At 46.9% G+C, this 288,358-nt stretch overlaps 4 protein-coding genes, 3 long non-coding RNA genes and 1 pseudogene across 20 annotated transcripts in view; 3 read left to right on the top strand and 5 right to left on the bottom strand.

The window, feature by feature from the left end:
• LOC144134643 (uncharacterized) overlaps window positions 1-329 on the bottom strand; it is a 3,698-nt gene extending 3,369 nt beyond the window's left edge. Inside the window, exon 1 of the long non-coding RNA XR_013315189.1 lies at window positions 238-329. This is a non-coding gene — a long non-coding RNA (uncharacterized LOC144134643). The remainder of the gene's footprint in view (window positions 1-237) is intronic.
• Window positions 330-45,198: 44,869 nt separating this feature from the next.
• On the top strand, window positions 45,199-48,820 carry LOC144134642 (uncharacterized). The gene is made up of 4 exons (XM_077667509.1): window positions 45,199-45,274; window positions 45,354-45,413; window positions 45,621-46,000; window positions 46,268-48,820. Exons 3-4 carry the CDS (start codon window positions 45,779-45,781, stop codon window positions 46,565-46,567), a joined length of 522 nt encoding a protein of 173 aa, XP_077523635.1. The 5' UTR covers window positions 45,199-45,274; window positions 45,354-45,413; window positions 45,621-45,778; the 3' UTR covers window positions 46,568-48,820.
• A 35,193-nt stretch (window positions 48,821-84,013) lies between these two features.
• LOC144132391 (uncharacterized) lies at window positions 84,014-96,717 on the top strand. Its single transcript, XR_013314797.1, has 4 exons — window positions 84,014-84,111; window positions 93,648-93,705; window positions 94,585-94,735; window positions 96,592-96,717. It is a non-coding gene; the product is annotated as an uncharacterized LOC144132391 (long non-coding RNA).
• On the bottom strand, window positions 89,424-93,101 carry LOC144132392 (uncharacterized). Its single transcript, XR_013314798.1, has 3 exons — window positions 92,221-93,101; window positions 91,814-91,982; window positions 89,424-91,537 (listed from the first exon to the last, which is right to left on the bottom strand). It is a non-coding gene; the product is annotated as an uncharacterized LOC144132392 (long non-coding RNA).
• A 7,010-nt stretch (window positions 96,718-103,727) lies between the features above and the next one.
• On the bottom strand, window positions 103,728-112,812 carry LOC144132390 (uncharacterized). 2 transcript variants are annotated; one of them, XR_013314796.1, is made up of 3 exons: window positions 112,480-112,812; window positions 103,861-106,337; window positions 103,729-103,828 (listed from the first exon to the last, which is right to left on the bottom strand). XR_013314796.1 is itself a non-coding variant. In XM_077664768.1 (2 exons), the coding sequence occupies exons 1-2, from the start codon at window positions 112,699-112,701 to the stop codon at window positions 106,161-106,163; spliced, it is 399 nt and encodes a 132-aa protein (XP_077520894.1). In that variant the 5' UTR covers window positions 112,702-112,812; the 3' UTR covers window positions 103,728-106,160. The 2 variants fall into 2 exon arrangements, 1 of the variants encoding a protein (XP_077520894.1); XM_077664768.1 differs by having other exon boundaries at window positions 103,728-106,337.
• Window positions 112,813-116,559: 3,747 nt separating this feature from the next.
• mtTFB2 (mitochondrial transcription factor B2) lies at window positions 116,560-190,154 on the bottom strand. 10 transcript variants are annotated; one of them, XM_077664765.1, is made up of 11 exons: window positions 189,920-190,154; window positions 189,129-189,250; window positions 188,381-188,585; window positions 183,325-185,819; window positions 181,760-181,932; window positions 170,428-170,542; window positions 167,425-167,573; window positions 161,800-161,892; window positions 159,726-159,770; window positions 147,471-147,610; window positions 116,560-117,161 (listed from the first exon to the last, which is right to left on the bottom strand). In XM_077664765.1, exons 4-11 carry the CDS (start codon window positions 183,395-183,397, stop codon window positions 116,972-116,974), a joined length of 978 nt encoding a protein of 325 aa, XP_077520891.1. In that variant the 5' UTR covers window positions 183,398-185,819; window positions 188,381-188,585; window positions 189,129-189,250; window positions 189,920-190,154; the 3' UTR covers window positions 116,560-116,971. The 10 variants fall into 10 exon arrangements, with proteins under 10 accessions (XP_077520891.1, XP_077520885.1, XP_077520887.1 ...); XM_077664759.1 differs by having other exon boundaries at window positions 184,687-184,818; window positions 189,920-190,144; XM_077664764.1 differs by lacking the exon at window positions 116,560-117,161 and adding an exon at window positions 117,189-117,574 and having other exon boundaries at window positions 147,471-147,598.
• Window positions 117,583-127,123, bottom strand: LOC144132389 (uncharacterized; annotated as a pseudogene).
• A 17-nt stretch (window positions 190,155-190,171) lies between the features above and the next one.
• Window positions 190,172-264,744, top strand: d4 (double PHD fingers d4). Of its 4 annotated transcripts, none has more exons than XM_077664756.1 (10): window positions 190,240-190,307; window positions 190,609-190,712; window positions 198,069-198,367; window positions 206,044-206,291; window positions 216,358-216,424; window positions 221,572-221,804; window positions 245,399-245,774; window positions 254,769-254,881; window positions 262,576-262,657; window positions 264,369-264,744. In XM_077664756.1, the coding sequence occupies exons 3-10, from the start codon at window positions 198,208-198,210 to the stop codon at window positions 264,446-264,448; spliced, it is 1,359 nt and encodes a 452-aa protein (XP_077520882.1). In that variant the 5' UTR covers window positions 190,240-190,307; window positions 190,609-190,712; window positions 198,069-198,207; the 3' UTR covers window positions 264,449-264,744. The 4 variants fall into 4 exon arrangements, with proteins under 4 accessions (XP_077520880.1, XP_077520879.1, XP_077520882.1 ...); XM_077664755.1 differs by having other exon boundaries at window positions 190,245-190,307; window positions 198,069-198,403; XM_077664754.1 differs by lacking the exon at window positions 190,609-190,712 and having other exon boundaries at window positions 190,172-190,307.
• The last annotated feature ends 23,614 nt before the right edge of the window (window positions 264,745-288,358 follow it).

Below are 288,358 nucleotides of genomic sequence, written 5' to 3'. Positions count from 1 at the left end.
AGGGCTTACCGTCCCGGGTTTGTCTTTCCGCGCGTCAGGAAAGACATAGCGGCGCAGACGTAAGCGCATTGTTCGAGAACATGGCGGCTGCCGCTGCTCACACAAACGTGCTTACAAACACCGCTTACAAACGTGGATAGGAAGTTTGTCGCTGCGCACATAATCTGCTCTGCACACACAGCACTGCTTAGAGTGGCTAAGGAGACCAAATGAATAAAAATAATCGTGTAGACTTACCGTAAGTGGACGATTAAGTTGAATTTCAATCAAAACGTAATCCACGAGAGAAAACGCCGCCGACGCCGACACACCGGCGCACACAGTTGTTTGCTGCCCGGATGATTTTCCGCCGCCTTCCGGGCAAAATGGGTAAAAAGTGAAACAGAAACCAATTTCACGTTCATGTCTATATTGGTTGCACTCTTGCCTAATGTAGCTTGCTCTAGCATCCAAGAACACAAAGGGCCATTGGTTTAGAGCATAAATTCTCCACTCGCGCTTTAAAAACCTTTTTGCTTTCGCGAAAACCAAAACCGAAACCTTACTAATTTGTCCATGTGCGCCGCATCTCCCATCGAATAGTATGTGGCGCCCTTTTCAAATAATTATAATGCTGCATAGGATAACGTCTTTTTGGCGTGTGCTCGTGTTTGGAAAACCGGCATGGACAACAGCGTGTTATCGCCTCCAATGCAGCAGGTGTACGGCGAAGAACGAAAATATACTGGGTTTCTGATTGTTGAATTGCAGCACTTTTTCACGTGAATGCAAACTGCAAAGGTATAAATGGCATACCTTAATTCCTCAGAGAACCATGATCTTTGAGACTCTTCTAATCATGTTTCTGAGAGATGGGCACATCCTTGAATTCTCACCCCCGTTATTCCCCCTTATTTTACAGGAGGTTTTAAGGGGAAATGTGCAGTCACAGATGAAATGCTTCTTAATTTATGCGCGTTGGGCAGTAACGATAGAACGATGTAATGGTATATTCTCGAGCGATTCCTTTAAGGAAGAGTGTGTTAGTTTGATGTAGTACAGTTTGCAGCGCCCTTACTTCAGAAATAAGTGCCTTTCCTCGCTCTACCGGTCAGCATTAAAGATTATTGAATTATATCCTCAATATGCGTCGCGGCTTAAGCAAAATTAGCTCTTCAAAGCTTCTAAAAACAATACACAGGATGGTATTGCATTGCCGTTGGACAATTATTTTTATCCCTGAAATAGCAAAGGAAGCGGAGGACTCGGACAATAGTTGCGGTCACCCGATGCAGTTTGGTTCGTGGGGGTTTAACGTCCCAAGCCAACTCAGGGAATGAGGGATGCCGTAGTGAAGGGCTCCGGAAATTTCGACCGTCTGTGGTTCTTTAATGTGCACTGACATCGCACACTACACGGGCTTCAAGAATTTCGCCTCCATCGAAATTCGACCGCCGCGGCTGGCAACGAACCCGCGTCTTTCGTGTCAGCAGCCGAGCGCCATAACCACTTAACCACCGCGGCGGCCCGGTGCAGTTCTACTCTGCGTGCAGTACGAAAGAAATAGATATTTTATGGAGTTAGTCGAAAGGCAGTGTATACATTGTTAGATAAATATAAGATTGTTATAAACAAAAGACAATAGGCCTATAGACAATAGTCTATACGCCGTCTAAATATCGTCTATAGATGATAGGAAATTAAGGCGGTTAGAGATTTTGGTCTATAAATTGTGTATAGGTCGTCTATAGACAAATGGCTGCTAAGCTGGTTATAGACTAGTCTATAGGTGGTTTATAGATTGTATATACACAAAAGGAAATTATGGCGCTTATAGGCTGTAGTCTATAGATGGTCTATAGATTGTCTATGGACAAAAGGAAATAAGGCAGGTATAGACTTTAGTCTATAGAAAATCTATTTACCGCTTATAGGCAAAGGAAAATTATGTTTGCTATAGACTTTGGTCTGTAGACGGTCTATAGACTTTCTATGCACAAAAGGAAATGAGGCAGTTATAGACTTCAGTCTATAGATAATCTATTGACCGTCTATAGGCAAAGAAAACTTGTCTGTTACAGACTAGTCTACAGGTATTCTATGGACCACCTATAGACAGAACAAAATTATGGCGGTTATAGACTTTAGTCTATAGATAGTCTATGGACCACCTATAGACGGAAGGGAAATAAGGCGGTTATAGACTTTAGTCTATAGATAATCTATTGACCGTCTGTAGACAAAGGAAAATTATGTGTGTTATAGACTTTAGTCTATGGATAGTCTATGGACCAGCTATAGACAGAAGGAAATTGATGCGGTTATAGACTTCAGTCTATAGGTAGTCTATGGACCATCTAAAGACAAAAGGAAATTAAGGCGGTTATAGACTTTAGTCTATAGATTCTCTATAGACTGTCTATTGATATAAATCAATGTCTAAAGGGCGTCTATAGAGCATATAAAATGTCTATAGACAGTCTATAGACCATTTTCATAAGGGTTTATCGAAGGCTTTAGCAAAATCCAAAAGTATGACGTCAGTTTGTTGATTGGAATCAAGGTTTATGTGCAGATCATGTAAGAAAGTTGCCAGTTGGGTCTCACAGAAATAGCCCGTGCGAAATCCATGCTGTTCCGGGTGAATAAAGTAGTTTGAGTCAAGGAAGGCCATGATATGGGTATAAATGACGTGCTCCATGATTTTTCAGGGTAAGCTGGTTAGGAAAATGGGGCGGTAATTTAATGGCGAATTTTTGTCACCTGATTTATAGACTGGAACAACCTTCCCATGTTTCCAATCCTTGGGCAGTAACTGGCCAGTGAGGAGTGACTGCGTGAATAACAACAACAAAGACGCACATGTATCTTCTGTGTTCTTTAGTACTTTGGTATTGATGTTGTCGATGCCGGCAGAGGATGAAAGCTTCATTTTTTTATTAATGATGAGATTCCTGTTGTCGAGAATATAAGCGAAGGCATACGTTCCATAATGGATGTCGGTTCTGAAGGAAGTGACATCCTAGCTCTTTTCGAAAACACGGATGAAAATGCCTCATTAAATAGATTGGCGCCGTGTGTATCTGAGATGGGTTCACCTGATGCATCGGAAAGGGAAATGTTACGCGTGTGCTGTGCGTTCATGACTTGCCAGAATTTACGGGGGTTAGTTGTCAGAATTTTAGGCATATCATACTGAAAAAAAGCACGCGTGGTTTCACGAGTTTTTTTTTTTTTAGGTACGCTTTTTCTGCCACATAGTATCTTTTCCAAACGTTCTTACTGGGATGTAATTTCGCTGAGCGGAAGAGGCGTTTCGTCTTGTTTTCCAGACATTTTAGACAACTGTTGAACCATGGGTTTCGAGGACTGTTTCGTATGACTACTTTTGTAATAAATTTATCTACCAATTCTTCAATTTTCTTATGAATAATGACCAGTTTTCATGAATCATTCTTTGGTGAAAGTCGAGTTCAACAAGGGCTAGGAAGGCGCGAAGTTCGTTAATATTAGCAGCATATTTTCCCAGGTCATATAATCGGATGGTTTGTCTATTGGTTGCGCGGGGCAACGGTTTAATGGTGAGGCATACATGTATTATTTTGTGATCGCTAACACCTGGATGATACGTGATGGAATGAACACATTCTGGATTATCGGTTAATATTAGAACAAGGGTATTAGCGCTCTCTTCTGTTACACGCGTTGGCTCAGATATTACTTGTACCAGATTGAAATTAAGGCAGACATAAAGAAATTCAATAGCTTCATTGCTACCTGTAGCGGTTAGGTACTGCCACTCAATGCTAGGAAAGGTTAAGTTACCGAAAACGAAAATGCCGGCGTTAGGATGCTTAGTTTTGATTTCATTAAATGCATTATTAAATTTGTGCGGAAAATTTGGGCTGTTATTAGGGGGTTTATAGCAAACGCCAACGACAACTGACTGTGGTAAAGAGTGGAATAGGATCCACAATATTTCGATGTCTGATGAAAGGTTCATGGGCATGCATGACCGTTCTTGCCTGGTTGCAATAAGTACGCCTCCTCCCCTCCTATCTTTGCGGTCATTGCGGTAAACACGGAAATTTGGCAAGTCGGCGAGGACTTCGCTGTCAGATATGTCAGCGTTGAGCCACGTTTCAGGCAGGATTAGTAAGTTGCTGGAAGACGATGAGACGAGATTAGAAACGATGACCCGCTTTGAAATAAAACTGCGAACATTCGTGAACATTCGTGAAGATTAGTGGACGATTCCAACGCTTTCACGAAACTTGTTGCCGAGGTGATTGCTACTGCACTTCATTACGGTTTGCGATGTCTCGTCGAAGATGTAACATTTTGGACCGATGTGTAGTGTTTTGAAACCCAAGGTGAATTTATCTGTAATTGACCGCGCATGGGCAACTAGCTGTTTGCGAACATGATGAACAAGAGGAGAAAAGTCTTCGCCAATGCTGTAGTCTGTCCCTTAATGTGTTTTTTTTTTCATTCGAGAGGTAGCTGGCTTCAGTTTTGAACGACGTGAAATTTACGATGATTGGCTGGTTGCGATCCGTCGAGTGGCGCCCAACGTGATGAGCATGTTCGATTTGATTAGGAAGTATGGTGAAATCTAGGTGCGTAGAGCAATGGCTGATGACTGTTTCCTCTGAATCCGCAAAACTTTCAGAAGCATTAGTGTCGGGAATATTGTGGAATGTTTGGTTATTACGGCGAGAGGGGTTTTCAGCATCGTCTACACACGCTTCCAATCTCACGATCTGTTGGCTTAGTTGGGTAGTTAAAGTTCAAAGGCTGTCTACTTCAGAATTACATGCAGAAAGCGTAGCGTAGTGAGATTCTAGAGCGATCATGCGCTTGTTTAAATCGACCAGAGTTGAATCAGTTGTTCTGAGCTGTGTCTTAACGTCCTCTAAGTCGGAGATTAGGGTTCAGATATTATGGTTTTAAAGTTGTTCGGCCCAGGATTCGTCTCCACATCACCCGACGGTAGTATAAGCATACGAAACGTGCGTAAGCATTCAACAATAACACTGGCGCAACAGTGCGGGCTCGGCAGCTGCATTAGTAATTGCTGGTTTTCTTAGCATAAAGGGAAAACTTACTGCCAACCTGCATTGCGGAGAGGAACGGATTAGTAGACGGCGCTTTCACACAGCTACCAAGCCCACAGAGCGCCGGCGACACCTGCGGCCCTTTTACAACCGGCGAAGTCGTTGATGATGACGTCGATGATTGTAGCAATCCAATGTCCGGGAGGCGATATTCCGGTGGCGGCGCAGGCAAATCCAGTATCAGTGACGTTGTTATTCCGAGATTGGTGCAATGTTCATCTTCTGTGATGAACATGTGTGATGAAGATCCAGTAGAAGCAGCCAGCAAAGCGGCAAAGACCAGTTGGGCGGTGATAGAATGTGCCTGCATTGCGAAGAGGCACGGATTAGTAGACTGTGCTTTCACACAGCTACCGAGCCCACCAATTATTGGCCGCTCGGGAACAGCAACCTGGGCCACATAAGGCCGACCGCCTGGACCACCTGCCATCGCAGGGCAGCAGCGCATCGCTTAACCGCTGCACCACTGCGCTGGTAGTGTGGTATGCGGACATCTAGGGATCTGCAAATGTGAAGTAGAAAATTACCAATTCCGCATAAATGGCCTTTGACCCCAATATAGCTATTGGAACACCAGAGCCGAAATGAAAACCGAAGTGGTCTCGCACCTAATTCGCATTTGTCCTGACAACGCAAATCGACCGTAATTTTTCTTCTTTATAGATAAGGAGAGGAAAAAGATCCAGTTCGTAAGCATTTCGCGGCAAATAAGCAGAGCACCATGCCAGAGGAAATCTTGTACCCGCTCTATTAGCATTGGGTGCGTGGCGGCGCCGGAGTTCTAGCCCAAAGCTGATGCGAGCTGATGCTCCAATCACCTGGCCACCGCTGCTGTGCATTTTTTTAAGAAGTCACAAATGAACTCGGCCACCAGTCGATTCATGTGAACTCCTTTACGCTAACAGACTGGATTCTAGGAGAAGGTAGCTACAGGGGAGGGAGCCATAAGTGAAGTAGGTGGATGGGATTAGGGCAGGGAGGCGGCAGCTGGCTCAGGACAGAGTCAATTGAAGGTTATTGGGAGAGTGTTTTGGCCTTCGGTGGACATAACCAGTGGACAGTGGGCATAGCAGTGGACATACCCAGTCTTGAATGCCAAATGTGTTAGCACTGTGAACACCGCCACACGAATGGACCGCATCGCGGCGCCGAACCCTCCTTCCTGCAGGGACAAGTCTCAGCTCTGTGCAGTGCGGCGTCGGAGTGGGCAGTGTGTTTTAAACAGTGCCAGATAAAAACTATAGCAACTCCTATTAGAAATTCGAGCCAAACCTCTTAAGAAGTATTCGAAAAGTTGAGGTTGGATTCTATTCATTTGGAATAATTTCGAACATGCAGTATTTGATTCCATCACATAATCGGATGGAACAATATTCAATTCGCTATTCGAAAATTTCGAATACTTGCACACGCCTAGACACAAGCTGCAAAACAGCAAGCGCGCTCCGACGCGGAAGCAAGGCGACTCTGCAGCCTCTAAAGGTCGCTCCTTGAACCACCGGGCTACAGCGGGCTAGAGTAACTCACCGGGCCACCGGGCGAGCAGAGGTGGACCACGCGTTCGTATCCCGATAACCTCTTCTTAACTCTAACCGCAACCGAGGTCGAGTGCGCAGCATGCGCTTTCTGCTACAATCGCCTTTTTCTCTCTCGTATACTTTTCACTTCCTTAGTTGCGCCTCAGTATGACTGTTCAAACGAGATCAGGAAGCCAACATGGCGCAGACGCCGACTAAGGTTTCAGGAGCCCGAACGGAAAAGCGAGCTTTGAAACACACAGGTGTCGGTACGCGCCCAACAACCACAGATGTTCGTCAGACGTAAGAGTTAGAGCCGAACGTCCTTCGCCGAAAGTGGACGGCCGTCGAACGTACAGGCGCAACCCGGTTTTGGATGTCCGTATCTGTACGTCCGTCGGATGTACGGAGAGTGTCCGCTTTTGTACGTCCGCATGAAAGACGAGGCGTACGTCCAAAGGATGTACGAGCGCGTATATTCTCAGAACATGTGCATGGACCTACTAGCGCATTATAATTCCTTCGAATTACGGACCCAAGCACGCTTGCCTAGCGCACTCGAGCGGTTTGCTGCAGACGAGATGAAATGAAAATTTATCTCTGCTCTTTGCTACGGGCAAGGCACGTACCTTGCGGATGTATAGGGCTGAGCTCAAGTGCAGGCATTATCAGTGAAATGACGTTTGAGAATTGTTTTTATTACATCCGTCTAACCAATGTCAGTTTGAATTGAGTACATATCCAACTGCGCTACACGTGCTGCATCTGTCAAAACACTCGAGTGGTGCCCGGTGCCGCGGTTTTAAAACTCACATGGGCGGTAAAAAAAAAAAATCACGTGCTGCCAAAAGCGGCGCCAGCGGCGCCGACGGTGAAGGAATGAAGCTGTAGCAGCGCTAAAATCGGCACCGAGGTATCAGGTCTTGAAGAAAACGACTTTTTTAATATACTTTTTTATGCGGTTGTTTCTTGCCCAGAATGTTCATAAAACGCGAAATGAAGCCTTACATTTGTTGTCGTTATCGGCGCAATGCCATCTGTGTGAATAATTTTCTTTCTATATACTTCCCGGCGGCATCAGCGCTAAGATCCATATCGACGTGTCTGTGAAACCTATGTTGAATAGCATTGCCATTAGAAGCAACCACACAAAAAATCTAATCAGCCTTTATGCGATCGGAAAATCTGGATGTAATTACAAAAATCTCAAACACGAAAACACGCGTGCTCACTTGCGGCTGTTTTTGTCTACAGGTCTGGTCTGCTTCACTTTTCTTCGCTTTTTTTAACTTCGCTTTAAGTTTTTTATGCCATGGCACGAACTTTCAAATGTTCCTAAAGGAAGAATAGAGAAAACTCAATATTTTCCTGCCAGGCAACCGACCCAGCAATTCACCGCGCGTTCCCAAGCCAAGCTCGTTCCGTAGTCGTCCAGTCAAATCAGGGTTAGCGTGGCGCGGTCAACACTGCGATCGAGCAGTATACGACGAGCCCGATAACTCAGTAGTCGCCTTCAGTGCGCAAGTAAACAAACTTTGTATTGCATTTCTGCTCGTTTTCTGGAAACGCGCCACACTGGTTACGGAAAATTAAGGCAAATCAACAGAACTCTTGAAAAGTTCCTGTGTGCGCGCTTCCGTTCCTTCGCGACACAGTGGCCGCTCGATCGCACTTTCTCCGGACAGAGCCTAGTCATTGCGCGCGAGCTGCGTGAACTTAATTACTTTTTGTATTTTTTAAATAGTGCACAAAGCTCTCCCTTGTTTTTTCTTGCTCACTTCCGTCTATATACTTCTCACTATCATTGGCCTTCCATCTCCGCCGGCTGAAGCTCGGGCGCTTAAGATATTAGCAACTGCTGCGGCCGGCAACATTCTTTTCCTTCACAAAAGTGAAGGAAAACCAGATGGCGCCACCGGCTTGCTCGGAAGGGCGGAGTACGCCGCTGGCGTGTACGCGTCTACGCAGTAGTGGAAATATTGTGGGTTTCTTCCGAATGTGTTTTCTCTGCGAATATGTAGAAATACGTGCTAGGGTTGTGGATTGCAGGAATTCCGACGCAGAGGTAAAGCTGCGGGATGCGATCGTTTGCGAGGTTCACGGAACCGAACCGCACAAGGACGCACTGCTCCTGATCCCGCCCGTTGGCCATGCGCTCTTTCGGGACGGGCGAAAGCAACAAGCACATTCGCCAGAGTCAGATAGCCAATATAGGAAGAAAGGTTTTTGATCTAGGAAAATATCCTAGGATTATGTGCACAATATAGCCACATAAACAAGTTGTTCCGCCACTGAAACCGTCACTTCGTGATTTCACTTGCGTTGCAGTCGCCTCTGCATGTGTATCGAGACCCCACTTCTCGTGAGATAAGATGTGCGGAAATTGCTAAGGACTACCCGAGGCCCAATTTGGAACGGAAAAGAAGGACGTCTTGTGCTCCTACATACCGCTACGGTGGATTGTGCAGTGCGCAGCCGTGCGAACGGAAAATGTTCACCATCAGTCCGTGTATTACATGTGGTCTTGGTGCTGCTATTCAACTTCGCTCCAAGTAGCGCGGTTTTCAGGGACCTCATTCGAAATAAAGCATTTGCGTTACGGTTGCTGTGCCGGGTGGTTGTCGCTTCCTCGCGGTCTATGGGAAACAGTAATTAAAAGTGACTCCGCAAGCCAGCGCTGAGAGTGAAACTGATTACTTAACACCAACGAGACCTCGAGCATTTTCATGTCCGGCTATCGAGTGACATGTGAGACAGACATAATTGTGAACTTTGTATAGTATAAACGCAAGCCATGCACGCGTTATAACAATTATGACGCGGAATTCTTCAAAACGATTAAAAGCCAGTTCGTGAAGGCGGCTTGATACATGGTACTGCTACCATGATAGTTAACACTTGTGTGTTTATCTTTTTGTCGCCGTTACGTGTTCAACAAACCAGTAGAAAATCGTTTAGGTTTCCCAAGCACTGTTAACAGGTTGTAATGAAATGCGTACTATGTGCATGTGAGCGTTTTGGAGCGGTGTCTGCATGAATGTACAGACTACGACAACGACCTCCGCTGCCACAGAAGCACTGATAATAACAACAAAAACATTCAGGCCATCTTCAGCGGATGCAAAGAAAAGCATTCAGGCGTTCTATTCGTTGGCTCGCAGAGGTTGGAGAGCTGAGCGGCTCTACGGGACATGAAGCCAAACCACAGTGCCGTCTTCCCACTATTTTGCAACCATATCAACCTAAACAGTGCCTGTCGAAAACGAACCACGAAACGCAGCATTCGTCGTGACGAGCAGTTAGGAGGCGTGTAATGGCGGTGTGATCACGTGATCAAAGATGGCAGCCCACACGATACGACGCTGTAACCAGTATTTTACGTGATCCTTTTGCGAAAGGGCAGCTTCCTCCCTACATAAAACCAAGGCCGTGGTAAAACATGGCGTAAGTCTGACCTAGTAAGTTACCGGTATGCGAAATTTCTAGAAATGCGTATTATCCGGCAAAATTGCTGCATTTAGCGTCACCGGGCCCTGGTAGATACCGTCGATTAACTTCTCCTGCCAAATCCGTGTACGCCATGAGCTGACGACCACAGGCGACGTGGAGATGTCTTAATTCAGCTACGACTTGATCGTGATCGCCATGGCGTAGAGCAGAATTAAGACACAGTAGGGCTGCTTTGAGTCGCAGAACACAGCCCATTTGTGGTGTGTTTGTGCACCGACGTACTGCACAGCCGCACGAAGAGCGGCCAGTTATGACCCGGTAGAGGTTGTCCGATGCCAAGTCTCGTGGATAATACTGGTCTGTCTCACAGGAATGACATCGGCATAGGTTGAACTTGTACCTGAGACCGAACCATCTGCATACACATGAGTGCGGTCGCTATATGCGGCGTGGAGTAGATAGAGTGTCAACTGTTTAATGGCCGGTGTCGATAAGTTCAATTCCTTCGTTATGCCCGGAATTGTAAGGCGCACGCATGGCTCCCGCAGACACCACAGCGCAGAGGAAGGCCGTGCTGCCGGGGTGAACTGTGATGGGATGGACGACTGGTGGGCTGCTATAACCTTTCAAAACGCCGCGTGTGGTCTTTGATTCACCACTGACACACGGTGGTGCTGGGGAATCATTGTTAGACGCCGTATGTGGATCCGCAGTGTGCCAAGGGTTATATACGTCGAGAGTGGGTAGTCCTGAGCGATTGTAATGTAGCAACTGCTGATGCTCTACGAGGGAGACCCAGGCATTTGCGAAGTGCCTCACCTTGTATAGTTTGCAGGGCACGCAAATTCGTCTTGCATGTGCTTGTAAGCACTGGTGCACTATACCACAAAAATCCGAAAAAGAGTGCTCTGAAGAGCTGCAGCATTGATAAAATAGACAAGCGCCATGATTTGCCGCCAAGAAATCTGAGTAGGTGTGTGATAGACATTAGCTTTTTCTTTGCAATGCTGCAATGAGGGCGCCATAATAAATTCCGATCTAAAACGATTCCTAAAAAACGATGAGATGCACGATAGGCATTGACATGGCCGTCAATAGTTAGCGGATAACGAGTCATACTTTTGCGCGTAAATGGCACTATAGCGCACTTCTCGGCTGACACGCTCAAATCTTGCTCTCGGAGATAGGAGGAAGTTATGGTTGCTTCCCTCTGAAGTCTTGCTCGCACCTGGAGACGCGTCACCGAGGAGCCCAGATGCAGATGTCATCGCCATACATAGAGATACGGACGGTATTAGGTAGGTACTCCTGGAGTCTTATAAGTGTTAAACAAAGTAGGACTGAGCCCTCCGCCCTGGGGCACGCCCCATTAGGTGTAATGCACGAGAGTGGAGCCATCTTCACACATAATAAAAAATGCCCTTTTGGTAAGATAGCTTTGGATCCACTTATACATCGTCTACCGATTCCAACAGCCTCTAGCGCATCAAGGATGGCCTCATGTGTCAAGTTATCGCATGCACCTTTGATATCAAGCAAAAACCGCCGCGCACATGCCCTTCTGGCGTTTCTGTAGCTGTACTGTGGACACAGATCAGTGACGTTGCTGTGTATGTTATGAGTTTATGGTCCAGGCGACGGGGACTAGGCGACCGTCTCCGCCTCAGACCGCCGTATAGACGTCGCGGAGAATTGGAAAGACGCGGGAAAGGCGACCAATTGTGACAGTTGTAAAAATAGGTAACGTGATCAGGAATACCATAAACTCATAACACACATAGTATTCCTAATCACATTATCTATTTTTTCAAATGTCACAAGTGGTCGCTTTTTCGCGCGCTTTCTCCTTTACGCGACGTCTATACGGCGGTCTGAGGCGGAGATGGTCGCCTAGACCCCATCGGAATACAACAGAACGGCAACATTTGGGGAGCCCCGCCGAGGTGGCTTAGTGGTTTGGGCGCTCGACTACTGATCCGGAGTTCCCGGGTTCGAACCCGACCGCGGCGGCTGCGTTTTTATGGAGGGAAAACGCTAAGGCGCCCGTGTTCTGTGCGACGTCAGCGCACGTTAAAGATCCCCAGGTGGTCGAAATTATTCCGGAGCCCACCACTACGGCACCTCTCTCTTCCTTTCTTCTTTCACTCCCTCCTTTATCCCTTCCCTTACGGCGCGGTTCAGGTGTTCAACGATATGAGAGACAGATACTGCGCCATTTCCTTTCCCCAAAATTAAATTATTATTATTATTAACATTTGGGGAGACGCTGTGCCGCTGCAAGCTGAAAAAAGTTTTTTTGGGAAAGGAAATGACGCAGTACTTGTGTCACGTCTTGACGGACACCTGAATCGCGCCATGAGGTAAGGGTTAAAGGACGGACCGAGAGAAGACAAGAAGAAAGAGGTGCCTTTGTGGAGGTACAGTGCCTAGAATATACTGGCAGTATTCTAGGCCCAGTCGTGGAGGGATGACCAAGGGAGCAAGTTTTCCGCTCTTCCATTTCTCAAATTCATCGTAGTCTAGAACGCTGTACCGCATAAATACACTGCCCGCCGCTGTGGCTCAATGGTTAGGGCACTCGGCTGCTGATCCAGAAAACCCGGGTTCGAACCCGACCCCGGCAGCCGCGTTTCGATTGAGGCGAAATGCGAAAAGCGCCCCTGCGCTGTTCTACCTTGAACGATTAATAACTGGGCGCCCCACTCCAGTTGTAACCTACACAGTGCTGTGCGCGTGTGTGATTTAATTCCTCTTAAATGAACTAATCACGCGCACAACCTGGACACATTACTTATTGTGTAACTAGTTTGTACATATTACATCTCCCCCTGTCCTCTATTCTTGTCCCCTCACCTCTTTCATTTCATTTCTCCATTCTGCCTGCTGTCCTTTATTTCCGCTGCCCCAGCTCAGGTGCTTCAGTATCGATGGCAGATGCCGGGGCTAGCAAAAATCTTTTCCTTCCTTTTTACTATTATTTTTAATAAAACCACTACCAACCCTGCGCTGTGCGATGTCAGTGCGCGTTAAAGATCCCCAGGTGGTCGGAATTATCCCGGAGACCTGCACTACGGCACCTGTTTATTCCTTTCTTCTCTCAGACACTTCTTTATCCCTTCCCTTATGGCGCGGTTTAACTCTCCTCCGAAATGTGAGAGATTTACGGCGTCGTTTCCTTTCCTCAAAATCAATTTTCAATTTTCTCAACGTTACAGAGGCCAAGCCGCATCTACTTGCCCGATGTACCACAGCTTTCGCGCTCTGACCAGGTTCAGCAGTAGTTAAGCCGCAGCTAATTTTTGTGGGAAGGAACTAGTGCAGTAATCGTCCCACATATCGGTGGACACCCGAAGCGCGCAGTAAGGGAAAGATGGGAGCGAAAGAAAATGAGACGTCGTGCCGCAGTAGGGAGGTGCCTTCGTAATAATTTTGACCACCTGAGAATCTTTTGCGTGCACTGACATCGCACAGCTCACTGATGCATTTGCGTTTCGCCTGCATCAAAAACGTTCCCATACAAAAAAAAATTTCGCTGGTGTACGAGGGAGATTTTGTTGTATTCGGCAAAGAATGCGAGCTTCAGGGATCGGCAAGGATGGGTGGGGCAGTGGTAAATCAGCCATCCAATTTTTCTCTGCGTGTAGCGTTCGTCGCGACAGTGAGTTTGCAAGCCCTGACAGCGTTCACCGTCAGTGGAATCGTCCATGGAATCACCGGAGCCCGGTTTATAGTATAACGTTACGTGCGTGCATCACTTCCCTTTGTCCGGCACTTGAAACTGTTGGGCACATGAGTCTTGCTGCTGCAGAAAATGTTAAGGGTCTCTGTGCAAGCATATGTGCGCGGTAGCCATAGTAGATGGGATTGTAGTTTTGAAATTCAAACAGTTATATTAATGCCTTATCAGTTTTCCATCTATATTTTACATAACAAGCTGGCTCAGTCAGCGGAGTGCAAGGACTAATAGCTCGGAAATAAGCGGCATTGATATAAACACGCAAGTAGCGCCAGAAAACAAGCACAGCAGCTAGTGTAATATAGGGCGGTCAATATCGGAAAATAACAGAGCGTCAACGATACACGAACGGTTGCATTGGCAGTGTGAATTCAGACACTGCTGGCGCCCATTTTGAGTTCACGATAGAGTAATTTGGCGCTAGCTATTTTCCCACAACGACCGATTGATGCGGTGGTTAACCGCACATCCAAATATGAAATTTGCAGCATTTTTTAGAGCATGTCCCAGGCCGAATGTAGCTGACACGCCCCTATACGAGTAAAGATCTCCAGGCAGTCGCTGATTCACATCTCTGCACTGTGCTCCCCTTCCCATCCTTTCAATGCATTCCTCATATAGACAAGCCTAGACAATTTCATCTCCATCGAAATTCGACTGATCCTGGTCGCGGCGGTCGAAATTCGATGGAGGCGAAATTCTAGAGGCCCGCGTGCTCTGCGATGTCAGTGCACGTTAAGGAATCCCGGGTGGTCTAAATTTCTGAAGCCCTCCATTACGGCGTCCCTCATAGCCTGAGTCGTTTTGGACGTTAACACCCCACTTCCCCCCTCCCCCCCTGAAGCTTTCACTGACAGCAAGTTGAAGTATCCAACGAGAGTGGCAAACGAGTTTTCATTACCTACGGTTGCGTGCTTGAGCACAAATGATTCTTTAATTTGCGGAGTTAAACATTATACCCACAAAACGATGCAGCCGGACAGTTCAAACATTTCATGCAGGTGTGGATAATAGACAACACAGTAAACAAACACTGATGATGTTCAGGTATAAAATTATTAAAGAAACTCTCCTGAAAATCACACATAACTGCAGCCCACGAAACACATTCACCTCAGGAAGAAACACTCACACACACTGATGAGCGCTGCACTCACGGCTGGTTCACTGCATTCCTTAAAAAACTGGTGTACAGACAGTCTATGGACATGTTATACTCATTGCCTTCATATATATATTTCTTTTTGTCTATTCAAAATCTACAGACTTTCTATATACAAACGTCTACTAAAAGTGTGTGGCCATAATTCTATAGACTGTCTATGTCTGTCTATGAAAATGAAAATTGGTTTCTGGGTAAAGAAAAATTGCGCAGTATCTGTCTCACATATCGGCAGAAATCTGAACCGCGCCGTAAAGGAAGGGGTAAAGGAGGGTGTGAAAGAAAAAAGGAAGAAAGAGGTGCCGTAGTGGAGGGCTCCGGAACAATTTCGACCACCTGGGGATCTTTAACGTGCTCTGACTTCGCACAGCACACGCCCGACTTAGCGTTTCGCCTCCATCGAAAAGCAGCCGCCACGGTCGGGTTTCAACCCGGCAACTATGGATCAGTAGCCGAGCGTCCTAGCCACCGAGCCACGACAGTGGGTTGATATAGACTGTCTATAGGATTTGTATTGGCTATAGACTGTTCTGTCGGGTTTGTCTATAGATATTTTATAGAATTTATATGCATAAGTTTATAGACAGTCTATTGATTGTCTAAAAATACATGCAGCATATGAAGCCGTCGTCGTGAATGCGCGCACAGAATTCACTGATAAAGACATGTGCCAAAGGCGAACCTAGAGCTCACATGCACCCTCACATGCAGATATCTTGTGGCAGAGAAAAAGATGAATTCCATTTTGTACAAGAAAATAAAGTATAGCTTACGCAATTACTGGAGCAGTTATTATTTGCCAATAACGGAGTAAGCGATGCTTCCATTTTATTGTACACAGTGTAATTCGACCTTTTTTCCTGCCAGAAAGTTTCACTTAGGGTGCATCTCGGCTCTAGGCTTGCCTTTTTCACGTGTCTTTCTCAGTGCATTCTTTGCGCGCATTGCTGTTCCTGATAGGAAGAAAGAATAGGAAAGTGCACGGGCCTGCCTACTGGCTCAAGCCGAGCCACACTCACTGCCGCGTGCTGAAAGTAGGAGATTAAAGGATAGGAGGCCAAAGACAGAAAGAAAAGGCGCGCGCTGATATGTCCCGGGCCGATCGCGGAGGCAGTGCAATACCGGTCCAAGCACTCCGCCATATTCCAAAAATAAGTTTAATATGTTGGGTCCAAGGACCCGCAGCAGATATTTTTGCGTGCCTTCACGACGCATGGTTTACATTAAGCCTGTCTTGTTGCAGTAAACCAGCCACGAGTGCAGCGTTCGTCCGTGTGTGTGTTTCTTCTTAATGCGAATGTGTTTCATGCGCTGTTCTTAAGTGTGACTGCTTTGATTCAAGAGTGTTCCTTTCTCGACTTTGTGCTCGAGCGTAATCAGTGTTTGTTTACTGTGTTGTTTTTTAGCCGCTCCTCTATTAAAAGGTTAGTCTGTCCGGCTATATTGTTTGTGGGGTTTAACGTCGCAAAGCAGCTTCATGGAAATTAGAGACGCCGTAGTTGCGAGGTTGCCGTATCAATTTCGCAAATTTTGAGTGTTTCCCGTACAAATCATCTGAGTTGCGGCCAGGAAAATGTCGATTTACAAAATTTGTTTGCGCGAGAATGAAATGTCGCATATCTGCTCAACTAAAGAGAGGACTGAGTAGGGCTGGTGCATTTTGAAGGAAGCCCACTGAACAGAGCTAATAGACAGGATGAAAGAGATGAACACAGGCACAAGCACATAATTCTTCAGCCCTGTCTGTCCGCGCTGTTCAACCGGTTTCTTTAATCTGCACTCGAAGGGCACTGCATACGATGTGTGTGTGTGCGCGCGCGCGCGCGCGCGCGCGCGCGCGCGTGTGTGTGTGTGTGTGTGTGTGTGTGTGTGTGTGTGTGTGTGTGTGTGTGTGTGTGTGTGTGTGTGTGTGTGTGTGTGTGTGTGTGTGTGTGTGTGTGTGTGTGTGTGTGTGTGTGTGTGTGTGTGTGTGTGTGTGTGTGTGTGTGTGTGTGTGTGTGTGTGTGTGTGTGTGTGTGTGTGTGTGTGTGTGTGTGTGTGTGTGTGTGTGTGTGTGTGTGTGTGTGTGTGTGTGTGTGTGTGTGTGTGTGTGTGTGTGTGTGTGTGTGTGTGTGTGTGTGTGTGTGTGTGTGTGTGTGTGTGTGTGTGTGTGTGTGTGTGTGTGTGTGTGTGTGTGTGTGTGTGTGTGTGTGTGTGTGTGTGTGTGTGTGTGTGTGTGTGTGTGCGTGCGTGCGTGCGTGCGTGCGTGCGTGCGTGCGCGCGTGCGCGCGCGTTCTAGAAGCTGTATATGTAGAGTTGTGTTTTATTATTGTCCAAAATTATGCTGTCGTCACTTAAAATGTTCATTGTATGTTTATCCCTAATCACCAAAAGCCGTGATCAAAAAGATATAAAAAGCAACATTCCCGTATGCCTTCCATGGCCTCAAAGACTTCTGGTCTCTTTTGCAGAAAATTATAACGCGCCCCTCAATTCACTTATTCGATCTGCTCGTAGTATAGCGAGGGACTCGGTTCTGGTGGTCTTGATGCCAAAGATAGCGTACCAAGGTTCTCGCGCACTTCACGCTGCCTACCCTCTATCAAGTTTCATGTGACACACGCGACAATAAGGACGCCGCATGTTCGTTACTCTTGTTGTGTACGGCGCTGACGAACGCTCTCAAGATTAACATACAGTTAAACGGCAACTGGGGGTGGAAGGGGGGGGGGGGGGGCTCTTCGAACATTTTGAGTTGACACTGGTATCAAATTCCCTAGGACCCCGTCTCTCCACCACAACAAACCATTTTAGAGCAGCAGAAAGATCAAACCGAAGCCGAAACGCAGTCGGGTTCCAGTGACGATGCTCCGCATGACGCAGTAATGAGGATGTGAACGTTACTAGGAAAACACTAGTACGCGAGTTGAATGGCTGAATTAGTAACTCGAAATGACGAGTTTCCATAAATTTCTTGAAGGCCGCATTTATTTCCTATTCTGTATTGGTACATAGTGCATATTTCCCCCTACTTCTATGCTCTTACTATCCCTCACCCCTTTCTTTCCCTCATTCTGTCCTTTTATTCCCGCTACTCGCAGCTCAGGTGCTTCAGGTTTCGATGGAAGATGCCGCGGCTACCAACTTGTCTCCCACACCGTATGCAGTGTTTCCCGTAAAATCATCTGAGTTCAGGCCAGAAAAATGTCGATTTTTTAAATTTCTTTGTGCGAGAATGAAATGCTGCATATCTGCTCATCTTAGTGGACGTAATTAAGGATGCGACAAAAGCCTTAGTAAATGTGTCATTAGACTATATTTCACTCCAAAAACCTCCGGAGCTGCCCTCTCAGAAAGGGGGGCGCTGTGAGCGCGCGAAGCGAGTGGACATACAGCGCATCGTCTCCACCAACTTTTGGCTGGAGCCACGGTTCCTCGGCCGGAACCCCGTCAACACAGCCGCGTCTGTGTTCGCGAAGTCGACAGCTACCTGTGGACACCACTCACACACAGGTGGGGCAACATTTACGCATTTTAGGGCCGATCCTCACTTGCGTTTCGTGGCGACGGCGCTAGGCCTAACGCCTACGCCGACGCTCGGCCGTGAGTGAGTCGTCCACCCGTGTCAAGATGGCTGCCCAAAAAGTACAACGCGGCTACGACCCGGACGCCATGGCCTGGTCCGAGGTTCCTTCAGCTCCAACGCCTGAGAGTCCGGATTCTGCGCCCATCGAGAACCCCAGGCTCTTCAAACTAGTGGAACGCCGCCTCCAAAAAAGCGGACGCCACGTCGGCAGGCCGCTCAACACGGCACAGCGCTGCTGCGCGCGCTGCAGCGCTTCACGGAGGGGCCCAGTCTAAGACCGGACCCTCTTGGAAACCAAAGCCACTGCCGCGTCTTCATCCAGAAGACATCGTCATCATCCTGAAGCCCCGGGTGACCGTCGCTCTCAGGGATGTCTACCAACATGGCGAGCTGGGAGCAGCGTTCGCGGACTATCTGGGCGCCAAGGCCGCAGCATCCCTCAGCCTGCTCCCCACATGGGAGCAAAACCTGATCGTCGCAGGCACCAGAGAGCCGCACGTCGCGGACAAGCTTCTGCGGGATTTTCAACTAACATCACCGAAGGACCAGCTCTCCATGTACGGCCAGTTGAAACTCACTGGAGACGTGTGCCGCGGCGTCATCACCGTGGCCAAGCACGAGACCAGTGAGTCCCTCCAAAACAAGATCCAGTGGCGTGCTGGAGAGCTTGCCGATATCCGCAAGCTTGGCAAATCCGACGTCGCGTCGCTCACCTTCGTGGGAAAAGTGGTGCCGCGATATGTGCATTACAACTCTGAGGTGACCCTTGTGCGTCCGTACAAGAGAACCATTCCGGCCTGCGTGCGGTGCGGCACTGTGGGCCACCGAGCAGACACCTACCCCTGCCCGGATGAAAAGTGCGGCCTGTGTGGCCAAACGGCGCCGACCGTCGACGGAGTCAAGGCGCAGCATGAATGCAGTCTGTCCTATGCAGTCTGTGGGCAAGCCCACGCTACCAACTCCCGCGACTGCACGGGAAAATTCCGGCAGCTCAAGGTGCATGGCCCCAAGGCTAAGCGCCCAGAGGTGCCAAAAAACCAGCGACCTGGCAAGCAGCCAAGTCATTCAAAACCAGGTGCCGGTGGCGGAACGCCGCGTGGTGCTCACGGCACCGACCACAAGACATCGTCACCTTCTTCACCGTCGGTGAAACCAGCGCCCGGGAAGAAGACGGCGCTTCCACCGCCCAGCGGCAGAGACACTGGCCACTTCCCGGCCCTCAAGACAATTGGCGCTGCCGACGCCCGGGCATCAGCGCCTCAACACCACAAACAGGTGAGCAGCTGGGCTGAGATCGCCTCCTCTTCCTCCCATCCCTCACCCTCCCCCGTAACCGTCTCCGCACTCGACGCGGAATACAAAAAACAGATAGACGTGCTCCGGGCACAGAATGAGCTTTTGCTCAACAAAATTCAAAATTTAGAATCAAAATTGGCGTCCGCCGCACCGAGCTCGCAGAACTCGGACGCAATGGAGAGCGACGCGGAGATCTCGCCTGCCCTCGTGACAGCCATCTCTGCGATGGAGGAGCGCTTAACCTCTAAATTGCGATATATGATCGAGACCGCCATGGACCAGATCTTGACAAAGGTGAAATCTGCCATCCCCGCGGTTGTCTAAAAACACATCTCGGACAACCCCCGCCTCCTCCGTCGGACGGGACCCATTAGGGACGTATCCCGCCCTTCAAAATTCACCCGTCTGATTATTGGTTCGGACAATGAGGACAACTGCCCCGCTCCTTCCGTCATCACCCCCTTGATGGCGCAAGTAGCTGGCTCTGAGGCAGCCAATCCCTCCTCCTCCCCCCCAAGAATTTTAAATCATGGCGAGACACCTTAATCAAAGGAATTCCGCCATCTCCAATTCGGCCATGTCAACTTCAATAACACAGTGGAACTGTAGAGGCTTTAAGGACCGCACTAAGCGGGCCAACTTCCGCCTCTACCTTGAAAATTTCGAGTCCTTACCAGCCGTGGTTGCCCTCCAAGAGCCAGGCCTGGGCGCCACAATTTCAAATTACACGACGTTCCAACAGGATCCCGCGTCTTGTCTTCTTGTCCACAAAGACTACACAGCAAATCTAGTGGATCTCGACCTCCCCCTAGAGTACTCTTATGTAATGGTGACCCTCCTACCAGTCCGCCGCAGGGACCCACCGTTGCATATACTCAACGTGCACTGCTCTCCCAAACTAAAGCGAGTGACTTTTGCGGACCTCTTTAGCCGCGCGCTAAGAGTAGCGGGCCGCGATCCCCTGCTTATTGTGGGCGACTTTAACGCTCCCAGTCAGCAATGGGGGTATAGCAAGGAGGAGTCACGCGGGCGTAAGCTGGCGGAGCTTGCGTCCACGTTGGGCCTCACCCTCCACACGGACCCTGTCCACCCAACCCGGCTAGGAAATTCCGTGACACGGGATACGTGTCCGGACTTAACCTTCACTCGCAACATACAACACGCAGACTGGCTCAACACCGAGGAGACCCTCGGTAGCGACCACTGCATCATTAACACTACACTACGCACACGCCCCCTCAAGCGTCCCAGAACACAAGCCCATATCCCAGATTGGACGAAATTCAGGCAAAATTTTAACTCACTTGATAATACACCCATTTCCGCGCAAGGCTGCACAGCATGGTCCCAACAGCTGCTGGCACACCTTTCCTCGCATGAAACACACATCCAGCTCTCAGAGGCGGTCACGGACGTGGATAACCACCTTCTACACCTCTGGGAAGCCCGTCGCAGCCTCGTCCGCCGTTGGCGACGCCAGAAACACAACAGAAAGCTTAAAGCTCGAATTGCCGAGCTTACCCAGAAAGCGGCAGAGTACGCGGCCCAACTCGCCGACTCCAACTGGGTAGATAGATGCAACACGGCCGCGCGGCAAATGTCCAGCCGAAACACTTGGCGTCTCTTTCGAGCCCTACTCGACCCAACCCAAACACGAACCGAAACACAAAAACATTTGCAGCGAGCCATGCACCATTTTCCTGGCAACACGACTCAACTGGCACAGAAACTTCGGGACCAGTACCTGTGTACAGCCCAAGACCCCCGTGGATCTGCGTACTCTTATGCAGGCAGAGAGAACAGGGAGCTGGATCAACCTTTCCAGCTCCATGATCTGCGGGCGGCTCTCGCCAAAATGAAACGGGGCACTGCGCCAGGACGGGATAAGGTCACCGTCAAGCTTTTGACGAACCTGCCCGACTTGGCATACCAGTCCCTCCTGGAATACGTCAATGCGATTTGGCGCGGGGACACCCCCCTGCCAATCGAATGGAAAACGGCTTTGGTGACTTTTATTCCTAAAGCTGGCAAACCAACTGACACAGATAACCTCCGCCCCATCTCTCTCACCTCATGTGTGGGCAAACTAATGGAGACGATGGTGCGGGATCGGTTATCTACATATCTTGAACACAAACAAGTCTTTGCGAGCACCATGTTCGGATTCCGCCCACACAGATCCGCACAGGATGTCCTCCTGCAACTCAATCGGGAAGTCCTTGACCCCCTCGAATGCCCCCATAATGACCGGGTAGTACTCGCCCTGGATCTTAAAGGGGCATTTGACAATGTAACACATGAGATCATACTCACTAACCTAAGTCACACCGACTGTGGCCTCAACACATTCCAATACATAAGCCAATTTTTAATGGATCGTCAATCCTACATTCGAATTCAAGATAGAGACCATGGTCCTTACCTACTCGGCACGCGGGGAACCCCTCAAGGCGCGGTACTTTCCCCGCTGCTCTTTAATCTGGCCATGATGCACCTGCCGGCCCAGCTGAGTGGTGTCGCCGGCGTGCAGCACGCCCTGTACGCCGATGACATCACTCTGTGGGCCACACAGGGCAGCACAGGAGACATTGAAACCAGCCTGCAAACAGCGGCGACGATAGTAGACCGCTACGCCCGCCGCTGCGGTCTTCAATGTTCCCCTCAAAAATCGGAATTTGTGCACCTCCGCCCCTCACAGAAGTGCACAACTAAAATATCTCTCTCTCTTGAGAGCGGTCCCATACGCGAAAGTGATGAGATACGGGTACTCGGACTCTACATCCACAAACACAGGCGGCCAGACACTACATTGGCCAAACTCCCTAAGGTGGGGGACCAGGTGGGCCGCATGGTCCGCCGGGTTTCCAACAAACGCGGAGTGTTACGAAGTAAGGATGCCTTGCGGCTGGCAAACGCCTTCGTAACTAGTCGAATTCTCTATTCGACTCCTTATCTCCACCTACGGAAACAAGAGGAGGACGCCCTTGAGGTCATCCTTCGCAAAATTGTTAAACGTGCCCTTGACCTCCCCATCACTACTTCAAACAGCCGGCTTATGGCTCTTGGGGTGGTGAACACTTACCGGGAGCTCCGGGAGGCGCACCTTACAAACCAGTACACGCGCCTGTCGCTAACGGAGTCGGGTCGCCGCCTTCTTGCTTGACTCCATATCCAACACACCCCTCCAATGGAAGACAGGTTTCGCATCCCGGAACTGTGGAGACGTGCCCTCCACGTGCGGCCTCTTCCAGCAAACATGTCACACGAAGACCATAATGGTCGGCGCCTGGCACGAGCGGAAGCGCTAGCCCGATATTATGGCAACAAAACAGGTGTCTACTACGTGGACGCCTCCGGCCCTCACCACGGGGGATGGTACACGGCCGCGGTAGTTCACAACAGCAACACAGTTAACGGCCTAACTTTCAGAGCCCGCAGTGTAACACAAGCAGAAGAGGTCGCGATTGCTCTCGCGGCCTCACATTCCAATTCAAAATACATAATCACCGACTCGCGAAGGGCCTGTCGGAACGTCGAACAAGGCTGCACTCCCTTCCTAGCCTATCGAATATACCAAAATTGCATACGGGATACGGACCCCGCACACCGTTACCTCATATGGGCCCCTGCTCACCAGGGGTTGGCAGGAAACGAGGCAGCAGACGCAGCCGCCCGCGCGCTCTCTCACCGGGCTGTTTTCTCCTCCCCATCCGATCAGGAACCCGATTTTAATCCGGTCTATACATTCAAAGATATTACAACATATTATCAAAATTGTCATCGCCTTTACCCTAGTCCATGTAAAGGCCTGAAGAAGGCGGATGAGCGGCTCCTTCTCCGCCTTCTCACCAATACATTGCTGTGCCCGGCAGCGCTAAAACATTTTGACCCCTCCTTTAGTGGCAGCTGCCCACACTGTAGTGCAGTGTCCTCTGACACCTATCACATGGTTTGGGCCTGCCCCTCCAACCCCGCTATTCCCCCCATCCCCAACCCAACCCGTGAGGACTGGGAGGCGACCCTGCTCGGCTGCCACGACTTACAGGCCCAACAAGCCTTAGTTGGGCGCGCCCAGGCGGCGGCAACCGCCACTGGGGTCCCATACTAGGGACCTCTACCTAGTGCTTGTACGGATCGGTCCCTTACGGGCTGATCCAAACATACCTCCTATTCATCCGTAATAAATGTTTTCACCACCACCTCTCAGAAAAATACACACAACCTTTCTAGACTACGTTTGCTACCCCCCCCCCCCCGGATTCCTTTCTACTTAGGTGCCGCATCTCTTTATCTAAGCTTGGCAAGTCAACCGGTTAATCCTGTTAAGCGACCTCCCGCCATCCTTCCCACATCACTTCCTCCTCTCCCAATGGGGAGGGGGACGTGAAGTATATAAGACCGAGGCTGTCTGCATTGCTTAATGGGCGAGAAAAAAACTTGCAGAATGAGATGGTCACAACTTGTGCGGTTATCTTGTTTTATTCATCCAACGGTCGTCGACAGTCGACCGTCGTTCATCAGAGCAAGCAATGACTTTCTCATCATGATTACCTCGCCTCAGAATGTGTAGGCAACCACCCAGCGTCCGTATGCGACTTGTCGTTCCCCTCTCCCTCGTCTCTGTTCGCTCTCACCCATGCGCCGTTTCCCTGCCTTCGTTGAAGAGGAAAACTAACTTCTGCCATTTTGTACGCACGAATTGCCTGGTCTTCGATGAGATCAAGGCGTCACCCTTTTTCACAGCGTCATACAAGTCACTGTCGAGGGACCGCCAATATACGCGCTTGTCGACATGGCTTCCGTGGTTTGCATGACTCATGAAAGGCTATGCCGCTCACTGAGCGCAATAACAGCGTCATTTCGCGGTTTGTCGCTCCGCGGTGCGATCAAGAGCGAACTGCACCTCTGCCTGAACGCGCAGCGCGGGCCGTCATTTGACGATATTTCATACACAGTTAAGTTCTCGGTCCTGTCGTTCTGTTCTTGTGACCTGCTTCTGCGATGGAAATTCTCGTCGCAACGTAACGTAATTCGTGATTGATAGCGCCTGCGCTGAGGTGGAATTTTCTGCGCTGCGTGACGAACTTACAGCTGAAACCCATTCCACCTGGAAGCAGAAGCTCACCGTCGCTGAGGAAACCGAAGTTCCACCGGAAACTTGAACGCATGTCACTCCCTCGCGTCCTGCCACGTCTGCAGTCACCGTTTTATTTAAGTCGTCTGCTTCCTTTGCGCGCCGCAAGAACTTGTCGCTGTTGTATGCGGCCCTTGATGTCCGCAAGAACTCTTTCGAAGATGGTGGCTTTCATTCCGTCCCCGTGTCCACTTACCATTCGGCGTGGTGGATCGCTGGGCTCTATTCAAACTGCCTACTTGCTCTCCGAATTCAAAGTTCGCAAGACTGCCTACAATCCCACAGTGAACCCTCTGCATTCAGATTCCGTGTCAGATACGTTGTGTGACGACAAGCTTCCATCGACCCAACGTGAGCAGCTTCCCAGATGCCCTTAGGCCAGACGTCAATTGCCCCTCGTCGCACTGAGTCGGTCCTCACCTGCCTTTTCGACAGCGGCCATATCTTGTCGTTGCGGCCGAGCGTCACGTGATAAGCGAGCAAGTTGAGAACGTTCTGAACCGTGGCGTCGAGACCCCCGCAGAGCCGTTGGTAATCTCCGCTGGCACTGGTAAGAAGAATGAGAGTTTTATCATGTTACGTGTCGATTAGCGCCGTCACGACGATGTTTGGCATAGGGACAGTCACCCTCTTCCCCGCATATTATGATTGTCTTCAAAGCACAGAGTACTGTGCGTCCCTTGACTTAAGTGCTGCCGGCGACTTAAGTGCAAGGCGACTCCGGCTATGAGGGACGCCGTAGTGAAGGGCTTCGAAAATTGCGGCCACCTGGGCTTCTTTAACGTGCACTGACATCGTACACAGTACACAGGCCTCCAGAATTTCGCCTCCATCGAAATTCGACCGCTGCTGCCATGAACGAACCCGCGTCTTTCGGGCCAGCAGCCGAACGCCATAGGCACTGAGCCATCGCGGCGGCCAATGTGCCGATGGCTGCCTCTGACCGAGATAAGAAGACATTCGTTACATCCGACGGTCTCTGCGGGTTTACCGTAATGTCACTCGGCCTGTGTAAAGCGTTAGGCACTTTCAAATGGATGATGGTAAACATCTTGAGCAAGCTCAAGTTTCCCGCGTTCCTGTGCTACCTAGACAGCATCCTTGTCTTTTCCGACGATTTCCGGTTCCAACTGGCACGCCCACAGCAATTTTCGGCATACGTGCCTAACCGACGCCGATCTACAGCTAAATCTGAGAAGTGCCACTGCGGAGCCAGGCAGTTGGTAACCTTGGGCCACATCGTCTCTAAGCAAGGCTCTTTCAATGGCCCGACCAAGCTTCGTGCTGTTGCGTAGTTTCCAAAAACGACTTCGATCGAGCAACTTATCAGCTCCGTGTTCCCATTTCCACCGCTTCGTCCGCAATTCTGCGTGTATCACTGCGCCCGTGACGAAGCTGCTTGGCAGCACCACGTGACCGGTCTGCTTGGTCCGCCGAACGCGAGGAAGCGTTGGCTGACTTCACCGTCAGTACTCCGGCGGTACGACCCAGCAACAAATAGCGAGGTAAAAATTGACGCGAATGGTTTCGGCCTCCAGAGTTGCCTTGGCTTAGCTTAAACGTGGATCTGAAGAATACGACCGATGAGCAGAAAAAAAATTCACACGCGAGTTTTCAGTCGCTCTTTCAAAAAACTTATCTCCCCATAATTTGGTTCAAATGTTCAACGATATATGAGACGGATACTGCGCCATTTCCTTTCCCCCCAAAACCAATTATTATTAATTATTATAACTTTTTCCCTGCTCATATGCCTGCAGTCCTTTATTTCCGCTGCCCCAGCTCAGGTGCTTCAGTATCGATGGCAGATGTCGGGGCTAGCAAAAATCTTTTCCTTCCTTTTTACTATTATTTTTAATAAAACCACCACCACCACCCATACTTTTTTCCCTGCTCATATGTCAGCATGTGGCGTGCGATTACTCTGGGTTTGTTTTGGTTTTTGTAGTATATATATAGAAGCCTCTCAATAAAAAATTCTTGCGAGTAAGCGCTGCGAGTAAGCGCTGTGTCCCCTCTATGTCGCTGTTGAAACCACGAAGTTACGGTTTCAGTGGCGGAACAACTTGTTTATGTGGCTATATTGTGCACATAATCCTAGGATATTTTCATAGATCAGAAACCTTTCTTCCTACATTGACTATCTGATGCTGGCGAATGTGATTGTTGCTTTCGCCCTTCCCGAAGGAGTGCATGGCAAACGGGAGCCATCAGGAGCAGTGCGTCCTTGTGCGGTTCGGTTCCGTGAACCTCGCAAACGATCGCATCGCGCAGCTTTAACTCTGCGTCGGAATTCCTGCAATCCACAACCATAGCACGTATTTCTACATATTCACAGAGAAAACACATTCGGAAGAAACCCGCAATATTTCCACTACTGCGTCGACGCGTAGACGCCAGCGGCGTACTCCGCCCTTAATGGCGGCGTGTTCTGAGCAAGCCGGTGGCGCCATTTGGTCTCGAACGGAAGACCTGCGCGTTGTAAACAGTCTTCACGTTTCAGCTAGCACAATAGCCAAACGGGCGAGTTGGTGGTACATATTGGTGGCAAACAGCGCAACGACGCGGACAGAGTGGAAGAAAAATACAGGACAAGCGCTGATTTCTCACAACTGAAATTTATTTAAGGAAAGCAGTACATTTTATAGACAAAGTGGCCAGCTTATCAGCTAGTACATAGACAAAACCCAAGTTTCTACGTGGAATCGAGGTATGCAACCTCACTGTCATATAATGAAATAGATGGCTTACTGACACATAACCTTGTTTTTTTCTTCATGTGATATGCTTCCATAATCTCTCGAGTTAATCGGGACGGGTGTTTGTAGAGGATATCACAGTAAGGCAATGAAGGAAAACAAAATTGGCAGTCTCGAACATGGTCAACTTGATTAGATTTGTTAGCTTCCAGATTATTTGCATGCTCTTTCAAACGTGTATTGATGCAACGCCCCGTTTTGGAAAGAAAGGCCGAACAACGAAAAGAATCTGAAACAACTTGTGGGGTTAAGCACGAAACAATGTATGTGCCATGCGCAGAAGAGGTTGTGTACAAAATCTCAATGTCATGCGGACAAATATATATCGGGCGGACGGGGCGTTGCATCAATACACGTTTGAAAGAGCATGCAAATAATCTGGAAGCTAACAAATCTAATCATCTAGTTGACCATGTTCGAGACTGCCAATTTTGTTTTCCTTCATTGCATTACTGTGATATCCTCTACAAACACCCGTCCCAATTAACACGAGAGATTATGGAAGCATATCACATGGAGAAAAAAACAAGGTTATGTGTCAGTAAGCCAACTATTTCCTTATATGACAGTGAGGTTGCATACCTCGATTCCACGTAGAAACTTGGGTTTTGTCTATGTACTAGCTGATAAGCTGGCCACTTTGGCTATAAAATGTACTGCTTTCCTTAAATAAATTTCAGTTGTGAGATACAGCGCTTGTCCTGTATTTTTCTTCCACTCTGTCCGCGTCGTTGCGCTGTTTTCCACCAATCAGCTAGCACGTTTCCGATATGCTAACGACGGGTCAATCAGTTCAGTCTAGTGGCGCCTTCTAATGGTTAAGAGGGGAACCACTGTCGTCAACAAACACCGACGTTTCTCGCAAGCCTATTCGAACCCGACCACGGCGGCTGCATTTTTATGGAGGAAAAACGCTAAGGCGCCCGTGTGCTGTGCGATGTCAGTGCACGTTAAAGATCCCCAGGTGGTCGAAATTATTCCGGAGCCCTCCACTACGGCACCTCTCTCTTCCTTTCTCCTTTCACTCCTTCCTTTACCCTTCCCTTACGGCGCGGTTCAGGTGTCAAACGATATATGAGACAGATACTGCGCCATTTCCTTTCCCCCAAAAGCCAAAAATTATTATTATTATTCTCGCAAGCCTAAACGGGGCAGAATCATCACTCCAAACACAAAAAAAGGAAAGTGATCACTCACACGTTAGTTTATAGGCGAGATGAGAGGAAGCGACAGACCGGTGCCCTATTTGTCACCAATTAAAGCTTTGAAATGTACAGTAACAATGACGAATTCTATCCGAAAAGAGGCGTCCTGCATGGAAGGGCGCCACCATGTTTGTCGTCGCGGAAATGCAACGTCCTAGAATCGGCGCCAGAAGTTTGTTCGGCGCTCGACTACTGATCCGGAGTTCCCGGGTTCGAACCCGACCGCGGCGGCGTCGTTTTTATGGAGGAAAAACGCTAAGGCGCCCGTGTGCTGTGCGATTTCAGTGCACGTTAAAGATCATCCCCAGGTGGTCGAAATTATTCCGGAGCCCTCCACTACGGCACCTCTTCCTTCCTTCTTTCACTCCCTCCTTTATCCCTTCCCTTACGGCGCGGTTCAGGTGTCCAACGATATATGAGACAGATACTGCGCCATTTCCTTTCCCCAAAAGCCAATTATTATTATTATTTTGTTCGGAACCGATCGCGCTTTCATCTTGGTTTTTCCGCGGAATCTCTGCCGCGGTGCGAATTCTGCTCGCTCTCACTGCCGAAACTTTTATTTTTGATTATTTTGTGACAACTATGTGCACACTCTATAAGGCTCTCGCACACCGAAGCGTTGGTCTTGTGGTAGAGTGCCCGCCTCGCAATCGGGAGAGTGCTGGGTTCGATCCCCAGCGCCGCCGGGCGCACACCGGTTCTCTAATGGGTACAAGGTTTCTCCTGGCCTGGTGCTCGGATGACAGAATTTGCGAAAGCTTGGAAAAAGGGCGGTGGACAAAACCCGTATGTTGACGGGCCAGTGATTCATTTGATCGGTTTCAATACCCTCTTGTGGCCCTTTTTTTTCCTGGTAAGCCGGGAGAACAGTGCTTTTTTTATGCCGTAGCCCACCGAAGCGATCATCTTGTGGTAACTTGAGCATATCCACCTCACATTCGTGAATTTCGTTCCCACACCGCCCTACCTGCATTATTGTTTAGCGATGTCTCCGATGCTATTTTCGTCGTTTCACCTTCAATGCTGGTAGTGCGATCATGTGCGGAACGGTGCCGTAGCGGTGCATGTCTCCATGGAAAATTAGATAAATTTAATGGAACAGAAGCATAGTCTAGACGAATATCGATACTGCAACCGGCAGATCAGGAGGAAAGCGTTTTATAATAACACAAGAGTCAGTGCCCTACTCTTTGAAGCTAGATCAGGGTGTCTTAGAACGCGAAGCTACAAAAAGAAATTTTACGAAGATGATGACACATGTGCTGTGTGTGGTAAATCTGTAGAAACAACAGAACACCTCATACTCATATGTGATATGGTATCCATCCCGCTGTCGATGCAGGTGCAGGCACTCTTCCTGGGGTCCTGGGCTTTAGAGACAACAATGGTCATGTAAATAAATCTGCGGTGGAAATTAGCTAAAAGTGATGGGGAGATTGGTGGCTCAATAGCGGGCGGGTTACATAAGCTTAGAAGTGTAGGAAAACGTATATAAAGAAAATGGCGAGTTTTAATAACAACTTATTTCACAGTTAAGCAAAAATAAAGGGAAAAATCTCAACATGGTGGCAACTGCCATCAATCCGTTTCAAATGGGATGCTCCTACCTTCCATCCATCCATCTAGTTTTAGTTGTGATCCATTTCGTCGCCTTGATAACCAAACCAACCAATTTGGTAATCGTGTGCCAGGGTCGTGTTATCTCGCCTTCTAGATGAGAATCTGAACATTTATTTTTGTCGTTTAGCGGTATATCATCCATATTGGACTCTGGCATTTTGGCGTGAATCATAACGATCGCCGCTTACGCTTGGTAAGAGTACGGCGCTGCGGAGTTTAGCCTATAGCTCAGCGGTGCGGTTTGACAGTGCTTCTCTGTAGAGCAATAAAAATGCAGTCGTTCGTCGAATTCGGTAGAAATTCGGGACCGGTCGTTCCGGATTCCTTAATGCGCATCGCTGGTGACCAAGGGCTGCGATCAGGGACTCCGGAACTTTTATTTAGTTGAGGGCAAGACTTCGAGAATAATGATTAATTTAATACTCATTTTCGTAAACATTTTACATTTTGTTATTATTATTATTGAATGTTAAAAGATTGATGCAAACTTTCACGTTCTGGTTACAACACTCCAGCACTCAGGGAGACAACGAAAAGGCGTCCAGCAGAAACTGTTTAAGGGACTGACTCGCGCCCACTTTGAACTGAATGATTCTGCGGCGGTGACCGCCACAAGCGTGCTCGGTGATCATCGAACTGAATACCTGTAGTTCTTGGCCCCCCTCTGTTTAACCCTTGCAAGGAACCTTCGAAATAAAGAACCAGAAGCAACTACAATAATGTGGAAAAATGTGGAAACATTTGCACGTCGCCGTGATCAATGGAGATAGGTGTGGTCATCTGGCATTACAAAACAAAATGATAAAGCCATGTGCCGGCGGCTTTGAGTGCGAACGAACAAACGGTGCAAAGATTCACAGCAATATAAAACGAATTGAAATGGGAAGCTTGGCTCACGATTGATCAATTGCATCAAAAAGTTCGTGTATGATTCGTTTAAATTCTTCTAATGATGATCATGTACACGGGTCAGACAGTCGACTTCTGTTGGTACATGACTGCCCAGACAACACTGAAATGTCCTGAGGACATACTGAGGATGTTTTTTAGGACATTCTTTATCCACAGGACATCCTCAATTGGCCCTCAAAATGTACTAAAAATGTACTCATATCCGCCCTCAGGACATCATTAGAATAGCCTCAAAAGGACAATTCCGATGTTTTGTGTACATTCTGATGAGGTTACAACTAGTCAAGCTGCTTAAAAACAGCGAAATATTTGTGCAAATAATTTATTCGTTAAATTCCTCAGCTGCTTTCTGCCATTTGTTGTCATCCCGGTGTGCTGCATGGGCTTCTTTACTGCTCTTTTGAGCTGCAGATGTCTTCTGTCGTGCGTACAGAAATAGAATGGAAAATCAGCAGTTGCATATATGCAATTCACTTCAAACACAAAGTTTTTTATACTCTTAATGCAACAACGAGATGGAAATATGACTTTCAGTATGTGAACTTACAACTTGCCGTTCAACACACTCTTCTGTATGGGCAACTGCCATAAAAGTTAATCACTGCAAAAGGTATTCATGGGCTCATATGAGAATAAAATGACATCATGCACTGAAGCAAATTGGCAGCTTCACTTTTCTAAACTGAGGCCCTTGACATGGAGCAATAAGAGGTCCAGACTCATGTCGTCCAGGGAGCAGTGGTGAGTTTGGCGTCGGCTGAGCCTCCTTCAGTACAGCTCGACTTGCTCTGATAGTCTGTTAGAGAGCTGCTCAAGTGGTCGCTCTGGTTTTCGGAGCAGCCTTTTCAGAGTAGACATGTGGTTCTCAAATGGGAACGCACTCAATGAATCCAATGGTCCCAGGTGCTCAACATCGAATGCCAGATGGCATAGTCCATGTACATTGTGCGAAGCATGCTCCTTGTCATATATCTTTGTAAAGCTTTTAACAAAATGCTTAAGAAGCTCCCCTGCATACTGCACTTCACTTTTTGTGTCATTGGGTATTGAAAGAATGGTACTAGCCACATGCAAAGCAAGAAAATTTTCGTACATCTACGACGGAATAAGCGATGACAGGAGCACGGGTCCCCTATACAGCATGAAGAAACAAAACTCTGTGGCCTTCCAGCGATCCACATCTGTGAGGCTACGCGGCTTTCGGTTAAATTCGCAAGGCGCAAGCTGTGCGGCCTTGACATTTCTCGCTTGGAGTTCAATGCGAACTTTGCTGCCAAGCGTTATAGCTTTCGGGTCACGGAACCACAATACAAGCAATTTGTGCACCACGCCTAGGCAAACCAGGTGAATATAATCTAGCGGGACATCCTCACAATGTCTCTTGACAGCTGCTCTAATATTGCTTCCAGTATAATACTGCTCCTGCGACCTCTGCCTAAAACTGCAGTAAGTTCTCAGCTCACTGCTAATGTTTGGAAAACAGACTCTTCCTTCAATGTACGCACCCTTGACAGTGCACTTCGTGCAGCTGTAATAGCCCGTGTGGTTTTTGACACACAAAACAAATGCCTTTCCAGGTGCATCACACACTAAGGCTTTTAGGTTTACAGGTATTGTGAAAGCTTCAACAGCAATTCCTGTAGCTAAAAGAACATTTAGCTCTTCAACAAAGCTGTATAGAAACTCATTTGCATCTCTCGGCTTGCTGTCACCAAAGAAAACACTCGTCACAAATGGTGCCGCATGCTTGAGGTTGCTTATGCGGCCGAGAATTGTCCACAACTGACCTCTAGAACTTTCCTATAATGGAAGGCCATCAATATGGAAAGTCAAATTCAGTTCCGGCGGCAGGTCTCCACACTTTCCCTAGATTTGCCGTATTCCTGCTTCTATACCAAAGTGGCGGTACTGGCCTCCCCAAATTTCGGAACGGTCATTCGATTTTTTCGGTGTCTGTAGCAGCGCTCTCACCGATGATGGGAGAGAAGAAAAACACTTGTGGAGGCGGAGCACTTTCAAAACTGACGTGACAGCAGCATGCGATGACACAGACTCCACTGCCCATGCTTGAAGCTGGTGCCGGAAAGTCGCTACGTCCTCTTCAACGCGTTCATGATCGGCTTTGCAATCAAACCTGCCGTCAACATCAGGACAAAGGTCCTTATCGGCGCTTAAATCTACAAAAACCGATGAGGTCCCAGGTTCAGCATCTTGACTTGTGGGGTCTGGGGTCGGCACATCCTCAGTATCGGGCACAAAACGTTCGGTCACGCACACATCACGCTGAGGCTGGTTGCACTGTTCTGACAATGGATCAACACCAGCTTCGGCACACGCGGCGAGCTACAGGCTAACATGAATCCGTCTTTTCCTTGTGCGGCGAAATTTTCGCGCACGACTTTCCGTTGACATCGTGCAAATCAGTAGGTCGTGGTGCAAATCTACAAAGGCATCACTCACTTTTCTGAGAGGCATCCATCGTGGAATAAAGGGCACGTGTGAGTAGCGTGCGTGCGTCGCCGTCTTGGTGATCGATCACTCTATCGGCGTTGCGGATGCAGACTTGGCTTGGCTTAATTGAGAATCGGCCACACACGGTAATGATGATGATGTATATGATGGTGGTGCGATGCGATGTTAAGAGGCAATAAATATTGCGGAAAGATTGACTATGTGAAAAAGAATTTTTTACGCCGAAATAAAAAACGCCGTAATTTGCCTACCCAGCAACGCACAGACAGGCGCCCGGATTCAAGCCCGCTTTCCATGATCGGGCTAAAATCGTGCTCCTTCGCCAACGGAAAAGTTAGCCGCATTTCGTACAACACATAGTCATGCATGAAGGAAAACGATTTGCAGAAGCTTGAATTGTGCGCGTTGGCATCGTCACATGAAAAAGCGGCAATCACAACTACGGCAGACCAGAACTCGTCGATTTTCTCAGGACATGAACCAGCAGCGATGCATGTGGTTGAATATGACGTTGCATTAGCCTTACCGGAACCGCGCCTCAAACTTTTTTTTCTGTGTTGGCGCGCAGCAGGCGTGCTCTGTGGACGCAGCCAGATAAGGCAAAATTCCAGGACAAGGCAATTACAACAGGGTGGCGACGGTGATAGGCTCGGACCTACGCGAGATCACTAGCGCATCTCTAAACAACTGCACGGTAGTCGAGGCCGAAGAGGTGGCCGTAGCTCTAGCGGCAGCGGAGGGCTACCGGTCCAAGCAGTCTTTAACGATCATATCAGACTCGCAAGCAGCCAGCCGAAACTATATGAACTGCAGAATGAGCCGCAGCGCGCTCCGCATACTCCGCTCTTGCGGCGCACCCCAAAAGGATAAGCAAGGAAGACCACTTTTGCATGCGATAGTATGGACGCCAGGTCACGAAGGAGTGGTAGGCGACCAAGAGGCCGACAGGGTAGCTCGAGAGCATACGAAAAGCCGAGCTTCCCGCGTAGGCGGCCCCGAGGTTTTCGTACCTATCCCTCAGGGATATACGGCGATTTTAGATTATTTTAAGGGGGTCAGGAGACGCTACCCCACACCCCACAAATCACTTAGCAGGAAAGCGGCTGTTGCTTGGAGACAGCTGCAAACGGGTACCTACCGCAAGCTGCATATACTAAGCAAAATTCACCCCACGCAATATAAAGATACATGTCCATGGTGTAACGAAACGCCCACGCTATATCATATTTCATGGGAATGCCCAAGAATACCCGTGGTCCCAGTCATACCAAACCCGAGTGCGGAGCAGTGGGAGGGATTGCTCTCCAGTGACCGCCGGTGCGACCAAATTGGTCTAATCCGGCGGGCCAAGCTGGCGGCGGCATCCAGCGGAGCCCTGGAATAGAGGCAGACGACCCTGTGCAAGAGAAGATGACCCAAGTCATCTGACACCGCAGACGAACAAAGCTAGAGCAAAATAAAGTTTATTCTCTCTCTCTCTCTGGGCTGCAGTTAGAACCAGCGTGCATGCGCGGTATTCAGCTAAACTCGGTGGTTTCTCTCGTTTCCGCGTGCAGCAATCTGCGGTCTAAGCGCGCTGCCGAAAAACACTTTGTGCATGCATGGTGTCAAAATGATAAAACTTCAGAGGCGAGCGCCGGCGCAGTAATTCATCTCAAATAAAACTTAATGGAAGTCAATGATTAGATGTCTGTGTCGGCGTCCACTAAGAGAGAGAAAGTGCCTCGTCTCCCTCTGCTTTTAGGGCCGTAAATGCGCAAATCTGTGTATTCATTCGACTTACCCTGATGAAGGACGGTCAACCGTCTGAAACCGTTGGTAATAAACCTAGATAATCAAACCAGTTGTGACCTTTTCACTGTGCAAGTTTTCACTGGCCCGTTGAGCAACCCCGACTGCTTCCACTATATATACATACAAATATATATATATATATATATATATATATATATATATATATATATATATATATATATATATATATATATATATATATATATATATATATATATATATATATATATATATATATATATATATATATACTTATGAAGGCAGCCAACAGTCACCGAAACCAAGGTGCATTGGGGAACGTTATTTTTTAATTTTTTAATGTTTTATGCCTATCAGTGGGATAATTTTACATCAATAAATCGCCTAAAGAAAATTACTTATAAACCAAATAAACATAAATACCCACGAGAGCAGCAGATTGGACAGCCGTCGCCGTAGCTCAGTTGGTAAGAGCACCGAACGCGATATTCGGAGGTCGTGGGTTCGGATCCCACCGGCGGCATGGTTGTTTTTTCTGCTGCTTTATATAAGTAATTTTCTTTAAGCGATTTATTAATCTAAGTAATATTATCCCACTGATAAGCATAACACAGTTTTAAAAAATAAATAAAAAAATAACGTTCCCCTATGCACCTTGGTTTCGGTGACTGTTGGCTCCTTTCATAAGTTTGTCTAACGGGCCCCTCATTTACTTTACCTTGTCTGCTAATATATATATATATATATATATATATATATATATATATATAAACGCAATAGAGTGGGCGCACGGTGGAAAAGTAACAATCTTTATTCTAACGTTTCGACCAGAGTCTGGCCTTCGTCAGATTATATGGTACAGGCGAAAGACACAGCTTTTATAAGTACACGCACGTGGTGAGGGAACCATTCCGGTTGGCTGATAGCAGCGGCAAACATCTCAGTGTGAGTCGGCATTGTAAGAAAAAGTGTTATTAAGCACAGTGAAACATGATTAAGGAATCATGAAGATCATTGCATCATTGCAATCAGATATTTGCGAAAGAATTGGTCGTGTGCTCAAATGCACCAGAAAAGGCGAACAACAGAAAATAAAAAAAAAATCATATTGATGAAAACAAAGGTGAATACCATTGTTTAAACACCGTCATGTGAAAAACTATGGGGTATGGTGCTGAGGTGTGATATCATTTCAGCGACAGAAGCAAAGAGCGCAAAACAGTGGGGAAGAAAATGATCAGCGTAAATGAAACATGGCATAATGCGGTTATGACGCCAGGCAAGTCAGCTTTCCAACATTTTCATTCAGATTGCAAGAGACAGTGTTGAACTTGTGTATAAGAAATTATTCGCGAGCTTCGTTTTCATGGTGGGTCTTGAAGCCCGATTCCAGTAAAGTTACTTGATTTTTTTCAAAATATCGTTCAAAGTATCGTTCACGTGTTTAGAGATAGGAAGGTTAGGCACTGTCTTGCATTGAGCTTTATGATTATTGAAACGATATCGGAACGGTGTTTCTGTTCGGCCAATATACTGAATCTTACAGATTGAACATTGCAGCATGTAGATTACGTTGCATGTATCACATGAATAGTTACCTCGAATTTTCGCACTAAAGTCTGATGCTGTGCTGGAAGCCATTGCTGATGTCATCTGCGCGCAGACTTTGCAACGCGATATTTTGCATTGGTGACAGCCGATTGGCACACTTGTGCTTGTTTTGGAAGAAGTGAGAATGTCACTGAGGTTTTTGCCACGGCGGTGTACAACACTGGGCGCTTGCTGAAAAATGTGCTTGAGTCGATCACTTTGCATGAGGATGACATGGTGTTTTTTTCAAAATGCCTGCGACGTTTGGAATCGATGCCGAGTGAGTAAGGACCAGGTTGATTTGTGATTGACTAGATGACTGGATTTCTGTTTTGAGGAGTGCCTCGCGGTCAAGAAGGCCTGTGCTTTCTACAGCATCGTTCATTAGTCGCGCTGGGTATTTCCGCTTAATCAGGGCGTCTCGGAGGTTGGTACAGTTTCTTTCGAAGTCGCGCTCGACAGAACATATCCGTTTAAAGCGGACGGCTTGTCAATATGGGATGCTAGTCTTCCAGTGTTTAAGATGGCTGCTTTCGAAGTGTAAGTATTGAGGTCTGTCGCTAGGATTCCGGTATACATCCGTGATAAGTTTGCCATTCTTTATTGATACTGTCACATCTAGAAAGCTAATTTTGGTTGGCCAGTAATAATGAGAGAAAGCAATGGCCTCATGCGCGTTATTAAAACTAGAGATGAATGATAGAAGTTCTGCTTCACCATGCTACCAATTGAGAAAAATGTCGTCAATGAATCGCTTATAGTAGAAGGGTTTTAATGGTTGTGTAGCAATAAACTGGTCTTCTAATGAACCCATAAATATGTTGGCATAGTTAGGACCAATGCGCGTACCCATTCATGTTCTGTTTCTCTGAACAGGAATATTTTGTGCGGAATCCTTTTGTGTGGTTCATGTTGTTCGGGGTGGTTTGGATATGCCAGTATTCGAGAAGGAGCCTTTTGTGGCAATTTGTTTCGGTTCCGAGGATGCGGGTTTCTTCGGAGTTGATTATATGGTCGGACTCCTCGGAATGTTCGGCTACTGGATTGCGTTCTCTTGCGAATTTGCGGACGTCGTTTTTATGTTGCCGAATTCTTTGTTTTAAATTTTTGGTTACGCCGATGTAGCTTGCGTCGCAGTCGGCGCATGGAATTTGGTAGACAACGCATTGGGCTCTTTCTCGCGGCGGCCGGTCTTTCGGAAGACGTACGTACGTACGTACGTACGTACATACATACATACATACATACATACATACATACATACATACATACATACATACATACATACATACATACATACATACATACATACATACATACATACATACATACATACATACATACATACATACATACATACATACATACATACATACATACATACATACATACATACATACATACATACATACATACATACATACATACATACATACATACATACATACATACATACATACATACATACATACATACATACATACATACATACATACATACATACACCCACCCACCCACCTACCCATCCACCCACCCACCCACCCACCCACCCACCCACCCATCCATCCATCCATCCATCCATCCATCCATCCATCCATCCATCCATCCATGTCGATGTACTAGCCGAAAAGCTTCCCTGCTCCGCACGCGCAGTAATCCTTCCAGGCCACGCATTTGCCACTGCACATGCGCAGCTTCCCTACGTAAAACCGAAATACATCTCCGCTAGTACGTCTCCAGTATGCTGAATTTCTAGAAATGGCATAACGTCCGGCAAAACTGCTGCATTTAGCGTAACAGGGCAACGTTAGATAGCCTCGATTAACCTCTTTTCTTACCATATCTGTGCACCTCATGAGAAGACGAGCGGAGACGTGTGGCAGTCACGTGTGAATAAAGCAGCATTTCTGCGGCCGCGAATTTTGTTCGCTCTCGCCGCCGAATACCCAAGTGTGAACGCGCATTCAAGGTTGTTTCACGGCGGAACAAATCACTGGTCCGTGTGCCCAACTCTTTGATCCACTACCCTTTTCTAAAGCGTTCCGCCCCAAATGGTCAAGCTGAGCACCAGGCCAGGAAAAACCTTGAACCCATTAGAGAACCGGTGAGCACCCGGCGCCAGTTGGGATTGAACCCAGCACCTCCCTAATACGAAGCGGATGCTCTGATACAGGACCTTATGCTTCTGGGACACCTTAGGTTTACAGCTTTGTGCAGACAGCTCGCGCGCTCGATCGATCCTTGAGGGCAGCGTAAACAATTTTCTAAATTTTAGAAGGCAGCCTTTCGTGTACAGATCAAAGCAGGTTGGCACATCTAGCTTTATTTCTCTTATGATTCTGACTGCCATGCGTTGATTAAGCTCTGCCGGAATCTACAGGAAATAATACAATATTCTGACTCCAGAAGGCTTAAGTGTTGAAGCCGTAATTTCCTCCTCCAAAACAGGCGCGGTCGCCACGGTGAACGAGTTCTTTTTTGAGCACAGCTTCAATTCGAGCCCCGAATCATTGGAAACCACGGGAATGGTGCGACTTGAGGACAAAACCAGATTTTCCTATTGGCCTGTGATACGACGGTTCTTCTCATAAATCCTCATGAGATGCAGGGATTTCGTGTTTAGAACTACTCGAAACTTGTCCTTGCTCCCTTATAGAAGCTTTTGCAGCGGGGAGAATGCTTCCCAATGCGATGCAACCCACGAGTAAGCACGATTAATCTACGCACTTCTCAAAGCCGGCAGCTTGTGCCGGCTTGCAGAAACTCCAATGTGCAGCAAGCATTTGTGAGGACATGCGAGAATGCGCTCCAACTGTCAGCCGCAATAGCCCGCCGAATTCCGCAGCCAGGGACCCCGGAACAGGGAGGGCAAGGGGGGGGGGGGGCGGTCGCCTCCCCCCCAATCATTTTTCCAGAGGGACAGCCCCCCCCCTGTCTGAAATTGCTTGCTGGATCACATTTCTGACAAATGAAACACTTCAGTCCTAAGACTCTTTTATTGCAAAGCACAGTGGAGCTGAGCTACTTGGCTTCGTAGCCAGTTGTAAATCATTTCGTATATGAGTAACCTAAACCATGTCATGTACCAACAGAAGTCCACTCTCTGACCCGTGTACATGATCATGATTAGAAGAATTTAAACAAACCATACACGAACCTTTTTGATGCATTTGATCACTCCTCGTGAGTAAAGCTTCCCATTTCAATTCGTTTTATAATGGTGTGAATATTTGCACCGTTTGTTCGTTCGTACTCAAAACCGCCGGCACATGGCTTTATCATTTTGTTTTGTAATGCCAGATGACCACACCTATCTCCATTGATCACGGCCACGTCCAAATGCTTCCACATTTTTCCAGATGGTTGTAGTTGCTTCTGGTTCTTTATCTCTAAGGTTCCTTGCTAGCTTTAAACAGGGGGGGGGGGGGGGGGGGGGGCAAGAACTACAGGCATTAAGTTCGATGACTGCCGAGCACGCTTGTGCTATCGCCGCCGCCGAGTAATTGAGTTCATAGAGGACGCGAGTCAGTCCCTTAAACAGTCTCTGCTGGACGCCTTTTCAATGTCTTCCTGAGTGCAGGAGTGTTTTCACCTGAACGTGACAGTTTGCATCAACCTGTGCACATTGAATAATAATAATAATAACAATAAAATATAAAAATTTTATGTAAATGAGAATTAAATAAATAACAAAACAATCACGAAGTCTTGCCCTTACCAAAAAAGTTCCGGAGCCCCTGATCGCAGCCAGGGTCCCCAACGATGCGCATTAAAGAATCCAGAACGACCAGTCACGAATTTCTACCGAATTCGACGAACGACTGGATTTTTATTGCTCTACAGAGAAGCACTGTCAAACCGCACCGCTGAGCTATAGGCGAAACTCCGCAGCGCCGTACTCGTACCAAGCGTAAGCGGCGATCGTTATGATTCACGCCAAAATGCCAGAGTCCAATATGGATGATATACCGCTAAACGACAAAAATAAATGTTCAGATTCTCATCTAGAAGGCGAGATAACACGACCCTGGCACACGATTACCAAATTGGTTGGTTTGGTTATCAAGGCGACGAAATGGATCACAACTAAAACTAGATGGATGGATGGAAGGTAGGAGCATCCCATTTGAAACGGATTGATGGCAGTTGCCACCATGTTGAGATTTTTCCCTTTATTTTTGCTTAACTGTGAAATAAGTTGTTATTAAAACTCGCCATTTTCTTTATATACGTTTTCCTACACTTCTAAGCTTATGTAACCCGCCCGCTATTGAGCCACCAATCTCCCCATCACTTTTAGCTAATTTCCACCGCAGATTTATTTACATGACCATTGTTGTCTCTAAAGCCCAGGACCCCAGGAAGAGTGCCTGCACCTGCATCGACAGCGGGATGGATACCATATCACATATGAGTATGAGGTGTTCTGTTGTTTCTACAGATTTACCACACACAGCACATGTGTCATCATCTTCGTAAAATTTCTTTTTGTAGCTTCGCGTTCTAAGACACCCTGATCTAGCTTCAAAGAGTAGGGCACTGACTCTTGTGTTATTATAAAACGCTTTCCTCCTGATCTGCCGGTTGCAGTATCGATATTCGTCTAGACTATGCTTCTGTTCCATTCAATGTATCTAATTTTCCATGGAGACATGCACCGCCACGCCATCATTCTGCCGTGGTACCGTTCCGCACTGTTCCGCACTACCAGCAAGAAGATGAAACGACTAAAATAGCACCGGAGACATCGCTCAAAAATAATACAGGGCGGGCGGTGTGGGAACAAAGTTCCCGAATGTGAGGTGGACATGATCAAGTTACTACAAGGCCATTGCTTCGGTGGGCTACAGCGTAAAAAAAGCACTGTTATCACGAGTGACCAGAAAAGAAGTGCCACAAGAGGGTATTCAAACCGCTCAAATGCGTACATACGGTTAGACGGCGGAACGAATCACTTGCCCGCCAACATAGTGTTTTGTGCACGGCCCTGTTTCCAAGCTTCCGCCTATTGTGTAATCCGAGCACCAGGCCAGGAGAAACCTTGTACCCATTAGAGAACCGGTGGGTGCCCGGCGGCGCTGGGGATCGAACCCAGCACCCCCCGAATGCGAGGCGGGCACTCTACCACAATACCACCGCTTCGGTATGCGACAGCCTTAAAGAGTGTCCACGTAGTTCTCATAAAATATTAAAAATAAAAGATTACGTAGTGAGAGCGAGCATAATCCGCACGGCGGCAGAGATCCGCGGAAAAACCAAGATGAAAGCGCGACAGGTTTCGGGCAAACTTCTGGCGCCGATTCTAGGACGCTGCATTCCAGCGGCGACAAACATACGCGGCGCCCTTCGATGCAGGACTCCTCTTTTCGGATAGAATTCGTCATTGTTACTGTACATTTCACCGCGTTAATTGGTGACAAATGGGGCCCCGGTCTGTCGCTTCCTCTCATCTCGCCTATAAACAAACGTGTGAGCGATCACTTTCCTTTTTTGTGTTTGGAGTGATGATTCTGCCCCGTTTAGGCTTGAGATAAAGGTCGGTGTTTGTTGACAACAGTGGTTCCCCTCTTAACCATTATATGGCGCCACTAGGATGAACTGATTGACCCGTCGTCAGCATATCAAAACGTGCTACCTGATACGTAAAGACTGTTTACAAAGCGCAGTTCTTCCGTTTGAGACCAGATGGCGTCACCGGCTTGCTCGGAATAAAGCCCTTGATAATAGGAAAGTACCGCCATCCATTGAACTTTGCCGCCGCCGCGCGACCTCCTCGCCTTCTCCTTGCCCCTTTCGTTCCCCTTCCCTGAGGGCCGGCTCCCCGCCCGATTTCCTGCGCGACGATTGGTCTCCCTGCCGTTGCCCTTAGAAACGCCTTGGTCCGGCGTTTTGCTTGTGTTTTTCTTTTTCCTTCGCGCCATTTTTCTCCTAGGCTCGGCGAGCGAATATTACGCGAATATTGCAACGCGCAAGCGGTATCGTGCTGTTGCGCGTACAACTGCAGCAAGCGGCCCGAATATGGTTATGTGGTATTCATGATACCTCAAGGCAAGCGTGACGGCTTGCGCAAGAAGCAATGGCTTCACAATATTGGCCGAAAGAACTTTATTCCTACCAAGAACAGCGTTGTTTGCGAGGTAAGGCGCCTTTCTCACTGCCCGTAATAACGCGTCACCTGACGCTGCGTTTTCTATTCTCCCTCCTTGCTCCTTAATATTTTTTTCTGCGGCAACTTGTTCGTTCCATGAAAAAGAGGCTGTCCTCTGCAGCATGCTGAATATTCTGTGAGGCTCCATTTCATACGTTGTCGACTTCTGTACAGTCAGAAATACGGCACTATAGTCTGCTTTCTGCTGTCAATGATATGTGGGAAGGTACAGCCTCTTGATTGCATTTGTCGCGATTTTGCTAGGATCCCTGTCCTCCTTTACTAAATATCAAAATTGTGGCTTGCAGATGAGCTAGTCTTTCCAGCTTGTACTAGTGTTCGTAGGTTACTTGGGAACAATTAATACTGGCCCTGAAAAACTCATTGGCAAGTAAACCTGCGGTATTACGGGTAATGACCGCTAGCGAGTTCGCACTGCGTTTTTCTTTTTGAATTCTTGAATGTGTCTTGGCATGTTTCCACGCATGAGGGGGTTAACAGGTATTGCTTGGTTTTATCAGGGATACGGCCAATGTGCAGGGGGTGTTCACATGATCACACACGCTTCACTTTGATCGTGACTACTAAACGTTGGCCAGGAACCTTCTCTTTGAAAGCTGGAGCTCTAAAACCGCAATTCCGCGTTTTCTTTTTCTGCGGGAAACCTTTTCCCGTCGATGTAAAATCAGCTGGAATCATCGCGCCAATTTGCTGTATTTACGAAACTTAAACAATCAATAATGATTGTGGTTATGGCGTAAAAATAGGGGAACATTTTGCGAGCAACTTTGCGAGTTATTTCAATGGTATGCAAGATTTTTTTTTTTTCATCTTGCCTGAGTGGTTAACTCGTCGCTCTATGTTCTAGCTACATTTCACTGAAGACAAGTTTGAGCCACGAATATTACACGAACTTGGGAAAAAAAAGCTGAGGCTCAACGCAGTTCCGACAATTTTCTCTCACCGACCTGTCCCGAAGCAAAGGAAGCCTCTTCGACGGAGACATGAACCTCCCGCTGACAGCAGTAAGTTATTTTTGTGGCTTGCTGTTTTCCAATCTGCATTTATGAAATAAAAAAACAAGAAAGTATAAGAAATTAACGTAAATGTACAGATGACTCGTGGATGTTATAATAGAGACAAGACTGACAATGTAACCCAATGAAAATTGAGGTATATCAGTGGGTCACGTGACGGCATCAGTTTATATAGTAATGGTTATGAATTGTGATAGCTAATCATGGTGACTGTTACGGATATTAATAGTAAATGATAGTAATAGGCCCGGATAGTGATGTGATAGTGACGGTTATGATAGATCACTTGACGGAATTACAGTAGATAGTGATAGATAGAGGTAGCGATAGTTAATGATGTGGCAGTTATGCTCTCGCATTTCCACACGTTGGAGACTTAAGTGCACCCTGTAATTTTTTTATTGTTACGTTCAATGAAATTACTCTCTTTTGCATAGCGCATGAGGCCACCGCATGCTTGCCCCATCACTGCAGTGCGCCGGCAATAGGGCCCGCCACTTCTCCTAGTGTACCTTGCTGTAAGCTGCTGTCTCCTTAAGCACACACGAAGTCAGTGAGTGGCCGCGTACTCATACAGTTGTTTAATTTCTCCATCAGCATCATCTAAAGACTGCCGTGGCGAACCTGGTGCGAGCCACGAACCAGCTGTCATCAATGGTAAATTATGCATTTTATTTATTTCGTTATTGAATTTTTGACCCTGTGGTCTTTTACGCAGTGGAAGAGGCCACCGCATGCTTGCCCCAGCGTTGCAATGCGTCGACAATAGGGCCCACCACTTCTCCCAGTGCACCCTCCTGTAAGCTGTTGTCTCTTTAAGCACACACGAACTCAGTGAGTGGCCGTGTACTCATACAATTATTTAATTCCTCTTTCAGCACCATCTCAAGACTGCCGTGACGAACCTGTTCCTTGCCCCGAAGCGGTTTTGCCCAATGGTAAATGGCCCCTTTTATGCATTATGTTGCGGCAGCCAACGATACAGTGCACTCCAACGCAGTTTCTGCTGCCACCAGACCTTTCTTTCATACTTAGTCACAAAAGGGGGGCTTTCCGCGTCTGTTAGCAAATTCGCACGCGATGTTTCTCGTTCTTCAGTGCACGCTTGAACTACACGTACATTGCAGATAGAATTTTTTTTTCAGCATCGCACCAGGCACTCTTGGAACGAATAGCAGAATTGGAGCACAATCAAGAGGACAGAAATAGGAAATTACAAGCTGCAAGAAAAAGATACTTGAAGAGCGAGGAGCAAAAGGAACAGCTGAAGAAAAAGCTCAAACATCTTTTCAATGATGATCACATGTCGTCACTGGAGCGGCTGTCAAATCAGGGATCGCGGTGGGAAGCTGACACACTTCTGAAGTCACTGAGGTTGCGGCTGGCATGTGGAACGCGGGGCTACAGTGTCCCAAGAGAATATAGTTACCCTTTGCCCTCAGAACGAACCCTGCAAAGGCACATCGAACATGCAAAGTTTCGACCCGGACTTCTTACTGATATTTTGGAACCCCTCAAGATCAAGGTAAATAGTTACCATATGCCAAGCCTCTTATACTGTGAGTTCAATTGCCTAGTATCAGGTCGCTTTGCGTAGTTGATTTTGACGGTTTTACCTTTCTTTTTATTGTTACGAAACTAATATGCTGAACAGTTATACCTATATGTTTGGCTGCGTTTCTGCTTTTTTTTTAGTGGTGTCTCCTGCGCGTCTTAAATCTGTATGTTTACTTAACACATTAATACTATCGCGAGCTTTCAGGCATTCCTAACATCGATTTGCATTCTACAGGTGAATCTCATGAAGCCGGAGGAACGCCACGCCATTTTGATGGTAGACGAGATGCAGATCACGTCGGGTCTCGTATATTATCATTCATGCTGTGAAGTTTTGGGCGCACCCACACTGCCTTTGTCCGATAGTTCGCTTCCTGATGACTGCTTAGCCACACATGCTTTGGTATTTATGCTGGGAAGTCTTTCTACCAGATGGAAGCAAACCATCGGATATCAACTAACCGGCAACTCTATCCACACTGCCAGCTTTAAAGCTCATGTAGTTTACCTAATTACCGCCTGCGAGTCCACCTGAATCAATATTCATGTTGTTGTTTCTGACATGGGCAGTGCGAATCAGGCACTTTAGAAGTTCTTTGGAATCCCCGTAGGAAAGCACAGCAGGCCGCGAACCAGTTGCCCTCACCCCTGTGATCCACAGAGAAAGCTTTGGTTTATGACTGACGTACCACACTTGTAGAAAAATCTAAGAAATCATTTGACGAAAGGCCAGCTCATTTGCCTTCCCGACGAAATTGTGAAGAAACACGATTTGCCGACAAACTGCATGAACGTCGAGCTTGTAAAGGCCGTAGTGAGGCATGACGAAAAGGATGACCTCAAGCTCGCGCCGCACTTGAACGCGTCTGTTCTTGACCCGAATCATTATGATAAAATGAAAGTAGGCCCGGCTTTTTCTCTTTTTCATAACGACACGGCTTCTGGTTTGCGTCTGCTTGAGGAAAAGACAAAAATTCTTAGAAATGTGCGTACTACCGCGTGGTTCATTGAAACAATATTTAGGTGGTTTCGCCTGATGACATCACGAACGACAAACCTCGCTTTCAGCCATGCGGTTGAGGAGGCTTATCATGACAGCGTAGCATTTTTGCATGCGACAGCCGAAATGTTATCTAAAATTGTTATTGGCATCCAAAACAAAGCGGTTTGGAAGCCTGTACAAACAGGCATCATTTTAGCCACAAGAACATCTCTGGAAGTCCAAGATGTTCTTCTCAACAAATACAACTTTCAGTACGTCTTCCTAAGCAGATTAAGCCATGATGGTCTCGAAAATTTGTTTTCCACCCTGCGTGCAAAAAATCCTGTCCCGCGACTGTATGAATTTAAATGCAGCTTGAGGAGCGCAAATCTGGCGCAATTCCTCAAGCCCTGCAAGCATGGTAGCTATTCTGCTGAAGAGGAGGGCTATTTGTTGATGAATTTGCGGGATGCAAGTGAGAAAAAAATCACGACAAGCAACATTCAAGCCCCAGAAGACCTTGTAGATTTAAGTCCTGAAGTAGAGGAATCGATTGCCTACCTCGCGGGTTACGTTGTCTCCAGGCTGACAAAGCGGATACAGTGTGAATATTGTCATAATTCACTGGTTGATAATGGCATACCTTCAAAGTTGATAGAACTCAAAAATTTTTCTGAGCACCGTTAGTCTCTGGCTACTCCGTCTCAAGGCGTGATTGAGGTCATCAAAGTTTCTGAAAACTTCTTCCGCAACAATAAAGAAGCGCTGATACATAATTCTGTAAATGTGGCTGAGGTGCAGCAAAGCGTTACTCGAAACATTTCAGGGCAAACATGCTTTCCTTCTTGTCACAACGTGATTCCTAATATTGTTCAGATATTCTGCAATCTGCGAATGCAGATTCTTGTGAAAACTGAAGCGTCAAAAAGATTTTCTGCGGCTGAAAGTGCGAGATGCGCCAGCAAGAGCATTGGCATGTGTGCCGCAGTGTCAACCATCAGGTGAGGTGGCAGTAAGCAGTTGCGCAAGACGTAAATTGGATGAAACTGCATCTGTAAAGTTTTGTACGTAACCTAAGTTTTAGGAGAGGGCGTAAAAGTCAAACGCCACAGTCGCTACCCACTGATATTGGTTAAGGCAGACTTTTGCGTGGTGTATGAAGCCAAGGTTACCAATATTCACTGCAGATATACTGCTATTTTCTAAGTACCACTTGCGCGTTTTATCTGCTACAGTCAGGTACAGCTCAAAAAAGAAACCAGAAGGAGACCCTTCGGCAAATGACATCGACCAATCACCATGACGGCGCGGTTAATCCTATTTCACACAGAAACCTACCAGCCACATGCGATGTCACGTTAGGGGATGAACCACGACGTCATAACAAACGGTTGACGCCGTTTGCTTCGTTTTTAGGTTATTTTGCAAGCGAGGACAGAACGCAACGAATCACCAAAGCATCCGCGCATTGCATCTTCTCTGCAAATAGCGTCTGGACTAAAAACGTGCTAGTTCTTGCTCCTGCAGCGTCGCCTTTGTAAAAACAATTCCGCAGTTTTTAACAGACAAGCTTTTAGCGTAAGATCCCATTGTCCGTCAACTTTCAGTTGCATGAAATTGCTGTATACATGTACAAAGTGATGTTGATTTGAGCTATGACATACACCACTGTTGTATTTCCATGAGCGTGTCTTTTCTCAACTGTCATCAATACTGCATAGCACATTTTTGTACTAGAGTAGATGCTTAATATTATGTGATACTCCCGTCTGTTACGTGTATCTTGTCAATCGATGTCCTTGTGCGTGCGCGAAAATAAATCATCCTGCTGACCATGCTCTCATTTTCTTTAATAATACATTTTTGTGATGCCTAATCAAAATACCACCTTTATATCCCCTACTACATACTGGAACGAAATTTCGGAAATTAATTCGGGTCGATAACTTGCGCAGCTCATTTGCATTCAACCTAAGCTTTCGAAAGGTATATGACTCGATGCTATAATGCCAAGGGTAGTTTTGATTGCATATAGCTCAGTAACGCTAATTAATAGGGATCACTAACTGATTCAGAGCATTTGCATTCATTTTAAGCTTTTCAACGATATATGACTTGATCGTATAGCTTAAAGTTTGGTTTAATACAAAATAAACTAATTAACGCAGATTAATGCGGATCGCTAACCAGCACAGTGCCACTACACTTGGCCTAAGGTTTCCAACGATATATGACTCGATGCTGCAGCGCCAATTTGGGTTTTAATTGTAATTTACTAAATATCAATTAATTTGGCTTGGTAATTGGTAAAATAAGTGTATAATTAACCACTTATCCAAACTAACGGTTGATCACGTGACATATACTATGCTTAGACAGATAGCTTGGCAGTAGCGAAATAGACCATGTCCCGCTTTGACCTCTGATCTTGAAGTTCAAAACACCAGCCTGGGTCGTTTTCCGAAGTTTTACCGCGGTGACAGAGTTCACGCCCTAAAAAAAACTAACACAGACAAAGTCAGAGGCAGTACTAGATAAAGTGCACAAAGTAAAACACCTTATCATGTTACTTAAAAAGCGTCTGCAGTGCCGAACTCGCCTGAAAGCTTTGTTTACATCAGTATTCCCCATTCAAACAGTCCTAAGAAGAAACCGATCTCTTCATGAACGTTACTTTGGGCATTCTCAATGCTTTTCTCGCAATTTTTCAAATATTTTGCGCACTCCTGGAGAGCAGACCTGGCCCAAAAACACGCGCTTCACTCACTGCTGCGGCCGACCGGCGAGCGCCAAGGAGAAAAAGCGTGTCGTGCGCAGAGCTCGCAGCCGCCGCGCGAGGAGAATCAAGGAGGAAAGCGCGGCGCGGGGGAGAGTGTCGCTACTTTCCTATTATCAAGGGGCTTTAGCTCGGAACACGCCGCCATTAAGGGTAAAGCCTGGACTCCATGTACGCGAAAACTCACGCGAACGCGAAGGCGACGGCGGCGGCGACGGCTGGCGTTCGCTCCGTCGCTTGTGGGCAACCTCCATGCAAGCGAAGGTGGCAGGCGACGCGAACCCGCGACGTGCGCAGCGGACTCAAGATTAGAAACACGCCCGTAACCTGTTCTCTCTCTTGAAATTTTGTGAGTGTGCCTCATAGTCAGGGCCAAAGGAATATTTCCTCTACGGCAGCGGTGTAGCGGCAGTGGAGATAGCCAACGGCGTGCTTGCGGAGACGAAGTCACATCACAGGGGAGGTGTGCTTTCGTTCGGTGCCTGTGCACTCCGGCTTAGTAAAAACACTCCCATAAACTGTCACCGCAATCTGATTGTAAGTGAGCAAACTATAATTTACCAGTGAGAATGCGCGCCGCGAGTGTTTCTGCACGGTTGGAGCGCAGCGGCACGGTGGATCGAGCGCCGGTACCCGCGGCTCGACACGCATCTCTCCCTGCAGTACGCCCGCTCGCGTAGCCCGCTCCACATGCTGTTAGCTTTCCGCACCCGACAAGTAAACTGTTTTAAAGTAAACTGTTTTAATTATTTAAATCATGCGGGTCTGCCTCTCAGCTACAAAACCAAATATTTTCTCGACGGTGGCGATGACCAAGACGACGGGCGGGTTTCGTGAGATGTACCCGTGAGAAACTGTACACAAACCGGAAACGGCTTTGGGGGGCTCTGGTTGGCCAGTCGCGTGGGGGACTTCCGGGCGACGAGCGAAATTTTCTGTGGGTGCAGATCCGAGCGACACGGCAAGCGACACATGCATTTTGCTTCGCGCGACGGCGTCGCTCGTCGCTTGCCGCCGTCGCCTTCGCGTTCGCGTGAGTTTTCGCGTACATGGAGTCCAGGCTTTAAGGGCGGAGTACGCCGCGTGTACGCGTCTACGCAGTAGTGGAAATATTGTGGGTTTCTTCCGAATGTGTTTTCTCTGCGAATATGTAGAAATACGTGCTAGGGTTGTGGATTGCAGGAATTCCGACGCAGAGTTCAAGCTGCGCGATGCGATCGTTTGCGAGGTTCACGGAACCGAACCGCACAAGGACGCACTGCTCCTGATCCCGCCCGTTTGCCATGCGCTCTTTCGGGACGGGCGAAAGTAACAAGCACATTCGCCAAAGTCAGATAGCCAATATAGGAAGAAAGGTTTTTGATCTAGTAAAATATCCTGGGATTAAGTGCACAATATAGCCACATAAACAAGTTGTTCCGCCACTGAAACCGTCACTTCGTGATTTCACTTGCGTTGCAGTCGCCTCTGCATGTGTAGCGAGACCCCATTTCTCGTGAGTTAAGGTGTACGGCCTTTGCTAAGGACTGCCCGAGGCCCAATTTGCAACAGAAAAAAAGGACGTCTTGTGCCCCTACATACCGCTACTGTGGATTGTGCAGTGCGCAGCCGTGCGAACGGAAAACGCTTACCATCAGTCCGCGTATTACATGCCGTCTTGGTGCTGCTGTTGAACTTCGCTCCAAGTTGCGCGGTTTTCATGGACCATATTCGGAATAAAGCATTTGCTTTACGGTTGCTGTGCCGAGTGGTTGTCACTTCCTCGCGGTCTATGGGAGACAGTCATTAAAACTGACTGCACAGGCCAGCGCTCAGAGTGAAGCTGATTACTTAACACCAACGAGACCTCGAGCATTTTCTTGTCCGGGTATCGAGTGACAAGTGAGACAGACGTAATTGCGAATTTCGTGTAGTATAAACGCATTACCATGCACGCGTTATAACGATTATGACGTGGAATCCTTCAAAACGATTACATGCCAGTTCGTGAATGCGACTTGATGCATGGTACTGCTACCATGATAGTTAACACTTGTGTTTCTATCTTTTTGTCGCCGTTACGTTTTAACAAACCAGTAAAAAATAATTTAGGTTTCCTAAGCACCGTTAACAGGTTGTAATGAAGTGCGTACTATGTGCATGTGAGCGTTTTGGAGCGGTGTCTGCATGAATGTACACACTACGACAACGACCTGCGCTGCCACAGAAGCACTGATAATAACAACAATATACATTCACTCAAATATTCAGCGGACGCAAAGATAAGCATTCAGGCGATCTATTCGTTGGCTCGACGAAGCTTGAGAGCTGAGCGGCTCTCCTGTTTTCGCGCCTCAATGGGTCAAATTAGGGTTCTCAGATGTGCTTCGAAGCTTTAGCCAAACCACAGTGCCGGCTTCCCCCTCTTTCACAACAATATCAGCAGAAACAGTGCCTATCGAAACCGAACCATCAGACGCAGCATTCGTCGTGACGAGCAGTTAGGAGGCGTGTAATGGCGTTGTGATCACGTGATTAAAGAAGGAGCACACATGGAACTACGCTGTAAGCAGTATTTTACGTAAGCCTTTTGCGAATGGGCAAGTTCCTTAAATAAAACCAAGGCCGTGGTAAAACCGGCGTACGTCTCACCTACTAAGTCTCCGGTATGCGAAATTTCTAGAAATGCGTATCATCCGGCAAAATTGCTGCATTTAGCGTCACCGGGCCCTGGTAGATAGCGTCGATTAACTTCTTCTCCTGCCAAATCCGTGTACGCCATGAGCTGACGACGAGAGGCGACGTGGTGCCCGTCACGTGTGAACGAGGCAGCCTTCCGGCGACCGCGGATTTCGCTCGCTCTCGCCGCCGAATGCCCAAGTGTGAAAGCGCCATTAGGGTTCTTAATGGCGGAACGAATCATTAGCCCGCCAACCCAACTCTGTCTCACGACATTCTCCCAAGCACATCACCATCATCAGCCTCCCTGCACCAACTGCAGGGCATAGGCCTCTCCCATGTCTCTCCAAGTAACCCTGTCCTTTGCCAGCTGTGCCCAACTTATGCCTGCATACTTCTTAATCTCATCCACCCACCTAACCTTCTGCCACCCCTGCTACGCTTGCCTTCTCTTAGAATCCACTCCATAGCCCTTGACAACCGTAGGTTGTCTTGCTTTAGCATTGCATGCCCTGGCCAAGGATATTTATTCCTCTTGATTTCGACAAGGATATCATTAACACGAGTTTGTTTCCTCACCCACTCTGCCCGCTTCCGGTCTCTTAAAGTTACACCTATCATATTTCTTTCCACAGCTCAATGTGTTTTCCTTAACTTAAGCTTAACCCTTTTCGTTAGCCTTCACGTTTCTGCCCGGTAGGTGAGCGCCGGAAAGATACAGCTGTTGTACACTTTCCTCTTGAGGGATATTGGTAAACTACCATTCTTAATCTGACATATGCGCTCTACCACATTCTTATCCTTCTTGTTATTTCCCTCTCCCGATCCGGATCAGCTGTCACTACCTGGCCTTAGTAGGTGTATTCCTTTAGCGCTTCCAGCACCTCGATACCAACTGTGAACTGTTGTTGTCTTGCTAGAGTGTTGAACATTACTTTGGTTTTCCACGTGTTAATTTTTAGGCCAACTGTTCTGCTCTGCCTGTCTAGATTATTGATCATGATTTTCGTTTCACCTGTTGAGTGACTCAGCAAGGCAATGTCATTGTCGAATCTCAGAATATTTAAGAGTTCTCCATTAACCCTTATCCCCAACTGTTCCCTATTCAGGCCTCGGAATTCCGGGACGATATGTCACGAAATCCTATCGAATTCGACAAACGATTGCATTTTTACTGCGCTATATATAGTAAAGCACTGTCAGATAACACTGCTAAGCTATAGGCCTAACTCCGCAGTGCCGTACTCGTACCAAGCGAAGGTGGCGTACGCGATGATTTACCCAAACAATGAAGAGTCCAATATGGATGATATAGCACTAAACAGCAACAATAAATGTTAACATTTTCATCCGAAAGGCGAGAGAATACCACCCTTGTACACGATTATCAGATTGGTGTGTGTTTGGTTATCACGAAGACGAAATGGATCACGCCTGCCGCAGATATGCAGCACCGGTCTGCCGCTCGCTCGCAGCTACTCATTAGACCGAGAGAAGGCCTTGTCGTAGACGAAAGCTGCGCCATCGGCCTCCTAGCAGCCATCCTGACTATACTGTTGTCAATGGCGCGCAGCCTACATCAGGCGATCATTCGAGAGAATGAGCGCAAAAAATGTAGCAGGTATCAGCGTTAGGGTTAAAATATATATGCTGTAACTCTCTGCTACCTGAGAACGATTACAATCGAAGGTGAAACAATGAAAATAGCATCACAGGCACAGCTCAACAATCATGCAGGGCGCGCGGTGTGGGAACGATATTCCCGAGTGTGAGGTGGATATGCTCTACCACAGGGCCATGGCACAACGTGGATATGTGGTTGTTAGACAGCGGAACGAGTGACAAGCCCGTCAACAAGAGGGTTTGGTCCACGGCCCTTTTCCTAAGCATTTCGCCCAATGAGGCATCCAGGAGAAATCTTGTACCCATTAGAAAACCGGTGGGTACCCGGCGGCGCTGGGGATCGAACCCAGCACCTCCCGAATGCGAGGCGGGTGCTCTATCACAAGGCCACCGCTCCGGTGTGTACCACCCTTAAAGAGTGTCCACCCAGTTGTCATAAAATAAAAAAAGGATCCAGCAGTGAGAGCTAGCAGAATCCGCCACCGCTGCGGAGATTCCGCCGAAAACCCGACGTGAAAGCGCGATGGGTTCCAGGCAAACTTCTGGCGACGATTCTAGGAAGTTGCATTCCCGCGACGACAAACATGGCGGCACCCTTCGATGCAAGACGCCTCTCTTCGGACAGGATTCGTCACTGTTATGCCCATTCTAGCGTGTTAGTTGGTGACAAATGGGGGTACCGGTTCGCGCTTCGTCTCGTTTCACCTATTAGATAACGTATGAGTGATAAACATCCTGTATTTTTTTAGAGTGACGACTCTGCCCCTTTAAGGTCGAAAGCAAGTGTCGATTTTATTTACAACACTGGTTCTCCTGCTAACAATCAGATGGCGCCACTAGCACTGAACTTGACATACTAGCGGAAAGGCTTGTCTGATCCACATGCGCAGTAATCCTTCCCGGCCACGCAGTTTCCCTACGTATAACCGAAATACACCTCCGCTAGAACGTCTCCAGTATGCTGAATTTCTAGAAATAGCGTAACGTCCGCCAAAATTGCTGCATTTAGCGTAACCGGGCGACGGTAGACAGCATCGATTCACCTCTTTTCTTGATGATGGTGAATTTTTATGGCACAAGAGCATCTGTGGCCAAAGAGCGCCATGGCACAAGGTTTTTTGTTCTACTCAAGGTGGGGTCAATGACCCATTTGCCAAGCATTCCATCCCCAGTAAGCCAAACACCAGGCCAGGGGAAGCTTGTACCGCTTGTATGACTGGTGGGTACTCAGCGGCACTGGGTTTGAACCCTGCCCCTCCCGCTTGTGAGGGGGATGCTCAATAGACTAAGCCACCGCTGCGGTTTAGCCTTCTTCTTGCCATATCTTGCCAAAAGAGATTATATCGGTGGCGTACACAGATATAACTTCTTTTCTTGCCATATCCGTGTACGCCATGAGCAGACGACGGGCGGCGACGTGGTGGCCGCGTCACGTGTGAATGATGCAACACTTCTGCGGCGGCGAATTTCGCTCGCTCTCGCCGCCGAATGCCCAAGTGTTAACGCGCGTTTAGGTTTGTTAGACGGCGCAACGATTAATTGGCCTGCCAACCCAACTCTTTGATCCAGTACCCTTTTTCCAAGCGTTTCGCCCCAGCTGTTCGGGCAGAGCACCAGGCCAGGAGAAACCTTGTACCCATTAAGCAACCAGTATATACCCGGCGGCTCTGTAGATCGAACCCAGCACCTCCCGAATACGAGGCGGGTGCTCTGCTGCATGGTCATCGCTTCGGCGAGCGTTTGAATCCGTACGAAAGTGAATGTTCAACGCTGCGTTCAGTGTTTTTTTTTTTTGGTGAAAATTCCACCGATTTGGAGTCGTTTGTGGCCGACATTGGACGAGAATTTTGCGCACGCTGCCTTCCCCGCCAGGAACGTGCGGGCACTCCGACAGCTCCGGCAGCGTTGTGCGGGTCATCACGCAGCGGCTGTACACCTTCTTCTTTGTGACCTGTCGGGCGCAAAACTAAATAGACCCATTGCTCTAATATGGGATGCAACCGCACCTTCAGAAATTCTAGAATATGGAAGTCTTACGGGTTACTAACCCGACATTATTAGAATACAGACGCGATCGAATGCTCGATTCTACGCGTTAATCCCCAGAAGCAGTTTTGCGTTCTAATTTTTTTAGGCAGGTACTGTTGCGCAGTGAACGCTCCGCTTGCGCTACCGTGAACGACTACCGGTGGGCGCCCCACCCCAGCTGTTGTGTGGAAAGTGTTGTGCGCGCGTGTTTTTATGCGAAGCATACTAGCCGCACAACCGAGCTCTTCCTTGCTGCGCCGCGCGCGGCCGCGTAGCTACCACTTGACCTACATCGGCGCACCACGTGATATGACGTCACAACAGCTGTGAAAGCTGGGGCTCAACTCGTGCGCTCGCTTGCGGACGCGCAGCCTCCGCCGGCGGCCTAACTCCCGCTCCTACCGCTAGGAGATACAGACGTCACGCAACTGTATAAAAGGCGACGCACTCGTTGAGCAGCGAGATGTCGGCCAGGGAGAGGGCGGCTCGCCAGACCGCAAAGCGAAGTTACAAAGAGCCACGGAAACGGGAGAAGAATGAGAAGTACGGCTTGCCAAGCGACGTATGCTTCGCATCCTAGGCTTCACCATAAGCTAAGCCAGGCCATTTTTCTTTTCTTTATTAGACAGTTTTAGCTGTGCGTACGCAAGTGCTTGCTTACGCAAAGCGCTACGGCGCTGCGTGCGTTATGCTGTCCGCTCCGAAGTATAGTGGTAGCTGACCGAGCGGTAGCGTCCCTTAGGCGCACGTAGCGCCATCTAGTGACAAGACGTCAAAGCACATCAACGCTCGGTTGAAGAAAATTTCATCCGTGATTACTGATAACTAGTGCGAGTGCATGGGAGCCTTTTTTTTGTTCCAAGAAGAAAAACTATGCAGACCGAAGAAAATGTAAGAACTGGCTAAAAGCTAGAAAACTGCTTCGCCAGGTGTCGTTGCTACGAGGAGAACACACTGCATTCAGTTAGGCCTAGGAGCTTGAAAATCGCCAAATTATCTGAAAAACAGGGGCTAGTTATCACTTATAGCGCTAGGTGTGGGCAAGAGTAGGCGAAATGAATGCGAACCGCTACCATTTAAGCGAGCTATTGCGTCGGAGAATCCAGCGGCGACATGTATTTATTCCGAAGCGGGCGAGCAGTGCGCCGCCATCTTGTCAACACTTGCGTACGCAAGCCACGCAAGCGCCGCAACGCTAAGTCCGCTGGCTAGCGTGCGCACGCAAGACGCAAGGTTTTCCATTGCGTTCTGCGCATGCGAACTACCGTCCCCGCAAACTCCTTGCTTACGCTAAGCCGTTGCGTACGCACAGCTAAAACTGTCTATTGACTCTGCACGCGCGCAACTTGAACAAAAAAAAATCCGCGTGTCGATGGAATTGGATAACCAGGCCTGGGGTGTGGCCGGATCTCGATGACTGGAACAGACAATGCACTCCCTCACCAGAACAGGATTTGTTCACCCTGGTGAAGTACTTGGCCACAACCTTCTATGAGCAAGCCAATTGGCCCTCGGCACTCAGTCCCTTGCGGCTGTGGAGCAACTGACCACGGCGGCGGTCAGACCTGTGACGCAGCTGAGGGTGCTAAGAATTTCTGGATCCGGACAGGCCGCCATTGGAATCTGAACCTGGCAACGTTTAACGCTAGAACGTTATTGAGGCAAGCGTAGTAGTGCTGTTTGAGGAACTAGCGAGAATTAAATGGGATGTCATAGGGCTTAGTGAAGTTAGGAGGACAGGGGAGGCGTATACAGTACTAAATGACGCACACATACTGTGCTATCGCGGATTAGCGGATAGACGAGAACTAGGTGTGGGATTCCTCATTAATCAGGATATAGCTGGCAACGTAGAGGAGTTCTAGAGTATTAACGACAGGGTAGCAGCTATTGTAATTAGGCACAATAGAAGGTACGCAAGCTGAAAGTGGTGCAGGCCTTCGCGCCTACATCCAGCCATGATGACCAGACCGTTGAAAGTTTCTATGAAGACGTGAAATCGGCCATGAATAAAGTAAAATCACACTACACTGTACATTGATGAGCGACTTCAATGTGAAGGTGGGCAAGAAGCATGCTGGCAACCACGCGATAGGCGACTATGTGATAGGCTCTAGAAATAGCAGGGGAGAGTTATTAGTAGAATTCGCAGGTAGAAATAATTTACGGATCATGAATAATTTCTTCCGCAAACGAGCGAACAGGAAGTGGACCTGGAAGAGCCCCAATGGTGAGACTAAAAATGAAATCGACTTCATACTATGCGCTCAACCCGGCATCGTTCAGGATGTGGCCGTCCTGGGAAAGGTGCGCTGTAGCGACCCCAAAATGGTAAGGTCTCGAATTAGCTTAGACTTGAAGAGGGAACGGAAGAAGTTAGTGAAGAGGAAGTCCATTAATGAGTTAGCCGTAAGAGGGAAAGTACAGGAGTTTAGGATAGCGCTGCAAAACAGATATTCGGCTTTAACTGAGGAAGACGATCTTGATGTTCATACAATGAACGATAATCTGACAGCCATCATTCAGGAGCGTGCGGTAGAAATATGCGCTAGGACAGCTCGACAGGATACCAGAAAGCTATCTCAGGTGACGAAAGATCTTACTATGAAACGTCAAAGCATGAGGGCGGCTAACCCTTCCGACAGAACAGAACTGACAGAGCTATCGAAGTTAATAAATAAGCGCAAGGTATCCGACATAAGAAAGTTAAATATGGAGAGAATCGAACATGCTCTAAAGAATGGAGGTAGCATAAAAGCGGTGAAGAGGAAACTAGGCATAGGTAAAAACCAGATGTATGGGTTAAGAGACAAGCAGGGCAATGTCATTAACAATATGGATAAGATAGTAAAAGTAGCCGAAGAGTTCTACACAAATCTGTACAGTAGCAAAAAGTAATCATAGCGTTAATGAGAGAGACAGCAGTGCACAGCAATGCGTCATCCCACCAGAAACGAAAGAGGAAGTAAAGAAAGCCTTAGGAGCAATGGAAAGAGGAAAAGCAGCTGGTGAGGATCAGGTAAAAGCAGATCTTTTGAAGGATGGAGGGGAAATCATGCGAAAAAACTAGCCGCCCTGTATACGCAATGCCTTATGAGCTCGACTGTACCAGAAGCTTGGAAGAATGCAAAAATTATCTTAATTCATAAGAAGGGAGACGCCAACGACTTGAAAAATTACAGACCGATCAGCTTACTATCTGCTGCTTACAAGGCATTTACTAATGGTGTCTTCGACTGGTCGATGCCGTGATCCGGTTACGATTTGGCAGAGTGGGAGCCGCTATTGCTCTGGGCGCATAGCGAGACAAGTTAAGCCGAATGGTCAGCGAATTGTTAGAGCGGAAGCGCACGAAGAAGACGTAACTTCCGAAACCCCGCCGCGCCTCCGCCCGGCTCTGCTGCTGGCGTCAACAGTAGCCGTACGTGGTCGCGGTCGCTGCTACCCCGGCTCGCTACGATCGCTACCCCGGCTCTCCATCCCACGGGACGCACATTTTTCGAACATCGCCTTCTGGATAGCACTGTCGTCCTCGTCTGGGCTGCTGCTGGAATCGCTGTTGCCATTTGAAGGAAACCCAGACCACGTTCTTAGCGTGTGCTTATCCGGCGTCTCTTGAACATTTTGCCTCACACAGCGCGGCACCCGCAAAACACGGCAAGTATGCTATAACTGCGTGACTGCGTCAAAAGTCTAAACTTCCTTCTGCCTGCGCGTAAGGGAGGCCGAGACCTCGCGTCGCTTTCGCGAAAAGTCGGAAGTGACTCTTTCACGTGGACTCATCTCGGAGCCGCTCTGACGTTTTTCTCGGAGCGCGTCAAAGCGCTCTAAGCTGGAGGGGAGCACTCAGAAAGAACCAGCCGAATGTAGTCAGAGCTTCCGGTTTCGACCAGCCGAATGTGCGGTCGCCTCTTGATCAGAGCGCTCTAAAGTGTCCACTCGAAGACACCATAAGTTAATCGCAAGTATACTCATGGCAACCTTAGACTTTAATCAACCAAATCATCAGGCAGGCTTTCGTAACAGATATTCCCCAACAGATCTTATTCACACTATCAACCAGGTGATAGCGAAATGCGCAGAATATAACCAACCTCTGTATATAGCCATTATTGATTACGAGAAAGCATTCGACTAAGTGGAAACCTCAGCAGTCATACAGGTATTGCGTAATCAGGGTACAGAAGAGCCTTATGTCAAAATACTGTAAGATATATATAGCAACTGCACAGCTACCATAGTCCTCTATAAAGTCAGAAATAAAATTCCAATAAGGAAGGACGTCATGGCAAGGAAACACGATCTCGCCAGTACTATTCGCCGCCTGTTTACAGGAGGTATTCCGAGGCCTGAATTCGGAACAGTTTGAAATAAGAGTAAATAGAAAATACCTAAATAATCTGCGATTCGCTGATGACATTTCCTTGCTGAGTCGCTCAGGAGGTAAACTGCAAATCATGATCAATGAGTTAGACAGGCAGAGCAGAATGCTGGGTCTAAAAATAAACATGCAGAAAACCAAAGTAACGTTCAGCAGTCTAGCAAGGGAACAACAGTTCACAACTAAAAGCGAGGGCGTGAAAGTGGTAAAGGAATGTGTCTACTTAGGGCAGCTAGTGACAGCTGATCTGGGTCATGAGGGGGAAATAACTAGAGTGATAAGCATGGGGTAGAGCGCATATGGCAGGTTCTCTCAAATCATGAATGGCAGTTTACCGCTTTTCCTCAAGAGAAAACTGTACAACAGTTGTATCTCGCCGGTACCCACTTACAGGGCAGAAACGTGAAGGCTAACAAAAAGAGTTCAGCTTACGTTAAGGACAACGCAGCGAGCCATGGAAAGAAAAATGGTAGATGTAACGTTAAGAGACCGGAAGCGGGCAGAGTGGGTGAGGGGAACAAACGCGGGTTAATGGCATCCTACTCGAAATCAAGGGGAAGAAATGGGCTTGAGCAGGGCATGTAATGCGAAGGCAAGATAACCGCTCTTCCTTAAGGGTAACGGAGTGGATTCCAAGAGAAAGTAAACGTAGCAGGGGGCGGCAGAAGGTTAGATGGGCGGATGAGATTAAGAAGTTTGCAGGCAAATGGTGGATGCTCCTGGCAAAGGACAGGGTTAATTGGCGAGACATGGGAGATGCCTTTGTCCTGCAGTGGGTGTAGTAAGGCTGATGATGATGATGATTGTTATGTAAATAGTGTATTTATCACCTCTCCCTCTATCTCTTCTTACTTTCGGTTCTTAATTTAAATAATCGAATCAGCACTGCTTTTTTATATCAAAAATGTTTTGGACCATTTCTCAGTAGCTGCCTGTGCCATGGCCAATCCCCCGCAGTCGGTGCGCGTTATTAACTACACTTGAGGACAACAGCAACAACAACAATATTAGGTGCGTCTATCATGGTTCGCTACAATGGCTAGGAAGTGAATAGGAGTCACCCTGGCGACCTATGGCGATGGTAAAGGGAGCGGGTCATAGTAAACCTTGAGGGGATACCTGCTGGATAAGGACCACGATATTGTGTGCGGAATTTCGACGGCAATCCCGCCGTCTGGGTTGAGATTCACACCCAGGCTAGTCATTCTGTACAGAAAAAGTTTAGCGTCAGGTTTGTCGTGTCTCTGCTTTTGGCAGCCTCGGGATTCTGAGGGGAAAAAAACGGGACAGCTGACGACATTTTTTAGCACGCTTTGCCACTTCTGGTTGGATAATGTCCGCATTGCAGGGTGGCTAACTCCTATACAGTAGGAAGAAAGACGAAAATCTATCGTTTGACTGCGTGGCAGTGCCGCACGCGTACGTCAGGAAAGGTAACGTAGGATTGTAGCTTACCTTGGTACGATGAACGATGCGAGATCCGCCGAGGAGTGCTTCAACGACGTGGGAAAGCAAGACACGTCCACTGTCACTAAGCAACTCGCTGGGCGCGCCGTGTCGATGCACAAAATGATACAGCGAGAAAATAGCAACTTCGCGCGAAGTACCAACGGGAAAGGGCAGTGGTTTCGGCATACCACATGAGATGGCCGACGATCATGAAGCGGCTCCTATAGACCGTGCAGGTCAGTGGCCCGTAAAGCTGAACGCCAACAAGACCGAATGGGCGTGTAGGATAAAGAATTTCCTGCAAGAGGTCGGTCAGACGTCGTGCAGCGGGAGACTTACGGAGTTGACAGGCGAGGCAGGATGGGACGTACTTGCGAATATACCCGTACATTCCGCGCCAGTAGTAACGCCGAGAAATGCTTTTGTACGTTTAGAGAACTCTAGCATGTGCACACTGAGGATCGGCATGGAATGATGCACAAATGTCAAACTGCAAATGGCGAGGAATCCCTAGGTGCCACCGACGAAAATCAGGCATGTAGGTGAACCTTGGAGATGGCTGTCCCGGAGTGCGAAACTTGGAATTTCGCGGCGCAGTGCGCGAGATGTTCAACCGCTGATGATGTGGAGACAACGTTGATGATGGACGCATGCCATTGGTCTTCCCGCTGCTCCTTAGGCGTAGCAGCGACGTAAGGGAATGAATCTAAGAAGAGCTTCAAGTGTCGAAGACGGTAACAATGTCGAAGACGGTAAGGGGTTCGAGAACGAGATTTGCGGCCGAGGAGCTTGCAGCATCGCTGGGGATAAAAAAGCGCGAGTCAGAACACCGGCGCCCCTGTGATTGCGACTAGGTTGGTAGGTTACACGGATGTCACTGTTGAATGCAGAGAGCCCGGCGGGCGAGGCGTCCGGCCGGCTCTTTAAAAGACGACAGCCAGCAAAGCGCGCGATGACCGATGACGACATCAAACTGGCGGCCATATATATATATATATATATATGTGTGTGTGTGTGTGTGTGTGTGTGTGTGTGTGTGTGTGTGTGTGTGTGTGTGTGTGTGTGTGTGTGTGTGTGTGTGTGTGTGTGTGTGTGTGTGTGTGTGTGTGTGTGTGTGTGTGTGTGTGTGTGTGTGTGTGTGTGTGTGTGTGTGTCCGAACTATCATTAGCGCCATAAAGACAGCTAAGCATTCCTCCGTAGCGGAGTAGTTACAGTCAGCTTTGGTTAGCGCCCGACTGGCGTACGAAACGACGTATTCCTCAGATTCACGTTTAAGCTTAGCCAAGGCAACTCTGGAGGCCGAAGCCATTAGCGTCAATTTTTACCTCGCTAAGTTGTGCTGGGTCGTATCGCCGGAGTACTGACGGTGAAGTCAGCCAACGCTTCCTCACGTTCGGCGGACCAAGCGGACCGGTCACGTGGTGCTGCCAAGCAGCTTCGTCACGGGCACAGTGATCCACGCAGAATTGCGGACGAAGCAGTGGATATGGGAACACGGAGCTGATAAGTTGCTCGATCGAAGTCGTTTTTGGAAACTATGCAACAGCACGAAGCTTGGTCGGGCCATTGAAATAGCCTTGCTTAGAGACGATGTGACCCAAGGTTATAAACTGCCTGGCTCCGCAGTGGCACTTCTCAGATTTAGCTGTAGATCGGCGTCGGTTAGGCATGTACGCCGAAAATTGCTGTAGGTGTGCCAGTTGGAAGCGCAAATCGTTGAAAAAGACAAGGATGCTGTCTAGGTACTACAGGAACGCAGGCCACTTGTGCTTGCTAAAGATGTTTACCATCATCGATTTGAAAGTGCCTAACGCTTTACACAGGCCGAGTTACATTACGGTAAACCCGCAAAGACCATCGGATGTAACGAATGTCTTCTTATCTCGGTCAGAGGCGGCCATCGGCACATTGGCCGCGATGGCTCAGTGCCTATGGCGCTCGGCTGCTGGCCCGAAAGACGCGGGCTCGTTCATGGCCGCAGCGGTCAAATTTCGATGGAGGCGAAATTCTGGAGGCCTGTGTACTGTGCACGATGTCAGTGCACGTTAAAGAACCCCAGGCGGCCGCAATTTCAGGAGCCCTTCACTACGGCGTCCCTCATAGCCGGAGTCGCTTTGGGACGTTAAACCCCATGAACCATAAACCATCGGCACATGCCAGTAGCCAGCGCCTAAGTCAAGGGACGCACAGTACTCTGTGCTTTGAAGACAATCAAGATATACGGGGAAGAGGGTGACTGTCCCTATGCCAAACATCGTTAGACGGCGCTAATCGACACGTAACTCTCATTCTTCTTGCCAGTGGCAGCGAAGATTCCCAAGGGCTCTGAGGGGATTGCGACGCCACGGTTCAGAACGTTCTCAACTTGCTCACTAATCACGTGACGCTCGGCCGCAACGACAAGCTATGGCCGCTGTCGAAAAGGCAGGTGAGGAGCGACCGCTGTCAGCTCGACGAGGGGCAGTTGACGTCTGGCCTAAAGGCATCTGGGAAGCTGCTCACGTTGGGTCGATGGAAGTTTGTCGTCAGAAAACGTATCAGACACGGAATCTGAATGCACGCGCGCGCGCGCGCGCGCACACACACACACACACACACACACACACACACACACACACACACACACACACACACACACACACACACACACACACACACACACACACACACACACACACACACACACACACACACACACACACACACACACACACCGTATGCAGTGCGCTTCTAGTGCAGATTAAAGGGACACTGAGGAGAAATTGAAGTTGGCTTCTATCGGTAGAATACCGGCTCCTGATCACAAAAACGCCGCTCTTACTGAAAACAAAGCTCTTGTAAGGTAGAAAATAGCAAGAACCAAAATACAGGTATCGCCACCACAGGCCAATCTCGCAAGTAAAAGCGTGGTGACGTCATTGGACAAGAGACGCCACCTTGGAGGATTCGTTAGTGACTGCGACATTGCAACTAGCGTGGAAAGCACAAGGACAGAGGCAAAAGGAACAGACGAGACAGCACGCGACAGAGACAGACGAGACGAGACAGACGAGACGAGACCTAGCGTGCTGTCTCGTCTGTTCCTTTTGCCTCTGTCCTTGTGCTTTCCACGCTAGTTGCAATGTCGCAGTCACTAACGAATACACACCAACTATTCCAACTGTCTTCCATAACCTTGGAGGATTTTCCATCCGATATGTTTGCGCGAATCTCAGAGGCTGACGAAGGAAGGTTGCGCGGTGCAATATTGAAGTAAGTTTTCTTTTAAAACCGATAGTGCACTTTTATCACACAAAGAAGGCAGACAAAAGACAACCTGAATGTTGGAAGCAAAGAAAACCGATGCTTGACGGCGCCACAGGGGGCCAGGAAAGTTTCGATTTGTTAAGGCGCTTCGCGTCTATGAGCTTTGCGTGCCCCGTGTTTTTTTTTTTTTTTGACGCGCCTCGATTTACAAGCGCCGAACAGCAGAGGAACTCCAAGTGCCGCTTCAAGTGCTAGTTAACCTTTGAAGGAGCCTGCTGGCTTGTCAGATGATCACCACGGTCGATGAAAAACTATGATGGCACGATGGTCGGTGATCGTACAAGGCAGCACATGTGTCTTCGCACGCTCGCCCGGTGAAACATACCCGGCTGTGCAAGTCAACTTCAAACTACTTAACGGAAATCGTTTATTAGCCTAAGAACGGGAGACAAGGTACAAGGCAGTTCAGAAAAATTGCTGATGGCCTAGCTCTGTTAGGCCAGGATATACGTAGCGAAAGCGCGGAGATTTCGGCATCGGAAGAGTGCATTCACTAGATGCGCCTTTATTGATTGTCATACCTGAGCTTCTTGGCGGAATGGCAGCGTCTCCGCCTCAAACGCCAAAGGCCGTGGCCCGATTCCAAACCTCGGCACTGGATTTTTTCTTTATTCAGTGAGCGGGCGGGGGGTTCAGTGGCTCCCATAGATGCCGCCACGGAATACGTTGCTTAGCAGTTATGCGCAGGCTCTGTTAAGGCGCGCTTATACGCCGGCGTAACGCGCGCGCGCGCTGCACGGCGGCGTCACGTCGGCCAAAGCGAGACCCTCTATTCTTCATCTGCGCTTGACCGCCGACGCGTTCAGCGGCTGCGGCGCACACTGACTGCACTGGCGGAGTCCTTCGAGCATGGCTCTATTTCGCGCCGAGTGCGCCAGCCGCCGCCGGCCCGGCCAGACCGATTCCGCTCCGCGGCGAGGTGTTGGTTGTGACGTAATTCAATACCTTCGGCAGTTGGGCGGAGCTGTCCTTTTCGAGCTCTCGGCTAATTTAACCCATTCACAGCACACATCTGAAGGTACATGCAAGTGGGCGAGAGAGCCCGATCCACTGGTGGACCCGTTGGATCTAGCGGAAGCCGTTGAAGCGTCATGCGCCGGCTTTAGTTTTAAGCCGCCAACTTTAAACGCGACCGCCCTTGAACACCCATCCGTTTTTTGTGGCAAAAAAATACATAACTTCGCCCTTGCAACCGCGGGAGACCTCGACGCCGCCTGCTGCACCGTGCAACCGCGCCGTTCAAGGAATCCGTTGGCCCAAAAGCCCCGGCCAGCCTCCGATGGGCGCAAGGCGCCGACCTTGTCCTGGCGCCTCGCGACTCCCCGCACTGGGGTTATGATATTTAGTTTGCAACGGCTGCTCGCTGAGGAAGGGGGAAACGACCCGCCGGCGCCTAACCTAACCGTGGTACCTCAAAAGCATCGCACGCTCTGTGGGGCTGAGGTCGCTGAAATGCAAGCCGGAGATTTTGCGAGAACTACGTCGCCGGGTTCGGGAACGGGATCCATCGCAACGCTGGCAAGACGTCGGTGCAGACGTAAACAGAGCTATATACGGTAGAGACCCCTCATATATGCCTTCAACGTGCGGCGGCGGTAGCTTAAAATTTCGACAGCTGCTAGACCGCACCGCTAGCCACTAGAAATCACGGAGTCTCCGTTTACGTCACATTTCACGTCACTCCGTCCTGTGACGTCATAGGAGTCCTCCGTGACTTCATAAGAGCTCTCGAGTTTGAATCGGAGCGGCGGGAAAAACTGTTTCAACTTCGATTCCAAATTTCTTTGAAATAAATGCATCTTTCGCTGCCGGACAAGCGGCAACAAAGCCGTGAAATGCCGAACTATCAGATTTTGCTAGCAAAAAAAAATTTGCTAGGGTTCTCCTCAGTGTCCCTTTAAAGAAACTGGTTGAACAGCGCGCACAGACTGGGCGGAAGAATTATGTGCTTGTGCCTGTGTTCATCTGTTTCATCCTGTCTATTAGCGCTGTTCAGTGGGCTTCCTTCAAAATGCACCAGCCCTACTCAGTTCTCTCCTTAGTTGAGCAGATATGCGACATTTCATTCTCACACAAACAAATTCTAAAAATCGAGGTTTTCCTGGCCTGAACTCAGATGATTTGTACGGGAAACACTCAAAATTTATTGATACGGAAACCTCGCAACTACGGCATCTCTAATTTCCTTGGAGCTGCTTTGCGACGTTAAACCCCACAAACAATATAGCCGGACAGACTAACCTTTTAATAGAGGAGCGGCTAAAAAACAACACAGTAAACAAACACTGATTACGCTCAAGCACAAAGTCGAGAAAGAAACACTCTTGAATCAAAGCAGTCACACTTAAGAACAGCGCATGAAACACATTCGCATTAAGAAGAAACACGCACACGGACGAACGCTGCACTCGTGGCTGGTTTACTGCAACAAGACAGGCTTAATGTAAACCATGCGTCGTGAAGGCACGCAAAAATATCTGCTGCGGGTCCTTGGACCAAGATATTAAACTTATTTTTGGAATATGGCGGAGTGTTTGGCCCAGTATTGCACTGCCTCCGCGATCGGCCCGGGACATATCAGCGCGCGCCTTTTCTTTCCATCTTTGCTCTCCTATCCTTCAAGTCTCCTACTTTCAGCATGCGGCAGCGAGCGTGGCTCGGCTTGAGCCAGTAGGCAGGCCCGTGCACTTTCCTATTCTTTCTTCCTATCAGGAACAGCAATGCGCGCAAAGAATTCACTGAGAAAGACACGTGCAAAAGGCAAGCCTAGAGCCGAGATGCACCCTAAGTGAAACTTTCTGGCAGGAAAAAAGGACGAATTACACTGTGTACAATAAAATGGAAGCATCGCTTACTCCGTTATTGGCACATAATAACTGCTGCAGTAATTGCGTAAGCGATACTTTATTTTCTTGTACAAAACGGAATTCATCTTTTTCTCTGCCACAAGATATCTGCATGTGAGGGTGCATGTGAGCTCTAGGTTCGCCTTTGGCACATGTCTTTATCAGTGAATTCTGTGCGCGCATTCACGACGACGGCTTCATATGCTGCATTCCTTTTTGCCATTCTAAAACATTTAGACAATTTATAGACTGTCTATAAACCTCTGCATATAAATTCTATAAAATCTCTATAGACAAACCCCACAGAACAGTCTATAGGCAATACAAATTCTATAGACAGTCTATATTAACCCGCCGCCGTGGCTCGGTGGCTAGGACGCTCGGCTACTGATCCAGAGTTCCCGGGTTCAAACCCGGCCGTGGCGGCTGCGTTTCGATGGAGGCGAAACGCTAAGTCGGGCATGTTCTGTGCGATGTCATCATCGTCATCATCATCATCAGCCTTACTACACCCACTGCAGGGCAAAGGCCTCTCCCATGTCTCTCCAAATAACCCTATCCTTTGCCAGCTGCATCCACCCTTTGCCTGCAAACTTCTTAATCTCATCCGCCCACCTATAACTTTCTGCCGCCCCCTGCTACGCTTACTTTCTCGTGGAATCCACTCCGTTACCCTTAAGGACCAGCGGTTATCTTGCCTTCGCATTACATGCCCTGCTCAAGCCCATTTCTTTCTCTTGATTTCGATTAGAATGTCATTAACCAGTGTTTGTTCCTTCACCCACTCTGCCCGCTTCCGATCTCTTAACGTTAGACCTATCATTTTTCTTTCCATGGCTCGCTGCGTTGTCCTTAACTTAAGCTGAACTCTTTTCGTTAGCCTCCACGTTTCTGCCCCGTAGGTGAGTACCGGTAAGATTATGCTGTTGTACACTTTCCTCTTGAGGGAAATTGGTAAACTGCCACTCATGATCTGCGAGAATTTGCCATATGCGCTCCACCCCATTCTTATTCTTCTAGTTATCTCCCTCTCATGATCCGGATCAGCTGTCACTACCTGCTCTAAGTAGACGTATTCCGTCACTATTTCTAGGCTCTCGCTGCCAATTGTAAACTGTTGTTCCCTTGCTAGGCTGTTGAACATTACCTTGGTTTTCTGCATGTTAATTTTTAGACCCATCGATCTGCTCTGCCTGTCTAACTCATTGATCATGATTTGCAGTTCACCTCCTGAGTGACTCAGCAAGGCAATGTCATCAGCAAATCGCAGATTATTTAGGTATTCTCCATTTATTCTTATTCCCAACTGTTCCCAATTCAGGCCTCAAAATACCTCCTGTAAACATGCGGTGAACAGCATTGGCGACATCGTGTCTCCTTGCCTGACGCCTTTCCTTATTGGAATTTTATTGCTGACTTTATGGAGGACTATAGTAGCTGTGCAGTTGCTATATATATCTTCCAGTATTTGGACATAAGGCTCTTCTACCCCCTGATTACGCAATGCCTGTATGACTGCTGAGGTTTCCACTGAGTCGAATGCTTTCTCGTAATCAATGAAAGCTATATATAGAGGTTGGTTATATTCTGCGCATTTTTCTATCACCTGATTGATAGTGTGAATATGATCTATTGTGGAATATCCTTTACGAAAGCCTGCCTGCTCATTTGGTTGATTAAAGTCTAACGTTGCCCTGACTCTATTAGCGATTACCTTAGTAAATACTTTGTAGGCAACGGATAGTAAGCTGATCGGCCTGTAATTTTTCAAGTCCTTGGCGTCTCCCTTCTTATGAATTAAGATAATGTTTGCATTCTTCCAAGCTTCTGGTACAGTCGATGTCATAAGGCATTGCGTATACAGGGTGGCTAGTTTTTCAAGCACGATGTCCCCTCCATCCTTCAACAGATCTGCTGTTACCTGATCTTCCCCAGCTGCTTTTCCCCTTTTCATTGCTTCTAAGGCTTTCTTTACTTCATCTTTCGTTACTGGCGGGATGACGCATTGCTGTGCACTGCTGTCTTTCTCATTAGCGCTCTGATTACATTGGCTACTGCACAGGTCTGTGTAGAACTCTTCGGCTACGTTAACTATCTTATCCATATTGTTAATGACATTGCCCTGCTTGTCTCTTAATGCATACATCTGGTTTTTACCTATGCCTAGTTTCCTCTTCACTGTTTTTAGGCTACCTTTGTTCTTTATAGCATGCTCGATTCTCTCCATATTAAACTTCCTTATGTCGGCTACCTTGCGCTTATTTATTAACTTTGATATCTCCGTTAGTTCTATTCTATCGGTAGGCTTAGATGCCCTCATGTTTTGGCGCTTCTTAATCAGATCTTTCGTCACCTGAGATAGCTTCTCGGTATCCTTTCGAACTGTCCTACCGCCTACTTCTACTGCGCACTCCGCAATTATTGATGTCAGATTATCGTTCATTGTATGAACATCAAGATCGTCTTCCTCAGTTAAAGCCGAATATCGGTTTTGCAGCGCTATCCTAAACTCCTGTGCTTTCCCTCTTACGGCTAACTCGTTAATGGTCTTCCTATTCACTAGCTTCTTCCGTTCCCTCTTCAAGTGTAAGCTAATTCTAGACCTGACCATTCTGTGGTCGCTACAACGCCCCTTTCCGAGGACGGCCACATCCTGAATGATGCCAGGTTTAGCGCATAGTATGAAGTCGATTTCATTTTTAATCTCACCATTGGGGCTCTTCCAGGTCCATTTCCTGTTTTCTCGTTTGCGGAAGAAGGTATTCATGATCCGTAAATTACTTCTATCCGCGAATTCCACTAATAACTCTCCCCTGCTATTTCTAGAGCCTATCCCATAGTCACCTACCGCTTGGTCGTCAGCATGCTTCTTGCCCACCTTCGCATTGAAGTCGCCCATCAGTACAGTGTACTGCGATTTTACATTATTCATTGCCGATTCTACGTCCTCACAGAAACTTTCAACGGTCTGGTCATCATGGCTGGATGTGGGTGCGTAGGCCTGCACCACTTTCAGCTTGTACCTCCTATTCAGCCTAATTACTATAGCTGCTACCCTCTCGTTAATACTGTGCGTTGCCAGCTATATCCTTATAAATGAGGAATCCCACACCTAGTTCTCGTCTATCCTCTAACCCGCGATAGCACAGTATGTGTCCGTCCTTTAGTACTGTATACGCCTCATCTAAGCCCTATCACATCCCATTTAATTCCCGCTAGTTCCTCAAACAGCACTGCTAGGCTAGCCTCACTAGCTAAAGTTCTAGCGTTAAACGTTGCCAGGTTCAGATTCCAATGGCGGCCTGTCCGGAGCCAGAGATTCTTAGCACCCTCCGCTGCGTCACAGGTCTGACCGCCGCCGTGGTCAGTTGCTCTGCAGCCGCTGGGGACTGAAGGCCGAGGGTTAATTGGTTTGATCATAGAAGGTTGTGGCCAAGTACTACACCAGGGTGGCCAAATCCTGCTCTGGTGAGAGAGTGCGTTGTCGGTTCTGGTCACCAAGATCAGGCCGCACTCCAGGCCTGGTTATGCAATTCTATCGACACGCGGATTTTTTTTAACCCTGTGGAGAATTGCGCGGCACCAGGATTTGAACCGCGGTCCTCTTGCACGCGAGGCGGATGTTCTACCTCTACGCCATCGCTGCAAGCCTGTGCGATGTCAGTGCACGTTAAAGATCCCCAAGTGGTTGAAATTGATCCGGAGCCCTCCACTACAGCACCTCTTCCTTTCTTCTTTCACACCCTCCTTTATCCCTTCCTTTATGGCGCGGTTCAGATTTCCGCCGATATATGAGACATACTGCGCAATTTCCTATACCCAAAAACCAATTTTTATTGTCACAGACAGACATAGACAGCCTATAGATTTATGGCCACACACTTTTAGTAGACGTGTGTCTATAGACAGTCTGTAGATTTTGAATAGACAAAAAGAAATATCTATATGAAGGCAATGAGTATAACAAGTCCATAGACGGTCCATAAACCATTTTTATATGAAATGCAGTAAACCAGCCATGAGTGCAGCGCTAATCCGTGTGAGTGAGTGTTTCTTCCTAAGGTGAATGTGTTTCATGGGCTGCAGTTATGTGTGATTGCATTCTTGACAGGGAGAGTTTGTTTTTTAATTTTATACCTGAACATCATCAATGTTTGTTTACTGTGTTGCCTTTTAGCCACACCCGCATTAAAAGGTTCGCCTTCCGACTGCATCGTTTTCTGGGTATAATGTCTAACTCCCCAAATTAAAGAATCATTTGTGCTCATGCACGCAACCGTATGCCACTCTCATTGGATACTTCAATAGCGCTGTTAATGAAGGCTTTAGGGGGGAGGTAGGGTGTTAACGTCCAAAACGAATCAGGCTATGAGGGACGCCGTAATGGAGGGCTCCAGAAATTTAGACCTCCTGGGATTCCTTAACGTACACTGACATCGCAGAGTTCACGGGTCTCCATATAATTTCGCCTCCATCGAATTACGACTGCTGCGGCCAGGATGAGTCGAATTTCGATGGAGGCGAAATTCTATAGGCCTGTCTATGAGGGATGCATTGAAAGACTGGGAAGGGGAGCACAGTGTAGAGATGTGAATCAGTAGCGAACGCCTGGAGATCTTTTCTCGTACAGGGGTGTGTCAGCTACATTCGGCCTGAACATGCTCTAAATAATGCTGCAAATTTCATATTTGGATGTACGGTTAACCACCGCATCAATCGGTCGTTCTCAGAAGATGGCTAGCGCCAAATTACTCTATCGTAGCCACAAAGTAGGCGTCAGCCGCAATCCAAGCCCACACTGCCAATGGAACCGATCGTGTCTCGTTGACACTTTGTTATTTTTCGATATTGAGAGCCCTATACTACACTGGCTGCTTTGCTTGTTTTGTGGCGGTACTTGCGTGTTTATGTCAATGCCGCTTATTTCCGAGCTATTAGCCGTTGCACTCCACTGAATGAGCCAGCTTTTTATATGAAATATAGATGAAATGGTGTTAAGGCATTAATATAACTGTTTGAATTTCAAAACTACAATCCCATCTACTATGGCTACCGCGCACATATGCTTGCACATAGACCCTTAACACTTTGTGCAGCAGCAAGACTCATGTTCCCAACAGTTTCAAGTGCCGGACAAAGGGAAATGATGCACGCACGTAACGTTATACTATAAACCGGGCTCCGGTGATTCCATGGACGATTCCACTGACGGTGAACGCCGTCAGGGCTTACAAACTCACTGTCGCGACGAACGCTACACGCCGAGAAAAATTGGACTTGGCTGATTTACCACTGCCCCACCCATCCTTGCCGATCCCTGAAGCTCGCATTCTTCGCGGAATCCAATATAATCTCCTTCGTACACCAGCCAAAACTTTTTTGTATGGGAACGTTTTCGATGCAGGCGAAACGCAAAGGCATCAGTGCGCTGTGCGATGTCAGTGCACGTAAAAGATTCTCAGGTGGTCAAAATTATTACGAAGGCACCTACTGCGGCACCTCTTCTCATTTTCTTTCGCTGCCATCTTCCTTTCTCTTACGGCGCGGTTCGGGTGTCCACAGAGATGTGGGACGATTACTGCACCAGTTTCTTCCCACAAAAATTAGCTGCGGTTTAACTACAGCTGAACCTGGTCAGAGCGCGAAAGCTGTGGTACATCGGGCAAGTAGATGCGGCTTGGCCTCTGTAACGTTGAGAAAATTGAAAATTGATTTTGAGGAAAGGAAACGACGCCGTAAATCTCTCACATTTCGGAGGAGAGTTAAACCGCGCCATAAGGGAAGGGATAAAGAATAATAATATAATAATTGGTTTTTGGTGGAATGGAAATGGCGCAGTATCTGTCTCATATATCGTTGGACACCTGAACCGCGCCGTAAGGGAAGGGATAAAGGAGGGAGTGAAAGAAGATAGGAACGAATAGGTCCGTAGTGGAGGGTTCCGGAATAATTTCGACCACCTGGGGATCTTTAACGTGCACTGACATCGCACAGCACACGGGCGCCTTGGCGTTTTTCCTCCATAAAAACGCAGCCGCCGCGGTCGGGTTCGAACCCGGGAACTCCGGATCAGTAGTCGAGCGCCCTAACCACTGAGCCACCGCGGCGGGGCTATAAAGAAGTGTCTGAGAGAAGAAAGGAATAAACAGGTGCCGAAGTGCAATTCTCCGAGATCCTGTCCCCTCACCTCATTCATTTCATTTCTCCATTCTGCCTGCTATCCTTTATTTCCGCTGCCCCAGCTTAGGCGCTTCAGTAATAATAATAATAATTGGTTTTTGGGGAAAGGAAATGGCGCAGTATCTGTCTCATATATCGTTGGACACCTGAACCGCGCCGTATGGGAAGGGATAAGGGAGGGAGTGAAAGAAGAAAGGAAGAAAGGGGTGCCGTAGTGGAGGGCTCCGGAATAATTTCGACCACCTGGGGATCTTTAACGTGCACTGACATCGCACAGCACACGGGCGCCTTAGCGTTTTTCCTCCATAAAAACGCAGCCGCCGCGGTCGGGTTCGAACCCGGGAACTCCGGATCAGTAGTCGAGCGCCCTAACCACTGAGTCACCGCGGCGGGTGCGCTTCAGTATCGGTGGCAGATACCGGGGCTAGCAAAAATCGCTTCCTTCCTTTTTTACTATTATTTTAGTAAAAACCACTACCACCACCGGGATAATTTCGACCACCTGTGGATATTTAACGCGCACTGACATCGCACAGCGCAGGGGCACCTTTTGCGTTTCGCCTCAATCGAAACGCGGCAGCCAAGGTCGGGTTCGAACCCGAGTACTCTGGATCAGCAGCTGAGCGCCCTTTCCATTGAGCCACAGCGGCGGGCAGTGTATTTATGCGGTACAGCGTTCTAGACTACGATGATTTTGAGAAAAGAAAGAGCGCAAAACTTGCTCCCTTGGTCAGCCTTCCACTACTGTGCCTAGAATACTGCAAGTATATTCTAGGCATTGTACCTCCACAAAGGCCCCTCTTTCTTCTTGTCTTCTGTCGGCCCCTCCTTTATCCCTTCCCTCGTGGCGCGAATCAGGTGTCCGTCAAGACGTGACACAAGTACTGCGCCATTTCCTTTCGCCAAAAAACATTTTTTCTCAGCTTGCAGTGGCGCAGCGTCTCCCCAAATGTTGCCGTTCAGGTTATCCCGATCGGGTCTAGGCGACCGTCTCCGCCTCAGACCGCCGTATAGACGTCGCGGAGAGGAGAAAGGACGCGAAAAGGCGACCACTTGTGACATTTGAAAAAATAGATAATGTGGTTAGGAATAATTTGTATGTTATGGGTTTATGGTACTCCTGATCACGTTATTTATTTTTTCAAATGTCACAAGTGGTCGCCTTTCCCGCGTCTTTTCTCCTCTTCGCGATGTCTATACGGCGGTCTGAGGCGGAGACGGTCGCCTAGACCCCGTCGCCTGGACCATAAGCTCATAACATACACAGCAACGTCATTGATCTGCGTCCACAGTACAGCAACAGAGACGCTAGAAAGGCATGTGTGCGGCAGTTTTTTCTTGATATCAAATGTGAATACGATAACGTGACACATGAGGCCATCCTGAATGCGCTAGAGGCTGTTGGAATCGGTGGACGGATGTATAGGTGTATACAAAGCTATCTTAACAAAAGGGCATTTTTATTGTGTGAAGATGGCTCCACTCTCGTGCAATACACCTACCGGGGCGTGCCCCAGGGCGGAGTGCTCAGTCCTACTTTGTTTAATCTAACACTTATAAGACCCCAGGAGTACCTACCTAATAGCGTCCGTATCTCTATGTAAGCCGATGACATCTGCATCTGGGCTCTTCCGTGACGCGTCTCCAGGTGCGAGCAAGACTTCAGAGGGCCGCAACCATAACTTCCTCCTTTCTCCGAGAGCAAGGTTTGGGCGTGTCAGCTGATAAGTGCGCTATAGTGGAATTTACGCACAAAAGTATAACTCGTTATCCGCTAACTATTGACTGCCATGGCAATGCCTATCGTGCATCTCATCGTTATTTAGGAATTGTTATAGATCGGAATTTATCATGGAGCCCTCATTGCAGCATTGTAAAGAAAAAAGCTAATCTCTATCACACACCCGCTCAGATTTCTTGGCGGAAAATCATGGGGCATGTCGATTCTATCAATGCTGCAGCTCTACAGAGCAGTCTTTTTGGGATAATCTGGATTCCAGCACACACGGGAATAGAGCGTAACGAAAAGGCGGATAGCTTAACTCGCGAGATCAGGTACCGAGCTGAGCAGCCACAAACCCTGGGTCACCACTATACTGTTGAGATCGGATATTCAGAGATATTGAATTTTCACAGAGGAAGGAGGATTAGATACTCTCCTCCGAATAAGTCTCTAACACAGCAAGAAGCAGCTAGTTGGCGGAGGCTGCAAACGAGAACTTTAACTTACACATCCTACACAGAATGTATCCTACACAATTCAGGGACACATGCACGTGGTGCGGGGCAACCTCAACGCTATACCATATCACCCAGCTGGGAGTGCGAACGCAACTACGCATTCCACCAACACAAAACCCCGAGTGCGGAGCAATGGGAGAGCCGGCTCACCAGCTGCGAGCTCACCGCCCAAAGGGCACTATAGTGCAGCACGCAAGCGAAGCAGCTAGGCTCAGTGGAGCCCTGGAGGAGAGGCCCAACCTTGCTGAAAGAGGTCAAGCGTCGGCAACGATGAAGACGTAGACCGAACCGCCAATCTCTTAAGAGATCTCAATAAAGTTTTCTCTCTCTCTCTTGGGATTTTTGCGGTATAGTGCACCAGTGCTTTCAAGCACATGCAAGACGATGTTGCGTGCCCTCCAAACTATACAAGGTGAGGCACTTCGCACATGACTGGGTCTCCCTCAGAGAGCATCAGCAGTTGCTACCACTGCAATCGCTCAGGACTACCCACTCTCGACGTATATAACCCTTGGCACACTGCGGATCCACATACGGCGTCTAACAATGATTCCCCAGCACCACCTTGTGTCATTAGGGGATCAAAGACCCCACGCAGCGTTCTCAAAGGTTATCGCAGCCCACCAGTCGGCCATCCCATCACAGTTCAACCCGACAGCACGGCCTTCCTCTGCGCTGTGATGTCTGCGGGAGCCATGCGTGCGCCTTACAATTCCGGGCATAACGAAGAAATCGAACTTATGGACACCGGCCATTAAACAGTTGACACTCTACCTACTCCACGCCGCATATAGCGACCGCACTCATGTGTATACAGATGGTTCGGTCTCAGGTACAAGTTCAACCTACGCCGTGGTCGTTCCTGTGAAACAGACCAGTATTCTCCACCAAACTTCGCATCGGACAACCTCCACCGGGTCAGAACTGGCCGCTCTTCGTGCGGCTGTGCAGTACATCGGTGCACAAACACCCCACAAATGGGCTGAGTTCTGCGACTCAAAAGCAGCCCTACAGTGTCTTAATTCTGCTCTACGCCATGGCGATCACGATCAACTCGTAGCTGAATTAAGACATCTACAACACGAGGCACAGGAAGTAGTAGTAATAACTTTATTCATAGAGATATATGGGTGAGTCTCGGTGTAGACCCACTCTTCACATCTTTTGATGTGGTCTGTGGCTCGTGTGGCAGGGTTGGAGCCCCTAGTCCACGGCCCCACTGAGTCTTGCCGCCAGGTAGGCTTTCCGGACCAGTCCTGCCTGGACCACCGGATCATCGCTGGAAAGCATCCTCTCCCACTGCTCCGCACTCGGCATTCTGTTTATTGCGGCTGCATTTGTTCTCTTTCTACACCAGGTTGTATGAGTTAACGTGGCTTTGTCCTCGCACCAAGGGCATTTGCTGCTATATAGCCCTGGGTGGACCTTGCTTAGCATGTTTAGATTCGGGTGGTAGTGGGTGTTTTTTCTTATTAAAGTAATAGTAAAAAGTAAGGAAAAGATTTATGCTGGCCCCAGCATCTGCCATCGATACTGAAGCACCTGAGCTGGGGTAGCGGAAATAAAGGATAGCAGGCAGAATGGAGAAATGAAATGAAAGAGGAAAATTGGTTTTTCGGGAAAGTTCCCTTTTGTAGCTGTCTCCAATAGACCGATTCCTGCTGGTGGAGATTTTTTTGAGGTGGGGGGTATCTAATCCTGACCCCCTTATAGTAATTCAAAATTTCTGAGTATCTTAAGGGCACTGGTTCCGCGTCAGGCTGCTCGGGGCTGGTTTGGTTGGAGGCTCGGTTTGTAAGCATCGAGCTCTCCTATCCGCCTCGGCATACCCCGCGATGCCTGTGTGTCCCGGTACCCACATTATTATGTGTTGCCATTGTTTTTCCTTCGGCGGTAATTTGGCTGTCTTTAGGATGTGGGGCGCTCCCCCCCCCCCCCCCCCCATTTTGCCATTCATGTAGTTTCTGCACGCTGTTTGCGAGTCTGTTAGAATTATTAGGGACCTTTGAGCACGGTAGCCCTGTGCCGCCGCTAGGGCAAGGGCAGCCTCTTCGGCCTCCTCAATCGTTCCATCCCTGAGAGTTGCGCTGGCTATTTGTTTGAGCTCATGATTACTTGCCGTTGCAACCGCTCGCTTTCTCTTCTGTTGTCTAGTTCTTCCATATGCAGCCGCATCCGTGCACGTAATGATTTATTTGTTGGCTAGGTTCTGTTGCACATACTGTGCCCTAGCCTACCGTCGCTGTTTGTGCAGGTTCGGATCCATATTTTTGGGAATTGGTGCTACCCTAATTGTTTGCCGCAGTTCATCGGGTATTCGTTTTGATCTTTTTATCTCTGACAGTGCACCCTCGTAGCCGCATCTTTTGAGCAGCTCTGTCCCTGTTTTGGTCTTTTTTAGCCTCTGTAGCTGAGCTCTTATTAATTTAATATTCTAATGAGCTCCATTCCCAGCCATCAAAACATTCGCACGTACGTCTATGCGGACGACATTGCATTGTTCACTGCTGCAGCTGACATTGAATCTGTCAATGTGCACCTGCAATCGTACCTGAATTTGCTTGTAAGTTGGTTGTGTGACTAACGTCTCACCTTAAATGTAAACAAGCGCGCTGTACTTGTTTTTCAAATGAAAGATCCTGTTCATCTGTCTCTCAGTTACCAGTGACAAAATATTCCTCAAGTTAAGTCATTAAAATATCTTGGTGTCATTTATGATGAGAGCCTCACATGGCGTTCTCACATTGACCATGTCGCAGCGAAAGGGGCTCGTGCTGTGGACATGTTGCGTACTTTAAGTAATCCCCGGTCTGGAATGCGGAGAGGTGCACTTTTGCTGATTTATGTTTAGTACGTCCGACCAATTTTCGAATTTGGATCTTTGCTGTTTTCTGGTAGGACTGCTTACAAAATTCGCCCGCTTGTTCTTTTGGAGCGGGAAGCGCTTCGGTTGCGCCTTGGCCTCCTTAAATTTCTGGCCAATAACGTGCTTTATCTTGAAGCCCGTATTCCTCCTTTATCAAGTAGATTTCATTTCCTAGCTGTTCGGGCGTACCTAAAGATATATGACTATGATTGACACCGCTCATTGTCTCTTTTTTGTTGTCAGCCGACTTCCTTTTTTGGAGTCCACTGGCCTAGATTTCATACCGCGCAGGTAGTTATGGTACAAAATTTGCTTGAACCTTTAAATGTTCTTTTGTTTAACATCCTCTCGACAAAAAACAATGGGTACTCTGCAGAAATTGTCTGTGATGACATTTTCCCGAAAAACGCTAAGCATTTACCACCCCGCATTATTAGAAGACCATTTACAAAGCCTACATATTAACTTAACGATAGCTACTGACGCCTCCCAATGTAATGAAAAGGCAGGGGCGGGAATATATTGCCCGCTTCTAGATTGGTCTTTTTCTGTGCGGCTTCTCGACTACACCCCAATTTTCCAAGCGGACTTTCTGGCGGTGGTGCTTGCCCTTCGCAAACTAGAGCCAGCTTTCTCTTCAGGGGCTGTCATTACAGACTCTCTTTCTTTCTGTTCGCCCTTTGCTTCTGCTGTAGATTCGTCAATCCCAAACATCTTCCATTAATTACTCCTTCCGCATATGAGCCTTGTTCAAATGATACGGGTGCCTGGTCATAGCGGTGTGACAGCCAATGAAGTTGCGGACTGCCTGGCAAAGGCATCCCACAATGGCCCCGTGCTACCTATCGTTCCGTATACAGCGTACATTACAGCAGCGAGGTTCCGGAGACAGAATTTGTTAAGAATGACAACTGGATCTCTTTTAAGAGGGTTCACCAGTGACAGTGTCCATAGGAAATACATGGGAACTTTCAGAAGCTGTAGTGTGTCTAAAAATGGCTCGATTTTCATGACATCTGTGGCAACGTTTTCTTTTCTAGGGAATGGAGGAAATGTTGCGGACATATATTATTTTTAATTTTCATTTTTTAAGAAACGAGAGGTAAATATCCAGAAAAATTGCACTTTTAGATATTTCGGTCTTTCATCTCATTTCGTGGAAGAACTAAGCCAGATATCAGAATTTCGTCCGCAACATTTCCTTCCTTTTCCTTCTTGATTGTCGAGCTGCAATTTTCATCCATATCGAGCTTAGTGTTTGCGTTTTACAGGTTCTGAAAGTTGTGTATGTACCTTCTGTGGGGATTTGAAATTCGCTCCACATTTAAATAGCGTGACGTGGCTCCATTTGGCGTCAGAATATTTTGTCGCTACTACAATCTACCACTAACCTTTTGGTTGTGTGTGTTCGTGCGCGCAGGTTTTTACTCAGAACTTGGATGGACTTGAGCTCTTTCTTTCCTTTTTTTCTTGCTTGGGCTGTATTGCGAAAAAAATTTCTGCTTTTCTTTTTTGCTCGAGCTCGAGCTCATTATGGCATAATGAACGGAAGGTAAAAACGAGTGTCAGCATCATATATTGTCTCTTTTATAAAAATAAATTTACACTATACGACGCTGGTGCTCACAGTGAAACTTACCTTGAAGGCCATTCGAAGACCGCCGTTGTCGGCTATATTTCCACCCAATGTGTTTTTGGCATTAAGCTGCATGAGGTGAGAGAAAATGAATCGTTTACTTCGTGTGGGCATTGATTTGAAGAATTAAACCCGGTGCTCAAAGAGAACTGTGGCAGAAGCCACTGCTCCCTAGCGTACTACCTAGAAGTTGTTCCTACTAGAGTTCCTACGTTGTTCGGTGCATAGTAAACAAGAGTCTAGAGAATCTACCTTGCGTAATGATTCCACGTAGGCCAGAAAATACTGTCTATGTATACTGTCTAAGCCTGGACTACAAAATATTGTACGGCAAAACGTGTTTGCGTAAAAATAATTTATATATAGTTATATGATTGGGTCGATGCGAGAAGCTTTAGAGTAGACGCACGCATGCCATGCTTACTCGTGTATACACATAACTAATTTACCGGACGCCTCAAGGAGTGGTTGACGTGTTCTGTGTAGTATTTCTACAATGCATTCTCTCTTTACCTAAGGCTTCTGCATCACAAAAATAAAACCAGAGGAACGGGCCATCCATTCACATGCATGCAGTTTCCTCAGAATGCACGTGCAGTGTATAGGTCATGAACGTGTAGGGACAGCAAACGTTGCAAACCCTCACAGTCATGTTGGCCGCTTGATCTGTGATGTTTCCGTACTCGTATTCGAAGCATTTAGCCTTCTTCTCGAAATGCGTGCGGGCAGAGATTGTCCACCACTCTTGAAGTGCACCGTCAGCGTCGAACTGGCTCCCTTCAAGGGCGGGTTTAAGATAAGTGACGTTAACTCAAATGATCATAACTGAATTTACTTCTAACACATAGTGGATAACTTTGCTGAGTTGGTAAAATGTTTAGGGGAACCTCTGAAGGTAGAGTGGATTTGTAACAAAAAAGTAATTATTCACTGGCGCCCACCCAATTAAACGCAGCCATATGGTTAGAAACGGTGAACCCAGGACCACAGCTTCACCGGAGCAGCCGCACTACCGAGCTAACGGGGACGGTTTGCTGTGTTTTGCTTAAAATAACATGCAATGTTTTGGTCAAATCCTTCATTAAACACCTTTAGCCTGATTGTTGATTGTAAAACATTTTATTCGCCGGGAAGAGCTTGGCAAGAGGTCGCGTTAAGTGGTCGAGAGTACATAGCCCTCGACGACTTTGTCAGCCCACTCCACCGCCAAAACTTGCGTTCTGGGGTCAGAGCTAGCCAGCACGGTCTCCCACCGCTCGAGAGAAGGAGCTGTAACTAGATCACCCGGAGGTGGCTCTATTTTGCAGTCCCACAGGATGTGATCGTAGGTAGCACGTTGGCCACAGTGTTTGCAGTTTGGGTTGTAAAGATCTGGATAAATGTGCGCGAGGAGTGATGGGATGCGTATCGATCTCGTCTGTAGACGACGCCACGTAACCTCTTGTTCTTTAGTAAGTCTTTTGTCTGGAGGGGGGAAAATTCTCCTCTCTAGTTTAAAATGATTGGTGAGATCATGATATGTGATCATTGAGTCCTTCGTGAAATGCAGGGAGCCAGACTCATCCACTGCCCGGTCGACGAAACCTCGGGCTTTATTGTGGGCTGCCTCGTTCCCCGGATTCCCCGAATGGGCTGGGACCCATATCAATTCGAAATAATTTGGTGAGAATTTGGTTGCGTTAAGGATTCTAAGGGAGGTGTTTGTAATTCGCCCTTTAGCGAAATTATTGATACCCATTTTGGAATCGCTGAGGATGATGCTCCCTTGGGTATGTGCTAGGGCGAGGGCTATAGCCGCCTCTTCTGCCGTTTCAGAGGATTTCGTTTTGATTGTCGCCGAGACGATGTGGTCACCATTCTCGTTCACAACCACAACTGCAAAGGCATTGGTATTTTTGTATTCTGCCGCATCTACATAAAGTGTTGCAGCGCACTGTCTGTATTTCTTATGTAAGGCTTTGGCTCGTGCTTGTCTTCTACCCTCATGGTGTAAGGGGTGCATGTTTTTGGGGAGTGGTTTGATTAGTAGGGCCGTCCTATAGGCGCGGGGTAAGTCTACTTTAGCATCGTTATTCGTAGGTTGAAAGTTAATTCCGAGCCTGGTAAGAATACTCCTGCCAGTTCTGGAATTGGCTAATCGCGCTGTTTGAGCCATTAAATGGGCTTCTTTCAGTTCATTGTAGGTGTTATGTATTCCTAACCTCATAAGCCTTTCGGTTGAGGCATTTAGTGGGAGTCCTAACGCAGCCTTATAGGCCTGCCGTATCATGCTATCCAATTTGTCCTTTTCTGCTTTCGAAAATTTCAGATAAGGGGTGGCATAGAGTATCCTGCTCAGCGCAAAGGCCTGCACTAGGCGGCATAAATCTCTTTCCCTCACCCCTTGTCTGCGGTTAGCTATGCGGCGGTGTAATCGCGCCGTCGCTTCTACCGTGCGTTTTAGCTTAGTGAGTGTGTCAGTATTTTTTCCATTTGTTTGTAAATACAGCCCCAGTATTCTCATGGTCTGTACCTCCTTGACAGATCGTCCATTAACATAGACGTTTATTTGCGGGGGGGATGTCGTGGTACGCCTACCTCTTTGTTTACGACGGATCACGAAGAGTTCAGATTTTTGCTCAGAACAAGTGAGGCCGGAATCCCATGCGCATGCCTCGATGATGTCCACTGCTGCTTGGAGTGTGTCTTCTATGTAGCCTTCGCATCCTTTCAATGTAAAAACAAACCGTCATTTTGACGGCCACTTTTTTATCTATTTTGACGAGCCGCCGGCGTCAAACGGGAAAGACGGAGACTTCGCCGTGAACGAGCGGGCGAGGAGAAAGAGACGGAGAGCGCAACACAAAACGAGAAACTCTATTGGCTGGCGCGTAGGGGTACGTCATGTGAGAAGTCGCTCAACGCGCGCTTCCGGCCCCCGCTGCCAAGGAAGGAGTCCGGTTGTCGTGGTTCCCTCTCGCTTTTCTTTGTGCGCGCTGCTTCTGCCCGTGTGTGCGTTCTGTTTTTGCGCCATTTTGCCTTTTTGTGTGCGACGCGTTGGAAGGCCGCGAAGACGCAATCAAGGAACGTATGGGGTGCAGCCGAAAATCAACTGCAGCGGGTAGAGGTAAGTGTTCTGCTTATATGCTTCGTTCGTGCAGTACGCGTTCTGTGAGGCACATAGCTACGAGGAGCACGCTAGTTCTCACGCGTAATGTATACACGCACCGATGGCCGTGGGCCCGAGATTGCCGTTCAGAGACATGCTTCTACGTAAAGGCTGGACTCCATGTACGCGAAAACTCACGCGAACGCGAAGGCGACGGCGGCGGCGACGGCTGGCGTTCGCTCCGTCGCCCACCGGCCAAGCTCCATGCGCAAAACAGACGCGAACGCGAAATGGCGACGACAATCAGTGTTGCTGGCATAATACACCACAACGCTGTTTGCGCCTTTAACAAGAGTCACATTATGTGCAAGGTTTAAAATATTGCGCATGAAATTCAAAATAAAATGTGTTTACAGCTTTGTGCATTGAGTGTAGACTGTTTAACTGAACACTCACGTAACTTTTTGGCACTTGGTTGTGGAGTTTGTTTTCGGCTGTTTTCCCCACGCGCTTTTCCGCGCGCTTTTCCCCGATCGAAATGGAGTGGCAGCAGAAAGTAGCAGCTCTACGTTTGCGCCTAATTTTGAAAAGAAAGAAGGCCCTTACACGCAAGTACTGGGTTCGACCAGTCTGGGAGCGGCGCGCTGAGGAAAGCGAATTCTTTACAGCGGTAAGTTGTTCCTGGCGAAGAAATCAAAGCAGCGCAACTGCATGTGGTTCAATGCATTCTTGCAGATGAAGGTGATGCAAGACGGGGACGCATCGCTGTTCCACAAGTTTTATCGCATGTCCCCGGAGACATTTAACCTCCTCCACTCAATGGTTGCAAGTCGTCTAACAAAAGAGTGGCTGTGCAGAGAGCCCATATCGTCTGGCGAGCGCCTCGCCCTGACGCTGCGGTAAGGACGTACTGTTTCTGAAGGGACGCTGTGCGACGAGCGCCTCTGAGCAGACGACGCTTGTTTGGGGACATTGTACAGGAGATTGCTTGCCTGTAATAATTCACAGAGTAGCACAGCGCGCGCGCGTGTGCGTGCGTTTTGGAACTTGATGGAATTCTTGTTATTGTCTATATTTTCAGGTACCTGTCATCAGGAATGTTGATTAAAGATGCCGCAATGGCGTTCAGGGTGGGGATCGAAACAGCCAGACGGGCAATCCATCTGACATGCACAGTGCTCTGGGAGGTGCTTGCTCCAATTTACATGAAGGTGTGTCAATTAATTTTGCCCTCTAGTACAGTACAGCTACGATATAGGCATTTCAGTTTTCATTAACCACTAGTCCTCCGTATTGCAGGCTCCAACAGAGAACGAGTGGAGGGAAATTGCTGCAGACTTCTGGAGTCTGTGGCAATTTCCAAACTGCCTGGGAGCCGTTGGTGGGAAGCACATTGAAATCAAGTGCCCCAAGAATGCTGGAAGCCTTTATTTCAACTACAAGGTATGAAAGCAAAGTATTTGTATGTTGTGATGTAAAAAAGGGAGTAATCCACTTGTTGCACTGCTGTCAAGGCCCAAAGAACATTGTGGAAAGGGTCACATCTGACTGTGAAACAGTCACACTGAGCTGGTGTTTTGTGTAGCATGATTGCAAGTGTGTATTCTGAGGAGGCAAAGTCTTTTTTTTTGCGAAAACTACTGCATTGCAATAATAATTGTAACGCACTGCAAGAAACAAAGTTCATGACATTCCAGCAGTAAACTCAGTACGAGGGGAGGGTCAACTGCTGTGGGTGCAGAGCGAGCATCAGGACGTGGTAGAGGGTGGGATGACATGCCAGGTCACCGCACTTGCTACTGCTCACTCTGGTGAAACCTGTGGACCCCCTTTAGTGTTTGTATTCACACTTATTCGCAGGGTACCCATTCCATTGTTCTGCTGGCCGTGGTGGACAGCAAGTATCTTTTTCGGCTGGTGGACGTGGGCGCACCTGGAAGACTCAGTGATGGGGGCATCTTTAAAGATTCCCTCATTGGGCAACATCTGCATGAGGGCAAGCTCAATCTGCCTCGTGCAGCTCGACTGCCAAAGTCGGAGAAGGTGTGCCCTCATGTTTTCGTTGGCGATGAGGCCTTCCAGTTGCGCCCAGATTTCATGCGGCCACTGCCAGGGAGCCGCACAGACGCCAAAGAGGTGGTGTTCAACTACCGCCTCAGCCGAGCACGGTATGTATCACTCAAGTGAGAACCTAACAGTAAATTTAACTGTGTTTCTGGCCTCACTCAGTCACCAGTTAGCATCGTAGACTTGCAGGCATGTGATATTTTATAAGTGCTAAAACCAGCCTATTGAGTCACAAAAAGGGCTTTGCTTGGTGTGAGAAAAGTGAGACGCATATTAGTTTTGCAAGCAAAATTGTGATTGTTTCTTTTACAGAAGATGTGTTGAAAATGCATTCGGCATCTTGGTGTCTCGGTGGCGCATCTTCGAAAGAAAAATCAACCTCGAGCCCAAAAATGTGGACAGTGTGGTAAAAGCAACATGTGTGCTCCATAATTTTATTTGTATGGAGAGCAGTTCCGCTAGCTATTACTGCCCTCCTGGCTACGCTGACTGCACCGACACATTCGGAAATGTTTACGAGGGCTCCTGGCGGGAGGCTGCGTCTACCTCTGCAATGTTCCAGTTGCAGAGGACGAGGGCACGCAACTGTGCACAGAGTGCCACTGTTGTGCGCAACACATTTTTGGAGTTCTTTGGTACTGAAGGCCAAGTGCCCTGGCAGTGGAGCCTGCCTGGTGTCAGCAAGCCGTAAGGCTTGGGCAGTGGCTCAGCCATGTGTGTGTCGAGTGCAGACTACTAATTGTAGTTGCATGTTTCCTTCTCATCCATTCTCTTAGATGACAGTCTATCATCATCTTGCATTAGCTTTATGCTTTTATGAGGGTTTAATGTCCCAAAGCGACTAGGGCTATGAGGGACGCCGTAGTGAAGGCCTCCGGAATAATTTCGACCACCTGGGGTTCTTTAACGTGCACTGACATCACACAGCACACGGGTGCCTTGTGCATTTGCCTCCATTGAAATGCGGCCGCTGCGGTCGGGTTCGAACCCGGATACTCCGGCTTAGTAGATGAGTGCCTTAACCACTAAGCCACTGCGAATGGTACCATTAATGATTTCATTGTTTGATCTGCCAAAATCTGGCATTTTTCTAGAAGGTGGTCTGCTTTTCATTGATAATGAAAAAGTGGTGTGATAGAAAAGGAATAGTGATAGAAAAAAAAGTGATACGTTGCTTAAACAATGTATCATATTTACATCCCTCAGCCGAGCTATTTAGTCAGCATCATATAGTCAATATTCACTCCTTTTATAATTACCGTCTCCTCCACCAGTTTCATTTTGGTAATGCAAAGTATAAAGAATTCTTATTGACACTTTCAGGTGCAATGTTAGGCTGCAATATTTTTAAAACGCGTGCCTGAAAAATGGGAAATTGCACACCGCCGAACAAATTACCTTCTACAGTCATTAAGCTATACATGCCAGTGTTACTCAATAAGCTCAATGTACCCAGTTCTTTTAATCCTTTAATAACCCGAAAAGTTTTGCGTTCAATATTTCTAGAATGACTTGCACTTTCATGCTATAAACATAATAATCTTAGCTTTATGTCTAACTTGAATGCAGTGATCGGGTTTGTTGCAAGCTTTTGTGCATGCATACGCTAGTCTTTGTATAATGGCTTCATGTCTTTTTTTACTCTTACTTCTGCTCTTATTTTTGTACATTTATGATAAAATGTGTCTTTTTCGAAGCAGCAGAACATGTAGAACTTTTCTTTTGTATGGCTGTCACTGTTGCCTGCCATATCAAAGGAGTAAAAGTAATATCCGATCTGCTGGGAGAGTTTTTTTGATGCTTGTTGATACGATAGGAAAGTTGCTGCTTTCAATGTTTTCTTTTATTTATGTTTTGACATGTGACCCTTACATATGTGTGCAAACCGCAATTAACTTCAGTTGACTGTTTGCGCACCAGTGCTTGTGTCGCCCCTGTTGTCCCCAGTCAGTTCAAAAGCGTAATTATGTTTGACCATCTGCATTCTCTGTATTACATCGTCTTTTTTCTTTTTCCCCAGCGAACTTTGTTGGATATCGATAATTTACAGCCTCAAGTGTGTGTGTGTGTGTGTAAATATTGGGAAATTATTTTGTTGCATTTGAAGACTTTTTTTTATTTTGCATGTGAGCCTCTGCATTCAGATTATGTACCTTTACATCTTATGAATATGTCCTTGTGTATTAAATTTTTGTACCATAAAAGCTCTGCACACTTCATTCTTTACATTGCCATGCAAAGAATCCATTATGCCATTATGTTTTCCAACCTCTTCAGTAATCAGGGAGTTCGAAAGCAGTAACTTGCTAGATGCCACGACTAGTCAAGCTGCTGCTGCAGCTTTTTGCTTCGCCCCGTATTTCTGATGGAAAGAAATGAATTTGTAAACACACTGTTCTCTTTGTGATTGTAATAGATCACTGTATCCACACAGTAAATTTAGAAACTTTAAAGACGCCTTTTATTTCACAAAAATGCGGACATGTAAGCATTGAAAATGACCACTGCAACTGCAATGTCTACTGTGGCAAAGCTGACTATAAATAAAAAATGCATAACGGAATGTAACCTTGATTGCACAAAAGTGTAAAAGCTGCTGCATTCACAGTTATTGCAGCATCACTGCAGTCAGATATCACTAAGCGCACAATAAAATGAGAAACTTTAAAGACTCCTTTTACTTCACAGCAATGCAGACATGTAAGCATTCAAAATGACCACTGCAATGTCTACAGTGGCAAAGCTGACTGTGAATAAAAATGCATACAGGAACATAACCTTGATTATTGCACAAAAGTGTAAAAGCTGCAGTATTCAGTTATCACATCACTATAGTCGGGTATGACTAATCATACACTAAAATGAGAAAACTTGAACTTCACAAAAATGGAGACTCCTAAGTAATCAAACCAATCATTGCAAGTGCAATTACAGAGTTGACTTTAAAATAAGAAATAAGTACAGAAACATAACTGATTACTGCGCAAAAGTGTAAAAGCTGCAGTAATCAGAGTTGTCACAGCATCACTATAGTTGGGTATTACTAATCATACACTAAAATGAGAAAACTTGAACTTCACAAAAATGCAGACTCCTAAGTAATCAAACCAATCATTGCAACTGCAATTACAGAGTTGACTTTAAAATAACAAATAAGTACAGAAACATAACTGATTACTGTGCAAAAGCTGCAGTAATCAGAGTTATCACAGCATCACTTTAGTCGGGTATTACTAATCATACACTAAAATGAGAAAACTTGAACTTCACAAAAATGGAGACTCCTAAGTAATCAAACCAATCATTGCAACTGCAATTACAGAGTTGACTTTAAAATAACAAATAAGTACAGAAACGTAACTGATTACTGTGCAAAAGCTGCAGTAATCAGAGTTGTCACAGCATCACTATAGTTGGGTATTACTAATCATACACTAAAATGAGAAAACTTGAACTTCACAAAAATGCAGACTCCTAAGTAATCAAACCAATCATTGCAACTGCAATTACAGAGTTGACTTTAAAATAACAAATAAGTACAGAAACGTAACTGATTACTGTGCAAAAGCTGCAGTAATCAGAGTTATCACAGCATCACTTTAGTCGGGTATTACTAATCATACACTAAAATGAGAAAACTTGAACTTCACAAAAATGGAGACTCCTAAGTAATCAAACCAATCATTGCAACTGCAATTACAGAGTTGACTTTAAAATAACAAATAAGTACAGAAACGTAACTGATTACTGTGCAAAAGCTGCAGTAATCAGAGTTATCACAGCATCACTTTAGTCGGGTATTACTAATCATACACTAAAATTAGAAAACTTGAACTTCACAAAAATGCAGACTCCTAAGTAATCAAACCAATCATTGCTACTGCAATTTAAGAGTTGACTTTAAAATAAAATAAAGAAACCATAAAGGAATATAATTTCGATTATTGCACAAACATGTAAAAGCTACAGTCTTCAGAGTTATCACAGCATCACTATAGTACAGTTCAAAACGAGTGACACCAACAGTCACCGAAAGCAAGGAAAGCATAGTGAGTTTGTATACATATACTGTTCTCCATTTTTTCGTATTGTGGTACTGCTCGCTTGGAAATAAGTACTGTAATCTCGTTATGCCTGAAAGGTAACTGATTACAAGTCGGATCAAAAACATGAATATGCCAGCAATGGGAACCAAACTCGCGACCGTACACGACATGGAGGTCGTGGGTTCGGATCGCAATGGTGGCAATTGCTTGCCTTTGTTCCAATTTGTAATCCAGCCGCCACGGTGGCTGAGTGGTTATGACGCTCGGCTGCCGGCCCGAAAGATGCGGGTTCGATCCCGGACGCGGCGGTCGAATTTCAATGAAGGCGAAATTCTAGAGGCCCATGTACTGTGCAATGTCAATGCACTGCGCAGTGTCAATGCACGTTAAAGAACCCCTGGTGGTCCTTTTAGGGAGCCCTTCACTATGGCGTCTCTCATAGTCTGAATTGCTTTGGGACGTTAAACCCCCATAAACCAAACCAAACCAATTTGTAATCTGTTATCTTTCAGGCATAACCATATTACAGTAATAATTTCTCAATGAGCAATACCACAATATGAAGAAATGTATATGCATCTAATTCCCTATGCTTTCCTTGCTTTCAGTGACTCTTAGCTTCCTTCATATGATCTCCCATGCATGATGTATAGCTAGAAGCAATATAAGAGGGAACATGGGAGCGTGTGGCCTTCTTGCTTTGCAAAGTACTGTCAGGGACAGAAGGCGAGAATTGTCAGTGTAAAAGGCGCACGCAAAGTAAGCATGGCCGCCTATCCTTCCCGAGCATGACCCTGATGCCACCTGTTGTAGTCTGTTGGTGGCTGCACTTTGCAAAGTACGGAGGCCCCATGCTCCTGTGTTCCCCCTCATATTGCTTCCAGCAGTTCACAGGATAAATCAAGTAAATTACTGCTCCGGTATGAATTCAAATGCACACTGCAATAACTTCATCTGCATTTCATTGTGCAGCCTCTTGGGCACTTCCCTCATTTTGTCGACTAAGTATGCTCCGAAATGATCGAGGCTGTCCGGTTTTCTTTTTGAGCATTTCTCCAAGCATATCAATCTGACTATCATACTTCTCTATTCTGCTCCTTTTTTTACGTGAGCCTGTGCTGGGCATTTCAGCCACAAGCTCAACACTGGCACTTGGGGAATTTGGTGTTGGTGCTGCGCTTGTCCCAGGACTTGATGGCAAAGAGGCAGACTCGACAAACATTTGTTGAAAAATCGCCTCTGCACTTCCCTGTGGCGTGTCGTTGATGTTTTCTTCGGGCACAATATATACCGCTTCCGCATGCGGCAGCGGTTCCAAGCTGCCCGAGGTCCTACAGTAAGGTAAAAGATAAGTAAGTACCTCCAGTTTCAATCGGGGAAATGAGGCCCTTTAAAGTTTAATGCACTTGAAGACAATGGTCTGCTCGAATTATTTAAGAGGCAGCAAGTACAAATAATTTGCTACAATAGTTTTCAACACGGCAGACAGGAAATAATATTGGGCCTTGGTTTTCTTGTTCTGTGCAAAACGGTAAATCAGCGGCGAAACTGCACATAAAACAGCATACATTCAGTGAAATGTAATGATAACCTCCAAATGGACTTACGGTCTGCTGAGCATCGTGTCCCGCAGGAAGAGCAGCCTTTCGAAGAAAGGCCAGGTTGTCTCTTCAACCTCGTCTGCCCCAGTCCCGCTCTTTTTTGATTGGCGGAGCCCTCTAAAAACCCTCCTGAATGTGTCGCGCAGATTTTTCCAACGGTGCTTCACGTCAGGAACTGCGAAGGCATGAAAAGCGCAATAATAATCGGCTATCAGGTGAAAGCCTGTATCGATTTGGCATGCAAATCTGCTGCCCGGCAGAGTGCATTTTCTAGCGAACGATAACGATCGCTCGACGTTACACAACTTGCCACGTCGTAAAACACGGCAATTGCGAAACGCGGCACTCGGCGTACGGTCAGCATTTCGTATAGTCAATGGCACCTACAGAGTGCTTTGTTTACAAAACCTCACCTGTTGCACCGACGGCTTCGGCTACTCGGCGCCACGCCGCTTCCGAAACGTTGCGGGCCTTATAGTTTTTTTGCTGCAGGTCCCAAAGGACCCGCTCGCACTCCACGGCGTCAATGAGTTTTTCATTGAAGGCTTGTGCTTGAGCGTGTGCCATGGTAGCGCAAATGTGATACACCTACGAGCACTCGAAAAACAACAATGCGGCACTTTCGAGAAAGCGCGCAAAATTACCGGCAGTGACGTACGCTGCCTTAGCTGCTATTGGCTAATCGCGTAAGCAACTTCCGGGCGATGAGCGAAATTTTCTGTGGGTGCAGATCCGAGCGACACGGCAAGCGACACATGCATTTGCTTCGCGCGACGGCGTCGCTCGTTCGCTTGCCGCCGTCGCCTTCGCGTTCGCGTGAGTTTTCGCGTACATGGAGTCCAGGCTTAAAGCGTGAATCGCGGCCTCATGGTTCAGCCACGTGCAGCGATTTTCAGGGGCTGCGTGCGCCCACGTGTAAAAAAAAAATTTCCTGTGAGGAACACTGAAGCGTACGAAGAGCATTGGCGCACGTTAATTGAAGAAAGTCGAAGAAAGTCGTTTATATAGTATCTCTATCATGCGGGCACATACAATCGCGATCGAGCCTGTCTTTCGGTTACGATTACTGCTACGCGGGCCAAGGATCGAAATCGAGTTGGTCGAGCTCTAGCGCGCCATGCGCCTCTGTTTAAATGCAGAACACCTTATGAATGGGCTTAATGGGCAGTAAAAATTGTCGTAAAAACCATTTTTTACATTTTCAGTTGTAATTCAGGCCAAGACATGTGCTATGACTACCATGCTGGCCATCTGCAGCTCCCTTGAATTCATGGTGTCGGCACTACTGTCGTAGGTTCGTCAAGTATTCGTCAATAAAAAGCAGACTACTTTTCGTGCACTGATCAGCTTTTTTCTGTTTTATTTCTTACGCTCTCTCTTTTTTGTTGTTCCTCACTTCCTGGCACACCGAGCCCCATACGTCGGTGTCCGGTGGCGATGGGGCAGCTCAGTGTTTAGTTCGTGTACTGATAGTGTGCAGTTTCATTCTTGTATAGCATTAAGATATGGGCCTAATTATTTCAGCAATAGTTATTTCCAAATAAATTCTATTCATTTTTATAGCTTATTGCCTATAAGCCTCAAACAAGGGCCAAAAATTTCTTTCGACTGGCGTATCCATTAGCTGGGAATTATTGAATCAAGTAAATTTGTAGTCTTGTAATTTTATACCGCATTTTCATCCATTTCTGCTGAAATGATACTGTACCCGAGGTGTAGAAAGTGCCTTGATGACAGCAGGATCGTTGGAAGTATGGTTATGATTTATTATTGAGATGCATGTATCTGATCACTGATTTTTTCTCTGGAGTCTAATAACATGTGGCTTGTGAATTCCCAGCATGCAGCTGAAGGGGGGCTGGAAGGACTGCCAACAACTCCGCACCTTGCTGTGATTGGTATGTATTTGTCATTTATAGAACTTTGGCTCAAAACATGGCTTGTACAGTGTATTTTATTATTCTACGATGTAACCTGATTTTGTGTAACTTCACTCTACTTAGTAGGACATATTCAAAACTTAGGAATGAGGCTAGCCCTGGATGAAAGGCTTAATTGCTGCTTCATCTTATGTATGTACAGTTTGTTTAATAATTAAACATGATAACAATGTGCAAGTTTGGCCAGTAGTTTTCCATTCTTATTAGAGTGTACAAAAAATTTGGAACTCAGTAGCAGTACTGTTGATAAGTGGGGAGGGTGGGGCAATCTCCGCACTATAAGGTGATATGCCAGAGTTCATCGAGACTAACGTGCGGCCTTTTGACTTGCCAAAAGCATGACGTTCTGCTAGAAAGCATGAACGAAGCTGAGCTTGGCTTTTCTCATCAATGTCATGGCAGGCTAGGTACAAAATGGAGGGCCTTTGAAAAGTTGCCTCGGTGCTTGCCCAAGTTTCGTTACCTCATCACTATTCCCCATTATTTAAAAAAAAAACGAAGTATTCTGTCGACAAAGTTAATTCTTTTTTGTCGTGCAATATTTGTAAAGCTTTTTCGATAAACAAGTTCTATGTAGTATGTTTACATGAAGCAAGCATCTTCAACAGATATAATTAGTGGCGTGTAAAGCACTGATAAGGGAGGGCATGTTGCATGTGTCTGTCTACTGCCAGGGTACCATAAGGCCTAGCAACAAGACCCAGTATGGCTTTTTACGAGTACATTTGAATTCGGCTTCTCTCAGTGTACACATCGAAGGCCATAGAGTTACTCGAATTATTAGATCACCCCTTTAGTGGGTAGCGTTTGCGTGTGACTAATTTTTTTTCCTTGCAGGATCAAGCATGGGGGACATAAAGAAGATCATCGTTGCAGTGGATTCTACAAGAAGTCTTGAGAAGGCCATGGGCCTCCTCCTTGGTGCCTTCTTTGTGTTCAACGTTGCGTACCCTCCCGACTGCCCCCTCACCATGGAGCTTTTGCAGAGGTAAATGAGTGAATGTGGATGATGCGTTTGATAAGCAATCGGAATTCGAGGCAATAGTGTGAGCAGCAGGCTTCTTTTTCCTGAGGAAAGTCACTCGCCCTCCTTAGCCAGTGCCTGCAAATGATCAGTTCTGCCCTGTTCCCCTGAAATTCTGATGTCGTCACATACATTCCTCTCGTGCATTTCTTCGTTCTCTAGCACAGCACCGTGTTGCTTTTTTGGCACACCTGTATGGTGATTTGCCAGTCACAGGCGTCTTTAGAAAGTAGAATGGTAAGATTATTGACATAGTGCTGCTTGCCAGCAGTACATGCTAACAAGCCTTGCACATTGGCTAGCTCTGGCAATTGCGAGATGAAGGCCGGACTTTTAATTTTAAATTGCACCCAGTTCTGGTATTCTGACACTTGCAGAATTGCGGATTTGATCATTGTCATGTCATGAATGCACAAGCCTGGCAGTTTGCATTGCCTAAACTTGGTCACGTGTCCTGTGAGTGCATCTAGATAACACTTTTCAGTGTTTTGCTTATTTTTTTGGTTGGCTACTGCAAGAAAGGGGCTAGAACGAAGAACCAGATAGGACGGGCGACTGTCAATTATTGCTAAATGTAATGTGTGCAGCACTTTTATAAGTACCGACGTCAGGAAAAATAGGAGCGAGGATTAAGTGTAAATGCAGGTATTTTAAGTCGCTCTACTATGTATCGTGTCCACTGGCTAATGTCCTAGTGCAACATTACAGTGTGTCTGACTATGGGTTGCGTCCACACATGTGGCAAGTTGCCGGATGCCTCTCTGCACTTTTACAGGCCTCAGGTTCCCTTGTTACCATTGATGCAGTGCTCGCTGTAGCCTGTGTACAATCAGCCCCGAGAAAGTAGAGCTCTCTACCTCACCTTCTGGGCACTCAACAAACCTTTTGCAATGATGAATGTCAGATTTCATTTTGCATTGAAACGGGAGACGTGACACATAGGCAGGACAGCTTCACAGGTACTGTCACAACCATTACATGGCACTTTCCCCTTTCACCTGGTGATCTTTTAGGGGCTGGCAGGGTTATTAGCCCCTTTCAAAAAAAATTATGCTGTGATCCCATATTTGTCCAGAATTGCTCAGTACTTGAAATGGACAGGTGAAAGAGCCATCGTGAAGTCTGCTATGTTGGCACCTGAGAAGTTGGCCGCCCTTTGTGTCAACAGTTGCAGTGTAAAAGAAAAAAAATTAAGACATTCATCATCGTGACAGGTTTGTTGCTTGCTCAGAATATTTCAGGTGTGAAATTCCGCTTATTTGTGGCCAAGGGCACAGAAATTAGAATGAGCATTGTGCAAATGGTAAGATGATGAGGCATGATAATTAGGTTTTTAAATGTATGCATGGTTGCCACATGTGCAATTGCAGCCTATACCTAGACATCAGGGTGTTACATCAATACTGACCTATGTTTGCGGCTGATAGCTGAAAACACTGAAATGCAGCAAAATGCTCTTGCATAGTTATGGTTTCTAGACTCTGTGTATGGTTCCTGTACATGATGAGCACCTATTGTTACTAGAAATACTATACGGTGTGTATGTGCAATTGTGGGCTGTTTTTACGAGTTATAATAATGGTTACATTTAGGTACATCATTTATTGTTAGTGCATGTATATGTAGCTATTTAAGCGCACTACTAGTGTGCTCACATTTGTTGCTACCTGATTTTAATCTCGTCTTTCAATTTCGTAATACTGTGTGTTGCAGAAGGTAGTGCAGTTCACACATTCATGGCATTTCACGCGTGTAGGCAGAGTATGTGATTGGCACAGTTTATGGAGCATGGATTTATTCTATCCTCGTTTTGTTTACAGGTACCTTGGGCAGAGCAACCCAACGAAAAGGCGCGGCAAAGGCAGGGCCTGCGGAATCGCACCAAAGTTGCTGAGCCTGCTGAATGCACTTTAATTTATGAATAAATGTGCAAGTAGAAATGTAAATTTGTTTTTGTTGCATGGTTTATGAGGTACTGCCCACTGCAAGTGACTTTCATGTGGTCAGGTTCACCACACTATATATTGACACAGAATTATGTTGAGACTTGTCGTGTTGGGCCATCATACTGACAACACAGTTGCATTTCATGTTGACAAGCCAAATTTTGGAATGGTTAAAAGCATAGTCATTTCGAAATTACAGCCTGCTATTACCTTGATGGCCAAATGCTGTACTGACAGTTATAGATAATTTCAAATTTGCAAAAACTCTTGAAGTCATAAAAACAGTTTTAAAATTGACAGCTTGCCATCGCAGACAATCAGTGGTATAATTACAGTTTGGCTATATTTTCAAATCGATAAAAATGACATCGAAGTCAGGAAAAAACATTGTCATTTAGAAATGACATCTTGCTGTAACTGCTACGGTCAAATGCTATCAAATTGACAGTTTGACTGTATTTCACATTGACAAGAAAAACATCAAAATGATGGAAAAACTGTCATTTAGAAATGATGTTCTGCTGTCACTTTGATGGTAAAATGTCATCAAATTGACGGTTCAGTTGTATTTCAGATTGACAAGAAAGACGTCAAAATGATGGAAAAACTGTCATTTAGAAATGATGTTCTGCCGTCATTTTGATGGTGAAATGTAATCAAATTGACGGTTCAGTTGTATTTCAGATTGACAAGAAAAACATCAAAATGATGAAAAAGCACCGTCATTTTAAAATGACGGGGTGCCATCATTTTAACGGTCAAATGCTTGGAAATAGAGCTGCCAAGGTATTTCCCGTCATTTTGACGGATTTTTTTTTACAGTGTTGGTTACCCAAAGTGTGATGTCATCTGCATAGAACGTGTGATGTAGGTCTGGTATTTGTGCCAGTTTGGGGGGAATTTTGATGAGGGAGAGGTTAAAAAGGAAAGGAGACAGGACGGAGCCCTGTGGCGTTCCTTTACTTCCTAGTTTGATTGGGGCAGACTCTATTGTTCCGACCGTTATCACTGCTGTTCTGTTAGTGAGGAAGGATCGGATGTAGTTGTATGTCCTTTCTCCGGGGTTGATTTCTGACAAGTTTGTCAAGATGGCTTTGTGGGTGACGTTGTCGAAAGCTTTAACAAGGTCTAAACCCAATATTGCTTTCGTTCCTGTTCCCTCGTCAGCTTCAATTACGTCCTTGTTAAGCTGCAAGAGAATGTCCTGGGTAGATAGTTGGGCCCTGAATCCTAACATTGTTTCAGGTAGGAGGTTCATGTCCTCCGCATAGTTTTGGAGCCTATTGAGGATGACATGCTCCATGAGTTTGCCTAGGCATGATGTTAATGAAATTGGGCGTAGATTCTCAGTGCTGAGTTTCTTACCCGCTTTAGGAATAAAAGTGATTTTCGCGTGTTTCCACTCTGGTGGTATGTTGCCTGCATGCCAATATTTGTTCATAAGGTCTGTAACCGCCGCGATCGACGTTGCGTCTAAGTTCCTGAGAGTCTTATTTGTTACTTTGTCTGGTCCTGCCGCAGATGTCCGCAGTTTTCCAATTGCGTACCAGACCTCTGCGTCTGTGATGTCTGCGTCTAAATTTGGATTAGGAGTCCCCCGGTAGTCTGGTTGTGTGGTACTATCATCCGTGTTTCGATAACGTTCTGCTAGCTCTTTGATTAGGTCTTCAGTTGTACCCTCATATTTATGTATGAGTCTGTACAGTTGACTTCGTTGCATGGGACGTGTTTGTTCTGGATCGAGCAGGTGTCTTAGAAGATGCCATGTCTTCTTATTTCCGAGCTGTCCATTGACGCTTTCACATATTTGGTTCCATTGTTGTGTTTGGAGAGTAAGTGTATGTTCCTCGATTCGCCTCTCGATTTCAGCGATCTTTTTGCGTAGTCGCTTGTTGTGTTTTTGCTGCTTCCAGCGTTTTTGGAGGCCTTTTTGTGCCTGCCACAGGTGTAACAGTTTTGAGTCTGCAATCTGCTCCTCCTTCTCAACTGGCACCACAACGCTAGTGGAGCTGACATCCTCATTCAGGGAGATAACCCAGTCGCTAAGGTTAGAGATCTCCTTTGGAGCTGTTTTGTCGCGAAGTTGCCTGAACTTGTCCCAATCCGTGGTTCGTATTTCTTTTGCTTTGTTTTTAAGTTTTGTCGTGGGGAAGGTGATGCTAAGGATGAAGTGATCACTACCAAGGTTTTGCCCGGTGTTGACCCACTTTGCGTCCTTGACGTTTTTAGAGAGGGATAAGTCTGGAGATGTGTCTACACATACACTGTTACCCATGCGTGTGTGGTCGCTCGGGTTGTTTAGCGTTGTGAACCCTAGTGACTGTATGATTTGCCAGAGCAGGTTCCCTTTCGGAGTTGCTTTGGTATATCCCCATGCTGGGTGTTGAGCGTTGAAGTCTCCCACAATTAATAGTTGAGCCCTAGCAGCCAGCTTTACTGTGTTTATCAACAAGTGTGGGAGTCCATTGTCTTTGTTTCTGGGAGGGTTGTATACATTAAGGATGAAGAGATTTGAGCCTCCTTTTTGCCTTGGTACTATTTCCAGTAGGGTGTAATCTTCTTCCGAATCATTTATAAAATGTTGAATTGCGGTGATATTTCTATGCACCAGAGTGACTGTGAAGGAGCCGGCTGCGTTACTAGTATCATAATGAGGTGGCAGATATGCTTTATAGCCTGGCAGTGTAGCCCTGCCGCTAGCTTCTTGCAATGCAATCACGTCTGGGGTTGGAACAGACGGTGCTTGTTGGATGTGGAGCTGCAAGTGGGCCCGCTTGCGGCGGAAGCCTCTGCAGTTCCATTGCCAAATTTCAAATTTTTGGCGTGGTGCCATGTTGGGTTATAGATGGTTGTGGCGTCGTGGACAGATCCAAGGTGGGGGGTAGGCGGGCCTCGATAGTTGTAAGCCTATCCATTATTTGCTGCATGCAGGTGGCTATTTGGGATACCTGTCCCTCTAGTGTTGCAAAGCGAATATCTATCTCTGCAAATTTGGTAGTAACGAGGCCTTGGAAGGTTGCTTGTTCTGTTGATATAGCGCTAGTTCTCTCTGACAGAGTATTGATGTCTGCCCTGAGTTTGGTAGGCGCTTTCGACGGCTGCGGGGTGTCGGCTTCCGAAGCCTCGGCCTTTCTTTTGGATTCCTCGCCTTCTTTTGTAGGATGCGGTCTTTTAGTTGCTATTGTGGCGTCTGTGTCCGTCGCGTTATGGGCTGAAGACTGGGACGCGTTGGAGGGAGTGTGGCAAATAGCGTCTGTTTCCATCGCATTATTGGTCGAATCCTGGGACGCGGTGGGTGGCATTCTAGCCGCAGTGGCATTCTGTACCTGATGCGCTTGTAACAGGCGTTTAAGGTCAGCCAACTCTTTTTTAAGGCTGTCAATTTCTCTGTCACGGGATTGTAGTTGGATCTGAAACTCCTTCTCTCGAGCGTCAATAGATTGGGAGGCCTCTGCTGGCCAGCTCACCTTTTTATTGGAGCGGCTATCGCTGCGTCCGCGGCTTGAGCTTCCCTTGTCGTTCCCTGCAGGGTTCCCCAGGGGCGGGAAGGAGCTGGAGTTGTTCCGGCTGTGGCTTCCTCTTTTTCCGGTAGCACCGTGTTCCTTCTTCCTGGGCCTAGACTGGTGTCCGTGTAGTGATGAGTCGTTGTCCCCTTGCTTGGGTGTCTGGTTGCCATGGGGCGTTCCTTGTTTGTTCTTGTTGATCAGCCGGAATCTGCAGTTCTGGCTGCCTGTGTTGTGGCCCCCGTTGCAGACGATGCATACGGGTTGGCAGGTTGGCTGTTCTCCCTCAGGTGGAGGCGAGTGATTTTCTCCGCAGCGGCGGCAAAGGTTCGTTGTAGGTTTGTAGCAGACATCGGCCCGGTGTCCTACTCTCCTGCAGTTGTAGCATACCTCATGTTGCTCCCTGAAGGGGTGGACCCGAAAGACGCCGCACTGATAGATTACTTGGCTGGGTAGCTTCTTTCCAAAAAAGGTGATTTGTATTGTTCTGGATTTCTGGATCCTTCGGGCATCCACAACTTCTATTCCTTCGTTTCGGTTTCCGAAGCCTTGGCGAACCGCTTCGGGCGAGTCTCCCGCGTAGGCGTTGTAAATGACCCCTTTTACCGAGTCTTCGGGCGCCGCCACGTACGACGTTACGTTGCAGGTTTGATCTTGGAGGTTCAGTTTTTCAATATTGGCGTATGCAGTCGCCCGTTGACGATCGGGCGTGCATAGCGTAAAGGTGTTGTTGGCCGTATTGACTCTGATAATGTCTTCATTCTTCACCGTATCACACGGCAGCCTGGCCACCTCGCAGGCGCAGAAGAGTAGTAGTCCGGGCGCAAAGTCCCTCAGATTCCAACCTTGTGGGTCGGCAGACGATTTTGTAGTCGTCGGTCGGTAAGCGCGGGAGAAGGGCTTTCTTGCTGAGTGCAAGTAGCTTCTTCCCGTTCTTTCGCGATGGAAAATTGGAATTAGACTTGCCTTGGCCGTGCCCCTGCGCAGGTTCGTCGTCGGTTGATGCGGGCCCTTTATTCTTCAGGCCTCGTTGTCGGTCGCGGTAACGAAGAATGATTTCCCATTTTCCGGCCTCGAGCTCCGACGGTGATATTTTCTCGCCTTCCACGGCGTACTCCATCTGTGCGGGTCCCTGGGCGCTCAGTTCCCGGCGGAGAGGTGACGAGCTAGGTCGAGCTCGATGGCTAGGCCGGCAGTCAGCCGGCAATATGCCTAGGTGTCCGTAGATTGGCAAAATCCGGCTGCAGCAGGCACTGGACAATGGCCCGGATGTCGTCCAAAATATTCGAGCCCGAAGGCTGACTCTTTCTGCCGAAAAGTGGCTTCGAGGCGGGAGCCCATGCGAGACCACCTTTAGCCTACCGTGTATCGTGTTACCATTACTGAATTACCGGGAGCCCACCCACCGCCAGTGAGCACGCACTGATTGGTCCCAATGCTGCAAGCGCGCGAAAGGAGCCTTACAGGATGGATGGATGGATGTATACGGCTGAACCCATTAAATTGGGTGGTGACTAAAGCCACCTATAGACATGACTTATGAAATTTTACTCTTCTCTTGATTTTAGCCACCAATCAGATAACCTTCGCTTGGTTACTTCTACCCGCTTAAAATCTACTTTCCCTTCACTTTCCTTAAACCCCAATGCCTTGGATAAATCAGCCCCGCTGCTTTCCACTGTAGGGTGAAGCCATTTACAGAAAAGTATCAAGTGTTCAGCCGTTTCCTCCTCCTCTCCGCACGCAACGCACAACGTGTCTATCTCGTGATATCTGACTCTATATGTCTTAGTCCGCAAAACTCCCGTCCTGGCCTCAAACAACATAGAGCTTCCCCTACAATTATCATAGATATTTTCTTTGGCAATTTCCTGCTTGAAAATCCTGTATGTTCCCTGTGCTGATTTCGTCGGCATTCCTGCATGGGACTGTATTTGGCACCTATTCGGAGCTACCTTCTTTTCACACGAAATTACGGATAACTCTAACGGCATTCATGCACACAGCGTCGTCCGTGTAAGCGCATTGTGTCTCCTTCTTCCTGACCCTGCGGTTTTTACTGTCTCCTGTAATGATGACCGAAATTTGGGCAAGGAAACGAAATTGTTTGGTTCTCAGTAAATGGTTTTGCAAGCTTCTACGAAAGCCAGTTTGATCTATAGCGGACGGTTGGAATGCATTTGTGAAATTTATTTCTAATTAGCATTGTGTTACTACTAAAGGAGGTTTTTTCTATGCTTGTCAGATGAATCTAACAGCAATTTGCACAGGCACAATGCATGCAGTTTGTCATGAAAATCAAATGTACCCGCCGCGGTGGCTCAGTGGTTAGGGCGCTCGGCTATACTGATCCGGAGTTTCTGGGTTCGAACCAGACCGCGGCGGCTGCGTTTTTATGGAGGAAAAACGGTAAGGCACCTGTGTGTTAAAGATCCCCAGGTTGTCGACATTATTCCGGAGCCCTCCACTACCGCACCTTTTTTCACTCCCTGCTTTATCCCTTCCCTTATGGTGCGGTTCAGGTGTCCAACCATTAATGAGAGAGATTAACAAGCATCACTGGTCTAAGTGATCACGAGGTGCTTGTGTTCAATTTTTCCGTTCCCATCCTCAGAAAGCAAAGCTCCACAAAGTACATCCGCGACTACAATAAAGCAGATTTTCGCACCGTTAACCGTGAGTTAGAAACTTTTTTCCACCTTTTCCAGCAGGCCGCACCCACTGGATCAGTAGAACAAAATTGGTTGCTCTACAAAAATAAAATCTTATCTCTTGTCGAAACCTATGTCCCCCTTGTCTGCATACGTGGTGACTGTAACAAGCCCTGGTATAACAACGCCTTGCGACGGTTAGCAAACAGAAAGAAGCGCCTCTATCGCGCGGCCAAGCACACAAATTCTGTAGAAAAATGGGAAACGTACAGCAAATGCCTACATGAATACATTAGCATACTACGACGTTCTAAAAAGAAATTTTTTCACCAAGATCTTGAAAACATTATGCGCGTTAACCCCCAAAAGTTCTGGTATCTGGTCACCCCGTGCAAAAGCCGTACTCAAAACATTTCTTTGGTTAACCATGATGGCTTACATGTTCCTGATATTGAGCGCGCAGATGTCATGAATTCATATTTCTCCTCCGTGTTCACCCACGAACCTGCACTTGGTATTCCCCCAATACCTGCCACTAATTTTTCCCAAATGCCACCAGTTTTTATAACCCATGAGGGTATCGCTAAACTCATCGACAACCTTAAGTTATCAAGCGCTCCTGGGCCAGACAACATAACTGCCAAAATATTGAAGGGCACCGTGAGCATTTCTAGCCGTATTTTGCACATTATTTTTCAGCAGTCCGTTTCAAACGGCGAAATACCAAATGATTGGAAAACTAGTAAAGTAACCCCAGTATTTAAGGCAGGCAATCGATCCAATCCTTCTAATTACCGCCCAATTTCATTAACATCTATTCCATGCAAGCTACTGGAGCACATTTTATATTCGCAGATCGCATCACACTTCGACAATAACGCTTTCTTTTATGAAAAACAGCATGGTTTTAGATCAGGACATTCTTGCGAGTCACAGCTTTTTGAATTCACCACAGACCTTTACTTAAAGTTAGATTCTTCCTTCCAAACCTTCACTTAAACTTAGATTCTTCCTTCCAAACTGACGTCATTTACCTAGACTTCTCCAAAGCCTTCGATCGCGTTCCACATCAGCGTTTAATGGCAAAACTGTCCTGCCTCCACATTAACCCTTTAATCTTGTCATGGATTGACTGCTTTCTCCGCGAACGCTCACAATATACAGTAATAGAGAACCACAGATCACAAAATACTACAGTCATCTCTGGTGTCCCCCAGGGATCGGTGTTGGGACCACTCCTTTTTCCAATATTTATAAATGATCTTCCTAATGCCATATCATCTTGTATCCGTCTCTTCGCAGACGATTGCGTCCTTTACCGCCGCATATCTACTCCCGATGATCACACTCTGCTGTACCTGGTGTACGTCATGGCTTATGCAACTGAACATTTCCAAATGTAAGTTCATGCATGTATCAAGAAAGCGAAATAACCTCAGCTATCCGTATTCATTAAATTCTACACCACTCTCTGAAACAGAATCATACAGGTAGGTATCTTGGAATCATCGTGAATAACAAACATGGTCTGAGCACATTGCAAAACTTTGTACAGATGCTTCCAAGTTGCTTGGGTTTATCAGACGATCCCTCGCTTTTTCACCCCATTCTATCCGTCAACTCTCCTACGTAACATTCATCCGTTCGAAACTCGAATATGCCTCGGCGATCTGGAATCCCCATCAGAAATATCTAATCGATCAGCTTGAAGCCATCCAAAATCGCGCAGCCCGTTTTATCACATCGTAGTATGACAGACGACACAGTATAACTCTTATCAAGGCATCCCTTGATCTTCAACCCCTGGCACTTCGGCGTAAAATTTCACAGCTTTGCCTATTTCACAAATTGTACCATACCTTCCCACAGCTAAGAAATTCTGTATTACACCTGCCGCTTCGCACCTCACGCCGACTTTTCAATTCTTTAAGTTTGCAGCGCATACATGGCTCCACAAACTCATTTAATAAATCCTTTTTACCTAGCTCCATTACATTGTGGAATGACTTACCCGATTCCATAGTTACTGAAGTAGAACCTAATAAATTCAGGCACTTATTAACAGCACATTTTAAGGGCAGAGATATTTTGCCGTGTTTTTGAATGTGTATGCGTCTGTTTTTTGTTTTTTCCAAGTTGTTCTTGAGCCGCTGTGTCTTTATTAGTGTTGATGCTTGTAATGATGTTAATGTTTAACAAGAACCCTGCACTTTGTATTGATTTTTGTTGTACCATTGTATATGTAACGACTACTCCCTCCTTATGTAATGCCCTAAACCAAGGGCCTTTAAGGGTAAATAAATGATGATGATGATACTGCGCCATTTCCTTTCCCAAAAAACCAATTATTAATCAAATGTATGTACCTGTAGTCACCCACACTCTTGCATTCTAAGCTGCATGCTATGTATGTATGCAATATACAACATGCATAAAGGAAGGGCTTGTAGATAATACTTCATTCCTTCAGCACCTGGACTGCTACCGGGCATGCTTGAATGCGTGTCAAGACGCGTTGATCAATCACACAAATAGCGAACCTGAATGAGATTGACAGCCTATATTCAACAAGACACTCCACGTCATCATTTTCGTAGCAGCTTGCATCAGCAGTGTCAATATGATTAACTGGACTTGCCAGTATAGTCATCTGGGAGCACACACTGCTGCAGTAATGTTTTGTCCTAGCCAATGGCGACAAGCCACCCCATCATTTGATTCACGGTGAAGGGCCCGAGAAATGTTCAACGGGAGTTTACGTAAGCCATTTTTCAGGGTTAGCTCCTGCACTAAACTTCACGTAATTTCCTTGATTAGAGCACGGAGTCCGTCTTAAGGATCTACCCTGTTTCTCAAAGTGGTTGTTTCATGAACTACAGAAAGTGGTCGGCAACGCATTGCCTCCAGGTTTCTGCGGAAACTTGAGCAAATTTTTTTTAGTGTGGCGTAAAGAGAGTAGTCTTGAGCGACTGCCGGCAATGTGTTTGGTTTATGTCTCTTCTAAAATGTTGAATATTGAGGCAAAATGTTTAATATCTGGAAGCAATGAGCCGAAGTAGCTGATCCCGTCTAATTCCAGCAATAGAAAATACGGACGCCCTTTTGGTTTCCATTGTCAGCGCTGAGAAAATTATTCATGATCCAAACTTCAGTTTCGAGTGCATGAGCGCTTGCTCTCTTTTTTTCTGACAATGAAAGCTTTAAAATGCACCTACTAATGCCATTTTAAAACTAAGTACGAAATGAGCATGACGTGATGATGACATTGTCAACTCCGCCTTCGTGGAGCTCAGCTGTCGTAGGTAGTCGTTGCGTAGGCTTCAAGCTGCGGCGACATAATTTCGCCAGGGCATGTGCCTTTGAAGTCGTCAAGGTCTATGTCGTATACCATGAGAGGAGTGTCACCCAAGTTGTAGTCACGGCTCATGCGGGCTTTGATTTCCTCAGGACCTGCGAAGGTTGCCATCTGCAAGGCAGCAAGCAAAGCCAAAGCACAGCGCTTTAATAAGGGCTTCAGCTTGGAGCAAAAACATTGGAGGCCACACTTAAGCATCGGTTTAAAGATATGACGCGATAGGAATATCGGTTAATTCCCATATATGTAGAAAGTTACTCTTCACTTTACATTCATAAATCCCTGGGAGTCCTCACACACCTCCTGGCAAAGTAGTGCAGCTGTTAAGCGATGCGCCACTGCGCAGCCATGGCTCCCAACGGTAGGCCTTCTATGTGTAACCCAGGTTGCTCTTCCCGAGCGACCAATCACCTATCTGGTGGACAGGTTGTGAAGACGCCGCAAGGTCACGTGACCTATGCGGCCCACCTGCGCCTTCTCTGATGACCCCTGACAGAGCCATGCTCGTGATTTTGCAGTCACACCAACGACGCCGACAGTATCGACGCCAGATATTCTGCTTAACGAGACCTTTAACGCTTTCTAGTTAAAACGAACCAGCCTCTCTGCCCACTTTACATAGACAATTTTATTATCGTGTGCTTTAACGCAAGTAATCATGACTGCGCTGCTGGTGCCGGTGGATCGCCATGATCCATTCGACAGTCAACGCCGGCAAGTACGGAGCTTGATGGATTCCATGCGCAACAACTAGAAACAAGGGCCAGAACAATGAACAAAAGTATGTGTAGCCAACTAGCTCCAATCGCCACTTGCAAACGCAGCTGCTCTGCGGCCTCGGAGGCAGGAGGCAGATCGCTGTCATTTCTGGATCTGAGCATTGGGCAACGCAAGTACAGGACACCACTGACGACAAACAGCAGCGATAGATACCTACCTTCCCGTCAGAGGATTGGCCAGAGTTCTACATAAAAGCAGCTGAAAAACCTGGCAAAGTCTTTGAGCACGGCGGCACTTCAGCCACACGGCACACAAAACCACTTGTATTTTTTTCTAGTTGAGCAAATGCTGCCGAAAACGTTACAGATTGAGTAACTCTGATATTTTGTGCTGCAGTGAACCAGGCAGATGTCTCCAGTGTTCTGTGATCTACTTTGTACGATATGTTACAGCCATTTGCTGCTGCCAGTCTCCTCTAACCTGTATGTCGTAGCTATATATTTGGTTTATGGGGGTTTAACGTCCCAAAGCGACTCAGGCTATGAGGGACGCCGTTGTGGAGGGCTCCGAAAATTCGACCACCTGGGGTTCTTTACCGTGCACTGACATTGCACAGCACACAAGCCTCACAAATTATGGAAAGTCTACTTCGCACTACAGGACTCTGCCAAGATATGTTATGGAACCACGAAGCTTCCGCCACCAAATGGGAGGTTTTTCGCCGAGAGCTCTTAGCCACGTTCGACACCAGAGAAAGAAAGAAGAAAGCTGAAATCGCCTTGCAGTCGAAGAGTTGAGCTGAGGTATTGAATGCTACAGGTGGGGTTAGCCTTGCTTATTCTGCCGGCAATTGTTCCACCTTAGCATCCCTCCTATATTGATAATGTCCTAAAGCCTGTCGTATCTACCCCGCTATGCGCAGTTTCTTATAATAGCACACATTCCTCTCCCACAGTCACCATCTATGCACACAATCACTCCACACAGTTCACTCCAGAAGTCACCATCTATGCACATATTCAGTCACAGTATAACAAGGCCATTGTAGGGCCACAATCCAGACACACATTCACTCACAGTATAATGTAGTCCAATACAGTTTTAAAACTTTCGAAAGCGCTGCTACGGGGAACACCAAGAGAAAGAAGACGAAGGACAAGCGCTACTATCAACTGATGTTTATTGGAAAAAACACATGTTAAGTAGCTCACACAAGGCAGCCAGCAGCGCATGCGTCTTGTGTGAGCTACTTAACCTTATGTGTTTTTTCCAATAAACTTCAGTTGATAGTAGCGCTTATCCTGCGTCTTCTTTCTCTTGGTGTCCCCCGTAGCAGTGCTTTCGAAAGTTTTAAAATGATGTACCAACTCGCTCAACTGTCCGTTAGTCCACTTCAGAAGACACAATCTACACGCACATTCAATCACTGTAGGCCATAGTTCGTTCCTGCTGTCACCATTTAGAAACAAGATACGTGTCCTGCAGAAATTTTAAAAGAAGGCGTGCAGCCTCCCTTCTGCATGTCTGGTTTCCACTCGGGCAGACAATGTCCTGAACTGTACAGTGACGGGTTCCTGTCTTCTTGAATGAAGCGAATATCACATACCTTTGCGCATTGTATTCTGGGCAGTACATAATATAATGTTCGATATCCCCGCAAGAACAGAGCGGAGACGATGCTATGCACGTCTTATGCATCCAGGCAGAAATGTGAGCAGAGGCTGTGCGAATTCGATGTAGTAGAGTCGCCTGGGATCTTCTCAGTCCCTTCGTCACATATGGCTTGTGGGGAGCACTCCACAGGGTACTGAAATGATCGAGCACCGTTTTCCTGTAGAGAGTTTTTCCATCTTGGGGTACTGTTTTTGATGGATTCCTTGAGAGAGCTTTATGGGCGAGACTGTCTGCCACCTCATTACCGTTGAGTCATATGTGAGAGGGCACCCATTGGAAATATAGAGTCAAGCCTCTTCTGTGCAGACTCTGCACCAAGCGCAGAGAGCTTATAGACAAGGCATCAGTAGGGAATCTGCACTCTAACCTCTGAAGGGCAGATTTCGAATCAGTTAGGATGACAACACGTTAAGCCGGACAAGACCCTAACTTCCGTAAAGCCGCCTCAATAGCAACACTTTCAGCTGTTGTAGAGGATACGACAGCATTAAAGCGTACGGACCACTTACAGTCCAAAGAAGGAATGTAAAAAGCCGCTGCGCTAGCTTGTTTGACCTTTTCCGTAGAACCATCCGTGAAAATTTGAAGATGGCGGGCATACTCTGTTTTCAAATGTTCAAATATGAGCGAATGCGTTGCTGCCAAAGGAGAGCTGCGCTTTGCGCTCACGTGGGGAGCTGTGACCCTACAGTCGAGGGTCGGAAAAGACCAGGGGGTTTCAACCGTTTCCTTTGCCTTCGGACATTAAGGCATAAAGAACTAAGAGTATTGAGTGCCAAGTAAGCCTTCGATTCATATATCTTGCAGAGCCGCTGGAGAAGGGATTGCCCAGCTACCGTCTCTCCTAGGCGGCCAAGATGCATTAGTAGTCTCTGAGAAGCGACAAGGCCAAGAGGTTTCGATAGACTCATGAAGTACTGCCTTATTCGCAGCCGCCTGAGGAACTTCAATGGCTGTTCTTATGGCCTTTCTGTGGACAACTTCGAGACGTTCAAGCTGTGATGCCGAAGGGGAAATTATAGGTAATTGATCCATTATGCAACTGACCACCAGCGCTTCATGAAGTTTGACCATTGAAGAAGGATGGTTTCCCCATTTCTCACGTGTAATTCTAAGGATCACATTGAGACGCGAAGATATAGACACTGCAATCGCGTCTACAACTTTTCGCAACTGTAGACGGGAGTCAATAATGACGCCCAGGAAACGCATGTGGTTGAGTTGACGGATGCAAGAGTGACCGAGGTCTATCTTCAACCGCGCTTGACGTCTTCCTACACCTGGAAACAGAACAAAGCCGGATGTTTCCACTGACAGAGACAATCCCACACTTTGAAGGTAAGCTTGTACCGAAAGTAGAGCCTGTTGAGCTATCGGGGCTAATCACTTGTCTTGGTAGCCAGTAATCTAAATACAGATGTCGTTAGCATATATTGACATACGCACTTGCCTGCAATATATTTGCAATGAATCGGGAAGGGCAGTCATTACGAGGTTAAAGAGCGATGGAGAAGGAACACTTCCATGAGGCACACCTCGCGATAGTACCCTATCGGTGCTTAAGGTACTCTCTAATCGTACACGAACCGCGTGATCACTTATAAACTTGTAAATGAATCTTAACATATGGCCCTGTATGCCCATGCCTTGCAAACTGTTTAGAATTGAGCTCTGAAGCACGTTGTCATAAGCTTTCGCAACGTCAAGAAAAATGGCTAATGTGGAAAGGCCGAAAGCTCTCTGGTGTTCAATGTGATTCACCAAGTCTAAGATGCTATTTTGGGTACTAAGACCTTGGCAGAATCCTGTCATACATGTTCGCCATGCCTTGCTGTCCTCAAGCCACCACGGCAAGCATTCATTTACCAGCTTCTCCATCAACTTAGCTACATAGGAGGTCAATGATACAGGGTGATACGAGGCAAGGTCCGTCATGTCTTTGCCAGGCATCAGTACTGGAAATACATGTGCCACCTTCCATGACAGAGGAACATCGCCAGTCTCCCAAACTCGATTGATGAAGTTGAGGAGCTCCTTCTTGAGTTCCAAAGGCAGATCAGAGCTGTGCATGGGCTCGGGCCGGCCCGCAAGCCCGGACCCGGCCCGGCCCGTAGGCTGGGCTCGGGCCATTTGGAGATTCTCTCACTCGGGCTTGGGCCAGGCCCTGGCAAGGCTTTCTATGTCTCGGAAGGGCCGGCCGGGCTCCCCGATCACGACTGCGTATTTTATGCGAAAGTATGCTTGTCGTCTCGCATGTAGGTACAGGAGGAAGTGCAATGTATTTATTCATAAAAAATGGAATCTACAGAGACGGGAGAAAAGTGCAAGCGCTAACAAAAGGCAAATGAAAAGTAGCGGAGGCCCGGAATGCGTTTTATGCGTATGGAATGCAAGAGTTCAACATTATAAGGTCATTTAAATAAACTGATTTTCCTGATATTGTTTCTTTTTGTGTCGGCGTTGCTTTATTGCAGATCGGGCCCAGCCTTAACCTGGCCTAAGGCAGAGCTGGGCCGGGCCGGGCGAACACAGGCTTCTTTAGCGTCGGGCCGCCTGTGGTAGTGTTGAGCCCGGGCAGGGCACGGGCACAGAGTTGCGGCCCGTGCACAGCTCTAGGGCAGATTATTCAGCATTTGACTGGTGATGGCGTCGGGACCTGGTGCACACCGGCGCCGCAGGCCACTGAGCGCAGTCTGAAGCTCACGAAGTGTGAACGGGACATCCATGATAGACCTGGAGGAAGCAGGTGGTGTATATAAATCTGTTCCAGAATTACCACGCACGTGTGTCTGCAAATTCCTCTGCCAAGCACGCAATAGGTTTTTCCTTGCGTATTGCAAGAGCTTCAAAAGGCTTCGAAGGGCGAGATTCTTTAGCAAGGCTGCCAATAACTCGCCATATTCTCGTCATCGGTGAGAACACAGTCAAACTAGTGCAGAATGAGGCCCATTGCGACCTGTACAGCTTCTTTGTGTGCCGTCTAATGGCAGAATTCAGCCTATTGGCGGTCGTCTTCAGTTCCCTGTCACAATAGACCTTGGCGTCTTGCTGGACTGGTCTCTTAAGGATATTGTTGGGTAACGCAACAACATCATACTCCAACACTTGGAACTCGTCTAATCCTGGAACAGGCGTCTCAGTCGGCTGGGTTTTGGGACCAGCAATAAAGGATATTCGACGGTGCAGAGCGCTCACACGGAAGGGGCAGCCTCCGAACCTTGCTGTATGATCACCACCGCAATTGGTGCAAGCAAAATCGGCCTTGAAGGTTTTAAAGTCATGGTCGTCTCCGCACTGTTTACAGCGTCGATCCTTTACGCAACCGTTGGCATCTAAAACACTGTGGAGGAGCTTCAGTGAAATCGGCAACTGCGTGTTTTGTGAATCCCAGATCAATTTTTTTGGTGCGCTCTGAGCTGGGAGCAAATGTCAACATGATAGAGTTGGTAGGTTTCGCAGCCCATTTTTTTCCTGGAGATTTCACATGACGCACAAGGCGTTTCACGTGCAGAATTAACACCTTGTGGTTAAAATAATCAAGTAGGTCGCGTTCTGAATACCACTTTGGTACACCTTTAATAACAAAGGTGTTCTTCATGTAGGAATGGGGGAACCGCACGTTAACATTGATGCCAAAAATCTGAGAGCTCTGCAGGTGCTTGTCAACCTGCTCTTCCGTCAAGACATCTAGCTGAAGAGCCCCGTGCATGGTGAACTGACTACTAATCGGAGCTGATCCCAGCAGTGATTGAATGGCCGCGAAAAGTAAGATGGAATTCCTCTCTCTTAAATCAAACCCATTCTCTGTGGGCTCAACCACTACTGGGATCCCGATCGTTCATTGCTTGCGATGACTCACCAACTTGAAACCCTCGTTGCCCATGTCAGCCATATCGGCCACTGACTCGTCACCGTGCATGATCGTTGATTCATCCCCACTGAACGATGAGGTCTCGCTGGACGGGTGGTCATCTTCATGTTCTGGTAGCTCCACAGCCTGGGAAGCCATGGCCGCCTCTTCCGAGCAAGCCTCCTTAGATTGGTGTGGTCCCTTTAGGCTTGCCGGCACCGGAGCAGCCATACTCTCACCATAGGGACAGTACTGCCTTGAAGATGCTGCCGTCCTCGAATAAGCAAATAAAACTTGGTAAATTAGGCAAAATAAGGTAAACAAAACAGAGCTGAGGCGACAGTAGGTCGAACAACGTCTTCGTCTTCCTCCAGAACATTGTCGATGTCGATCTTATCGAATGTATAGCGCGACCGTACAGGAAAATTGCCAAGTGCTTGTGCTCTACTGTGCAACGCGCTTAACTAAGTGGTAGCTGCCGGTGTGCTGCTTCCTGTTTTTTGCTATTGCCTAAAGCCTACAGTAAATTTGGTCTCAGACTTATTGCTCTGTGGCAGCTTCAGCTACGATCGCAACAGGTGCACGGCCACACGATGACATGTGACCATGAATTCATTAGTCACGTGAGCGGCTGTTGGCGGCCTATGCGTTCGAATCGTCTTAAGTATAACAAACTTCGCAGAAAAAGGCCTCGGTAATTTATCACGATGGATATATAGCACTACAAGTAGACACTATAGAGTTAAAAACATGAACTTGCAGAGTGTAAAAAAAATTAATGCCTGTACTTTTAGTTAGTTATATTGATTTTAATGGCGCAAAAGCAACTGAGGCTATGATGCGCCAAACACACGGTTAGAGCTTTTGTTAAAGGTTACGCTTTTTATATCTAAAGTTTGTATAAAACATTGGCTTCTCTGAGAAATTTAAAAATGCTGGAAAAATCAACCAGTGCTTGATCTCCTAAAAGTAACATGGGGTGTAGTGGGATGTATTCATTGTACAATGTGAAATATTTTTTCCTCAGTTGTTCCAGTTCTTTGCATACAATTAAAATGTGGTTTACCGTGAGTTCATCGCCACACATTTCGCAGAGAGGTTTGCCTTTTTTTGTCAGTAAGAAGTTGTGAGTAAGGTGTGTGTGTCCAATGCGTAGTCGACACAAAATAACTTCTATGAAACGCTCCTGATGTGTACATGATCTCCATTCTCCCAAAACAGGTTTTATAGAATGTAGTTTGTTTGTTCGTCCCATGCAATCTGCCACTTATTCCTGAGTTTACTGTGCAGTAATTTAGAAAAATCCCTCTGTGGTATGTTAACTTGTTTTATATGGCCAATTCTAGCTTGTGCTACGCAAGCATCTGCTCTCTCATTACCTAAAATTCCAACATGGCTAGGGACCCAGCAGAATATGATGTTATGTTTTTGCTTTGTAATTTTAACTATGTTATGTATGATTTTTCCTATTATGGGTTCAGCAGCGTTTGTAGAATGCAGCGCTTTTAGCATACTCAGTGAATCGGTGTAAATGATGCTATTTTTTATGTTTTGTTTTACTATTTGTTCTATAGCTACAAAGATGGCATAACACTCCGCAGTAAATACCGATGCATACTGTGGCAATCGTATCATTTTTTCTTTTGTTCCTTGAATTACTGCACTTCCGACATGACTTTCTGTTTTTGAGCCATCAGTGTAAAATTCCATGTAGGTGTCATATTTTTCTTGTAGTGCAAAGAACTCTTGCAGTATGTGCTCGTGTGGTATTTTCTCTTTGTTTACGTGTGTCAATGTGAAGTCACACACTGAAGGAAGGCTGTACCATGGTGGTAGATATTCATGTCTTTGTGCAATATTAGGTAGGGCGTCCAGCACTGCTAAGTCTTCACATTTATCTTCAAAGCGCATTATTAGTGGCCTGATAAAATGTGGTTTATTATTGAATAATCTCCTAGATGGGCACTTGGTAACAATGGGATAGCAGAGATGTTTAGGGAGAGAATGGGTTTTTAGGATGTACGTGCATGTTAGTGTGACTCTTCTATCCTCTAGTGTGGGCTCATTAGCTTCAACGTAAAGACTCTTTACCGGGGATGTTCTATAAGCCCCAGTTGATAGGCGCAAACCAAGATTATGAACAGGGTCCAGTCGTTTCAAGTAGGATGCTCTTGCCGAACCATATACCACACACCCGTAGTCCAACTTGGAGCGCACCAAAGAGCGATATATTTGCAATAGGCATGCTCTATCGGACCCCCACCGTTTTCGCGAGAGTACCTTTAATACATTGAGGGCTTGGGATGCTTTCTTTTTCAGGTTGTTAATGTGTGACAGAAATGTAAGTTTCTTGTCAAAAGTGAGTCCTAAAAATTTATGTTCTGGTTTAATTGGTAGTGTGGCTTGATTCAAGTATAGGTTGGGCTTTAATTGTAGGCCTCGTCGCAATGAGAACAGAACAGCTACTGTTTTTTGAGGGGAGAACTTGAATCCATTTTTCTCTGCCCAAGCAGCCAGTTTATTTAGTGTGATTTGTATTTGTCTCTCGCAGGACAGTATGTTGGATGAAGTGTATGCTATCTGTATGTCATCTACATAAACTGAATACATTACGGACTTAGGTATTACATTGGCCAAGGAATTCATTTTTACTATAAAGAGTGTCGTACTTAAAATGCATCCCTGGGGTACGCCATTCCCTTGGGTGAATGTCGTTGATAGAGTTGCTCCCAGACGGACTCTGAATGTGCAGTTAGTCAGGAACTCGTTCAAGCAATTCAGCATCCTGCCGCGGATCCCTAGATCTGCTAGGTCATGGAGGATGCCGAACTTCCACGCGGTATCATATGCCTTCTCCAAATCGAAGAAGACACCGATACAGTGCTGTTTGTGGATGAACGCCTCTCGGATGGTGTTTTCTAGGCGGACAAGGTGATCAGTGGTCGAGCATGCTTTCTTAAATCCACATTGATGTAAATCTAAGAGTCGACGAGATTAAAGTGTGAAGGTCAGTCTAATGTTTACTATGCTTTCGAAAGATTTAGCGATGCAGCTGGTGAGGGCTATCGGTCTGTAATTGTTAGGACTTGTTGGTTGTTTTCCGGGTTTCAGAAAAGGTACTATTATTGCTTTCTTCCACTCCTCAGGTATTCTGCCAGTCATCCATATTTTGTTAAAGAAGTTCAACAATGCCTGCACGGCAGCCTCAGAGAGATGGGCAAGCATAGCGTAATGCACATTATCTGGGCCTGTTGCTGTCTTTTTACCAGAAGATAATGCCTTAATCAATTCCTGGAGTGTGATGGGTTGATTGTAGTCCTCGTTCATACCTGCTGCAAATGGAAGTTTTTGTTTTTCTGCTATTGCTTTGTGCTTCTGGAACATGTTTGTGTAATTGGACGAACTGGAAACTTCAGCAAAATGCTCACCTAGTATGTTGGCCTGTTCTTCTAATGTTTGTGTCCCGGGTGTAGTCAATAGAGGAAGTGTGAAAGGGGTATGGTCACTACTGAATCTTCGAACCTTTTCCCACATTTTTTTTTATGTTATTGAGCTGTTTATAGAGGACACATATTTCTGCCACGAGGATTTCTCGGCATTTCTCCGAACGAATCGCGTTCTGGCCTTGGCCCTCTTAAAGGCAATCAAGTTCTCCGCTGTGGGATACCGACGCAGAGAGCCCCAAGCTTTATTTTGTTGTTTTTGCTTACCGTTTGCTTACTGTACTGCTTACCGTTTGTCTCTGATTGTTTTTATGTTTTTGAAGAACATGAAGCAATACTTCATCCTTAGTTAAAGGTCAATTAGGAAGCTCTGCCCTTGAAAATGGAAGCAGGACTATGGCAGAAATGAGACAATGATGAGCTTTGGCCGTGTGAACTTAGAGCGAATTCCACTGTACCACTAAGGAAACCAAGTGGCTAGACAGACGTACCTACAGGCATACTGGTAACATAAAGGTTCTTCTGAAATAAGTGTGCGCTTAATCGACCAAGACAGAGAAATGGCAGAAACGAGGAGACACAGTGTTCGAGAACCCACGCTTATTTCAAACGAAAAAGAACAAACCAGCCAACGAAAAAGCCTTACTTCAACATAAAAGTGTTTATTCAAATTTCATTTCATTTATTTTCCCTTAAAGACCCGAAGTCATCACATTACATAAATAACTCACTTTCTTCGAGTGTGAAGGATCACAGTGTAAATTAGTGAATTTGTGAGATTGTTTTCAATTCACATGCATGTGGATGATGCGCCTTGTGCCGCTCATGTTTCAAGCCGCTCTGTAACAAGATTTCCTCCTCACTGCAGCATGCATAGCGAGTGGACTTGGTGGCCGGCACTCATGATGGCTATGAGCAGGGCTACACAGCTGTAACATATTGCACCCGCAGCAAACTTGTCTATTCCTGTTTGTTGAGAAGCATCCTTGAAAGGTGCACAGGTAGGCAGTAAACAGTGGCGCAGTTGTCAGTCTGCAGGCACAGCTTCCCGGCACTTGTTAGGAGTGGATGGGGCTCTCTCTAGCTGCCACGGCAGCGGCGGTGAAAGCCGACTGCGGGTATTCGGGCAGCGCAGAGAAGAGATGGAAGAGGTACAGCATGCGCTCAGGGCTCAGGTCGCCTGTGCGCTCGAAGACCCGCGTGGCACCTGCACGCAGCAACTGCGGACCGCAGCCTGGGATCCACTTCCTGCACATGGCGAAAGAATTGTACACTAACGTCGTTTACATGAACCCGACAGCGGCAGGTTGAGTCAGGGGACCAAGTTGAGCAATGTCAGCCCAACTCGACGACTGCGAGTGTACATGAACTCGATTCTAGCGAGTTGAGACCGGTTCAGCTGCAGCGACACCAAGCATCGAGCGGCGCATCAGGAGAGGGCAGCGGCAGCCTCCAAATTGCAGCATGCCATCGCTGTTTTAGAGGCGTGACGACGCAAGCAAAAAACAGGTTCACATTTATCATCTCCCCTCCCACTCACCTGGCTCTTCGACTTGACAGCGTTTACAAGCACATCGAGGCAGTGTCGAGCTGAGTGAACCAACACCCTGCAGCGGAGTTGACTGTACTTGCTCTCTCGACTTCCAGGTCCCGACTCTGCACTGTTTACATGAACCCAGTAACCGATTTTCAACTCAACTCCATCGTGTAAATGCCAATACTAGCGATCAACGCAGAGCCGGGGACTGGGCTGCAGTGTTCGTTTCCTGACCTACTCGGCTCTCTTCCCGTCCCTTATGTTGCACATTTTATTTTTGATCGTTCAGCTGTGTTATCCGCAGTCAAACTTAAAACCTTTTTTTTTCACTCTAAGTTTCTGTTTGATATGGCCGGGACATAAACGTGAATAATGCAAATGATGCTAAAGACCGATAACCAATGCCCCTAAGGGTGATCGAAGAGAAGATAAGCACAAATGGAGGGTGTACATACAGTCAGGTGGGCAGATGTGAATAGGAGGTTTCCGAGGATAGAGAGGCCGAGGTGGCACAAGGACCGGGTTAATGGAGGTCCACGAAAGAGGCTGTAGCGTGCAGAATTGTGCCCGGCTCCAGAAGACGCTGACATACTCCAGCATGCTCGGCGGGTGCACGCAGATCAGAATTCGCTTCAAGTATCTCTGACGAGGCTGCCGTAACCCTCCTCTAAATATCTATCTACACAGGCCTGGTTTGGCGCTACCTCCCCTCTGTGCATTTTGCCGTCAGCCTGAATCTATTGATCATTTTTGGCTTTACTGTTGCCGATTCACTTCTTTGAGAAGAAGGTTGCTGGGGGAGCCCTTGCAGCACCTTGGCCTTAGTTTGTGCAGCCGGCTCTTGCTATCATTTGGCACCACTACATTTGGGCTGAGCCACAGATCTGTTTGTACTGCTTTTCAAAATTTCCTGCTAGAATCTCAACTGATTTGCTAAGTGTTAAAAAATGTTCTTTTTTATGCATTTTGACTTAATAAATCCTTTTTTAATCCCTCCTTTTTATTATTGTTACTATTATTTTGATTTATTTATTTAATTTGAAGTCAAAACTCTTATCCCTTTTCTGTTCATGAGGTAGAATCCACCGTTGTTGCGTTCCCACGTGCTTTTCTTTTTCTTTACTCAGTACAAGTGAATAGCAACCTCTGCCTCCCGATTCTTGGCCAAGCCCCCAGTGTGGATATGTGTCATTTTTTGAAAGGCTAACAACGACAACAACAAAATTCGGCGGCTAATCGGATGTTGGAGGTGCGCCTTCTTGGCATGCCGACGGCTCTGCTCCTCCTGGCGTAGCGAGTCCTCTTGCGAATAAATTTGTGGACACCAGACACCTTTGGCTTGTGTCTGGGATCCTCCTTCCACAAACTGGTGACTCGACTTCAAGTTGCCCCGCCTCTGTCCCTGACCTGCTCCAGCATCAGCCTACGCCTACCGTGGCACGGAGCTCGAGCCCCCGCCTGCTTTTGACGCCTGCTACACATCCTGTAAGTGATCGCAACAGCTTCCTCCACTGCCTCTTCGATTCTGTCGTACCCGCCGCCGCCCCCGCTGGCCGCATGAGCACGACGTCCATGCGCTCAAGCTGCCCGAAACGGGCCCTCGGACTTGGAACTCTGGTTCCTCAGCATTGAGTCTGTTTCACGTACGCGGCATCACAAATCAGAAGGAGATGTACGATCATGTCATCGGTGCTCTCCCTTCTTTACTGCTACGGTCATCTGAATATTTTGCTCTCCCCACCTGCCAATCGCCCTTACGATCATCTACGAGCGGTGGTCATGCGGCGCACGCCTCAACTGGAGCAGCGTCGCCTGCAACGCTTGCTTCAGCCGGAAGAACTCGGTGTCTGCAAGCCCACTGAGCTCCTGCGTCGTATGATGCACCTGGCTGCTAACCATTCTCCATCTGTGGACGCATCGCCGCCCTGCGGGTACTGTTCCTACAACGCCTTCCTCGGTGTGTGCAATCGATCCTTTGTGTGTCAACAGCAGACACTGCCTCACTGGCCCAAATGGCCAACCAGGTCATGGACGTCTCGCCTGCAGTTCAGTGTTCCTTCGCTCCCGCCTCATCGGTTCAATCAGCCACCAGCGACCGCTTAACCGGCTACTCTCATCCATCGCTGCACTGAGCCGTGATATCGACAAGCTGCTTTCCAAAAGTACTGTCTGCGAGCACATCATGCTCGCACCTCATTCCAGTCTCGGCACTATGGTACTCCACTGAGAAGACCGTTCCCCACGGTCTCGTTCCTGCTGCTCATCCCATGCACACAATACGATTCCCGTGCTCGCCACTGCTCGCAACCCTTAATTTCTCAAGCGACCACCACACTTGAGATGTACCACTGTTCACCGCCCCAGACGACCTCTTCATGACCAGCAGAGCGGCATGGCAAAAATCTTCCACTGCTCAGACTTCCTTGCGTTTCCTAAGCCGCTGGTGACGACTCCACCACTAGCTGTGAACACAACTCCGGCACCCGTTCAGTCACTTCTGCCTGCTGCCCTCTCACCCCTCTATAACCTGTCACTGGCTGCAATGCGTTTGTATTCCGCCGCTCCTACTGTTCGGGAGCTGGCCGCATGACCGCCTACTTCTGCTTCGAGCTCCTGTGCCGAAGCACACGCACCCATTCAGCCTCACTCAACACCCGGTGAGCATTTTCACACGGCCCTCCACAGGCCTCGCATCCAGACTCAGTGGCGGCGACAGCCCCGTCTCCTCATCCGCCTTGCATCATCGGTTCCTTTCTGCCGGTACCGAATTCCCCGGCCCGCCAAGACGGTGCAGCTTCGGCAGCATCCCCTGTGCTTGCCACAACGACCACGCTGCCCGCAGTCACCATTACTGCAGCATTGCAAGCATGCACTGCACTGTCACCGTCTAGGCCACACATTCCTGATCGCTGTCGTCCGGACACCCATCACATTACGCGGCAGGCCCACTACAGGCTGCTTTCGCCGCGCTATTGTCGCACTGGCACGTTACCTGTCTACAGCACCTTTCGAGATGCCCTTTGTCGCTGCTGTGGCTCTTCTGCCCCTGGCCACTCGCACGCAGACACCCGGCATCAAGTGCATCTGTCTTCGACCTCACCACCCCTTCCTCGGCCGCCACGATTTAGCCTTGGCCGACCGCCTGAAGCCTGAGGTCTTTACCGGCAGCTCCACCCGGCCTCATTTTCTTTTTGCCAACGGACTTTCCCTGACGTCCCCGTTTCATCCTGCGTACCCCCTCGCCGTCTCACTAACATATCGCTCATCTTCCTGACGAATTCCTCGCTCGAGGGGGGTGGGGGCTGTAGCATGCAGCGATGCAGCGTTGTGCCTGGATCCAGAAGAAGACAACATACCCCAGCATGCTCGTCGGGCACGCCCAGATTAGAATTTGGCGGTGCGCCTTCTCGGCATGCCGGGGCTCTGCTCCCTCCTGAATGAGCAAGCCCTCTAGTGAATAAATTTGTGAACACCAGACACCTGGCCTGTGTCTGGGATTGTCCTTCTACAAGGCATTTGCAGGGGGAGGAAAGCACGAGCCACATCCGTCCCAGCTAATTGAAAAACCTCCGTTGAAGTCATAATTACATACACCTTCCATTGTGAACATAACTGAAGGAGGAATCGGCGCTATCGTCTGAAGTACAAGATCTAACCGCAAAAAAGGTTCTGAAAGGAGAAACGGCCTCTCACACACTCTCTCTCTCTATCCCATCTGAATTTCGACCCGCGCGGCTGTCGCAACAGCCAGGCATCCTTTACGTGTTTCGCAAGCTCCACCAGTCGCGCGTTATCTCGGGCGCCGTCGCTTGCTTTGCGGCACCGGTCACAGACACTTTGGCATCATGTTCCTTCATGTGTTAGTGATGTCGGTGCCGCGACAAGTACGGCAACTACGGCAGTGTTTCGTTTCATGCTCGTGATCTTCGAAACTGCAAAGAGCACAGCAAGACCCGCACGGAAACGACGGAACCGCTACCTGCACTCGCTTTCTCGGGAGCCACCACTCATTTCGGCACCCTGGATCATGAACTATGATTTTAGTCGCTGCTGTTGACGAAGCAGTGATCGGGATTGGTCCGCAAGAGTCGGCACATCGCGGGAACCGATTATGCAACCGTATGTTATCTGAATTTATTAGTGTCGCTTATATCGGCATGGAGACTGAAGATCTTTGCATGATAGTGGTTTGATTTCACGCGTTTACATAAATACTGAACCTTTTTTGCAGTTGTCTATGATTGTAAGATACATCATGCATGCATTAAATTGCATGCATTCACTCTGCGCAGACTGATCCTTCTTTACTGCGTGAAAATTATGTTGGAATGGTCACATATTGTCACGGCTTGATGTAGAGCCGACGGCGAGCACAGCTAATAGCAGGAGCACAAAAGCAGGCACGTTCGCCAGCAGCAGCGTCGTTGTCGGCACGTGGCGATCGCGCTTCGTCTTTCTCTTCGCTACACTGCCTCCCCCTATTAAGAAGCATCGTCTTGATGCTAACACGAAAGCAAAAACACGCGGCGGAAAACCACACACGGGCCCAGAAAATCCTGTTGGCCAATGTAAAAGGCAGTGGGAAATGCAGGCGATTATCGCGCGCACTATTGCTTAAGCCGAGCTACGTGCACAAATTCAGGATGGGGGGAACGACGAGATGATGGTCGCGTTCCTTCAGGCAGCACCTTGTAGTTCAGTTTACCGATGCGCCGAAGAGCCGTATACGGGCTAAAATAGTACTTCATGAGTTTGTCGAAGAGACCTCGACGGCATACCAGCGTCCACACCCAGACCTTGTGCCCAACGTAAAAATGGACGTAACGTTGATGGAGATAGTACTGAAGAGTGCCTGTATGCTGTTGGTGGTGGATGCGAAGTCTGGCGAATTCTATGCTTGGCGACGGGCGTCTGGCGAACTCGGGATGTCGTCACCAAACAGTCGTGGTACTGATGCAAAAGAGAGAAGGTCGCGTTTGTGCGAAGGCTCAAGCTTGGGATCGATGTCCAGGGGCAACGTTGTAGGGTCGCGTGACCCAGGCGGGGCCTCCTCCTCAGGCAGAACAACAGCTTTGCGAACGTCGCTAAGTTCGTCCATTTGGGCTATAACTACCCATTTCGCCAGGTGCTGTGGCTCGTTCCTGAAGTTGGTCACGAAAATGTTGGCACACCCACGTTCAACACTGGCGATCCCTCGCGCTGCACCAATGCCCCTGGTAAGTAGCATCTGGACACTTTCTTCGAGAACATCGTCGCCACATGCGGTTGTATCAGCTTGGACCGGGAGGAAAACTATCAACAACGGTGGCAAGTGTACATCGTCGGCATCAACTTTCATCGCAGGTCGGGGGCCTAGGAAGGTATTGGCGATGAAGAACATGCGTGAAGGGTCAACTTGTTCCTCCCTAGATCGATTACAGCGCCATACTCGCGGAAAAAATCCATGCAAAGAATAACATCCTTGGAGCAATTCTCCAATATCCAAATGTGGCGGGGCACATCTCACCGTGAATCTCTATGCGGGCAATCGACTTGCAAATAGGGTGTATGATGTGACCTCCCGCGGTACGTATGAGCGGACTGTCCCATTGGGTGGTAACCTTGCGAAGACGCCGAGAGAAGTTGCCGCTGAAGACCGAGTAATTGGCACCGGTGTCGACAAGCACCATTTCGTCAACTGTCGATTAAAATGTTTACATTGCTAGAGGCCACAAAACCGTTTTCGCTTCCAAGGGTGCCATCGGTCGAGCTGGGACATTCCAACGTAGGCGGAGGTTCTTTACTGCGTGCAACACCGGCAAGGCCACCTACAGGCGTCACCGTACTTAGTTTTCCCGAAGTGGCGAAAGGCTCTCACGGCGAGATGCGTGAGAAGGGGATAATCGGTGGCGAGGCGATGGCGACCGGGAGGTGCGAGGTGGAGCTGACACTGGCAATGGAGAGCGTTGAAAGTAGTCCTGTATCTCGCGGGGCTGTTCCCTGTAGCGGGGACGCGTATCAGCCCGGTTGAAACCTCGAAGGCCGAGTTCGTGGTACGGGCAGTAGCGATACATGTGGTCAGGCTCACCACAATAGAAACACATTGGCCTCCGGTCTGCAGTTCCCCAGATGTCGGTTTTCCTGCGGCGGCCCAGCGGTTCCAGGCGTGCATCAGACGTACGGGGGCACAAACTTGCGCAGTCTAAGGCTGGAATCGGCAGCATTCTGGTACTGGCGATGGATGAGAGGCAGACGACGGACGACGGCCGCATAGCTCAGAGATGGTTGGTTGGCTGCAACTACAATTAGTACGTACGTCTTCCGGCGCCAGCGCGTGTCGCAGTTCGTCCTGAACAGCTCTCGCAATGGAGACAGATGCACGTTGGTGAGAAGCTGGGAACAGCCTTTTCAGCTTCTCTCGGATGACGTCATGGATTCTTTTGCGAACATCGCCGAGGCCAACACCGCTCAGGCCAGACAAAACAAGACTTGAGACGACAGGAAGGGCGCTCAGTCGCTCGAAGTGATTGGTTCTTGTCACCAATGTGTGCTCGATGTTGGTTACTTCAGCGATGAATTCGGATACTGTGGTAGGAGGATTGCGGATGAGGCCTCCAAAGATGTCATTCCGGACATATCCCTCATCAAGGCCCGCACCTTCTTCTCTTCAGTAGCTCGAGGGTCAGCACGGGCACTCAGACGCAGTACGTCTTCGATGAGGCTTCTCACGCTCTCGGTGGGAGCCTGGATACGAGCATGGAGCAGATATTCAGCATGCTGTCGCTGGTTCGCAAATGTATGTACCAGTTCGCTCTTGCATGTCTCCCATGATGTTAGCGAAGCCTCGTGGTTTTCGAACTAGTATGTCGCTGTGGCATCTAAGGAGAAGCATAGATTCCGCAGACATTGGTTGGGTGTCCACCCGTTATGTCGAGCTACCCGTTCATAGTGCTGCACCCAGTCTTCAACACGACCAAGGCTATTGCCACGGAACTGGGCGACAGATCTTGGGGTGACAGGCACGTAGACAATCCTCGGCGCAATCGTGGGGTCGCTTTGTTACGACTGGGACGGCATAGTGACGTTGGTCCTAAATGCAGGGTTCATAGCCATCATGAAGGAAAAAAAATTCAAGGGTTTCCAAGGACTTTCAAGGCCCTAACAAAGAATTTTCAACGACTTGAAACATGACTTTTTGAGATCATAGAAAAAGACCACAACATGCCTTAGAGCAAGGAAGCACATCTTTTACTGCAAAAAAACAAAAGTAGGCATATTTGCATATTTTACACAATCAATAGCTAACTAGCTTCTTTTCTCAGATGTATTGCACGCACCCACAAAAAGAGGTCCATTCTCAAAGAGTGGACTCGTGACTAAGTTCCTAAAGCTTTCCTTTCAACTTATCAATTTCTCCAAGCTCCAGTCTTTTCTTTTGCTGCTTGTTTCAAACTGTTGGACTTAACAATGAAGGTGATGTCACTTGTAGCTTCTGCCCGCTCAGCGTAGTTGTCAGCACAAGCTGTTAAATCGGCAACTGTTGCCTCCAGCCTCCTCCTCTTCATCTTTATGCCGTGTATTTCTTCTTCAATGTGGCTTCTCTTTGATGCATTTGACTACTCGATCGCTTCTTTTTTTTATCCTCCAATTAGGCTTGATTGCGGTTGTGTGCAGCCAAGGCAGATCTACGCAACTCCTTCGTTATTACAATTTTCAGGATGCCACCAGCCTTGCTTACAGCATCAAACGATTTGCTGTGACACATATGAGATCTCCTTCAGGTTTTTAACAGAGACCTGGCGGTTCACACTGAAGCCTCTTTCAACAGTTGCCCGTCTGTGACTCAAGACGAGATGTCTCACAACTTTCCACAAGTGCTTATAGGATGAGTCAACCTTCAAGAGCTCAAGGTAGAACTCGTCTTGGCTAAAGGAGTGTTTGTCAAACTGCCGCAGGTTGTGTTTTTCTCTTGCAGAAGTTCTGTGTATTCGCCTAGGACCGAATCGCACTCATGCTCACCCAATCCTCCAACTGCAATAAACGAGTCTAATACTTTCCTCAAACCTGTGAGGCACTCATCTGGCTTTGAGGTCGTTTGGCAAGGGTCTAGTGAAGACAGGCTCCTAACTAGATGAAATGCCAGCGAGCTCTTTTGCAGAATTTTCTTCGTAGTACTGATAAGGAACTGTTTGCATTCAATCCTGAAGGCAAATACGTCCTTGGCGCTCACCTTTGTGGCTTTGACCATTTCTTCAGCTGCATGCCCAATGTCAATTTTCTCTGAAGATACATGGTTACTTGGGTTCACGAGATCTATTTTGAGCAAGCCGACAATTCCTGTGGAAGCTAACAGCACAGAGCACTTCATGAATCTCGTGAGAAGTTTCCTCAAGAGACACTCCACATCTCTTTTTAAAAAGAATATCAGTGGTTTGTCCATTCGGTATTCCTTGAGGAATGGTTTCAGAATCATTGCGATGCCAAGAGCAAAGCTCAGTTTGGCGAACAGCAGTGGGTCCTGGCAAAATTCGCAGAGCTGTGTGAATGATGCAAACTTTGGCAAGTTCACTTTTCTTTTTTGCACATCCCACGTGCCTTTTCACATCACCCCACAGTGCAATGGCACATTCGATAACAACATTTTCAACCCAGTGATGAGCAACAAAGTTTAAAGGAAATGTCATTTGGCCTGCCACAGTAGAGAAGTCTTCCCTTCGCACTGGTGCGTCATGAAAAATGGCACTGAGGCTTGAAAGAAGATTCTCTATGCCTCACTTACTGGCAACAACACTTGCCCTGTAAGCATTATGTATTGTATGCAGTCCGCAAGTGCCCAGGTCCAAACACTGAACTTGATGGTTCTGCTGCAAGTATTCCTGCATTTTCCTAAAACACTTTAGGTTCAGTTAACATTGAGGCCATCCATAGCCAGCTGGACAGCTTTCGCCAGCGGCAAATCTGCCAAGGCAGCCAGAAGCTTCTCCTGAAGGTCTCCAGCAGTCGATGTCCCATGAACACCGTATCTCGTGGTTACACGCTCGTGCATTGTACTCCAGTACCGCAAATGGATGTCCATCTGTTTTTTCTGCAGGCAGTCATTCAAAGACTCATCAAACAGAATGGTGTAGCCATAAGATTGCTCTAATTCACGTTGTAGGCACGAGAGAAAAAATGGTCTCAGACAAAGGCACGCTACGTATGCAGATTTTCTTCCACCGTAGGAAAATGACTTAGCGATTTCGCTATCCGGGAACATTTTCTTGAAAAATTCCCCTGTGTGTGATGACGAGTTGTAGGAATAATGTGATGTTACCATTTTCAGGGTCCACAGTATCTCTGCGTCGGTCACACACTCGTGCGCTTTGCAGAGGCTGCTCACATTCGACGACGTTGATGGAGCTTGCTTGATACGTTGCTCATAAGCAACTGCTGTCAAGTAGCTCCACATGGTACCATGCGCCGTAGTCGCTTTTGTGTTTGCAATGTGTTTTGCGCTCTTCATATGACTTTTGAGGGCCAACTCACCGATTGATGATACATCGAAGGTTTTCCCGCAAGTCTTGCCCTTTGCCCGATGCATGTTTGGTGTATAAGGAGAAATCCACTCCCTATAAGCTGCACTGCTTAACCACAACTGCTGGAAATTGCACTTTCCCGGTATATTGCAGCTACGAAAGACGAGACAGAGATTATTAACTCACCATGCTTTCCCACAACGAAGGTAGGCTTAGCTGCGGTCGTTGCCGCCACTGTAACCAACTGTAACTACGCTACTGCGTTGTGGCTACAGAAACGGATTCGATTAGATGCTTTGGTTGGCTTGAGTATGTAGTTGCCAGGCATTCAAGAGGCATCTGCTAAAAACCGGCTAAACAAAAAGGGTTTTCAAGGCCTTGAAAATGCTATTTTTAAATTCCAGGGTTTTCAAGAGTTTCAAGGACTGCTACGAACCCTGTTTAAAATGTCCTTGACCCCCTCGGGCAAAAGTCCAAATTCCACAGAAACGGATTCGACTGGATGCTTTGGTTGGCTTGAGTATATAGTTGCCAGGCATTCAAGAGGCATCTGCTAAAAACCGGCTGAACGAAAACCTACTGAATAAATTCAAGTATATTTAAGGACCTCAAAATAATTAAGGGTTTTCAAGGCCTTGAAAATGCTATTTTTAAATTCCAGGGTTTTCAAGGGTTTCAAGGACTGCTACGAACCTTGTTTAAAATGTCCTTGATCCCCTCGGGCAATAGTCCAAATTCCGCCGCCTGGCCTTGCTGGCGTCGGCTAGCGCGAGTTTTTCTCCCGAGGGTTCCAAGAAAACCCGACGGACAGGACTTAATGCCGGGCTCGAATTACGAGGCGGGGTGCGCTGCATAAGATGCGTTACCAAATGCATGGCTTGACGTACAGGCCGGCGGCGAGCACGGCAGCGCAGGTGAGCACAGCACAAAAGCAGGCAGGTCCGCCAGCAGCAGCGTCGTCGTCGGCGTGCGGCGATCGCGCTTCGCCTTTCTCTTCGCTACAATACGTATTGCGTGCATGATACACGATATGATGTACTGAAAATGTCACTTGCGCCATTTGAGAACAACTCTGGTGCAGCGACACACATTATCGGAATGGTGTAACGTAGACATGTAGTGTATTTTGCGAAATATCTCTTTTTGACTGAAAGTAACCGGGAGGATATACGTGTCAATAAAGCCATGAAAAATGTTCTCTGTTCTTCATACATTTGCCCAGCGCTGCGGTTACCATTGTTAACCAGCAGCGCAATAAATTTTAACATGCCACAACAGCAAAAAAAGGGTGTACGAAAACCCAAGTGCGGCGCGCGGCCGCGCATGAAGCAGATGCCATGCGAACACTCCCCGTGCCCGTGTGTTGAGCTCATCCGTTGTAATGGAGATAACTTGTAAATCAAATGCTATGAATGCAACTGAGGCAGGATTGGCTCTATGTAATTCGCGCCGCTAGAAGAAACATGATGTTTCACCCCTTGCATTTGCCTTGGATTGGACGTATCTGGCCCGATGATGATGATGAGGCAACTACCCGAGAGATGCAACTAATATATAGCTCCTTCTTCAGTGATACTGAGTAACTGTCCAGCACCTTCCACCCCACTCTTTTCTCTCAGCAACTGCGCTCTTGCGGTCTGCATCTGCAGTCACGATAACAGCTGTATTTCCTTTCTACGTTCAATGCTTCGCAGCTTAACAGAAACTGTTGCTCCCTTCTGCAACTGGTGCTCTTCCAGAGCAACCTCGTGCGATGGATAATTTAAACGCCACCTGCCAGCGCCCTGGGATGGCAGGTGCTGCCACCAGTGGGGCTTGTGTAATCCAAGTTGCTCTTCCGAAGCAACCTTGTGTGACGAATAATTTAACTGCCAGAGCCCTGGGATGGCAGGCGCTGCCACCGGTGGGACTTGTGCGATCAAAATTGCTCTTTCGGAGCAACCTCGTGTGACAAATAATTCAACCGCTACCTGCTTGTGTCCTGGGATGGCAGGTGCTGCCACCGGTGGGACTCGTGCGATCAAAATTGCTCCTCTGGAGCAACCTCGTGTAATGAATATTCTAACCGCAACCAGCCAGTGCCCTGGGATGGCAGGTGCTGCCACCGGTGGGACTTGTATGATCCAAGTTGCTCTTCCAAAGCGACCTCGTGAGACAAATAATTTGAATGCCTCCTGCCAGCACCCTGGCATGGCCAGTGCTGCCACAAGTTGCTCTTCTGGAGCAACCTCGTGCAACGAATACTATAACCACCACATGCTAGCACCCTGAGGTGGCAGGTGCAGCCACCAGTGGGACTTATGCGATCCAAGTTGCTCTCTTCCAGAGCAACCTTGTACGACGAATTTAATCGCCACCTGCCAGCACCCTGGATGGCAGGTGCTACCACCATGGGACTTGTGCGATCCCAGTTGCTCTTCCAGAGCAACCTCATGCGACTAACAATTTAAGGGCACAGGGTAAAATAAAATTAGAAAAAAATCGTTTTTTTTTTCTTTTGGAATTTTAGAAGTTCAATTCTTTCTACACATGTTCAATGATCGCTATTTCCTCAGAAAGCCATATTTACGGCTGAAAAACGCTTTTTCCGAAACCTAGTGAGCGGCCACTCCCCCTTTCAGGATTAACGTCAATTTTTTCAACCAAAAAGTCCACCACCTGATTTCAAAACTTGTCTAAAATCAGCTACATATAAAAAATTGTCTGGCAACTATTGTACAGCTCCTCTTTTTTAGCCAAGACAATCCTGAGATGCTTTGCACGTTTTTTCCACGTTTCTGCAACCTTCATGCAGCTGCGTCCGAGTGCTATCCCTTTCGATCAGTATTGTAAATTGTGCCGGTGTTGGTTGCTGCTGATAAGTTGAGATGCCCAGGGCAAAGAAGGCCTTCGTCAGGCGTGAATTTCACGGCAACCGCTACGCTCATCGTGAAAAAGCAAAAGGATGTCCACGACCGAATGAGATCCCGAACGCCGAACGCGCCAGCTCCTCGACATCGAAGCTTTCAAGATTTTCTCTGTGCTTCCAGGAAGAGGATATGCTACAGAGCAGCAGCCAATATGCCTTAATGGACATGGACGGCATTTGTGCCGCAATTACACAGATTTGTGTGTGCAGAGAGTGCGGTGGAAGTGTTGAGCTCATCGAAATTGTGACAAAACGGGTAGGTGTTGCAAGCGTTTACAGTTTGAACTGTGAAGTGTGTAGTGCCGCACAACGATTTGAGACGTCGAAGAAAACTACTTCTGGCCTCTATGAAGCCAACCTCAGGTTAGTGTATGCCTTGAGGTCCATTGGTAAGAGAATGGCTGCAGGAAATATACTCTGTGCTATGCTAAACCTTCCTAAGCCGCCGACAAAGTTTGCGAAATACAATCAAGAGCTTCTAGGTCACATCGAAGCTGCTGCTCAGGAGTCGATGAAAAGGGCAGCTGACGAAGCTGTGCAGCTGAATGAGGGGGATAAAGACATCGCAGTTGCTCTTGATGGAAGCTGGCAGAAGCGAGGCCATACTTCGAATAACGGCATAGTCTCTGCGACCAGTGTAGACTCTGGGAAAGTGCTGGATGTGGAGGTTTTGTCTAAACGTTGTCCAAAGTGCAGCATCAAGGGTACAAACAGTGACCCCCTTCATAGAGAGGTGTGCCAAAGCAACTACCAAGGCACCAGCGGTGGAATGGAAATCGCAGGAGCACTGAAAATTTTCGGCAGGAGTGAGGAGCTTCATGGCGTTCGATACGTTAAATACCTTGGGGATGGTGACAGCAAGGCTTTTATGGCTGTGAAGGCACAAATGCCATATGGTGATTCCGTTGAAATATCCAAGGTTGAGTGCATAGGGCACGTGCAAAAAAGGATGGGCACAAGGTTACGAAGGCTAAAAAAAGGAAACAAAGCAGGAAAACTCTCTGATGGAAAGAGCCTCTCGGGCCGAGGCCGACTGACTGATGCAGTAATAGACAAGCTCCAGACGTACTATGGTTTGGCCATCAGAAGAAATGTAGGAAACCTGGATGAAATGCGAAAGGCCGTTTGGGCAACCTTCTTCCACTTATCGGCCACAGACGATGACCCATGCCATGGACTTTGCCCAAAGGGACCTGATACGTGGTGTGCCTTCAACAGAAGTCAGTCAGAGGGCAAGCCATTTTTCCACAAGGAGAGTTTGCCTGCATCTGTCTTGGAGGCTATCAAACCCATTTATAGGGAGCTATCGAAGGCTGAGCTCCTAGAGAAGTGCCTGCATGGGCGAACTCAAAATGCATATGAGTCGTTCAACCATGTTGTTTGGGAACGCGCGCCAAAGAATGTGTTTGTTAGGCTTCGGACCCTACGGATGGCAACACTGGATGCTGTTCTTTCATTTAATGATCGTAGCATCGCACGGGCCAACGTTTTGAAGGCGTGTGGATTGAACTCAGGGAGCAACACCATCAAGTGGCTGAGGGAGGCTGACCATAAGCGCATGTACTTTGCGGACCGAGCAACACGACATCTTACAAAAGAGGCCCGACAGTCAAAACGACAAGCCGAAAAGCGAAAAAATGACGGCGACAGTGACTACGAAGCAGGGGGCTATTAAACCAATTACTATGGAGGCGTTTCTGCGAATAAAAAATGGTTTTTCACATCTTTTTTCTCTTTACGCTCTATTATCTCAAAACAGTGTTTTTTCTTACAAAGGTACCATTATTTCCAATGCCTTTCAAGACAGACGGCTGATTTTTTTTTGTAATCATCTACATAAGTGTTGCCAACTACTGAACTAGAATTAAGCAATTTCACTGAGCAGTTATTCTGTTATGAATTTTGAAATGCGCAAAAAAGGCCAGATTTGGGTACTACCGGAAAATATTTTATTAAAAATCAAATTTTCAACACATTTCAAATATTCTAGTTCAGTAAAAAGAGCACAAAATTTGGCGAACAATGATATATGTATTATTAGGCTACTGTTATTAGTTAGTGAGAAACATGTACCTCAACATGGCCTAAAATGCATGGGAAGTATAGGGCTTACCCTGTGCCCTTAACCGCCACCTGCCAGCACCCCAGGATGGCAGGTGCTACCACCAGTGGGACTTGTGTGATCCAAGTTGCTCCTCCGGAGCAACCTCGTGCGACTAATAATTTAACCGTCACTTGCCAGTGCCCTGAGATGGCAGGTGCTGCCAGCGGTGGGACTTGTGTGATCCAAGTTGCTCTTCCGAAGCAACCTCATGCGACCAATCATTAATTTAACCGCCACCTGTCAGTTTGCATGGGGACACCATCTTTTATGGGTACCATTGAGTGTCAACACACACACACATGCAGATGGGGTTTGCTCAATGGGGCAAAATATCCACCTGCTGCTAGAGGGATCCGAACCCACGACCTCCGAACGGTGCTCTACACAACCCTCTTATGCGACCCATGGCATCAAGACTGCCAGAACCAATGCCTTCATTAACCTACTGAACAGATAAGGGTAGGAAAATGAACGGCTTGTTATGACATACATATAAAAAGGGCTCTAAACAAAGGTGGAGTTCGCCTGGAATGTTAAACGATGCCACTTCACGAATATCCTCCCGCAAGACTTTTTTAATGTGTCTTGTAGAAGCTGAGTTATCTGTAGCCAAATTTGAATTACAGTTCTTCGTGCCTTTCCCTCTCTTCATGTCATTTTTTGCATGCTCAAAGGCTGGCACTCCTTCTGTGCCCCTACCCACTCAGGCCTCACCACCGGCTGCCAATGCGAGGAGAATTCCCCACAGCCATGGTGGCTATTTAACATCTTAAAGGATCTAACCAACAGCCATCTCTGAAGAGAAATGCGCTGAAGCTTGCGACGGAGGAGGGCGCGCGGGCATGCAAAAGTCGCCGGAAAGGGTGTGCCAACTTTCGAGTACAATTGTGGGTTCTCTGCTGAGTGTAGAAGTGCACAAACTGGATCAGATGTTCATGACGAAAGAGCCTAGTGATTGAGTCAGTTTATGTATTTTCCCCAGAAGGTGCTTCAGAGTCCCTTTAAACAAAACAACATTCACTGAAATAAGGAAAAGCAAAAGAATATTTATTTGTTTTGTTTAAATTGTTTTTTTTTATTTCCTAATCAACTATCTTTAAGCCATAAAATGGTTACGATACTAATTTCCCACTCAACACAATTTAAACTTTATCATCTTATATAATTACCTGATAACTAATGTGAAATGAACATTAATAATACTGAAACTGTAAGGTAAATAAGAAATGTAAAATAAAATCTAATACTTCAACATTAAAAGAAACTCAAATGCAACTATTAGTTTAAGCACAGTGTATATACTGTGACGTGGTGTCGCGAAGCCGCATTAGGGCCCGAGCCTAGGGCAGAGAAGACCAGCGAGGCGTTGAGTAACCACAAAGGCAAGGAGTTCTTTCAGTTAGGTGGTAAAGCTGAGCCAGCAAAGCAGTCCACACCAGTAAATAGCCATCTTACAAAACGTTACTGCAGCAAGCACAGTTTTTCTTGCTAAGGCAAGGTTGGATAAAGGTTGGAGCTTATATCCTGAAAGCTGCGGCAGAGAAAATTATTAAATAAAAGCATTACGCATATTTTCTAGCTTTTAAACATATTTTGTGATGTTTAGGCTACTGACTGCAGCCCTATCACTTAATATTGGACTGGAAACAGTGTTCATAAGTAAATGTCTTTGAAATTTGTTTCAAACTTCCATTTTCAAGCATGGTTTTGGACTGCTTAAAGGGAAGCTTAAACAGTTTTCAAATAGCAAAAAACTAAGTGTTTGGGAAGAAGGGACCTTGGAAATCATGGGTGTAAATTTTTTCTCGATTCTGTCCACAAAAAGAGCCACAATCGCTTCTTAAAAACCCTCCGCCGACATGCCCTCCTTGCTTCCGGAAGTGCCGGGTGAGGGGACGACAAAAAGGGAGAACTGGTGGAAGTGACACCATTCAGAGTCGGCCTGCGGTCTGGCTGTGCTTGCTTCGCTGCGGCCTGTGCTTTGGCGAATGACAGATCAACTTAATCTTCTGCCTGTGCTGTTTGCTTTCTCTGGTTCAGGCGTTCTGTGTAGAGCTTGAAGCCTGTATATAAACTAATTTTGGCATGGTACTTCTTTCGAACAGCACCCAGCTGGCTCAGCACACAGCTTGGTAGAATCCGTCGGTTGTTCTCCCCCAGCCTCTTTCACGTTAACCAGACAAACTGGCAGTACGCAGCATACCGAAACTGCCTGCACAAAATACGTGCAGCCATATTTCTGTTTTCCTTATATGACTTTCTTGCCTTTTGCCTTTTACAGCTGGTTCACATCCATGCTGAGCTACAGCCACTTCCAGCACTGCCTTTGAGCTCATTAAGTACACAGTGTGACTGTTTTTTTCTGATTTCTTGCACCTGCTGGCAGCACAAGCAATCCTCTTAATCTTTCATCAGCGCGCAGAACATGCAGCTCCACTTAACTTAACAAAAGCCGATTACATCAACCTAGTATACTCGAGCAATGCATTCATGCAACATTTGCATTCATAAACGTTTTGTCATGGCTGACGATCGACAATGGCACCAGAATTCATGCAAATTTGCCCTTGAGTCAGAACGGTAAAGTCGTCGAGCCATGGTATGCATATATCGGTTTGGTTTTGGTTTATGAGGGTTTAATGTCCCAAAGAGATTCAGGTTATAAGAGATGCCGTAGTGAAGGGCTCCGGAAATTTTGACCACCTGGGGTTCTTAAACGTGCACCGACATCACACAGTACATGGGCCTCTAGAATTATGCCTCTGTCGAAATTCGACTACCGCGGCTGGGATCGAACCCGCGTCTTTCGGGCCAGCAGCCGAGCGCCATAACCAATCAGCCACCGCGGCGGCGTACGCATATATCAGCCACAAGTAATTCTGCTGGTTATCTTGATATGCAACAGCAGCAACCATATCTTGCAGCACACTAATTTTAGTGAACAGCACTGTAAGCTCTAAAACGCAGCCATAATTATTGTTTAAAAGCCTGTTCAGCATGTGAAAAAAAACAAACATACGGGGGTAAGTGCAGAAGTTTTATGGTTGAGCCGTAGCCCGAACATGCTACACAAAAAATAGCACAAACGAGAGCTTCCTCCATCGTCTCGTCTCTTCGGGCTGCAGTACAGCAGTGAACCCGCTCCAACACATCCAGTTTGGCATTCTTTTGTAGTTAAAAAAGGTCTTCCAGTGTAATTAGACACGTCACTATAAATAAATGAACAAATGCTTTACCTCGCACTACTCGTGTAAGCATGCCTGTGATCTCAATTCCACCATGTTTACAGGCGTTACAAGAAGTTGGTGGCCAGGCTTTTATGCAGCAGCAGTATACAAGAACGTTATGGTGCAGTTTTTTTATTGCCACTTACACATGAACCTACACAAAAGATATGTACACGCATGCACCTATGCAAAGCATACATATCAGACGAGATTTTGAGCACATGAAAATGTTGCAACTTGGCTTTCGCTGCTGGCGCACTCCAAGGCGTCATTGGTTCCTCCATTTTCTGAAGCTGCTGATAGCTCAAACATGTATAGTGAGTCGAAAATGTTCAACACTGCTTGAATTATCCATAATTTCTAAAACGAAGTTAAGCCAGCCGAAGCAATACGCTACACAGCAACGCCAACGGTGCCGGCCACCAGAGATTCCCGTGGATGACGTCACAGCAGTCCCGGCCAATCGCGGGCAACAGCGGTGTTTGCTCGGCTTTTTGCATTTATTTCCGGTCTTTTTGAATAACATATTCTTTTTCAACAGACTAAAAACTATAAAATGCCGCAGGGAACTCATTTTTTCGAAAAGTGCTTCAGCCCCCCACGACAAAAAGCAACTCGTGCTCTCATGCATCGCAATGCCATCTTCGTGTATTGTAGGCAAGAGAAATGCTCCAAAACGATCGGGCATCTTGGATCACCTATGAGTAAACATGCCAAATGACATATCTTTGACACTTCACAACAGTTTTTACCTGTCGTGAAATGTCTAGAATTCACATTGGTACTACTTAAAACGGTTAATGGGTGTCTACAATAGCACTTAAATATGTTTCAAGTATGTTTTACAGCACTATTGTATGCAGTAAGTAAAGGTGACACTGTTTAATGCATTTCTGCTTCCACCTTGCTGTTACTATGTATACCGGCAGGCTGCTGTTACAGTTGTCCGTGATAATGCTGTAAGCGTTGCTGTGGACGAATAACCCCATTATGAGCTGGTCCCGTGACAGGAAAAACACACAAAAAAAGAAAGCATAAGGCCCGAGGCAGTTCAATAAGCCTTCGACGTTTACTATAATAAAACGCTGACCACACAAAATAAATCAGGCAGAGCAGTTGCTGTGGACATCGGCATTTAGTTTGGGTATTATGCTTGTGCTCTTGAGCCAACAAACTACGAACTATACTACCAGGTTCAAACTCCGTTTTTTGCCCAGATTTAGTAAGCGTTTAAAAAGCTGGCAGCACACAAACAGTTGAATCATGGCGGCCTTCATCATGGCGGCCCACTGGCTTGTATAAGGCTCAATGCGCAGCTTTTCTTCTAGAGTTAGTATATTAAATTTATGCTTTCAGTAGAAGCAAAATGACTTTATATCTGTACATATTGGTTGAGATTTCAGAATGCCCTCCTAAAATGCTGAAGCTGAAACCATGGGTTTTAAGCCATGCAATGTGCCTCGGCAGGGAATCCAATATCCCTGAACACGGGCAAAACGAAAAGCACAAATTTCCATTTTTTTTCACACGGCTACCATAAAGGCCCGCCCCCCCCCCCCCGAATTCCTGCACATATGCTACTGCACATAGGCTAGTCTTCCCCAGGCAACCACGGTTTTTCACGATGCGAAACTGAGGATAGTGCTCCCGGCGTGTCCGTTGGCCTTGGCATGTGCCTGTAGGTTTCCTCCTCAGAGACGTGCATGTTTAATTCAACCGCGAGGTTACAGAAAACCGACCCTCACACGGAGCCGGTGATGCTTTCATCATTCCTCCACAGCCACACATTGGGTATATTGCCATTTCGAGAGCAGCCTCCTGTAACATTTGCCGCACTGGGATATATGATACAACACAAAATGGAGTGCCGCGTATGGTAACACATGAGATCAGCACTTGTCGAGGCGTGCTTATTGCAATGCCAAGGTTGCTTCTAAAGCTCTCCAATGTGCATGAATGAAGATGCATCAGTGCCTTAGCAGACATACAGCTCCCAGTCAACCACGGATATCCGTAGTACGTCCAATTAAAATCTGAATCTCCCACTGCCAAGCGAGGATGTCCGTGAGGCATCCCTACGGATGTCCATATCTGGATATATGCATGGGAGCTTCAGAGTGTTTGAGGGACATTCATTTCCGGATGGCTCGTGGATATCCGCAGACGGACGTCCGACGGATACATCCGTAAGTCGACCATCAGTCAGTCTGTTAATTCCGGTGCAGTTCCATGGCCTTTGGGTTGTTTTTCATCACGATGTGCTTCTTCCAACTATTATTTTTGCTATGGTGTTCGGTTTGTTTGTTGTTTGCTTGGCTGTGCTGTAAATGTGATGTGTCACCTATACTGACGGATACATCTGACGGGTATGCGTGAATATCCCTCTAGGGATTTGATTTTACATCACACACATTTTATTTTTCCTCACACTAGAAACTATAAAAATTCTGCAAATGACAAATTCAGCCACTCAAATTTCTATCGCAGCAAATTAGTTTAATATGCAGATTAATTGATTGAGATCACTCGATAATGGTGCTCTTATTAAAGAACCAGAATTAAACTATTTGTGTGACTTTTCGCACCAGTGCTCATAATTAGTGCCCTTTTCTCCTCCAGCATTTCACCGAGGTAAACAAGACACGCAGCCTTCCATGAAAAAAAACTCCTACCAGGGGCCGTTGCAGAGCGACAGGCCTAAAAGTTGATCCGATCAAATCTGTCAGTCAGTCCGTTAGTTCCGGTGCAGTTCAATGGCCTTTGGGTTGTTTTTCATCATGATGTGCTTCTTTTGACATTTATTTTTGCTACGGTGTTCGGTTTGTTTGTTGTTTGCTAGGCTGTGCTGTAAATGTGATGTGTCACCTATACTGACGGATACGTCTGACGGGTATGCGTGAATATCCCTCTAGGAATTTGATTTTACATCACACATTTTATTTTTCCTCACACTAGAAACTATAAAAATTCTGCAAATGACAAATTCAGCCACTCAAATTTCTATCGCAGCAATTAGTTTAATATGCAGATTAATTGATTAAGATCACTCGATAATGGTGCTCCTATTAAAGAACCAGAATTAAACTATTTGTGTGACTTTTCGCACCAGTGCTCATAATTAGCGCCCTTTTCTCCTCCAGCATTTCACCGAGGTAAACAAGGCACGCAGCCTTCCATGAAAACAAACTCCTACCAGGGGCCGTTGCAGAGTGACAGGCCTAAAAGTTGATCCAATCAAATCTGTCAGTCAGTCCGTTAGTTCCGGTGCAGTTCAATGGCCTTTGGGTTGTTTTTCATCATGATGTGCTTCTTTTGACATTTATTTTTGCTACGGTGCTCGGTTTGTTTGTTGTGTGGTTGCTTGGCTGTGCTGTGTCACCTATGCACATGACAAAGCCTTCTTCTGCACTTGAAGCTCTCGTGAAAAAGCTCCGATCTGACTGCTCCCTTGTTGATCTGCGGACGCTTTGTTGCTTCGGATGAAAGAAGCGGCCTTGCGAAGTAAGTAACTGTACTTAAAGAATACTTTAAGGCTGTTGCTCTGGGATCAGGGAAGCACTGTAACACAATTAACACTATTGCACAACTTGTCTGCAGTGGAATGGAAGTTACAAGTAAGATACAACAGCTGCCGTAAACGTGTTTTCCCACGTTCGCGAGCCAGTGCGTCGAGCCTGTCTCTTGCACTACTTTGTGAAAAAAGTTGAGACGAAGTGCATTTGCGTGGTGTGAGTCTTAAGGCAGTTGTACGTAGGTTCAAAATTACGGAAAAACAATGCACACAAAGCTTAATGTTTGTAACCGCATTTGTGGTGTTGCCTTTGCGGTTTGTATGTGGCTCGCCTGTGGAGTGTATTGGTGCCTAAATTGTGCTATTTCATGAAAAGCACACGTAGGTTGAAGCTAATGTAAATGTTGTCTACCTTCACAGTTTATCAACTTATTTCAATGTTAGGCTTGCTGAGTGGATGTTTCCAACCATCTACTGTACAGTGCTTCACACTGCACAGTAGAATTGTTTAGGAGAGCTGAAGTATTCTGTTAAGTTTGCAAAATTCAGTCACACAGTCTTCAGTTATCTTCCTATTGGTGTGCACTGAATGTAATCAGATCATGCAGTGCATTGGTGCAGCTTTGTCAAATATGTAAATGCCCACAGGGCTCAGTGCTGAGCAAGGTAGCAGGACCATATATGGCATGCCTAGAGCTAAACATGTCCCTGGATTATAAGCAGACTTCTCTTTCTTACTCCGCCGAAGCTGTCTGTTAGTGCTGGCTGCATGCATTATCATTGAATCTTGTGGGCAGGGTAGTCCCGACAAAGATCATGTTTTGCTGAATAGTGACGTCTAATGTTATAGTGACAAAGTGCAGTACAAGTTGCTCTCATATTTTCTTGGCCATGCAATGTGGATGTGACTGACCTATGACCTATATAGTACTGGCAGTGTGCAGTAGCAATCGTCAGGTAAGTTTGAACTACATTGCAAGTTTTCTCCCCTCATGTAATTCATACTTTCTTTTTCTTCGCACTGTGCAGTGGGTATCTAGCTGTAGTGCAATGTACTTGTATAGTGCGAGTTCTTGGGAAAAATATATTTCTGTACTATGCTGTTGGCCAAAGCAGTTTAATCAAAAGCCTACAATCATGAAGTAAACTGGATGCTATTTCAGTAATATGTAGGGAAACATAAGTGTGGTGTTATCTTTTCTCATTCAACCAGTCGGAAAAAAATTGCCTGCTCTCGCATTTTGCAACCTTCTTTCAGACCTTTGCAACCTGAAGGTAACTTCAGTAGAGTCAGTTCTTGGGCTAGTTGGTATTCTTGATTCACTATCATAGTATTCCAGTGCAATGGCACACAGCCAAAGAAAAGACGGAAAAGAAGGACGAACACAGTGCTGACTGACAACTGTTTAATCAGACGCACACAGCATAAGCGCACACTGTAAAAGGACCAAAAAGGAAAAAAAAGGAAAAAATAGGGAAACCGAATCTCATCTAATCTTTATCGCAAGAACATTGAAAGGAATGCCTTTTCTGCATTATACAAAAAGACTGAGGTGTCGCTGACACATCCTAACCCAGCTTTTTTAATATAGTAGGCCTCTATCGTTTCATGGGTTGTTTTTAATTTTCTTCTGCTCAGAATCCTTACTCCCGAAAACATCGGTGTGCAATACTTGCAAGTTGCGCAGTGCTCGACAAGGCTAGCACCTTCCCTATTCCTTAGGTCTCTTGCGTGTTCCCCAAGGCGGTCGTTGACGCAGTGCCCCGTTTGACCTATGTACGACCTGCCACACGTCAAGGGGATTTCGTACACAGCGCCTGTGGCACATTCCGCAAAGCGGTTCCCGTGCCTCTTATTATTCAGGATGTGTCAGCGATACCTCAGTCTTTTTGTATAATGCAGAAAAGGCATTCCTTTCAAAGCTTTTGCAATAAGGATGCGATGAGATTCTGTTTCCCTATTTTTTCCTTTTTTCCCTTTTTGTTCCTGTTACGGTGTGCGCTTAGGCTGGTCTAAGAGTATTTAAGCTGTGTGTGCGTCTCTGATTAAACAGTTGTCAGTCAGCGCTGTGTTCGTCCTACTTCTTTTCCGTCTTCTTTTCTTTGGCTGTGTGCCGTTGCGCTGGAATACTATGAACGTGACTGAAGGTAACATACCACAGCAAGCTTCGATTGGCACTGTGGTATTCTAGATCCCTAGCTTGATTTTGTTTTGTGTGCTATATGCATTGTAAATGCTTGTGTACATTTTATCATGTCACAGAGTTGCATTGGTATGTGACAGCAAGGCTGGAGAAATGTGGGTAAATATTATGAAATTCTCTTGACATTGTCTTTCATTAGCATTTTTACTTACAATATCTCGCAGTTCAAAAGTTTACCTAACCTTTCAGTAACAGCATTGCATTTGTGTTTTGCACTGCTTTTTCAGAACATCCCTTTCTGGAATACTAAGTTAAACTAAGAAAGTACTGCCTGCATGCAGTAATCCTTCCTACTGCATAAAACTTCTGCCCGTATGACCAGCTTGAAGAATTCCTCTTGAAGACTCAGAGCAGCTCTAAAATCATTAATAAAATTGTCTTCATGCTGATACATTTTGCTTTGTGGCTGTTAGTGTCATTTGTTGCTTCATAGAGGCATGCATCTGACATATGATGGATATATGTCCGATTTCGGGTATTCTGTGGGCTTTTATACAGGCCTATAGGAACGGCCGGATATATTACTGGCTGCGGTCACGAAGGCCTGCTTCATGAAAGCGCACAAGGCATGACATGCCAATGGCCTCATTAGATCCGCGGGAGATATCCTCAGATATCTGGATCATATGTCCATAACAGATAGTCCGTTATGTATGTACCTAAGCCGGATGTTTGTGGGAGATCCGTCGTACATTGGCATATCTCCAACGGGTATCCGTATATCCAAAAAGGGGCGTATGTCATACGTCCAGTGGTTGATTGGGCTCGGACGTAACAGCAGCTGCCGTTGCAGGTGTAGATGGAGGCATCTGTACGCGAATACTGAGTCGGAGTACCTGGGTTCAAACCTAACCGCAGCATCAGCGTTTCGATGGAGGCGAAACGCAAAAGTCGGCTGTGTGCTGCGCAATGTCAGTGCACATTAAAGATCCCCAGGTGGTCAAAATTTATTTGGAGGTCTCTTTCTTCTTTCACTCCCACCTTCCTTCCCTTACTGCGGTTTGTGTTTGCATTCAGATGTGAGACAATTACAGCGTCATTTTCTTTCCACAAAAAACCAATTCCCTCTCTCCACCTCCAAATTCTCTGCGTAGTGCTTGTAGGTTTGCTCACATCCAATACAAGAATTTACCTCTGGCCCGTCCTGAAAAAAATCTTAGCTACATGCTTGATAGCGCCATTTACAATGGTGATACTGACAAAATGCAATTCCTAGCAATTTTTGGAGTACTAAAGTTTTCAATTTGGAGCACTTTGGAGCAGAAGAACGTTGATTTAGGAGCAGTCCGGAGCAGTAAAATTTCGACTCTGATGCACTTTGGAACAATAAAACATTGGTTAGAAGCACTCTGGAGCATGTACATTAGGATAGTAATTATTGGCACACAGTCATGCCTGAGTCTTCAATTATAAATTTCATGTAGTAGGATTGAAGAGGGGACCCCTTTGTGAAATATGTCATACAATGCTTAGTTGAACAGCCGATATACACACTGCATCTACTTTTTAGCATGGTAGTTCAAATGTGCTGAAGTGTGGCTCTTCACTTTTCATTACAAAGCTTAAAAAGCTTTATTATATCTCCTCCAGATCAAAACTGTTGGATTTTTCATTTATGCCAGCCAGTTTTGTCAAGCTTTCATGCACACTTAAGCTTGCTTCAATCAAAGGTAATTAGACTCAGTCACCACCTATATATCACTGTGAGTCAGGCCAGTTTTGATCAGCCCCTGTGCTGGCAGAAGCATCGCTGACATTTTTTCCTGTAGTGCACACAAAACTTACACTGACAGTGTACGATGTATGGAGCTCCATTTTTTAAACTAATGGAAGAGAGCCAGGGTCCCCGTCTTGCACAACTGGAATGAATAGCTAAGTGCAAACACAGCAATACCATGCAGGTATGCCCATTTATAATGAACACTGGCCTAGCACAAATGAGATTCGACACGGCAGCTGCAATGCGCATTGTGGCTATTTATTTATTAGGAGTACTGCCAGTCTCTGGTTGAGACCTTAGCAGGTGGGTATTACATGTATCATAGCAAAGGATAAGAATTATAAAAGTGGCTGTGCAAGAGACAACTATAAACTGGACCATTCATTGCACAGAGAAACTGAAAAGAAATTGACAGCTTTGCACAAGTAACTGAAAAAAAAAACATGCTAGTTCAAAAACATAAACATTAACATGGGCACAACACATTGTGTACTCCTTGAAATAGACAAAAATGAAGAAAAAGCTTTCTAACCACTACTCTAGTTTAGAATGTGGCTGCTAGTTCGGAACAAAAGTTTGAAAATGAATAAGCGTTAGTTATGGATGCGTCTAGGCGGTTCCATTCTTTTGTTATTAGCAGGAAGAAAGAATCTGAAAGTGTCACTGTGATAAGGATGTTCGGTTAGTTTAAATGTGTGCTGGTTTCTTAATGCACGTTATCGTGACAGAGAACTGTACTTTGATGAATCGATCTTAGAAGCGTTATTAAGAAGCTGATAAAAGAATTTTAGTCGTGCGTGCTTTGCCCTTACTGATAGTGTTTCGAGCCCAGAGATTAGAGCTAGTTGTGTCGGTGAGCCGGTTTTTTTTGGTATCTGTTGGGAATAAACCTCACTGCTTTACGCTGAATTCTTTCAATTCATGAAATATTGGTTACAGACTGAGGAAACCTAACAGTGTTAGCATATTCTAGTACTACATGTCCAACAAACTTTTTATAAGCTAAAAGTTAAGTTTCTGTTGGCACAAGACGAAGACACCTTTTAAGAAAAAACAGCTTTCGTAATGCAGTTGAAGTGATATTGTCGATGTGTTTGCCCCATCTATGATCGTCAGTTCATTGACGAAGGCCAGTGGAGTACCACTGATTTTGTACAAGAAATTTGATGGCTGTTTTTTTCTAGTTACTGCAATTACTACAGATCTCAGCCTGTTAATTGACATTTGCCAGTCCTTGCACCAGTCTCAAAGTTTTTGCAATGATCTGTTCAGTATGGCATGATCTTGATGGCTGCTGATTTCTCTGTAAATTATGCAATCGCCTGCAAAGAATTTGATGTTACAGGTAATGTAGGTGGTAATGTCATTATTAAATATAATAAACAACAGTGACCCAAGGAGAGAGCCTTGAGGAACTCCGGATGTGACTGGTACCATTTCAGATTGAATGTTATGATACAAAACGAGTTGGGAACGTTGCCGCAAGAAATATTCAATCCAAGCCAAAAGTTCCCCATCACCGATGTAGCCCCGCAGTTTTACGATTAGTTTGAAATGGCATACACAGTCGAAGGCTTTAGCAAACTCGAGTAATATGATATCAGTTTGGCTCTTATTGTCCATACTTAAAGCTAGGTCATGCACAACTTCTGTTAATTGAGTAACTGTTGATAAGCCATGGCGAAATCCATGCTGATGAGGCGATAAGTTAATGTGCTCTAGACAATCTGTTAGGTGCTTTGAAATTATATGTTCTAGTATTTTACATGTGGTACTAGTGAGTGATATCGGCCTGAAGTTGGAAACCGAAGAAGTATTGCCTGATTTATGGATCGGTAATACCTTGGCGAATTGCCAGTCCTCTGGTAGTCTGGAATTTGGCCACTTGCTTTTTTTACTGTCCAGACCGAGCAGGAAATTAAAAACACCAGCATCGGTAATGTTAAGGGGAAGAATTTCCAAACCACTGCATAATTCTGCTCTAGGTATAACACAGTTATCTACAGTAAAGACTGAACGAAGGTAATCATTAAAAGTGTTTCCTTTTTAATCTTTTCTTCAACTGGCAAATGAAAGGTATTATTTTTGTTGGTGCTAAAACATTTCCAGAACCGTCGCAGATTATTCGTGGGGAACTTAGGAAGTGTAACCTGAAAGTAGTGTTGTTTGGCCATTTCCGCTTTTTGCTTAAAGTCTGAAGCAGCATGCGCCAGTTTATTTGTTTCAAATGCGGTTACTCCTTTGTATTTCATGTTCTGCCTGAGCTGTTTAACTCGTTGTTTTGCATGAATAACCTCACGTGTAATCCAAGAATTTTTCATTCGAGGGCGTTTTGTTAACAGCGGTACAAAATGAGATATACAGTGATCTACAGTGTTCTTAAACATAAGCTATAGAGCATTAATATCTGTATCTGTATTGCATGAAAGTGCGGAAAGAGAATGAAGTTCATGCTCGAGATAAGTGAGTAAGTGAGTATGCTAGCGTCGTCAGCTATGTCAAAATTACGCACTGTTAGTAATTCGGTTCGAGGCGTGATATTGATTCTTAGGGGTAGTACGCATATGAGAATATCATGGTCAGACATCCCTTTGATGATGTCAGTCTGTGACTGGTCGAGCAGAAAATTATCGCAGAGAAATATAAAATCAAGTATTGCTTTCATTGTATCTTGTGTGCAAAGCTGCGCATGATACAGTGGCACTAAGTTGGATAGATTGAAAGTCCCTGGACGTTGTGCTAGGCTGCAACGAAGACAAGGTGCCAGGAGCCCACGTGCAGGAATGTGCCGCGCGGCCGCGATCTTCATCGCGAACATGAGCGACAAAAATATGTGGCACACAATGCAAGAATGGTGGGAATTACAGGTATGCGACAGAAAGCAAGAAAAAATGCTCCACGCAAGTCCAGCATTGCCCCGTCTCGAAGGAACTTTGAGATCACTGCGAAGCTACCCGAGTTAGGCATCATTCTCGCAGGATGGATGAGGAGGGGATCGACACTACGGTAAATGCTCGTTACTTCGAATATCAAGGAACTGGAAAAAAATTTGGCAATTATCCAAAGTTCTAATTATCGAATGAACCCGACAAAACTCACAAGAACCGCTTTGTTAACATTGCGCAATGGTTGTCTGCTGTTGAGATGGGCACAGTACGACAATAACTATTTTTCACATTTACATCAATGCTTTATTGTGTGCCCACTGCCGAGAGCGTCAAAGCAGAACAGCTCCAAAATGATAAAATGCTCTGCAGCATCTCTCACAGTGCATCATGGGATCGATGGAACCCTCTCACAAGCAGGCGCGTCACGAATGAGAAAGTGCGCAGTTTTGGCGCCCTCACTGGAATGGAAGAATCATGTGGATGGAAGTGGGGAAAGCCCAGTGGCGCCAATCAGCGTCTGAAACAGCGAACAGCTGTGTTCTGTTGGCTGGCTGATGCGCAGTCGATAGCTGACGCGGGCTGGCGAAAAGCTAAATAAAGTGAAACCGAAACTATGGAAGTGGTCAGACTACCCTTGGAAACGGGGCAGTTCGTGTTTCATCATACCTGCCGCTGCGCGCACATCAAAGGTGTGCGAAACACCACATCATGGAATTCAGGTTTTAGTAATGCTATTTTGAGGATCGCTTGCCATGCTGGTCATACCTGGACCCGACCCTCCTTTCGAATTAACCGGTGCGAGACCTGTGCCGCCCAAATGATCAATTGTCAGGTGCCTTAAACTTACAAGGGCACTGGCTGAGACCACACTGGCAATTAGAATTACGCATGCCTTATGATTAATGGAGGTCAATTTATACAAGCTATCACTGTAATGCTTTATCAATGCTTCTTGTCCTTCCATATCCCTTCCTCTCCCTCATTAAACTCCCGCTAAATGTAATCGGCCATCCAGTCGAAATCACTCCGATGACAGGTAGGTTCTCAAGACACGCAAGCCTGTGGTCATCGATCGGCCTCCATCTCGACTCGTGTTTTGTAATCTAGAAAGAAACGCGCAGCAGCTCGAAAACGCATGCCAAAACTTTACCTGTCCGAAGACTGCTTGTGCGTGTATAGGCATAAAAAATTCATTTTGTCTATTTACACCAAACTTAGAGACATAGAAAAGAATACCGTGCAACAGTTATGTTTGTTATAGGTGGGCTTCAATGGACCTCAGTCATTTGAAACGGCAGCAACATCAAATGTGGTTATATCGGCCTGGATAGTCAGCGCACAGTGCCATTCAATTTGAAAGCAGCGACTTCGGAGCGGTTCGGCTCAATTTTCACGATTTTTATCACGATGGCGCAGCTTATCTGGTTTGGCACAACTGAGACAGCAGTGGAGTCACTGCATTCACTGAATATTTTTCGCTATAGCCAATTATGCATGAAAGTATAGTTAAAAAAGCAAATTGTGTACCTATGTAGAAGCTAAAGGCACGCTTTGTTTCGAGCCCCATTAGGAAGACAGAAAAAGAATCACGCTTATGCTATGTAACGCAATTCACTAAATTCAGCAAAAGCTGAGCATCACATGTGTGCGCTGTATAGACTTTCAAAGCTTCGCGTAACATACACAAACACCATAAGGCTATGTGAATTCGCTCTTCCCTCCCAGTTTCTATTGTCTTTTCCCTTAAGGATTCCTTGCTGGGACACACAAGCGCTTGTTCTGCTAAGTCCTCTTCATGCCCAGACTCTACCGAGCTTTCCTCAACAGTACTCACTGTGAGAACCAAGCATGATGGCGTCGCGAGCTCCCCTCCCAGCTTCGGTCCTCATCCGCAAGGAACGGGTTACATGTCGGTCGCGGAAGGTGTCCAATAAATAGCTCTCGCTGTAAACGTTCAGACTCACTCGAGGCAGGGCAGCACGTAGGCGGTGCGGCGCACCATGTTCTGGCGCACGAAGAACACCAGCTCATGCAGTCGGTCGGTGCCATCCACCAGCTCCCACAGGTCGCGCCGAGGCATCAGTCGCATCAGCTGCAGCGGGGACTGCGAACGGTCATATATCCGGCAAAGCAGCATGCACAAACGGTTGACAGAAAACATTATAGAGGGGCTTCAGTGCAAACTTACACCAGCAAATGGGTCTGCAAACCACCAAGGCTTCATGTGGCCTCCAGAGTAGCATCTCAGACTGCTGTTTTACTGCTGCTATGGCTGCCCTGACCAACGCGTTGCCCGCCAGAAGGTTCGTCTTTCCCTCACACACAGCAAAGCAGAAATGTGTAAAAGGCAGCTAGAGAACTGCTGAGGAACAACGAAAGAGCGGATTGATCAACATTGGAGACAGAAACGTTGCCATGATGATCTTGGCAAAAACAATCTGTTTTGAAGCGAAAAGCTTCACTATGCTAGGTAAAGCCGTCTTCGGGTAGGCAGCACAGCGACCTTGAATGGCCTTCAGCCCAACCAAGGTTTGGTTTGGTTTTAGGGGTGTTGAACGTCCCAAAGCGACTCAGACTATGAGGGACACCGTAGTGAAGGGTCCGGAAATTTCGACCACCTGGGGTTCTTTCACGTGCACTGACATCGCACAGCACACAGGTCTCTAGAGTTTCGCCTCCACCGAAATTCAACCGCCGTGGCTGGGATCGAACCTGCGTCTTTCAGGTCAGTAGCCGAGTGCCATAACCACTGAGCCACCGCGGCAGCTACAGCCCAACCAAGGATAGCCGTGTACGACCATATGTGGTATAATTATGGTGTTGAACCCTTGACCCCCGACCTTTAGTTGACCTTTCATCTTTGACTTCGGGTGACCGTTGGGCTGACCTTTGACCTTTGAGAACATCTGATGGCGTGATGTGAAGCCACGTGATAACATCCGATTGAGGTGTCGTAAGACCATGTGATACCACGTCATAGCCACGTGGTCGTGTGGGTATATATAGAACTGCTGTCGCGAGCATGTAGAGGAGCTGCCATGGACGAGCCTCAGTCATTTGGCAAGCGTGCTTGCTTTTCGCTGAATTCCAGGGTTAGCCAAGTTAAGCCACTGGTAATTTTTGAGCAAGCTTTGATTTAAAGTTACTCATACTTTTTATTGTATTCCAACTTGCATGGAAATGGTAGCGAAACAGTTGAATATAGTTTGCTAGAATGGTTTGTTAAGGATATTCTACAATGGCCATGTCAACCGATCCAAGATTTCATTAGTCCATAAATATCTCAACATATGAGCCTGTTGACTGGGAGTTGCTATTTTCCCCTGAGCATCGGATGTCATGAATTTATATTGCACTGATTGAAAGACTAAGGAACAATTTAAATATGACTAGGAGCCCACGAGGCAGTGGAACAAAACGAAATTATGAGATGATCAGAAATATGATGTGCAAGGTGACTATTATAAAATTTATAAGCACATCGAATTTGTTGAATGGTTACTAGTTTTTGACTTACAGAACATGAATATGACTACTTCGAATCTCATGACCATTGTCACTGAGAATACAATTCTTAAAGCAGTCCAAAAAACACAGCTGCACCTTTAGAGGTCCTCAAAAGAGTTTGAAACGCTACTTCGCATGTAACTGAAGTAACACTCGAAGTTGAAGAACAATCTTAATCACTGGCTCGTACAAATGCTTTAGCATACTCACAGCACAGGTACTGTTTGTCAACGCAGTAAAGAAAGGCATGATAGGCATGTTGAGGCACACATGAACAATAATCCCAAGTTCTTTTGATAATATGCACATAAGAACTGTGTGTCGCATGTGGTAACCACTAAAGTATCAGTCAGGCAGGTTCCTTCCTCCCTCCTCTATTTTGTTTTCCTCTCCTCCCGATTCAGCCAGACCACACCGAACATTCCGATTACACAGTGCCTACTTTATTCACATCTATTCACAATTGCGGTGACACCACTCTGCCGTCGGAATGCGGCCTCTCGTCTCGGCATCCACCACCCGTCTGTCCCGTTCTTCTCGGCCATCTCTCCTCTCTTCCCGGCCCTCCTTTCCAGCTCGCTCTCCCTCGTCCTTGCTTCCCCGCTGCTCCCTTCGGTCGGCTCCCTGGGAAGGCATCTTGAGCTGGTTCTCGTCGTTACGGAGGCGGCGCGCAGACCTTGGTCTTATCGGACGATGCCTCCGTAACTGCTGTTCGGAGGGGGTCTCTCGTCCGTCGCCGCTGAGCGGCAAGCACACACACAGAAACACAAAGCGTTGGCTGTTTCTTGGCCGCACCGAATCGCCCGCACGTACACACACATAACCGCACATAACCGTTTCTTCCAGCTACGTTCGGATGCGGTAAGGCCGCGCACCCGACAGTATCCAATTCTTCTGGCCAGACAGTGTCTAATCCAGTTTGTACTTTGCAGGCCTTCACAGGCCATTTTTCACAGGCACACTCTCTAGAGCCTAATGCTATGTTGAACATTTTAAGAGTTCAGCGACTACTACCTTGCTTTAACGTCTATTTCGCCGATGACATCAGCAAAGCCATTCGTCTCCTGAAACCAAAATTGTCTCATGGCCATGAGAACTTGGCATCTTTCATTGTGAAATGGTGCGCTTCATTTCTTGTTGATGCACTGACGCACATTGTTAATAAGTGTATGTTGCAAATTATATTCCCAAACATTAGGAAGACGTCAGGCATTAATACCGTGCATAAGAGTGGCTCTTCTCGCCATGTTAAAAACTATCGTGCAGCTTCATTGATTCCTACATTTGCGAATATATTCGACATTGTTCTTCAATATAATCTTGCATTTTACTTTAAAAAAACAAAAGATCACAAATGTTCAGCACGACATAATGAAAGGCAGATCAACTTAACCTAACATGTCTTTTCCGCTCGGGTTGCTTTTATAGTTAAAAACGGTGGACAAATAGACTCAGTATACTTTGACCTTTTTAAGTGCTCAACTTTGTCAATTGCTCTACACTAACAAAAGTCAGGAGCTTATGATGTAAGTGGTCCTGTTTATATGTTGTTTTTTTTTAATGTTATCTTTGGGAACGCAAAAGCTGCATCTGCATTTTGGGTATACTCACCTACACACACACCACAGTACATGGTGTTGTGCGAGGCTGTGTACTTGCACTTCTGATGTTAAACATTTTCCTAGAGGAATTGTACATTGTTATCAAGAGCATATATGCTCCAAAATACAGATGATATTCAGCTGTTCTTGCAAGTTTTTTTACCTTGAAGAATGTATTCTGCTGAAGCTGTCACATTGAATTTTGTTCAGTGTTAAGCAAGATGTACATATCGCTAGCATTTTCATTCCGCGTGCTGGGTTTGTTTCACTGTAATTTTAATCCCCCTTAATCTTTTTGCCTGTTGTATGTATTATATGCTTTTTATACGTTCTTTACCTTGGCCTATAACCACGTGGTATGTGCGTTTCTCTATGCAAAGATGGAAAGCTTTGCTACTTGGTAAACCGTTGTCAATTCGCACTCCGTCCTGTCAGTGTCTACCTTCTGTGTTGTGTTCATCACATAAAGTGTATGGTGTAATAAGCATCATGCACAACCAACTAGGCCTCACCCTCGCCCTCTTATAATAAATGCATTTTGCCCTGTCAGCGGAGCAAGCAGTGCAGTCAGGTGTATTGTTCCAGTGTTGCCCCAGTAAATAAGGAGTATGAAATGCTCTCAATAACATGAGTGGATATAATAGCTTGCAGAATATTTAATCTGAGCACTCTTGTTTTGCATGAAGTAATGAAGGAACAGAATGTTGCCATGCTTTCCCCCGTCCTAGATGATTCATGCAATCTTTTCTGTGTCTCATGCCACAATCGCCCGGGAGGGGGCCAGGGCCAAAATTTGGCTCTGGCCCCCTCCAAAAAATCAATGTAAAACCATAGTTGACTGTGCCCGACACAACTGCGACCTGCACATTTTGCCTCATTGCCAAAACGCTACTGCTTGACCTTTGGGTATAACATTGTTAAAACACCACTCAACTTTTTTCTTTCCTTCACACAGTCCTGAAGACGTCCCGCGAGTACTGTTGAGTGAGATCGCAATGGTTCGCAGTCACTGCAAAAATTTGTCTTCACCGAAGCACACGCATTAAGCTTAAGTTCGTCTTAAGCAGATTCTTTTTTACACTGAGTCCTACGCGAAACCAGCCACATGGTCTTACTTGGTTCATCTTATCCAAGAACTCGTCCTAACCAAGGTGAGAAACTACATATAGGATTCTTAGTGGCCTAAGTTCAAATGGTTTACTGACCTATTCCTTGTAGCTGCCCAGATAGCATGCAACAATGTTTCTTTGGATAAACCAATGGTGTAATATGTCCTTACTTTTTAATCTTTTCTAAAAAGTAAAGGAGTGTTAAGTAAGAGTTTCCGAATAATAAGCACACTAAAAATATTAAGAAAAATGCCCGACGCCTGCGCTAAGATATGTCACCACGCCGGACTATACAGATTTGCTTACAATGAGAACACAATGCTTTAAAGCTCATCATTACTATCATCTTCACCAGCCTGACTACACCCACTGCAGGGCAAAGGCCTCTCCCATGTGTCTACAATTAACCCTGTCCTTTGCCAACTGCGCCCAGCCTATGCCTGCAAACCTCTTAATTTCGTCCGCCCACCTAACCTTCTGCCACCCCCTGCTACGCTTGCCTTCTCTTAGAATCCATTCCGTTGCCCTTTAGGACCAGCGGTTATGTTGCCTTCGCAGTGCATGCCCTGCCCAAGCCCATTTCTTCCTCTTGATCTTGACTAGGATGTCATGCTTTAAACCCAGCAAGTGCCAACAAGAACAACAACAAAGCACTACAATGCACACAAATTATATAAGGAACTCACACTCAGATTGTGACTGTCGGCTCATGCTTATACTTCTTTATTGCAGGTGCCCAATGGGTGTTAGTGGGGTATGGTTGATAGGCAAAGTTCTCTCCTTAAATTTTGGCACGAGGCCATTTCACCAGCAGCAAACTAGAAGGCTTCCTTCTGGGACCAGATGAAGCCAGAAACGAATTCGTATTAACATGGACTCAGTGATCCCCATTGCTTGAAGACTATTTTGTTCACTTGTGCACTCCAAGCATGAATTTGCATTGATTGTCTGCAGCATTCATGGCATTGTACTTAAAGATAAGATTTATATTGTTCAATGACACTTTCTTCACACATTATATGATAGGTGCCTAGGTCACCAATTTTAAAATGAGTTTAACAGAATGCTCAGAAAGTGCAGCCTGAAAAACAGCATGACATTTAGGAAGACAGCAACTAAGAGAGAAAAATTGGGTTTAATTTTTTTTTTACAAATGACTTGCTCTCACAGTTTAGAATATATCAGTTGTAAGTTTTAACACATAAAAAAAACAGCTCTGGCACCAGAATTTTTTTTTTTTGGCAAAAACAGTTTGCTGTAGTAACCCTGTAGTATGTATGCAGTTGTTACAGTCAAACTCAAATATATCGAACTCAAAGCCTATCTCAAAATAGTTTGATCTATCGATAATTCAATAATGAAAAGTGGCAATACACGAGCATTTATTTATAACCTAGAATCATGAATACATTGCACTTACGCTAGTGGTGCACTTTTTGCACGGACAAGTTGCCCAGCGGAATATTGGCAGCACCCTAGCTGCTCCCTAGGCGTTGCTAGGCCTAACCACGGCATCAAAGTCACAGCAAATGGCTCTTTGGAACTAGCCACTGCCTAGCCTAAGATGTACAATCCTGTTTCTATAATAATAATCTTCATCATCATCAGCCTGACTACGCCCACTGCAGGGTAAAGGCCTCTCCCATATCTCTCCAATTAACCCTGTGCCAGCTGCGGCCACCATATGCCCACAAACCTCTTTATCTCATCCGTCCACCAAACTTTCTGCTGCCCCCTGCTACACTTGCCTTCTTTTGGAATCCACTCCAGTACCCTTAAAGGGGCTGCGAAACAACGCTTGAACAAATGCCGGTTACACTTCAGATGGATTCTTTATGTCACACAGATGCTGACTCAAAACGAATCACGGGAATCGATGCATAGAAATGGGAGTTATTCAATGAAGAAATTTCAAAATACAAGCAAACAAAATGCTGCCCTCAACTCGATTTTCGCACAGCTGCCCATTCCCATTTCACTCTCCCAATGACGACACTTAGTGCGACCAATCAAAGTAGCCTATCTGAGCACGTGGTGGAAGTTTGCACTCCATGGTTGCCTGTTCTCTGTCACTCGTTCATGCCAAGGCTGGCAGCGTTGTTTGCATGGTTACAACAACCATGTGAATGCACAGCTGACCCAGCGATGCTTCATTGGCACGTCGACGGTGCAGAACGGAACACTGAGCAGTGACGTTCCCTTACTTATGGATCCGAACTCGAGCGCGAGATACTGTGACAGTGTGACAGCATGCGCAAGATATCACATTTAGCATAGCGCGTACCACTCCTGCTTACCACCTACCATCGCCCATCGCTCCTAGCGCGATGGTTGGTCACGGCGAGCAAGGAGCGCAGACTGTTGAGGGGAACGTGGCACCATCTGGCGCCGCCGCCCCGCGATCCTCCACAAGCTGACGATGCGCACTGCCTGCTAAATGTGAAATGAACGCATCCTTCCTTGGAACCGAAACGAACGCTTACAGAGTGCAATGGTTCGATCGGATCGATTCCACAAAGTCGCTCTCAGATACATGGAGAGCAGCCGTAAGTGTTGAGTGCTAGGTCGTAGGATGCTTACAGAGAGGCGCAAAGTCCTTCAGTGCAAAAAGTCTGTCTCAGGTGCCAGAGATGCCAGAGTCTCAGGTGGTGTATTTCTGTTTTACTTGCTTCCAAGAGGTTTTATCTAGGGCAAACAAGTTTGTTTTGTTAGTGTAATATAAAACACAAAAACTTGACGAAATGTACTAGTTATTAACACAGTTTGCAGTATATTTACTCTTTGTCCAATCATCAAGCTCCCACTAAGTGATGCCATATCCGCAACTAAAAACCGCCACTGTGTGGTGACACTGTCAGCGCCACGAATTTGTTTTTGCGAGCTAATTAAAATATTAAAAACCGCAGTATACGAGGTATGACCGATGCTAATAGCATCACTTTAACTCATTCTATGCAGCCAACAGGCAAAACAATGCACTGAAAATGTGTTTCGGGGCCCCTTTAAGGATGAGCGGTTATCTTGCCTGCGCATTACATGCCCTGCCCGAACCAATTTCTTCCCGTTGATTTCTACTCCACATTTGTTCCCTCACTCACTCTACCCTCTACACCTATCATTTTTCTTTCCATAGCTTGCTGTGTTGTCCATAACTCAAGTTACACTCTTTTCGTTAGCCTCCACGTTTCTGCCCCATAGGTTTCGGTAAGATACCGCTGTAGTATACTTTTCTCTTGAGGTACATTAGCTGTGATATCAGGTGAGATATAAGTTGCGGTATTAGGATATTAGTTGCATTAGCTGTGTGTGCCCATGGTCTCGCCTGAACAAGGTGCATCCTGCAGCATGCAGACAAATACGGAGGCAGAGAACTAGATAAGAAATTTTTCGTCTTCATTATACACAGGTAAAACTCAAGAATGAAGTGGCAGATGCTCCTCAAATGAGGCCCTCCAGTCAGTGGCGTTGACTGGTTTTCATACCGAATCTGTTAATCCAATTAAGCCATGGTTAATCCCCTGTCATTTGCCACCTTCCTGGTATGACTCCCTAGCAGGTCGAAGGGTATTAACTGTGATGGCATAAAAATTGGTCAACACGATTGGCAAAAGGGCCTCTTTTGAGGGGCATTTGCTGCTTCGTTCCTGACCTGTATCCGACAATAGCATGGCGCAGTTGTGGCGCAATGGACACAACATAGCAGTCTCACTGTTGTGGTGTCCTATGCTTCGAACCTTAGCTGCTACCTGCACAGTTGGGCATGCTTTCACTTGTGTCGCCGAAAAGTTTCCAAATGTATGTACAAGCAAAAACAATATGAGGGGAAAGTATGTGAATGTGTACCAATGAGCGCTGTGACTTGCAGACCTATGACTAACTTCAGGCACACATCATCTCAAAAACAATGGGGCATGACTCGTATGGTTTGTGTGGTACATGGAGTTCAAGGTGTCCCAAACTTGCACACGGGCTATGAGGGACGCCACAGCAGGTGGCTGTGGATTAATTCAGACCCCCTGGGATTCCTTAACGTGCACTGACATTGCACAGCACGTGGGCGCCTGTTGCCTTCTGCCTACATAGAAAATGCGGCTGCCACGGCAGGGGTCCGTTCCCATGTGCTAAGGATTAGCAGCTAAATGCACAGGCAATGAGCCATCCTGACGAATCCAACGAAGTTAAAATTTCAAGAACAGTGAATTTTTTTTCAGCTACAAAGTTTCTATAGAAGCTCTATAGCTTTCATTTGTAGCCATATGACAGTGCTTGGGTGGATGCTAATGAGTAATTACTTCCTTATTAAGAGGGCATGAAAGGTTGCCACAGCACTTTCCAAAGCAAACAGTACGCAAGTCCGCAGCACAGTGGGCACCCAAAGTTAGGAAACACTGACAGGCTCGTGCATTCTCTTTCACACTGTTTCCCCTCGTTAAAGGGGCATAATTTCACTGCAGTCAGGCAGAAAACTGTCACGGCCATAGGCGTCGACAAAAAATTGCACCTTCTGGTTACAGCAATCTAAATTAAGCAACAGCTGTTGCACAACTGGAGATGCACTGATGCCAACAGTTGGCAGCTCTTACACGGTAGATTGACAAGCCGTTGTTAATGCCATGAGGTCGCTGTGTAACCACAGATGATCACATTTAAGCAACTACAACCAAATTGAAAGAAAAAAACTTGAGGAATGTTTTCATGGCCCCATGGCTTTCGCTTGCCTCCTCGGACACCCCGCAGTTTCTGATCATATGATATGTACAGTGAAAGCTCGTTAATTCAAACCTCATTAATTCGAATTTCTGGATAATTCGAACCACACCGCTCAGTCTATCCAAGCTCCATTGGAGTCCATATAAAATATAGCATATCAACTCGAACATGAATGAGTTGCACCGCTGATAATTCTAACTATGTACTGCAGTGCCTGGTCGACGTGGGCATGCAGCGAACCAATCAACGCTCGGTGAGGCTGCATCACCTCTTTGGAGAAAATGTAGAGAAGGTAAAATTGGCGCATGAGGTGGGAGGTCGGATAGACGGGACTCTCTCTCCATGCTTGCAGCGACATGGTGATGGCAACTATGCATGAACTCCGGAATTGTACCGGGCTGTTGTTTGTCAGCGTTGGTTTCGAAAGCTTCAGTACCTTGATGCGTTAGCTTTGGTTGTTGAGCGATGGATGACGCAACCAGAGGAGAGATACAGGAAATTGGGTGCGTCACAGTGCCAACGGCACTCCGAACTCAGAAAACGCAGCCGTGCATAAAACCGCGACATGCACAACATTAATGAATTGGAGCGTTCGTTGAAAGATGGTGCACATCTTTTTTTCCGGCATCTTTTATTTTTCTGTCACATTTCATGCGATTCGTTGTAGCCAGTGTGCCGGTGTGCCATAGTGTAGTGGTTTAGAAACGTCGTGCTTTTTTGTGGTAATTATTGCACCAAATCCTTCAAGAGAACAGTGAAACCATACATGTAGTCAAGCAAGCTCATTGGTTTGGTAGTTTGTGACTCTGGGTCAGACGGCTGGAAAATCAAGCAATGTAAGTGTGGCCGTCCTGGTGATGGTCACTTTTCGACCCAAGTGGTCGCAAAATGTCCGTGATTCGCGAGTGTGAACCTGCAAGTTGCAGAGGTTGTGCTATCGTTTTCGTCGAAAAGAGTCAGTCGCATGGAGGTCACATGCTGCTCAATTTTTCAGCCATCATAAGACCATGCTCACAGGCGGCTGCACTATTTTTGTGCCTCCGGTGGACAAGTTGGGACGTGCAGAACATTGCCCGCCTCGGAAGTTTTGAAGGCGAAAAGGAGGCCTTCCGATAAGTGTGGGCTTCAGTACAGAAGGTGTTGACTGTTGCCTTCCAAGTATAAAAAGCGAAAGGTGATGATTGTATATTTTAAACCAATAAACTAAGGCAATCTCACCATCTGACTGCTTCCCGATCACAATGCATCGCATATTATGTTTATTTTCTTCAGTTCGACCTTTGGTTAATTCAAACTGCGTCAGTGACCCCGTGGAATTCGAATTAATGAACTTTTACTGTACTGTGATGTCTTGATGCTGAAGTCACTTTGCGTCAACTTTAGCAGCATGCACTGCACAGTCTTCATGCTACACCACCATGATGAAGCATGTTCAGCACCAGTGTTTCAGACTGAGCAGCTGCCGAGTAAGGTGTTCCATGTAGCTCACCTCTCTGAAGGTGGCACTTTGTGCTAGTTCATTTCAAATGCAGTCAGTACAATGGGCAGGCATGCATTGTTCTGCGAGACAAACTTTCACTCCCCTACTTCTTCACTTGGAGAGAGGAACACATACTGTAACAATACTCCATCTCACAAGTTGTTTGCAGTGTTGCAACATCTGCGGCGATCTGAGCCAAGCAGAATGGCATGCGCTGCAAAATCAATGTGTTCCACCGTGTCCCTCACTCCACGACTAGTGGCGCATTAGCTGGGAAGAAAAGAACACCGGTGACCCACTGCTGCCCACAGGGGGCTCGGCCAACATGGCCAAAATGCTTACAAATGGCGGAGCACCACTTCGCAGCAGCTGGCCTCTGCAGCACTGTGTTGATGCGGAATCTTTTCTGCTAACAGAGAATGGAATGCTTGTTTCACTTTCAAAACACCATCCTCAACTATCTTTTCCATTACTGCAATGATTGTTTAAAAAATAGTCGCAACACTGCTCAGATATTTGAGGGACTGTTTGTTGTCTTCCTTGGCCCTGATTGGACGAGAGGGTTCTAGTACCTTCACAGTGCTGCAAATGACTTGCGAGATGGAGTATAGGTCTAAGCAGCCACTCAGGCAGCCACAGCAGCTCGCTACAACAACCTCATCCCATATCACCCACTTAATAGCAACAATAGAAGAAGACCAGTTACTACTTTATTCGGCATTGAGCGCTATCAATCAATCGTGCACATTATCCAAAATGGAGATCAATTATGCAAAAACTTCATTTTCTACAACTTCCAATAAAACCAAAAATATATTTCCTTTTGATTATGAAATAGATGGCCACTATATAACTCGAGTCCATTATTTCAGATATCTAGGTGTCACTATTACTTCAAATCTAAAAAGGCATAAAGACATCAATAACATATGCTCAAAGGCAGAAACAAAACTGTGGTTGATAAGAAGAAAACTGAAGCTTGCTTCCACAAAAGCAAAACTAACAGCCTTTCTCGCACTGGTAAAACCGACACTGGAATATGTGAGCGTCATATGGGATCCACATCAGAGAAACCAAATTGACAGGATCGAAAAAGTTCAAAGGGCGGCTAGGTTCATTCTGTCAAAATACAGATTCAGTGACTGACATGCTTTGTGAACTAAACTTGCCTCAACCTTCAAAGCGAAGGAAGGTTGCCAGACTAAAAATGTTTTATCTGTTATATAATAACCACTTCAACTTGAACACAAGCAACTGCTTGAAACAGCGTTCCTCCAGAGCTGTGAGATCTCACACAGATCATGTTACACCCATGATGGCCCGAATCAATTCCTTTAAATACTCTTTCTTCCCCAGAACCATAGCTGAATGGAATTCCTTGCCTCAGGACATTTTACAAGCAGACAATCTACACCAGTTTGAAACTTATCTCTCCCGTTATTTAAGCCTATAGAAGCCATTTGTCATTGCTGTAATTCATTGTGTTCTTTACCTGCTGTTACGATCCTCGGTGGTCTGAAACCAAGCGTATTGTTATGAACACTTACTTATCTGATGCACTTGTGGCTTCAACTGCTGGCAAGATGATTGATGATTTCATATAAGTTTGTATAAATTTTGTACTTGTGGCTGTGTGTACTTCTTGAGTTGTATGCATCCGCCCTGTAACGGCCTTACAACTGACAATATCAATAAATAAATAAAATAAATAAATAGACTCGCCTTCTATGAATACATCAACTTTCATGGTCCAATAGAGGTGGCACTTCTGCCAGAACAAAAACCTTCTGGGAAAGGTAACCGCTTCCTCACCTGTTGTTTCGCTCCACGGGGTGGCAAGAACAGGTCACGGGACACCTGCACAGTTGTGGTCATTGAATGACTGTTTGCCCCGTGAAATCTGCATCTTAGGCATTTATATAAATAGAGGAAAAAGAGGTTGCATGCATTGCCGACAGCACTGAATGTTTCTGTGGTGGGCACATGCTGATCCAATTTGTTCCCGTCTTCTTCAGACTGTGTCAGCTCAACTTGCAATGTCTGTTTCTGTTCCTGAGGTCTGTCTTTTTGCAGACCATCCCACTACTTTGTTGCATTTCATCACTGTACCACCAGAGCCACCACCATTTGCTTACATCTCTTGTGTGGGTGTGCCACCATCTATAAAGTGAACTTTAGACAGCATAAGGATGAATAGCAGGGCGAGTTTGCAATAATTCATTGTGGGTGGTACAGCTAGCTCAAACTAGACGATGGACAAAAGCAAGAAGACCGCACAAACAAGCGCTGGCTCGCAATAAAATTTTTATTGAGAAGATCAAACGTATAAACACGATAGTCATGTTATACGACAGAGCATCGAGCACTCCGACAAGCAAAATCAAGGAAGTACAATTATCATCACTCATCTGCCGTGTCGTGAAGTCCGATCAAAAGCCTACCCTTTCTCACCTCCCACACCAACCGATTATTCCAAGCCAAAAAAATCATGAATTATCTGGAAATAAAACCTCCTTATCAACAAACAAGGAAAGCTGGCTGACACACTGTGACTGCTTCTTTCTGATGAAATAAGCTTCCATTAATTCCCTTTCTCCCAGTGTAATGCCATGTTGGCACTGCGGGTACTGTGATAGCCTGTCATTTTCAGATCGAAAGAAGACATGTGAATGTGTTCACTATGCTTTCTGCTAGCCTCTTTATAGGGCACAGATGTCCGTAAGCCAGCTTTATTGAAGCCAGTGACAATCACTTGACAAGGGTCACTTTCCAGTATTCCGGCATCCACCAGCACACTTCTGCTAATATTCATATTCTTTGAAAAAAAAATAGAGCAACTAGCACCACAAAGCATGCATGCAAACAGTCAGCCACAAAATGGCAATAGCGCAAGAACGACAAAAATCTGCGATATGAACATTTCATGCAGTACTGGGCAAATTTGAAAAAGAAATTACTGTGCAGATAGTCCGCAAAGTGCACAATTTTAACATTTAAGCATGTATAGCCTGCGGACCGTATACAGGAAATTATGGTACCCCTCTGCGCTCACTCTCCACTGATGCCATATGCACGCAACAGTGAGATGCACTACGTCAAGCAATAAACTGAAAACAAATTTCCGTTCAAAGAAACTCTTTTAGAGATCACACGTTTATGCAGCTCTCAAAAAAAACTTGTTCTAAAGGCCATCTGGCCAGATTTGGACCTTTCAAACAAACAGGCACTATGCATGCATTAAGCAGGCATAATGGTCTTTGCGAAATACCCTAGACGTATGCACGCAACCAAGGACGGTGAAAATTAAAACCAGAGCCCATTCATACTCTCGCTCATTGTTCTTGAAAGGTGTTACCCATCCTGAGTTAGCTACATACTGCTTCATTAATTTATGCAAGTCAAGACACAGAGTTTGAGTGCACAAAAAAATTCAAATATCATTCAGAAAATGCTTAAATAGTAAAAAGCATTACTGTTTACTCTAGAAGTCATCAAAGTTGAGAAACTTGAAACTTTCAACCTCCTGTGACATATGCCTTGTGCAGAACCTTTCTGCCGTTCTCAAAAACCTGCTTGCTAATAGGTAACGGCTATCATCACCATAATCATTAGCCTAACTGTGTCTACTACAGGACAAAACCTTTCTTCACAGACTTCTAACTAATGTTGTCTTTTGTGAACACACCCAATGTGAAGCTAAATAGGTAAGTGGCATGCATTTCTTTGTACTAAATGTGCACTTCATCCCAAAACAAATAAGACATTGAAAAAAAAAAAGTCCACCAGCAACAGGTGGCAATTTTCAAGACTCGTAAATAAATGTAATGAAGGACTCTGGTATTACCTGCATGAATGCAAACAAAGATTGCATGAAAGCACACCTCACCTCACCACACATCTTGATGTCGAAGAACAGCTGGTACAAGATGCTGATATCCCGATAATGCTTGAAGTTGCTTTCTCGGCCTGCCGTGATGTGCTGTGATAAGGAGAGAGCCAGACCACCTATTAGATGGCACACTGCCATGCAATTTCACGTACATGTTGAACGCTACGCCTTATAGTTTGGTGTGCCGCAAGTCTGGACTCGCTCCACGAGGAACACACCACCGCAAATGCCCGCTGTGACACCCGTTTATTGCGGACATAAAAAAAAACACTTCTGGAATACAAATAGTTGCAGTGCAGCAGCGCCACCTGTACTCTGGAAGAAGAAATAAAGTGAGAACAGCCTGCGATGAGGTCCGGCAGGGGGAGCAACGGTCACCAACCCAAACCATGAAATAATTAACAGCTTCTTTTCACTCCCGTGGTGCAATCCGTAGAGTATAAAAAAGGGCAGTCGGAAGCAACGGGAGGCAGAGAGTCCCCGAGCTATAAGGAAGCATTGGCCCCACCCTTCTCTTTTCTAAGCTTGCCGTAAACCGCTGGAGTCAGCGTTGCGGTACTGGTGCCCACCAGAAGCCCTCACTGATCCAATGGCTCCCTGTCGAGGCAGTGTAAACATCCCATGCTCGGACCCGCGTCCGTTGCAGCACTGGTTGCACACCGGAGCCCTCGTTATTTCCATGGACTCCGATCAGCTCCCCCAATCGTTTGCGGCAGCGTCTCGCTGCGTTAATGTTTATCCCCCTGCTGTCGGACCCTCAAGCAAGGTGTCGGACATTTAATCAACAAACCCCTGGGTCTGTTCTCAGAGTTGCATAACCCTCCTTCACAATCAAAGGTGCTTTCTACTACTTGCGACAGTGCATGCTCTAACCGTGTAAATACAATGTGCTACAAAGCCCCTGCAACAGAATGAAAGCATCATTCTGCATCATAGTTACCAGCATCATTTAGCATGGTTCAAAGAATTGCAGCGCTGGCCATGAGATGAAAGCAATCCTGCGCACACCACAGCTATTGCTTGGCAGGGTTCAAAGTGTTCTCAAGGAAGCTGCGTCAGTCATTCATGTGAAACCTTGGCTGTAAGACCTTTTCGCGGGCTAGTTGGATAATGATCTGCAAAAAATGTGAGTGGTCAGTTGTTGAAGACAAATAATGGACATTAACAACAGGACACAGCTTCGATCTTTAATGATGAGACATGACGCCAGGATAGCTTATATTGCGTAGTGTCTCCAAAGGGGTCACTGTCGCCAAATCTCATCCCTGGTGCGCCCACTGCAGCCTATGACCTAGCTGTCGACCACATGCACACTTTAACCACTGACCCTCTTGCCTTGCATCAGTGAGGCACACTAGAAAAAAACCCGCATGTGCTTCGTGCACCTCCTGCTTAAGAAAGGTGTCGCAGCGCCCTACTACACATGCCCGGCCTCCTCCACTACGGAGTCACTTTGGTGAGTGGCTACACCTGCACTTGCACGTGACGTGCGTCACAGACATGCCCAGCCTCAAAATGCATTAGCCCCGGCCCTTCAACATAACTTAAGCGCGTTTGCAACCAGCTGAAAGCATTCATGCTTAGCTTTTAAGAACTAGTTCTATTTTTGACATAAAGGTGCACTACATAAGAGCAAGTTGGCTAAAGAAACTAAAGTTTCGGGTAAGGTAACCGTTTCATCACCGTAAATGGCCTCACGCAGAGACATGTTAAGTTCTCCCAGAGACATCTGACTGCGCGCCTACAATTCCACTTGACTCTGCTACAAAGAGACACCGTAGTCAAGGGCAGCCCAAGGTAATTTTAGTGCAAAGGCACTACTCTAGACGTGCCGACTCCCAAGCAAGAATCTAGCGTTGTCTTGTGTATGAAAGCACACGCGAGAGAACACAAGAGCACTATGCAATCGCCGCAGTTGATCATGCTTTGTGTTAAACTGCAACACACTCTGCGCTGTGCATTGCACATCGTTGTCTTCATCAAATTCCATCTGCGGTGTGAACAGATCAGATCAGCTTAACCTCGGTCAGAGCTTAACCCGAGTCTAATATCGTCTCGAGACGTGCTGACAACCCAGAAAAGCAAAACCATGAGCCAATCAGGCTAAACAAATGCTTTCACACGTCTACTCGGTTCAAGTATGTTGAAACCCTACAATTTTTTTACTCTTTCCTTCCTTCAGAAACGCTTTCGCATAGACTGACAGCAGCCAACTTCTGGATGAAGCACAAAGTGCAATTCATCTGACAGAAAAGGCATCACCCCAACTGAAACAACTCAGCTGCGCAACACTTTCTGCTCAGTGGAGAACTTGCGGGCAAGTGCCAATTTTTAGGCATGTGCAAATAGTGGTTTCTTGGTTCTAAGTGAATTCGAAGCAAATGTAACTTTATTCGAATATTTGAATACTTGTGGCACACAAAAAAGGCTGAACAGCACAATAGGCATTTTCAACATCATGTATTTTTCGAACACACAAGGCCATTACGTGACACAGAGAGAATGCATAGAAGCTTTGTCACACTCACTGAAGCTGTGTCGACTTTCTGCAAAAATGGCCACTGCAAATTAGGAGAGCTGACCTAGATGTGGCGCTGACATATCTGTGAGATGCGAGACCCACATGTGCAGCCTCCAACTGCTAATCTGAACTGCAATTTCGTCGTTGCACAGCTGTTGCTTTTAAGCACTGCCTCAATGACACCAGCTGGGCGTGTGCACCAGGTGCCACTCCGCATCAGGCATAGGAAAGGGGCACCCATCTTCATGTGTCTCATGCTACCCCCTTATTGAGCTCGCGCTGCCGCACTAGTTTGGTGAATTCAGGGAAAGACGAGTGGCTGCGGCAGACAGCTCAGACTCATTCTGTGGATGCACGCTGAACGAAACAACATGCAGCATGAGCTCCAGAAGTGTTATTCGCTCAAGATGAATACTTGGAGATTTCGAATACCAAGCATTCGGATCGAATCGAATATCGAATACTTTACTATTTGACTGAATATTAGAAATTATTGAATGTTCGCATATATGCCTACCAATATGCCTACCCAAACCACCAGAGATAATATACAAGAATTTGCCTCAGTAACAAAATAACTAAAGGTTGCAGAAAACATTGAGATGATGTGCCCCCTTTTCTCTTGAGCTGCAGGATAGCTGTTGCTGTCAAAAGTGGCACTCCACCTCTTGGCGCCCCACAATGGGGCCTAAAGACTGGGCCCAAACATCGCCCCAACCTCAGTGCAATGTGGCAGTGCTCCATTGTGACCAGTTAGAAGGTGACCACATCATCGCGGAGTGGCAGCACCATGAGGTTTCCCACTGTGATGGAGACACTGCTTGCGACAACACCCTAAACCCAGGAAACCTGCTGGCTGATGTTTAAAAAAGTGCAGGGAGCACATATTTACAGTTCAAGCATGCTTAAGGGGGGAATGCAGCTTTTAAATTTCCCAAAAATGGCCAAAAAGATGATTTTTTTTAACTTGTTGTATCGGCTTCAATGCCTTGTTGTTTATGCTGTCCCAAAATTTCATTGCTGAAATCGACCAGGAAGAAGTTCATAGCTATGAGGGTTTAACTTCAACTTCCCAAAGCGACTCCAGCTATGAGCCACATGAAGGTCTCCAGAAATTTCGACTACCAGGGGATCTTTCACATGCATTGGCATTGCACAGGACACGGGCCTCTAGAATTTCGTTTCCATCGAAATTCGGGTCAGCAGCCGAGCGCCATAACCACTAAGCCACCGTGGTGGCAATGACCAGGAAGAAGTCTCAAGAAAATTTTTCCATGCACAACGCAGGCTGCACATTGCAGGGCAATGCCCGAACAACGGGAATTTTTCTCCATTACAGTTTTCGCCCTAGATACTCGCCTTGCAGAGAAGATTTCTCCACGACCGTTTTATCTATTTCGACCGCATTTGCTTTGTTGCACTCCTGCAGCCTTTTGACAAGATTTAGAGGAAAAATACGGTTGTGCCTCATTTATACGGACATTTCAGTTTCTGAGCAAAACTGTCCATAAAGAGAGTCGTCAGTAGTAACGAATCATGAATAAAAAATATTTAGAAAAATAACACGCTATGATTAGGATCTGCTTCTAAGCACGGTGGTGTTCAGTGAGGTTGAAATTGAACACAATTTTGGGAGACCCAAGGTCAATATCCTGGTCGCCGTTATGCTTGAAATAATGTGGTGCAGCTTCATGCGCCTAGTAATCTGTGTCTGATATGCTTCGTGGCATATGGTGGCCAGATGACCTAACTCCTAATACAACTGTTAACTTCCCATGACCCCACGAATCAGTCGGCTGGCAGCTGCTATGCAGCCGGGGGTTTTCTTCGCATCCATTCATGCAATATGGCAAATGGTAAGGGGCGTCAACTTAGCAATGTTGCACTGTAAAGCATAAAACCTGGAAAGAACAGGACCTCAGGCAGTGAATCTGAAATTTTCCACTGCAACACTCTGGTGATCTATACTCAGAATGTAGAAATTCAGACATCCGTTTGGGGTAGTAGAGATTATTTTCTCATCGCTGTCCATGTTAACACAATAACAATACAGGGGCCCAATGGGCTGTGTGCATACTTCCTCTGTCTATTGTCTGGACACCGAGTTTCCATATTAATGAGATGTAAATATAATGGAAAAGTTTGGTCCCCAGAAAAATTTCCATAATTTGAGTTGTCCATATTAACGGGGAGGCCATATTAACGAGGCACAAATGTATATACTAGCAAACAATTTTCTTGAGATATAACAGAGAAATTTCTCAAGAATGGTCAAACAATTATTTCTAATAAGGTTGACAGATTTCCTGTATATGCATCAAGAAATAAAAAAACATTTGCTCAAAGCCGCATCCCTCTTAAGAATAACAGGTATGAAAAAATACAGTTGCGCGCTGCATGTAAGCCACTACATGTGCTTCAGCCCATTCATAACTGAGACTATCCTAGTTCAACATCCAAAAACTGCTTTATCAAAGCTGACATACATAGTGACAACAAGACAGGCACAACTGCAGAGGTCTATATATGCTAACCTGGTAGCCAACGAAATGACCCTATGTCATCGCCATTTCTTGACCACTGCAGAAAGGTTTGTAGACATCATTTATTTCACAAGCTCTGGCATCATCCAAAACTAAATTCTTAGTTCACGACTTGTGCATCTTGATTCTTGCTGTGCATGGATCCCAATCACAGAGTTCAGCAACTCTGTTTTATCCATTCATCCCCCTGACATCTGCTGAATGAATGACCCTTCACAAGATGTCATGTGAACTAGTGACCCTGTCATTTTCCATGATTTCCAATATCACCTTCTATTGTGCTAACCTGTTTTAACTTACTTTCATATTTATTTTTGTATTTTATTTGTGCATTATGATTTCCTGCGTTTTCCTGTGCCACCACTCCCATTGACTTGGCAGTTCAGGATAAATAAAACGAAACGAAATGAAGGGTCAACACACAAGCTCTGCAGCCACAGATCAAAAGCTAGACTTGTTTCAATTTGGAAATATGATGCTCCGTTTCCTACCAGCTGGAAGTGGCACTGCACACTAAAGGTATGGGTGGCCGACATCTCGAAGGAGTGGTGCACTCACGGAAGCCTCTGTGTGGCTCATGAAAACCAGTAGGGGCAGACGCCCCAGCATGAAGAGTGAGGTGCCCATGGGTAGCTGGTGCAGCAGATAGCGCAGGAAGCCCACCTCACGGGAGCGGGACAGGCTCGCCACTAGCACCGCTGCGGGCTCTGCATAGTGCATACACAACGTCGCTCAATCAATCCTTTAACAACAACAGCTGTTAAGGCCATGTTTCCCGGTTCTATGGTAATGTTGGCATAACACAAAGGAAAAACAATGAATGGATGGATGGATAAGGCTGAACCCTTTAAATCGTGCACTGGCTCAAGCTACCTTGCCATGACTTATGAAATTTTACTCCTGTCTTGATTTTAGCCACCAATCAGATAACCTTCGCTTGGTTACTTCTACCCGCTTCAAATCTGCTTTCGCATCACTGTCCTTAAACCCCAATGCCTGGGATAAATCAGCCCCGCTGCTTTCCACTGTAGAGTGAAGCCCTTTACAGAAAAGTATCAAGTGTTCAGCCGTTTCCTCCTCCTCTCCGCACGCAATGCACAATGCAGTGAAGGGAAGTAGTGCACTCTATGCACAGCGGTGCGAACTAATGATTGCACCATTTATGAGCAGTCACCAGTTATTTGCCACCCTCACGCAAGGCTATTTAAGGAGCTTTTTCTGCAGTGTATTAATAAAAGTGTTGCAAGTAGCGCATGCCCCGTCGTCCTCCTTTCTATGTGCTGTCCTTGTTGCGCTTGAATTCTAGAAATCCTTTGTAGCTGTAGGGGCTTTGCTCAGGTGGATGCTAACCAGTTATTACCTCCTGATTACAAACCTACTCCGCATTGGGGGATTCCCCTAAACATTGAACTGGCCACCACCGCAAAGAGCTATCGCTGACTCTAGCGTTACACAGATGTAATAATTGCACGGTAAGTTTACAAAGTGAATGCGAACACTTTGCAAGGCAGTGTCTGCACCAGCAGGAACTCACAGGAAAAAACACATTTGCAGCACGGGACCGTCATGAAAAGTGTTGGGGACAAATTTCGACTTAACTGGCCACATTTTCCAGTTTTGCACAGTATACTCCGCTCAAACAGCCCACAAAAGAGAAAAAAAATGTGCTCCACTTACTGAACGTTGCGGTCACTGCACGAAACAAACACTGTACATTTAATTCAGAAAGTAGAAATGATCTCAACCCCTCCACTTCTGAGCTGAGGAAGTGCTGTGGTCCGGCATTATTCAGTGATGGTTCAAGACTAGCCTCGTCAATTGCCTACTGAACTGACTAGATGTCACCAAGAACGTCTCGTCTTCCCCTAGTGCCCTGTCTGCTGATGAAACTGACATGTGAAGGCCTTCTGCTGAGTGTGAGGCATGAGCATCAGCCCTTGTGCACATTGCATCTGAACCAGATCTGATGCCACAGCATCAAAAAGGCACAAGCAGTTTTGCTTTTATTGTTGCCACATCTGTGGACTCAGAGGCTTCTGGTAATCCTTTGTATCCCAGCAGCCACACATGTGGCCATAACATACAACCGGATTACTGACCATAAATCAGAAGTGAAGGTGTGAAATAGTATGCAATAATTGCTGCTACATACATGGCAGCAATGTTAAATGTTATTTTACAACTTCATTTCTGATAATATATGACCAGTAATGTGATACTCCATGGCCACACATGCGGCCACTGACATACAAAGGGTAATGTCTTCATATGTACGACCGCCGGCAAAATAGGTCGGGGCATGCGACAGGCGGCCACAATCAGATAAAACTGCATCGCCACGCTGTCTGACATCGCACTTCTGGGGTCGAGACAGCAGCGCGTGTGCACGTCCTTTCATTCTCGCAGACGTATCTTTTTTCTCACCTCCAGTGGACTACCTGATTGCATGCAGCGTTTGGCGGCAGGGGTCGCTCTCTTTATTCACTACCTCACGCTTGCACTTTGACGTGCGCCCGCCGAACTGCGAGCATTACGCTGTGAATAAAGGAAGCAACCCCTTGCACAGGCTTGCTGAGGAGCAATAGGCAATGTGGTGGCTTCAAATGACATAACTGACATGAATAATAAATGGTTCCATTGCAGCATAAGATATGAACACGCAGCCCAATTCATACTTTATCATAATACGGAGGCAAGCCAACCACAGAATAAACAGCCACCATTAGAGTTGCATGACACACACACTACTAGCTACTAGATGACATAACGAGAAATCTGCACTAAATACTACGCTTCAGCCTCTTGCTTCAGTCTTGCAGCCAACAGGTTAAAGCAGTATTTCTAGAAGGTAGTGTCTGCAATACTGTTCAACAGCATGGCTTCCCAACAGCGAGGATTACTGTAACGCTCTGGATAATTTTTTTTTTCCTCAAAACAGATAGCATGTTGATGACTTATCGTCCAAAGAAACAAATGCTGCAGTGGGACGACCAAAAGGAAATAAAAATAAAAGTCTCCCCGCTCGACACAAGCACTGGATGCCACTGGGAGGTGCGCTAACATGTACCGTTGCAAGGCGCTTTAACGCTCATTAGCAGCGTCACCAGATGGTATTCTGGATACTGCCCTTGAAAAAGCTGTAAACAAATATGCCACAGTCTTTAACTGAATCTCTTATCTACTACTACCTGGCATAATCTGCAATTGTATAAGCTTTCCTGAACCTGCGATGTGAAACAGCAAATGAAGAGTATCATGATCTACACTGTACCGGCATGAAGTGTACAAGAGCTCTCAAAGCTTACCAGAGTTCACCGAGGACCTGAATCAGGGTAGTTGGAACATCTCAGGAGGCAGCGCAGAAATGACAGGACAATACACACAAGATGACACTGGCACTGTAAACATGGAACAGCAAGTGTTGTTTTGCGTGTTTCTTTCTTTCTCTCTTGCCGTTTTTGCACTGCCTCCCGAAAATTACCACAGTTGGTGGGCACAGAAAGGTATGCAGCCTATACAGTGCACAGGTGACTTTGCCAAAGTGCCTAGCAGTGTGCCCACCCTCTGTCCATGGGCGTGCTGGTATGCCCTCCAGCAGCTGCTCCTCGTGGTTGTGCATGTGCAGCAGGTTTGCCTGCACCAGCTCCAGGCGCCCTGGCCATGCTTCCACCTGCGCCTGCGCATATAAACGCGCATGCGCTCAGCATTACCACAGCGAGGGCAGCCCCTCTTTGAGTGAGTGACATCTCAAGTGCTGTATGTGCCCCCGAGGCAGGGTTTAAAGGGAAGGGACTCTCAAATGATTTTGTGGGTCATATTCTAATGCAACAAATCTGTACAGGTCGTCTTTGTGAGCCATCATCATCACCAGCCTGACTACATCTGCTGAACGACAAATGCCTCTCCCATATCACAGCAGTTAACCCCGTCTTCCACCAGTTGTGGCCACTTCTTCCCCACAAACTTCCCAATCTCATCCGCCCACCTCACTTTTTGAGCATTTAAGTCAACTTCTGCATGAACCCTATCATTTACAAATGATAGAGAAAAAAAAAACAGCAGCGTAATCCATGCTATGCCTAGACTGCCCCAATGCTAGAATGCATGCATGCTGACCCGTGTTTTGTCGCCATAAAGAAAGAATAGTTCTCAAGAAAATGCACTTTTATGCATGCGTGTATTTTGTGCTGTCGCTCACAGCAAGTAATGGTATGTGATATCTGAAGTACAACATGTAACTCATGTTGGTCTTCTGTTGTGAAATATTTCGCCTGATGCTTCCTTAGGCGATTGCGTTGTCAGTCACCTTCGATGGTAAAGGTCTTGCCTGTCACTTCCAAAGGCAATATCGGCAACATCACTTGTGGAAGGACCCACTGATGTCGATGCCATTGCGTCAGGTCATAGCAGCACATTTAGCGAAATAAATGCTCAGAGGCAAGTCAAAACAGTCGCTCCATCTCGAGCAGCAGGAGATACTTTCGTGCCTCCAGTGTGCACACGCTAAGTGGTCCCAGCACAGCAAGTTGTGCCCACCTTGCCAACGCAACACAAACATCTGGCACCCTCACAGGAATTCTTGTGTGCATGCTTACGTACCGCACGCTGCCAGTGCGCTCACGCTGGAAGCTCCTACGGACTGCCGCTTCCTGGTCTTGCAACAATTTTTGTGAGAAGCCATGCATACGTTTTATTGTAGGTGTTAACTTAAAAAAACCTGCGTATTTGGCCCTGCGAAAATTGACAATATCGTGAACAAACACTTAAAGAAACAGGAAACAAGAATTTTTGACCTCATGCCAGCAGCACCTTGTCTTAAAGGAGGGCAGGGGCTAAAGGGGGCTAGGTGCACGGATAGATAGAATTTGCGGATATAGAGAGATGCAAATGCAGCCGTTAATTGCATTCCTGCATTAAAACTTGCTCACAACCAATTAGGACGACACTTCACTATATGTTCTTTTAACCCTCCCCTCTGACCTATAGTGAGGAACTGGGCGAGCCTTTTCAGTGGGTGGAGCTGGGCACGATTCCAGCCTGTTTTCTTTATTTTATTTTGGCATGCAGGCATGCACAAGTTGAGGGGGAAGAGGGGGTGCATCAGTTTTAATCGCCAATATCTTTGGTGGTAACGAAGACAGCATAAAAGTTTCTACGATGCAGTGATGAGTAATGGAACACAAATTTCTCGTGTGGTTCTCCTCACCTTAGTAACTATCACTTCATGACCCCTTCAATGTCAACATCACATCTCATCCGACTGTGACATGTGACGGTAGCTAGCTGCTGACTTTTGCTAAATGTGTTTGTACGCCTCAGTAGGAACACTGAGGACAAACTGAAGTCAGCTACTGTATCTATAGATTGCTACATTCTAACAATAAAGTGGCCATTTTCGCTGGAAACATATCTCTCAAAAAGCTTGAAAAAAGAAGTGCAAGTGTTGTCACCACCGGCTGTTTTCACAGGCACACGGCTGTGAAGTCAAGACAACGTTCCTTTTTTTGAGCGGATCCTCAAGGTTAGGATACTCCTCTGTTCACTTCCAAACGGTAATCAGAGCCACCTTGGTTTTCATGCAGAAATTGAATGGAGTGTGGAGGGGAAAAATGTTCAATTTTTAGATTTCATTCTCTTTGTAATGCAGCCATGTTCTGTCGCTGAACAAACAACAACATAGCCATAAACAGCCGTGTAGTCAGCTTTTAGTAAGGACAAGAACTGTATGGAAACGTCCTCAGTGCCCCTAAAGTAGTGTTCCTCACAAAATGGCATGCAGATCCATCCCTCGTAATTGCAAATACACATTTTAATTGTGTGAAGAACTGAACATGTTCTTTAGCTGTCTCTGTCTCAGACAAAAAGCAGCACCACTCTGGGGCAGCTTTCTCGCATTTAATACCAGCAACTTGATTCTGAGCATTATAGCAAAACAAGAAATTTATAACTTCAATAAAATTTTCCTCATTAAAAGCGGGAAGCCTGAGTATCTCACTCCACACAACAGGTAAAACGGAGAACTAGCAGGCATGGACAGAAACCATCAAAAAATTTAAAGAACTAAAGAAACATAAAGTAACAAAACACTCCCTGATTTTTCACCTCCCCCAGCCTGAGGAAGTCACGAATATAATATTCAGAAATATGAAATACTACATGAAGACAAAAGATAAGCAGCAATAAGCAATGGCCCCAAGGTGCAACTTTCCATTTTCCAAAAGTTGGAAGTTGCACCTTCAAACCCATCACTTTGAGTTCCTTTTTTTTGGTTAGCATGTAGTGAGCGTAGTCCATAGTACAGTAAAACCTCGTTGATACGTTTTATGTTTTAACTGCGGGAAAACGTATTATCCGGGAAAACGTATGATCCAAACCGCCTGATTTTGAGCAATGTAACGGTTGAATGGGGTAAAAAGACATTTATTGACAACTTCACTTTATAAAAATGTCGATTGGCATTTCTCGGCATAAGAGCTGAACAGATCCTATTCCAGTGTTCGCTGAATTCAGTCCGCGTTCGCGCTGTCTTTAGCGCGGAAGGAAATTCGTAACGCGTCCGGTCCGTCGACGGCAGTGACGAAAGTAACCAAAATCTCTTCCTCGTCATTTTTCGGATGCCTCGCCCCTTTACTTCCAAGTATTGTGGAAAAGCCACCGCGGCGGCTGATTGTAGCAGGGTTTCTGCTTTTTAAGCCGCGTTTCCCAGACCCGGCCCGTTCGTATATATGCGCATCGCTGTAGCTCGTAGAAGCTTCGCCTCCTTTCCCTTACGCACCGCGAAGAAGCCTCAGCGTTTCTCCTCTTCATACCGCGTCCCCGCAGAAACGGCCGTCGAGAATGCTAGCGCGCCGTTTTTATATTTTGTCCTTGATAATGATGCTTCACCTCGTGGCATCGAGGTACTGCAGAGAAGCCGCCACAACGGGTGACTGCCGCAAAAACCATGTTGCGTGCCCTCTCGTTCGGCCCACTTGTATGTTTGCAGATGTGCGGTTGGTCAATAAACGTATTATACGACCGCAGTTTGTCGAAATTCTAAACGTAGTAGCCGAGAAATCGTGTTTTCCGGGAACGTATTAACCGGGAAAAAATACAGTGTAACTCTATGGGGCTTTTTTTAATGTCCGCGATGTTGAGCGTACGAACCGGGAAATCGTATGAACCGGGGACGTATCAATGAGGTTTTACTGTATTTCTCAAGATCATGAACCAACTGGCTAGCTAGAAAGTACGCTCTAACTGCACACATATATGAGAGTATGCTGTCCTCTAGAGCAAGTCTCGGACAGCTTACTCCCTTTCCTTTAGAGTGTACTCCCATAGAGCATTTCTTTTCCTTTGACAGTAACAGCCCTCCAAGCAACCAGGTGCCACCTCCCCAGACAATGAAAGCAGTCCTTGTGCATCCACTTTTTCTTTGGTTGCTTCTGCCACATGTACAGTCTAATTTACTTGACGCACTTCTGCAGTCGCTACTCAGCCACCATAGGAGTGCAGTTAGCATGCTTTGCAGTGAGACAGGCCTGTGAATACTTGCAACTACATAACTTGCTTCTGCCTGGCATAGCACAAATCTAAACAGCTAGTTTCTCCCTTCCTTTCACGGTTCTCCTGTACAAAGGAGGGGGCCTTTTTGTCAAATACCCTCCCTACATGCGGGAGGTACAACGTTTGATCCCCAGCACTGCTGGGTACCCCGTTACCCAATGGGTACCATCGGCATCAAATGAAACGTGTACAAGAGAACTAAAACACAAACAACAAAACTTGAAGATATTGCACTAGGGAGGCAGAATACCAGAGCGGTTGATTTTCGTATCAAAAGCATAAAGACCACTTGTTTGGAAGTGTTAGTAGGCCTCGCCTGCACTTCCTCTCGAGCCGCTAATGTTTTTATTTGTACTCATGTTTAAAGTTGTTTTGTTTGCATTTCATTTGATGCTCATAGTGAAAGCCTCACCCTGGCCTACCACTTCGCTTCTTAAGGGTGCCTCAGAGGAGTCAACCAATGGAGCTAGTTGGTTTTCAGCCATTATAACCATCTCATTTAGAGCAAAACACACACAATACAAAACAAAGGAACACACGAGACGAAGCACGGACGCTATTCACAACTGATTTATTGAAGGAAAGATCAAAGCATATATACGTTTCCTGACCTGCGCAGGCAACACCACACAAGGAATCTTGGAACTGAGCACACAGGAGGTTAATAGATGAAGTGTGCAAGAGGTGCATAGTTCTGAAGAAAATGATGGCCGGCATACGCACGAATGTTGCGAGTAGACTGGATAAAAACAGAGGCCGGAAGTGCTTCCATACATTCAATGAATCGGTTATGAGTAGTAAGCGTGTTTCGTGTTGTGTACCCCTTTCTTTTGTCTGGTGTATGTTTTGCGCCAAATGAGATGATTATAATTTCTCAAGGGTGAAATGCTTGAAAAAAAAAAAAAAGGCTCCTAGACCGCTTAGCCATGGCACTGTATGGCTATGCTGCTCTTGCTCCATTAAGAAACAAATTACTAAATCACTATCATCATCATTGTCCTGTGCGCCACCTTGCCTTCTGTTCACGCATTGTTTGCTCGTACGATGTGCATGATGACTGGAGGCCTGTCTACTGAGCACGGGAGGTGTAACAGTGTAACGTGCCTACTGGGCATTTGCATGGAACCTCAGCTGCAGTGGCTCTCCAGCACTGCTGCATTACGAAACAAGCACATTTGTCTCACGACTCTAGGGCCAATGCCTTTTGGAAAATGAAGATGGTATATAAGGTGCTTGGCCTACAAATAAAGGAGGTCACTGGCACCTCTGCTGTTTATTTACTACTAACATCAGAGACAGGTGGCTAAAGTGCTGCACAAACACCAGTGAAAAGAACCAAAGAACTACATGTTTATGTATAAACTATGCATAACTATGTATAAAATATGCATAGGCATGTTTCGTATATAACATATAAGGCACTTACTGTGCTCTATTCGTTGAAGCGTTCCTTAACATCTGCTGCACCTGACACCAAATTATTAGCGTATACCTCACTTGTTCGTTCAGTACTAGAATATAGCATAATTTGTTGGCTTCCGTCGACAGAACACTGCATTGATCAATTAGAAAGCGTTCAGCGAAAGGCCATTAGATTCATTTATATGCAACGGCGTTAGATTACAGCTTATCTTTTGATGTAGATTGCTGTTAACTGAGCTGCGCAAACTTTGCCACTTTTCCTGGGAGTCTGTTTTCTTCTAACAAGCACAGTTGCTAGTCCAGTCGTGTGTGTGCCTCGTCTCTTCGCTGTGTCCCGTTTTTTTGACTAGTTTTACTCCTGAACATGTACCAACTGACCCAGATTTCAACACTACTGCAATTCATTTATAACAAGTACCGCCGTAGCGATTCCCCTACAGCACTGTTACGCAAAACTGGTCTTCCAACAATACAAAATAGGGCCAAATTCTTGCGGCTAAAGTTTCTTTTTCTACTTTTAAATGATGCTTTCAAAATAGATAAAAATAAGTACTTGTCATTTTCTAAATCATTAAACTCGAGAAAAAAGCATACTAAGCACGTTACCGAGTACAGATTTCATAGTAACACATTCAAATCTTCGTTCCTTCCACAAGCCATCCAAGATTGGAATGCGTTGCCGAATGATGCGGTTACCTGTAATTCGTTTGATGCTTTTTTGGAAGGATTGTCAAATCTTGAATTGGAATAAGTGCACCGTTTTGGAAATGCTTTTTATTTTGTTTTCTGTGCACATGATTTATTGGATTGTATTGCATTGCCTTGTTCCTTTTCAAGTTATTTTGCAAGCAATTATTACTATTTTCATTCCTGCACTAACCTGACCGTAAACGTTTTTTTTTATGTGTATGTAATTTATCCCGGCCCTGTGAAAGCCTCCACAATGAGGCTAGCAGTATGTTGTAAATAAATAAAAATAAATAAATAAATGTACGTTTATGTACAAAAACACAGCAGTGCTGATGCTGTCTGCATCTTTCTGCCCAACTTTATTTGTGCTAATTCTATAAGTAATGAACCAACCAGCCCAACTTCATGCTAGCTCCTTCAATGATTACTGTGTTAAGCATGTGTAACGTCTGGCCTTGGCCCTTTGTTAGGCATGCACACACTAGCCTAAAGGCACACAAACCGCAGACACTTTGCCACCAGTGTGGTGTAGTGGACTTCTATGAACATAACAGTGTGCCTGACGAGCAGTTTTACCTCTCTGTGAGGAAGGAAAAAAATGAATGTGCACAACTGTTGGTCTCGATGCTAGGAGGATTGTGGCGGGGCACACTGAAGCACCCTCATAATATGGCATGCAAAATTTTCTCCCAAACAGCATCTCGGAGAAAACCCAACAAGGGAGAGGTGCATGCCATTAATTAAAGCCACACACAAGACAGCCTGCAATGACTTGTCATAAACCAAATTTTCTAAGCACCTGCCACACAACCATGCAGAAATTCGCCGCAGCAAATGGCTGACACACTAAACTGAAGTTTTCACTATGCAGCAGACACGATTGTAGCAGCAATTATTAGAATGCAAAATGGGAACAAATGCAGCCAGAACAATGATGCATAAAAGCTTTAATTATCATCACCTGGAACAGATTACCTCAGCTGGTCTCCCACAATCCAGAAGACGAATTTGTTTTCCCAGAGCCTGGTAGGCGACACCATGCTCTGTGTCGTGTGTTACAACTAAAACATGAATTACTTACCTTGCCACAATAAGGTAGTTATTCCTTTTTGCCACAGTAATGCACTTTTTTAATTTGTTGTCTTTTATTCAGAAAGTGAACATGATTGGAACCACCTGCCCGCTTCCATTGCAAATGGATGGAAGGTAGGAGCGTCCCCTTTGAAACAGGGTGATGGCAGCTGCCACCATGCTCAGCTTTTTTCTCTTTATTTTTGTTTAACTGTGTTGTAAGTTATTAAAATTCACCATTTTCTTTAAATACGTCTTCCTACACTTATAACCTTATGTCATCTCTCTGCTTTTGAGCCACCAATCTTAAAATCACTTTTTGCTAATTCCCACCGCAGATTTATTTACATTACTATTGTTATCTCTAAACACCAGGGCCTCAGGAAGTGTGACTGTGCCAGCATCGGCATCGGTATGGATACCATCACATTTTAGTATGAGGTGCTCTATTGTTTCTACAGGTTTACCACACAGCACATGTGTCATCTTTTTCGTTAAATTTCCTTTCATAGCTGCGCGTTCTAAGACATCCTGACCTAGCTTCAAAGAGTAGGGCACTGCCTCTTGAGTTATCATAAAGCGCTTTTTTCCTGATCTGCCTTTTCCAGTATTGATATAGTTCTACTCTATGCTTCTTTTCCATTGAATATGTCCAATTTTTACCTTCCGCGTTTTTAACCTGTCGTTTCATGCTCTTTCTCCGTCCTCGTGTCTGGCATACTTAGTGGTTAGCTTCCTAGTTCTTTTCTGCCAATGTGAGTCAATGCTCTTTCTGTATAGGTATTTAAATACCTTAGCTGACCGCCTACCAGTTATCGTTCAATTTCCTCAGGCGTCCTTGGTATAGTATTTTACTCTGAGCTTCTCATGCTTTGAACAATGCCCAGCCCATATCCCCCTGTACTGCCTGTAAAGCATCACTGCCATAGCGCCATATAGTAGCGACTTGTGAAACTTAGCTTTTGCTGGTGCATGACTTTTCAAATTTGGCTATGAAAAACAAATTTTTTTTCAAAATTGCGGCACCAAAGTTTGGAGTGCAGCACTTACACTAGTGTATAAGTTGTGCAATGTCAATAAAGCCTCCCAGGCCATGTCTGCACAGTGCCTCATGACACTACATGAGACAAGTCAAGCAAAAAGGTATTTTATTGAACTGACAGGAGCTCGCTCATCCGAGACAGGTTCACTACCCGGCTGCCCATTTCCTGTGCAGCTCTTTATACTGTCTTTACATAGTAGAAATCTCATAACACTATGATGTCATAATGATAACATCTTGCAATGCCTTTATGTGAAACTGATCACCTTATATCCCACAGTTATGCCACACTATCACACCTGGTCACACTACTATGTCATACTGATCACCTAATGTCAGGCATTAGTGTCATTGTGATCACCTCACATGACATCACATCACATGGACCACCTCACACTGTGCCACTGAGTCCCATGGATCACTCTGTGTCATGAAGTTAAGTCACAGCGATCACGTCGTGTCATGCCATTACATCACACTGATCACATCCCATCACACCACTCTGTCATGCTGACATGCAGTCGTGGCCTAGTGGTTTGGTCGTCCGCCTCGGCTACAGGAGGTGGCAGGTTCAAAACTCATTGCCGGCTACCGACCGCATGGGTGCAGGCGCCCCCGATCTGGCGACTGGTTTTTTCAGGGGGTGCAGTCCTGGGAGAGGCTCCCTAGATCCCGCTACTCCCTCTGGGGACATTCCCTGTCTCGAACAGCCACCTGGGAAGGTGGCTCGATATATGTCACTGTGCCTTCTCGTAGTGTTCTGTGTGTCGTCCAATTGTTGTATGTTAACCCTCATCATGGGTGATGCCCAAGCCATGTTTGGCGGGCAGAAGCGAATGAAAGGGCCTCAAATGGGCTTCTACCACATGAGGCGGATTTGCTCGACGGCGGAACTTATCTCTGATCTGTCGAGGCAATGGTTTGTTCTAAAACCCTTTTCCCAAGCATCTCATCCCAGAAAAGCCGAGCACCAGGCCGGGAGAAATGTTGTACCCATTAAAAAACCGGTGGGTAGCCGGCGGGACTAGGGATCGAACCCAGCTCCTGCCGAATGTGAGGTGGATGCTCTACCACGGGGCCACGCTTCAGTCAAGAAGTTTTTGGTCTGCCAAAGAATACTCCCCCAGCCACTGACGGAACAGGCCAGGGCCAGACCACTTCCCAAGAGTGAGTCCCATAAGTTAGAGCAAAGCTCAATAACTGGTGGACCCCCGCACCAGAGACTGCTCTTGTACCAATTTAGGTTTGGTCATCCTCGGGCACGAAAGCCCTCCCAGCGATAGTGGTGGATTGGTCCACTACTGCCACCCGTTGGTCATGTGTGAGTTCAACCCACGAGCGTCGGACAGGCGGGGTCGCTACTCACCATAGTGCGCATTCTGTGCTGCGCACCCCTGCCAGACTCCGAATATGACTTCGGGTAATCTCTTCATGCCACGCTCCAAGCGAGAGCCCGATTCTGCCAAGTTTTCTTACGCCTCTTGGATTTGAGGCCGGCCCTCGTGTACTAAGCCAGGACCTACCACCTACGTACCGGAAGCACGAGTGTGGGCTTCATCCCACACCCCTTTGGTCTCACAGCGGTGCTACTCACAGAGTCTCAAAGTATGCAAGCGGCAGTTCTGCTTTCGCTTCGCACTTGTTCTCTTGGCCTACTGAGATGCCTGCAGGCCTCTGCGTTTCCCAGAGATGGCCTTGGTTTCCCGGAGGGGGAATGAGGGCAGACCCAAGCAGCGCTCCTGAGTGATCAAAGGGCTTGGGTTACACAGGGGTGCCCCTACCCCTGATGACTTTGGTCAGCCGGGATTTCCCTGCAGCAATTCTTCTTGAGACTGAGTCACAGCAGCCTATCCCTAGGCTGCCCTGGCGTATGAACTCTCTCGCTTCGGGCCACTGGGAGAGGGTCACCACCAGCCCTTTCCAGGTTCATCATTAGTGTCGCCTCCTTTTCACTGGATTACAGGAGCACACAACTAATCCCAGCGTTACACCTAGGGCCTTCATCGCCAGTGCCCGCACCCCGCTAGGTATCAGGAGGACGCTACCCCTCCTGTTGTTAGCCGTCCTGGGGGCAAACCTAGTGCTCCACAGCCCCAGTCACAGACTTAGACTGTGTCCAGGTAGCCAACCCTCCGGTCAACAGTCGACAATAGCGCATCAGTCAATCCAGCCCATCATCAGTGAAACTGCTTATGTTCTAGTTGGGGCCGCGGTTCACCATCTCCAAATGACCGTCAGCACTGAGGCGCCGTACCCCCTTTAGGGTGCACAGATTAGCACTATTGTCAATAGGGTCGCCTCGGGTAAGAGCTCACCCACGTTCTTGGGAACGCAATCTCAGCCAGCCTTTGGCTTGCTTTACAGGCTCACGCCAAACGAGCCCAGGTGTAGAGACAGAGGTATTATGCAACACAATCTCCATCTCCGAACCGAGGCGTGCCCTTGTGGTAGAGCATCTGCCTCGCATTCGGGAGGTGCTGGGATCGATCTCCAGTACTGCCGGGTACTTACTGATTTTCTAATGGGCACAAGATTTCCACCGGCCTGGTGCTCGGCTTTTCTCGGATGAGATGCTTGGGAAAAGGGTCCTGGACCAAACGTTGCCTTGACGGATCAGAAACAAGTTCTGCCGTCAAGCAACCCTAAATCTGCCTCAAGCGGTAGAAGCCCACTTGTGGCCATTCCTGCTTTTGGACCCCATCCCGACCAGCTCAGCCCTCAGAGCCAATCCTTTCGCCAAGGATACGGATCCGTTTTGCTGACTTCCCTTACCTAGACTGGTCTAGTGACTAGAGGCTGTTAAACTTGGAGACCTGCTGCATGACATGGGTACAGTCCGGCATGAAAATCGCACTCCCTCACTCGTATTTTTAAGGGCCGACAGAAGCGCGCCGGACAGCGAAAGAGCCGCACTGCTCTACGGAGCCACCGTCGCTATCCCGGGGTGAACCCATTCCAGGGACTCGATCTCCTTACAGAGAAAAGAAAACTCTTCCCGGGGCTCCCATCGCCGTCATGCTGATTGTGCCCTGTCCTGCTTGTGCACCACATCGATCAACTCACGTCAATACTGTCACAACACCTTCACACTGCGGCACAGGTCCAGCGAGGTGAACCCACCTTCAGCTCAGCCAGGAAATGGCTGCGGTGCTCAAAGAGGCGTATACGAGTGCCGGCTGGCAAGTGGTCCCTTTCCAGCAGCCGACGGCTGAGTAGGCCAGGTCCCGCATTAGCCTCCAGCACCATGGGGGGACAGCCACCGGGCCACTCAGCCAGTTGCTCTGCCAGCAGGTCTGCACAATGCACACACCAGCAGCCCCTTGTGAGGAAACGGCCCCTCAGCAGCATGCACGCTAAAATGATCTAACACTGCTTGGTCAAGGGCTAGGCAGTTGGCACTGCATCAGACAAAGGGCGCCGATGTCCGGACAGAACCACAGAGACAGCGAGCAGTTGGGCATGAAGAAGAGAAGATATTGGACATGACTGTATGACCGATATTATACCTAATGCATAACTTGCTCGAGCATATTATACATGAACACATTTCAGTACATTTAGATAAGCATAATGGGTTGACTAAATTTCAGCATGGGTTTAGGAAAGGCTATTCAGCATGCACACAATTGATCAAAACAATGCACAATTTTGATACATCAATAAAGAACACTACTAAAGAACACTACACTACTTTCATGGATTTCTCCAAAGCATTCAACAAGGTTTCCCACAAAAAACTATAGTTCAAATTGGATAGATTTCTCAAAAATTTTCAGCTTATACAATGGACATCTGCCTACAATCACGACTGCCACCAATTCATTGAGTTCAATAACGAACACTCTAATGCACTTTCAGTTGAGTGTAGCGTTCCCCATGGCTCGGTGCTTGGACTCCTTTTATTTCTATTATATATTAACAATATGGTGCAAGACATTCCTGTTAAAATTAAATTGTATGCTGATGACTGTGTTCTTTATTCTGAGGTTAATACTGATTAAATAGTTTTAAATAATGCATTCAGTAAACTTATTGCTTGGTATGACACTTGGCAAATGCCTGTAAATTTTGAAAATACTGCGTATATCAAACTAACTCGCAGAAAAGTACCCTTACAATTCCAGTACTCCTGCAACCAAAATATATTAAAGAAGGTGCCCCAATATAAGTATTCAGGGCTTTGGATTACGAATAATCTTAAGTGGAAAAATATGTAGATTATGTGGCAGCTAATGCTAATACAAAGTTTTTTCTTCGAAGCGCCCTTACGCTTTCCACACCTAGCATTTGTCTCCTTGCATACAAGTCCATCACACTTTCAATACTAGATTATACTGCCACCATTTGGGAACCGCACACACAAACCAATATGCATAAAATTCAAACTCTGCAAAAAAGAGCTGTTCGCTTTATATACAACACGGTCCGGAAAGCAGCTGCAAGAGCACTACTAACAAGAGCACGTTTAGTTTGATTAGTTAACAGAAATCATGCGTTGCGTCTTAAATTTTTCTATCACGTAATTAACAGACATTAAAAATTTGATTTCACAAACATTATTTCTTTTTCATCTGGGTACGCCACAAGGAGCATCATAATCTGACAATAACCCCTTTTCGCACAAATTAAAGCACCGTTAAGTACTGCTTTTTCCTAAGAACTGTCACTAACTGGAATTTACTTACCAAAAATGAAGTTCTTCGGCCATCTTTGAAATTGTTTGAATGTCATCTCAAGGTTTTCAATAAGTTTTGTCATGACATGTTTTATTTTGTTTTTTTTAGTGCACTGTTGAAACACGCCATTGTTTTCATTTATTCCCCCTCCCTTGAAATGTTTTTTTTATGTATTCCCATCATCATCATCAGCCTGCTTACACCCACTGCAGCGCAAAGGCCTCTCCCATGTCTCTCCAATTGACCCTGTCCTTTGCCAGCTGCGGCCAGCGTACATCCGCAAACTTCTTAATCTCATCCGCCCACCTAACTTCCTGCCGCCCCCTGAAACGCTTGCCTCCTCTTGGAATCCACTATGTTACCCTCAAAGACCAGCGGTTATCTTGCCTTCGCATTACATGCCCTGCCCAAGCCAATTTCTTCCTTCTGATTTCGACTATAGGATGTCATAAACCCGCGTTTGTTCCCTCACCTACCCTGCTAAAATCCCTGCATGGGATTGCGGTATGTACAAATAAATAAATAAACATCCTGTTTGTACTTAGTCTACGGTCGTCTTTCTCCTTCTGTTAAAACTGCATTGTTTGAAGTTAAAGTTTAAAGCAAAGCTGCGTTGTTTAAATGTGAATGAAATGGTTGTTGAATGGATCAGGGAATATTTAAGTTTAAGGTATCAGTACGTCACAATAAACAGAGCCAATTCAAATGTAACTTCCGTCACATCAGGCATCTCACAAGGGTCAGGTTTGGGGCCATTGCTTTTTTGTGTGTTCATTAATGATATATCAGGAAATGTTACTTCCTGCATGCGACTCTTCAGTGATGATTGTGTAGTGTATAGAGAGGTGAAAAGTCCCCATGATTCCCATACTTTGCAGGAAGACATAAATACAGTGCACCAGTGGTGCGAACAATGTGTCAAAAAATTCGGCACATATTTGAAAAAAAAAAAAAAAAAACGGCGCAGCATGGAAGCAGTCGTGCCCGCACGCACTGTAAAGAAAACTATAACAGTGGAAAAGGAACCCCGAAGAGCAAGTAACCTTGTCTGTGCTGCTGCACTTTCCACTTTGCTCGCCGGCAGGGCGCCAAAGAAAACATGGCCGATTTTTCAAGAATGTCTCAGGAATTTCTACTCATTGTCGACCGAGCGGGCGTAGCCTTGAACGTGCTAGGAAATGCCTTCTCCCCTTCACTCTTGCGCTGCCGCCGGCACATCGCCAGCAAGATATGGTATGCTTTGGAACCCGGTGCCCAAGCCTGACCAATGGGGATGCGTACCCGGCACGAGAAAGAGAAGGAAATTCTACTGATGCTGTGTCTATACGCGCGCCTGCTTTGGCACGAAGAACGAACAGATGCTGACTGCACCTATAAATGAGGGGCGTTGACCACTGTCTGTCAGCACGAGCAGCCATTTAAGCTTCACAGAAGCGCGCCCACTCGACTCCTGGGATGACACCACTAGCCCAGCCACAGACCAGCGAGGCAGCGAGCGCCAACCTGCGGGACGCCACCGTCGTGTTCCTCAGGTCATCGGACTGTCGCAGTGCCCGGTTAACAAATTGTGTTTTGTTTGTCTCTCCTGCGTTAGTGCACTTTAGGTGCAAAGCTTTTGCTCTATTGTAATCTCTCTTGAGTGCTACTTTGCACGAGTTGCATTGTATTGTAAATCACTTTGTATGTGCTCATACGAGTGATTGTGAAATCCTCCATATCATCTCTTTGCTGAATCAACTTTGTTTTGTTCGTGAACCTTTGGCTCCGACCCATTCTCTGGCTTGCGACCTGCGAAAGCTGGGCACCAAACGACCTCCCTCCCTTGTCACTTGGTAACTGGTCTCCGGTTGAGCTTGACACCCTGAGTCGAGGGCATCTCCTTTGTGGCCGAGACCGCTACCCCTCACGCTCTAAGGGTGCCTGGGAGTGCATGCTAAGGTGCGCAAAAAGGTGACACAATGGCACATGAAATTAAACTTGCAAAAAAATAGTACACATGTGTTTCACCAGGAAAAAGAATGTACCTAATTATGCCTATAACATAAACGGCTACTTATTAAACACTGTTCTCGAATATAAGTATTTAGATTCCAACTTCTAAACTATGTTGGCATCGGCATGTTGATTATGTTACTGGGAAAGCTTGCAAAATGTTTTGTTTCTTACGCCGTAAGATTCTAAGGATTTACTGTTTAGAACATAATGCCAGGTGGCGCTAAAGCAAAAAAGACGTTGACGCTGCTGGCGCGGATTGAAGGAAGTTGAAGTTCGCCGTTTCTCCCACCGAAGGACGTTCTGCCGAGACCTCTCTTGCCGGGTCCCTGTCTTGTGACCAACACCGTGACAAATCGAAAATTTCGCTGACCTCGCAGAACCGCTGACTCGCCTCACCCGCGACGCCACACCTTTTGTTTGGCCCTGCGAGCAAGACGTGGCTTTCACCGAGCTCCGCCTGCGTCTTCAAACGCCACCCGTTCTTGGCCATTTTGATGAGCGGGGTGACACTGAAATACACACCGACGCCAGCAACATCGGTTTCGGCGCGGTTATCGTGCAGCGCCAGGATGGCGTTGAACGAGTCATCGCTTATGCAAGCCGCGCTCTGTCACGTGCAGAGGTTAACTATTCCACGACTGAAAAAGAATGCCTCGCCATTATTTGGGCCACTGCGAAATTTCGCTCCTATCTTTATGGTTCATTTCCATTTTCCATGGTTCATGCATTCATTTCCAGGCCATCTTATCACACTTCCTGCATAGCAGTTGTAGAACCAATGGCCTTTTTCACTCTTTTCTTCCCCGTATGTTGACAGAGTGGAATCGCCTTCTGCCATAAAACACATTAACACTACATCGCTACCAATTTTGCTCATCACTTGCAGGATACCTTGGACCTAGTCTTTGACAATTTCTTCTCTCACCACTTCGTCTTGCTTTCAGTTCCTCATGTGTTCTACATATATGTATGTTATCTCTGCTTGCGGTTGTTGTTTGAGCTGCTATGCGAACGTGTTTCTTTTTGCCATTTATTCTCATTTTCAGTTCTCTATACGTAAGGGTTGGGGTTTCTGGCTTTCAGTTTTTGAATATTCAGCGGACTTCTTTCGGTGTTTATGTCAAACGCAAGTTTCGGTTTTTTTCGGAAAATATTATTTTCGACAAAGGAATTGCTGACTTTTTTTGATGATTTAATGTGACAAACCTGTGTGGTCAAAAGTGATTTTAGACTGCATAGTCGTCATTTTTGTCAGCGTGGACAGTTAAATTAACAGTATTTAACTTAGAAGTGGGACACGAAATTGCTATCATCTTTAAAAAAGTAACGCAAATTAAATGAGATGGCTGGCACACAAAATGCAAGTGGAAGTTTACTGCTAAAAACTAGGTTGACATGTTATTGCTGGGTTGTCGCGCTGGTTTGAGCACGAGAGCGGAGCATCATGCGATCTACATGTTGATGGCAGCAATGGAACTCAGGCTCAATCACTACAGTAGCCAGAACATGACACTTTTTCATGATGCCCATGCATGATTTCGTGTCAGTGTCCTACACGCAGATGATTGATCTACTTAACCGACTAACTGCTCTAAGCCAGTGGCGATGGTGAACAAACAGTGCTTAGCTAGCAGGTGGCGCTTCCCAGCCTGCAGAGGCGTGTAAGTTAGCAGAGCAATACTGCAAATTACACAACTGCGCTGCTTATCTAACAATGCAACCGTTGCATCATGCCTGTGGCTTCACTACTTAGTTTTTCAACTCTGACTGAGTGCAACTCGTATTCAACAGCCAGCTAGCTGTGCCTTGGAGGGCAAGAATGCCATTTTTTTTTTTGGTTAAAGCTGAATTTGGAGAAATCAGTTCAATGTTATTGCTGTTTTTTTTCCAGTTCTGAAGAGATAAACTCCTACTTATATGGCTATATTTCAGTGCTTACTGGGTGCTCTGCATTGCTTTGTGTTTTGTTTAAGCCATCTTATGGTTCGTTTATTCTTATTGTATATCATTTACCACCCCCTATGTAATGCTTTTATACACATGAGGACAATAAAATAGACAGATAAATAAAACTCTCCTTCACTTGCATCTAAACAAAAGAAACAGGAACTGTTAGGTGCAATACTACACAGCATTGTACACAGAGGACTTTGCTTCTTGAAATTGTCAAGGTGACGAAAAGGTGCGACTGTCTCTGCAAGTCTTTTTGAGTGCTTCGTCCGCTCTGAGAATGCCAGAACATGAAAACTTTGTGTTTAAGTAAGCTAATCCTTAGATGAAAACAAGGATTTAGCTTAAAAGGTACGGTGGCACTCGGGCAGGCCATAACATATTTTATAAAAAATAGTGCTGAATCAAACATGAAACTGGCATTTTTACAGTTACAAGGTCTAGCCAATCTTTGAGCAGGCTTCTGAATTTGACAGGAAAATGAGACGTTGCACTCACACAATGCTGAAAGACTAAACTCTTTCAAAAGCATGTTTCTGACCGATTCATGAAATTCCGTGGAACTATGTGTTTTGTACCGGGAAATTTTTAAATTGCTGCAGCATTTCTTGTGAGGCTTGCTTGTGAAAAACCAATTTTTACCAGTAAATCTGTGTGCTTTGTCTGACACAAGCCAAGCCAAGCCAAGTATGGACCTACACGTGCCAGCATTTTTTCGATGACCATTCGGAATGCACGTTTCCCCTCTGGGTGACTGTACGAAATAATGTTAATGACAGGAAATGCTTTGTATTGCTGTCGCCGCTGCTTGACTTCTTGCCTTTCTGGCTTTGACTGATAAAACTATGCACGAATATAAATTTTACAGATAAAACTCTAAATAGAACCCTAAGAATGTTTACCTGTTTTGCAGTTTTTCCGCTGCATAGCAAGAATCCACGTGGAGTGTAATTTTAATTTAGATATACATTAAGGCGATAGATGGCTGGCCAATGCATTTCCCCATTCCATGTAGTGAGAGAAGCCTCGATAATCTGCTGATTCCGAGGCGATGTCCTACGCTGGTTTTGTGCACTTCTGGCTTGCTGAGTGCATTGTGATCAGTGGGCCAGCCACTCACCCAAGGCAGCACTGTGCACGTGGAAGAGGTCTTCAGCACGGCTAGTTCTGCGACTCAGAATCGCAGGGAAGCGGTGGCACAGCTCTGAAAGTGCTGGATCACTGATGTGCTGTGGCTGTGGTGCCGGTGTCTGCCTCTTGCACAGCCATCGCCTGGACAACATGCGCCCCCCGCACAAGCGCAGATGGGCACCGCAGACCACCATCTGTGGCATGAGCAGACCTGATTTCAGCCGACATCTACAGTTTTGCATTGTTCGTTGAACCTGTACATCTCTCCACAATTATCATCTGTTTCAGATTACCAGGCCACCTGCTTGCACTAGTATTTAATCAAATTCCATATTCCTCTGAACACTTGTGGTTTCAGTGTTCTTTTCCACGGCATCGCCTCACTCATTTTCAGCACTTGAGTTCGTGAGAAATGAACTCCACTAACGCTTTGAGAGCCGCATTAACAGCCACCCTTTCTCATTCACAAGAATGGCAATTTTATACCACTTTTCAACAATCCACTATCCTACAATCTCCACGATATGGTGGCCGATCAAGCTTGCTGGTGCTCTTAATGTTACGGTGGTGCAACAAAAGATGAGGTCAAAAAGATAAAAGACGACTTTTGGCTGACTGTGTGAGGCCACCCCCTCATTGCCGCCCTTCCCCGCATTTCCACAAAGTATATCGAATTCCCCTACCTCAATCAGAGCCATGCGAACCATTTAATACCACCAGGGAACGAAATTTGAAACCTGTGAAGTGCGCAGAAATCGTCCGCCCTGGCCTCCGCCGCCGGAAGGCAGTGTTCACCACGCGGGAGCCCACCGCGTGTAGGAACGGTGTGCAGCGCGGCTGCGCCGCATGACATCTACCCCTGCGAAGGAGAGACATTTTCATCTGCAGCCCAGTGCTGCCAAGTGTGCAGGCAGGCTGTTTCCTTGGTGCATTGCGATGAAAAACAAATTGTGCAGCGCTTAAACGGTACTCCCCAGTTCTCGCTTTGGGATATACGCTGGAACATATACTTCATAGCGCAAAAATCACGAAGGTTCTACGGGACGGCGAGACAGCACATTCACCTGTTTATTGCGATGACAACGCTCATGTAAAACTTGGTGCTGGGCTAGTTGGTTAAACAGTTCTTTGAAACAGGTCAGCGCTAAAAAAGACCAACACAACGTGAGAGAACGACAACACGACACAGATGAGCGTGCCGTCGTTCTCTCGCCTTGCGTTCGTCTTTTACAGCGCTGACCTGTTTCAAAGAAACACCACTCACACAACCAGGTGAAGGGTTCGTGATTCGAATACTTTAAAAACTGAATGTCACGGCCGAGCAGACAGTAACTCAACCTAAAATCCTCAAGACCGAATAGCGATGTTGTCGCCCTGCATCGCTCTGATGAAAACAAATGCACACGTGCACCACGAGAGTTACTTAAACAGTTTTCGCCTCCTTTCCCGTGCGCTTACACAACATCGTGCATGTGCAGCCACGATAAGCAAACCATATTGTAAGTAAGCTGTACGGAACGACCACCACCTTCACAGCCGCAGTGCAGCCCAAACGTGAAACGGCGCACCGGATACTCCGGTACTCGATCTGCACAGACGTTTTGGCAGACAAGTATCACCACACATTTAACGCGGCTTCAATGACGTACTACTTGTCAGCATCGCACAGAGAAAGCTGTCCGCGCGTTCATTAAGCACGTAAACTTTCATCGAAACCACGCGACCACGCTTCAAAACACGCGTCCGGAACCATTCAAGCCGGCATAAATGTCGGATTGGCTTGGCACCGGTTGCTTTTCTTCGGATTCTTTAGGCGCCTCTGCTGACGCCGCCGGCGCCACTTGCTGAAAGACGCTTGCGGACATGGCGCTCGGCCCTCTGAAGCTCAATCCTGTGGCTTTAAACCGTTTGAAAGCGTGAGTGCACGGCATCGCTTTTATCATTCTCGTTCTGTTATACGTAGCTTACATTGCATGCACGCCCAGGGCAGCGGGGTACAGGGCGTGCTCGGAGACGGACGCTCGCCCATAGAGAAACGCCGCCGTCTCCGCTTGGTAGAATGGTGCGCGGCGACAGCTTACGATTTTCTGCGCATTGTCGCTTTCTAGCAGATCTCTTTTTTTTTTTTTTTCGTCGGTGAAGTTACAGGAACTGCCATTGAAGCAGCGCGTCTCATTGTTCTCGCAACATCGGAGTTTTTTTTTGTTTGTGTTTCAGCATCCTTGGCTCCAATCGCGCACACCTTGGTGCTGCGCTAAACAAGGCAGTTGGGGAAATTGACCGGCCGAATGCCCGGCAAGGCATGTCAGAGTGGGCCGCCGGTACGTGTGAATAAGACAATTTTCACGTATCGGACAGTGACAGATTGTAGTACATAATAGTGTACAATCGTCTGCACACTTGTCTAGAGCGCTTGAAACGCGCGCTCTGTTGTGCGTTCATGAAAATCTCTGCTGCCCGGCGTGCCCGATACAGCTTTTAAGGACGTCAGGGTGCTAGCACGATCCATGGGAATGCGCATGCGTGTGATAAGGTCGGGGTTTAAGCCCTAGGCCCCTCGCAGATGACATGTTTGCTCACCGGTGGGGGGTTCGAATGCTTTAGACAGGTGTGTGAACTACTGTATATAGTGCAGACGTTGTTGCGCACTAGTAGGGAGAAGGTTGCGGTCTGTAAAGCTGCGAGGCGTACTGTCGTCGATATCTGCTGCTATAATTTTGCAAAATGAACGGTAGGTTAAGGCGGCACCAAGAATGCCGTAGAGGCGTGAAGAGAGGGAGAAAAACGGGTTTCCCAAATTTTGTTGTCACACGAATTGTGCGCCTACCGACACATGAAAACTTCTTTTTGGACGTGTTATGTTCAGCAAGGAAATGTTAATTCACCTCAGACTGTGAGCCCTCATTTGCTTTTGTTAAGGTAGCATGTTACATAAGCGTTTTTTATATCTTCTCTCATGTGGTTGTGTTTGCGCTCATGTCGTGATACGAGAGCCCACCAGCTAGCCAAACATTGTACTGTAAAAGACCCCACTTGGGGTTTTAATCATTGTCATCAGCCTAACTACACCCGCGGCCAGCTGCAGCTGCCTTATCCCTGTAGACATTTTTTAATCTCGTTCTCCCACCTGATTTTCTACTGTCTCTTGCTCTTCTTGGCCTTGCTATATCAAGTCTCATTATATAACATACACAGAGATGCACTGCTTGGTGCACTTTTGGACTACACCTTCTTTGTATCCTAGTTTCTTGAGGGTTGCACATCCTGTTTCTGTTAGTTTTAAGCTTTCCACTTGGTTGACTGTGTGTCTCGGCAAGCTCCTGCCACATGTTGGGAAGACCAAGATGGAGGAGGTGTTACATAGAAGCATGTTCGGATATAACAGTGGTGAATTTGGTGGCTTTGCAGATAAGAGTGTTGAGTTGTTCAACTTCTGCCTTTCTGAAATTCAAATATGGTGTCTCGTACATGAGATGACTTATGGTGAGAACCTGGATGATGCTGACAGTACCTTGTTCTTTCTTACCATGTCTTCTGTTAGCCACAAGGCATACCATGTGGGCCACTTGAGAAATGGTAGCCTGAAGTTTCGGCAGTGTTGTGGCCCCTGAGCCAACTTTCGGGCTGATTAGGCCAAGAATGCGGAGGGACTTGAGGGATGGGGCTCTGTCAAGAGAGGTTTCCAGATCTGGAATTTTACCTTTTTGGGGTCTTCCTTGAGTTCAGGTTTAAGTACCAGAATGCAGATTTCTCTGGTGCACAAATGAGCCTGCAATTTTTTTGGTGGGTGTCTTGTTGCTGCCCTGGGGAGTTGCTTCGAATCCAGATTGTTGTGTCATCAGCATGTTGGGCGTGCCATATGCCATTGATTTTATCCAGAGTCTCGGGAGTTTCAGCATAGTGATATTAAACAGGAGGGGTGAGATAATCGAACCTTGCCTTTTGCCACTACTCGTAGTTTGTTGGTCTGTGAGGTTTCTCAGAATGATTATGGCCGTGAGGTGGTTCGTCAAGAATGTCTGGACGTAGTTGTGTATTTGCTCCCCTCACTTGGTGTCCTGTAGGGAGCACACCATGTAGGACATTATCAAATGCAACTTTGATACCCATTGACATCCTTCCACCAGAAGGTTAGTAATACCTGTGTTACACGGGCGTTTTCAATGACAACTCATTTCAACAGAAAAAAAAGGCAGACGCCGACCAGAGGTTTTTGTCAAAACAGACGTTTTGTGAACAAGGCTTCCGTATGGAAGCCGAAACGTCTGTTTTGACAAAAACCTTTGGTCGGCGTCTGCCTTTTTTTCTGTTGAAATGAGTTACTACCCGACCAGACGAGATTTCGTCAGACCTTAGATTTCGTTTTCAATAACAGTTCAGTTAACCATCAGTTGAGGATTTCAACTGCTATTGAACTCAACTGGAATCGCCAGCTGTTACACGAGCACTTCGCGTTCAGTTCAGTTAGCACTCTAACCACTTGACCTCGTGTCTAGAGCGGAAGTGTGAATAAGAAAAAAGCAGTCGGTGCATTTTTTTTCTTGTTGTAAATGATCGTAGTGTATATATTCTTTACTATAGTGACAATTCTTTTTGTGTATTTTTTGCTTTGCGGCAGAAATTTGCGGGTGCGAAGCACACTGAGCCAAGGCAATCCAGTAAGGGGGCAAGTTTTTCGGTCCGTAGGTCGCCATCTTGTCAGTTGGCCGTTCAACTGGTATCCCCGATCTCAGTCGAACTCAACTGCCGTTGAGATTTCAACGGCAGTTAGCACTGCTGTGTAACACCGCTAACTGCCGTTCAGTTCAACTGAGAGTCAGCTGAACTGCCGTTGAAAACGCCCGTGTAACACGGGTATAAGCTCCTCCAAATTATGCTCGTGGTCTGCCACCTACCTGTCCCAGAAGTGGGTCAGCTGCATAGACACTGCGAGACCAGTGAGAACAAGATTCCCCGAGAGGTACAAGCATAACTACAACAGCAACAAGAAAGGAAAGGAAAAAAATTATGTTGCAAGGTTTGTTGGTTGCAAAATTACAGCTAAACTGCAGAGCAGTTGTTTGGACTAGTTGGTATTCCTTCATTATTATGCAATAGCACTACAGGACGAAGTCTGTTTGTCCCTCCTTGTTCTTGTCTTCATCCTGTGTATGATGCAGGACAGCGCTGTTGCATAATAATACAGAGATAACGCTATGACTTAAGATCCATGAAAAACCCTTAATAGGGTGGTTGTGGGGCCATTCTATTTACACAATGATTCTCGGTCCTTTTTCCAGAATATGGGGCTGCTGTGGTTTTCCCATGGAGAATTTATTGCTTGGTAGCAGAATGGTGCACCTGCTTCCCCACCTGCTTCTTTAAATCCACCGTTGAAGGCACCATAATTAAATTGTAGGGTTTAGCATCCCTAAGTGACTCAAAGGCTGTGAGGGATGCTGTAGTGGAGGGCTGCGGATTAACTTATACCCCTGTCACACGGGCATTTCGAGGGGGCCCTCGAACCGATAGTCTATCGACTCAAAGGCGATCGAGCGCTGCCACACGGGCAGCTTCAATGGCGATCGAGTCAATAGCCTATCGAGTCAACGGAGTAGCGCAGAACTCCATCGAGATTTCGAGGGCCTTCGAGCGCTGCCCAAGGTTGCTAGCGTTGCTCCGAGCGGCGCCAAGCGCACTTTCGTACACGACACATTCACGGTGCAAAAACATGAACAAACATTATTCGCATAAAATTTAATGTAAGCAGCCTGTAAAATTATTTTAAAATTATATTAGACTGGTTTTAAGCGCATTAATTTTGCGTTGCAGTCTTTGCGTTGCTTGCGTACTTAACGTTGACAACATGGCGGCACCCTGCCCGCCCGCTTCACAGCGATAACAGCTTCGTCGCTAATCCCTCAAAGCAATATCTTGTTCTAAGCTGTTGTATTCGCCTTCGATTTGCCCATTCTTACTCTCGCATAAAGTTTCAAGAGAAAAATAGCTCTTGCTTTTCAGATATCATGGCGATTTCCCCGGTCTTAAGCCTGACGAAGCAGCGCTCCGACGCAGTTGGACTGGCTTGGTTTTGGCTCGTCTTGTATTAGAGTGGCTACAGCAGTGTATGCATATGTACGTCGCGTACGTGCAATTAAAAGGGTTTTTAACGACTTTCGCGTATGCTTGTATTTCAGCATTTAGTATACATTTATCAAATATTTTTGTTATTTTTGCAAAATCCAAAGTAGCGATTGTGGCGCCACTCATCTGTGGCGTAAGACACGAGAACCATTTCAATGACCATTGAGATTTGCCGTGTAGCAGCGGCGAGTTCGATGGCGATTGAGAATTTCGAAGACCCTCGACTCGAGGGTGATTGAAACTGGCCGTGTGACAGGGGTATTAGACCACCTGGGGTTCTTCAGTGCACACTGAAATTGCACAGCACATGAGTGCATTGTGTATCCATCAAAACGTGGCCACTGGGGCTACTGCGATCGAATAGTGCTTTCAGTTCATGTGCTCAAAGGTTGCACCTATCAGGAGGAGGGTTGGCATATGACTGGTGATGCTGCACAGGCCAGGCAAATGACATTAGGGCAACCTCCCTAAATATGCAGAAGTTCAAAAGACTGGAGGGGGCACTTAAGGTCTGCCTTAAAGGTATAATGCCATGGAATTGGTCATTCTCAACTTTGCATTCAAATATCCCTGGGAGTCCTCATACCACCCCTGGCACAGTGGTGCAGCAGTGAAGTGACCACTGCCCTACGATGGCAGGTGCTGCCACCAGTGAGGCTTGTGAGACTTAGGTTGCTCTTGCCAAGCAACCTCTCGCAAACAGTCGTTAATTTAACTGCCACAGTGGGCAGGTTGTGATGATGTCACAAGATCATGCGACCTAGGTCACCCACCTAGGTTGCTTCTTTGGGGATTTTTTGCTGATGCCAACAGCAGAAGGTTTTCCGCTGAATGGGACCCTTATCACTATCGTGTTAAAATAAACCTTATTGCAGGGGAAACAGAGTGCACAACTGAAGAAACACTGAATTTATTTTTCACGCTGATAGGGTCGTTAAAAAGGCACCAAGGCTACCTTCAAAATTCATAGTCCCAATGGGGAATCCATACTTTGGTTATCGTTGCATTGAAGTCTTGGGTGATCAGCAAAAACAGGGAAAGTAAAAAATCGTCTTAGGGACCGCACAGGAACACGGTTGCACAGGCACCGATCTGGGAAATGGCAGGTTTTTCTGGAAGTCTCCGTAGTTTCAAGATGGTTAACCATAGCACATAGTGTGAAATGAGAGGCAGAGTGAACTAGGTGTTCAATATACAGATTTGTAGGCATAGATGTCACGCAAGTGGGAGTCTAATCAGAGACACAAGGCCACAGAAGAAATGATTTGTATAGACAAGCGTCAGGCCGTGACGTCAAGGAGATGCGGCGGCGCTGGCGTCAGCAGTGACTTTCGTTGTGTGCGTAAAAGTTGTGCCGATAAATTGTGGTGTGGTTGGTTGAGCCGCAATGCAGAAGAAAGAAAGCGGCATGAGTTTCCACTAGTTTATTGCAATCAAATAGGCACGAAAGCGACTGGCAGGGGCCAAGGAGCAGGACAAGTTTGGTGACGGATCATCTTCGTGACTACCATTGCCTTTCTGCATTGAAATCTAATTAGTTGTTTCGCATCTCTTAATCTGCATCGTTGCTCTTCGGTTGCATGGCGAACAGTGCAAAAATCAAGTAACGCCTACAACTCGTTCTCATTCTATCGTGCTGTCAGCATAAATTTAGACACGGTACTCCGTCTGCTTTTGATCGTAAGTTGAACTCACGGGGCAATTTTCAGATGGTAAACGCCCAAACAATGTTCCCGAGCATCACTTCACAAAAAAAAAAACGACAAAAAAGCTGCTGTAAGACGCGCCTTCAGCGTTCACAGCGTGCCGCTAGGCCCGCAACATTTGAAGTGGCACCAGACTGAGGTAGTACCACGCACAACGCGTAGTTCTTTCTCTAGTTTCTTTTTCACGGCCTTCAAAAAGTGTGACGTTTCAACACCGGTCCGATGGCGCTAGGATCTCTGCAAAGTCATGCAGTGTTATTTCCCAGATGATTTCAATGTTCGTATTGTAGGTTGATCATAATCTGGCGAACACAGCAAATACCACACCAAAAGCCGCTATGATCAAGCAGAATACACGTGCATAAGTGTAAATTCTAAAATAAGAAGCAAAATGATTTATTTGTAGCATTTATAGCTGAGCAGAGTGAGCGTAAATTTCGTTTGGAGCTCGAGGATGTCTATGCAGTGCTTGTGCAGCTCTCGGACAACGGTCACCTTATTCAGAGCAGCTATATGACATAAGTGTTCAGTAATTTCCACATCTCCAGAGTGAAGCGGCTTGGTGAAAATAGAAAGCACATCACAAGGTTCATCTTATGGGAAAAAGCAGCTTCGCGTCGTGCCTCACATCGTCCCGCGCTGTTACTTGTCGCCAACTAAGAGTGAAGAAGCGCCCGATGCAGCACTCCACCTACCAATTCCGTCAGGCGAACAGGTTGAGAAAGTGCAGAACTACTCCCCGAGCATCAACAAAAATGTTTTTGACTACAAGCGACGCGCACGCTTTGAAATATTCTCATACTCGAGTTGGTTTCGAAGGCAGCGTCGCTTGGCGCAATGTAGGTGTTCTACGTTTTTGCCTACACCCCGTGTCGCTGCAAATCCGCAGCACCACCTTTGTTTACAAACATGACGCTTGTCTATAAGGGCTCTGCAGGTTGCATGGTGACAGGTGGAGACTGGCTGAAGCAAACATCCTGTATTCCGTTTCATGCAAAGCAGTCAGTGCTGCGGAGGCTGCAAAAGTAGTGCATCCACAAAACCATATCACTTTACCACGTATCATTTGTTCGTTTCGAAGCTCTGTGAGTGTTGGGACGAAAACAAAGAGCGGCATAAAACAAAGTGCTAGCATTAGGAATCATGGTCGAGGCTATGAGGTGATAATTTTCATTGAGTGTGAACTACCTTTTGTGCATGGGTCTGAGTGAGTCACCCTACTAGCCACATGTTATGTCGCCACATGTCAATTTTACTTCTCGAAATGTTGATCAGTCGCAGGATGACAATGTGGCAAGAGGTAAAACGAAGGGCAGGAGGTTGCCAGTGAAGGTAGCTGAGATTTATCGCAAGAAAATATGCTTGTGTTCACTTTGGTTGTATGTCAGAACTCTTTCTTGGTGCGGACTTACCTTGTGCGAACAGGTGTGCTATCTTTGGCAGCGTTGACTGCTGTGTATGAAGTGGAGTATAGCTGAATGGTTTGCTTTGTGCTTGACTGGTACGCATGAGCACTGAGCTGTGCCATGGTGATGGTCTTCCTTTTCACTGTAGTGATGGTGTTGTTGCTGCTACAGACTGGAACAGAGGAGGCACAACTGCATTCTTTTCTTTTTCTGTTTTTCTTTCCAGCCATAGTGTTTGTCATGTGAAGAAATGGTGCATTTGTAGTGCCTCTGCAAACCTGATCGGCGATGTCAGCGCACGTTACAGAACCCCAGGTGGTCAAAATTGCCCAGGGCCCTCCACTACGATGTCCTCATAGCCTGAGTCGCTTTAGGATGTTAAACCCTATAAACTAGCTTTTGCAGCTGCATTCACGACACTTGCTTCGTGCGCACCGTGCAGGTTCCTGAGCGAGCCAGCCTATAAGGATGCGACTGAGAGCTCATCAGTGTGCAACACACGGCTGGTGGTGGAGCGCCGGCTGCGGCTGCCCTTCCTGGATGCGCAGACAGGCGTGGCCCAGAGTGACTGTGCCCTGTGGATGGCACGCTGGCAGCGCATGCCAGGACATGCTGAGGGGCAGCTCTACTCATACCCTTCGAGGAGGTGGCGCAAGCGGCGCCGCCAGTACCTCATGAACGACCGCTACCTAGGAGCCACCCGGCTGCGGGAGCACCAGCCACCTGACTACGGGGACGCAGGTGGGGCTGCAACTTCGCAGCAGATCGCCACTGGTGGTAGGGGCTGCTGCAGTTGTGATGATGATGAATATTTCTAGCTCGGTGGCATTTCCAGCTAAGCTCTGCCAAAACACTGCAACAGTGTGGCCTGGTTGGTAATGATCCATGGTATACTGCACTGTTGCAAGGAACACATCAAAAGTGGACACAAATTGAGGACAGTGGTTGCACTTAGTGCTGCGTGTCATCGTCTTTTATTTGTGTCCATTTTTGTTGCGTTCCCTGCGGTGCAGTATAACACACAACATGTGGTGACTGGTCTGCTTTGTAAAGCTCTGGCAGATGCGCTTGCGTGCTGTGAGTGATGCCCATTCATGCTATGACAATACATGACTTCCCTATGAGGTGTGCAAGAGCCAACTCTTTGCCACGCACCTAGTACAGTGCTGCCCACGTGCTGTGTTTCTTGGTATAGTTTGCAGAGATAGCGCGGGAAGAATGAGGAGCACGATTGCTGTTTTTGCTGTGTCTTTATGCTGATGAGGGCACGGGTGCCTGGATGCCAAGCTATAAACAAAAATACAGCAAGAAAGAGTGTTCATGCTTGCCCAGACTACAGGCCGAGGCACGGTATAGGCACCGTGCGCTCGTCAGGTGCTTCCACCAGCTGCGCCGTGCTCAGTGCCACCAACGGCCAGTTTGGCTTCCCGAGTGAGATGGCTCCGCGCCATAGCAGACAATTTTCCGAGACTATGTGGCAACAGGCGCCTGCGCGCCGCTACTTAAAGAAGCCTGGTTCTAGTCTGCCTTTGAGCTGACAACTTTTTTTCGAGGAGGGAACGCGGCTAAAGGCTTCAGGCTTTTTTAATCCTACCTTGTATACGACGAGAAAGAAATTTTGTCAGAAGACAGGTGTGAACTGTCGGCCTGATGCACTGTGCAGGCATGCGTCTCTGCACCCTCGAAATAAATCAGCTTGAAGCAATATTCGTTTGTCTGCAAGTGTTAATGGTTCCTCTTACACAACTGTCACCGACCAGGCACCCGGTTGAACCAGCCTGCAGCTGCAAGGCAGGTGTTGCAGGAAAATACTAACATCCCGCTTCTGTGGCAGCTTTCTGGAGCGGAGCAACACGCTGTTGAAAACTAGTCACCCTCTGGTATGGGGAATACTGAGCTGCAGAAACTGTACCCAGAATTTTTATAGTTGGCCAAATCAGACAAACTAGAACGTACAGTCGAGCCTGCTTATCACGAACATGAGCGTCACGCAGCGACCGTTCGTTATATCCCGAAGTTCGTAGTAAGTGGACCGCAGCTCTAAAGACAGTTGCTTGCCAAAACACAATTTTTTCTTTGTGAAAAAGTCTGTGATGGACTTTTTGCAGCGCAGATCCGATGAGGGGTTTCCAGTTTATTTAAAGCAGAAGCGTGCTCTTTGCCGAGGTCCTTGGCACAGACAAATTGTCTGAGGTTCTCTATGGAGCCCATTGCTACAGGCGTACTTATAGGGGCTGGCTCCGAAGTTTCATCCTCATCCGATTCCTCCAGCTCACTTTCGTCCCGCACTTCAGAAACGATGCCCTCGTCCGTGCACGGTTCCGCGGTGTCGGCGTCGTCATCGACAGATATAAAGTCATTCCACCAATGTCATGACCCCCATGTCGGAGTCGACGAAACGCTGCCACAAATTGCCGTCGGGCTGGTCATATTCCGAAGCATCAGGCTTGGCATGAGACACTGTGTCGACGAAGCCGGCCTTGCAGAAGCAGTTCTGCTCGTCAGTGGCCGTCACCTCCGCCCAGGATGCTTTCATCTCTACAGCTGAATACAGTGGAAATGGGCACGAAGTTCCCATCCGCCATCCCGAATTACAGCCAGGGCCCGAGATTTGAATGAAGCCAACGAAACGTCCGCACCGCAACAAGAGTCACAAAAACGCGCGATGGGTAGACGTGAAACATGCCTAGGCGGCAATCAAGCCAGTCAAGCTAAAGATATACTGACGCACAGCGCCAGCGGAGAGACCAATGAAGGGCGTCCGTGAGCGTCAGTGCAGCCACCTCTTGGCTCCCACGGAAGGCCTGCTTCACGGAGCGTGGCCTCCATGATCGGCACCAGCGGCGGCGCGGTTGATCGTGGAGGCCACACACGGATTTGGAAGGGAATGAGGAAGAGTGGAGCGGAGTTGCAAGGAGGAACGGGAGGGCGATTTTAGAAGGCGTGGTGGCGGGGAAAGGGTAGCTCGCTTGAGAGCAGCACGAAACAGGGCGGGCACTTCGCCGGCAATGAGGCTCGGGTGAACATACCGTGTGCCGGGCGCACAATGCGGTTGGAGGCAGCTTATCTCGCATCGTGGCGCCGAGTTTACACCGTCTGTTCGCTGTAACCGATCAACAGGGCTTAACGACGTTCGTTATTCGTGCGATTTTGTGCCATTGAAACAATGTATATTTTGACGGTCGTGCATGTCTCGGTCGCTATAAGCGAAAGTTCATCTTAAGTGGGGCCGTTACATGTGGGCTTGACTGTACTAAAAAACCCTTATGAAATCCTCCTCTTGTGAACAATGATAAGCTTTTACATTTCATGTGTATGAGGTTCATTTATCTCATGGTATCGTACATTGCATGCTACAACAAAAGTAAACAACAGTGTTTCCAAGATATTTTTGTGAGTGATATGTAATATTTGTTCGTTGTGGGGACTGCAAAGTCAGTTGAAGGTGGAGTATGTGCTCAACCATTTTGGAGGCATTAAGTACGGTCTGAATGACCTCTTGCGAGCTGAATAACTGGGAGAGCGCAAAGGCCTTCCTACTAGCAAAAACAATCAAGAAGGCACAATAGAGCTGCTCGAATGGGACAAGTGATCGTGGCCAAAATGCCTAACTTTGATACTGAAAAAACTGGATTTTCCAGCAATGTTTGGTTACTTTGAGTTTCTTGGAGGAAGTTGGATTTGAATGCTGATATGTATGAATATACCGTATAAACGCGTGTAAGGGCCGCACTTTTTTTCCCAGATTCGGGGGGCAAATTTCGGGGTGCGGCCCATACACGACATTTTCGAAAAAAAAAATTTTTTTTCAAGTGAAAGCAAACCAATCTGGAATGCTCGGCATTGATTTACCGTTCAGGCATCACTCACGGAGTCTTCAGACTCCAAGCTGGTGCTGTGTTCAGGTAAATGTTCAGCCCACAGAAAGTCGTCTTCGGTCCCGTCTAAACTGTTTGAAACTCCGGGTTACAATGTCGGTCGACACGGAATTCCACACGGACAAAATCCATCCAAGCACAGTCTCGAGCGGTGCCCTCTTAAGCCGCCCTGTCGGCGTCTCGTCGTGATTGCCATTGGCCATCCATTCCGAATACTGCCTTCGAAATTCAACCTTAAAAGGCTGATTGACGCTTACATCCAGGGGTTGCAGCATGCCGGTGAGGCCGCCCGGTATCACGGCCATGTCTGTGCGGATACCGCGCAGGCGTTCCTTAACCCTACCCGTCAAGTGACCGCGGAAGCTGTCCAAGACGAGGAGCGATCGTCGGGCCAGCATGGCGCCTGGGCACTTCTCCCAAACGCTTTTTACCCAGTCGAGCACAAGCTCATCGTCCATCCAGCCCTTTTCTTGGGCGCGAACTGCAATTCCCTTGGGGAAAACGCCTTTAGGAATCGTTTTTCTTTTCAGGATGACAGGGGGGAAGCTTCCGCCTGTCCGCGGTGACGCACAGCATAACGGTACACCGTTGGCGCTCCGCGCCGGTTGTCCGCACGAAAACACTCTTCTTTCTTTTCAGTTCAACTGTGCAGCTCTCGGGACAGTCGAACCACACGGGGGTCTGGTCGGCGTTCGCTATCTGCGAAAATATATAGTTGTGCTCACGACGCAGACCGATGACATACTTCTGAAAGCTGAGCACCTTGTCGGTGTAGTCGGGGGCCAGCCGCTGGCACAGCGTGGTCCTTCGCCGAAATGATAGGCCCTTCCTCTTCAGAAATCTTCGTACCCAACCGGCACTAGCCTTGAAGTCCTCGTGCGGTATGCTTTTAGCACGCGCCAAGGCTTGTGCCCTCACGCGCAGCATGTCCGTTGTCAATGCGTAGCTGTTGTTCCGCACTTCCATTGAATAGCATAGCAGCTCTTCTTCTAGCTCAGGAAATTTGCGTGGCTTGCCTCGGGAAGCGCGCTTTTTGGAGCTGGTATTCTTCAACGCATCCCTTTGTCCGCACCACCGTCGGACACACTTCTCGTCCACGTCAAATTTTCTGCCCGCGGCATGCTTGCCGTGTTCGAGAGCGAACTCCACTACTTTCAGTTTAAAGCCCGTAGTGTAGCTGTTGAGGTGCTTGCCCATCGTGCAACAGTGACAATGCTCGGAGGCAGTTCATGAAAAAGTTCAGTTGAAGGTGGAGTATGTGCTCAACCATTTTGGAGGCATTAAGTACGGTCTGAATGACCTCTTGCGAGCTGAAGAACTGGGAGAGTGCAAAGGCCTTCCTAGTAGCAAAAACAATCAAGAAGGCACAATTGAGCTGCTCGAATGGGACAAGCGATCGTGGCCAAAATGCCTAACTTTGATGCTGAAAAAACTGGATTTTTCAGCAATGTTTGGTTACTTTGAGTTTGTTGGAGGAAGTTGGATTTGAATGCTGATATGTATGAATATACCGTATAAACGCGTGTAAGGGCCGCACTTTTTTTCCCAGATTCGGGGGGCAAATTTCGGGATGCGGCCCGGCCCATACACGCCATTTTCGAAAAAAAAATTTTTTTTTTCAAGTGAAAGCAAACCAATCTGGAATGCGTGGCATTTATTTACCGTTCAGGCATCACTTACGGAGTCTTCAGACTCCGAGCTGGTGCTGTGTTCAGGTAAATGTTCAGCCCACAGAAGGTCGTCTTCGGTCCCGTCTAAACTGTTTGAAATTCCGGTCACTTTGAAACTCCGGGTTACAATGTCGGTCGACACGGAATTCCACACGGTCAAAATCCATCCAAGCACAGTCGCGAGCGGTGCCCTCTTAAGCCGCCCTGTCGGCGTCTCGTCGTGATTGCCATTGGCCATCCATTCCGAATACTGCCTTCGAAATTCAACCTTAAAAGGCTGATTGACGCTTACATCCAGGGGTTGCAGCATGCCGGTGAGGCCGCCCGGTATCACGGCCATGTCTGTGCGGATACCGCGCAGGCGTTCCTTAACCCTACCCGTCAAGTGACCGCGGAAGCTGTCCAAGACGAGGAGCGATCGTCGGGCCAGCATGGCGCCTGGGCGCTTCTCCCAAACGCTTTTTATCCAGTAGAGCACAAGCTCATCGTCCATCCAGCCCTTTTCTTGGGCGCGAACTACAATTCCCTTGGGGAAAACGCCTTTAGGAATCATTTTTCTTTTCAGGATGACATAGGGGGGCAGCTTCCGCCTGTCCGCGGTGACGCACAGCATAACAGTAAACCGTTGGCGCTCCGCGCCGGTTGTCCGCACGAAAACACTCTTCTTTCCTTTCAGTTCAACTGTGCAGCTCTCGGGACAGTCGAGCCACACGGGGGTCTGGTCGGCGTTCGCTATCTGCGAAAATATATAGTTGTGCTCACAACGCAGACCGATGACATACTTCTGAAATCTGAGCACCTTGTCGGTGTAGTCGGGGGGCAGCCGCTGGCACAGCATGGTCCTTCGCCGAAATGATAGGCCCTTCCTTTTCAGAAATCTTCGTACCCAGCCGGCACTAGCCTTGAAGTCCTCGTGCGGTATGCTTTTAGCACGCGCCAAGGCTTGTGCCCTCACGCGCAGCATGTCCGTTGTCAACGCGTAGCTGTTGTTCCGCACTTCCATTGAATAGCATAGCAGCTCTTCTTCTAGCTCAGGAAATTTGCGTGGCTTGCCTCGGAAAGCGTGCTTTTTGGAGCTGGTTTTCTTCAACGCATCCCTTTGTCCTCACCACCGTCGGACACACTTCTCGTCCACGTCAAATTTTCTGCCCGCGGCATGCTTGCCGTGTTCGAGAGCGAACTCCACTACTTTCAGTTTAAAGTCCGCCGTGTAGCTGTTGAGGTGCTTGCCCATCGTGCAACAGTGACAATGCTCGGAGGCAGTTCATGAAAAAGTAAAGAACGACAGCGCAAGAGAGCAACAGCTATGCCGAGCGACCACGCTAACACAACCACCAAAAAACGCATGCTTTGACAGCCAGAACAGAACAAAGTTAGACCTGGTGATACCGATGCCGATACGGATAGCGGAAGTACAGTAGCAGAAGCTCGCGGCAGAAGAAAAGATGATGATGATGACCCGCGGCCTCGGGCGCCATCCATGGGCGGCACCTCGAAGCTCCTGTGCGCATGTATTTCGAAGTCTATTCTTGCGTGTTTCCTGGAATGTTTGGGTGTTGCTCTTACACGGATTTTTTTTTTTCAAATATTTCCTTTGGAAATATGGGGTGCGGCCCTTACACGCGTTTATACGGTATATCTGCTGAACATGTCTCAGTTTGTCAGGGTGAGAAGCAAAAATATATCGAAAGCATGTCGGAGTAGCTCCAGAAAACCGGGCCGAGCTCTCCATAAGCATCCAGAAGAACAATGTTTATTGGAAAGGAGAAAGGATTCCGCGCATAACGTGCACTATTGGTGGGCAGTCTTAAATTAAGAATTAATCAGAGATTACTGTTGTATGATGTGACGTAATGGCCTGTAGCGTGTCAAGCGACAACTAAAAACATCCTGTGCCCCCCCCCCCCCCATTTCACTTTTATCTGAAAGCCGAAATTATGCACGAAATTATGCACTGCTTAGAAAAAGTTTTTCTTTTTCTGCATCCGCACGGCAAGTGGCGCATATTGTGCTTGATAGGAGCGCTTGAAAATGATTTATTACACGGTGCAGTAAACAATGTCTATTTTTTTTTTTCATGCACACAGAGTACTTTCTGGTCGACCCCAAAATTCTAAAGATACAGCAAGATCCCTTATCTTCGTGAGAGATTTCACAGGGCCGGCTCTGCAATACGGAATTGCAATGGAAGTAAAAGCTCGACTTGGTGTTTGGAAAGAAAAAGACGTTTTTTTGTCCCTTTTCAGTCTGGAAGCTGCACGTAAAACTTGGTCTCATGTAGATTCCGATAAGTGCTGTTGCAGCCAACAACACAGCAATTTCTTGTACTCTTCATGAAGTTCATAGGAGCCTGAAATAACCTCATCAGCATACCCCGAAATTCGGCTTCTCTCATTGTCATTCTGATGAGTTCCCACCGCCTTGTCCCTCTGGATGCGCGCCCCGCCGCCAGTGGCGCTCATGACACTCCATAATTAGATGTGCACGATGCCTATTGGCAAGAGCGATAACATTGTCACGCTTAAATGTTTTCCTGCGTGCACTGCAGCTGGTGCAGCAGTGATGAAGTCGCAGCAGTTTCTAGCTGCACTCGGTGAGCCTGCTGGCGGCATTGTCAAGTTTGGCACCATCTTGTTTAGCGATGATTGAAATGAGTGATGGGCGGGTGATCACACACATGGGCTTTTAAGTGCACTGATGAGTGACAAAACCACTACCACATTCACTGTGGGGAGATGCCGGAGGCTGTGCACATGTGTATTGTGTTGTGACTGTTTGTGGGGGGGGGCAGTGAAATTCCTCTATGTGGATTTGTGGCACTTTCAAGAAACAGTGCACAGAACGGCTCTGTCCCTGGCACTCTGCCCAGACATGCATCAGATCAGCGTGGTAGAAAATGTGGCGGCCCGCCCCGTGGCTGGTGAGGAGGACACCGGCATGGACAAGGCTGTGGTGGGAGAGGACTCGAACCAGTCGTGGTACCTGGACGAGGCCCAGGAGTCGGCAGCTGCTGCCCTGCTCGAGGTGACAGCACCACCCGACTTCCCGGACGACCCCGAGACAGACACCGAGGACTACGACGAGACATACACCCGCAAGAAAAAGAAGAAGCCCAAGGTGATACACTTGTTTGCCCCTAGAGCACGGGCTCCCAGTCTTTATCGGGCTCCCGGGCAGTTTTTTGCAGAGTATTTTTGTTTAGGCCTTTAGACGATACAAAATACTCTATTGTCATCACTACTTTATAGTGTAGAGCACCTGTGATGTCTACTACATGAGCTACAAAAACCAAAACTGTGAAACAGCTGTATCCCAGGTCACTGCACATGGCACAAACATAATGTGCTTATCAAATGTGTGCAAATGAGTCATGAGCATGAAATAGCACTGGAAGTTTACAAAATACTTTGGTGGTCGAATTTCGGTGCAGATGAAATTCTAGAGGCCCGTGTACTGTGCGATGTCAGTGCACGTTAAAGAACCCCAGCTGGTCGAAATTTCCGCAGCCCTTCACTATGGCATCTCTCATAGCCTGAGTAGCTTTGGGACGTTAAACCCCAATGAACCAAACTTTGGCAAAAATTAAATCGCATTGCAAAGGGTAGTAGGCTGATGCAATTAGTGAAGCGAAAATTCAAGTGTCATGGGATGTGAATATCGTTAATGGAACCAGTTCCTGCAATGTGATGGTTTCATAAAGAAGTGCAAGGTAAGGAAAGTAAGGTCTTGAATGCCGTGTTGGTTGCTTTGCATGTGTGTGCGTGGAGTACCTTGACACTTTAAAATGCACTGTGTTCTTTTTGGGGGGAGGGGACCTTTTATTGTGTAATTGCATGCCACTGACTTGGTAAATGAGTGTCTTTTCATTATCTAGTCTTGATGCCAGTTAGAAAGTCCGACTGAGAGGAATTATATTTATTTATTTATTTCAGTACCCTCAGGGGGCCCGAGGACATAACAGAGGGTAGTGGCGTACAATAGACAAAATACGAAAAAAAGAACAGCAGTCACTATTAAGGGGAGATGCTACTCGAAGACACTTTTTTTTTTAATAAGTGCTATAGAGCAATGAAAATTTGTGTGCTTATAGAGTTTTTCCTGCCCTTTCCACAACACTAATTAGTTTTTCTCTAGCTTTACTGTAGTTTGTTCAGTGTTCTCCTAAAGTGGAAAACAAAGGGAATTTTGTGCACACTTTTCTACATATTAATTTTTCACAAGGAACATGGGAAAACAGCTTATTCTACTTCATAATAACTGTAGAACACTGAAAACTAGCCACAATTTTCTTTTGAGAGCAGCCAGTATTTTTTAAAAATTTGCAAAGTTGCAATGCTTCTAATAATGCTTCTAATTCTCTGTGCTTCTAATAAGTTAGCTCCAATTAGCATAATGATATCTTAAGTACAGTCGAACCTCGTTATAACAAACCTCAATTTGATGAAATTGTCGAAATAGCGCACTTCTTATTTTTCCCAATTTCTGCCCCATTGAAAACCCATGTATTTTTTTTCGTGATTTAACGAGGTCATTTTATACTGTACTTCCGATTTAACGAAGTCCTCGTGCATCGCACGCACATACCAGGAGCCTCCTTGACAGGCAGACGAAAACTTTAGCCGGGCATACAGCGATTTGCATGCGCCCTTTAATGCTCAAATTTTCCTGGCGCGCTTCAATACGTGGAGCAGAACGTGCCGCTGCACCATCTATCGTGTACGTATGAAACCCGCAGCGGACGCGCTCCTGTAGTGCTAGCCGGAGTGCTTCAGAAGTTCCGGAACGCGTTACGCTGTGACGTCACCGGCCTGTTGGAACGGGAAAGCGCCAACCGGAAGTAGGTTTACAAACAGCGGTGGGCACGTTTTCTCAGTTGGTTATTTGATCTCTTTGGGCCTAGGTGGTTTTCCTATTCACGATGAGTGGTACACCTTGCAAGAGAAAAGTTTTGAGCCTTGATGTGAAGGCCAAAATTATCACCGAAGTGATGAGCGGCGAAAAGAAGGCGTCTGTTGCTGAAAGGTATGGAATTTCGTCGAGCTCTCTTTCAACAATTTTGAAACTGAAGGACAGTTTCATGAGTGCCGTCAGTGCTGGTGGTTCAGGCCAACAAAAAAAGAAGATAAAGGAAGCAGCTTACGTCGACATAGAAAAACCTCTTTTCTCATGGTTCCTCGATATGCGCGCAAAAAACATGCCGCTGAGCGGGGCCATTCTTCAACAAAAGGCCCTTAACTTTGCTTGTATCCTTGGGCACAACGACTTCAAAGCCAGCAGCGGGTGGCTGCAACAATTCAAGGAACGGCATAGTATTGTTGAGAAGGTGGCCAGCGGAGAATCAGCCGAGGCAAACTCAATTGGAGCAGCGGACTGGTTGCGTGATCGTGTTCTCGACATTCTATCACGTTACAACGTCTCCGACATATATAATGCCGACGAGACCGCATTTTTCTACCGGCTGTTGCCAAGGAAGCCGTTGGCTTTGAGAAATGAAAAGTGCCATGGTGGAAAACATAGTAAACAGCGTCTCACTGTTCTGTTGTGCGTGAACATGGACGGCAGCGATAAGCCTGTGCCATTCGTAATTGGCACAAGCGAGAAGCCGCGTTGCTTTAGCGGAAAAAGGAGCATGCCAGTCAAGTACGCCGCAAACACAGGCGTGGATGACAAGGGATTTGTTCAGCAACTGGCTGAAGGATCTGGATGCTGAAATGCGCAAAAGGGGTCGAAACATTTGCCTCCTTCTGGACAATTGCTCAGCGCATCACGTTCGAGATTGTGTGCTTACCAACATTGAGCTTGAATATTTCCCTGCCAACTGCACCTCCCTGATACAACCACTCGACCAGGGAATAATAAACAGCGTCAAGTGTGCATACCGCAAGCGGGTCGTCGAAAGGCTTCTGGTGAACATCGAGCTCCGCAGAGACACGAAAATCGACGTGTTCATGGCCCCGGAGATGCTTTCGCGGTCGTGGGAGGCAACAAATAGGGAGATCATAGCCAAGTGCTTCAGGAAGGCGGGATTGAACGAGAGCGTTTCTTTGAATGAAGAAGCGGAGTGCAGAGCAAATGACGGTGACGAAAGTATGGCGTACACAACAGATGTCGTTGACTCGTGGAAGCTGCTCTGTGACCAGGGAGGTGCTCCAAGCGACGTGACACTCGAGGACTTTGTCTTCAGCAATGCTTGCGCTGTGACAACTGAAGAGCTGGACGATGATGCAATAATCCAGAGCGTCACAGATACAGAAATGCAGGACGACGACTCGGATGAAGAACTCCAGGCGGCAAGCAGCATAGCTACATGCAAATCATGGATGTGCTGGATCTCTTACGCACGTTTGCGGGCGCGCACTCGCAAGAGCAAGCCTTAGCAGCCCTGTCAACCTACGAGCGACTTATAACCCCGACGCTTATTAAAAAGCGGCAGATGAAGCTGACGGAGTTCTTCGCTTCCCCCTGAGTTGCATAGAATTGCTCTGCGGGAAGTTAAATAAATATTCCAACGTTCATGAATCAACGTCATTACTTTACTGAGCGCGGTATCATCCGATGGCTGCGAGCATTAAGCCTGGACTCCATGTGCGCGAAAGAGCGAGCGACGCGACAAGGCGGCACGGCGACACTCGCTCCGTCGCTTGTGGGCAACCTCCATGCAAGCCAAGGCAGCAGGCGATGTGAACCCGCGACGTGCGCAGCGGACTCCGTGCTTTGCACACTCAAGCTTAGAAACACGCCCGTAACCTGTTCTCTCTCTTAAAATTTTGTGAGTGTGCCTCATAGTCAGGGCCAAAGGAATATTTCCTCTATGGCAGCGGTGTAGCGGCAAAGGAGATAACGAACGGTGTGCTTGCGGAGACGAAGTCACATCACGGGTTCATGGGGGAGGTGTGCTTTCGTTCGGTGCCTGTGCACTCCGGCTTAGTAAAAATACTCCCATAAACTGTCACCGCAATCTGATTGTAAGCATGCAAACTATAATTTACCAGTGAGAATGCACGCTGCGAGTGTTTCTGCACATTTGGAGTGCAGCAGCACGGTGGATCGAGCGCCGGTACCCGCGGCTCGACACGCATCTCTCCCTGCAGTACGCCTGCTCGCGTAGCCCGCTCCAAATGCTGTTAGCCCTCCGCACCCAACAAGTAGATTGTTTTAATTATTTAAATCATGCGGGTCTGCCTCTCAGCTACAAAACCAAATATTTTCTCGACGGTGGCCATGACCAAGACGACGGGCTGGTTTCGTGAGATGTACCCATGAGAAACCGTGGACAAACCGGAAACGGCTTTGGGGGGCTCTGATTGGCCAGTCGCATGGGGGACTGGGGGACTTCCGGGTGACGAGCGAAATTTTCTGTGGGTGCAGATTCGAGCGACACGGCAAGCGACACAGGCATTTTGCTTCGCTCGACGGCGTCGCTTGCCGCTGTCGCCTTCGCGTTCGCGAGTTTTCGCGTACATGGAGTCCAGGCTTTAAGCGCTCTAATGGTAAGTGGTGGCCTCATGGATCCACCAAGTTAATACTACTTCCAATTTTCTTAGAAAGAATATTCAAGTTGACAGCTCTGGTATGTGCATAATTTTTTTTCTTTGCGCCACAGGTTGCCCTGTCTTCGTGAAAGGAAATTTTTTTTTTTTAGTGATGACAAATCATGATGATGATGATACTTATGGCCACATCTAGTGGCAGCCATGAGCACTAGGCGCAGTGCTTGCTGCAGACCTGCTCTTCACCGTACGCGTAATGGGGAAAAATGCGTTCGTACCCGCTGGCTATCGGGCATCACGCTCTTGGTTGTTATTAGTTCCGGGGTTTATTAGTTATCTCTGTAATTTTGCTGTCTACAAGGTGCCATACGCCAGGTGTGTTCCAAGAACTTGCATCCTTATTTAGACTGCTGAAACATGCAAACCTCGACTTAACGAAACTCGCGATTTAACGAAATTTTCGGCTGCAAATTGGACTTCGTTATATCGAGGTTCAACTGTATATTGGTCTTATATGCAGATACCGGTGTGCTGTACATATTAAAAAACAAGTCTGCCAACTTTCATTAAAATAAGTCTGATAAGAGTGGAAAATGTGTGCACATACATTCAAAATTGCTAAAAAATGCGAAAGGAGAAAACAGCAATTGAAAGTTTGAAAGATGTGTATTTACTGAAAATCAATTGGCTATGCATGAAACTTTCCCAGGATGCGAAATGGGCTGTCCTGCAAATGTCCATCATCACTAGAACTGGCCAGCACTGTACGTGAGACCCTCCCGGTCCTTCCGACTCGAGTCTTCAACACGAGCCCTTTTTGCCATAGTGCGGTGGCGGGCTCGTGCCTCAGCAGTCTGCCAGGCAGACATCCTTTTGATCCGCCTCTCATTTCGAGAGTCGGTAAGCGTTAGCAGCTGGTGACCTGGGAGCACACTCAAGCTTCTCTAACACCTGTTGAAAGCTTGCATGCCCTTCATTGAACCATAGCACTGCAAGTGCTGTGGCCACCTCAACAACCGTTCGTGACGCAAACTTAGTCTTTGGGCAAAGCAGCCAGATTCTACTATTGAGAGATTCTGCGTCTTGCCTTGGATGCAGCGGGCCAAGAGGTTCTCATCTGTCAGCCGCTTATATATAGGAAGGACTGCCTTCCCTTGGGCTTTTGTGAGGACGCCAGTCCCCTGCGTTTGCTGGCCTGTTCCCGGGTAGCGAGTTGGTACTCACCACATGTTGGGCACAGTGCACCGTTCATTAGTGTTGTCAACACACCAAAGTCGCACACCGCAACGTTTGCAGAGCCGTGGTCGCTTGGCCTTTCATCTTTTTCGAAGAACGCAATCTTCTTTTCGGAAGCGCTGACAAAGCTAAACGCTGCATTGATCTTGTCAGAAGGGCTGTCTTCGTTAGGCGTAGCGGGTCGGGGATGCTTCCCGCAGAAGTCGTTCTCCGCTTCGCCTTGCGCCTACCTTTGAACTTGTGCTTCGCGCTGTACTTCCGATCACGGAAATCGCGCTTCTTCGGACTGGTCGTGCTGAATGAAAACTAGAGCGGCACAGATGCAACGGCGAGCGACGGGTTTGTGGTCTGCGAGATGCTGACCTGTCAGCTAACGAGAAAAAGGAAACCATAATCTGGCAGTGGAACTGCATGGGGATACCGTCGAAAAAGGGAGAACCTGCATCTTCATATCCAAAAACCTGGAGGAAGGGAATGTGCCGGACGTGACTGCCTTACAAGACGCGCAAGCAATTACTAAATTAAGAGACTACAAGGCACTCGAAAAGAAAAATACGGCGATACTTGTGCAAAGTAACCTTACGGCTATGGAACATGACATAGGCCCCGTAGATGTAGATTGCCTCCTAGTGGAGGCAAAGGGGCAAAAGCAGGCTTTTCGTACTGAATGTGTATAGTACACCCAGAGAAAAGCATCCCCCGGTAGTGCAAGCAATTAAAAAGGCGCTTAGTGTGAGCGGTAGACAGCCACTTACAGTGATTGGAGACCTAACGCCTCCTCGCACACTGCGTGGAAATACAAAATAGGCCAACCAAAAGGTGTTGGGATCTGGAACTGCATTCAGGATGAAGGCCTAACACTTCTAAATGATCCAATGAAGCCGACCCAGATTAGGAACAGCGTCCAACGAAACACCAGCCCAGACCTGACCATGTGTAAAAATGCGGGGGATGGAAAGTGTCAAGACACCCAAAACAGCCTAGGCAGCGACCATTTTATTATTGAAACCAGATTACCGATTAGGCATATAAGAGACATTCCAAAATTACAGGCGAATAACTAATTGGGACAAATTCAAGCTGATTAGAATCCAACGGGAAGAGCAAGGAACCCCTGAAGATATTAGCACTTGGTTGGGACAGCTCGAAAGGGACATTGCTGCAGCAGCAGAATCTGTGCCGATAGAGAGAGAACACCAAGCGCTAGACAGTAGGATATTACACATGTGGCAGGCAAGGGTTTCCTTGATGCAAAGGTGGTTAAAGCAAAAGCACAACCGGAAATGGAAGTTAAAAATCAACCAGTTGGATCTTAGCATAGAAAAGCACTCGCAAGACCTAATTAGGCAACAGTGGAATCAATTTTCCGATCAGATGAGTGGTAAATTAGGCAATAAAAACACATGGCAACTGCTGAGGCACTTATTAGACCCAGAAAGCAGGAAGGGTATAAATAGACTACTACACCAGGCAGGTTTAACAGATGAGGCTTTATTAAAGGAAATCGAATGTATCTGTATTGGCGACACTAATTTGGCACCGCATCGAAAATACAACGGTATTCCAAATTCAGATATGGACGAGGACATATCGGAGGCGGAAGTAAGAGCAACATTGCACCGGTTACGCACCGCCTTGGCGCCGGGAGCAGATAATGTAACCAACAAACACTAAGAAACCTAGATGACAGGTCTGTAAAAGATCTCACAGATTTCTTCAATCAATGTTGGCTAGCAGGAGAAATCCCGGATACTTGGAAACACGCAAAGAAGATGATACCAAAACCCGCCACGACCCTCCACTTAAAAAACCTAAGACCGATTTCTCTCACATTGTGTGTAGGAAAGCTTTTGGAACACATAGTACTGAACAGAATTCAGCATCACGTGGACAAGGGGGACGTATACCCGGATTCTATGCTGGGCTTTAGGCCTTCCTTGTCAACACAGGACGTCATGCGGCAGCTGGCCGAGAAGGTAATTAACCCAAAAAGCAGTAGGGATACCCGGGCAATACTAGCGCTAGATTTAATCAAGGCTTTTGACAATGTCAAGTGCGAAGCTATTCTAGAGGCACTAGGGTCGCTGGGGGTAGGGAAGAACACATACAGTTATATCTCAGCATTTCTTCAAAACAGAATGGCTGAGACACATATTAACACACTCAAAATTGAAACCATTAAATTAGGAAGCAAAGGGACCCCAGAAGGATCAGTCTTGTCCCCCTTTCTATTTAACATAACTCTCATAAATATGGCTAAAACAAAGTGCCTAACCTGTCCCATGCACTCTACGCCGATGACATCACGCTATGGGCCACCAAGGGAAGTGATGCCGATGTGGAGGAAACCCTTCAAAGAGGCGCGGACACAGTGGTCAGGGAAGCCGACCGTGTTGGACTCACCTGTTCCCCGTCTAAATCAAAACTTCTAACAATAAGGCACCCGAGAATTAAAGAACACCCACCCATTGAGGTATTTCTGGGGCAAAACAAAATTCCGGAGGTCAAGGAACTTAAAATACTTAAAATACGCTGTGGCAACATTGTTGACACGGCGCATAAGCGCAGCTGTGGCAGCTCGTTTCGCCGCCGGCAGCAACAGCTGCTCCGCACCGCGTGGCTGGTCACGTGCTGACCACATGGCTGGTCACGTGACCAACCACGTGGTCAGCACGTGACCAGTCACGCCGCCGGCAGCTGCTCCACACCACGTGACCAAGCACGTGACAGTGTGGCGGCACAGCCATAGGGTGGTGGCGCTGCCACTGCCACGCTGGCGGCTCGAAATGCTACCGTAATGTAGCTATCGCTACAAAATATGGCTCGCACAAATCAGTAGGTTACAGCAATGCAATGAAACAAATTGACAGCTATTAGCAGAAAATTATGAGCAAAGAACAAAAGCAGACAAATATACCACAGAAAAAAACATCAGGAGCAATTTTTCCAATAGACAGGAAATAACCGTTGCTCAAATTTACTGCCATGCACTTAAACAGCAGAATTTGTGAAAAGAAACAAGGTTTGTTTGAGCCACCAGATGAGCTGAAAAGAATAAACAAATGGCAGTGCGAAAAATTTCATGTACTATGTTACGATCACGTTAGTTAAAGTGGATTTAAACACAGAATGGCCACATATTTCGACGACCGATCGGGGGGAGGTGATTCCATTGTGCTGATGTTCTGGGGATGAATGAGTTGTAAAGGTGATTTGTTTGGCATGAAAGAATACCAACTTTATGGCGATGATCGATCCGAGCTGAGACGCAGCAAGTTGGCATTATAAATTTGCTCTTAAGGATGGCGTTATCATAGTAAATCTTATGAAATAGACAAAGGCAGAAATATATTTCTATGTTGGGACAGTAGTGGGAGTGATAAGCTTGATTTCATGGTAGTGACACCAGAGTTACAATAATAAGTCGAGAGAACGGACCTGGCCGCATGGTTCTGTGTAGATTCGAGTTGGTATGTTATTGTCTGTTGACAGGAGTCCCAGATGGATGCAGCATATTCGGGTTTAGTACGAGCAAACGACTTGTAGAGAAGCAATTTTACGGAGCTAGAAGAAAGAATAAAGTTATGGCGTATGTAGCCCGGCATGTGGTTGGCGTTGTTGCTTACATACTTCAGACAGAGAAATGGCCAGGAAGGTGGAGGACAGATAACCAGTGGGCTCTTGGGGTGACCAAGAGGTTATCAGTCCCCTTGACGGCTTTACTTCGGGTGCCAGCAGAAGCAGACATTGATGCAAATGCGGGGAGCTCTGTGGGGCCCTTTCGTGGGGCAGGCAACTGTCACGCCATGTGGATGAGCACATGTTCAGGACAAAAATGGTTAGTGATGTTGATTAACGTGAATCATTGCCCAGGGAATGGGGACTACCAGTCAAGAGGAGCCTGGGCACTCTTGTGTTTGTGTGGGGTGTTTTTCTCTCAGGAGAAGGTTGACTGTGAAATCAAACCTTTACATTCCATGAGGGAGCCTTGATGAGCTGACAGCTTCCTCAGCCATGAGGAATGTGGTGTCCAGATGTGCTTGACACTGCTCCCTGGTCTTGTGGCTTGTTCGTGAGCAAGCCTCGCAGAAGGATCTCACATTTCCATGCTGCACTTCAGGTGCTCAGAAACCATGCAGCAATGGGAAGTGCACAGCGGAGATGAGGCTGTTGTGAAATGGAAGCCAGTAGAGGAATTGGGAGAGAAAGAGGATGCAAACAGGGCCCCGGCAGGGTGCACTTGTGCATGCAGTCAGTCCCCATTATCTGGAGTTCACTTCCACGTTGTGACCGTATAGCAAATGCCTAAAGTTGGTCCTGTTTCAGTGAAGCTTTCATTTACCTGCTGGTGTTGTTTTTCACTGCTTCGCAAAAGGCTGACCACAAGTGCAGGTGTCTGCTTTGTTGACTGCTGCGTAGGCTATGGAGGGGCTACACTGATTGGGACTCTTCTGCAGAATTCCGGGCAGAAGAAGCGGACACGCATCGAGTACACGGACGCCGAAAAGCCCTACAGCTGCGAGAGTGAGTGTCGCACTTCTCAGATTGTTTACTTGCAGCTGAAACTGCTGTGCACATTTTCCTTGGCTTCATTGCACAGCATAGCCACATGAGGATGGCAAAGTTCTAACTGATCAGAGTGAGCATAGGAAGTTGAGTTTTTTTTTTCTCAAAACACCACATACACTCAAACCCTGCTACAACGAATGCCGCTACAGCGAAATTTCCGCTACAACGGAGTATTTCTGATTCCCCGTCAGCATACCATACTAGGCAATGTAATTATTTTCCCCCACAGCGAACAATTTTCGGAGCGAGGTTCTGCTTCAACGAAATTTGAATTTCAGAGTAAGCGGCCGCTTTTTGTTTGTTTGTTTGTTTTGCATGTCCACACGTGCCCGTATCTTGTTAGGTTTCACCAAAAATGGCTCCCAAAGACAGTTTGCACTTTCAGTACCACGGCTTACATTCCCTGGAGAATCGGAATTAATGTGCAGTCATGTGCGAATAAAGATGCGATGCAGCGCACGACTGCCTGTGATCGTTTTGCCGACGGCTCGGACTCCGCACTTGCAACCCGCAGTCGTTGTTGCACGACGGCTTTTGGCTTTTTCCCTTGCTTCGCTGACGAAGGCATAAAGGAAATGAGTTCTACAGAATTCATTTCAGTGTCAAGGAATCATGTCAACGGAAATCAGTGAAAAGGTTAAATGTTATATGATAACCGGTGGCTAGTTCCTGGGCGCTTTTTCCAAGGCTTCTTTGCGGAGCACATTAGGCGTTAGGCCTAGCAACACCGAGAAAGCAGGGAGCAATGATCCGTTGTTGCCTGGCGCGCCAGTGGGCGTCACATCATTGCTAGAAGCCTGACGCCAGGTAGGGTGCACTCTAGTCTCGCTGTTGCGCTGCAGGCAACCATCGTGATAAGGCTTTTTTTTTTTTTTTTACTCGGTCTGGTGCACTCCGCCACTGACTGAATACAGCCACTGCGAGTGTCGGTGGTTCTTGGTGGATGTCTCAACAGAACGGCACTCCGCCAGTATGTTTGTACCGCGTGTTGCAAAACATAAAATGTGTTCGAAGAATCGCAGCAACTGCATTTCTGGTACATCGTCTAAAGGATTAATTTTGATGTGCATATGACCGCTACTCAACGCGCAGTGACACGGGTGCACGCACGTGGAGTCTACACCGAAATGCCTCCAGTCACCGTGGTCCAAGTTCCCGCACGACGAATGCAAAAACGCTTGTGGAAAAATTTGTTAATAGCAAATGTAGCGGGTGCGTTTATTACGCGCTTCTGAGATTTTTGGAATGCCAAGGAAATTGCCATGACACCCATTTGGAAATGGCAAAAAACCAAAACTGACAATTTTTGTAAAATAAACATTTTTCATGAACTATCTGGTCCAAACTGCCAATGTCTAGCCCAATTTCACGATATCAAAGCTTCTGCTTCAGCAAAGTTTTTCGTGGGTCCCGTGAATTTTGTTGAAGCGGGATTCGACTGTATACAGTAAAAGGTCATTTATTTGATCCCGATTAATTCAGAAATCCAGATAATTCGAACTGTCAGCTCAGTACTGTCCATCGTCCAGTGTAGGTCTGTGGTGTTGGATGCTAGCTTATTTGGACGCTGCAGGTCCCGAACGCGTTAATTCGAACAAGCTTCCAAAGGAAATCCCCGTCCAGGTATATCCAGCACGGCAAGAGATCGTCAAAATAACCCTACTAAAAACCTGAGTTGCATGATGCAAAGCCGCATGACGGCAGGCATGACGACGAACAGAACAGTCCAACTGCTTAGTTTCAGTTTCATTTTTATGAGGTCACACCCATTTGTGTCAGCCCGCAGCAACGATGGTTCAACCAGCTAGCATCAGCCAGCGAACCCAACTCAGTCGAGCACCGTTTCGAACGCTGATTGGCGCGTCACTGTTGTTTTCTCGCCCCACCCACCCACCTCACCCCTTCCCCCCCCCCCCCCCTTTTTTCTTGCTGCTTCGGCACCATTTCCTTCACTTATGTCCGTGTGGTGCCGTTGTTCCATTGCGGTGAAACAGTGTCCTTATCACGTGTCTCTTGCTCTGTGTGCTGTGAAGCCCACCGGAGCTTGTGGCATGTGGCCGTTAGCACTTGTCTGCATCGCTCTCTCCGTCCTTCTTGTGCCTTTTGCGCTATTTTTTCACCATGCTGTGAAGCCTCCTCATTCACGGAGGTTCCACCTGTGATGGGTGTGATGCAGTCGCAGTTGAGCTCCACTGCATCGCACCGTTAAGGATGCAGGAAGCCCTTACGAATTTGGAGCAGTTTTTCTTCGGCGCTCCCGACAGTATGCATGCAATATAAAGCATTGATGAAAGCATGAAAAACGATCATTGCCGTGCTGTTTTTTTTTCAAAATCAAGCAACCATTGCCCAGTCTTTCATCACATAAATTTACTGTGATGCAAGCAGTTTTTGAGAGTTTATTATGAGTCATTCGATAATTTGAACTTTCAGATTATTCGAACGTTTCTTCCGACTCCTTGAAGTTCGAATTAACGAGCTTGTACTGTCTACTTACATTTCTGCAGTTTAAGGATTCCAGGTCATCGCAGCTATTTCGGAGCACACCACTGTTGTTAGTATGGTTCCGCTTTTGCACCCAGCACCCCACCTTGCAATACGCTCTGGACACATGGTTATGCTGGAAGCCTGTTTTTGCCCATACATTTGAGTTCATAAAAATAACAATGCATGCAAGTGGAGCATTACAGTCGATTTTAAAGAAACACAGTTTGCTCTAATTGTAGGCAGTTTTCACTATAGAACTAGTATTTTGTTCATTTTTGCTCATAAGATACCCCAGCACACGGGCCACACTGTGCCCAATGTAGTTATGCAGGCTGGCCTTGAGGCCGATGTTTTTGTTGTATGGTACACTGTTTATTTTCCTTTGTGGCCTAAGATACAAAGTTTCTGTATTCTAATTGTTGAAAATTTAAAATCACTGATGTGGGTTCCACGAAACAGCCGCAACTACGTACACAGGCCGCAACTTCGCCAGTCCCACTATCCTCAAGAAGTTGGTCTCTCACTTCCATGTGCGCTGTGTCTGTTATTGTGGGGATGTAAAATGAGAGGGTCACTGTGAGTCAGGTTCACAGTCAGAATTCTACTGTATCATGACATGACTCAATGACATGCTGCATGGTGCTGTACTTAATACAACCTGTTGGCTTACAGCAGCTGTGCCGTGATTGATGGCCATCTGCACGTTGGTTTTATGCAAGGCCTAGCATTACTACCATCAAGCTTTTTCCGTGTGCTGGCTGCCAGTTCTATGGAGAAAGAGCACATTTACCCATGTGACAAATGCAAGGTGCTGCCATTTGTAAATCTCGTGATGTTTCTTCCTAAATGTAGAGGAGCAGCGAGTTCATAATCTACGAATGTTTATGAGGTTCAAAAAGTGAAAGTGTGGTATGAATCGATTAGCTAATACTATTTGCAAACTGTTCGAAATTTCGAATATCGTACACATTAGTATTTGATCGAATTCTTGCCTGCACGTAAATAATATATGCAGTTGAGCTGACTCTTAAGCACTGGCGTTCAGTGAAACTCACTGCGGCAAATGTAAAATGACCCATTTCACTTGAGAGGTCCCGTACTTGCACAGAATGTTGGACTCATTTAAGTAGGAAGAAATGAAAAATGCTACCATACTCTTTTGCTCTCTTTTGGAGCGAGCAAGCAATGGTGATAGCAGTGCCATGCCTCATCCCACAGAACTGTGTTGGGTGACGCGCACAGAGCGCATTCTCACATCGGGGTCACATTGTCACTGGACATGGGAGTTTACATCTAAACTATTGGTGTATGAATACCATTTACCTCAGAGAAAGCCCTGTCTATATAGGAGTCGCTGCACGAAAAACAAGATTTTAAAGGGCTCGGCCAGGTTTTGTAGCATTGAAATACAGATCACCACTCTCGAGCAGCTAACTACTATACTAGCCACACCAAAAATTTCCATCTATCAATCTTTCACCTGTGTAAAGGCAGCAGCAAGCCTTTGCACGGGTGAAAGATTGATAGATGGAGACATTTTTAATTTGGTGACTACATTAACTTTTCAAAAGCGCGAGGTGTAAAGCTGGGAAAGTCTAAGTGCACGATTTTTAAAGCAGTTAGCCACTTCAGCGGCTTTTTAATTTCAGGAAGATGTGGGGCTCATTTTATTTGGGTGCTAAGTTGACATTTATATTTTTGTGTTTTTGTATGCATAATGTTGTGCTCAAAGGTGGAAGTCTTTTAGATGTTGCATTGTACACTGCCTCCCTCTGTTGGCCAGCTCTCACGCGGAAACAGTATCAGTCAATAGTCTCTGCCAGAATGGCCAAGCTATGTAGGCAAGTTGAGTGCTTTTGAGGCGAGGGAGTTGTTGAAAGGGAAACACGACTGTCAGTAGAAATTTTTCTTGCTTCACGTATTTGCATGAAATTGAGTATATGAGAAGTAATTTTATGACTATCCTCACAAAATTTCACTGCTACTATAGGTCCAGAAAATTGGTATCTAATGAATATGCTTCCTGTAAATCTTGTGTAAAGGCTGCAGAATTAAGAAAATGTGGCAGAAGGCTGACTCAGCATTCTTTGCATTACTACTAGTGCGCTACAGGTAAAGTCATTCTTATAATTTTTTTTCCGCAAAGCACAAATTTTTATTGTGAATTTTTTTCGGTCCAGTGTTTGTTGCCATATTTATAATGGGAAGAAAATTTCATACAGTTGATTTAATACAAATTTGAATAACTAAGAATGCCTTGATCTGCAGTTTGGAACTAGGAGTGCGACAAAACTGATGGGGTCAAAATAGATAGAACAGCTGTGAATAAATCTGCACTGCAAGGTTAGTATCTCGGCAGAAAACCGCAACAGAGAAAAACGCTCATTGTTTGAGCATTTCCCCACAATGCGGAGCCATCATGGTTCACGAAACAATTTTTTCAAAGTGCATCCCGGTCGATTTCAGCTATGAAGCTTCAGGACAGCATAAAATACGAGGAATATAAGCGGATGCAAGAAACTTAAAAAAATAAATTTTTCGGTATTTCAAAGCAGCGTTGCCCCTTAGGGCACCACTACATTGCAGGCACTGTCTGTGTGGTCTCATGTGTGCAGTCTGTGGCGTGCGGTACAAGACGCGCCCGGGCCTGTCGTACCACTACGCGCACAGCCATATTCCTGGTAGCAGCAGCAGCAGCAGTGGCGGTGGTGGCGGGAGTGGCGGTGGTGGCGGAGGCAGTGGCTCTGGTGGTGGCAGCACCGGCGGTGGCGGCAGTGCCAATGCCAGTGGCAACACCGCAGCTCCTAGCACGGCCGATCATCATCCACCCTCGGCCGCAGCGCACCAGGTGTGCACCCACGCACTCATTTGCTTCCAGGTCATTTACATCGAGGAATAATGAAGCTGGGGTGATGCATCTGCACAAATGTGGCTTGTTTTTTCTGCTCTCCATGGGCTACTTATGAGGGCGCTGCGTTAAGGATGCAGGCTGTCAGCATGATGCAATTATTGTAACACTATGCAGAGGACCAGAAGGTTTGTAGCACTGTCACATTGGCTGGTTCTTCGTCCAGCCTGATTCATCGTGCTTGTGCTTAGGTTCCCTCTTTGGTGATAAAGTGAACTTTAGTTACTAAGAACCTCACATTCATGATTTTTCCCAGATATACGAAATTATCTAAAATATTTACTGCGAATTTCAGTATACTGAATGTTTCGAATACCTTGTGTAATTTATTTTTTAACCCATAGTAAAGGCACCTTATTGTTACAAACTGGGCCTGGACTAACGGTGCCGAAAATTCTATTGTGGTGCTCCATCACATTTTTTTTTTATTTAGGGTGCAGTCATTGAAGTGGGGCGTCAGAGTCTCATTCTACTTTCTTGTGCTTTCGCCATTGCGTGTGTTCAACTGCACCGCCAAGTTTCACGTGGTGCTGAGACAAGTGGCTGACTGCGAGTTCTGTTACAGTAAAACTTCATTAGCCCAGATCTCGCGGGACTAGGAAAAATGCCTGAGTTAACCGAATTCCGGATTATTGAATGTACCATGAAAACGAAAAAAAATATACACAGCATGAACGTACCTTTATTGCTTGAGAAACTGTTATTTTCGTTTGCTTCGTCGCCGGAATCTGCACTAGAACGATCTTTTTCAACCCCATCAGGTGAATGTGCGCACGCTCGCTGTCGCGGGATACTAGTACACAGAATTCCTCTGGAACGGCGAGAGCCTCGGCAGCTGATCTCGATTGTCATCATCCGAACACACGCCACATCGACCACTTCCGTCAATCAGCTGGCCAGTAACAGCAACACCATTGTCAGTAGCAGTGTAGTCGGCAAACCGGACATCAGCAGGCAGGAGAAACTCCATGCTGCTGTCATCAGTCTTTTCGTCACCCATCCTTTCAGTGTCCTCTGGAGGCACAGTCGTCAGGGCAGACAAACCTGCTGTGCCTGAAGGAGTTCGCAATGACCTCCGCAAACATGTTGCTTCAGACATGTGCTAAGATATGGACCGCACTGAGGAAGTTTGTGTCGTATTCACGCTCTGCCTCCTTGCAGAGCAGCATCCTTTCCATCACATGCCGTCTGTACTTGGTCTTCACATGCGGGATAATGCCCTAATCCAGTGGCTGTAGAGCAGCCGACTTGTTTGGCGGCAGTAATGCAAGCTCGATGCATTCCAGCCCTGTCACATTGGTGTGTGCGCTGCAGTTATCCGCGACAAACAAAACCTTGCGGTTTTTGGCTGAGAAGCAGCGGTTGAGGTGCCGCAGCCAAGTTTGAAAAATATCCATGGTCATCCATGCCTTTCTGTTTGCTCTGTACTCTACAGGCAGACAGTGAACGTTCTTAAAGTACCTAGGGTGATTTGCTTTGCCTATTAAAGAAGTGGTAGGTGCTCCGTGCCCAACTTATTTGTGGCAAGGAGCACAGTTACTCTTTCTTTGCTCCTCTTGCTGCCAATGCACAGGTCGCCCTTGAACGTGATCATTTTGTTTAGGAAGGCCTTGAAAAAAAGTGCCGTTTCGTTGGCGTTGAAGAAAGACGTTGGCAGGTTCGTAACAAGCCAGGTATCGGGGAAGCTCAGAAGCTCAGTCGATTTCCAATCAGTGATGCAACATTCATCTACCACTGCCTTCTCACCACACACGTTCCTGAAGACCAGTCTATGTCTTTCTTTGAAGCGTGTAAACCATCCTTCAGATGCACTGAAAGAGTCAATGTTCATTTTCGCTGTGTATCTCTCAGCCTGTTGACAGATCAGCAGCCCGCTCAAAGGAAGTTGCCCACTGCACATATCTGCAATCCATTGTAGCGATGCATTTTCTAACGCTGGGCGCGCTGCCGTCCTGAGCCTTTCTCTTGTTCCAGTGAACTTGCCACTTTCAAATGCTTCGAGCATTTTTTCTTTGTTCCTCACGTAGTCACTCAATGTGCTCCTCTTGATCCCATACTTTTTCATTACCTCTTGCCGAGAAGCGCCTTCACCGACCTTCTTTGAAATCTTCACCTTCGTTTATAAATTATTGTCCGGCTGCTGTGGCCACTTCGCTGGGGTGGCGGCCGCCATCACAGCAAAGCATGACTGAAGTGGCAGCATGCACCAGTCCGCACGCAGTGCGTCTTATCACACTCGTAACACAAAGAAAGCAGCTGCAGCATCAGCAAGGATGTGGCGGCAGTGACAGCCTGCACCAGCAGTCGAACGCAGCAGGCACGAGTCCACACACAACATGGCTTTTACCCACCCGCAACACAAAAGAACGCAGCTGCAGCGTCGGTGTAGCATGGGTGACATGGGCAGCATGTGCGTAGACCCGGTGACAAAGTAAGCCCAGCATGCCGCCCCGTTGTCCTTTGCAGCTTTTAGTGGTTACTGGATGCTCGACCAGTGCACTGGCTGGTGGCTAGTGCCACCTGGCCACTGATTGCTATCTCACTATCATCGCATCTCTCGCGTCCTGCGGCCGTTTCTAGTTTTGTTTGTTTGTGCGGCTCTCCTCGGCTGCGCCGGCTTCGTCGTCGGTTAAGGATGTTTGAACGTCCGGGCTGCCAAGTATGGACGTTGCGATAGCTGTCGCTGGGTTGTCCGAGTTAACTGATACGCGGCTAAATGCTGCCGAGTTAAGGGGAGATGCTGCTCGGAAAAAGAATGTGTTAATGAAACAACGGTTGTCGGACACGCGTCATTTCGGCAGTAGAGCTCCAGAAGCAATGCGAGTCCTTTCCGTTTTACGGCCGACTCTCTGACAGAGATCACACCATCCACAGGCAGGGCACGGCGCGCCATTGACAATATAAAAAAAATTTGAAGTCCCTAGTACAGATCCCTGAAATACACTGGAATGCACATTGGAAAGCGAAGAGTTATGACCATTAACTGAGACGAATTGCGAACGATTAGTAAGAAAGCATTCTATCCCCAATCAACCGCTGTACATCCAGCGGAGATACGATATATGTCCGTTTTCGGATATACGGATATCCGTGGGAGATCGGCGGATCTCCCACGGACATCTGATTCGGAAAGCCCCTGCGAATCTAATGAGACAATTCGTACGTCATGAACCAGGTCTTTGTGATTGCAGCCAGTAATATATCTGGCAGTTCCCATGGCTTTTGATTTCGGGCATTCTGTGTGCTTTTATACAAGTCCATGGGAACTGCCAGATATATTACTGGCTGCAATCATCATATGTTCATCATTTGTCAGAAATGCCTGCCTCTGCTGGTCATACCAGCAGAAGTTTCATGCTGTAGGAAGAGTTACGTGAGCAGACAGTACTTTCATGGTTGAACTTGTTATTCTAAATAGGGATGCTCTGAAAAAACATGAAAACACAAAGCTGTTACTAAAAGTTGAGCCAATTTTTTAAGTGCGAGATACTGCAAGTGAAAAGGTTAATGAAAGACAATACCAGGAGAATGTCATAATTTTAACCCAGCCCTGCTGCAACATACCAATGCAACTCACTGACGTGATGAGAGGTGCACAAGCATTTACGATGCATATAGCACAAAAAACAAAATCGGGCTAGTAGTGTACAGTGCCACAGTGCCAACCGCAGCTTGCAGAGGTATGTTACCTTCCGGCTGCAAAGGTCTGAAAAAGAGTGGAAAAACACGAGCAGGCAATTTTTTTCCAACCAGTTGCATTAGAAAAGATACCACACTTATGTTTCCCTACATATTACTAAAATAGCATTCATTTCCCCTAATGATCCTGAAAATTTTTATCCATCACTGTACAAGTACACTGCACAGAGCAAAGAAAAAGGAAGTGTCAATTGCATGAGGGGAGGAAACTTGCAATGCAGTTCAAACTTACCTGCAGGCTGCTGCTGTACACAGCAGGTATTGTATAGGTCATAGGTCAGTCACATCCACAGTGCATGGCCAAGGAAATAAAATATGAGCAACTTGTACTGCACTTTGTCAACACAATGTGACGCCATGACGTAGCAAAACGTGATCTCTGTTGATACTACCTTGCCCACAAGGTTCACTGATAAAGCAAGCATCCAGCACTAACAGTATATTTGATGATCCACAGCTCCGGCGGAGTAAGGGAGAAAGGTCTGCTCACAATCCAGGGACATGTAGCTCTAGGGGTGCCATAGATGGTACTGCTACCTTGCTCAGCATTGAACTCTGTGGGCATGAACATGTTTGACAAAGCTATACCAATGCACTGCATCATCTGACTGCACTCAGTGCGCAGCGATAGGAAGATAAGTGAAGAATGTGTGACTGATGTTCGCAAATTTCACAGCACACTTCAGCTCTCCTAAGAAATGCTACTGCACAGTGCGAAGTAATGTGCAAAAGCAAAGTACCGTGCCGTAGAAGTTTTGGAAACATCCACTCGACAAGCCTAACATTGAAACAAGTCGATAAGCTGTACAGGTAGACAACTTTTACATCATTTACAACTTAACTGCGCTTTTTTCATGACATGGCGTTATTTAGGCACCAGTACACTCCACACTCTGGCCAAATCCACACCGCAAAAGCAGTAACAAACATTATTCTTTCTGCACTTGTCCTATTGCAGTTGAAGGGCATGAGACAGGCTCGACGCTCTGGCTTCTGAGCTTCGTGGTAGGCTCGTGAACGCAGGCAAACACGTTTGCGGCAGCTACTGAATCGTAATTGTAACTTCCACTCCAGTACAAACAAGTGAGTGTAATTGTGTTGCAGCGCTTCACGCATCCCACAACATCCTCAAAGTAATTTTCAAGCACAGTTACCTCGCAAGTGATAACACCAGACCACTTTCCTCCGAAGCAACAAAGCGTCAGCGTCTCAGCAAGGGATCAGTTCAGTTTCACGAGAGATATAGGTACAGAAGGAGGTCTTGTCGAGTGTATAGGTGACATCACATTTCCAGCGCAGCCAAGCAACCACACTTTTTTTTTGCGCACTGTAGCAAAAATAGACTGAGAGAAGCACATCGCAACGAAAAACGACCACACCGGAAATGCTGCCTGACAGATTGGATCGACTTTTAGGCCCCGCAGGGGGGCGCCTGCAGCTTGCAGGCGTCTGTGAGTGGCGACACCGCGGGTTCCCGAGCATCCGCAGGGACATCCCCACAAGGGGATGATGGTGAATCGTGCATCACCACGGACCCGAGCACCCGCGCTTCGCCGTGCGTGGCATCGCCGTGTCCGGGGAAAAGGGGATCCTGGTGGTTGAGCCGATGCCGAGCGTTTGGACACATAAGGCCCCTCGGCGGAGGCAACACACCACTTTGGCCTCAGCTTCCTGTAGACGGCACCTCCGGCCTGACCCGACCGGGGGAAATCGGGAGTCGCCTTTTCCTATCCTCCCCTCCATCTTTCACGTTCCTACGTTTTTCTCACAACTCTCCTATCTCCTACTCGCTTCTTGGTTTTTCCTTTTTTTCTGGCGGCGAGGGTTAACCTTGTGTGACCAACTACCCCGAGTTGCTTCATATTTGGTTATAGTTGAGGTGTACAGCTGGCGTGGGCAGGACTTGCTTTCTAGTTCCTGTCCCGTCCCCTTGTTGGACTCCGTGGTGGGTGGCTGGCACCATGACCGAAAAACTAAATTTTTTTATGGCTCCCCAACTTTCAAAACCCGATCGCTCTCTCAAAAGAGGGCGGAACGAGGTAAACAACTTTTTCAAAAAAGAAAAGTAACTTTCCCCAAATATCATGTGATCCACTGTGAACAACAAGATAAACAGGCAAGAATAATATCCCCCTTCCTTGTGTCTAAGTGCTTGACTGAAACCTTAGGCATTGGCTATAAGCCGTCAAAAATGGCCAGCGGCGACTTATTGCTCGAACTGTGTGACAATGTACAACACTCTAAGCTCTCCAACCTAACGTCCATAGGGGAAATCCCGGTCTCCGTGACTCCTCATCGCTCACTTAACACTGTCCGAGGCGTAATATCGGAATATGATTTTCTTCACATAACTGAAAAAGAAATGCTCGAAGGGCTCATCGACCAAGACGTCATAGATGTCCACTGAATCAAAATCCGGAAGGACAACAAGGAAATAGACACAAAACACATGATCCTGACGTTCAACACCAGCACCCTGCCCGACACAATCGACGTGGGATATTTGAAAATCAATGTAAGACCATACATACCAAACCCTCGAAGATGTTTCAACTGCCAAAGGTTCGGCCACGGCTCACAGAGCTGCCGCGGTCGCAAAACTTGCGCAAAACGTGCCTCGAATGATCACCAGTCTGATGTATGTGACACAGCCCTGCGCTGTGCAAACTGTGAAGGAGAACATGCTGCATACTCCAGGGCGTGTCCGTCCTGGAAGAAAGAAAAAGAGATAATCAACATAAAGACAAAAGAAAACATTTTATTTAAAGAAGCAAGAAGGCGTTTTGTGATTACAAACACATTCTCCTTCACAGCAAAACAAAACTTCGCTGATGTGGTGTGCAGGGGCGTAGCACCACACAGCACTCCGGCACCTGCCAAGGCCGCTCCCACCGAGCCTATGGCAGGGCCATCCACGCCCCAGGCAGGGTGTCAGCGAAAGCTGCCCTGTCATCGCCAAAGCAGGGACCGCCGTTCCATGGGTCGGCTTCCCGCAGGACCTCCCCCCGTCCGGAGAAACCTGAAACTAACACAACCGCGGCTGCGCGGTCCTCCAGCACCTCTGTTGAGGTGATTGATACAACACCCACTCTGCCTCCATTACAGCGGCGGAACAGCTCTCTTGAGCGAAAAAAAGATAGGCCCCTCATAACGGGCCCACCACATAAGTAAATCCCCTTTCATTTCCTCTCAAAAACACAAACATGGCTTCTTTAATTCAATGGAATGGCAGAGGACTTAATGCGGAATTACAGTGACATAACATATTTTAGGGTCAATGTTGCCTATAGTTTTATGTCTTCAGGAGACCAATCTTGGTCCACAACATGTGCATATCCTGAAACATTATAAAACTTTTATACGCGATCGCAAGCAGACAAATCGACTCTTGGGAGGCGTCGCAGTTGTCGTCCAAAGCGGCGTCCCTGCTCGAGAAATCAAGCTCAATACAAAACTTGATGCGGTTGCAGTCAGCATCGTCAGATATAAAACACTAACAATCTGTTCCGTATACAGTCCTCCACATTTTACATTAACGGTCCATGATCTAGAAGAATTGATAGGTGAACTTCCAGAGCCATATCTGGTAGTTGGGGATTTTAACGCTCACTCCCCTTTTTGGGGAAGCGAGCGCTGCGACTCTAGGGGGCAAATAATCGGAAGATTTTATCCTCTCAAATAACATGTCTTTTAAATGCAGGAAAAGCCACTTATTGTTGCCCAAGCTCGGCAAAAATGAGCTTCCTCAATTTAGCTTTCGCATCACCATCTTTTTTTAAAGGTTTTAAATGACCCTCTGGGAAGTGATCACCTACCTATTATCATCAGCCTCTCATCGTCTACTCCAGTCATCCCCACAAGACCACGGCGCTGGAAACTTCACCTCGCCGACTGGTCACTTTTTACAGCTAATGCCACACTAGAAAAAGAATTTTGTGAAGACCTCACCATAGACGAAATTAACGAAAGGTTTACTACATGCATAATATCGGCCGCTACACTAGCCATACCACAAACAACAGGACTCGTACACAAAAAAACATAAAGTATGGTAAACACAAGAATGCACATTAGCAAAAAAACAACAAAATAAAGCTTGGGGCTCTCTGCGTCGGTATCCAACAGCGGAGAACTTGATTGCCTTTAGGAGGGCCAAGGCCAGAGCGCGATTCATTCGAAGAAATGCCGAGAAATCCTCTTGGCAGAAATATATGTCCTGAATAAACAGCTCAATAACCTAAAAAAAAATGTGGGAAAAAGTTCGTAGATTCAGTAGTGACCATACCCATTTCACACTTCCTCTATCGACTACACCTGGGACACGAACATCATTAGAGGAACAGGCCAACATACTGGGCGAGCATTTTGCTGAAGTTTCCAGTTCGTCCAATTACACAAAAACGTTCCAGAAGCACAAAGCAATAGCAGAAAAACAAAAACTTCCATTTGCAGCAGGTATGCACGAGGACTACAAGCAGCCCATCACACTCCAAGAATTGAATAGGGTATTATCTTCTGGTAAAAAGACAACACCAGGCCCAGACAATGTGCATTACACTATGCTCGCCCATCTCTCTGAGGCTGCCATGCAGGCATTGTTGAAATTCTTTTACAAAATAGGAACAACTGGGAATATACCTGAGGAGTGGAAGAAAGCAAGAATAGTACCTTTTCTGAAACCCGGAAAACCACCAACAAGTCCTAACAATTACAGACCGATAGCCGTCACCAGCTGCATTGCTAAATTTTTCGAAAGTATAATAAGCGTTAGACTGACCTTCACACTTGAATCTCGTCGACTCTTAGATGTACATCAATGTGGATTTAAGAAAGCATGCTCGACCACTGATCACCTTGTCCGCCTAGAAAACACCATCCGAGAGGCACTCATCCACAAACAGCACTGTATCGGGGTCTTCTTCGATTTGGAGAAGGCCTATGATACCACGTGGAAGTTCGGCATCCTCCATGACCTAGCAGAGCTAGGGATCCGCGGCAGGATGCTGAATTGCTTGAACGACTTCCTGACCAACCGCACATTCAGAGTCCGTCTAGGAGCTACTCTGTCAATGACATTCACCCAAGAGAATGGCGTACCCCAGGGATGCATTTTAAGTGCAACACTCTTCATAGTAAAAATGAATTCTTTGGCCAAAGTAATACCCAAGTCCGTAATGTATTCATTTTTTGTAGATGACCTACAGATAGCATACACTTCTTCCAGCATACTGTCCTGGGAGAGACAAATACAAATCACACTAAATAAACTGGCTGCTTGGGCAGAGAAAAATTGATTCAAATTCTCTCCTCAAAAAACAGTAGCTGTTCTGTTCTCATTACGATGAGACCTACAGGTCGATCCCAATCTGTGCTTGAATCAAACCACACTGCCAGTCAAACAGGAACATAAATTTTTAGGTGTCACTTTTGACAAGAAACTTACATTTCTACCACACATTAACAACCTTAAAAACAAAGCATCCCAAGCCCTCAGTGTATTAAAGGTACTCTCGCGAAAACGGTGGGGGTCTGATAGAGCATGCCTATTACAAATATACCGCTCTTTGGTGCGCTCCAAGCTGGACTACGGGTGCATAGTATATGGTTCAGCAGGAGCATCCTACTTGAAACGACTGGACCCTGTTCATAATCTTGGTCTGCGCCTATCAACTGGAGCATATTGAACATCTCCGGTAAATAGTCTATGTTGAAGCTAATGAGCCCACACTAGAGGATAGAAGAGTCACACTTACATGCACGTACATCCTAAAAACCCGTTCTCTTCCTAAACATCTCTGCTATCCCATTGTTACCAAGTGCCCATCTAGAAGATTATTCAAAAATAAACCACATTTTATCAGGCCACTAATAATGCGCTTTGAAGACAAATGTGAAGAGTTATCAGTGCTGGATGCCCGACCGAATATTGCACTAAGACGTGAATATCTGCCACCATGGCACAGCCTCTCTACGGTGTGTGACTTCACACTGACACACGTAAACAAAGAGCAAATGTCACATGAACACATACTGCAAGAGTTCTTTGCCGTACAAGAAAAATATGACACCTACACTGAATTTTACACTGATGGCTCAAAAACAGAAAGTCATGTCGGAAGTGCAGTAATTCAAGGAAAAAATGAAAAAACGATACGATTGCCACAGTATGCATCGGTATTTACTGTGGAGTGTTATGCCATCTTTATAGCCATAGAACAAATTGTAAAACAAAACAAAAAATAGCATAATTTACACCGATTCACTGAGTATGCTCAAAGCGCTGCACCCTACAAATGCTGCTGAACCCATAATAGGAAAAATCATACATAACATAGTTAAAATCACAAAGCAAAAACAACATTCTGCTGAGTCCCTAGCCATGTTGGAATTTTAGGTAATGAGAGAGCAGATGCTTGCGCAGCACAAGCTCAAATTGGTCATATAAAACAATTTAACATACCACAGAGAGATTTTTCTAAATTACTGCACAGTAAACTCGGGAATAAGTGGCAGATTGCATGGGACGAACAGACAAACAACAAACTACATTCTATAAAACCTGTTTTGGGAGAATGGAGATCATGTAAACATCAGGAGCGTTTTACAGAAGTTATTTTGTGTCGACTACGCATTGAACACACACACCTTACAACTTCTTACTGACAAAAAAAAGACAAACCTTTCTGCGAAATGTGTGGCGATGAACTCACGGTAAACCACATTTTAATTGTATGCACTAAACTGGAACAACTGAGGAAAAAATATTTCACAACATTCTACAATGAATACATCCCACTACACCCCATGTTACTTTTGGGAGATCAAGCACTGGTTGATTTTTCAAGCATTTTTAAGTTTCTCAGAGAAGCCAATGTTTTAAACAAACTTTAGATATAAAAAGCGTAACCTTTAACAAAAGCTCTAGCCGTGTGTTTGACACATCATAGCCTCAGCTGCTTTTGTGCCAATTAAATCAATATAACTAACATTTTAGGTCCTTTACACCACCGCTTCATTTGTGTCATGTAAAATCCGGCAGGAGACAATTTTCTATACCTTGCGTTTGGCGCATGATGGCCTTAGCCGCCTATGTGCCATAAAAAACCCAACACAAACGACTTTTAGGCCCATTGCCGCTATCGCTCTGCCGCGGCCCCTGGAAGGAGTTTTAGCTTTGATGGAAGTCTGCATCGCTGCATGCCTCGTTTACCTCGGTGGAATGCTGGAGAACAAAAGGGCGTTAATTATGAGCACTGGTGCCAGAAAGTCATGCAATTAAATCCAGGCTCTTTCGTATGAACACAATATTAAACTAATTGCTGATATAGAAATTTGATTGGCTGAATTTTGTCATTTGCAAAATAAAATACCTTTTCAATTGTCTGAGGAAAAACAAAATACATATGTGATGTAAGCTCAAATTCCTAAAGGGATATTCACGGATACCCACTGGACGTCCGTCCACAGATATCCGCCAGCCATCTGATGATGAATGTCCATCGGACATACTGCGAATCTCCAATGTGTATATCCGGATAGGGACGTCCGTTATTGTGCTCTACATACATCCTCACCTGGCGCCGGAGATTCGTACCTTAATTGGAGGTACCACGGATATCCATAGTTGACTGGGTCCATTTTAAAACGTAAGGCTTAATGTTAAGATTACTAAACTTATGAAATAGTAATTTATGACAGACTGTCAAAAGCCTTAGAAAAATCTAAATATATGCAATCAACGATTGAAGAACGGTCCACAATGCGGTGCAGATTGTGGGTGAAAGATAGATAGTAAAGGTAGGAAAGATAGGCGAAAGGTTTATTCAGACTTTTCCTCGGTCCCTGTGAGTGTAGATGGCATCAGAATCTCTGATCATTAGGCTCAACGTTAAGATTCCTAAGCTTATGATCAGAATCTGTTTGTTAGGCTCAATGTTAAGATTACTAAGCTTATGATGTAATTTTGTGACAGACTTTGTCAAAAACCTTAGAAAAATCGAAATATATGCAATCAGTGATTGAACGATCCAGAATGCGGTGCAGATTATGGGTGAGAGAGTAAAGGTAGGAAAAACAGGTGAAAGTTTATTCGGACTTTTTCTCGGTCCTTGTGAAGTTCATATAAATGGTCACCGACTGTACTGTGAAGGATCGTGAAAAATTCACCAAACTTCATTGATAGTCACAGCTTGACCCCGCAAACAAAGCAGGCCTCCTTAAACCGCCACTCTTGGAAGATGCCGACAACACAGATGATACGCTTCGCTTGGGACGTGAAGACGGCGCCAGTGCTAAGGATCTGTGAAACGAAGTCAAGAAGCTTCCACTGGACTTACATGTAACTGTTTACAACTGTATCGAGTACGACTGTGCAGCTTTCACGTCAGTGGAGCTGGCCATAGATGACATCATTACCAGCGTTTGTGACAAAGAAGATCCCAGTTGAGGATGAGCTGTATGGCAATGGCAATGAATCATACACGAGAAAGTAGATGTCATCCATCCCAGGGAGCCTGCGCCATAAATGCCAAAAGAATCACCGATTTCTTAAAATATACAAGGAATAAACTGCTTGTCCTCCTGTTTGATAATTGCCTTGCCTGCACGTGTGCCCTTTTTAAAGGTGGAAAAATTTCTTTGTGCAAAGCATTTACTACTTTTCATCTTATTACTGTAGATTCTCGGTGATACGATCACAGTTGATATATATTTTGCGATGAATTTCGGTCAGACTGCATTGTGTACAATGTGCAGAATTTTTTATGTTCTCATCACCCTCCCGTGCCATTTCAGATGATACAGATGTTCAAGTCACGACCTCATCCTTGTGTTGCTCGCATAACGCCAGTTCTACATTCGCCAGTTGTAAGGTATGCACCGCGAGCAGTGAGAGGCAGTGTGTGGCCCATGCGTGGCCGACGCCACGATTGCCAGTCACGCTGTACACACCCTAAGTTAGCAATCGCTGACACTACAAGTGGTGCGCGGCCCATACATGGCTAACTTCGGGACCGCCAGTCGCGCTGTAGTTACCGTCAGCATTGAGTGATGGCGCGGCTGTAAATAAAACCCATCATCCATAAACATCTGCATGAATGCATTTTCTGTGGTTCTGCGTACGGATTGCTGGTTCTGAATGATTCAAATTTTGGATCATGCAAATATTTTTTGTGATTCCAGAAAATTCTTTTCATCAACATCCTACTGTACTTTGTTTCATTATAATGAACAGGTCTTCATGGCACTGCGAAGTTCGTTGTATTGAGATTTTACTGTATGAGCTTTGATGCAAGCCATGAGCAGCCTTCTTTAATGTTTGTCATGGTGGGGTAAAAAGGGCCCTTTTTGGCAGATGCTAAGTGACAACGTACACAGCGAAACTGGGAATTTTCGGGGAATTCGGTCAATCTGGAAAAGTCGGGGAATGCCATTCTCAGTCACTATCAGTCAGAGTAATTGACGATTTGAAAAATCGTCCCAGCTTGCCTTGCACGGTTCCATCCTGGGGCCATTCCGAATGCAGTGTCACATAAGCTAGCTCACGGTTCCAGGCTGGGGCCATTCCGAATGCAGTGTCACATAAGCTAGCTCACGGTTCCAGGCTGGGGCCATTCCGAATGCAGTGTCACATAAGCTAGCTCAGGAGCAACGTCTCGCACTTAGATAAGGTGGTTGCGAAAGTGGTGCCTTTTGAAGTGGTGTTAAACACTGCTCCGTTTGAGCAGACTTGTATATAACATGTTAAGGAGTTAAACACTGCTCCGTTTGAGCAGACTTGTATATAACATGTTAAAAGTAATTGATTGCAGTTAAAACTGGATATAACTAAATTGAGAAAAGTGGAATTTTTTTATTACATACAGGCTTTCATTACATAGAGTTTTCGTTTGAAAACTCCAGATGACTGTGCAGTATGGAAGCCTAACTGAAAATTAAATTTAGATAAAATTGCCTAGCACACATGCACAGTAATCCTCCGTTACTCGAAGTCATTAACACAGCGAGACATTTGATGATCTTGTTGATAACGTGAGTGGTGCAGCAACCGCCACCGTCTTAGCGGCAGGCCACAAGACGCATTGCCACAATGCCGATGGGAGAGTAGGAAGCACTCACCTCTTCCTAGTCGTATCTTTCTTAAGCGCCTCCTCAAATTTCTTTAAGACAGCTTAATTGCGGTAACGCAAAAGCCTTTGTGCTTGCATTTGGCACTTTCTACTGGGCCAGCGTCATACATTGCGTGGGGGTTTTCAGTGGGTGCCGCGTGATAGTGCTACAACACGCCAAGCAAGAAGTATATTTACCAGAAAAGTACTTTCGTACTTGGTTAATTACGACGTGTAATTTATATGCTCATAATTACTCATGTACACTTCTAAGACAATTGTGTATTCACTAGGTGCACCTTTAGTCACTGCAGACGTCGAACAGTTGTGGCGTAGAGGAATTGTCCCCGTTTCGCACGCCACAGGCGCGGGTTTGATTCGTGCCTAGTCCCAAATTTTCTTTTCATATTTTTCTTCATTGACAGTTCGTGACCTTGATTGGATTACGGAATGGATTGTGGATTATGGTTTGGCTTTTTGGCTTATGTATTGGATTATGGGTTGGCTTGTTAGATAGCTATGGATTGGATTGGCTAGGGATTGGTGCAAGCGTGACACGTGTGTCCGTGCCACTCATGAGGCAAGAGTGCCGCCACAGGGGCTCAGTAGATGTGCTCTACGGCTGACCCGGAAGACGCGGGTTCGGCCCCAGCCACGACGATTCGATTTCGATGGAGACAAAATTCTAGAGGCCCTGTGTACTGTGTGATGTCGGTGCACGTTAAAGAACCCCAAGTGGTGTAAATTTCCAGAGCCCTTCACCAAGTCGTCCCTCAGGGCCCCGAGTCAATTTGTGATGTTAAAACCCCATAAACCATGAACCCTCATAAGGCAAGAATTGCTTTTGCATTAAAAGTCTCGATCTGCCCGCTGCTGTTGCTTTCGGAAATGGACCCTTCACCTTGCGTTTCCAGTACTCTCCGCTTTCCCTGCTCCCGCCACACGTCTGCTGTTGGCGTTTGAACCATGCGAACAGCTAAGCAGCAGCGGTTGGCACACTTCTCGTCCTGTGCCTTTTTTGCTACGTCCTGTTGTTTTGCGCTTCTTTTGGGCTTGAGTTGTTATAGTGTCACTTGGTGTGACATCACAAAAACAAAATCTGCGGAGACTGCTGCGTTTCCCACAGACAGGCACTGATTGCACAGGAACGCGGCCCGTTCTATCAACTGTCTTTGCTCGTTGCGATTGTAGACGTTCCTTTCATTGTGGTTCTTTATCCTCATGAAGCTTTCGCATTATTCTGCCAAGTAACCCAGTACTAGTTACCTCTTGTGCTACTGCAGAAATATTGTCACGTAGTGGTAACGGCAGTCGAAGCAGCGATGAAGACGGACGAAAGGGTCTTCTAAACGAAAACTGTTTCTTGGGCTGACTTGCACCCAAAATGGACTCAATCACTCGGCGGCGGCGAAGCGACAAGCGTGCTCGGTGGTCGTCGAACAGAATGCCCGCCGCTGTCGGCCGTGCTCAAATTAAAGCTGATAGCGAACTTTCGAGATAAAGAGCGTAAAGTTACTAGAACATTCCGGAACAACGTAGAATCAGCTCTGCCTGGCTGCGATCAATCGAGATAAATCTAGTCGCGTCTTGCGTCGCAAACAAAGCGATAAAGTGATGTGGCGGCAGATTTGAAAAACGAACACGCTGCAAATATTCGCGGCATTACGCCCCTCTCAAAGAAGCATCGACCCGATGCATTAAAACAAATAATGCGACTAGTAAGGAAAAAAAACGGATCTTGCGAAAATAGAGCATGGAAATGCAGCGGCCCTTAGCGCGCATATAACGGCTTCAGACGGACTACATGGACAACTTCTGGTCGTGCGCGGCGTCGCTGGGATGCAGCCATTGCGTCAGGGATGACTTCATAATCCAGTTCACCCAGCTGACGAAGAACCTTGTATGGGCCGAAATAGCGGCGCAAAAGCTTTTCACTCAATCCACGGCGGCGAATGGGCGTCCACACCAAGACTTGGTCTCCTGGCTTGTATTCCACGTTGCGTCTTCGTAGGTTGTAGCGTCTGGCGTCGGACCGCTGCTGATCTTTGATCCGTAATCGGGCAAGCCTTCGAGCTTCTTCTGCGCGTTGAAGGTAGGCGACAACGTCGACGTTCTCTTCTTCTGTAACATTGGCCAGCATGGCGTCTAGCGCGGTCGTGGCCTCCCTGCCATGGACGAGTCTAAAAGGCGTCATTTGGGTGGTCTCCTGCACTGCGGTGTTGTAGGCGAAGACGACGTAAAACAGGATGACATCCCAGGTTTTGTGTTCGGCATCGACATACATAGCGAGCATATCGGCGATGGTTTCGTTCAGGCGCTCGGTCAGTCCGTTGGTCTGCGGATGGTATGCAGTTGTCCTCCGGTGGCTGGTTTGGCTGTAGCGCAGGATGGCTTGCGTTAATTCCGCTGTGAATGCTGTTCCTCTGTCCGTGATGAGCACATCGGGGGCGCCGTGTCGAAGGAGAATGTTGACGTTGGAAAAGGGCCAAGCAAGTCCATGCCAATCTGCTGAAAGGGCCTTGAGGGAGGTTCAATGGGGCTCAGAAATCCTGCTGGTCATGTGGGAGGAGTCTTTCGTCGCTGACAATCTCGGCAGGTTTTCACATAGTGTGCGACATCGGCATACTGTCGGGGCCAGTAATACTTGTCTTGAATGCGGCGGAGGGTGCGAGTAAACCCGAGATGTCCAGCTGTCGGCTCGTCGTGTGAAGCCTGTAGAACTTCTTCGCGGAGACAAGTAGGTACAACAAGGAGGTAGGCTGTTTTGTTCGCTGTAAAGTTCTTCACAAGGACCTCATTCTGCACACAGAAGGAAAACAGTCCTCGCTTGAATGAAGCGGGGGGTGAAGAAACCTTGCCTTCCGGGTACTCGATGAGGCATTTTAGGTCGGGGCCCGAGCGTTGCTGCTGAGCAAAAGAGCTGGGGTTGATGGGCCCCAGGAAGGCGTCCTCATCGTCGTCGTCATCATCGGCGTCAGAGTGCTTGCGTCCGGACTTGTAAACGACGTTGACGTCAAACTCCTGGAGACGTAGACTCCATCGAGCGAGTCGGCCGGAGGGGTCCTTCAAATTGTCAACCCAGCAGAGCGCGTGGTGGTCGCTGACCAGCTCGAACGGCCGTCCGTAGAGGTAGGGGCAGAATTTCGACGTAGCCCAGATGATGGCAAGGCACTCCTTCTCATTTGTCGAATAGTTTGCCTCGGCCTTGGAAAGGGAACGGCTAGCGTATGCGATGACTTTCTCCAGCCTGTCGCTTTTTTGAACGAGGACGGCGCCTAGTCCCACGCTGCTTGCGTCGGTATGAACTTCAGTATCGGCGTTTTCATCAAAATGCGCAAGGATCGGTGGGGACTGTAATCGACGCTGAAGTTCCTTGAAAGCTTCTGCTTGCGGCGCTTCCCATTTAAACGGCACGTCTGCCTTCGTCAGTTGGGTCAGGGGCTCGGCGATGCGCAAAAAGTTTTTCACAAATCGTCGGTAGTATGCGCACAGTCCGAGAAATCTGCGCACTGCTTTCTTATCGGCCGCCGGTGGAAACTGTTCAATAGCAGCTGTTTTCTTTGGGTCTGGGCGTACTTCTTCCTTGCTAACGATGTGGCCTAGAAACAGCAGCTCTTCGTAAGCGAAGTGGCATTTATTTGCTTTCAAGGTTAGGCCAGACGACTTGATTGCGTCTAGTACTGTTCGAAGTCTTTTGAGGTACTCTTCAAAGTTCGAGGCGAAGACAACGACGTCATCTAAATATACCAGACAAATTTGCCACTTCAGGCCTGCCAGCACTGTATCCATTACTCGCTGAAACGTCGCTGGTGCGGAACAGAGTCCAAATGGCATCACCTTGAACTCAAACAGCCCATCCAGAGTGATGAATGCTGTCTTCTCGCGATCTCTTTCGTCGACCTCAATTTGCCAGAAGCCGCTTTTGAGGTCCATCGATGAGAAAAATTTGGCGTTGCAGAGGCGGTCCAGTGTGTCGCCGATGCGGGGGAGGGGGTAGACGTCCTTCTTTGTTATGTTGTTCAAGCGGCGGTAATCCACGCAGAATTGAAGTGTGCCGTCTTTCTTTCTCACTAGAACAACCGGTGCCGCCCATGGGCTGTTTGAAGGCTGGATGACGTCGTCGCGAAGCATTTCTTCGACTTGGTCCCGGATGGCTTGTCGTTCTTACGGTGACACACGGTAGGGGCTTTGACGGAGAGGTCGGACGTGTTGATCCGTTATAATGCGATGCTTGGCAATTGGCGTCTGTCGCACCTCCGGCGATGTCGAAAAACACTCACTGTAGCTTTGAAGCAGATTGTGGATCTGGTCTTGTCTGTTCCAATGCAGGGCTGGGTTGATGTCGAAAGTGGGCGAGTTCTCTTGGTCAGGCGAATCTTCTGCGGAGGGGTCGGAGAGGGCGAAGTAGTCTCGTACGTCAGATATTTCGTCGAAGAAAGCAATCGTCGTTCCTCTGTTAATGTGTCGGTATTCTTCGCTGAAGTTAGCAGTACTTCGGCCTGGCCATTGCGCAAATGTGCGATGCTGATTCCTCGGTCTAGGAGCAACTGCATGTTGCCCTCGATGATGGCTTCAGCGTTAATGGCTTTCGTGGCGCCTACGGTCAGGATAACGCTTGATCGGGGTGGGACGCTCACTTCTTCCTCCAGGACACTCATGGCAACGTGATTTTCCCGAGTTTTCATCGAAGCGATGGCTTCGTCCGTCGAAAGCGTGATCAGCTTGGATCGCAGGTCAATGATCGCCTGATGCTCATTAAAGAAATCCATACCCAAGATCACTTCGCGGGAGCATTGCAGTAGCACAACAAAGGTCGCAGGATAGGTATGTCTTTTGACAGTCACTCGCGTTGTGCATCGTCCTGATGGTGTAATGAGGTGGCCCCCTGCGGTGCGAATTTGTGGGCCGTCCGAAGCCGTTGTGACTTTTCTCAGCTGAGCAGCGAATGTTCCATTCATCACCGAGTAATCGGCTCCTGTGTCGACTAGAGCGGTAACTTTCCGGCCGTCGATAGTCACTTCTAAGTCAGAGGTCCTGGCTCTTGCATTGCACGTCGCGTATGCGAGTCGCGGGTGGGGCGTGTGGTCCAAGCTCTTCTGAGTGGCGGCGTCGTTTTCAAGGCAGCCTGCGTCGTGGTTCTCATTGTGTGTGGTGTCGGTGCAGCGAGTGCCGGTTCTTCATGCGGCGTCGCAGGTGCAGCGTCTTTATGGGGCGTGGTCGGTGGAGGATCTTCGGCGTTTCGCTCTTGAGCAACCTCACCTCCAGAGGTTGCTGCCTTCAGTTTCCCGTACGGGGGCTGGGAGACCTTCCTCGTACCGCGGCTGCGTAGGTGCGACGTGGCGACGCAAAGCGCGAGGTTGACGGCGATGGTGAGCGCGAAAAGCGGTTCGGCATGTACTCTTCTCGACGCAGGTACTCGTCGATTTCCTGCAGACGTTGTCCGAAGTGTGGTCGTGGGGCGTTAACGGCAAATCCTCGAGGACCGATACGTCGGTACGGGCAGTGACGAAGAATATGGCCGGCCTCACCGCAATGGAAGCACAACGGCTGGTTGTCGGAAGTCCTTCAGGCGTCGCATTTCCTGGGGATTGAGCGTCGATCGTAGGCTGGGTGGGCGGGGGCAGAGAGGTGGCGTTCGGGAACAAGTTGTTCATGTCGGACAGGATGCACGAGTTGTCGTTGGGGCTGAGGAGTCCTTACTGCAGCGGCGTTGGTCATGTCCTGGGGTTCTGTGGCCGTCGGGGTGCCAAGTGCCTGTTGCACTTCTTTCCGTACCACATACATCAGAATCGCTCCTTGTGGCTGTGGGGAGGATGACAGTAATTGGCGTAGCTCCTCTCGGACTATTTCGCGGATAACCTCCCGCAAGCTGGTGGTGGCCGGCGTGTCCGAACGGATTGCACAGGCAGAGGAAGGGCGATTGTACTGCCGAGCTCGGACGTCCAGGGTCTTCTCAATCGCGCAGGCTTCTTGCATGAATTCCTCTACTGTTTTTGGCGGCTGGCGGACGAGGCTTGCAAAGAGTTGTTCTTTTACGCTGCGCATTAAAAACTGAACTTTCTTTTCCTCGGTCATCTGGGGGTCGGCGTGATGAAATAGGTGCTTCATCTCCTCGACGTAACCGCGGACGGGCTCATTCGGAAGCTGGATCCTGGACTCGAGGAGTCGTTCGGCTCTTTCTTTCCTCACGACACTGGTGAATACCTTCAATAGCTCTCTCTTGAATAGCTCCCATGTCGTAAGGGACGACTCGTAGTTTTCGTACCACGTGCGTGCGGAGCCATCCAATGAGAAAAACACGTGTCCAATTTTTGCCGCATCAACCTACTTGTTCAATAACGCCACGCGCTCAAATTGGTCCAGCCATTTTTCAGGGTCTTCGCCTAGGGATCCATTGAAAGTTGGCTGCTGCAGTATGATCGGTGTCGACATCTTCGGCGAGGTTGCTGTGCTCGTAGCAGCGTCTTTTCGCTGTCCGGTGTGGTCTGGCAGTTTCCCGAACTCAGGCTCTTCTCTCTGGAAACGTCGGCTGGCTCGCTGAGCTGCTGGCTCGTCCTCGGGTGCGAAGCGCTGAGGACTGGCTTCACGACTTGAAGGGGGCGTCCGGAACATGGAAGGCTACCCCGCACCTCCACCAGATGTCACGTAGTGGTGACGGCAGTCGAAGCAGCGATGAAGATGGACAAAAGGGTCTTCTAAAAGAAAACTGTTTATTGGGCTGACTGCACCCTAAATGGACTGAATCACTCGGCGGCGGCGAAGCGACAAACGTGCTCGGCGGTTGTCGAACAAAATGCCCGCCGCTGTCGGCCGTGCTCAATTTAAAGCTGATAGCGAACTTTCGAGATAAAGAGCGCAAAGTTACTAGAACATTCCGGAACAACGTAGAATCAGCTCTGCCTGGCTGCGATCAATCGTGATAAATCTAGTCGCGTCTTGCGTTGCAAACAAAGCGATAAAGTGATGTGGCGGCAGATTTGAAAAACGTACACACTGCAAATATTCGCGGCAATATGGATGATTTGGAGTGTACTGGAAGAATTTTTTTTTTCACAAGAAGTAACAAACCCAGTGCATATTGCAACACATGAAATTGTAGGTTATTAGTTCACTTCTGAAAGAAACAAACAGCAGAGTTGTGTGTGCAAAATTACTTGAACATTTATTAGTCAAATATGGCAAAAACACGGAAAAAATATAAAGAAAAAACAAATTGCCGGCTGCACTAAGCACGAACTTGATTAGACGAAAACTGGAATGTGCAAACTTTTTCTCATCTTTATAGCTGTCATTCGTCTAAGTTTCAGCTCTGAGGAAAAATTATTGCACTTTCCACGGTCGGTCAAGTCAGTGGTCACGATTGTGGTGCCACTGTGAAAAGCAATCACGTGAAGATGTGAATCAGAGGTAGACTTGACAGGTGCTGTACATAACGTTTGATCTTTGTTCGTGTATTGATCTCTTATAGCAGAGCTTGCAGTTCTTTATTCTCTGCATTTTTTTTTTCAGTTGGTGACGAATGGATTGTATGGGAGGATTGGGGGCGTGGACTTCTACCTCATCCATACTCACTTTTGTAGGTTTGTTGAATGAGCTGCTTCCTGAAAGCCAGCTGATTAAATTTGGCGTTTTGGGCAAGCTCTGGAACATCAGGATCAGTGAACTTTCATTGATGTGGTTCAAAAGCCAGGACACTTTCCAAGTCTTGCCATTAGATGCAGCCGTCTCCGAGTCCTCTGGGTCTGTTACATGCAGAAAAACAAGCAAACAAAAAACCAATTTCGGCAAATTTTATTTGATGGTTGAATGCCAGAACAGATGATTCTTCTATTCCAATAGAGATATAGTCGCAGCAGGTCAACAACAATTCCCATATGTATGATGATTCATTCCAATGAACTTCACCTCTTCCCATGAGCAGTCATGCCGAACATATGTTTGCTGGTCCAAAATCTTCATCCTAGCATACTTATTAATGTTTTTGTACACAGTCTTTGTACAGTTTTTGTACACAGGTCGAGCACATCTCCAAACGCCACTCCGCAACGATGCGCCGACATGGCTGTCATCTCAGTTGAAAAGCATGACGCAACCTTGAGCATTTGGCAAACTGTCTCGGGTATATGTTGTGAAGGCCCTGAAGTACAAAAATAAACCACTCTCCTCAGTTACAAAAACCGCATGCACCGTGGAAAACATAGAGCGAACGAAAACAAAACTTACGTGCGAATACACGCTGACGTTGCAGGCCCCTGAGATGAAGTCTCGTTGTCGGAATCGAAGTCCGACGTTTGTACATCGTTGGCTGACTAATCACCACTGCTTTCGTCGCAAAAACCGGAACCGAAAGCGACCGAAGCGCTGGGTGTCAAATTTCAATTTCAAGGCGCGCATGTCGAAGCGGACGCCATGTTTGCTGGATGACACTGCTGCGGCCGTTGAAAGTTTCATTCTTCACAGAACCCCCTCACGTTCTAAACTGAAAACAAAAGCTGCAATCATGAACTTAGTTCTATAAAAACAACCTAGATGGCGCAGCATGTCCACAAGCGTCGAAATGAAATTTCGGCAGCTGTTTGAAAACGTTCGTCATATGCGCCCGGTCGCCTATAGCACGGTAGCGAAAGAGTTAATGGGTAGCAGTTATGACGAGTTCAATATGTCAAGCTCAACCGCTGCAATACCTTCGTTACATAGAGTTTGCTAATATACACACTTCAGGGGGGGCAGCGTTAGAGGAATATAGAAACTCTAATGTCCAGGAATTCGTTATGTCCAGGCTTGTAATAGTTGTGCACGTGGGGATGTCTGCACATGCAAGCCTGAGTGGCCTGCATTTGACTAGTTCTGTGTTGTGCACATCACAATTCAGCACAGTGTCAAAGCGGCATGTCATATTTAGTGAGGTTGTGTTTCATCTCCTTAGAGCATGAACAGCAGCAAAACATGGCTCTTTGTGGTGGTGCACAAAGTTAGCTCATGTTAAAGCAACGTGCTTCCCTCTGGCACATGAATCAAGATGTTCTTCAATGTCGCTACTGATGTGTTCATAAGGAAGCATAAATGAAATGCCAAAGAAAACTTTGAAAAGCAACTGCAAGGGAAATTATCAACACATGTACTGCAACAGACTGTAGACCAAGCGAGCCGCAGCAGCTCATTGTTATCCGTGTGTATTTGTGCAATGCTAATAAAAGACTTTTCCAGGGCTGTAATTGACCACTGAAATCAGTTACATTTCGGTTGAAGTAGTTGTAATTGGCTGCTTGTTTTCTGAGACTGGATTCTAAGAGAAGGGAAGTGTAGTAGGGGGTGGCAGAAAGTTAGGTGGGCACAGATGAGATTGAGAAGTTTGCAGGGATAGGGTGGCCGCACTTGGCACAGGACAGGGTTAATTGGAGAGACATGGGAGAGGCCTTTGTCCTGCAGTGGGTGTAGTCAGGCTGATGATGATGACCCTTTGTTTTCTGTAATCTGTAAAAAACTGCTTTTTGCGAGTTCCATGGAGTGCTGGGGAGCTAAGAGTATGTATCACCAGCTTCCAGCTCTGCGTTGCATGTGCCTGTGGGGAGACATTTATAGACGCTGGTGACATGGGCTCATAACTTCTATAGTGCTACATAGAACTAGTGAGAGTCCTATATGACTTATGCATGTTGCCATCTGCCTCCCTGGTGCCACTTGCGAATCGTGTGTTGAGCCCAATGTGAGGAATCCTCTCCCGTGCAGGAGGACAGCGGCGGATCGAGCAGTGCGCCCTCGGGAGATGGCCCCTTTGGAGGAGCACGCGGTGGTGGCGGTGGCCCCTCGGGGGACAGTCCCCTGGCTGGACTGCGAAAGTTCCAGGACTCATTCCTCTCCTTCCTGAAGACACCCGGCTCATCGGAGGAGGGCGGTGCCCCCACCGGTCCCCCGCACCAGCAACCGCCCATGGGTGGTCCCGGAGTGCAACAGCAGCAGCAGCCGCAGCAGCAGCGCAGTGCCAGTGGGAAGCCCCTGGCCAACCCCAGTCCCTACTGTGACTTCTGTCTGGGCGACAACGGCGAGAACAAGAAGACCCGGCAGCCTGAGGAGCTCGTCTCCTGCTCAGACTGTGGACGCTCGGGTGAGCGGACCCTGCTACGTGCATCATGTGGTGCAGTGCAGTGGCATAAGGAACTTGGAAAGGTTTGCTGATCGCCCCGATAAAAGGAGGCGGACCGAAGCCACAGCAGAGTTCCTGCAGAGAACCAAAAACACTTTCGCAAAATATCATGTGATCCACTCTTGAATCCAAGAAAAACCAGCCCGAATATTGTCCCCATTCCTGGTGTCAAAATGCTTGACAGAATCCTTAGGCTTTAGTTACAAAGTCAACAAAATAGCCAGTGGAGACCTTTACTCAAACTTGACAATGAAGCACAGCATGCAAAGCTCCCAACCAATCAGTCTATTGGGGATGTTCCTGTGACCGTCAGTGCACATCGAACCTTAAATACCGTCCGTGGCGTAATATCCAACACAGACTTCCTCCACAGCACCGAAAAGGAAATGCTATATGGCCTTGCTGAACAAAACGGGGTCAATGTCTAGAGAATTAATCACCATACGTAAAAACGATAAAGAAATTCCTACAAAGCACTTGATCCTAACATTCTATGCAAGCACTACCTGAAACAATAGAAGTGGGATACCTTAAAATCCAAGTCTCACCATACATACCAAACCCTCGCAGATGCTTTAACTGTCAAAGATACGGCCATGGGTCAAAACAGCTGCCGCAGTCGTGAGACCTGCTCGAACTGTGCTTTGAAAGAGCACGCAAGGGAGAACTGCGTTGCAGTGGCCGTTCCTCAGTGCCAACTGCGAAGGTGGCCACCCTGCTTACTCCAGGTCTTGTCCAAGATGCAAAAATGAAAAAGAAATCATAACCCTGAAAGCAAAAGAAAACATATCATTCAAAGAAGCCAGAAAAAGGTTGACACTGACAAATTCATTTGTATTCACAGCAAAGACAAACTTCGCGGATGTGGTTCGTAAGGGTGGAGCACCACACCTGGCTCTAGCCACTGCCCAGGCAAAGCCTCTGGCAGGGCCATCCCCTTTCCCAGGCAGACACAGCGAAGGCTGCCCTGCCACCCGGGAAAAAGGGCCCGCCAGCATTTCAGCCGGCCACCTACAAGGCTTCCCCCAGCCGGGAGAGGCCTCTAAACAACACACCCGCGGGTTCTCCGCGGCCGTCCAGGACCTCTAGTGAGGCAATGGACGCAACTCAGAATTCGCCCCTGCTACAGTGGCGGCACAGCTCTCTTGAGCGAAAAATAAAAGACAGGGCCCCCATTACAGGACCCTTAAAACCTTGAACAAGTTTGTAACTCCCTCCTTAAAACTTAACTAACATGACATTCCTAATTATTTGGAACTGCCGAGGACTTTTAAAAAACTACAGTGATGTGACAGATCTTTTAAACTCTCTTTCCCTTGTGGCTTTATGCCTACAGGAAACTAATTTAGGTTATAAACATACAAACATTTTAAAAAAGGTATAAAGTCTTTCGGTGCAACCGAGAGCAAGTGAGTAGGTAGGCTCTCTGAAGGTGTTGCGATTATCATCCAGTCAGGTTGAAAACCAAATTTGAAGCTGTTGCAGTCACTGTTGTCCATTTTAAAACTATCACAATATGTTTCATGTATCTCGAGCCACACCAAATAGTTACAATTCAGGACATGGAAACACTTCTAGAACAGCTAACAGAGCCATATCTCTTAGTCGGGGATTTTAATGCACAGTCCTTTTTCTGGGGAACTGAACAAACTAACACTAGAGGCTGCGTTTTAGAAGATTTTATTCTATGCATTAATGTCTGTCTACTAATTTCAGGAAAGCACACATATTGCACCCCAAGCACTGGAAAAATGAGATGTTTAGTTAGCAAAATGGAAACAAAATAAAGCATGGGGAATTTTTTATAGGTACCCTACTCATCAAAATCTTGTAAATTTCAAGAAGGCAAGATGCAAAGCGAGGTATATCCGTCAAAGCGCTGGAAAAACATCGTGGCAGAACTATATAACAACTATAAACAGTTCAATAACATCGAAGAAAATGTAGGAGCAAGTTCATAAAATAAATGGCAGCTGCTCCCCTTTCACAATCCCTTTTGTCACAGGCCCAGGCACACAAACAAGTATTAAAGAACAGGCAGACATTCCAACTGAACATTTTTCTACAATTTCTAGTTCCGCACATTACACAGTCATTTTGAAAGCACAGAATCGTAGCCGAAAAACAGACTCCCAACAAGTGGCGGTTTGAAGAAGCCATATAATAACCTAATTACACTCGAGGAAATCCATAAAGTACTCTCAGCTGATAAACAGACAGCACCCGGCCCTGATGGAGTACATTATGAGATGCTGGCAAACCTTTCTGAAGCCTCAGTAGAAGCACTTCTAAAATTTTTTAACAAAATATGGAAACTAAGAAAAATACCAGAGGTTTGGAAAAAAGCAGTTATTGCACCATTACTGAAGCCTGGAAAGCCACTGCTGCTAGCTGCAGACCCATAGCACTCACAAGTTTCCTCTCCAAATCTTTGGAAAGTATGTTGAATATCAGGTTAATGTTTATCCTCGAAAGCCGTGAACTTCTTGCCATCCGCCAATGCGGGTTTTAAAAAAGATGCTCGAAAACTGACCATCTTGTGTGCCTCGAAAACGCTGTACGAGAAGCCTTCATTCAGAGGCAACACTGTCTAGCAGTATTTTTTGGCATGGAAAAAGCTTACGACACTACCTGGAGGGTTGGCATTCTCCGCGACCTAGCAGACCTAGGTATCCGCTGAAGGATGCTGAACTGCCTGAAAGATTTCCTGTCGAAACGTTTATTTCATGTACGCCTGGGTTCAACACTTTCCGAAAAATTCACTCAGGAAAACGGGGTACCGCAGGGGTGCATTCTTAGTGCCACACTCTTTATTGTAAAAATGAATTTCATATCGAAAATAATTCCAAAGTGCATCATGTAGTCTGCATATGTCGACGACCTTCAGATTGCATGCACATCATCCAGCTTATGAACCTGTGAGAGACAGATACAACTCACACTAAACAGACTAGTGGTTTGGGCACACAAAAACGGGTTTAAGGGGGGACGAGGGTCTTAAAACTAACTTTTTTTATTTATGGCTAGAATCTCATGAAATTTTGCAAACAGAAGCGTTTTTCCCTTCTGATTCCAAAAATGAAATCATAATTGAGGTGATTGTCTTAGATCAAAAGTTATCTTACAGTCTAGAGCATAATTAGGTATTTCTTATGCAGTTTTAATGAACTTTCTCATTGAGTTTTGTTGCTTTTCATTGCATGAATTCACAGCCGGAGAGTTCCCATTCCCGATGACATTCTTCATTTTTCTCTAAAGGCATGTCATCCTGATATATTATGTCGAGAGTAAAAGGTCACAGTATTTGACACTGAAACTCGTTAAGCTAATTGCAGATTGCTATTTATGCGTGGCCTAAACAAAAAAAGTAAGAATGTCATCGGATGCCTTATTTCTCTCCGAAGAAAATGGTACCAAGGTTATTCTTGTGAGACAAAATGAAGTTATCAAAATCCTGCGTAAGGCTGAGGAGATCGACCAAAAATATGAAACTGAGAAAAATGCATTTGAAGTTTGATCATACGTTATAAGATGAATGGTCGGTAGCTTCACTGTGATATTTCCCACCAAAAATGACATGTTCTTCCCATTTCCAAAGCTGTCTTCGGATTCTAAATATGTCAACTAAAAATGAAGATATCACAGACAACCTAAGGTCAATATGGCAAATTCCATTAGGAATTCAGCAAATTTTTGTGATCTGAAATCTAGCCAAGAAGGTGGCAATACTTTTTTAATGTTTTGCCAGTTATTACCGTAAAAACCGGACTATAAGTCGGATCGGAATATAGGTCGACCCCCTAACGAATTCTAAAAATGAAAAAAAATCTTTTCCAATGGAAAAAGTACCAAAAGACACCCTTACCTTGAAACAAATGCAACTCAACAGGTTGCACAATGGTGACAGTATTTATTTTCGTTTAAATGCTGCTCGTATGTACACCCGGCCAATTTCTTTAACAGTATCGCGCGCCCACCGATCCGCGTGTTTGTTTCTGGCACACAGAAGTACGGCGCCATAGAGTGAAGCCCTTCCCTCTTCATGAATCGCCGCACCCAAGTTGACGAGCCTTTGAATTGCGCCCTCGTGAGTCTAGAGGCAGGCACGCGTGATCTCTACCGTATTCATGCGGATGCATTCGGCAGTCACAGGCAGCGATCTTGCACGCAGCGCAACCTTTCCTTCCAACTCTGGATACGCTGCGGTCCGCCCACGAAATGTTTTCTTCTCGTTGCTGCAAGTTGTAATACGCAGCTTCTGCCTCTGCTTCTACTGAATGTTCTTTTCGGGTACTCCAAATTCGTGCCTTGACAGATACTCCAAATTCGTATCTTGCCACCAGGTTTCTATGAGCTTCCGCGTACTCATTTGTGCTTTTATTGAAGGCGACTGTGAATTGCCATCGGCTTCCGCTCATTTTGGAACAAAATGTGAAAAAGCAGCCTTTTAAGGAAATAGCTTTGAAATGACGGAAACGCAAAATGGCGGTGCCAGCACGCCGCACTGCTGCTGATGGCGATGGTGGGTGTTGACTTCAGCCGCCCATTGTTGCAAGATTTCCGTAGTTTTTCTGACGATGACTGGTATATAAGACGGAGGTCGACTTCTCGCCATGTTTTTTTTTTTTAAAGTTCGACCTATATTCCGGTTTTTAGGGTACATGAGGGCTGCAAAAGCTCAGTAACTAAACAGTTCCCGTCCATGATGACGGTGATTTGCAGTTGTTTTGGTAGTCTGGAGTGGTTCATGCTGGTGATCTACACCAGCCTGGGGCTGTAGTCCGGAGACCTGTCTCCACTGTGCCTCCTAGAGAGACTTTTTTTGTCTGCATTATTGCTCAGAAAGGCTGTTTTTTTCTTCTTCAGCCTTCTCTGGTCCTTTTCAAAGCTGCGACGAAGGATGTTGCAGCCTGCAGTGTAGCTGAGGCTGCGTTGCAAACTTTGCACCCATGCCAGGCTTGATCATGTCTGCGTGTTCCATGCGCACGGCGATCTCCTCCGTTGTGCAAAACTCTGTGTCGTGTCGACAAAACGTTGTGTGACCGGGCCCGGATTCTGGAGCAAATTGATCAGGCATTGGGGCAGGTGACGCTAGCCGAGGCTCCGAACAATCCTCATCCGACAAAGTCAAACATCACACAGGTGACGCTCGCTGTAACTTCGAACAGTTCTCATCCGGCACGGTCGAACATCGCACAGGCGACGAAGCAGGCGACGCTCGCTGTAACTTCGAACAATCCTCATCCGACACGGTCCAACGTAGGGCATACGATGAAGCAGGCGACACCCGCTGTGGCTGCAAACAATCACCCGGCACGTTCGAATGTCCCAACGTCGAACCGCACTCGCGTTGTGCGGGCGACGCTTTCTCTCGTATGTAGTACGCGTCGTCTTCTTCAAACGTACGTCTCCTGGCATCAGTTACTTTGTACTGACAAAGTATGCGACATAGGAGAAAAGAAACCGCAAAAAAGATCTTGAGAAACTTCACTAAGCGAGCGCTACGCAAATAGAGACGCAGTCAAACGCGCAAAACGGGAACCACGATGGAGGAAAACAAAAAAGAAAGAAAACAAAATGACGCGCCGGTCACGTTGGCCAATGGTAGGCCTCAAACGATAGGCTCGCCTTGCGCTCGCGCCCTCCAGCCAATTAGCCGCCAAGAAAAAGCCTTCGGAAAACTGACTAATGCGGTCGTTCTCATTGACCGACGCCATTTTGAAATGCAGCAAAATGCGCACAAAGAAACAAGTTTCAAAACGAGCCCAAGATGGTGCTGATCGGCCAGATGCTTCGCCCGCGGCACGCGCGGGAAGTTTGAACAAATTTTGCCCGTTTCAGGGCATTTCGTGGCTCCCGTGATGTTTTGAAAGTCGATTTTGTCGTATTTCCCAATCGAATTCAGCGTTAATATTTTGAGGGCAGGTGCTTGAAGGTACAAACGTTTTGAAAATGCATTTTTCTGAAAACCGATTTTTTGCCATATTTGGCCATTCTGAGACCCGCGTCCCCCCTTAAGTTCTCCCCACAAAAAACAGTCACAGTCCTTTTCTCACTCAAAAGAGGCTTGCATAATGACCCAACGCAACACCTAAATGAAACCATGCTACCAATAAAACAAGAACAAATTTTTAGGCATAACATTCGATAAAAAACTTAACATTTCTGCCCCACATAAACACACTAAAAAAGAAAGGAAGCATTGGGGTTCCGATAGAACATCTCTTCTATGCACATACTGCTTTTTGGTACGTTCCCCCTTAGATTATGGATGCATTGTGTACGGTTCAGCAAGTCCGTCATACCTAAAAAGTTGGATCTAGTGCACAGTGCAGGCCTACACCTGTGGCGCATACAGAACATCTCCCATAGTTAGCCTCTATGTAGAAACTAATGAATCTCCTATTGAAGTTAGAAGAACCACTCTGACTTGCTCATATATCCCTAATGTACGGTCTCTACCAACACACATCGGCTATCCACTTGTAACGAGCTGCTTTTCCAGAATAATATTCAACAACAAACCTCAAGCGACCAGGCTTCTACTCTTGCAATTTGAAGATATGTGCCAGGATGTCGATGTAACTGGTGTTGCACAAAAGCGAGATCCACTACCTCCATGGTACAATTTTCCTTGAATCTGCAATTTTACTCTTGCACAGTTCCACAAAAACAGACTCCACAACAACATATACAAGAATTTCTTGCACTTGATGATTTCACAGATTTTTATACTAAAAATGGATGTTCACATAAGCGGTGCTGTGGTGCAAGGAAATTCGGAGGACACAGTACAACTTCCACACTGCGCATCCATCTTCACTGCAGAATGTTACGCAGTCTGTGTAGCTATAGAAAAAATAGCAAACGAAAACCTCACCAACAGCATTATTTAAACAGACTCCTTAAGTGTACTTACATCTCTTCATCATAGAAATGCAATCACTCCACTACTTGGTGAATTGATACACAACATAATAACAGCCATAGCTCAAGGACAAAACGTATAACTCTGCTGGGTCCAGAGTCATGTTGGAATAAAAGGCAGCAAGAGAGCAGATTTGTGCGTTGCACAAGCTCGTGGCAAGGAAATAAAAAAAGTTAATATACCTTTTAGAGATTGCATGAACTTAGTACAGCGTAAATTAAGAGAAAAATGTCATTTGTCTTGGAACAATGAAGTCAATAACAAATTACACTTGATTAAGCTGGTTATAGGCAAATGGAAGTCATGTGTGCACCAAAAACGTTTCAAGGTAGTGAGTCTTTGCCGTCTCCGAATAGGCCACACACACCATACGCACAACTTTTTGCTAACGAAACAAGGCAAACCTCTTTGCGAAAAATACAGAGATGAACTTACGGTTAGCCATACCTTATTCCCTTGCGTGAAACTCGAAAAACAAGAAAAAAGTACTTCTTATAACGAACACATTCCTTTCCATCTTACACTGCTTTTAGGAGGTAATGGAATCGTAGACACGTCTTGCATTTCTAGTTTTTTAAAGGGGCTGTGAAGGGGGCTCTAATAAAGTTGCGGCATGCCTGGGATATTAAAGCACGCTGCTTCACGAATAGCGTCCAGCAAGAATTTTTTAAATGCGCTTTGTAGAAGCTGAGTTATCTGTAGTTAAGATTTGAATTTCAGCATCTTTGCGCCGTTCCCTCTCCTCTCGTCACTTTTTGCACACTGGAAGTTAGGCGCTTCTTCGCCGACCCCCCCTCTGGGAGCGGAGCTTCCTGCCCCGCAGGAGATAAGCGGCTTATAGGCCGCGGCCACGGTAGCTGCCTGACGTCTGCAAGAATCTAACCAATGGCCACCTCTCATCATGTCTACGCAGATGCGGGGTACGGAGGAGGGTGCAAGCGTGAAAAAGTCGCCGGGAAGGGCTCGCCAACTTTGACGCGTGATTGTGGGTCATCTGCTGCGTGTAGAAGAGTATTATTTGGCTCTGTTCATGGCAACACAGCGCAGTGATTAAGTGCGTTTATGTGCTCTCCTCGGAACGCGTTTCAGAGCCCCTTTATGAGAAACAGGATTTCTCGAAAAACTGACTACCCATTGGTCTGTTCGAATTTTAATACACCTCAGCCACTTTCTCAACCCTGAGAAGAAGGCTGAGGTCTTTACTTGTTTTATTTGGAGCCTCAAGATCCTTGCCGAGCCAAAGATAGCTGCTGAGGTTACCAACCCTCTTGAAAGCTTTTAGTAGTAGCCATTTCTAAGACTTCCCTATCTGTTCACTTGATAGCACAAATGTTTGAGGCCCTCTACAGCACGGATGATTTTCTTATTTCTGTAAAATTCAGCAAAAACCTTTTCCGATGCCTTGTGCTTGGCACATGATGGCCTTAGTTGCCTATGTGCCATAAAACACAACACACTATGACTATGTGTGACCATACTCTTCTTTCACCCTTCCTTGTGCGCTTTTGGTGCCTACATCTTCCACAACAAAGTCCCATGTCTGGGGAAGTTCGTTCTATTGGACACTTGATGTCACAGTCTCAATGTGCAGTTATAATTGTTTTGCCATTGTTCATACAAGTGAATGTTTGAGGAAGCATGAGGTTCTGATGGGTTCAGGAGGCTGGAGGCAGGCATGCAGAGGTGGGAAGTAGCAGGAGTCTTATAACTGGCTTTCGTGCGGATCAATGTGAACATATTCTGTGCATAGCCCATATAAACAGTGTTGCACTCGGCAGTAAAAGAAAAATTTTATTTTTTGTCTGGCATTTTTCTCAGCGTTCGTAAGTGTTTGGCACGATGTTTCCTAAGCTGGCACACTGGCTTGTATCACTGCTGTGTGCATGAATACCACGTATTAGTGCAGTGGCACTAAGCTGCCCAGAGACTGCCGCAGTTGGGGCTGGTGAACTGAAAGTGAAATGCATGTGAGGCGCAGATTCCTCATGTCTGGTTCATATGTGTGAGTGTGTTTTGCGTTGTTGCAGCTCATCCTTCCTGCCTGCAGTTCACTCCGAACATGACAGTGTCTGTAAAGAAGTATCGCTGGCAATGCATTGAATGCAAGTCATGTGGGCTCTGCGGAACTTCAGACAATGATGTGAGTGTGCCTGCTCACTTGACTGGACTTTGGCTAGTCTGTTCCTCAGGTGAAGGTGTATTGCAAATTTTGTTGTTTTAGTGTTCATGACAAATTTTGACTTAATTGAGAAACGTAATAATAATAATTGGTTTTGAGGGAAAGGAAATGGCGCAGTATCTGTCTCATATATCGTTGGACACCTGAACCCTGCCATCAGGGAAGGGTCAAAGGAGGGAGTGAAAGAAGAAAGGAATAAAGAGGTGCCGTAGTGGAGGGCTCTGGAATAATTTCGACCACCTGGGGATCTTTAATTGAGGAACATGAATCTGTGATTAGGTATACAGTCGAACCCCACTACAATGAAATTCACAGGGTGCGCAAAAAATTTCGTTGGAAGTGGAAATTTTCTTGTGGCAATATCAGCCCAAAAAACTAACGTCTTACTGCGCTCTTCAAAAATATCATTTATTTCCAGAAAATTCTGTCATCTTGGCTTGCGTCCTTTTAGTGGACATGAGCATCGTGGTGCGAGTTTCACACTCAGCCAACAACTGCATCGTGATGTAATCGTCATACGCATCAATGAAGGCACGAATGGTGTCAAATGCGTCGCATCACATGCACTGCGGACGGCAGGGCTGGTGCATCTTCCACTTCGCTCTCATCTTCGGACGAGGTGTCATTGTGGTGGGCCTCTTCAATTATTGCTTCATCGGTTAGCTCCTCGTGTGCTACCACGTCCGCATCAACAGCGATATATTCATCAAGGTTGCCATCCGCTGGCACGTTTCCGGCGCCCTGAAGTGCTGCCCACACCGCAATCACCTCTGAGGAGGGAGGCTCTGTTAGGACACGGTCATTGTCCGTTGAACTGGACATTGATTCAGCGCCATGTTTAAGGCCAGCGTGCACAAAGCAGTTCTCAATTATGGTCCGCCGAGTCATCGTCCACGCTGTGGCGATCATTTTGCAGGGCCATGTACAGGTACACTTTGGTTGGCCGTCCGGGCTCAATATTCAGCAACAGCCGTTGAATCAACCGCTGCTGGTAAGCACTTTTGACGCTGTTAATAATGCCTTGGTCCAACGGCTGAACCAGAGAAGTACAGTTTTCCGGAAAAAACCGCATTTCCACATTTTCGAGCTCAGTGTCCTTAACATTATGAGCCGAGCAATTATCAACCAACAAACACACCTTCCGGTTTTGTAACTTCATATCACGGTCAAAATTCATGACCCAATCATGGAAGATTGCCCGCGTCATCCAAGATTTTTTGTTTGCCACATATTTAACAGGAAAGCGCTTACCCCCTGTGAAGCACCGTGGCTTCACGCTCTTGCAGATGAGAAGCAGGCAGCACTTGTCGGAGCCGTCCATGTTGCTGCAGAGAAGCGGAGTCACACGTTTTTTGCTGTGCTTTCCTCCACTGCATGGTTGGCCCTTTGTGTCCAGCGTCTTTGCGGGGAGCAGTTCATAGAAAAATCCCGTCTCATCCGCACTGTAAATGTCGGACAGGGTGTAGTTTTTCGTTGTCTCCCAATCGATGGGCCGTTGACATCTGAAGAAGCCGACTCACCACACAACGCTTTTGCTACAATGTCATGCCGGGCTTTAAAACGTGTCGGCCAGCTTGAGCTTGCCAGGAAATCTTCAATGCCCAGTATGCAAGCTTTTTCTTGCAGCACGCTTCTACTGATGGGCATTTTCTTCGCACGCGTGTCGAGGAACCATGGGAATGACGCCTTTTTAAGATTCTCGTGTGCCGCTTGTGTCAACTTCTTGCGTTTGCCGGATGTCCTCGAAGAAAGAGCTACGGTGATGGAGTCTTTCGCCTTCAAAATGGTAGAAAGCGTGCTATTGGAGGTGCCGAAATCCGCAGCGATGTCACCTTTCTTCCTCCCGCTTGACGGCCTCTCGGATTATGCGTGCTTTATCCTCCAAAGAAAGGAACTTGTGCTTTCTGCACGGCAGTGCCATGCTGGCATCGAGTCTAGCACACTAACACAAATGAAACACTGGACAGTCGCACTGCGTCGGGCCGGCTCCGCTCCGCTTCTCTGTCGATATGATGGACGATATCGCACAATATGACGGACGATGTACAATGTGACGGACGATATCGAATGGTGCCACCTATTCGCGTTCGATGCACTATGGGGCACACATCATTTACAGCAAAAGTTTTCAGTGAAATTAAACACCATGAACATACGGACTGGGAACGTTATGCTTGTTTTGTTGTAAAATGAATGTTAAGCGCATCTCCACTGAACAAAAATTTTGTTGAAGCGGAAACGCACCGAAAAGATAATTCATTGTGGCGAGAACTAGCATGCATTGTTTTCTATGGCTAGTGGATGGGGAATCTGAAATATTTCGTTGAAGCGGCATTCGTTGTACAGTAAAACCTCGTTAATTCGAAATCGCTTAATTCGAACTTCCGGTTAATTCGAACTGACGGCCGGGTCCCGGCAAAGCCCTGTGTATTTCAATGGGTCAAAAGTCCCGATAATTCGAATATGCCGGTATCCACGTCGGTTAATTCGAACTAGGCGCCGATGGCTGGCATTGCTCCTCGCATATAGAAGTCACCTCGTAGCAAATACAATGCGCTGAAAATTAAAAAAAATGCAGAATGATGAGAGAAAAAAAAGCCAGCACGCATGAGGTGAGACGTGAATTTCGGTGCCCGAACCAGCCCTCCGGTGCATGCCGTAGCAGGTTTTCGCTGCCGGAGCGTCGAAGCATTGGCTTGTCTATTTTTGGCTGACGCGCGGTCACGCGGGTAGCCACCCTACCGCGGGCGCCGCCTATGCTCCGGCCACGGTGGCAACGGTGGCTCCGGAGCAAGCCGTTGCAGCAGGTCAACTAAAGGACTACCTTGCCGATTACTCGCTCAGCGATGTGTTCAATGTAGATGAAACCGCGCTTTATTTTAAGTTGCTGCCGAACAAGACTGTCAGTTACAAAGGCGACACGTGTTCAGGCGGGAAGAGAAGCAAGGAAAGAGTGACGGTGTTGGTGTGCGCAAACGCGACTGGCACGGAACGGTGCCGCTTGCTAGTTATAGGCAAAGCAGCGAAGCCTCGCTGCTTTAAAGGGCTAAAAACTCTCCCTGTTGATTATACTTTCAACAGAAAGTCGTGGATGATGCGAGCAATTTTCACGGATTGGCTGCGCACACTCGACAGGAAGTTCGCGGCACAGAACAGGAATGTTCTGTTGTTCGTTGACAACTGTTCAGCCCATTGCGACATCAGCGGACTGAAGGCGATCCGTCTGGCATTTCTGCCGAAAAACACTACGGCTGTGCTGCAGCCTATGGACCTTGGGGTTATTAAAAACCTCAAAACACTGTACAGGCGCCACCCCCTAGAGCGGATTCTTGTGTGTGTGGACAGCGGCAAATCGTACGACGTCAATCTCCTCGGAGCCTGCCACATGCTGGCAACATCGTGGAATGCTGTCAAGGCGGACACAGTTGCGCACTGTTATCGAAAGTGCGGCTTCATTGAAGGCCCAGAAGCCTGCAGCACGGCAGAGCTGGATGCTCAGTGTGATGACTCCGTCGCGCTGCACCCTGCCTACGCTGCTTTATCGGAGGGTGTTGACTTCCAGAGCTTCGTAGACGTTGACAGCGGCGTGGAGACATCGGGGCCGTTAAGCGATGCCGAGATTATTGAAGCGGCCTGCGGTGACCAGATGCCGCACAACTCCGGCGCGGCGAGCACAGCTGACAGCGACGACGAGTCCGACGGAGGCGACGATCCATTGCCACCCCCGAGTGCATGTGAAACAGCGTCAGCACTCGATCTGGCTGCGCGCTACTTCTCCGCCGATGATAATTCGGACGCTGCGTTGGAGCTGTTGGGCAAGTTGCAGACGATGCTTGTCGAGTCACGGCAAAGAAAACGAAAACAAATGCGCATCACCGATTATTTTTCTCTTTGATATGCTTTGCCAATCTGCTGTTAATAAACATGTTTTTGAAGCATAGTGTCATATTTAATCATTAAGCTTGCTGCTTACGCGAGTGCATTTTGATGTTAGCTCCAACCGCATAAACAAATTAACTTTATTTCCTTCGACATTCGGGCTCTATGATTTTAATTCGCGCAATCGCCCGCCGCAAATGTGTAGTAGCGCGTAGTAAGAGATAACGATCTCAGATATGCCTGTTTTAGCTTCGGCCCGTGCTGCCGGGCGTGATGGCCGCTTTTTTTAGCGCCCGCTCGTTAATTCAAACTCTGCTTAATTCGAACAATTTTCCGGTCCCCCTCGAGTTCGAATTAACGAGGTTTTACTGTAGTGGGGTTCAACTGTATGTTCCAATTTATGGTGGCATAGCAAGCAGTTTAACCTTGTGAGCTGAAGAGAGGGACATGCCACTTCCAACAGCCTATGCGGTTTGAGCAGACTATAGCCAGGGCATAGTATTTTTTTTTCTTAATTTCACACGTGTCCTTTAGCATAGTACAGTTATGTATGCATATGCAGACCTGTGTTGGCTATAAATGCCATCAAGGCCCGGTATTGGGCCCATGTGTCCAGATTCTTGTGTCTTGTGGTTGGCTAGGGTGGTAATCCTGGCTGCCAAGGTGTGCTTGTGTGCTGTCCGAAGTCTTGGCCAAGTTAGTGAGTAGTGGTCTACTGTCAGTTCTGTACTGGGAGTGGGGCAGAAGGGGCAAGTCAGAAGAGTCTGCGGTGTCCAGGAGGTCCTGACCGCAACCATCAGCGCAGCAACGCCACCTCTTCATTGCGAATTGAGCTGACAGGAAGGTTGTATCCACGCGATGGAATCAAAGTATGCATGAATCGGCAGAGAAATTCTTTTTCAGACACTGCGGCACCTCCTGTGTACAGTTTCAGTGTAGGCAATGGGTACATCACCTGCAGTGGTTTGCGCTAGGTTTTATGGCACATAAGCTACTGAGGCTATCATGCGCCAAACTGCAGTGGATGGCGTGCATTGTCAGTAGGGGTGTGCGAATATGGAAATTTTCGAATACGAATATGAAGAAAAAATGGCTTCAAATATCAAATCGAATATCTGTTCTGTACAGAAAAGAAATTTCAGCGAATGATAAACAAGCAATGTTGTTGCCCTTATTTTTTTCAAAATAGTGTATGGTCTTTGCAACTAAAATAGACAAAAATAAATTGCCTCAGTACCATATAAGAAAACATGATGTGCACAGAAATGTAGACTACTTGATTAGACAGCATAATAGTATCCGAAATGTAATGAAGTCATGCAAAACAAGCCCATAAAATGACAAGACTGGCAGCAAAAAATAGCTAGTAAGACCTCATTCACTCCGACTTCAGGGGACCGGAAGAAATGCCTGGTTCAACTGAAGGCCTCGATTTATAAAATTCTTCACCCGCCCTTCCGAAAAAAAAGAAAACCTGCCGAAAATGCAAAGATGCAGTAAGGCCTTATGTGCTTTTGCAGTGCTGGAAGGATAACACAAATGCAAGTAAGCGGCCGGGGAACACACACTGGCGTTGGAACGGCGAGACGGTTTTTAAAAAGGAAAAGGAAATTACCTGCAATGCACCAGTCCGCGTCCAAAAGCCGCATGAAGCTGGGATTGGACTACCGGCGAATTCACGGGCCGACAGTTGCAGTCGCCCGTCGGCCATCGGCCATGTTGTTCGCAGCACGTGTGGAGTGTGGGAAAGCCAACATGCGGAATTTCGCACGAGGTCAAGCCTAGCGGCATCGGAATGCGATCGGTCCGCGTGATAAACGACGCAGAAGGAAGGGAATAGGACTTCTGTATTGTTTTCCTGGAATTTTTAACTCCATCATCGGCTAATTTGCCCAGATACTATGGTATTGCCATGGTCGAATTTATGAAAGTCTGCACAGTATACGATCGCTGGCAAGTATTCAGGAATTTTCGAATAATCGGAAATTCTCAAATATCAATTTCTCGACTACGAATGGAATATCAAACATATTCGATTCGTATTCGAAATTTCGGATATTCGCGCACCCCTAATTGTCAGCTTCCCTATGATGGCGTGTAGTGCGTCGAGCCTGCACAACTCGGAGAGGGCGTGGCTATGATTGCATAATGTGCCACACATCGCCAATGACATCCAGGGGTCTGGCTATGCGCCTTAGAGCCTGAACTGCTTGTGTGGAATTTGTGTGTAGGAGAAAATGAGTCGGGGACACAATACAGAGGCGGTCCCTTAAAGTAGACACACCGTCGCCAATGGCTACGAGCTCTGCTATCACAGAGGGAAGTGGCGCCTCTGTGATGTTGGAACATGACTGGCATACATCGACGACAGCTGGACAAATGAGAGCCAAGTCAGTTGTCTGAATTTGTCCAGATGGCTGCAGTGGCCTGATAAGATCCTGGTTTAAAAACGAGCATGATATTTCGAATAGCAAATGATATCAGCTTCCAGCTGTATAAATGGTGCTTTCTGGCCATTAGTCCCTAATGTAGAGATGACACTGGGATTGCTTGAGAGAGGGAACGTGCACCAGGGCAGATGGTCCTCACTGTCTGTTTAACCACGTGTGAAGGGAATTTAAACACACTTTGGTCTGCTGGAAAAGGTTGGAGCGGTACTCGAATAGTGTCACTGGAAATACAGCATTAACTTTAAGGGGGCCAAGACCATAGTCAGTCATGTGCAGGCCATGTAATCAAGGGTCACTTGACCCATTGACTGTTAGTGGGTCACATGGCTAATGAATGGGCCGGGCCACATTGGTCATGCAGCTGGTAAAAATGCATCACATCATCTTGCTATGTGGTGACATTTATTCATGCAGGCAGTGACCACAAGATTTCAGGGAGGGGCCTGGCTATAAGAGTTGGTTGTGCAAAACACTGAATCCCTTAGGCATGATATATGCATTTAGCGTCCATTCTCTGCTGGCTAAGGAAAACTGGAAACTATGGCGAACTTCAAGCCGAAGTTATTCAGATATTTCGAAATTTGCCATCTGAATGGTAGTGGGATGAAAAAAATGTGCTATACCTGCATTAAGTCTACTTGAAATATAATTGAACTGTTCAACCCAAAAAACGTCCAACATAAGTCGAAGTGGGTGGAGGGGGGGGGGGGGTGTTCAGCAATCTAAGGGCATGGCCAATACCCCGTGCAGCTACCACAATCTGTGAGCCAGTACATGAAATGCACAACGCCTTTCCTACAGTGCATTTTACGATTGTCTACTCCTGACGACGATAAGATGGAATGTGAATTTTTTCTCACACTGGGTATGTTTTGTAGCTTATAACCTCATTCTTTCTTTTCATAGTCTTTCAAAAGAATACAGTGACATGGTAATGTGCATGGAGTCTTTTTTCTTTTCCTTGGTTCCTGTTTTTCTAGCTCATGGCAGAGTTGTTAGTACTGGAATGTCACTTGGTATGTCTGCCAGTTTTGGCTGCAAATGCTTATATTTACAGCAGCGGCGCTGTCTTTTGTGCTAGGCTAGGTTGAGCAGGCCCAACGAGGCAGCCGTGGTATTGGTACCTGCCGCGTCTTGCGTGGCGTGGATCGGCAATTCAGAGGGCAATGTCCATCGCTGGTAAAGGAGATTGGCTGCCTGCACATTGTGTCTGTGTGGATTTGTGTTTGCTGCAGGGGCCATTAAGCACGCTGCGCATTCCCGTTGAGTGCATGATCCCTGTTGGAGGGGGACAGCTGTGTAAGTTCGTGTGACCGATCCATGCAGGACCAGCTGCTGTTCTGTGATGACTGCGACCGGGGCTACCACATGTACTGCCTCCAGCCACCCCTGTCTGAACCGCCCGAAGGTAAGTGGTCACACACTGCTCGGGAGGGGCTGGACTGCATCTAGTGTCCTACCCCAGGGCAGATGGGGGAGAGAGTGTATGATTGAGTACACTGGTGGGTGGTAAGTACTACTCTGTTCACCCTTCGACTGTGGCGTGGGCATGCCCTTCTTTGCCCATGGCGACACAGTACTGGGTGAAACCTCTGTTGGGTTCTTGAGCACGTGAAGAGAGTATAAGTCGATGTTTTTCGTTAGTGGTGGTTCACTTTTTGCAAGAATATGTTTCTTGGGTTGAAGTATACTCCGTTTCATACATAGCAGTCAATGCAGCCAAGACTGCAGAGCCTGTTCGCGCTCCTCGTCTGCATCGTAATGTAGTGTGTCGAAAGTAAAACTTGTGATGAACTTAAAATTAAAGTAAATGTTGGTCGATATTGTAGTATACTGATAAAAGTGTTTTATTTTGCAAGAAAGATTGCTTTTTTCTTTTATGTTCTCCAAAACAGAGCGCCTTAGTTTTCTGGTTATTTCCGGCTCCTCCTGTATCAGGTTTTCGCAGCTAGGCCGGCCGGTCAGTTGTCTGCCATTGTTTGTCGTTTGTTTTCGTTTGGTTTTCGAGTCTGTGAAAATGGCGTCGCTGTCTCCTACTCGCCTGTTTTCTTCGCCCACTGCAACTGCAAAAACATCTCTTGCTCGCCTCTTTTTCAAGCTGAAGTCTCTAAAGATTTCGAAAGACTGCAAGCGGGTGATTGTCAGCATGTACTCTAGCATAAGGGAGCGCTTCCTGGGGAAGACTCTACGTGAAGTTCTCGCAGCTGTGGGCGAGATGACAGGGGCGAGCTCTAAAGTGTTGACCTTCTACAAAACTGTCAGGACAAATGGCATACAAGAGACTAAGACTTAAAGTGCCCTTTAATAAAGAGTTGAACACTTGTTATTTGTTCCCTTATGCTTGAGTGGTTCACTTGAAGTCTAGTGTTTTTGTTTTTTTTGTGGAAATGCTCACCGGTATCTATAAATTCACTTTTTCTATCACCACACAAGTATTGACTCACTGTGTGCCGCGTGCAAAAAAGTCACTGAATGCCCGAGAACAGTACTTCGCAATCACGTCCGTCGCCAATGCACTACACTGCCTTTTCCCTTCGAAACAAGTAAACACCACTGTGTTTTTCAAAGTAGGCATTACAGTTTGATGAAAAACAGCCAATGATATATAGCTTGCATTTCGACTTTCTACCTAGTAATTCTTTTAAGAAAAATTTAAAAAAAAAATGAGAAGTCGAACCATGGCCCCTCATAAAATTAACAGACAGGCGCGCACTTCCTACCACTCAGCCACAACGCGAGGCGGACGGATACATTTTGCTTGTTTTTTGCAGCGGACTGCTTTTGTACCTTCGGCAGCGTTGACTGCTATGTTGGAAATGGAGCGTAGACTGCTTGATTTGCTTGAGAGTTCACATAATATGACTGTTCAAGGCAGCAATGTGAACCATTGTATTGTTCGCTGAGGAGCTTCACCTTTGCGTATGGATGTTCAAGTTGCTTGAGGATGTCTATCTGGTAGGAGACAGTCTTGTACAAACATTAGCCTGTAAGCCTCAGCTGTACTGTGACGGCAGTAAGTATGCAAACTCCATGTGAAGCTTGCTGCATACAGTGTGTTGGTTTAGTGTTCGTGATCCCACCATGCCTGAGCCAACATGGGTGGTGTGTGTGTGTTTCAGGCCTGTGGAGCTGCCATCTGTGTGTGGAAGAGTACGGCCGAGTGGAGCAGCGACCACCAGCAGCAGGAACCCCTCCCTGAGATCATCCTTCACAGTACACCCTGCTCGAGGCTGGTCAGCTGGATTTGTGGGAAGCTTGAAGCAGAGGAGGAGGCGGTAGAGCGGCAGCAGTGGACGCCCAAGCACCGGCTTTGTCTGAGCAAGACTCTGACAGCAGATTTAAAGTGGATGCATGGATGCCCATTATGAGCCAGTGTGCCGGCACCTACATTATAAAAATTCTGGCTGCTGAGGCATTTCTTATGTGCTAAAGTATAGATGTGTGTGTCCTGTTCTGTGGCATCATCTGTAACAATAAATTCTTCCAACTAAACAACCTGGGACCATTATTGTGATCAGTCAGAGTTTTATCTACACTTTTTAGGGCCTGCTGGTAAACAGGGTCCCTACAGGCTGTGACTGTGTGTGATGCAAATGGGGCCTGTAAGAGGCAGCTCAATCCCAAATAGCTGAATGTAGTGAATCAAAAGGCACGTGAACAGGAGACACCCAGAACACAAAACATGCAAGTGTATTTGTTTTTCTGGCTCTGTACATGTGTTTGTTGATGCGCCGCACAAAGTGCACTCAGTGGGAGCCCAAGCTACTGCTCCAAGCTCGGCTGCTTTTCTATCTCGGATAACTTGTCACGAAACCTCCAAGGCAAAATGCCTGCATTTTATGTCTTGCCAGCCAGGATGCCCATCCTTTCAATAGCCGGGTTTTGGTGTATCCTTTTATACAGAAAGGCACCTCTCTGTAGCTATGTTTTGCATTGCGAACGTTGTTGCCTGTGAAGCTCATTTACAAGGGATGCCTCATACATGAAAGTAAACGTTGACTTATTCCAATATCTTTCCCGATTTGGTAAATTCGTATTGTCAGCTGTGCGACGAACCTGCCACCTTAGACCACATAATTTTGGACTGCATGGGGGATCCACCTCCGGCAGATCTAGTCACATCTCCCATGGTTGAAAAATGGGAAGCTGTTCTCGCCAGCCCAAACCTGGACTTTCAGTCCCGGGCCAAGGCAAGAGCGCAGGAAGTCACTGACAGACTTAAACTGCCAGCCACCTGGAGCGGCTCAAGTGACCCAAGAATATCGCCATCTTCCTGGCAATAAAGTTTTCTCTCTCTCTTGCCAACTAGTGATCAGCCGAAAGCATCTAGCCAACTAGCTTTTGGATAGTCATTCAAGGTGCTTTTTCTGAATTATAATATGCCTTCAAGTACAACTTTCCAAGCAAGTTGTGGCATTATCATGGAGGTTGTGTTTTCTATCACCGCACAAGTATTGATTCATTCTGTTCCGCGTGCAATAAAGTCACTGAATGCCCGAGAACAGCACTTCGCAATCACGTCCATCGCCAATGCACTACACTGCCCGTTCCCTTCGAAACAAGTAAACAGCACTGTGTTTTTCAAAGTAGGCATTACAGTTGGATGAAAACCAACTGTTCGTCTTGTGCATTAATAAAGATGTACTGAGATGTCTTACTGTGGCGTGCCCCAGTGCAAAACTGATGAATGAAAGAACGTATTGGGACTGACATCACATAAAATGCCTTCTTACACCAGCCACACAGAGCAAGATGAGTGGCCAACCATGTTGGCATGCTGTGGTGATCTGTTAGTATCTGTGTTCCCCACATACGCAAGTAGATAAACTACGATAGTTGCCTCAGCATTTTCCCAGAGTAAGGACCGCAATGAGTTGTGCACCCCAATGGCCACCTGCTCTGTTATCAACACAGTGTGGGACTTCACTGACTGCGCTGAAGGAAAACTCCACCATGGGGAAGCCACAGTGCACGTGGAGCAAGTAATACAACTCCAACCACAGGGTCTGCTTTCCCATTCCACAGGAACGCTGCTCAGTCAGCCTGACAGCACATTGTAGAATAAGGCAAGGGCAAGAAGAGCACAAGTGGCAGCCAGGCTCTGGTGCCGTTTTGTCTTTTGACAGTTTGCGAATGCTCCTCGATCTTTCCACCTCAACTTTCTGGCATGTTACATCATCATATCCTACAGTTGCCAGCAAAGGTTAACAGGGTGCATAGCCTGAGCAACAAATTTATTCTAAGTGTACTATATATTGCAAGTTTTTTGCAGCACTATGTATGGTAGAGCGCTCTCATTCAATCGGGTCAACGAAAACAGTTGACATATAGTCCTTCAAATATTTAGTTGTGACTGTTTGCAAACGATTATTGCAGTAATTAAAAAGGTAGTTCAGGGTACACTGAGCGTTTCATTCACTGGTGAAGTGGTAAAATGAACAGCGCTACGAGGCCTGAGCTGCGAAGCAGTGCACCACCATTCGTAAGCATGACGTTTGCCGAGTCAGCAGGATCTCCTGCGTGCAGCAGCTTGACACTGGTGCTCCTTCCTGCCCAAGGATGGAGTTCAGTCAAGGGGGTGAGGAAAGGGGAGGAATCCGTTCTTCAGTGCACACCGTTCAGATTGGCTCAGATCGCTGAAGAATTCACTGTGCTGCGATTGACTTGTGAGATGGAGTTCAGCTTGAAAACGGGAACAGGACTAGATAGGCTTTACCCCTCATGTAAAGCCCTCACCCAAGGGCCCTTGAGGTATCAAATGAAAAAAAAATTGGCAGTGGTTTAACTCTTCTAAACCTAGTTAGAGCGAAAGCTCCATTACACTTGCATACGCTTAGACTCTTGAAATGCCTCGCAGCTGTTTCAGCCACGCTCTCATCCATGGCGAAACTGCATGCAAGAGCGGCCTCACCGAGTCACGTGCATAATCACTGGCCACATCCGGTGAAGCGGCAGTCGGCACACCCTAGGAGGTTATAAAAAACTGTTTTTTTATATCCTCCTTGCGCGCACCACGGTCGGAGATACGTCAGAGCAGCGGCGTGTTGGCTGCGGCGAGTCGTGGTTTGACGTCATAGCCACACCTCCAGCACTCCTCCTGTTGAAGGTCAAACTGCAACACCCGATGACCTTGGTGAAACATGGCTTAGTGGAGCTCTCACTCCAAAATAAAAAGAAGGCAAAGTGCTGTGTGTTCTTCCAAACTAGGTGCCTCAATGGCCAGTGCCGCTTTCAGGGTGAAGACTAGAGTGTACAAGGGAAGAGTGCTCGCAACGGCTGCATATTGAGTCCCACACTCTAGCTCAGCTACACTGAATGCATTGTGGCGGCAGGTCGTTTCGAAGAGAAAACTGCCGCTACTGTATAGATTTACGAAAATTTGGTGTTCTATCAAGGCGGTGGTAGCAGTGAATCGGAATTCGTGACTCTGAAGTATATCTTAACTCCCAGCTCGTATGCTGAGAAACTCTCCGCCTTATGAATAGTCGTTACATTTTATTTTATTTATATATTTATTTATTTCAGATACTGTCAATCCCATTGGGATTTTTACAGGATGGGCACATAGTAAGAAGGTACATAGCGAATACAAATGGAATGGTATATATTAAGAACACTGTTGTTTGCAAGTAATTACATGAGTATGGGAAAAAAAACACAGATAGCAGAAAATGAAACACATAACGAAAGAGTATATTTCACAGAAATAGGTGCGATTTTATACATTGTAAGTAGTATGTTCATACAGATGCTGTTATATGCAGTGATACGAGCGGTCTGTTGTACTTGTATAATTATTATTTATTTATCTATTTTAATTATCGCGCAACTGTTCTTCTACCAGAGTTACAAATTTCTGCAAAGATGTATTAGTAGTGATAGAGGGGTTCAAACTATTCCAATCTTTTATGGCAAGCGGAAAAAATGAATATCTGAAACAGTCGGTTCGGAATGCGTACTCTCTAAGGGTTAATGGGTGCTTATGCCGGGATGGTCTCGATTCGTCTACAGATATATATAACGAAGTATCTATGTTTAACGAGTTATGAACTAATTGGAACAATAATTTTAGTCGTGCTAGTCTGGCGTGTTTCTGTTAAGTAAGAATACATGCTTGGTTTAGTAGTTGGGATGGTGAATCACTGGTCCTGTATTTGTTAAAGATAAATCTAATTGCCTTTCTCTGTACTCCTTCTAGTTTGTTAATGAGCTGTTGTGTGTAGGGAAACCAAATCGTGTTTCCATATTCGAGAACTGATCGTATAAATGTGTTATATGCTAACAGTTTGGTCTCCGGTGGCGCTTCTCGAAGCCGTCTTCTAAGGAAGAACAATCGTTTTAAAGCAGATGATACTATACTGGTAATATGCGATTCCCATCATAGATCATGTGAAATGATTAATCCAAGGTATTTGTGTTCGTGAACTCGGGTGAGCGGTATGTTATTGATGCTGTACACATATTCGGACCTTTGTTTTTTATGGGTTACACATAAGAAGGCTGTTTTTTTAATGTTCAATTCCATTTGCCATTTGTGACACCATATAACCACTTCATGAAGGGCGCTGTTTAAATCATCGTGGTCATTTACAGTGTTAATTTCGTTGTAAAGTATGCAGTCATCGGCAAAAAGTTTAATTTTAACTTGTATGTTAGAGGGCAGATTATTAATGAAGATAAGAAATAAAAGTGGAGCAAGGACGCACCCTTGGGGTACTCCCGACGTAACGAGTGCAGTAGAAGAAATTTCATTGTTAACTACAACATACTGAGATCGGTTAGTTAAGTAGTCCTCGATCCAGTTGATAATAGGGCCGTTACCTAAAGTTGATCTAAGTTTGCTAATTAGTTTTTTATGGCGCACTCTGTCAAACGCCTTAGAGAAATCAAGTGCAATCAAGTCAACTTGCTTTTGGTTATCGATGCTCTGGAACAAATCATGTGTTAGTTCGAGTAATTGGGTGATAGTTGAAAGTCCCCTTCGAAATCCATGTTGAACAGGCGATAAAATGTTTTCTTGCTTAACATAACTGGTGATATGCTTTAGTATGATGTGTTCCAATAATTTTCCTACCGTGCACGTTAGTGATATTGGTCTATAATTTGAAACGTCATCTTTGCTTCCTGTTTTGCGTATAGGAATAACTTTCGCTATTTTCCATTCATTAGCTAGACTACAGGTTGATAAAGATTTATTGAACAATAAATGTAAATATTTCGCGTTGACTTCAGCATATCTTTGCAAAAAAGTGTTTGGAATATTATCAGGACCATTTGCTTTTTTTGTGTCTATTGATAATAGTAGGTTGAGCACGCCTGTCTCAGTTATTGTTGGCATGTCTAGCGGTGTTTGAATGCGCTGAATACTCTCCGGTGTGCAGCCATCGTCAACTGTGAACACAGATTGGAAGTATGTATTTAAGGAATTTGCAAAATTTTGATTTTGTCCTTGCCAATTGAAGGTGTCTTCTTGTGTTTTGGGGCTGAGGTATTTCCAAAATTTTCCAGGGGAGTGTTTTAAAAAATTAGGAAGCGTAACTGAGAAGTAGTTTGTTTTCGCTGCCATAATTTTTGCTTTCATTTCACGGATGGCGTTCGCGAGCTTATGTTTTACCTGAGAGTCATTTTTTGATTTTAGTGATTTCCTTAGTCGTTTTACTTTGCGTTTCCCATGAATGATATCGCGTGTTATCCAAGGGTTACGCGTATTTGTTCGTTTGGTCTTCAATGGTACAAAGTTTTTGATGCAGTGCGATACAATGGCCTTGAAGCTTCCCCACAGCGTATCTATATTTGTACCTTGGTAATTAGCGAGTTCTTCAAACGATTCGTACTCCGAAATTAGGTAATTAAGTATGCTTGAATCATCAGCGTTTGTGAAGTCTGGGTAAGTAGTTTTCGAGATAGTACGAGCTGCTGTTGCTTGAATGGGTGTGGTGCACAATGTTAGCTTATGATCAGATATGCCATCGAGGACTGCTAAGTTGGTTTGATCGATCGCAAAGTGATTGCTGAGGAAGATGAGGTCAAGAATGTTAGATGCACTACCTTGAACACGTGTAGGCTCGTTGATAACTTGGAACAAGTCAAAACTAAACATAATATCAAAAAGAGTTTCAGAACACGGTGAGCGGTACGACATGCTTTGCCAATCTATATCTGGTAGGTTGAAGTCCCCAAGAAGGATCAGTCTGGATTTTTGAACATATTGTTGCATATATTCATACAGCGAGACCAATGCAGGCTGATCTGCCGAAGGACTGTGGTAAACACAACCTACAGTGACAGTGTTCGTTCCAAATAACAACTTACAAAAGAGTGCCTCGGCACCCTCAACTTCTGGTAAGATTTCGAAGGGAATTTTTTTGTTTATTAGTATAGCCACTCCTCCTCCACGTGTTATCCTGTCTTTGCGCACGATAGCATAGTTTGGTGGGGCAATTTCTTGGTCACTGATATCGCCAGTGAGCCAAGTTTCTGTAATCGCTATGAAGTCAGGTTCGAGGCCGATAAGAAGAGATTCTAGTGACTCAAGTTTATTAAGTATACTTCGCGCATTTACATTTGCAAAAGCTATTTGTTTCGTTTTGTGGGATGACGGGGGCGTAGGTTTGGTGCTTTGCCATGTTCGTTTTTTTGGCTTGTACTCGCATTTGTCTCGGGACACGAGTTAGTTGTCGCGTTTGTCTGTGTCTTTGCGGGTACTCGGCAGTTGTTTACTACATCCCATTGGAACATTTCACCGTTTATGCGTATTTTGTCGAACACTAGTGCAACCTTTGCCCCGGAATCTTTCAATGCTTTCGCACTAATCCACAACTTTTTCCTTACGTCGCGTACTCGGGCTGAAAAATCTTCACTGATCGCATATTCACTGCCTTTAAGTTTACTACAGTTTTTTAGCACAAGAGTCTTTTCGCGATAGTCAAGAAGTTTTAGTATTACAGGCCTGGTTTTTTCAGCTGAAGGCTTTCCCAACCTATGTATGCGTTCAATGGCGACAGGTTGAATTTTAAGGATATTTTTAGCAATGTCTTCATTAAAAATCTGTTCTAAGGACTCACTGTTTTAATCAGGATCTTCTGTAATGCCGTATACTAAAAGGTTACTCCGCCTCGATCGGTTTTCCAAGTCATCAAGCTTTAGTTCAAGTGAGGCAACGACTTTTTGCATGTTGGCGACCTGGTATATGCAGTCCAATATTTTTTTGTCAAGGGCAGCCATGTTTTCCAATTTAGCTTCAATTGATGCTAGTCGTTCCTCTTTGATGCTTTTTATGTCTCCGGCAATAGCCTCTAGCTGCTTGGAAATCTGAGCGAGATCTGGACCGGGGTTCGTCTCGATGTCCCCGGCCAACAACAGCAAATCCGCCACATGCATTGCCAGATCACACAATAAAGGACATAGCAGCGTTGGGCACGGCAGCACAAGAAGAAACGGATCATTTGAGCGAAGACATTTGCCGTAACGTCTTCTTACCTGCATAAGATAGACGAAATGATTATGCATCCGCATGCCGCTGTTGCTGCCGTGCCCAATGATGTTCGCGCTGGTCTGTCCTCGCTTTATGCAGAATGGGCTCCAGTACGCCATCTGGGGAGAGCTGGAGGGCCCGTCGATACACAGCGTCGTTGACGACTCTCGTAGGTAGCCGAAGGTGTCGTTGACCACCGCTGTCACAGGCTGGAAGCAGCAGGAGTGGTTCGTCTGCTGCAGCAGTACGGTCTGCGTCACGAGGCCAGGGCTGTGGTGTGGCGTCAGAACAAGCGTAGCGTACTCCAGTGCAATCTATTGACCCGGATGGTGTACATTTCGAATGCGTTTCCAACTATCAGAATGACTTATTTCGACCTGCAGTTTCCAGCGAAAACAGCCCGCGAATGACGGGACCGAGAAAAGGAGGCACACACACAGCGCTCTCTTTTTTCACACACATGCTCAGTGCTGTCCTTTTCTTTGTCCTGTCTTTCACGCACTCTTCTCATTGAAATCACATACCAACTCGCCCGGTAACTTTTCGCAACGACCTGCAGTTGCATATGTGCCGGACCATACCATTCCGCGCTCGGCATGAAATCAAGTGCGAGAAGGTTGACTGCTGCTAGTTTCAGTAATGATGTACAGATCTGCCCCTAGCAAAAATTGTTCAGGAATGCAAGAGTTTCGCATGCCTAATTACCTTGCATATTTTAATGTTTGGTTGGTTTCCAGCAGCCTTGCTTGGCAATTCCCACTCCTTTCTGTACGCATAGTCCCGAGCAAAGCGAATATAGCCGCTTCCCTTTTCTAGAGTTGACAGAACACCCATAAACACCACAGCCCTTCGTAGCTTGATCTCTCACTGCTGTATCATGCACGCACATGTGCGCACACACACCCCACAATAAGAGCTCGAGCAAAGGGCCCGTTGGGCGAAATTGTCCACTTCTGCCTCGGTATTGCATGTTTCCAGCGTTCCCCGCCGCCTTTCTTCTCCCAGTTACAACCACCTGCCTCAGTACACATCGTACCTTCTGCACCACGCTGTTAGAAGTTGCACATTTTTCCACCAGACCAGGAACATGCTAGCGCCGGTGACGTACGTTATACCATCTAGCCCCAGCGCCATAAAGCGGTGAATGCTAAAGAGTGCTCGGTGGACTTCGCTTAAAGTGATGTTGGCATCAAGTTACGGGTTAGGTGGAGGTAGATTGGGTGGATCTGCTAACGGGATGTTTGTGTATATAAGTGTCCCGTAGTTGGCCAATTACGTCTGTGCCCTTTTGAAGCTCTAGTTGTATTAGACGCGTGCTTACTTGTGTCTCAGATTTAGTGGTTTTTGGATCTAAGAGAGCGCGTAGGTGGGACCACATATGCTAAGTTAGAAGCCCACAGCGCCGATGGATCGTTCCCCCCCCCCGCACCTGTTCCCAGGAGCTTTCATGCCGGGGGGGGGGGGGGAATAGAGGAATGTACGTCGAGGCGTGACGCCCGCGCTTAGGGTGCCTCGATGCCAGCCAGCTATGGCACTAATTTAATCCTTTCGGTTCTGGCGCCGAGTCAACCTTGTCCCGCGGAAGACATTCCTTTGCTGTCAACGGAAACGGGAAATCCTACGTGTGGCAATCGATGGAATGCACATGCAGCGAGCTGCGTACGCGGAGTCACGCGCCCTGCAAATTCCAGGAGGTGCGGGGGTCCACTGGGCTCGGACCGGTGAGCCCTGTGCTCCGTACGTCCACTTGTACACTGCATGGCTATTGGTTCAAATTGGGTGAGAGCTGGTTTACTAAAGCTCCGCCCAATTATCGAAGGGGTTAAAACCCGCTGGAAACAATGACTGAGGACGAGCGCGTCGAGTCTCAAGCTCGACCGTTTTTAACGGTCAACAGCGAGCAAAGAAAAATCAATGCAAAAAAAAGCACCGGAAAAAAACCTGAAAAGGTGGTTTATAAAATACCTCTGTCATGCAAACGCACCTACATTAATGGTCAAACAGGGCGCTGTTTGAATGAACGGCTTCGAGAGCACAAAAGATCCCTAAAGAGCGTCACCAGCAGTGAATTAGCAAAACATTGCAGTGAGCATGAATGTGACTTGCAGCTTAGCAACACAATGGTCATCACGCCATGTTTTGATCAACGAACCATGCAGGGAGATTGAAGAAGCCTTCAACAACCGACAAAAGAGGGACGTATGCGTCAGCATACTTTCGATAGCGTTTCGTGACAGCTAAATTGTTTGCCTGCGTCCTTTTCTCTAATATTTTACCACGTGTACATCTTATGCGTTTGTCATGCTTTTGTCCTTTCCTTACTGCACGAGCGAGATGTATATATTCGATCGAACGTGGATTAAAAATCTGGTTGTTGGTCAGCGTTGATTCCCGCCTCTGCTGTGTTTCTTGCTGCGCTGCTCCCGCCACAAGAACATGAAATGTGTTAGAATTTTACACACAAAGCAAATATTAATTCAAAAAGGCGCCCGATCCCGCCCATATAACAGGAAATAGCAGCGCAATACAGATGTAAATCAGTTTATTAGATGTGTTCTTTGCATTTAAATGAATACAAACAGGAGACGTATATGTATGCACCATTTAACACCCAATGTACGGGGCACTACGGCACCAGCATATAATAATGACCAGATTTTTCTCTTGCTCTGAGAAATTGAAAAAAATGAAGCAATAAAAACATAATACAGGCTGAAAGCTGATGCACCTTAAGCAAACATTCTAAAGGGTACAAAAGCATGCATGCACACGCAAAAGCAAACGCATGTAAAGAGCAACCTGGGTGCCAAAAGAAAAGACGATATGGGCGTATGATACAGATACGCGGTTTGAGGTCACGGATATTCTGCAGGGTGAAACCTCCCTCTCGCTTTGCCTCTCGCACGAGGCAGTAATCTTGAGCGTGTTATCAAAACAGGAAAAAAAAAATTACGAGGCGAAAATAAAAAACGAGCATAAACCACATACCTTGACGACGTTGCCAATAGAAACCTGGGGATGAAATAAAATGCTGCAACAATATATATATGAGTTCAACGCAGCCTTCTGCCCTGCGCCTTCTCACGGCACAGCGAGCGCTCAAACATGCACGTTACATCCTCGTTACACCTCCGTTTTATTTTCTTGTGACTAAGTGTGGAGATAAGACTGCTTAGAGCCGAATGGAAAGGGGGGACGTCTTGCGGTAGGAGCCCTGGCGCGCCGCACCCATGGTACAGCAGACCGCGCGTGCGGCACAATACGGCGCGGGAGGCGAGATCAAGGCACAAGTAATCCGAGGGGGGGGGGGGGGGGGGGTGTTGGGAGTCAGCGAATCGAACACAACACAAACTATACCGCTGAGACAGAACGGCAATGCAGGTTAATGCATGAGCGCTCGCAGCAAGAGTCCGGTGGGCCTCCGAAGATCTCTCCCGCCTATGACCGCAGTGGACGGCCACGCTGCCACCAACAACACGCCACAGTCGTCGGAGGCGCTGAGGGATGCAGAGTGCGCCCTAGGAGTCGCCCATTGCCTTGGAATCCGCTGCTGTGAACGACGCCTGTAAGAGCGCCATTATGGTGTAGGGCCGTGAAGCTGAGCAAAAGACTTGCGATTCGGCGCTGCACCAGTTCCAAAAGGAATTATGTGGGTACGCCGAGGTGCGCGGGAAAGCTGCCGTGAATACGTAGCTACGAAGTTCAGGACAGCCCAGCGATGAGAGCAAGAGCTGCCGCACGCTGGGGCTGCGCGAATACGTCTACTCAAGATGGCTTCCGTCCAGCGAGGAAGCCGGTCGAGAGACGGGAGGCCATTACTGCGCCTCTGCTAGACAGCGGCGCAACGAGGACCGCTGCTAGTTGGAGATGCCTGCAGGGACCGCCGCACCGTGCTGAAGTTGGAAACACTATAGAAGACAGACGCGTTGGTGACCGCCGCTCGAGGCGGTGAGATGAAAAGGCAGACCGCCGTCGCCTGCCTGCCTGCAGCATGGAGCCGACGGCCCACGAGAGAGATGCGGGGTGAACTGCGCTTCCTTCGGCTGGGTGTTGAGGCGGGCTAGTTGGTGGATTTCGTTCATGATTGAACTTCGCGAAAGAAACGGGGACCAAGAAGAAACACGTACACACACACAGCGCTGTGTGTGTACGTGTTTCTTCTTGGTCCCCGTTTCTTTCGCGCAGTTCAATCATGAACGAATTCCTTCGGCTGTTCGAACAAAACTGTTTGATCTCTCAAAACGGCGTGTGCAAGAGCAAAACCTTCTCTTCCCATAGCTTTTGGCGCGAGGGAGAGAGAAAAGGAAGCGAGGAGTCAATTTGTATTTTTTGTTGAAAAACATTGGTCATAAAAACGTTCCCCCAGCTACCTTTCTGGGACCAAAATGCTATTTGTTTTTGTTCCTGCTTAATACCTTCAAAAAAAAAAACGTTCTAGGCCATTAGTGGGCGCACTGTCCTTTTGCTTGTGTTTCTGTGTCCTGCCTCTATGGCCTGGAAATGTTCTATAAATGTTGTACTGGGACATTACATCCTTTTTGGGCGCACCTGGGGAGGTACGTTGATTGCTGGGTTATTGCTGCTGTACGTGGCGCGTGTCTGCCACAATGTTGTAAGCGCTAATTCATGGAGCCCACATCCCTCTCTTCCCACCGACATGTACCTCAAAGTGCAATTGAGGCATGCACTTCCCCTGGGAGCCAGTTATGCGCCTTCCTTTCCACAATCATCTGAGTCTAGAGCGCCGTCAACGCTAACGCCGATGAACGCAATGAGCGCCGACGGAGATTGTTTTACCCTCGCACGCAGGCTGCCGGAGCGCTCCTACTCTCGACACCAGTCGCCATCTGTCGGCGCGTGCGGCACCTTGGACTGCGGGCGGGTCGCGCCGGGGCGCGTAGAATGCGTGTTTACGTATTATTCGCTTCCATCGCAGATGCGCTTTATCACCTAACGTTTGTGGGTGTGTCCTGTGCATCACTGCTCAGCTTTCCGCAGGCTGTTCTACGGTTATCTGACACACATTATTACACATTGTTACACACACATCCAAAGGTAGTCGACCAGGTAGGGTGCGGATTCGAAACAGGTACTTACAAGCACATTTTGCGATGGCGTGTCGTTTGTTGCCGTCTTTTAATTAGGTACGCTACCATCTATGATAATTTTACGCATCAGGATGTATATTTATTCATTTGACTCGATGGTGCAGTGATGTGCCAGCGGTAACCGGATCGGCCAGCTGCAGACCGAAGGCTGTCCAGGCGAAGCGCGTGTTTTCGATCAGGAGTACGTCTTCGACATCCGCGCGCTGAGCTTGCTATTGTTCCAGTTAAACACATTTCGTGCACGGGGATGTAAGCACGACCGCTACCAATTTAGATTGCTATTTCCACATGTATCTCAGAGGGATCGGCGGGGTAAAAGGCTGTCCGTAGTATCTCTCTGCTGTTGGTACCTGCTTGAATCACAGCAATATATGCACGATTTTATTACATTCTGTGATACTTGGCCAAGCGGCTACGCGACGCTGTCACACGCGCCGAGAGCTTGCGAATAAAATAAACGCGACTTCAGGCCGCAGAATTAGTGAAAGCTGGCCTCTGCTGATATTGATTCAAACTTTCAATATTGATTCAAAATACGTTTTTGCACGCCAGATAGCTTAAACCATGACTAAAACTGTTTTCTGTTAGCCCTGCCACTCAGTTGAGCTCATAACAATTAATTGCTGATGTAGCTGGCGCACAACGTAGCTGGCGACAAGAAAGCCCTATTTGTGGTAGGTGCTTTATGGCCGACAGGAAGGATTAAGAGCGCATTAGAGCGGAAATTGCATGCTAGCTGTGCACATAATGCTTGATACTGACCAAAAAAGGTTTCCCTGCGATAGAGCACCAAGACGGTAGCTATATACAAGCGCGAGCTTGTGCTAAGCGCCGCCAAAATTAACGTCAGTGCCGAACTAAATGTCATCAATTTTTATCCTTTTAATAACGAAGACTTCCTGCAATACAACCACGCTGTGGAAGTATGCTGGGCGAGGTTTTTATAGCGCCTGCAGGGCGGTAATTCACGGCTATATGCAGGCGCGGCCGCGGAGCTGCCGCAGACCCGCAGTCCCCAGTGAACCGCCGGCACCGCGGCGCGCCAGTCGGCGGAGAATGGCCGCGCCCGAGTGCGGCTCCGGATTCTGGTCTATAGCTTTATTGCCGCGTTTTTGCTACAGCGTTGTGAATGCCAACGCATATGCAGCGCACATCTGTCACTACCGCCATGTAGTTTAAAGCGCGACTGAGGTGTCCACCGTCCCAGGGGGCCGTGCGCCATTCCTTTGCTTTCGAAAAAAATGGCCTGGCTTAGCTTATGGTTAAGCCTAGGACGCGAAGCATACGTCGCTTGGCAAGCCGTACTTCTCGTTCTTCTCCCGTTTCCGTGGCTCTTTGTAACTTGCGCTTTGCGGTCTGGCGAGCCGCCCTCTCCGTGGCCGACATCTCGCTGCTCAACTGACTCAACGAGTGCGTCGCCTTTTATACAATTGCGTGACGTCAGTATCTCCTAGCGGTAGGAATGGGAGTTAGGCCACCGGCGGAGGCTGCGCGTCCGCAAGCGAGCGCACGAGTTGAGCCCCAGCTTTCACAGCTGTTGTGACGTCATATCACGTGGTGCGCCGATGTAGGTCAAGTGGTAGCTACGCGGCCGCGCGCGGCGCAGCAAGGAAGAGCTCGATGTGCGGCTAGTATGCTTCGCATAAAAAAGAAAATTGGTTTTGGGGGAAAGGAAATGGCGCAGCATCTGTCTCATATATCGGAGGACACTTGAACCGCGCGCCGTAAGGGAAAAGATAAAGGAGGGACTGAGAGAAGAAATGACGAAAGTAGTGCCGTAATGGAGGGCTCCGAATAGTTTCGACCGCCTAGGGATCTTTAACATGCACTTACACCACACAGAACACTGGCACCTTTAAGTTTCGCCTCCATCGAAACGCGGCCGCCGCGATCGAGTTCAAACTCAGCGTGTACAGTACGCGTTGAGTGGCATATGAACCAAGGCACTCACACGGAGAAAATGTTGCTTATTTCGCACGAAACGAGACCACAGAATGCAAAAAGTCAATTCAGCAGCCAGAAGAGGAAATCGATGCGTTGTGGGTGTGAAAAATGAGATCCATGCAAGGGGACAGAATGCCGAAAAAAACTCCTGTCCATAATCAGCGCGGCATTCTTTCCGGCTTTCCGACAGCAGAGCCTCGCGGAAAGCCAGCTTCACGCGATCGCATGTCCCCTTTAACAGTGGACCATATACTTATCTTCTCCACCACGCTATCAGAGCATGGAGAAACACACTAGCGCCGGTGATGTAAGCTGGAAAAGCTGTAACTGTACCGCACCAGAGGCGGCTTTTTTGTTCGTCAGTTGGCCGACACTGTGGCATTTGGAGCCTTGAGCTGAAATAGCAGCGTGCAGGGAAGGCGAGGGTTAAAACCTGTCATGCCGCGTCAATATTCGCCCAGTGCATGCTTCCTCATAGCCTCACGGCTTCTTTGTCGCTAAGTGAATTGTTTTTAGCCAGTTTGGGCAGGCGCATGCCTTGACAACGACAAGATTTTAAAGATCTTTAGATATGTTGACGACTTTTTGGTAGTTTCAAAGACTACTCAGGATGATAGAAAAGATGTTCTAGTTGAACGAACCTTGGAATTTGTTAAGTCTTCTGCTTATGGTGTTAATTTCACTCATGAGTTTCCTAAAGATGGCAGCCTACAGTTCCTGGATGTCCGGCTCTTTCTGATTGATGCACGGGTTTGCTAAATGTACCAGCCAAGGTCTAAAAAAGAACTTTTGAATTTTAATTCGGCCTATTCTAAATTAGTAAAAAGAGGTATCGCCAAGACATGCCTTCGTGCTGCCCTAGACAAATCCTGCTCACACAAGGTGAATGAGAGTGTGCACCGGCAGGCAGATCGCATGACGAAGGCACACACTAATCAATTTCTCACCCTTAAGGGTGTAAATCAGCTGTCCCCAGATGAGCACCCTTTTCCAATTGTTCGGTGCTAAAAAAGGGTGCAGAGATAAGCACCCTTAAAGATGGGTGCACTTCATGGTACTTTAGAGGATGTCATTTGTTGCACCCTCATTAAAGGGTACTAATTTTCCATAACACCTCTACGAATGCATGTTGGAAGGGTGCTCCACATTGATCCATCCATAAAGCAAAATCCTTCGACTGATGCGCGCCCTCTAAACTTTCATGCTGTGGACCCTTTCTTAAGGGTGTTGATCTCTGCACCCTTTTTAACACCCAAAAGGGTGTTCGTCTGGGGACAGCTGATTTGCACCCTTAAGGGTGAGAATTTGTTTAGTGTGCAGGCTTCCATAGGGAACTCGTGACATCTGTCGCTGAAGGCCTGTTGAAAATGATAACCTGGGCGAAACAGGCAACGACGAATGTGCAACAAGCTCATGAGCGGGCTAGATGCGTGGCACTGCCTTATATCCACCAGCTGACACACCGCCTAAAGAAGGTGGCGCAGAAAGGCAAGGTCCGAGTAGTGCTTACTGCACCCAAAAAACTCGGAAAAATGTGTAAGGCTGTTGATGCTGCCTCAAAAAAGAAAAAGCCCCATTGCCCGATAAAACATCAAATGCCGTATGTGGCTTGCAGGACCAATGTGGTTTACAGAATTCCCTTGTCATGCGGGAATTGCTACATCGGCCAAACTAGCCGTTGTATCAATGTTCAGATAATGGAGCACAACCTGGCTGTCGAGGCATTATCAGGTCCCGGACACTTGGAGGCACATTGCAAACGTTTAAAGGATAAATGTGCTCCGATTTATGATCAGACTAGGGTAATTTTTGCTAGTTCAGACCAGAAGGAACGCGAAATGCTGGAAACATTCCTCGTTCACTTGGAACGACAGTCGTGCGTCAACAGCCCAACGTTATCTTTGTCATCCAAAGAATTGTAGTTCATGAACGAGAAGGTGCCGTTGCACATGCGCTTTAGGGTGTGATCTATTGTACATGTTTGCCTATATATTGAATGTCTCTGTCCGGAATAAAACCAGTTGATGTCTAGCGTTCGTGGTGTCCGTCTTTCTTCCTTCTGTCCTTGTCTTTAGCGCTAGTTACCATGTGCATTGAATCTAAAGATGTTTCCCAGTAAAGCAGCCGTATCATTTAGGCGTCCTCGCTGGTAAGTGAGTATATGTGAAGCTCTCGTCGCTGCAGTTTGTTCAGTTTATACCAATTCCACGAAGGCATTCTACCCCCCCCCCCCCCCCCTTCGCCTTTTCTTTGCGCCAGTTCACTACGAATATCCTGGTACCGACCTACCTCCAGCATGCCAGTATAATTATAAGCAAAGACGTGAATTGCTTTTGAATGAGCCCGTACTGAGGCAAAAAGGCTCCTTTCGTTGGCAACACGCAGCCACATGCATCAGTAAAATTTGTAAAGTTTTTCAATTTTTTTGCCTATCTTAATGACAGCAGCGGGGATGAGAGCTTGTGTGCCGTGTTCACTCCTCCATGCCCCTGTTCCCGCTTTCGTCAGACATAAATTTCTAAATAACACACCTACGCTGTAATGAGAAATCTAATGCCTTGTCCGACGACTGTCGAATGAGGCGGTAAGCCAGCGTTTCTTGGCAACTGGATCAGGCGGTTCCGCGGAAGCAAGTCGCTCTGACTCCCCTTTGTTACTTTAGCCTGGAAAATGGGAATCACACGAAGCGGTTGTCGGGGCTGATTTTGTGAAGTTTCGTTATGATCCTACGTTTCATTGCAAGTCAGTCTCTGTTAATGGTTTTCATGTTTGTAAAGAAAAAATAGAAGTTTCTGTTAAATTCTTCGAATAAGCAAGACGTCGCACACTACAGTCGGTTTCAGACCGCGCTTATTTACACAGGACACTATGCTACAGCTAACATCAGAATTAAGTGCTTGACCCACTTACACCAACTCATCCTAAGGTGATATTGGCTATAGCCATGAAAAAAGCCTTCGATAATGTACAACACGTAGCAATACTACAGGCACTCACAAGCACATAACCAGGTCCTAGGATATACAACTACACAAGAGCCTTCCTCCAACACAGGACAGCCATGCTGCACATCGATAATCTTCACACCTCACCCTACACACTTGCCAATGTGGGCACACCGCAAGACTCCGTGCTTTCCCCCTTTCTATTCGATATCGCACTTATCCCCTTAGCTACAGAATTACAGAAAATCCCCCATCTTAGTCACACTTTATACGCCAATGAGATCACACACTGAACAACATACGAATCAGGCGGTGAAATCGAAGACACGCTACAAACGGCATCAGATAACATTACTAAACTCACGTCAAGAATCGGACAAGCGTGCTGGCCAGAAAAATCAGAATTACTCTTCATTCCTCCTAAGGGACCGACATACCAATCCCCCATAGAAGCCCGAATTCAGGGCAGAGAGGTACCCCAGGTCCATACCATGCGTATTGTAGGACTGCACCTTCAATAGGATGGAAAAACGGACGCACAGTTAAGCGACTCAAAAAGGCCATCGCGGCCACCACGCAACTTATAAAAAGGGTGACTAAACGCGCACATGGGCAGAGAGAGGCGGACACCCTTCGCGTAGTGCACGCCTATACCCTCAGCCGAATTTTTTATGCTACGCCATACCTGAAACTAACCACCAGTGAGGTCCTGCAAATAGACTTTTTAAGTCGGCAAGCAACAAAAGCAGAACTGAAATTACAAAAAAAACTCTAGAAACGATAAACTGCTCGAATTCAGAGACCGTACCACCCTACGTGAACTACGCGAGGCACACTTACAGGCACTCTATATTAGACTAGCCGCTACAGCTACCGGACGACACATACTCATTCAGCTAGGAATCCCTATCCCTGCAAACAATACATCACTAAGAACACTCCCAACCCACCTTCACACTTCAATATATGCCAAAACATTACCTAGGAACATGCACCCTCACCATGACCAAGGTCTCAGGAAGGCGCGCGCGGCAGCGCCGCACAAATGGTACGGGGATGAGCCCGATGCTGTTTGGGTGGATGCCGCCTGCGGTGAGCACGGAACCACTGCGGTTGTCCACAACCCACACATAGCACCCCTAACTTTCGAGCTTCCTTCAGGCACCACCTCTGAGGAAGCCGAGGAGACCGCTATAGCCATTGCTCTTGCATAAACAGATGTCCGTTACTTTATTAGTGGCTCAGTGGTTAGGGCGCTCGCCTACTGAGCCAGAATACCCGAGTTCGAATCCAACCGCGGTGGCTGCATTTCGATGACGGCGAAACGCATAAGGCGCCCGTGTGCTATGCGAGGTCAGTGCATCGGCATAGGAGGTACACGCTCGGACCCCCAGGACATGCCACACAAAGGCACGCCTCAGGGTTCGATCATCTCCCTTCTTTTCAACATCGCGATGGTTGGCGTAGCCCGAAGGCTTGAAACGCTTGATCCGTGAAAGGCTTGATCCGAAGATCGGATCTACACTGTACACCGACGACATAACTATCTGGACTACCAAAGGCTCTCTGGCGACCAAAGAAGAAACTGTGCAGCAAGCTGCCACCTGCGTCGAGGATGCGGCCGCCCAGTGCGGACTACGCTGTGCGCCGGAAAAGTCAGAGATCATCCGCATAGGACGAAACTACAAGTCTCCAGGAGACATTCAGGTCCTCCTACGGGGCGTCCCCGTCCGGGAACCTGACAGATACGCATCCTTGGCTTATGGCTCCAGAGTAATCGAAAAGCCACCGACGCCACCAAGCTGTTATCCACCACAACACAGCAAGTCGCTGAAATTATCAGAGGAGTGGCACGCAACCGGACAGGCATGCGCAAGGAGGACACGCTACGCCTCGTCCAGGCACTTGTGGTGAGCCGCGTTTCCTACCCGCAATTAACTCGACATGAACTCGCCAAAGTCAATGCCTTGTTACATACTGCGTACAAACATGCGCTAGGCCTATTGGCACGCGCGAGGAAAGCAGAGACGAGGCGTGGGGCTTAGAGTATCGGTGCCAACTGGTTTTATTCTTTGTGCGCCGGCCCTTTCTCGGCGGCCGGCTGGCTACGGTCGACTGCGGTCGGCTATATTCCGCGCTGGCAGCACCGCGGCTTATCCGCGGCATAATTGTGTTCACCACAGGCCTTCCTACCTACACTTCAAACGCCAAACTAGAGCCCTCGGCCTCTCCAACTCATTCGAGGAGATCCAGGAGGCCGTTCTCTATAGCAACGTGCACGCCTCCTTCGCACGGACACCGGTAGGCAAACTCTGGAGTAGGTCCATGGGCTACCCGGCAGACATCCGGATAACACAGAGCACGACCAACCTCCCAACAACATATCGCTCGCGGGTGCACGTCTCTCCGATTCCGTCTCTCCGATGTCGAGCGGAGCCGGGTCGGGCAGACGCTCAGCCAGTATAGACTACTTGAAGCGGACGGCGGCACGCAGCCCCCACACGGTGTACGTCGACGCAGCAACACAGCGAGGTCACGCGGGCGACGGCAGTTGCGGTCAACTCCTTCCACAACGATGTTGTGAGCGCCTCCTTGAAACACACAACGATCACGGAAGCAGAAGTGGCAGCAATCCTGCTGGTGATCCAGTACGGCGACGCCCGCAACCAGGGTGTACACGTCATGACAGACTTCCAAGAAGCCTGTCGGCTCCTACTTGCAGGCAGAATGCCTAAAAATTAAGCTGTTGGGCATAGTAACCAACTCTACGAGCGCCAATTCCTCCCTAAAACATCAGATAACGTGGGTGCCTGGTCACGCGGGATTTGAGGGCAACGAGGTCGCGGACGCACTAGCTCGAGGACATACCAACCGATCAGGATGCAACCCCGACTCAAGCTCTCTTCCCGAAGTTCCCGTCACCTACAACACACGGCTCCACTTATAAGAACACGACAGCACTTCCCTTTCCACATAAGAAGCTTAACGCTCAGGAACCTCGAGACTGGAGGCAACTCTAGACCGATACATTCCCCAATCTTTACAAATACATCATTTTCCCCGAGCGCTACAAAGGCGAGTGCCCGTGATGCGAAGACCGGCCCGATGCATAGCACATTACATGGGGTTGCAAGGGCCCGAAACCCCTGGACATCACAACATATAGACCGAAGGAGCAAAGGGAGATTTTCTGCTCAGCTCGGAGCTTGATCAGCAGCGCATACTCGTTGCGCGGGCTAGAGCAGTGGCCAAGGCCAGTGGACTCTTGAAATGAAGACACCACCCACTGTATATTAAAGCTAAAACATCACTACGCTAGCCAGCGAGCCATTTCGGCTCGGCGCGCACTTCGGCCGTGTGCTGTATGCCGTGTGCCGTGGGCGACGAACGACCTTGAGCCGCCGTTGCCTAGCAACGCCACAGCCGCGCTCCAACTGATGGCACCGCCGTCGACACCGGTGCTGTCGCCGCTGGTTCCACCAGATGTGCTCCGCTGGGGTAGAGGGAGAGGAGGTGTCGCCTCGCGGGGGTATATATATATATGCGCTTTGCTTCAGTGTATTGGTTCCACCAGATGTGCTCCGCTGGGGTAGAGGGAGAGGAGGTGTCGCCTCGCGGGGGTATATATATATATATGCGCTTTGCTTCAGTGTATTGTAGTCGTTATGGAGAGCGCGAAAGAAACGCAACAAGGACAGAACCAAGCGAGGAACAAACAACGCGCTCAAGAGACACCAGAAGAACGCGCCGCACGACTAGAGAGGCGTCGTAACGAAGATACGACTAGAAGTCGTGCCGCGTCCCGGAGTGACTCCAACTGCGGAAGAGAGCGATCTGAGTTCTCGAGAACGTCAGAATGAGACGCTGCGTAGACGACGGGCCGAGGAAACGAACGAGGGTGGCAACAGCGCTGGAGACACCCCTGGCCGTAGCAGGTGGTAGCGTCCTCCACTGAATCCCTGGAACGGGCGCAGGCACGGCAGGAAGTCTACGATGCGAAGCCGTAGAACGCGAGCTCACCGGAGCAGTAGCCGGCGTCGCTCTCTTCCAGCCGAAGCGTCCCTGACCCGCCGGAGCCTCCGCTTCTCTGTTCTTCCCTCCAGCCCCTCGCTCTTCCTCGCCCTTTTACAGCCTTGGCGTTAGTCCACGCAAGCCCCATCGTCGTCTTCTCCTCTCCACCTCACAGAATGCTTCTTCATCTTCTCTATTCTTCGGCTAACCCACGTCATCTTCCTCACACCTGTTTCCTTCTTAATTTTATTTTAGACTCCTTAACATATATGACAAGCCCCCCCCCCCCTTTCAAGAGTTTTTCGCTGAAAAACTGTTCACGTCATCTTCATCTTCAAGCCACCCAGCCAACCGACTATCTTCTGTGGCGATTCTGAACCCAGCACACAACACACCGAAGATGTTTCGCACACACCAAGAGCACACCACTAACTTAGCACACCGAACTGCGTTTTCAGAACACTAACACACCACTGCCGTTGTCCGTACAGAGTCCATAATAAACATGTTGGCGTCGACACCAAACTCCCTTGTATAATCACATAACACCAACAACAGCTACAACAACGACAAGATAAATTCCAGAGATGCATTAACACAGCAACAACAAGATACATCCCAGAGATACCTAGAGCTGCTCAGTTGGCTCTATTTGTAGAGACCTCTAATTCGGAACATATGACCTCTGTTTTGCGTGGCCCATCCGAAAAAGTCTCCCCCTTGATTTGGAGTAGAGCTGGGATCGTATGTCTTCATTCACCTTGGGCTTCCTTAGTACCTCATCCTCTCCTGCATTTTTCTTCCCACTGCACGAGGGCACCTCGGCGGCATCATCTGTCTCATTGGCCGCTACCGCACATGCTACCTTGGGGGCGTACCATACGGGACCCCTTCTTCGTACTTCTTAAACATATTTGCATGGAAAACCTCCTTAGTGTCATCTATCGATAATTCATAATCCATATCCTTTTTCTTCCGCGTCGCAAGATACGGGCCCTTCCATTGCATCAGTAACTCATTATGATCCGTGGGTAGCAAGACGAGAACCCTGCCGCCGGATTCAAATTCCTGTGAATGGCTTTCTTTGCATAATATCCCTTATGGCGTTCACGCACCTTTCCAGGCCTTGATGTGCAAGCCTGCATGTTTCCTTCAACCTGTTCCGCAACTCAAGAACGTACGTGTATGTTGTCTTGAGATCTGATGCAATCTCTTAATTAGCCCACAGTTCCTTGAGTATTGCAAGTGGACTTCTAACGGTTTTCCCATATAACATCTCGAAAGGCGAGAAACCAAGACTCGTTTGAGGTACTACGCGGTAAGCGAACAAAAAACCTGGGAGATATCTATCCCAATCAGTAGGTCTCTCCAGGCACATTTTCTTGATCATATTTTTGAGGGTGCCGTTGAACCGCTCTACAAGCCCATTGCACATGGGATGGTAAGGCGTCGTCAGTAACTGCCTTACTGGCAAAAGGCGGTAAACCTCCTTCATTAGTTCTGATGTGAAGTTCGAGGCCCGGTCACTCAAAATTTTCCTCGGGAACCCATAACGGTAAAGCATTTCCGCAAGACCCTCCACCACTTGGATACTGTCAATAGTTCTTAGTGGCATAGCGTCAGCAAAACGAGTGGCCACGTCAACCAGAGTAAGCACATATCTATAGCCTTTGGCGGGTACTGGAAAGATTGGCCCCACAATGTCAATCGCCACTCGCTGAAACGGTAGGTCGATGGCTATCATCTTGCCCAGAGGTACGGGACCAACTCTTCCCTTCGGAACTGTGCGCTGGCACACGTCACATGAGCGAGCGAAGCGTTTAAAGTCACTCTGAACACCCGGTCAAAAGAACTCCTCGGTGATCCTAGACACCGTTTTTTGAACACCCTGGTGTCCGGCCATAATGGTGTCATGTCCTAAGCGTAGTACGGTCTCTCGCATATCTCTCGGTAACACCAGCTGTTGGACCCGCCTTCCTTAACTAAATATGCATTCCCTGGGCAGAAGACCATTTACCAATTGATATTCGAAGGACGTACGACTCTTCTTTCTTTTCACTTCTTCCCCGACGCTTTCGAAGCAGGCCTTCAAGCTCGGGTCTTGATTTTGCCTAATTACAATTTCGCCCGGTGTTACGCTCAGGCACATCGTAACAGGAGCAGAGAGCGGACGCTGCGTTGCTCGGGCTGCCGCTTGAGCTCTTGTCTCCGCTGCCGACGAGAAACTGACTGCACCCGTCTGAGCTGTCGCGGGCCTTTCCTCCTTGGGATGTTCTTCAACGTCGAGCACCCTCCACTCGGGATCGGGGTCTTCGACACTTCTTGCACCCGTAATGTTTGCCAAGATAAGATCGCGGATGGGTTGGTCTACGCATTTTGCCACTACCTGCCCAGTATAATATGGCGTGGACACGAGAATCTTGGCTTCAGGAAGGTACCTTACTGTGCTGTCTACCAGAGTGACGACCGATGCTTCCCCTGCAAGATCCTCATCCTTCACCAGGCTTCTCCGAACAAAGACTGTGTTGGCTCCGCTGTCTCTAAGCACCAATATAGGACGGTCCCCTATTTGCCCAACCACCACTGGCATTGCTGCTTTCTACTTGGGTGTTCCACTCACTGCCTCA

The sequence above is a fragment of the Amblyomma americanum genome, chromosome 5, assembly GCF_052857255.1.
Source record: "Amblyomma americanum isolate KBUSLIRL-KWMA chromosome 5, ASM5285725v1, whole genome shotgun sequence".
In the NCBI taxonomy this organism is placed as follows: domain Eukaryota; kingdom Metazoa; phylum Arthropoda; class Arachnida; order Ixodida; family Ixodidae; genus Amblyomma; species Amblyomma americanum.
This window is presented reverse-complemented; position numbering and strand designations above follow the sequence as displayed.

Excerpts from the sequence above, each read along its gene's own strand:
- mtTFB2 (XM_077664757.1), bottom strand. The coding sequence starts at position 188,585 with ATGGTGGTCTGCGGTGCCCATCTGCGCTTGTGCGGGGGGCGCATGTTG. Across the intron at positions 181,933-184,686 it reads TCAACGCCCCTCATTTATAG|ACCTGCTGGCAGAGCAACTG; the intron begins GTGCAGTCAGCA and ends TGCATTGTGCAG. Across the intron at positions 167,574-170,427 it reads AGCACGCCCATGGACAGAGG|AGCCCGCAGCGGTGCTAGTG; the intron begins GTGGGCACACTG and ends TGCACTATGCAG.
- LOC144132390 (XM_077664768.1), bottom strand. The coding sequence starts at position 112,701 with ATGGCTGCTCCGGTGCCGGCAAGCCTAAAGGGACCACACCAATCTAAG. Across the intron at positions 106,338-112,479 it reads GCAACGAGGGTTTCAAGTTG|ATGGCAACCTTCGCAGGTCC; the intron begins GTGAGTCATCGC and ends GCTGCCTTGCAG.
- d4 (XM_077664753.1), top strand. The coding sequence starts at position 190,255 with ATGGCGCTCGGCCCTCTGAAGCTCAATCCTGTGGCTTTAAACCGTTTG. Across the intron at positions 198,404-206,043 it reads GCAGCAGATCGCCACTGGTG|ACATGCATCAGATCAGCGTG; the intron begins GTAGGGGCTGCT and ends CACTCTGCCCAG. Across the intron at positions 216,425-221,571 it reads AAAGCCCTACAGCTGCGAGA|TCTGTGGCGTGCGGTACAAG; the intron begins GTGAGTGTCGCA and ends TCATGTGTGCAG.
- LOC144134642 (XM_077667509.1), top strand. The coding sequence starts at position 45,779 with ATGTCGTCACTGGAGCGGCTGTCAAATCAGGGATCGCGGTGGGAAGCT. Across the intron at positions 46,001-46,267 it reads TGGAACCCCTCAAGATCAAG|GTGAATCTCATGAAGCCGGA; the intron begins GTAAATAGTTAC and ends TGCATTCTACAG.